This window comes from Mesocricetus auratus, unplaced genomic scaffold, assembly GCF_017639785.1.
Source record: "Mesocricetus auratus isolate SY011 unplaced genomic scaffold, BCM_Maur_2.0 Super-Scaffold_100007, whole genome shotgun sequence".
Lineage (NCBI taxonomy): Eukaryota > Metazoa > Chordata > Mammalia > Rodentia > Cricetidae > Mesocricetus > Mesocricetus auratus.
This window is the reverse complement of record NW_024429191.1, coordinates 7,791,476-8,026,380: the sequence shown is the minus strand read 5'-3', so window position 1 is coordinate 8,026,380 and position 234,905 is coordinate 7,791,476. Positions and strand designations below refer to the sequence as shown.

Sequence of the window (234,905 nt, the reverse complement as noted above, 5' to 3'; positions counted from 1 at the left end):
GTTTTGAAATTCATTATTACTTTTTATGTTAAGTGTGTGCACGTCTGGCCTGCATGTCTGTCTGCGCCTGGTGCTCAAGGAGGCCAGAAAGAGGGAGTTGGGTCCTCTGCAGTCAGGGTTAGCTATACTTGAGCTGCCACATACGTGCTGGGAATTGAACCCTCAGGTGCTCTTAACAACAGAGCCATCTCTTCTATCCCTGTTTCTGCTTTCTGGCTATAAATAGTGTTGCTTGTGAATATTCATGTATGTTTTTGTACCCTAGGTTTAGAATTGCTGAGTAACACTGCATTTTATTTTGATTTGTTTGATAGTGTTTGAAATGAAACCAGGGCCTCACACATTACAGGCCCACTCTCTACAATCAACTACATCCTCAGCCCTAGCTCTGAATGTTGGAACTCGTAAAGATCCGCCTGCCTTTGCCTCCTGAGTGCTGGGATTAAAGGCGTGCACCACCACACCCATCTAAAACTGTTAGATTAAGATTGACAGAGGAGACTTGGAAATAATAAGACAGGCATCTCCAGAAGCAGAATTGTTTGTTAATCAGAAGAACAAAAAGGACCACGTCTCTTTGAGGGAGTACAGACTGGATGCATGTGCCTCAGGGGGCTTGGGGATTTATGACAGTGAAGGTTAGCTCCCCCACAGCCTGGAAGTGGCAGATACCAGGAGGTTCTATGCATGGATTCCTGCATCAAAAGCTTTCTCAGATGTTGTCAGTCAAGTCAACTTTTTCTGCCCAAGTTTCTAAGTCCACCTGAGGCACTTAGGCCTTTATAGACCTTGTGGACAGATAAAAAGAAGGCTGCACCCCAGTCTTCTGCTGTTTCAGCTACTGACTGAAGCTCTGCCCCACAGGTCACATGCTGCTCAGGCAGAGGCCCTGTGGGATAGCATCCAGCCGGAACCACCTCTTGCCACTACAGTCAAATGTAGTTTTTAACTGAATCTCTCATTCTACTTGCAAATAAAGACTTGGGAGTCGGATGCTGGGGTAAAAACCTGCTCAGAGAGGCTGGAAAGCAACCAGCCGACCTTCCTCTTTAGCCAGAGATCCAGCAAGAGTGTCCTTCCACCACCCCAAACCAAAAAGATGCTCAAAGTCTCCCTACTACTTCCTGTTTATCTCTCTATCTTCAGGACTCCATCTGACTCTCTGTTACTACTTCCTGTCAACTAGATGCTAGCTCTGCCTCCTGACCCAGAGGTGATTTTATCTAATTAACACAGTCTCAGGGGTTTGCAGTGTGATTGAATATCCTGAAGCATTTCCCCCTTTTTGTCTAAATAAAAAGGAAACACAGTAAAATTATATACAATAAGAACAATTATCAGGTAAAATTAAATTTGCAATGACCAGTCCATTTGTATTCAGCAACTTCAGAGAAACTATTATCTAGACTATCTTGGTGAATCCCAAGTTTTCTACCTGAATCACTTTCTTTTTCTTTTTTTTTAGTTTTTACGAGACAGAGTTTCTCTGTTTTGTTTTGGAGGCTGTTGGTCCAGCCTGGCCTCAAACTCACAGAGATCCGCCTGCCTCTGCCTCCCGAGTGCTGGGATTAAAGGCGTGCGCCACCACCACCCGGCCTGAATCACTTTCTATCATAACTTGTATTACCAACCTAGAAATACCTTTTTAGACTTTAAAACATTTTCTGAGATAAATAACTTAAGCTTTTATGTCTCTCAACCTTTATAAAATTTCCATCTCTTTTGTGAATTTCTTTTCTGAATTTGGTAACAAAGAAAATGGTAAAACTTTAACTGTCTAGTCTTCAGCCCCATCAGAGACCTGAGAAAGATAAAATACTGAGTAGAGAAGGCAAGTTCCAAAACTATAGAAAGGCCAGTCACCCAAGTTCTTCTGCAATGTTGGGGCATCCATCTTTGGCCTCTAGGCCCAGAATACCTGACAGACTTTATTGTGAAGCAGGAATTTTGAGGGACTAACATACCTTGTCTTGGCAAAGTTCGGCAGTCAACTTCCCTTGTATCCTGCATGTCCAATTTGGACAATATACTGTCAGTAGTTGAGGCAAGGGCAATTTCTTTTTTTTTTTCCTTTGGTTTTTCGAGACAGGGTTTCTCTGTGGCTTTGGAGGCTGTCCTGGAACTCACTTTGTAGACCAGGCTGGCCTCGAACTCACAGAGACCCACCGAGGCAAGGACAATTTCTTACCCAGCTAGCTTTGCCATGTAGAAAGCAAACCCCATATGGAGGTTCTTCAATGCTCATCACCTTCTCTGAAGTAGATTGGTGCTGCCAGGAACAGACAGTATCTCACTGTTACGAAAATCCTTATTAAAACATCTTAAATTCCATTTTCTGTAGATTTTTTTTTGTTTGGTTTTTCGAGACAGGGTTTCTCAGTGGCTTTGGAGGCTGTCCCGGAACTCGCTCTGTAGACCAGGCTGGTCTCGAACTCACAGAGATCCGCCTGCCTCTGCCTCCCGAGTGCTGGGATTAAAGGCATGCGCCACCAACGCCCGGCTTTTCTGTAGATTTTTGAAGTGTTTGTAGACCACCTATCTAAAATATATGTTTGACTTTGAAAACATACAAGTTTGATTGTTATAGGTGACTAACTACTAACCTGAATTTCTTAATTATCTTAAACAGTTTGTAAAGCAGCTTTCAAGGACCAGAGCTTTACATTACATTTTAAAATAGGCTGCACAGGTACAATACCTGAAACAAGAGTAGAAGCATATATATGGTATGTTGTAACAAAAATAACCTAAAATTTGTATCAATATACAAAAATCTATACCAATGTAAAATATTTGAAACTAGTAGTTGCATTTAGTTTAAAAGTAGATTCACGACAGGCGTTGCTGGTGCATGCCTTTAATCCCAGCACTTGGGAGGCAGAGGCAAACAGATCTCTGTGAGTTCGAGGCCAGTCTGGTCTACAGAGCAAGTTCCAGGACAGCCTCCAAAGCCACAGAGAAATCCTGTCTCGAAAAACCAAAAATAAATAAATAAATAAAATAAAAGTAGATTCAAGGGGCTGGAGAGATAGCTCAGTGGTTACGAACACTAGCCTTCCACAGGTCCTGGGTTCAATTCCCAGATGGCTCACAATCATCTGTAATGAGATCTGGTGCCCTCTTCTGGTGTGCAGAGGTACATGCAGAGAGAACACTGCATACATAATAAATAAATAAATCTTTTTAAAAAGTAGATTCAATAATCTACCCTTTTATCCTATCATTCCTATATCTCCCCTTATCTTTCTTATCATTCCCTGCCCCCCATTTTTCAACACTAAATAGAAGAGAAAGAAGGATAGAGGAAAGAAAAAAAAGAAAGAGATCCTTGAATCTAACCTCCTTTGCTTAATCTTTTCCCTGACAAGATGAATAACAACTTGTAACTGCCCCCCACCAAACACTGACAAACATTCATAACCACCAAACAACCAAAAACCACCTGAACCACCTCTCGGGAATGTGGGTATTGTATTCTTAACATTGCTTCCTGTTGTCTAGAGGTTATGGCAACCTTAGCAGGCCCTGAGAAAATTGTGATAATGGTCAAGTCCTAGAAGAGCTAGCTGCATCGTTTGTTGTTTAGTCTTTGTGTGATGGGCTGGTGGTCCTGGGTACTAGCCAATGAGAAGCCCTGAACACTGGCCGTCAGCATTATAACTAATAGAGTCTCTGTGTGTTATTTGGGATTGACGTGACACTGGGACCAGGTGGTGGGAAGAATGCTCCTTACATACAGCTGTGTGTGAATGCAGGCATGTGTGTGTGTACACCTGTGTGTGAATGCAATGTGTGTGTATACACCTGTGTGCAAATGCAATGTGTGTGTATACACCTGTGTGTGAATGCAGGCATGTGTGTGTGAATGCAATGTGTGTGTGTACACCTGTGTGTGAATGCAGGCATGTGTGTGTACACCTGTGTGTGAATGCAGGCGTGTGTGTGTACACCTGTGTGTGAATGCAATGTGTGTGTACACCTGTGTGTGAATGCAATGTGTGTGTACACCTGTGTGTGAATGCAGGCATGTGTGTGTATACCTGTGTGTGAATGCAGGCATGTGTGTGTGTACACCTGTGTGTGAATGCAATGTGTGTGTACACCTGTGTGTGAATGCAATGTGTGTGTACACCTGTGTGTGAATGCAGACATGTGTGTGTACACCTGTGTGTGAATGCAGGCATGTGTGTGAATGCAATGTGTGTGTGCACACCTGTGTGTGAATGCAGGCATGTGTGTATACACCTGTGTGCAAATGCAATGTGTGTGTACACCTGTGTGTGAATGCAGGCATGTGTGTGTATACACCTGTGTGTGAATGCAGGCATGTGTGTGTGTACACCTGTGTGTGAATGCAGGCATGTGTGTGTACACCTGTGTGTGAATGCAGGCATGTGTGTGTACACCTGTGTGTGAATGCAGGCATGTGTGTGTACACCTGTGTGTGAATGCAGGCATGTGTGTGTACACCTGTGTGTGAATGCAGGCATGTGTGTGTACACCTGTGTGTGAATGTAGGTATGTGTGTATATACACCTGTGTGCAAATGCAATGTGTGTGTGCACACCTGTGTGTGAATGCAGGCATGTGTGTGTACACCTGTGTGTGAATGCAGGCATGTGTGTGTATACACCTGTGTGTGAATGCAGGCATGTGTGTGCACACCTGTGTGTGAATGCAAGCATGTGTGTGTGTACACCTGTGTGTGAATGCAGGCATGTGTGTGTACACCTGTGTGTGAATGCAGGCATGTGTGTGGGTACACCTGTGTGTGAATGCAGGCATGTGTACGAATGCAGGTATGTATGTATACATCTGAATGCAAGTGCAGATACGTATGTATACACCAGTGTGTGAACACGGGCATGGGTGTATACACCTGGGTGTGAAGGCAGGAGTGTGTGTATACATCTGTGTGTGAACACAGGCATGTGTGTGTGGAGCACCATTGTGGAAACCAGATCACCTCAGGTGTAGTCTTGCCTTCCACTTTGAGGCAGGGTTTCTTTGTTGTTTTTTCACTGAATAGCTCCTGAGTTTCCCAGGGAGTTCTCTGTCTCTACAGCTTGACTCCCTGAAAGATTCTGGGATTCAGGATGCTTACACTACTGGCTTTTATGTGGGTTCTGAGGATTCAAATTGAAGTCCTCATGGTTGTGTGGCAAATACTTCTACCCATTGAACTGTCCCCAACCCATGCAGAGTTGCTTGGCTTGGCTTGGTTTGGTTTTCAGGATAGGGTTCCACTGTGTAGCCATGGCTGTCCTGGAACTCACTTTGTAGACCAGGCTGGATTCAACTCAGAGAACTGCCTGCCTCTGCCTCTTGGGTGCTGGAATTAAAGGTGGGTGCCACCATGTCTGGCTTGAACTGATTTTTGTGGAAGATGAGAAATAGGAAGCTGGTTTCATTCTTCTACATGTAAACACCCAGTTGACCATCACCATTTATTGAAGAGGGTGTTGTAACTGGTGTTTCTTTGGACTGCCAGCCGCCAAATAATGACATGAAGACTTATTAGTTATGAAAGCTTGGCCTTAGCTTAGGTTGTTCTCAACTAGCTCTTAAAACTTAAATTGACCCATTTATATGAATCTGCCCTCTGCCACATGGCTCAGTACCTTACATCTGACTTCCTCCTCATCTTGCTCTAGAATCTCCCACCTCTCAGATTCTCCCCCCATGAGTTCCTGTCTCTCCCCGGAAGTCCCAACTATCCTTCCTTGCCTAGCTATTGAGCATTCAGTTTTTTTATTAAACCAATCAGAAGGTGCCTTAGGCAGGCGAGGTAAAGCAGAGACATCTTCACAGTGCGGTCAAATATCCCACAACAGGCTCTCTTTTCTCCGGTAGAAATCAGATGGCTGTAGCAGCATGGTTTATTTCAGAATCTTCTGTCGCTGTGGTCTGTGTGCCTCTTTTTGTGCTAATACTGTGTGTGTGCATGTGGGTCCAGGAGCATGTGCGTGCATGCATGCGTCCACGAGCGTGTGCATGCATGCATGTATGTGCGAGCACACGTGTGTCCATGCGTGCATGTGTGTGTGCGTGTGTGGTTTTTGGTTTGGTTTGGTGGATCCGCCTGCCTCTGCCTCCGGAGTGCTGGGATTAAATGTGTGCGCCACCACCTCCCGGCCGCGTGTGCGCTTATGCAGCTCTAGAATATAGTTTGAAATCAGTCAGTGTGGTGCCTCCTGTTTTGTTCTTTTGGCTCAAGACTGCATTGTCTGTTCAGGATTTTCTGTGCTTCAGTATGAATTTTGGGATTGTTTTTCCTATTTCTGTGAAGAATATCATTAGAAATGTGAAGGGGATTGCATTGAATCTATAGATTGCTCTCAGGAATACAGCCATTTTCATGATATTGGTACTGTGATTCATTAAAATGGAAGGTCTTCAATTTCTTTAGTGTGAAAATTTTCATTATAGAGGTTTTCTACCTTCTTGGTTTACTTAGTCTCAGTTTACTCCTAGACATTTTGTATTATTTTGTTTCTGAGACTATTGCAAATGGATTTGTTTTACTGATTTTGAGACAGAGTTTCTCTGGGTAACAGTCCTGGCCATTCTAGAACTCACTCTGTAGACCAGGCTGGCCTCAAACTCACTGAGATTGCCTGCCTCGGCCTTCTGAGAGCTTGGATTAAAGGCGTGTGCCACCATACCTGGCTGTTTTCCTGAGTTCTTCCTCAGCATGTCTGCTGTTGGTGTAAAGAACAGTTACTGATTATTCGATGCTATAGTTGTATCCTGAAATTCTGCTGAAAGTGCTTTCTAATGGAGTTTTGAGGATCCGTTGTGATCATGTCATCTTGTGTAAGTAGAGGTAATTTTTTTCCTGTTTGTGTTCCTCTTGCTTTGTTGCTCTGGTTAAGAATTCAGCTACTATATTGAGTAAGAGTGGAGAGGTGGATAGCCTGTTTTGTTAATAATTTTAGAAGAGATACTTGTAATTTTCCCATTTAGTATAATGTTGACTGTAGGCTTGAGTCTTCAGTGAAGACAGTAGAGGAGGTGATTTATTGTGTACATAGCTAGTTCTGATGTGGGCACGATGAGCATCTCAGGAGGTCTCAGCAAATGCGTGGTGTTAGAAGACATAGACCCATAGACAGCAGGTGCAACCCCGCAGCTGTGTCCACACCCCCAGCGCCCGTGGTCCTGCTGCCCCTGTGGCCTCCTGGGGCACACAGGCTTCTTACCTCACTCCGCCTCTGCCTCATCTGGCCCTGTGCTTCGGCCTACGCACGTGGTTCCCCCATTTGGCTGTTGTACAGGCATTTCTAAGTGCTAAGGTTGAGACAGAGCAGCTTTTAGAGGTTTATCTGCTTGAGTTTTACTGACCACAGGTCCGTGCATTTATAGTTTTCATCATATTTGATAAAGTTTTCAGTTGTTTCTTCAGAATTTAGTTTCATTTGTCTGGAATTGCCAATTGTGTACACATTAGGCTGCTTGATAGTGACTCCCGCTTTCTGTGTTCATTTGAACAGTTTGCATTGCCGAGTCTTCTTGTTTTCCCATGTTTATCTGCTGGCGTACCTTTTAAAAATATATCTTTATTTTTATCATATGAATGTTTTGCCTTATGTATGTCTGCTCACCACATGCGTACCTGGCCCCTGTGGAGGTCTGAAGAGGACATCAGATCCCCTGGAACAGGAGTTACACGCTGCTGAGCCACTGTGTGGGGGCTGGGAATCAAACCCAGGTCCTCTGCAAGAGCATTGGTGCTCTTAACGGCTGAGCCACCTCCCCAGCCCCTGGGCCTTCTTTCTCCATTTCAGATGTTATGTTTTCCCTGAAGGGTCCAGTTGAGCCTTTCATGCTTTTACATACTCTTCTGCCTCCTCCCATCTATGAGACACAGCTGCTATGCCTCTGTCCGGCAGTCCTTTAACTCCCATCTCAAATCAGCTTTTAGTGATTTTTAAAAAGTGTTTTATGACTCTAGGTTGTGTTTCCTCTGAAAATTTATATAGCAATTCTTAGTTTGTTGCTCCTCAGCTCTGAATGCTCCCTGCATGGCTTGCTGACACTAATCTTTATGGGTGGAGGGCACTTGATGGGAAAGGGTTTCTTTTGGTTCTGTACGCATTGTTAATGCTGTCCTCTGATTCAGACTGGCATGTGGAGCCCAGGGGTTGCCTTAGGCATGTTCTGTATGACTCAGTTGGCTTCTGGCTTCTGGTAAGTTCTGAGTTTTGGAAACCCTGATCCTAGTGTGTAAGGGCTAACCTGCATGAGGCTGGAGAGATGACTCAGTGGTTAAGAGGACTGGCTGTTCTTCCAGAGGTCCTGAGTTCAATTCCCAGCACCCACATGGCAGCTTACAATTGTCTGTAACTCTGCCTCCAGGGGATCTTACATCCTTGCAACAGACATATAGGGAGGCAAAATACACAAAGTAAAAATAAATAAATCATTAAAAAAAAACCGAGGCCGGGCGGTGGTGGCACACGCCTTTAATCCCAGCACTTGGGAGGCAGAGGCAGGTGGATCTCTGTGAGTTCGAGGCTGGGCTGGACCAACAGCCTCCAAAACAATACAGAGAAACCCAGTCTCAAAAAAAACAAACAAAAAAAAAAAACAAAAAAAACGAACTAACATGCCAAGGATGGAAGAGGTGGTTTCAGGACTGCAAAAGAAGTCTCCCCCCCCCTCATTTTAATTCTTTTTTATTTCATTTTACCTTCCAGCCACGGTTCTCCTCCCGCCACCCTTGCCTCCTCCCCCCTCCCTCACCCCCATTGCACTCCTCCTCACGGGTAAGGGCTCCCATGAGGAGTCATCAGCAGGTTGGGGCAGGCCCCTCTCCCATGCATTAAGGCTGAGCATGGCATCCCAGCATAGGGAGTGGGCTCCAGCAAGCTGGCTCATGCACCAGGCTTGTATCCTACTGCCAGGGGCCCCTCAGCTAGTCCAAGCTTCACAACTCTCTCCTACATACAGAGGCACTAGCTGGGTCCCCTGGAGGCCTGCACAAAGTCTTATTTTATTGTTTTGAGACAGGGTCTAAATTTAGAGCTGTGGCCAGCCTGATACTCACTATACGGACTGAACTGACTTCGACTTGTGAAAATCCTCACCTTCTTAGGTGCTGGGATTATAGGTTTGTACCACCATATCCAGCTTACAAAATCCAATTTATTGGAGACTTTAGTAAGTAGAAGTGTGCCCTGGATATGGGAAAGCTATTGGCAGGAAGAGGAGCTTGTATGCCAAGCTAAACAATGGAGCTGCAGACAACTGAAATGCTCTTGGTTTTCTCAAAGACTCTTGACATATTCAAAGGTCAGTTAAACAGTCCAGGGCCAGCTGGACGGTTCAGTGGGTAAAGACTTGCCACAAGTCTACTGACCTGATCCAGTTCCTGGGATCTGCGTGATGAGAACCACTCCTGCGACTTGTACTGACACTCACATGTCAACCGAGCATACCCATGCCTGGACCCATATACACACTATACACTCAATGATCATGAGTAAACACCTAGACATTTTAAGGGGTTTAGAGAAATGGTTCAGCAGTGAAGAGAGCTTACTGCTTCCAGAGGGTCCAGACGTGGTTCCAGCCCAATATCCAGTGCTCACAATGGCTGTAATTCCAGTTCCAGGGGATCTGGTGCTTCCTCTGGCCTCTGAAGGCACTTGAATGCAATGGTGTCAATGCACCCATACAAACACATACATATGCACCAAATAATAAGATAAGCAAAGGTTAAGAAAGAGAGAAGAAACAGTTTGGATGTTGGTGGATGGCTAGCTTAACAACCTTGTTCTTCCTATAGGGGGTAGGCCAAGGCACAGAATCATACAGTAGGCATGATGAGAGTTACAGCCAAGATGGCTATAGTCATCTCATATTGGACTTCTATAGGTAAATCTCTCTCCATGCCAGAGTGTCTTTGTCTTTCCACCACTCTTATTAACAGTCTTCTGGCTAATTTGCTAGCATTTTTGTAGAGAGTTCACGGCCACCAGCCATCGCCTACATCGCCTCAAAGAGCTTCACCATTGAGTGGGGAGCAATGTCATCCCCTTTGCCAAATCTGAATCCTTCCCTTGGCACCTGTCTCTATCCTGAGGTGTTCTGTGGCATTTTCTTTTGTTTCTGCCTAGTTTTCTATTCATGTTTAATAGTCCTCTATATGAAGCCTCTGATGTTTGAAAAACTGCATGATTTCTGGGTTTCTGAGAGGACTCTTGCTAATGACCTTCTCCTCTTATTGGGTGTTAGAATTGTAAATTGTTGGTGATGAAGTTTGCTGTGTTCCTTTAAGCTGTGTTGGGTTTTGAGTTGGTAAGCAGAGTCCTTGATCTTCAGCAACTTGCTTCTAAGTTTAGTCAGGTAGTCCAGAGCTGCCTTGAGCCTATGGTTAATTTACTGCATTTCTAAGGTGATGCCCCTCTGGGTATTCTCATCACTATCTGGAGACTGTTCATCTGTTGCTGTACAAAAAATCTCCCTTTTTTGATGTTTTCTTCACTTTCATGTAGTTTGACACAAGAGTATCAAGCATAATCTAAGTGTTAACATGGTTTAAGTCCCAGCTATCGGCTAAGGGAGCCTTCTGCAGACCCTGACCCTGGAGCACTAATCTGTGTGTGCCTTCTCTCTGATACTTTACCCTGTTAACTCTAGCTGCTTTAGTGCTCTGAACCCTGACTTCTGAATTCAAGGGCCCCCACTTCCCACACTGAAGTCTGGAACCTCCTTCTAGCTGGAGCTGCTGAAATCGGGCTCATTTCCCTTCACACAGCACTCTGTCCTACTCTGTGTCCTACTCTGCATCATTTATGCTCTGCTGTCCAGTTGTCCAGGCTCTCACGGATGCAAACAGAACAAATGAGCCAGTGCATCAGGACTGTGATAAAAAACAAAACAAAACAAAACCAGGTAGTACCTATTGGTTAAGATAACTAATACTCCTAACCTTCCATTTCTTCTTTCATAACCAGCCACCATGTAAAGGGAATGTCAAGATGAATAGAGAGTGCTGTGGCCTCCTTGCCAGCTCATCTGCCCAGCTTGCTGTTGTGATGAGCTGAGGTGCCTCTGTAGATTAACCTCCTCCCAGGAGCGCAAGCAAGGAGCCCAAGAAGGAGCCGTTCCGATGAGGTCCTGAAGGCAGAGCACAGATCTACATGTCTGGCCAACTCTGGCTTTGGATGGGCCAGAAGACAAAAAGCTGGACCTACCTTAGCTCCCAGGCACTCTTGCTGTTACTGCCTGTGCTGGAGAAGTGCTAACCCCTGATGGTCAGCCGTGCTTCATACAAATCACCAAGTTGAGAGTACAGAATATCACCCTTTCAAGGTGAGTGGGCACGGAAGTATGGTGAGATGACGGGAGCTCCTCAGAGTTGTGTGACTCCGTCTGGAGGCTGACACGGGGCAGCTGCCTTTCCTATTTCCTCTGGGGAGGGGGGGCTTCCTGCTGCGTAGCCAGGACTCTGTGCTTCACCTCCACTGGCCCCCAAGAGTGGTACCCAGACCTGTGGCTGGAACAGAGGGTTATGTCTAGGTCATGGGGCTCTATTTAGGCCACTTCAGTGGTGGTTGGGAGTTGGGGTGTCTTCCTGTTGCAAGCCCTGGGGGGGGGAGCTATCATTGTGGACTTGTGAAATGCTGAATCTCCCACAAGCTTCCCTAGAAAATATGTCTTATGCGCATGTCCCTAAACCAGAGAAAAGGTCAATTAAGAAAAGAGAATATGACACCTCATGGGCAAGGGGTGTGGGAGAACTCTGGAGACTTCGGGAACCATGGTCCCCCTATACCTGAGGCAGGACTGCCTGTGTTGGGGATATATTGCCTCTCTGTTGTTGCAAAGAGCAGAGAGTGGCTGGATGTGGTGGCGAATGCTTTTAATTCCAGACTTAGGAGCCAGAGGCAGGTGGATCTTTGTGAGTTCAAGGCCAGCCTGGTCTACATAGCAAATTCCAGGCCATCCAGGGCTACATAGAGAAACCTTGTCTTTAAAAAACAACAAACAAAGCTGGGTAGTTAGTGGTGGCTCTTGCCTTTAATGCCAGCACTCCGGAGGCATCGAGTTCGAGGCCAGCCTGGTCTACAGAGCAAGTTATAGGACAGGACCCTGTCTCAAAAAACCAAAACAAAATACCCCAAAACGAAAACAACAAAACAAAACAAAAGACAAGAGTGGAGACCAGAAGAGCCAAGGATAGGACCTGGGTTGGGAAGTCTGAGACCAAATGCTGCTCCAGAAAAGAGTGAGCAGAGTTGACAAAAGGTAGCATGTGCTAGTCTGAGGGTCAGTGGCTAGGGCGTTGGTGGCTATTATTCAAGGGGACACTGTCAGCACTGCCATCAGCCTCAGGGTTGCTGGCCAGTACAAGACTCAGGCTTAGGCGTAGGAACCTACCACTCCACAGAGATGGGCACATGGCTTAGGCGTGCAGGAAGACATGGTCCTGAAGAAGAAGCTGAGAGCTACATCCTGATCCACAACTGAGAGAGAGCCTGGGCCTGGCATGGGCTTTTGAGACCTCAAAGCCCACCCCAGTGACACTTCCTCCAACAAGGCCATACTTCCTAGTCCTTCTAATCCCTTCAAACAACTCTACTCCCTGATGACTAGGCATTCAAATATATGACTCTATGGAAGCCGTTCTTACCCCGATCTCCACAGCCCCTCTGAGGACAAGACTGGTCAGTCACATGTGTACGTGTCAGATGCCATTAGTGGGGAGAGAACAGAAGTGGGACAAGGCATGTAGCGTGAACTGGATGGCATACGTTAGCAGCCTCCTGCTATGTGTGCTCCAGCGGTACAGCCTTGTGCCGTGTGCCCCCTGGGAGCAGAGGCTGTCTTCTCACCTACGGACGTGGGCTGCAAGGACACTGACTGCTGCAGCATTTTTCTACATTTCCATGTTCCCTGAAGGCAGAGGGCAGAGAGATGGCAGTGGTAGTGACGGCAAGGGCTGAGGGGTGTGGGGGAGAGACTCAGCAGGGTCTGCCTGGGGTGCCATTGGCCTCACACGCCATACAGTTGGTTAAATTTGCCCACTGGTATGCTGGGCTCAGCATGACTGGCCAAGCGCAACCGCGCAGCAGCTGTGGACTCAGTAAACCACGAGCTGTAGTGCTGGGGAATTTTCCACTCTGGGTTAATGGCATCTTTCCAGTGAGCAGGGCTGCTGAGCCCATACTGGGTCCTGGGTCAAGGGCAGTTTGCTGAACTGAGGACTAGACTACCTGGGGCCTGCTCTGGGAACAAAGCAATGTCACGGCAAAGACATGGCTGCTGTCCCCTGGATACTATGTCTTTTTTTGGTTTTGTTTTGTTTTGTTTGTTTTTGTTTTTCGAGACAGGGTTTCTCTGTGGCTTTGGAGGCTGTCCTGGAACTCGCTCTTGTAGACTAGGCTGATCTCGAACTCACAGAGGTCTGCCTGCCTCTGCCTCCCGAGTGCTGGGATTAAAGGTATGCACAATCACTTTCCAGCTAATAATTTATTTAACTTTATTTTATATGCATTGTTATATAGGTGTCAGATCTGGAATTACAGACAGTTGTGAGCTGCCATGTGATACTGGGAATTGAACTCAGGTCCTTTGGAAGAGCAGCCAGTGCTCTTAAGCTCTGGGCCATCTCTCCAGTTCCCCTGTATGCTATGTCTATGGGACCAGTGCACATTGACCCCAAGGAGTACTCAGTGGCTGAGAAGATGTGGCCCTGGGGCTATAGCAGCTACCAAACCCCTGGAAGCTTCTGGCCAGTGCCACCCAAGTGGCAGGTGCCATTTGAGCGCCCCTATTGCTCTCTGCCGGGCTTCTCTGGAGGATCCCTAAACAAAAGATGCTTTTCAGGCAGCTCTGGAAGGAACAGAGTGGACAAGCTTGTTGCTCAGCCATCTTTGTAACTTTGTCTGTGTGACTGGCTGAAGGCACCAGAGACTTCCACAGACAGGACAGGTATGGTCAGGAAGCTGCTGTTCCAAAGAAGCTTGCTGGAAACAAGAGCAAACCCTGCTGAGCACCTTAAAATAAACAGGCGACACGGACTATGAGAAGATGGAAACGGGGCTGTGTGGGGTGGGGATGGGGACTGCAGGGAGAGGATAGTTTCTCTAGAAGAGGTCACATTTAAAGCAAAACTGGAATCACAGGAAGGGACCTAGCTCCCAAGGTTGACTGGAAGGCTTTGAGCTAGAATCCAGTAGGTCATGGGAAGCATTGGATTACATGGGAGGGACAATGAGAACACGACAACAGATTTTAAGGCACAGAATGTGATCAAGCATCTGATTACAATTTTATGAGGTGTTCTGGGAGCCCCGTGGATTGTATGTTGAGCCCTGATAAGCAGAGAGGCCCCAGAGGCATTGTTAGTAGAGTTAGTGTATTAACTGCACATGTTCAGGGAGCGGTAGAGAAGCTGGGTGCCTCTGGAGAAGCTGAGGGGGAGCAGGGACCTAAGATGGTCCCAGGGGTTGGAAAATCTTGATGGTGGGACCACCATGACTGATGGGCAGGGAGGGTGGGAGTACCACTCAGGGTCCATTATGATTGGAAGGTTAGGATGCTCCTCAGAGTACCTTCTGAGCAGGCAAAACCACCTATAACTAATAGTTCTGAGTCTGGACCTGACAGCAGCTGATTAAGAAATTCCCTTTTGGGGCTGGAGAGATGGCTCAGAGGTTAAGAGCACTGCCTGCTCTTCCAGAGGTCCTGAGTTCAATTCCCAGCAACTTCATGGTGGCTCACGACCACCTGTAATGAGATCTGGTGCCCTCTTCCAGCCTGCAGGGACACGTGCAGACAGAACACTGTATACAGAATAAATAAATCTTAAAAAAGAAAAGAAACTCCCTTCCCATCAGTTTGCCAATACTCCCTGTCATCAATCTCTTATGCCCACCCTATGCCCAGACCCCACCTGCTCATCATTTGCCAGATTATACCTCTCCATATCCAAGGAGCTCTCTAAGATGCAAATCTCAAGGTTAAATAATTTTGAGTTTTCTCTTTCAAGTCTTTTTATGGAGACCATTGTGTATCTGCTTGTATGACTCAATATTTTTCCTTTTTAAGGAAATAAAAAAATAGTTTATTCTGAATGAGTGACCACGTCCCAGAAACACTGATTCAGATTCCTTGGGGTGTTTTGATTTATAAAATTTAAAAATTAGACATAGAATGAAGGGTCTTTTGTGAATCTACCTGCCCAGATTCAGGGCACGCCCTGCCACCCTCATCCCACCACACCGCAGCTCATGGAAAACTGTGTCACCCCAGTGCCATTAACCAAACCTGGAAGTCACACACTTGTTCACCATTCACTAGGACCCCATTCTTTTTCTTTTCTTTTTTTTTTTTCAAGACAAGTTTTCTCTCTTAGTAGCCCTGGCTGTCCTGGAACTTACTTTGTAGACTAGGCTGGCCTTGAACTTACAGAGACCCACCTGCCTCTGCCTCCCACATGCTGGGATTAAAGCATGCACTACCACTGCCTGGCCAGTCTCCATTCTTTTAAAATTTATAATTAATTTTGAATACAAGATGGACTTAAATTTAGAACTACTTGACTGCCTCTTTTGTGTGTGTTGGGAATGCCTACAACCTTGAACATGCTGGGCAAATACCACTGAGCTAAGTTGTTTTTTTTTTTTTTCTAACATTTTGAGACAGGGTCTCATTAAGTCACTCAGGCTGGTACTGAACTCAGTACAGCCCCAACTGACCTGGAATTTGATACTCCCATATCAACCTCCCAAGTAGCTGGGATTGTAAGCCTATACCTCCAGGTTTGTCACTTATCTCAAACAGTTTGTCAAATGTTTATAAGATCAACAGGATTTTCTTTCTTTTTTTTTTTTTACAGGATCTAAATGTCAACATCATAGTTACCAGTTTATTTCCAGGTTCTTTTTTACTATTCTCTCTCATTTCTCTTTGATAAAATTTATCGGTGATGCAGTCCTTAGTGGGTACTGTTTCCCAATCTGGTTCTTCATGGCGATGCGAATGACCACTCCACTCCATCTCCTCTATTTGCTATAGACTGGCATTAGATACAGGCACAGGTGTGCATCCCAGGGCAGCCATGAATGTAGCCCAACACATTTATAAACCTGTCATGTCAGTGTTACAAGGTTAGACACTCCTGATAGAGGTCAAGGCTGTCTGTCTGGACAAGTCATTCTTGCATGTCACTGTGCTCTTTAATAAGGAAGCACAGAGTACTAGCTGCATTCTGTGATGTCAGTGGCCCTGACCCTCAGTCTTTACTGGGGACTGAAGAACTCAGTTCAAAGTCGTCTCCCTTCGTATCTCTTATCTGTGGGGAGACTTGCCCTATAGATAGCGGTCCTCAGTGGCACCACTATGAAAATGGCAGTCTTGGATCTTGCTTTGGAGAAATGTTCATTCTCTACACTCCCCAGAGGTGGTTTATCTTCCCCCTTAAAAGGGGTACACACAACTTTTGATAGTCAATTCTTTTTTTTTAATTTTTATTTTTAAATTTAAATTAGAAACAAGGTTGCTTCACATGTCAGTCCCAGGTCCCTCTCTCTTCCTGTCCCCTCCTCCCACGCCCTACCACCAACATCCCCCAATATCCCCTCATTTCCCCAGGGAGGGTGAGGCCCTCCATGGGAGTGTTCATAGTCTGTCATTTCATCCAGGGCAGGGCCTAGACCCTCCCCCCAAGAGTCCAGGGTGAGAGTGCATCTCTCATTGTTGGATGGGTGCCCAAAGTCCATTTATATGCCAGGGATAAATACTGATCTACTACCCAAGGCCCCATAGATTGCCTAGGCCTCCTCACTGACACTCACATTCAGGGGGTCTTGATCAGTCCCATGCTGGATTCCCAGCCATAAGTCTGGGATTCAAGAGCTGCCCCTTGTCAGATCAACTGTTCCTGGGGGTTAAACCAGCCCAGTCTTAACCCCTTTGGTCATCAGTCCTCCCTCTCTGTCACTGGGTTCCTTAAATTTAGCTCAGTGTTTAGCTGTGGGAGTCTGCCTCTGCTTCCATCAGTCATTGGATGAAGGTTCTGTTTCCCAGACTTTCTGGCCATGGGATTGTAGGCTGGCACTCCCCAGATCTATGTCTAAAAACCATATATGAGAGGGAACATGCCATGTTTGTCTTTTTGTGACTGGGTTACCTCACTCAGAATGGGTCTTCTAGTGCCATCCATTTGCTTGCAAATTTCAGGATTCCATTGTTTTTTTCTGCTGAATAGTACTCCATTGTGTAAATGTACCATATTTTCTCTATCCACTCTTCAGTTGAGGAGCATCTAGTTTGCTTCCAGAATCTAGCTATTACAAATAATGCTGCATGAACATAGTGGAACAGATGTCCTTGTTGTATGAATGTGCCTAAGAGTGGAATTGCTGGGTCTTGTGGTAGGCTGATTTCCATTTTTCTGAGGAATCTCCATACTGATTTCCAAAGTGGCTGTACGAGTTGGCACTCCCACCAGCAGTGGAGGAGTGTTCCCCTTTCTCCACAACCTCTCCAAACTGTCATTGGTGTTTTTTATTTTAGCCATTCTAACAGGAGTAAGGTGGTATCTCAGAGTTGTTTTGATTTGCATTTCCCTAATGGCTAGGAATTTTGAGCACTTTCTCAAATGCCTCTCAGCCATTTTAGACTCCTATATTGAGAATTCTCTATGTAGTTCTGTAGCCCACTTTTTAATTGGATCCTTTAGTGTTTTGGAGACTTGCTTCTTGAGTTCTTTTCCCATTCTGTGGGCTGCCTTTTTGTCTTGTTGACTGTGTCCTTTGCCTTACAGAAGCTTCTCAGTTTCAGGAGGTCCCGTGTATTAATTGTTGACCTCAGTGTCTGTGCTACTGGTGTTATGTTCAGGAAGCAGTTTCCTGTACCAATTCATTCAAGGGTATCACCCACTTTCTCTTCTAAGAGGTTCAGTGTGGCTGGATTTAGGTCTGTGAAGAATTGTGCTGATAATTTATTGGGGGATTGAATTGAATCTGTAGATTGCTTTTGGCAGGATTGCCATTTTTACTACATTGATTCTACGCATCCAAGAGCATGGGAGATCTTTCCATTTTCTGATATCTTCTTTAATTTCTTTCTTCAAAGACTCAAATTTCTTGCAATGCAGGTCTTCACTTGTTTGGTTAGCACCCCAAGGTATTTTATGTTGTTTGTGGCTATTGTAAAGGGTGATGTTTCTCTGATTTCTTACTCAGCCCGGTTCTTTTCCAAACTTTTAAGTGTTTGAAAACAGAATTCTGGTTGGTATGGCAAGTGCTTTTCCCACTGTCCATCTCACCTCCCACTGCTGATCTTTTTTTTTTCTTCCGAGACCGAGTTTCTCTGTCCTGGAACTCGCTCTGTAGACCAGGCTGGTTTCGAACTCACAGAGATCCGCCTGCCTCTGCCTCCCGAGTGCTGGGATTAAAGGCGTGCCCCACCAACGCTCAGCCCCATTGCTGATCTTATATCAGTACAAACTCACTCTTGTAAATGATACAGTTGAGAGATGAGCATTAAGGAAGGTAGGACATATGACCCCAGTTCAGGCTATGCCTGGATCATTTAGATCAAAGTTTCCCAGGGTTCCTCAGCAGACAACACATACTGGAGATTCAGTAACAATACTTTAAGAGGCCCTTAGGTCAAAGGAAATCACTAACAGATGTGTTTTTATTAGGTAGGCAAACCCAAACAGCATTTATGGTACAATTTATAATAAATATTTCGAAAAGTTAGCAAACATTAATTTTTATTATTTTTCTTGTTGTTTTCCAAGATAGGATTTCCCGTGTAGCCCTGGCTATACTGGAACTGACTCTGTAGACCAGGCTGGCCTTGAACTCAGAGATCCACCTGCCCCTGAGTACTGGGATTAAAGAAGAGTTACACTACCACATGGTGGTAAACTCTACTTTTAATCATAACTATTCCTGGGATGTATCTACTGGCCAGACACCTTGATACTACGATCCTTGTCTCCGTCCGCATCAGTGTTCACAGTGATGTCTTCTCAGTAACTGCCTCAACTGAGACCTGCACTGACAAAGCACACTATGGGAAGGAATAAAGTAGTCATCTCAACTGCAGTGAGTGTGGTGTGCAGGGATGCAGGTGTCACTGCTTCTCACACGGCAGGCCCTTGAGCTCACTAAAGTAGCTTTGTGTTCCTTCTCCGGAGGGTCGTGTAGCACTGGCTGTGGCTCAGAGCCCGACCTGGCCTGCCCCTCTGGGGCTGTTTGTTTCTGGTCACAGTGCTTAAGAGGATTTGTTCCATATCCCTTGACTTGGCTCATTCTTCAACAAACCATTGTTATTTGCTGTTTTCCCAGTGAACATCAGTGACAAGAGTAATTTAAAAAGGATATTGTAGATTAAGAGCTGACCTTCTAAAGGGTCGCCAGCTTCCCTCACAGCCACTGGCTGTCACCATACTTCCTTGTTGTTGGGACTGAATTTCCAGAACCTGCTTCCGCCTTCCATGGGGCTACATCTCCAAAGTGGGCTCTGGCATTGAGGAATGTGCCCATGTCTTCCTGCTGACGTTGGACATGGCAGACAACATCACATCCCCTGTTTATCTAGTGGAGTTTCCACTTCCCTCCCTTTTGTCCTTCTAGTCCAGCCCCAGGGACAAAGACACCCCACCTGGCCTACAGACCTATATACAAGAGAGAAATAGCGATTGTGCATGCTGAGTTTTGAGACCACTGACTACACAGCTGTAGCTGACACAGAAGAACACAGGAAAGATAAGCGAGGCTGTGTAACATCCTGGAGGCCTCTTTCCTTCTAAAAGGGGTACATTTGCACTTAACTAGTGTTGTGTACACTGACCCTCAAACCACAGAGGGTCAGTGAAGCCCTTATCCCAAGTGAATGTTCCCACCTCAAGCTCAGGTGGACCCAAGCTAAGCTGCTAGGGAGCCCGGTTATGGAGATCACATGAAATTGGTGCCCAGAAGCCAGCTGCTGCCTAAGTCCTAACCTTTCTGCTGCTGGGAGGATGGGAGGGGTACCTGGGAGCACTCAGGAGCAGGGAGCAGATGACAGGCTAGCCAGGACCCTAACCCTACCACATGCTGAGAACCGGAGGGGTGGGGCCAGATCTTACTGGTCCAAGCCACCTTTCTGTGCACGTTGGCTACCACCCAGGTCTGCTCCTATTCCTGCCATTAGTCTCTCAAATGTGTGAACAAAGTAGAAAAATGTGAGTTGTGTTGCGTCACCAGGTGCCATAGCGGCCTTGCTGGGTGGGTGGGAACTGAGTGTTGGACTTAAGTCTGTCCAGCTTCAGGTTGAGAACTGAAGCATGGGCATGCATAGTTTTGAAGTTACGAATGGGGCTGGGTCATAGTCTGCTCCCCAGCTCTTCATAACTAGAAAATGCCTGCCTGTAATCTCAGCACACATCCCAGAATGTGCAAGGTGGAGGCAGGAGGATCAGAAGATGAAGATCATCTTGGGCTACACACATATCCCGAGCCACCTGAGACCCTGTTTTCAACAAAAGATTGGTGATGGGGTTTCTGACAGCTGCAGAGGCAGGTGGGTGATTCCATGTCTGAGACTGTCCACATGAGAGACACAGGAGCAGATGTGCATCAGTGCCACTGGGACATTGGCCTCCTGGAGGTGTCTTTACCTTTGTACTCTTATTAATTCCTTCTAGTCCTGCATGCCAGGCACCCTGGCCAGCTGGCAGATCAGCTATATTTTGCTGACCTTAGCCTTTTCAACTCCTGCCCTCTAGGCTACCCTGCTCCTTCTAGGCTCCCCAACCTCTTGAAGCTGCCCACTTCTCCCTGGATATACAAGCTCTTCCTTCCTAAGGAAGGTTCTGTCCCTGTAACATGGTAGTGGCCTTGGAGAGCCAACCCCTCCTGCATAGAGCTTCTGATGGAGGGATAATGATGGCATCCCAAAAGATATCCACATCCTATTACTTGGCAAAAGAGAACTTTAGGAGCTGGGAAGAAGGTTTAGCGGGTGAAGTGCCTGCCCACTCACAGGCATGAGGACCCAGTCAGATCCACAGCACTCACGCAAGATTAGTGTGGCAGCATGTGCTAGCAATCCCAGTACTAGGAGACAGATAGGGGGATTCTGGCAGCTTGCTGGTCAGTCACTCTAGGCAATTTGGTAAGCTCTAGATTCAATGAGAAGCCCTGTCTCAAAATATAAGAGTAGGACATCCTACATCACCCTACATCACCCTCTGGTCTCCATATGCAGACTCACAGTTTAAGGGGGCAAAAAAAGGACCACAGAGCTGGGTGGTGGTGGTACACGCCTTTAATCCCAGCACTCGGGAGGCAGAGGCAGGTGGATCTCTGAGGGTGGTCTGGTGTGAGTTCAAGGCCAGCCTGGTCTACAAAGGTACACAGAGAAACCCTGTCTCAAAAACAAAACAAACAACAACAAAAACAAACAAACAAACAAAAAGGGCCACAGATGTGATCAAGGTGGTGAGATGGGACAGAGCTCTGACCGTATCTAAGAGTACTTAAATGTAGCTCCATTGATGGAACAGAGGGATAACTGACCTCAAAGAAGTCAACATGATCATGAAGGTGGAGGTTGGAGTGACAAGAATCTTCCCCTAGAGTGGGGTGACACCTAGGTTTTGGACTTCTGGCTACAGGTTACATGGATTGTGGTATCTTGCTTCAGCAGCCCCCCCCCCCCGGGGGGGCACAAAGAAACTAATAAGAATTGAAAAATGATGGCAAGGGGGCTGGAGAGATGGCTCAGAGGTTAAGAGCATTGACTGCTCTTCCAGAGGTCCAGGGTTCAATTCCCAGGACCCACATGGCAGCTCACAACTATTTATAAGTCCAGGATCCAACACCCTCACACAGACATAATATAGGCAGAAACGCTAATTAAAAAAAAAAAAAAACAAAACTAGCCAACAAATTTAGTATTAAAAAATAAAGAACTTAAAAAATGATGGCAAGATCTAGCCCTGAGTTATACTGTCTTGTGATGTAGGCACTTGGGGTTCTCCTGAGCTTGTACCCCAGGAAGAATTCCTACCCAGAGCCTCTAGCAGCTCACCAGCCACAGAGTGGAGCAGCTGCCGCCTTGGGAATCCATGTACAGCATGTCTGGAAGTTATTCTCTGGCTACAAGGTGACTTTAAGGTCCCCTAGATCAGACACAAGTAGATAAGCCAGTATACCCATTGCCCATCCCTGCTGCTGAAGACAGAATGGGCAAAGAACACAGACATTTTATAACCATGCTCAAACATTATCAGACACTGCTTTTACAGCTGCAAGGAGGTTCTGTCTGTTAAAGTCAGCACATGCTGTTGGCCTGCCCAGGACCCAGTGGGATGGCCACACAGGCAAGCCCATTGTTCTGTGCTCTCAGGTGAAGGGTACACATGTGCCCTGGGGAGGTCATAAGTACCTGGGCCTTTAAAACTGGCAGGGCAGGGCAGGCTGGCACCGCCTGAGCAGCCGTCTGGACTGCTAGCAGCTCTGCAATTGCACCCTGCTTTTTGTTTTCTTCCTTCAGACACTTTGTAAAAAGAATTTTCCTTTAAAAGTAAAGAGAAATTAGTATCAGAATATCCTAGGTCTGAGTATCAGGCTTAGTCATCCGTGGAGTTCTTTTGTTCATTACTCAGTCCCAAAGCGGACTCTGGGACTCACCCCACCAACAGAGCAGATCTCTTCTGGCTAGTGCTGTCTCCAGTGATTGCACCTAGGACTGGCTTTCAGGTGAGTGAGAGAGGAAACCTAAGGTTTTTCCTGTGGTACGACGTGTAGGAAGGACTGATATCTCTCAGCTGGTGTTTACACAGCATGAGAACAGAACAACTTTAAAAGGTTAGATGAGGGTGGTAAGGTCACAGTTTCTTCCTCCTGATCTCAATCTTGCAGGATGCGATGCACAGGAGGGCTAGTGGGGGTGCTGTTCACTCTGGCCAGCCTGCTGCAGTTGGCTGTGGCTCTGAGAATTGCAGCCTTCAACATCCGGACTTTCGGGGAGACTAAGATGTCCAATGCCACCATCTCCAAATACATTGTGAAAGTAAGTTCAGGGTGGCCCATGCCTGAGAGCAGACAGACCCTAGGGAGAGGTGGAAGCTTCTCCAAGGGCCACCAGGTCTTAGCAGAACCTGGGTGATGTCAGGATTGCCAGCCCAGGTCACTGTCACACTGCCCATGGCTGGCAGATATGTGACAAGTGTAAGCTACAGGTAGAACTGTACCATGAGTAACAGCGGCAGCTGCAGCTCTGGCCATCTGGTGTCTTGGGCTGCTGGTGGCAGGACTTTCTACCAGCTAAGATGTTGTGACCCTACCCCCAGATCCTGAGTCGCTATGACATCGCTGTTGTCCAAGAGGTCAGAGACACCCACCTGGTGGCCGTTGGGAAGCTACTGGATGAACTCAATCGGTGGGTGACAGTGCTGGGGTCCTGGAGTGTGTATTACTACCACTCACAGGGAAGCAGCTTCACTCCCTTCCTCTTCGTGCTCCATGGATGGAACCTTGCTACCAGCTGCCAGGAGTTCCCTTTATGGTCTCAAAGGACCTCTGGTTTCCTTTATCCAGGGACAAACCTGATACCTATCGCTATGTGGTCAGTGAGCCGCTGGGTCGCAACAGCTACAAGGAACAGTACCTTTTCTTGTACAGGTAAAGTCCTATGCTATCAAAACCTGAGAATACAAGCACAGGATGAAGATAGTACCCGAAATCCGTCCTGCAGAGGCTGAGGGTGGTCTGGAAGCCCAGGGCCACCTCTTTCACTTGGGAGGCCCTTAAAGAGTAGGGGTAGCAGTGTACATTACAGGGCAAGAGCAGAGGGTCACAGGATAAGGCAAAGGTCAGATGGGCATCTACTCTGATGCCTCTCACAGTTTGTACCAAGACAAGGACTTGTGTCATGGTGAGTAACCTTGCCTCTGCTGCTCCCAGCCCTAAAGTAAATTCTGCCTGGTCTTTCCTTAGGCCTGACCAGGTGTCTGTTCAGGACAGCTATTACTACGATGATGGCTGTGAGCCCTGTGGGAATGACACCTTCAGCCGAGAGCCGGCAATTGTCAAGTTCTTCTCCCCATTCACTGGTGAGTGCTGCTGTGCTCCACTCTCATCCCTGCCCAGGCCAAGTCGGAGTCCCAACTTGCAGGTCACATCCAGACATCTAGAAGCCCATGGCAGGACTGTCCCCCCACTCCCCTCCAAAGCACCCTCAGCTCTCAGTGCTCTCAATTTACATTCAATTGCAAGGACGATGTCTATTCTCTGAGAGACTGTCACACTATCGCTGCTCCACAACTAAGCCAGGCCCTCCATGAGGGTCCCAGTGCATACTCAAGCCAGCTACAATCCAGACGGGTCTCTGGATACCATGCCCTCGGCATGTCTTTTATCTCCTCAGAGGTCAGGGAGTTTGCAATCGTGCCCCTGCATGCAGCCCCAACAGACGCTGTGACTGAGATTGATGCCCTCTATGATGTTTACCTGGATGTCCGACAAAAGTGGCACCTGGAGGTGAGACCATCCTAGGGACAGTGGGTTCTACTGGCTCTGCTTGTCACTGGACCAACAAGCATGTTTCCTGGTAGGACGTCATGTTTATGGGAGATTTCAATGCTGGCTGCAGCTACGTCAGTTCCTCCGAATGGTCTTCTATCCGCCTCCGGACAAGCTCTATCTTTCAGTGGCTGATCCCTGACAGTGTGGACACTACTGTCACATCCACACACTGTGCCTATGACAGGTAAGCAGCCAGGATGTACTTGGTCAATCAACCCATCACTACTTAAATGAGCAGAAACTTTGGCTCACAGGGTCCTAGTTTTCTTGTCAGAATGGCTGCTGGTAATGGGTTCCCATCTGGATATCCCTCACATGCTAGTTCCTGCCAGTGCAGGGCCTTCTCTTAATGCTCCTGGGTGGATCAAGTTTAGACCTCAGGGCCGAGAAACTATTACCTAAGACTATGTGAGACAAGAGGGTGACGGAACCTTGTCCTCTGATGTTCTGCAGGATCGTGGTTGCTGGAGCTCTGCTCCAGAGAGCTGTTGTTCCCAACTCTGTTGGTCCCTTCGACTTCCAAGCAGCATACAGCCTTACCAAGCAGCTGGTATGTGGCCTTCCTTTATGTGGTTTAAGCTAACCTGAGGCCAAGCAAGGGCTGACTTCAGTGATTGCCGACACTGCTGTGTCCCACAGGAGATGTGGGTGGAGGTGGTTTCGGTCAGGAGGAGCACGGCTTCCCTACCTGCTCACTCTCTCTGGTGGAGAAGCTTGCTCTGGCCTCATACCCTCCCCGCCTCTGCAGGCTGAAGCCATCAGTGACCATTACCCAGTGGAGGTGACACTCAAGTAAACACGATGCCATCAAGCAGCGCAGCCAAGTGCTCCTGGTGAGGAAGGTTCCAACTGTGCCACCAGACACATGTGGCGCTGCAGCCCTCATCATCCCGGGACAGACAGAACAACTACCTGTGCACTAAGAAATCCGGTTTAATGAGGTAAATAAAGCTGAGCTCAATCAGCTGTGGCACCATCTGTGTATCAAGTCCTTCCTCCCCAGGCAGCTCCATTTGTCGCCCGAGAAGACCTGGGTTGCATACTAGGCCCGGTCTCTGGGCTGTCAATGTTTTTCCAGGGCCTTAACCAGAAGGTCGTTCAGGCGGCCAACCATGGGCCGGGGGTCATCAACGAGTCCTGCTGCTATCATGGCGTTCTCATAGATCTGAAATGTAGGGATGGACAGTAAAATCAGGATGAGGGGTCAAGTCCAGTCTGACCTACATGTGACCCTGAGGAAGAGAGTAGCTTCCTACCCCCAAGGCAGACAAAGAAATGCAGTCAGTCCTCCTCACCTGATCCACCAGCAGCTGGGCCAGCTGCGGCTCCCGCTCTCTCAGCTGACTGAGCTTCTTTATTAGTGTGTGCCTGCATCACGGAAACAGAGGGAAACCAGCTCAAGTTGGGCATCACCAACCCTGGGCTTCTGCTGTTATGTTACGATTATTAGAACACTAAAAACTACAATGTGTCTAGACTGTCTAGCATGAAAAAATACCCAGGTTCTAGAAGTTACCCAGACAACAATCACCATAAAAGTGTCAGCACCAACGGGCGGTGATGGTGCAGTCTTTAATCGCAACACTTGGGAGGCAGAGGCAGGAAGATCTCTGTGAGTTTGAAGCCAGCCTGGTCTGCACAGTGAGTTCTAGGACAGCCAGGACTGCTACACAGAGAAACCCTGTCTCAGGGAAAAAAAATGGCAACTACCAAAAGTGGCTTTTTTTTTTTTGGTTTTTCGAGACAGGGTTTCTCTGTGGCTTTGGAGGCTATCCTGGAACTCGCTTGGTAGTCCAGGCTAGTCTCGAACTCACAGAGATCCGCCTGCCTCTGCCTCCCGAGTGCTGGGATTAAAGGCCTGCGCCACCAACGCCCGGCCAAAAGTGGCTTTAAGGGCACAGAGATGGCAAACAAAACAAAAAACAGGCAAAGTGAGGAAATGTCAGGTTTGTGGTTTAACACAGGGAAACAGAACTTTAGTAGGAAAATGGGAAACAAATTAGATCAGCAATGTTGTGTTTAACCCTCCAGTGAGCACCTTTTAACTTGTGTTTAATGCCAAGGGCCTTCCTTCTCTTAGAGCCATCCTTACATGGCACACAAGCACAGCATCCACACTTTGTAAACGCTGTCCAGACAGAAGACCGTGCTCAAACAATCTGTAGGAGCCCTCGACAGCTGTGAACTGGGCCTGGGCAAACCTGGGGTTGATCTCCAGAGTGGGTTGTAGCAGTTGAGCTCGTTCCTCCTGGGTCTTGGCCAGCTGCTGCATTCGCAGGAAGTGCCGAGCAGCCCCCATCTCCAGCACCGTCACCATGGCAGGGTGGGTGTCCAGGCGGAAAGTCACCTGCAAGGAAGGCCTAGGATGAGGAAGAACCTAGTAGTAAGGGGCCCAGGGTTGACAGGGTCCGAAGTTAACCAGGCCATTAGGTAGAAGGCAGACCTGGCCCTATGGTGGCACCTGCTTCTATATCAACTGCTCCAGTAATTTGTCCAGGTTGTGATGACAAAGATGACAGCTAGATGTCTAAGGCTTATGGACTTGGACTGGCTCCAATCCTTCTCCCTGGTGGCTAGGAGACCCTCCCGCGTGAAGAGGCAGAGCCGCAGCTGTCAAGTGAGGCCTCTTCATGACAGGAGGCACAAACCTCCTGTGTTCGAGTGAGGTCCTCAGCAGGTAAGGTCAAGAGGAGGCAGAGGTGGCTTTTTGGAAGCACCCGCCCTGAGGCCTAAACCCCACTGGGGTTCAGAGACAGTAGACTGGCAGGCTTGAGACTGACAGTGCCAAAGCTTTAATGGCAAGATGCTAGTGCCTGGTGGAGTTGCCACGAGGGTTCAGTGCCTTTCTGTGGACCCCACCAGGCCAGTATCTCAAGCTACAGTCAGGCTCTAAGAAGACACCAAGTTCCCAGTAACTGCAGGAAGGCTTTACCTTCACATTGGTGACACGAGACCCCAATGCGTTTCTCATCCAAGCCATTAGCTCTTCAGTCTCCTTCTCAGGCAGGCATTCACCAGCTGTACAAGAGAGTGAGTCAACCCAGGGGCTACTAACCACTGTCGCACACTCCTGAGCTATCTCTAGCTATACTTCCTCGCCAGGAACTAGGGACAGAGGCTCTTGGAAATGCCTTTCATGGACACAGAAAACCTTGAAAACACCCGTGGTCGCTCCTGTCCTCTGCAAATTTTTTAGGACTTTAAAAAAAGAAAAATTTGAAATCAACCACGGTAGTACGGAATGTAATCCTAGTACTCAGAGCAGTGAGGTGGGAAGATCAGGAGTTCATGGCCAGCCTTGGCTACAAAATGAACACCTATCTTTAAAAAAAGGGGGTGGGGTGGGGTGGGGTGAGAGCAATTCCACCTCTCTCTAAAAGTCTGGTCAATTGCAGGAACCTCCACAGGAGGAACATCAGCAATGCCTGGGCCCTAGATGTTCCCACTGCTTGTTAGGCTTTTCCCAAGCAGCTTCCTGCATGGGCTGGTGAACTAAAATCCAAGTGAGAAAGAGAATGCTGTGTTCATGGGCAGGTCAAGATGGTCCTGGGGGGATAAGTGAGTTTCCTGCACAACATTCCTATAGGACCATGCCCCACAGAGAGATGGGAGTCAACCTGGAGATGTATCCTCAAACTTTTCCTCCTTATAGTGGTCAACGACGATGTCTGTCTCCACAGAGATCAGCTTCTTCTTGTCGAACTCCCGCAGGTGCAGCAAAGTAAGCTCATCAAACTGCTCGTAGCAGAAGAGTACCTGCGGGCGTCCACACCTATTAACCCACAGACACTGGGGCTCTGGGGCCTGAGCAACAGCTCATCAGAGCTCCTAAAAGAGGCTCTGGCTGTCTTGGTGACAGATACACACACCATCTACCTAATGACAGACACATCACAGACAGGGAACTGCCTTATACCACACAGCCCTCAAACACATTCAGTCATTTTCTCTTATGATGACTTGGGAGTTCAAGCCCTTCCCTCAGAGCTCAGGCCCTCTAAGATACCATCGTTGGCCTAGCAGCAGGCCGGAGTCCACCCACCTCAGTGTGTTTCTGCCGCATGGCCTCGTAGTAGGGTGAATGCTCAGCCAGGTGACGGTTAGGGGCACACAGGTAGTAGATGTTGCGGGTGCCAGCCTGCATTCTGCTGGCATAGTCTGATAGACTGGTCAGCTGCCCAGCAGGCAGGGCTGAGGACTCATACCGTAGCAGCTTCGCGATGTCCTCCTGCAGACATGGGTAGATCACTGCTTACCCCAGGGCCAAGATCTGAGCACCATCCCCAACTCAGATTTGTGGTAAAGCTTGCAGTTTCCTGGTTCCCTGGCCTGTCCCCCAGACATGATGATGGACTCAGAATTTCAGACAGACCCATGAGCCCTACTGAAGACACATATAAGACCACGGGAAAACTTTTTAACCTAGGTGACCTAGGGCCTCCAGGAGAGCTGGGCAAACTATTTCAGGGTAGCCAACCTCATTCATGGCAGATACTACACTGGGGCCTAGTAGCTTCTCTCTGTCCTCAGTGGCAATTGAACACAGAAAAAAATTCCACATTTCCCAGCATCTTCAGAGCCAGAAGCCTTCATGGTACCTGTTCTGGAGTACATAGCTGAGAGGAAGGCCTTTAGGGAACAGGACACAGACAGGACCAATGCAGCCCATACAGGCTATGCAGAACAAGAAAGCAGTAAAGCAGTTCCCTGGAGCTGTCAGCTTGGATGCTACCTTAACTAAGCCATGCCACCCCTGATCATCCCAGCACAAGAACTTGGGGCGAGGATGTGAAGAACAATTGAGAACAGATCCAAATGAACAGGCTATGTCTTAGACAGAGATAGAGGTTTTCAGATCTGCCAAGGCAATGTGCAGCCATACCCGTATCACACAACTACACCTATTAAAAACATGAACTGAGCATTTGGCAAAGGCCCTGTCCCAGCAGAAGCTGGAGAAAGGCTCAGTGGTTACAGGCACTTGTTGCGCAGTCTTCACAAGGGCTGGAATTATGTCCCAGCAGTCACACAATTGGGTGTCTCACACACCCATAGCCCCAGCTCCAAGTTGGAGCTTTTTTGCTTCCAACCAAGTTGAGAAAATACAAGTTCCAAGTTTAGGGAGATATAGTGCCTTAAAAAGCGTAGATGGGGTGTGACAGAAGGCCACCGTCACTCTCTGGTCTTTATGGGTGTATCTGCATACATGTATGCACACACACACATGCATACATAAATGAATAAATCTTGAGAACTGTGATCAATGAGAGTGAATGGCATCATATTGGGTCATAAATGTCCCCAAGGGCTCATGACCAATGGTGCCCAAAGCAGCAGTATTCACAGCTGAGGCCTTGAGAGACAGCTGGATCACAAAGGTCCTGGCACACTGATGAGTTCATGGCTAAATGGGCTAATAGGAAGTGGGGGAACTTAGAACTGGGGTCTAGTTGGTAGAGTCATTAGGGGCGTGCATTAAGGGTACATTTGCCCACAGCCCCTTCTCTTCTCTTGTCTGCTTCCTGTCACCACATGCTCCCAACACTTCATGAAAGTCCTCAAATACCAAAGGCAAAGGGTCGCTGAGTGAAATAACTCCTTCCTTCTTCAAGCTGATCTCCTTGGCTCTTTGTCACAGTGACAGACAGAAAGCAAATGGTATTGCTCAGACCTGTTGACAGTCTGGTGGGAAAAGGCCCAGAGAAGATTCATGGAGCCTGCCTTGGCACCTGCATACCAATGAGCTATGAATGGTCTTTAGGGCAGTGACATCCATGGAATTTTTTGTTTGTTTGTTTTGTTTTTTTCAAGACAGGGTTTCTCCATAACTCTCCATTCCTGTTAGTATCCCCTCATTGAGAAAAGACCTAAGAAAATCAACTTGAAGGAGCCACAACTAACTGAGGGGAAGCACTCATTCTGAGTGCGGGTGGCACAATCCCATAAATTGGGGGCCCAAGTAAAAATAAGAGAAAAACAAGATAGTCAGAAAACACAGGAATTCTCTATTTGGGCTCTGGACCCCCCCCCCCAACTGAAACCTCTGTAACCAAGAGTAGACGAGTCTGCTCTGAGTCACTTTTGTCAGGTGCTCTATCAGTCACTTGAGTTTGACCATCACAGTTAGGGACATATACTATCTATCAGGAGACCCAGGAGCCTAATGTTCCAAATGCTGACCCCTGGCAGCAAAGGGCAGGTGTCCATCTGCCTTAACATCACATTCAGTACAGCCTCACCAGCTTCCTCTGTAACAGGGACAAGGTTGACCGAGAGGACCAGAAATCAGCCTACCTTGATGTTTTGCTCTGCAGTGGTCACAATGCCCTCCCTCATGAACAAGCCATAATCTTCAAAAAAATTTGGCATATTTTTCAGCATCTTTTTTACTCTGGTCAAGGAAGAACTTGATCAGTCTCTGCTGTAGAACATCCCGGAGTTTCCTACAGGACAGAAGTTGCTGACTGTAAGCAGGGCTTTCTGTGAAGTACCAGGCCCATGGGTGCATGAGAAACGCACACCACACCTGAGACTGAAGGACTAGGCATAGCAGCACACCTAGAGTCAAATGGAAATTGCAGAATGGAAGGACCCTGCACTGCCCCCCCCAAATGAGAAACACCCTGCAGGAAGATGGCAATACAAATTTCGAGAAGACAACCAGCAATGGACATCTTGAGGTGTGTCTTCCCTGAGCATCAGCAGGGATCACACTTATCAGAGATAAGGAGAGTGACTTCCACTGTAGAACATGACAAAACCATTATGAACAGGCTCAGGGTTAAAATGAATCATGCAGTGCTGAAGCCACCAAAAACTGCCATCTAACAATCCTAGAGATAGGAAGAAATGTCCGTGTTAGAGAACAAAACAAGCCGGGTGGTGGCGCAGGCCTTTGATCCCAGGGCTCAGGAGGCAGAGGCAGGCGGATCTCTGTGAGTTTGAGGCCAAGCCTGATCTACAAAGTGAGTCCTAGGATAGCCAGGGCTACATAGAGAAACCCTGTCTCAAAAAAAACAAAACAAAACCCAGGAAAGTCTAATAGGGATAAATTACAGCACAGTATATATGCACGCAAAGGCTGGACCTACACTGCAGAGCTCCTCGTTCAGGTCAGTACTGTATGCAGTATACACCCACAACCTGGACACACTGAGCAGATTACACACACCCTGTGTGTTGGGGGAAGTCCTGTGCATTTGTCAATAAAGACTGTCTGGCCAATAGGAATCTAGATAGGTGGGGCTAGGAGTCCAGGAGGATTCTGGGAAGGAGAAAGACGAGAAGAGAGTTCAAGATGTAACCGCCATTGGGGTAGGAAGCCTGGAATCTCCCCGGTAAGAAACATACTTAGATTAACAATTATGGGGTAATTACTTAAGTCGGAGCTAGCCAGTTAGAAACAAGCAAGGCCAACAGCTTCATAATTCATATAGCCTCCTGTGTGTTTATTTGGGACTGATACGGCTCTAGAACCAGGCTGGCACGGCAGAGCCCAGGCGACTGGCGGGGGATAAACCAAAGCGGCTAGCAAAAGAAAAAGCTTCTCTTAACACCTGTGTAATGTGGCAAAGTTACAACATTATTCTGCAACCAGGACTTTTTACTGCATTATCACATAAAGAGCTAAAGCAGTTTTATTAATGGGGTCAGGATCAAGTACACAGGAGTGGGCTTTAGTGAAGGATGGTTACTATCTTAGTTAGGTTTTCTATGGCTGTGATAAAACAGAGCCATGAACCCCAGTGCCTGGTGTGCCTGGGCCAGCACAAAGGGCACAGTAAGGCTTGTTGAAGGAGAGGAATTAGCAGAAAGGCAGTTCTAACCCAGAATAATGTAAGAACACAATACACCCTGACAGGAACAGAGTGTTCCCTGACTAACTTGAGCAATCGAACCACGGTCCATACAAGGAAAGTGGTAAACATTTTTAAATACTATGGAATACTATAGAAAGGGGTTGTCTAGCATGTATGAATCCCTCAGTTCAACTCTGACACCACTTTAAAAAAAATCATAAATAAGTGAAATACTGAAAATGTGCTGAAGATTTACATCTACAATCTTCTAAATAAGAAAGCACCCTGGGTTTGGGAAAGTGGCTCAGTGGTAGAATACTTGCCTGGCAATAACCAGTACTGTAAAAATGAACAATTAAAAAAAAAAAACAAAGTAAAAAAATCCCAGCTGGGTGCTGATGGTGGTGCATGCCTTTAATCCCAGCACTTGGGAGACAGAGGCAGGCGGATCTCTGTGAGTTTGAAGCCAGCTCAGTCTACAAAGCTACGCAAAGAAACCCAAACAAAAACCCAACAATAAAGTGTGTGTGTTTGTACAAACTAACATACCTACCACTTCACATGATACTCACTGAGAGGAAGCAAGAATCATCAAACATAGAGAAGCCTGAAAGACATCCCTTTACCCCAGAGAACATCACTAATCAAGGGACAAGTCAAAATCCTGCCCCACCCACAGGAGCAACCTCTTTCTTTCCTGGAAGTGTCCCACATTGCCAAATGCAGGGCCACTCTACAGAATACCACAAGAAACCCTCTGGGGAAAGCAAGTGACTGAGACTTATTCCTGGGGCTTGACATGACCATTGCCACAGGAGCAAAGCAGCTGTCAGCAGCCATAGCAGTGCAAAGACTAACGTACAACAGGCAGTTCCTTGCAGTGGTTACTGCTCCTTTTCTAGGAGAGAGGGTCACAAAACTTTCTTAGGACAGAAGCCAATCCTCCCTTGAGATTCCAACCATTGCCCTGCCACAGCCACATAGTCTTGGAAATGCTGATGTATAGGCTGAGGGAAGTTGGCTGGAGTGCACTTGGTACAGCTACCTGTGAATCACCACGCTCCTTCAATAAAGTAACCCAATTTTTCCCACTAAGCAGAACCCAACAGTCTTTATTTTCCCTGTCAGCTCCCTGTCTACTCCACTATTTTCTATGTCTCCCAGGAGACACTCAACATCACACAAACCTGCTTGCTCACAACCAGAGAGGTAAAAGCTGTAGACCCAGCGGGGCTTGAGGACAGACAATAGCAAGGATAGAGCAATGCCAATAGCTGGTTCTGAGGTTCTACTGAGTAGAAAGAAGTCTTTGTAGATTGGAGACACCCCAACACACAGAGGAAAATGGCATCAGGAGGACAACTCTGCCAGAGAGGTCCAGAGCAGAAATGTCTTAGCCTACTCGCAACTCAGGAAGGCTCTGATTCTTTTGACATTCTGTCTAAGGCGACTATTTCTGCATAGATGAGCTCAGACCACCCAGCCTGACAGACACAGCTGTGGTGCAGGACACTGAAGCACAGCCACTTCACCTCCACACACGCATCAGAAGAGTGTCCCAGACCCAATCAGCTCTATGCTTGGTTCTAGGGTCACCCCTGCCTCATCCAACTCCGACTGACACATTGTGACTAGAATCTCTCCATACCTAGGCTGGGTGGGGGGGATGGGCCACAGCTGGAATCAGTAATTCATCAAAGATATCCCACAACCCTCTTCACAAGTAGAGAGCAAGGCAGCAGTGCATTTCCCACTGCTTAGGAGCTTCTGGACACTCAGAGCCTGTGCCTACACATGCGCCTTCACCACCAGCAGTGGAAAAGCACCACCACGGGGCGTGGAGCTGCCCTGCACTGTTGGCACACATTCGGCAGTCTGGGGTTAGCAGCATCAGAGTGGCTGAGAAAAAGGGCCAAGTTCTTTCTTCATTCATTGTACACTTGTATTTAATGGGAAAAGTAATTTGTGTTTCACCCTAAGAGCCTGGATAAATAATATATACTACTGTGCAGTCGTTACAAGTGCTTCCCAAAACTACTGGGAGTGCCCGTAACCAAAGGGGACAAGCTGAGGCACCCGTCAGTACAACCCAGCCTGGCCTGGCATAGCTCCACTACTTCTAGGCTCAATGGCCCGGCCAATCCCAAATTCTTCCTGACAACAGTTGCTCAACAGTAAACCTCAGAGGTCAGGACACATAAAAGGGCAGAAGGGACCTCACCCTCAGGCCTCTTTTTGCCCTTTGTTCTTGGCGCCTGGAAGCTACAGCCCTCATGAGAATGCCATGCCATGCTTACCGAATGAGTGCGCTCTCCTGCAGGAGCTCTCGGCTGAGGTTCAGGGGGATGTCCTCACTGTCCACCACACCTGAGGAGACAGGGAACATCAGAGCCCTGTACCAATGGGACGTCACCCTGAGGTCCGCTCATTCTGAACTGACTTCTCACTGCCTCGCCTCCTGCGAGCCATGCATGGTAAAAGAGGGGCAGGAAGGGCATGGGAGCACTGCTTCTCAGTCCTGCTCACGGTTAGTGGGCTGCTCAGCAGCCCCAGGGTAAAACTGTCTCAGGGCAGGACTGGCCTGTGCTGGGGGTGGTGCCTGTTGGGGCACACAGCAAACACATTCTGCCATTCAGCTTCAAGGTACTAACTAAGCTAGTATGTAATCTCAGAACTTGGGAGATTGATGCCTGGGCTACACGTAAGAAAAGGTTTCTAACTGTAACATGGATAGTATTGGTTTTTGTGATATGAAAGTGAGTGCTGAATTCTGTACTGAACAACAAGCATGAAAGAACTCAATGCCCTCCGCCATGGACAGACAGGACAACCAAGCTGTTTCTCATAGGCGTTGAGCCCGCCTTCCTGCCTGCTCCATGCTGAGCCCTGGGAGGATGGTTTGAGAGGCAGCAATGCAAAGGCAGTGGGTAGCATGGGGACACAGAACCACTTAGGGACCCTGGGTCACTGTCCACACCAGAGTTTGGGTGGCAGCAGCAGTACCTCGAATGAAGCGCAGCCACTTGGGCAGGATATCGGTAGCCTTGGTCTGGATAAGAACCTTGCGGCTATACAGTGCCACGCTGGAGCCCAGTTCCCTGCTCACGTCAAACATGGATGGTTTCTGGAAGAATGGAAAGCATATGATCAGGTGGTAGATAAAAGGAAGGTGGGATTGAGGACAGCACAGCAGAGAGCTGACACCTCCCTAGGCCACACAGATGATGAGCCCCAGGGGGGAAAGGCCATGGAGAGAGGAATAATGTGCCTATTCCTCACCTGTGTCAGCTCTGCAGGGGAAATTGCATCCAACAGAGGATATGAACAAGTCTTTTATGTCCCCAAACAGTCACATGTTACCAGGAGTCAGAATCAGCAAACCAGCCAAAATCAGCATGTATTTCCCCACCACCATTGCAAGATAGGGCCTGGCCATGGCTTTTACATTTTTTTTTAAGATTTATTTATTTATTACATATACAGTGTTCTGCCAGAAGAGGGCACCAGATTGAATTGTAGATAGTTGTGAGCCACCATGTGGTTGCTGGGAATTGAACTCAGGACCTCTGGAAGAGCAGTCAGTGCTCTTAACTTCTGAGCCATCTCTCCAGCCCAGCTTTTACATTTTTACAATGGTTGTGGGAACACATGAAGACATGGAGTTGGAATTTGGGAGTCATAGGTCCCATGGCAGCAGCCTCTGGTCCACTGAAGCACCAACTGTGAGTTGGAAATGCTCACACTGGGATCACAAAGCCAAAACCCCGCTGACCCTTAGAAAACCCACTCTGCCTCAGCACTGGCTGCAGTTGTGGTGTGAGCTGATCTAGGATGTCCCACTGAGCGGAGATTCAGCATTTCTGACATGCATGGATGTCAAGGGAGGGTCAGGGCCAGCCCAGCCCTTTTCCAGAGAGCAATACGATCTGAATGCTTCCAGAGAAAAGCAGGAGAAGGAAGGAGAGTAGAACTTGACTAGGCTTCTGCACTGTGGACTCGGCAGAGCTGCTGTGTAAACCAGGGAGGCGGGGGGGGGGAGTGGGAGCAGCAGTAGCATGCAGAAGTCTCAACCATGCACAATGGCAAATGTACACTAGCAATTCTATGCAGCTCTTCTGTGGGAACCGTGGGCGCTGTTAGTCCTGGATCAAGGCTATGCTGTGAACAGCCAAGCACCTCACCGTCTCTGGCACATAGAAGATGCTGCGGATGTTGAGTGGTGCGTCCGTCTTGTAGTGCAAAGTGAAGCGGGGTTTGTCATAAGCCTGAGCAATGTAACGGTAGAATTCCTCATGCTGCAACTCGCTGATGTCCTTTGGGTCCATCATCCAGATGGCCTGCAGATTGATACCAAAGGGGAGGTGTCATGTTCAAAGCATGCTTCTCAATGCCTGCACAGGCCCGGGATAAGACCCACAGACAGGCCAGCAGGGATTAGGAAGCTCCCACAAAGGTGACATAAAGCGTGAGATACAAAAGGCTCTGGAGCAAGAGCCCCTCCCTGTGACAGCAGGCTGGGAAGGACTAACCAGGGGACCAAACATGAGTATACTCAGCAGAGACAACAAGCATGCCGATAACATGTGATCTATCCATGAGATGGAATACTATTCAGTCACAAAAAGGAACAAGGCTATGCCTGTTACAACATAACTCCATTGATATACAATGCCCAAATTAGGTAAATGCAGACAGACAAAGTTGATTGTGGCTGTAAGGAAGGTCTGGGCATAAGAACTGCTAATGGGGACAGGCCTACTTTTCACATGCTAGAAGTGTTCTAAAACCAGTGGTAAAGGTATAACTAGCTGTATAAAACAAGTACCACTCACTAAATGGGGGGGGGGTGCACTTTGTAATATGTGACTTATGCCTGAAGGAAAATTGCCTGTACCCCTAACTTCTATCAATCCTGTGATTCTAAGCAAGGTATCCCTACTTCATCTCTCCCTCTACATTCTAGAGAGGGTTTCTGCAGCTGCCTGAGCCTCACAGGCAGCCCATGCCTCACCTGCAAGGTGTTAATCCGTCTTCCATTAAGGTACAAGGGGAAGCTGACAAAGTTACTGTACTTTGTCACCACATCTGGAGGAGAAAGAAACACAGTGAAGATCAACAGCTTTCCAGGGAGGTCTTGCCTGTTCTGTGCAAGGCAGGTACATGCAAACCTTTAGACAGGCACAGACCGCTAAGGTCAACATTCACTATGGGAACAGGGGGCCACCTGGTGGCAAACGATCTTCTCGGAGCTCTGAAGAGCTCAGAGAGCCAAACAGTGGCTGCAAGTACTCACTTCTCCCAAGCTCTCAGAAGGTCTAGGTTTAGAAGGCTCTGCCCAGAAAGCAGCAGAGTCTCAAGATATCAGGGCATGACAGACAACCCCAGCAGGACGTGACAGAGGGCTACATAGCCCTGCCATCCAGATGGCTGAAACAGGGCTGGTGGGAACTCGTTTTCCACAGATGTGGCATCTGAGTGAGAGGTTGAGTCCTCTCCTGACCCATTAGTGCCCCTCACCCAGGCATGTCTGCCTTGCAGGTCTGGCTGTCCTCACCTTGTACCCGGGACTCGTTAGCGAAATCCTTGCAGTCCGACTTGAGGTGGATGATTATTTTGGTCCCAGGTCTAACTCCTGAAGCTTCGGCAATTTCAAACACTCCAGAACTAAAACACGAAGGAGAGCAAAGTTAGCTCCACAGCTTGCTGCAGACCAAGCCATGTGTAGCAGATTCAATTACTGGGATTTTCACAAGTTGAGCCCACACTTGAGTGCGGAAAAGGTTTTCCTTTTTTAAACAGAATCTTGCTAAGTTGCCCAAGTTGGACTCAAAACTCATGATCCTCCTGCCTCAGCATTCTGCATGCTGGGGTTACAGGTCTGCACTACCACATCTAGTTCTCTAGCTTCTGACTCTGGCAAAATCCCTATGCCACTGAACAGACATCAGGGTCAAGGACAGCTGCAAATTGTTACAGGGTATGAATGCTGGGACTCCTCAGTCATCCCATCACCCTTTATGAGAACCTCCTGGGGATGTGATTGAAAAGTAGGCCTACCTCAGCAGATGACGCTGGGGAAGGGGAAGATTCCATGTGGCAAGGGGACCCCCCAAGGCGAGCAGAAATCACTTCAGAAATGCAAGTGGAGGGAATGCCCCCCTGTTCTGCCCCAACCCTTCCCTGTTAGCGTCCACTATGAACTGCTCTCAGGGAATTTGCTAAAATACAATCTAAAGAAGGGTGTGTACAGATGGAATTAAAAACATCTAACTCAGAGCAATCCATTTTAGAGACCCCTGCAGGGAGCTCTTACTCTACTTCTCAATAAATCCTTGCTAGTTTGCCCTTAACCAAGCAAACAAACAAATAAGCAAACAACAAAAGCCATGGGACCCAGAAAGACAAATGTCTTCTGTTCTCTCGCATTTGTGGATATTAGATTTGAATCTTCAGTGTGCGCTCATTCTGGAACACCCACAGATCAGGATATTAGTAAGGAGCCATAGGCATGGTAGATTACAAAGGAGGGAGACAGAACATAGTGGCATAAAGGGTTAAATGGGGAAAGGGATGGAAGGATAGAGTAGAGGAGGGAATACAGGGAGAAATAACTAACACTGACAACATTTCAAAAAAGTCCTAGGGAAATCTACTACTTACAGATGCTTCCTAAAATATACACATACATACATGTAAAAAGAGTTTAAACACATTTGCCATATAATGGGGCAACAATGCCCCTATTTAATATACAGGGCAACAAAATGCCCAGTGCTAGGAATAGATTACTTCTTTAGGAGTTGTTAGCTAGTGAGGTTCCATAGACTCCCTCCTACTTTCCCCCAAACATTACACATTACTGCCAATGCTCTTGGTGACCCTTCAAAGTTTACAGTAGGATCTTACTGCTGAAGACAGCACACAAGGAGTCATAGAGCACGGGAAGTCAAGCTGGTACTAAACTCGAAGCTTCACTCCTACTGGCTAGCTTTCTGTGCTGGAAGGAAAAAAGAAATTGCCAGTCTTACTCAGCTATGAACCTTGTAAGCTACAACAATGACTACACTGGCAAGATATGCCCACAGCATGACAGTGTCACGAATGTCATGAGAGTAAACAGGTACTGCCTGATTAGACTCGAGGCCTGTCCACAAGTTGAAGCCCTTGGCTGGCACAATTATCAGGGCCAAGAACCTGTGGCCAGGCAGGTCACAGGCCCTAGGGGAGATGTGAGTACTGCTACTCTGCTAATTGGACACATGGTAAACTGACTTTTAATAACTTAGTTACACCCCCAGATTAGTGCTTCTGCCAACCCCCATCACAGATGCTTTTGTTTGCAATATGTGGTGGTTTCAATGAGACTGACACCCATAGGCTCATGTTCGAATACTTGATCCCCAGTTGGAGGACTGTTTGGGAAAGATTAGGAGGGTATCACTGGGGCAGGCTTGGAGGCTTCTAAAGACTCACACCATTCCCAGCATGCCTTCTCTGCCTCCTGCTTGTGGAACAAGATGTGAGTTCTCAGCTATTCCTGCCACCATGCCTATGCTCCACTATCATAGACTTTAACTCTCTAAAACCACTACAGGCTTTCTTTTATACATTGCCTTGGTTGATTGTCACAGCAATAGAACAGAGACCCACAACTGTTCAAAGAGCAGAGATTAAGAGACTGCCGAACGCTCAGCCATAAAGTGGACATCTACATCACATCTCTGCCTCCCCTCCTAAGGCTCAAGGGTCATTGTGGAGAGGATGGGAAGACTGGAGGAGCCACAGGAAGTTACACACATGAATCCAAGAGGATGAGACAGCATGCACAAGACCCATAGAAGCTCGAGCCAGACAAAATCCCAGCTTGGGGCAGGGTGGGCACTAGTTTAAGGAGCTATTTACAATTGAGAGTTGCTCAGAAGGTAAAAAAAAAAAATCACTTTTAAGGTCATCTGGCAGGTTGACCACTCTGAATATATGAGTAGCACAAACTGAACTTGATGTGTTACAACAATGAGAACATAAAGTTGCACGAGCTGGGACAGGTGCGGCTGGTCTGGGAGGTGTGGGTAAATATGACCAAAATACATTGTATGAAATTCTCAAAGAACTAATAAAAATGGGGAAAATCAGAAATCAAGTGTTGAAAAACAAAAGCAAGCTTCAGTTTGGTTGAGGCACCATCCTCTTCGAACAGTCTGAATTTACTTCTACATGTCATGAGGCAAAGGGACACTGCTCAGGTGAGGTAGGCCCCTTCTTACTTACCCATCTGAAAGCCACTGGTAACCTGGGCTGTCTGGGGTTGCTGAGCGGGAATAGACTTCAACTTTGTCAGCCACCATGAAGGCTGAATAGAAACCCACTCCAAACTGGCCAATGATCTTGCTGCTGGTCTCTGCCTGGTTCTGCAGTGCTTCCAGGAAGGCCTGTGGTGGCAAAGACTGCTCAGACAGGCTGATCCCACCGGTGCTGTGTTCAGAACACTCCTCTAGCATTTGTCAAGAGCGTAGTTAGCAAGTACACTGACACCTACCTTCTCATAAAGGACTAAGTCAACAGCAGCTGGAACAAGCTGCCCAAGGGCATCCATCTGGGCCCAGGCAGGCATAGGGGTGCACCCTATTTACACTGCTCATTGCCAACAACTTCAGGTCATACCAGAAAGGGGAAGAGGCAACTTAACCTTGTGGGTCAGGAGGCCCAGAGGAGTTGTCTTGTGTGTCATGTCTCCTGGGTTCTACCACTTGTGTACAAACCTGGCACCTCTGTCCCTTGGTGCCCTTGGGTATAGTTCTAGAACCAGGGTAGAAGACCCATGAATGCTAAGCATCTTCTCTAAAGCAGTTTCTATATAACCTGTACTCTCCACCACATACTGAAGACCATCCCTGTTCACAGTACCCAGAGCATAAACAGTCAGAGCGTACTGTTTAAAGAATAAGGACAGGTACCACTTTTTACAAATACTTTCCCTTTGGGTCCCACAGACAGAAGATGAACACATGCTTCTGCAAAGCACCCCGGTGCTTGACTGGCTGCTTTCACATTGCCGCAGTCCACTTCTCTGGCCTACGCTGGCTGTCCAGAACATCTTGCAAAGATCTGTCTTCTGCATACATGCAACACAGCAGCTTCTGGCACATCTTGCTAGTGTAATCAATGAGCCGACTTTACATCTCATTTTGTTTTAATTCACAGCTGGTCTCTGAGATAGATAGTGTAGTCTACTCAAAAACTCAACAGGGAACTTCATGGGCAGAAGGCATAATACAGATATTTTAAAAGTAGAAATTCCTGTGAGACTTATTTGGCTTAGTCATGATACTATTTACACAAACAGAAACAGAAAACCGCACGGGATACAGAGAGCAGTGTAGACCTCAAGCCTCTGCTGGGGTCCCAGGACAAAGACATTTTGTCTTCCCAGCACAGCCTCCATCACACTGGGAATAAAATGAGGACTAACAGCTGGCTGTCCTTTGGAGGCACTGCATGTGTAGGCAGGGTGGCCCAAGATCATTCTTCAAAGCAATCTGCTTGGGAGAAGTGGCCACCTCTGCTGACTGTCTGGGTCAGGCCTTGAGCTCAGAGGGTGGCTGAGGGCTAGCTTGAAGACAAGTGTCAGGAAATGGAATGGCTCCTCCTAGACTTAGACAGGCAGGCTTCAAAGTGTTCGTTCACTGTGCTGCAGCTCTGAGCAAAGTGTGAGTTCAACCTCTGCTATAAAATGAGACCACTAACAGAAACCTCTATGGTTCTACAGTGCCCACCCTGGAGGGGAGGGATAATGCTCTAGGCTACACCCACCTTTGATCCCGATCTGGCTATTGTTCCCAGGTTAGACACCAGTTCCTCCTGTGTCATCCCAATGCCAGTGTCCTGAGGAGAGAAGTCAGCAAGTCAATAGGTAAATGTCCAGTTCCCATCACTGAGGAGTACCTGGCCATACCCATGCCAGGCTCTGATCCATTCTCTAGTGGCTCTTCTGGCCTAGAACAGTTGAGGCAGTGATTACAGCTGTGGGGCCCTTTGCAAAGTGAAGGTCCTCTGGGGGCAGTTTAACCGCAAGCAGGAAGGACTTCCTGTGGTTCCCAGGTCAGTGCATTCCTGGAGCAGATGCAAGTCTCATGTGGGGCCACATGTCTTCTCCTCCTGCAGCAAGCCTCTGTTAGATCCTGTGTCCCCCAAGGGATGATGTTAGCATGTGGGTATTTGAAGGTGAATAGGCCATGGGAACTCCTCCCTCACCCCAGATCAGCGCCCACAATAAATGAATGAACGAATGAATAAATAAATAAATAGATAGATAAATAAATAAATGAATAAATGTGAGAGTAAAAGTCTGTGAGTCAGGTGTGGTGACTGACATCTATAATGTCAGTATTTGGAAGGATGAAGCAGAGGATTGATGCGGGTTTGTGGTCAGCTGGGGATTTTGATGGACAGTCTGGATGCCAGCAGATAGAGACTGGGAACATGTTCTCATGGAAAGAGCAACACTGGCAAAGTCCTAGAGAAGAGAAGCATAACAGCATGCTCAAGGTCAGGTTCCATCCCTGGGAACACAAACACACACCAAGCTCACACTCCAAAGAGAGGCCTAAGGAGCCTACTCGCATGGTGTCTTAGTTAGGCTGTGATGAAATACCACAACCAAAAGGAACCTGGAGAGGGAAGGATTTATTTCTCTCACAGTTCTCTATAAAAACAGTTTATCATCAAAGGCAGTGAGAGCAGGAACTAAGCCAGGCAGGAATTTGGAGGTAGGAGTTAATGCAGAGGCCATGGAGAGGTTGCTCATCATGGCTTGCTCAACCTCATTTTTTTTACAGAATCCAGGACAACCTGCCTGGGGTGGCCCCACCCACAATGGACTGAGACCTGCCCCATCAATCACGAACGAAAAAAATGTCCTACCACTGGATCTTATGGAGGTATCTTCTCAATTTAGGCCCCCTTCTTTCAGACGACTCTAGCCTGTGTCAAGCACACATGGGTCATGTACGGACACAGAAGGACGTGTGACATGCTAGTGCCTGGGTCATGGGCTGCCCAGTGTCCACACTGTGATGGTACTTTCTCCTGTCCCTAAATTATCAGGTGATAGCATTCTGAGAATAAAGACTAAGCCACTGCATCTGTAAAACCCCAGATCTCAGCCAATCTTCTTCCTTCAAAGTCCTTCCATGTCCTCCTTGAGTTCCTCAATTTTTTTTTAACCACAAAACAACTGCTTTCACCAAGCCCTCACTGCTGCCCCTACCCCCCAAAACTAAAGAATACTCTGAATACCAATGCTTCAACTGAGAGCGAGAGAAAAGCAGCCAGAGCAATCTCTGCTTCCGTCTGGGATGTCATTCCAGGGCAGTGCGAAGGGTCTACAGCCCCACTGAGGGCTCAGGTAATGGAGTCAACACAGACAAGAGCAAGACAAGAACTTCATCATGGGGCACAGGGGGCTGGATGGAGGAGGGGGGCCGGAAAAAGTGTAAATATGGCTCTCATATACGAAATTAAAAAACCAAGTAAGTAAAAATTAACAAGCAACTACACAAAACCATCTTTGAGAATCAAGCTGTGACAAGGAGCTGTGCCAGCAGTGGGCAGCCCAGTGTTGCTGGACAAAGCCTCACCACTGTCACTCTGCAAGCTCATGTCTGCTGCATGGGTCAGGACCCAACACAAAAGACAACAAAAACATTCCAGCTAATTCTCTCTCCAAGGTACTAGAGGAAGACTCCAACACATAGTCTGAATCTTTTATTGTGGAACATGAAAACCTATAATTAATTATTTAAAATTAATTTGTACAAAAATAACTATGCCAATAAAATTATATAAAAGTTGATTTCTAGTTGGTCATTAAATACAATTTACATTGAAATACTCACCTTAGTCTATAAACCAGAACTTTTAAAACTGCTTTTGTTTTGCTTTATTTTGAGACAGGGTCTCACAATGTAGTGCAGACTAGCCTTGGATTTGTGATTCTCCTTAGTCTCCCAAGTGTGGTATTATATATAAATTATCATAGGTATATGCAATCATCCCCTCCCCCACAAGACACACTGGAACATCTACAGATCCCTTAAAGAAAAATTTCATGTGCAGTTGATAAACAAGAGAGACTGTATCCAATACTTTGTGATTTTAACTTGCTTTGCTTTCTGCCAGACTGAACTGTAGATTAATGAAAATCATCACAAGTTTTATATGATATGACAAACTGAGTCTAAAATTTATGCAGAAATATAGAGGACCTGGAATATTTTTAAAAAGAACTAGTTGGAGAAAGTACACTGCTTCATTTTGAGACTTGTTATAAAGTTGTACCAAACAGAGTGCTCTGGGCAGCTGACAGAACCAGAAGGCTGTGCAGGCTGTGCGCCACAGCATTTCTGACCATGATTCCAGGGTGATGCAATGGGGTAGAATTCCCCAGTGCAGAAATGATAGCCACAGACACAGGGTGTATTTCAGCCCTCACCTCACACCATATACATAAATTCACTTGAAGGTATCACAGATGTTAATGGAAGAGCAAAAGTAAAAAAACTTCTACAAGCCGGGCAGTGGTGGTGCAAGCCTTTAATCCCAGTACTCGGGAGGCAGAGGCAGGTGGATCTCTGGGAGTTCGAGGCCGGGCTGGACCGACAGCCTCCAAAACAATACAGAGAAACCCTGTCTCGTAAAAACCAAAAAAAAAACCAAACCAACAACAAAAAAAACTTCTACAAGAAAACACTTTCTGAATGTTTTCTAGAAGGAAAAAATATCTTTTTCAGAAGCAAAAATTGCCCTGTTAAATCAATAAAAACATATACATAAAAGAAAATAAATGACTGCTGGAGAGGTGGCCCAGCAGTTAAAAGTGCTTCTGAGCACTCATATGGTTAACTCACAACTATCTATAGCTCCAGTTCCTGGGGATGTGCTGGCCTCTTCTTGTCTCCTCAGGCATCTGAATGCATGTTGGTATGTGCGCGCACACACACACAGGCACATAAATAAAAATAAATACATCTTTTAAAAAGAGAGTAAAAAATGATAAACTTTGACACAAGGATAAATACAACAGAGAAGTTGCTTAACATGTAGCAGGCTCCAGGTTAAATCCCAGTACCACAAACTGAAAATAAAACCTCCACAACTTTCACTCTTCAAAAGAGACCAGTTACGTAATAAAAAAAGCAAACACAGCCTTTTTGCACATTTTAAATTTCCTTCTCTTCCGTGCCAGTGCCTCTAAGCTTACTAAGGTGGGTGAGTGAATGAAAGCAAGAGTCCTCAGACTGGAAGAATGGTCAGCACATCACTTGGGGCCAGCCATAGCTGGAATGCAGGCCTCCCTGAGTCTGGCCAGCCTGGTTGTTTCTTGAGGAGGAGCTCAGTAGTAATGGCAGAACAGAAGTACCTGGATGGTGATGGTGCCCTTCTCGGCATCAGTCTGAAGGTGAATCTCCATCTCTGGCAGCACCTGGCCTTCAGACACCAGCTTGTGTCGCAGTTTCTCCAAGGCATCACTGGCATTGGAGATGAGCTCTCGTATAAACACCTAGGGGATGGGGAGCAGGAGGCAGGAAGATAAACTGCAGTGGCTGAGGTCTCACTGCTGAGGCTGCAGTCCAGGACCTGCATACTATACCCAGTACCCTGGCCCAAAGAACATTTCTGGATATACTTATCTATGAGCCAAAACAGACATTGTAAGAACTCCTCTCCTTTAGTGGATCCAGAGGGGGGCCTGTCCTCAGCCCATACCTCACACATTCTGACAACAAGCATAGGACTTGGATTTGGCACTTTCCTAGGATGGCAGGGAAGCAGCTTTGCTAGACCCTTGACTAGCTTGAGGAGTGATTCACACTCATCTTACCTCTTTTTCTGAGTACAGGGAACGGGCCACAATGTCCAAAAGTTTCTTTGTCTCTGCCTGAAACTCATGTTTGGAGACAGAACCTGGTAATGAATCACAGACACAACCAATAAAATTACATTTCCATTTTTGTGGAAGAACATGCTACTATGCACCTTTTGAAAGAATGTTTAAGGTTCTGACTTCTGACTTTTAAACACAGAGGAATGTCTAAGAGAAATGGACACTTAAACACTCTCTCAGAATAAAGGACCGTGTGGAAAGTAAGGAAAGCTCCAGTAAACTGTGGAGGCTGAGTTCCCAGAGTGTGTGGTTGGGAGGCTCAGGCTGGCCTTAACCACGGGTTCTACAGTATATTGTCCAAAAGAATGTGCTCTAATAAATTATTCAAAAAGCAAACTATAAGAAAGTCTCACTTGTCAACATCAACAGTTCTGTCCTTGTTTCCATTCAAAGCCCTGGAGATGGCACTTGGGCCTGAAAATAGCCTTCCTGCCTTGCATCACCTGGGGCAGTATTCCCTTTCAGTGATTACTACCAGATGTGGCCTTAATCACCAGTTGGCAGCTTCTTCAGGTGACTACTGGGGGGAGCAAGCAGATGAAAGGCAGGAGTTGCAGGAATTGAGATGGTGGACACTTCCTAGAAGACTCAGGCTTACCCTGCACAGCCTCAGTGCTGCTGCTGATGGAGTGCAGGGCCTCCTCCTTCTTGTCCTCAGCTGCTTGTGTGCTGTACAACTGTCCTGTAGAGATCCTTGAAGCCAGGCACTGTGTGGGGCTCTTAACCTGGACTATGGTCCTCTGAAGGTGCAGAACCGGCTTTCCTGAAGAGAAAAATTGTGAAACAAATGGGAATTACTATCTGAAGGCAGATGTCCTAGCTCATGCACTGTGACTATGTAGTGGAGACCAAAGTGGATGTAAGCCCAACCCATGCTGTGAGGGTGAAGGCACAGCTACTGGAGCAGGTAGTCTCAGCAGCTTTCCTCACATGCTGATTGTCAAAGACATTTTACCAAATCGCACCTGACTGGTCTATGTTTAGCCAGGAGGAGACTCAGAATTACCTCTGGCATAGAACTAGGTGTGAGGGGTCTCCACTTGGTGGGATCAGCCTGAGCCTTCACAGCCACAAAAACCTAGCCAATGCTGTACTTCAGGCAGAGCCATGGACCTAGTCAACACCTCTCAGCTGCCCCAAGGGCCAGCAGGCAGGGCACTGGCATTGCTTAGTAGACAATCAACAAGTTAACATTTCAGGGATATACAGTCAGTCTTCAAGACGGCCTGTGAACATCTGGACTAAGGAGGACCCTCCTGCTGGCTACTGCTCACCCTTAATTTCTAACTCAGGGAAGGAGTAAAGAATATATAGAAATGAGTAGAGCCAGCAAGATGGCTCAGTAGGTAAAGATGCTTGCAACCAAACCTAATGACCTGAATTCAATCCCCAGAACCTACACAATGGAAGAAGAGAACCAACTCCAGAAGTTGTCCTCTGACTCTTCACATGAGTGCTATATAGCATACAAATGCCCACACATACTCATAAATGTAATTTTTTATTATTTTAAATAATGAGTATAAGTGTGTTGGGGGGTTCTCTCTGAAACACCATGGCTGGCAAAGTAAGGATCTGTGAGGGGCAAGAAGGAAATCTGATGCTTTTCAAACTTCTAGAGTCTGACACTGGGCAGTCTACTGTAGGCATATTTAAGTACAGTACAATTTGGGAAAGGGTTTCCTACTGAAATACAATCCCCTGTATACAAGGAAGCATAATTAGATCAAAACTCTTCTCAAAGTACATGCCACTACCCCAGGAAGATGTGTTCTAGAGACAGGCTACACATGTCACCTTAAGGGCCTGGGGAGGATCTGGTGTGGTCTGTCATACAGATAGTAGAGGTCACTTGGGCTATTAGCCACCTTCAGTCCTGCTTGTGGGAGGGTTATCAACCACCTCCATTCCCAGCCTTCTGGGTGGAAAAACAGCCCCTCGTTTAACATTCTGAGTTTCCCTAGTGCTATCTGTGCTCCCAGCATCTGTGTGTGAGTTATGGGCACATGAGTGTACGTGCCCAGAGGCCAAATAAAGGTGGAGTTACAGGTAGGTGTACTAGGAACTGAACTCAGGTCCTTTGCAAGAGCAGTAAACATTCTTAACTGCTGAACCATCTCTAAATACACTTTTTTTTGGTACACTTAGAACCATAGTAATGTGAACAAGTTACTGTGTCAATAGACACAGTAGAGCACAGCACCCAAGGAGCCTCACACCTCACTGGGAGATGACTGCAGTGACTTGTGAGGCTGTGCATGGGAACTTCACTCAGCGTGCTAGTTTCAATGAAAATAGCCCCATAGGCTCCTAGAGGCTGGCACTATTGGGGGTGTGGCTCTGCGGGAGGAAGTGTGTCACTAGGGGTGGGCTCTGAGGTCTCAGAAGTTCAAGCCAGGCCTCGTGTGTCTCACTCTCTTCCCATTGTTTGCTGATCCAGATGTAGAACTCTCAGCTCCTCTCCAGCACCATGTCTGCCTGCATGCTGACTATGCTTCCCGCCATGATGATAACGGACTAAACCTGTGAACTGTGAGCCAGTCCTAATGAAATGTTTTCCTTTATAAGACTTGCGGTGGTCACGGTGTCTCTTCACAGCAATAGAAACCCTAAGACACGTGGGAAGTGGGCTTTGTTGAATCCTTCCCTGAAGAATCTTTACAGAGATGCAGTGCTGGAAACCTATAAGAAGCTCACTGGTATAGGCTACAAATAGGAAAACCACAACATTGGAGAACATTGTCAAAGACATGCAAGATATATCACCTGTCACTCAGGATACAGGCCATGTGAGTGAGCATAAGGGAAATGGAAAAAAACTACCCCTGTCTCCCACAACAGTTAGAAGATATGTAGTAGTCCATGCTTTGAGTAGACTTGGTGAATGTGATAAGAGTTTACAAGTGATTAGTTTTCCAGTATGATTTTTAAAAAGTTTTGAAGATAACCATAATGTGTAAAGGTCTTAACCAGAAAATGCCATTTTTACTGCAGGTATAAGGCTGACCCCCACAAGGACTGCACACACACACACACACACACACACACACACACACACACACACACACAGAGAAGTGTATGCACCTGTGCAAGTGCACCCCACCTCCATATGCACTTTCTAGCCAGTCTACTGATGGATGACACCCGGGGAGCAACAAGCACCACCAGGCTGGGGCCTTAAACTGTTTAGCAGTCATTCCTTTCTTAGAAATACACTGGTCTTGGGCAAAGTGGAATTCTCTGCCATCCCCCAATACAAGGAAAAAGTGCATCTGTGTGGAACACACAGGTGACCCTGGAACTCTGTGGTGCCAGACAGTGATGAAGAACTCAGCAATGGGGGGTGAGTCAGGACAACACACATCCAACCTGAGAACTTTGGTAGAACCTGGGGTGGTCTGAGGTAACAGTAAAATCCCAGGTAAAATAGTAACAGTAACTACTACAAACTTCAGTCTAGCAAATAGTAATCTATAATTTGATGATGGGGAGAAAGGACAACCCCCCCTTTTATAGGAAAATTGTCATGGAACAATGGAAAACAAATAGAAAAATCACACTCATATCTGTGGCAGATAGAAATTACTGACAGATGTCAACAAACAACAACTATACAATATTCATGTATCCTGAAAAAACATTTGCTGATTTCAAATAGAAATTCTGTAATTTTAACTGGAGGGGGAAAAGGCAGGTCTCCTTTAATTGACTCCCACATCAGGAGACCTGCCAACACCACGATGCAACACACCACCCTTCCTCTCGCATCTTTTTGCTAAAATTACATCTCCATCTAATCATAAGAAAATGTTAGATAATCCCCAAACAGAGAGACATCCTAGGAGACCCCTAGCTGCAATTCCTTTCAAGGGTTGCTGTCCAGACAAACAGACTGACTTAGGGGATCTCAGAAGTGACAGAAGACAAAGGAGATACAACCAATATCAGGAATATAGGATCAAGAGTTCAAGGAACAGCCAAGCTTCATGAGACCCTGTCTCAAAAAAGATTTGAGTGAGCTGGCAAGATGGCTTAATGGTATGTATACCACACAAGCCTGGTGATCTGAGTTGGACCCTTGCAACCCACATAGACATGGGAGAAATCTGCTCTCTCTAAAGAACTAACACAGAAGAACCCTAAGTTTGAGGCCAGCTTGGACTACATTAGGGAAACAGTCAAAACAAAACAAAACAAAATCCTAAGCTCTATCTACAGCCTGAAGATCAGATGTGCCCTCAGCTACTGCTCCAGTGCCATGCCTGCCTGGCACCATGCCCCTCATCATGTAACTGAGCCAAAAATCTATTCATCATCTCTGTGAAGGGAACCAACAGACAACTGAACAGACTTCCTAATGCTAGTGTGGGTAACATGGCAATGTCCAGTTAAGACAACCCAGAACTAAGAAAAAGTTCTATCTAGCTGTGTTAATTTGACAGCAAAAGTCATATGGTAGACGATGTCTTAATTTGAAGATAAAAACAGAGGACACAGTAAACAATATAGATGAGTTGAAAAGTTCTGTCATCATAGGTCCAGCTGCAAAGGAGTGTGCAGACTTCTGGCCCAGAATTACATCCAATACAAGCAACATCACATGATTTTACAGTGTATTTTGTAAAGTATATCCATTAAGAAGTCTTCCCCCCCCCAAAAAAAAAGGGAGGGCAACCCAGATTTGACTCCAGGTTAGTTGAACTTTCTGGGACTTGAAGAATAAACCAACGATTCAATAGAGTGTCTGAACAAGACACTAAACACATTGTCTGCACGATATCAGTCTTCATGATTCTCCTAAAGGAAAAGCCACAAACCTCAAAGGCAGACCACAATCTCCTGTTAAAATACAGGGTAGCTTGGAGCTCAGAGGAGTTCTGATAATGGGACTGTGTGCGTACGAAATCACAGCAATCACGCACTCTAGCCAGTGTCACGATGTTTGCCCCAGCTGCAACCATATCCCTTTTTCCACATGAATTGCTCCAAGACCTGGCTGAAGGCCTCTTATGTTGTCCTCCCAGGGCTCCTTTTGTAATCTCTCCCTACTATGAATTCACCACTCATTTTCTACGGTGCTCATTTAAAATTATTGTTGTATGCTGGTTTGGGGCATTCCTTCTATTAATTTGTTAATAGCTGTCTTGGAACTAGCTCTTGTAGACCAGGCTGTTCTCAAACTCACAGAGGTTGGCCTGCCTCTGCCTCTAGAATGCTGGGATTAAAGGCGTGCACCACCGCCCGACTCAAATTCTTACAAGCCAAAACATCTATTACAAAAGCTGATCTTTCTTCAGCCGGAGACTATAAACCCATCAGTCACTGAGTTTCAACAGAAGTAGTTTTTGGTCCAGGGATACAGGACACCCTGCAGAGGCTGTTCAGCCTAGCTTTCAAGGGAAAATGTCACTTGACCACAGGAGTCACTCAAGTGAGCTAGAAAACACACAGCTATGTAAGTATGGGCTTTTACTTCACAAAGGTCACCCACCTTTTCTATAGATCTGTAACTGTTACTACTAGAGCTTTGCTTCATAATGGCACCTCAGAGGTGAACAGTGTTTTAAGTTGAGATATGCTGGCTGTTTTTCTGGAACTACAAGTCTCAATTAGACCATCTCTATGACACAGGTGAGAACTAGTTTACAAGAGAGCTACTTCCTGTCTGGCACAATTATATCCTATTGTGACAAATTTATAGTAGATGACAACTGTGAACTTAGAACCACCATCAAAAACAGACTTTAGGAACACTGGAGAAACAACCAGCTAACCAGCCAGCCTACCATCAGCAGTGGGCTCTGGAGGGCTGACACTTCAGAAAAGAGGCCAACACAACATGGAAGTAGGCTGAAATCAAAACTTTAATGAAGTCACTAAACTGTCAATAGAAAATGTACACTATGTATATATTTTCTTCACCTGAGACCCAGGGAGAATTAGTGCCACCACCGGAAGCCAGAAAGTGAAAGAGACTCCAAGACAGTGAAAAGGAGCACCACATTACACACACAAGTTTCCGAGAGACTCTAGAGTCAGCCTTTGTTAACAGACTGGACTGACTAGCCAAGGCTGAGAAGGTGTTTGCAGAACAGGTTGCAAGATACAAAGAGGAAATCTCCAGGCATTGGTGGCCCAAGCAATGGTCTACAAGAGCTAGTTCCAGAGCAGCTTCTAAAGCCATAGAGAAACCCTGTTTTGGGAGAAAAAAAAATCATAGAGAAGATACTAATCAACTGTTAAACAAGTAAAAACAGTCTTTTACTAGTATCCATGTAGATACAAATCACAGAAGGTGTCTTCTACAGTAGGTTCTTTTTAGTATTCTTGGTGGTGCTGGGGACCAATTCAGAGCCTGTGCAAGACAAGCACAAACTCTATGTCAGTGAGTTACACGATGAATCTTTGAGCACTGTTTTTTGTTTGTTTGTATGTTTTTGAGACATATTCAAACATTGGAGAAGATACTATGAAATAGGCAGTTTTGCTATTAGAGGACATATACATAGACAAAAAGTATTTTGAGCACTAGGCACTATAGTGCGCATGCCTATAATTCCACCACTCTGGGAGGCAGAGGCAAATGGATCTCTGTGAGTTTGTGGCCAGCCTGGTCTCCAGAGCTAGTTCCAGGACAGCCTCCAAAGCTACACACACCAAAACCCTGTCTCGAAAAAACAAAACAAAACAAAAAAAAAATGAATAAATAAATCGAGATGCAGTTTTGCAAAATCACTTAACAAACAAAAATACAGGCACTCAGAAACATCAATTCTAAAACTGAATATATGTTCCTAAAGATTTTTAGCACTCACTCAATTTTTTTTTTTGGTTTTTACGAGACAGGGTTTTTCTGTATTGTTTTGGAGGCTATCGGTCCAGCCCGGCCTCGAACTCACAGAGATCCGCCTGCCTCTGCCTCCCGAGTGCTGGGATTAAAGGCGTGCGCCACCACCGCCCGGCTACTCACTCAATTTTTAACACATTGTAACAAGTTTTGTGTTCATCAGAGCATTTAGTGGAGGATGGGCACTACAGAACTCCGAAAGCCACTGTACTGGTATGTACTAACATGAAAAGTTGTGTAAGGAATGCTGGAAACCCGACTCGGGCCCTTTTATGTAACAATAGATGTAAATACATATAGCTTATGTGTGTGTAACGTTACGCCTTCACCGTTACTTGAGTCCGGGGTCAGGAAGGGCAGATTAAAGTCCTTTTCTCTCTCCATTCCTTGTTGTTATCTTTTAATTCCATGCCCTAGGGATGCAGGGACCCACCACTCGGAGTTCACTGGCTTCCGGGGTGACGACTGGTTTTGTTCACCGTTTCTACCCCAGGGCTTGAGCTCTGTCGGAATTGAGCGTGTGCAGAGTGGACCCAAGCGCGGGGGACCGCAATCAGGAAAGCCAGAGACTGACCAGACCACGCTGGGTGCCCGAGATTCCTCTCCCTAGACGCGACCGCACTACCCCGACCCCGGCCCAACGTGGCAGCCCTGGTGCTGTGCCGCCTCCCACCAGTCAAGAGTGCACGGCCTCGGACGCCGCCTCTGCGCCCCTGCGCCGCGCTCACCTCGTCGGACGCCCGCCAGCGCGGGAGCACGCACTGTAGCCTGCAGCCCGCGACCCCACAGCAGCATAGCCCGCAGCTCGCGCGCCATGCCTCTGCCCCAAGAGCCACCACAAACAGCCAAGAGTGACAAGGGGGCCTTTCTGCGAGGGCGGCGCAGTGACGTCACGGCAAGCGACGGGCCTGAGTTGCCCAAGGCTTTGCCTGCGCGGGAACACAAACGGAAGAAACCCCAACGCAGGGGCCTGAGGACCGGACTTTTTGACCTCGGATGTCAGTGACAAGGTCGTGTAGTCTGTCGGGGTTGTGTCTCCGGAGCTGCGGCTGCGGCTGCGCCTAGGCGGGAGCACCTCATGCTCGAGATGTCATTACCCAGGCTGCAGTGTGGACGAGCGGACCTACCCCCGCCCCCCTTGCGTTTCTATGCGTTTGGGCCACTGGCAGAATCTCCTACAGCAATGCCAAAGTAACCAAGAGATTTTAGGTTTGACTGTTAGTCACCAAAAACGTGAACTCAGTAACTAACACATCCAGAAACTGGACTTATCCATTTATTGTGACCTTCTCCTTACTGGACGTTTGTTTGGGGATCCACGCCATAAGCTTGATCTGCCTAATTCAAACTCTCTAGCCACTTTGTGAAACAGATTGCTTGTGTTGGGCCTAATCTCAAGAGTAAGGCCCAGATGACTGACTCTTTTGTGACAGGTTCTCACTTGCTAAATGCATTTTGCTATGATCAAATTTTACAAAAACGTTAACGTTGCTTAGCTTGCTACCAGATACTAGTCTCAACCGCAGGAACATACTCACCACACAAAACCAGTTACTTAAGATTTGTAAATGGTGCTGCAGAAAAACCCCAGGAGGAACCAGAAGCAGTTACCTCTTGGATTCTGTATCGACTTGAAATGTTGGCAGAGGGCATGTTTAATAATGCTTCCAGGTTGACTGTGTCAAGGATAGTTCTCACATTCTTGACTTTTATAGATGGAAAATAGAAAAAGAACAGGCAGATTTAGGAGGCCAGATCTGTAAGCACTTGATGTCCTGATGTCCACAGGAAACTGACAGGGCAGTGTGCCTATGATCTCAGTGTTAGGGAAGAGAATCCTCGGGTCTTGCTCACCAACTAATGTACCTAAATCTGTTAGCCCCAGTTCCAGTGAAAAGACCGCTTCAAAATATGAGGAGGAGAGTAGCTGAGTAAGACAAATTTCATTGAGCACCTGGGCACCTAATAACTATCTGCTCTCCCCAGCCAGCTCTGTTCCTGGGGGGCCTATATCCTTCACAACCAATCCACTTCCTCACTCGAGTCCTATCACGCCATTTCCTAGATCCTTCGGCTTCTAGCCTTCGCCTCTGCCCCACAGGTATCACCCCCTCTACCCAGCCTGGGTAACAGTCATGCCACCACACGGAATAGCTTCTCTTGATGTGACTCCTAGAGGAATTGAGAGGCCTCATGTTTCATACCTTTAACTCTCCATTTTGAAATCCTTTCTTCTGTCAGAGTTGACAGAATGATCTAAGGAACAGCAGATCTGGCTGAATGTTTAGAAAGGTGAAGTGACATTTGGCAAAGAAATGGGATCTAGTTAGGGATGTAGATAGGTTCTGTCCATTGTAGAACACCTGCATTCCAGGTAAAGTAACCCTAGGCCCTCCTGTCCGTTCCCAGGAAACCAAAGTTTGGACCTGTGTATCTGCCAAGGGCCAAGAACAACAGGTAATTACTTCCCACAAACTTCAAGGGCCTTCTGTACAACCTAGCCCAAGCTACAGTGGTTACCTAACAGTGGTCCACTTCAGATACCTCTTGACATTTGCCCCTTGTTCTGCCTGGTTCCACTTCCCAGCTTTGGGACTTTTAGTAACTTTTTAAAATGCTCATTCCAGGAAGGAACATGGAATTTTTTTGTCTAAGTGGCCCATATCTATAACAACATAAGGTGTCCTGGGCAATATCCAAGAGAGTCCTGGCAACAGTAGAGAAAATACCCGAGATGTCAGAATAATTCTTCAATCCCCCTTTGCATACAGCAGACTTTGGGACCTTGTGTTCAGATTCTCACTCAAGCTTGGAACTCTTCATATTATCTCCCCCCCCCTTCAGAGTCCTCTTATCTGAATTTCATGTATTGAAAATATCAGCCTGCAGATTTCCTTGTGACAAGAGCCAGGGAATACAAGATGATTAATGGCCATCTCAGTTTCAAGCCTCTAGTAGGAATTTTGTAGAATGGACAATGTTGTCCACCAAGGGGCTCAATTCTGTGGATACTAGGCTCACCGGACTCCCTCTGAATTTTTAGTCAAAAAGTGAATTATCAGAGCTTTCTAACAAATCCTCTATAAAACGATGCGAGCATGATAAAAACACTGTTTTAGGCAGTTTAGATCAGCTGCAGACCCATTCACCAAAACTCCTTGGGACTTTTAGTGTGGGTTCTGCACCATTTCTTCACTATGTTATCATTGACTGTTTCCCACCCTGCACCTACTATTTGGAACAGAATTAAACATGAACAATGCATGGAAAACACCCAATACCCATCAGGCTTTTGTGTATCATCAGTCCCAGATGGGCAGACTTATTCCTATATTCCCCATACTTGCTACAGTGCCTGGACACAGAACTACTTCCCAATATACAATCCTGTATTTCCTGGCATCATGGTGGCTACCAACACACAACCATCTTAATGAGAAGTGTTGCAAGGCAGTGGTGGAGCACACCTTTAATCCCAGCACTCCTGGAGGCAGAGGTAGACGGATCTCTGTGAGTTTGCAACCATCCTAAGGACAGCCTCCAAGGCCACAGAGAAACCCTGTCTCGAAAAATCCAAAAGAGAAGTGTTGCCCTTTTGTTTTTAAACACCAACTTTTGTCATACAGCACTAAAACCTAATGTTGATTCAAATGCAACCTTTGCCCCTCCCCTTTGAGACAGGTCTCACTACATAGCACTGGCTGTTCTTTAATTCCCTATGTGCATCTCTGGGTTTGAGGTCTTCCAGATTCTTCAAGTTCTAGCTCTTCTGGGATTAGAGCATAGGCTACCATGCCCAGATGGACCCATTTGATGGAAATCAAAAGGAAGTTCCATGTCTTCACCCCAATAGTGCAGAACAGTATGCTATCTGTGGACATCCAGTTCTTAAATGCTAGAGTTTCTAAGAGCCTCATATGCATGCAGATTTGACACCAGATATCTTCAGTGATCAGCAGCTGATCATTAGCCAATCGGAACCACCTTTGAATCCAAGCAGTTTTACCAGCTTTTATTATAAACACCAGCACATTTCAAGTTCCCTCTTTTTGATCACAAATATAGGACTTTTTTCTTCTCCTCTTAAGTATACAGCATGAGACACAGTATCTGGGCACTCCAGCTCTTACAGAAATTTCCTTAGGACAAACTTGGGGATATTATTCACAGCCCACACCCTCAGCCACATCCTTTGACATCCAGATGGACAACTGCACAGGATGCAGACTCCAAGGAGGTTGGTACATAGCCTTGAACTTCAGGACAACCGAAAAGGATGTCCCCATTGCCCACATGAAAATGCTGCACATTGCCAAGTGCCACCTTCTGAGTGGGGCTGAGCAGCTCTTCTGAAGCTCCAGTTCCTCTTGTTTGAACACATGGCTTGGGGCTTCCCAATCAGCAGCAAAGCGCATTCTGAAGAGAGCCGAGAATATGCAAGGACCCATCAAGGACGGAGCATCACTTCTGGAGGACTTGGGACAGGGCTTAGTTGGGGGGATGTTAGATGATGGTCTATTCCTTACCTGGTCTTATCCACAGTATTAAAATCCAAGATTCAAAATTCTACATTCATTTGAAAGGCTTCCTCAAATTTAGATTTCCAAGTATCAAGAATTTTGAAAATACTTCTGTGAACTTAAAAGGCCAAAAGCAAGGCTATTTGGGTCATGATTTTTAAATTTAGCTGCCCCCCACCCCCATCTGGACCACCTTTTTGTTGGAAGACAGTATTTAAAAAAAAAAAAAAGTTCCCTGGGAGCAGTAGGCTAGGGGTTTAGTTCCCCTGTCAGTGGTCCTCCTCTTGGATGTGACAATTACAGTATTCAGGAGCTACCATTCCCTGCTCAGAAAGGGCACCTGTAACTGGACTTCATGAGTGGGTAAGACCATGAAGTAGCAGCCCCCAGGGTGGCACCAGGCCTGCAAAACCCTAATGAGGCCACATGGGGCAGGCTGATGGGGGTAACCTCCCAGTTGAACTTTTGGGGAGGGGAGGTCAGGAACCACCTCAAGTCCCTGGAGCACCCTTTGCATTGATTGTGGGATCTGGGTAGAGAAAGGGGGGACTGTCTGAAAAACAAAAGGGGGGCAGGAGCCCTCCCCACAGGGGCAGCTGGCCAACGAGGAGGACAAAGAGTGGGCTGGAGGCAAAGTGCTGTTTCTGACCCAGTGGTGATTGTCCCTCTTGGCCTGGGTGACATTCACCTGTGAGTATTGAATATGCAAGGCAATGCTGAGCAGCCTCCTCACTCTCTGTACAGGGACCCCCCCCCACTTCGGTGGCCACAAACCTGGGACACTTCCCAGTTGCCACCCACAATGCAACTATGACTGCAGCCCCGACCTCTCCACTCTGAGCGAACAATCAGAACCATGTCTTACAAAGAACAGACTCCAAAAATATATATAAATAAATAAAAACCTTAAACATTCTTACAGGGATCTTAAAGAACAGAATACATGTTAAAAACTTCAGTAATTTATATCAATTTTAAGCGATACTTTATATACAATGGGGAAAAAAACACATGCATAGTCCAAATACAATGTTGAAAACAGCATTTTCATAACAAAAAAAACCCCCGAACACTAAGTGTTAATACCATGTACATGAATTCAAGAAGGACCACCCTTTTTGTCTGTTGCACACAGTTTATTTAACAATATGATATAAGAAATGAGTTGGTATGTTACCATTCTATACAGTGATTGAATCTTCTTGAATTTTCTTATTTATAGTAATTATAGCGCTTGCATGATTTACACTAGAATTGCTTTTCCTCATTTCAAGTTTCACATAGAAGAAAGAAAAGAGTGCTTCTTCTCTATTAACATTAGCATGGTCTAAGAGAGTGATCATCCCTATTTTTGTCTAAAACCAGTTTTATCAGAGAAACAAAGCAACAATTTCTACATCTGCAAGACAAGAGGTTGGCTTAAGCCAGCATGTATAGATAAATGTGTGTGGGTGTGTACATGTGTGCACGCCGGAATCAATTCCTATTGTCCAGGGGTAATACTTGGAGATGCCCACAGAGTTCACTATAGAAAAAAATCTTCCCGCAACATCAGCTCGTTATCGGGACACATTATAAGATGCATTATTTCTGGAACCAGTTTCTGAGTATTATTTTTCTTTTCACTTTTAAACATAAATGTTTAAGTCTTGAAAATACAAATAAAAAATATGAATATAATGAACTTGTTTTTCCCATTAAAAAAAGGCATGAGTCACCAGCAATGACGACAAAAAGAATCCAAACAACCCCCCGGCCCCCAAAACAAAACAGAAAAAAAGAGAAAAAAGCTGAGAGAGAAAGAGAGACCGACCGGATATTTAAATCAACTGGTTTTTAACAAAAAATATATTCTTTGTATTGTTTTTTTAGACATCAATAATCTACCCTTCCATGCTTGGGAGTCACAGTCCATCTAGGCGTAATAAAAAGAGCCCAGATGCCTGGATTTTCAGTACAAAAAGTCCAAGAACATGAAAGGGGAGGGAGGAAAAATAAAACCAAAACAAAAAACAAAAGAAAAAAACCAAAACAAAACCAAAAAACAAAACAAAACAAAAAAAACCCACCAAAAACAAAACAAAAAACCCCCAAAAATAATAAAATAAAATCCCCAAAACAAAAAACCAAACATCAAATGCTCTCATAATGCTACAAACCCTCCACAAATTTTTCTAGTGTGTCTCCCGTGGTATCACCAACCAGGGACAGTTCACTGGACAGTGCGCTCCTGTTGGGGGTATTCAGCTGGGGGAGCATTGCACTCTGTTCAGGGTTCCCCAGGTGTCCCTGATCCATGGAGCTGGCCATGGTGACTGCGAGTCCGGGGTGGGGGGAGCCAGTCTGGGGTGAAACATGGTGTGGTGAAGGCTGGGGCTGTATCCGTGGTGATGGGCTGGAATGTGGAGGCTGGGATTGGGGCCGCGGAGACTGGACAGGGGCTGGAGACCGCACCTGGTTACTAAGGGATGTGGCGATCTGCTGGCCGGGGAGATGCGAGGCCTGTGGCTGTCCTGAGAGCATGTGCTGCTGGGGGCTCATGGGGTTCGGCTGGCCTGGGGACCCAATCTGCTGCTTCATCTGCTGCTGCTGCAGAATCCGCTGCTGTAGGGCCTGCTGAATGTTGGGGGTACTATCTGCCCCCAGCCCAGGCTGCCCCATTTGGCCAAGTTGTCCCATTGGAGCAGCCATCTGGCCCATGGAGCTACCCTGGATGGGGAGGTGCTGTTGCATACGTTGCTGCTGCATGGCTGGGGCGTAGCCTCCAGGTCCTTGTGGCTGCTGGAACTGGCTGTGTCCCGCCATGCCCCCGGCCATGCTGGCGCTGCTCTGCTGCTGCTGCTGCTGCTGCTGCTGCTGCTGCTGGTGTTGTAGCAGCTGTCTCCTAACCATTTCTCGGTACTGTGGATTCATGTTTGCCATGTTGGGGTTATGTCCAGGGTTCATGATGTTCAGAGCTTGTCCCTGGGGGTTCAGGCCTCCCATCGCCTGTTGCTGTGGAGGTACTCCAGGCCGTGGGACACCAGCTTGCATTGCATTCAGGTTCTGCAGGCTGGGCTGCTGGTGCATGCCGGGCTGGGGCTGCATGCCAGGCTGAGACTGAAGTCCAGGCTGGGGCTGCATGCCAGGCTGATTGGCCACATACTTGGCTGTACGCTGTTTAATGAAAGCTGCCATTAGCTGTGGGTTTGATTTGAGGATGTTCAGCACCTGCTGCTGTTGCTGAGGGGAGCTGGGCGACTTCAGGGTCCGCAACAGGTCTTGCAGGGCACTTGGCGAGATGCTCCTTGGAGGCTGCACATTGGGCATCCGTGGCCCGGCCACTGCTGCCTGGGCCTGCATAGACATTACAGGCCTGGGCATGCCTGGCATTGGCTGCTGCTGGGGGATGGGAGCCTGCTGCCACTGCCCAGGTGGCATGCTAGACATGACAGGCCCACTGACTTGATTGGGACGGGGCACATTCAGGCCCACAGGGGCCATCTGGCTCCCTGGGGTTCCCATACCTGCACGCCCTGGGGGCATGCCATTGTTGATGTTTGCTCGGTACAGGTGCTGCTGCTGCTGGGCCTCACGTTCAATTTGCCTCGCTGCTTCTACTGCTGCAGGTGGGGGCTGGGCAGGAGGTGGGGGAGCTGGCACCTGGTTGGTAGGCTTCCCAGCAGACACTATCGTTGGGGGCTGAGTCCGGGCTACATTAGGGAAGCCAGCTGGTGACATGTTTACAGGTGAAGGCTGAGGCTGGGCAGGGGGCTGTGGTGTTTGGGGTGTGCTGGGCTGCTGTGTGGGGGTCCCAGGTGGTGCTGAGGTAGGAGAAGGCAAACTCTGCTGAGGCACATTACGGGTGTTCATGGTGGCCATTCGACGGCGCATGAGCTGGGCCTGCTGCAGGCGATGCTGGATCTGCTGCTGGCGGAGCTTGTGTTTGATGTTGAGGCAGAAGGGTACAGGGCATTTATTTTCTTGGCAGTGTTTGGCGTGGTAGCAGCAAAGAGCAATGAGCTGCTTGCACACTGGGCATCCTCCATTAGTCTTGCGCTTACAACCCTTGGTGTGCTGCACTACTCGTTTCATCTTCTGGCAAGATGGCAGAGAGCAGTTGGCATTGCGACACTGGCAGGCATGGACCAGGGACTGGATGCAGCGCTGGATGCTGAGACGCCGGGACTCCTGCGGGCTCTTGGACTGTGGCTCACCTTGACTGCTGCCCTCATCGTCTAGCCCCAATCCCCACTTCACCATTTTATGGGTGTGGCTCTTTGTGTTGTAGCAATTGATACAAAGGTCATAGTCCTGTAGAGAAGCAAAGGGGACAGACCAACATCAGCATAAGCCCAGCATGAGCATACACCCTTGGGCATGGGGCATAGTATAGGACCAAGGCTTGAGCGGTTATTAATGATCCCATTCCTCCTTTATTTCATGTGCTTTGGGAAAAGCATCAAGACCTTACCTTGAGACTTAACAGCAAGAACTAAGAATACCATGACCATTTCCTCCAAGCACTACCAGAGACACTATCCCTGGGAAAAATGCATCAAATGATCCTTCCCCAACACAGAAAGCCCAAGTGGCTGAGAGATACTTGAACTTAGAAACTAAAAAGGAAGCATTAAATCTGAGGAGGGATGGAGACTCGGGAGACAGTTCAGTAAGTAAGAGGATTGGATGGTCAACTATGAGGACCCGAGTTTGGCTCTTCAGCATTCACACAGAAATCCAGCACTTGTAACCGCAGCACCAGGCAGGAAGGAGATAAGAGGACTGCTGGGGCTTGCTGGTCACCAGCCTAGCTCAGGTTCAGTGACAGATCTTTTCTAAGGAAATGAAGTAAAGAGTTACAGAGCAACTCTCCTCTGGCCTCTATGCATACACAAAAATATTTTCCATACAAACATACCACCCATATCCATGCAAACAAATCTAGAAAGCAGACATAAAATCCTACACTCAGTGAAGTAGAAAGAGGACATGGAAGCTTGGAGAAAGCTAGGGGAAAGAAAGCAAGAATTTAAAGGTAGGAAAGAAGGAAGGGCTAGGCAGTGAGACTGCCAGTCCCAGTCGCATACATGACCATCAAGTCTTCTAATCACGTGCTGTGATCATGCAAGCAGGGCAAAAGTGTAATCCCTTAGCAAGGCTAGGAAGAGACAAACACACCAGGATCCCCGTAGAACCAAAGTATCTCAGAGTGTCTTTCTACGGGCAGGCTGCCTCAGCACATGGCCTGTAGCGTTAGCAGACAAGAGCACAGGTAAGAGGACATGCCTGGTTCCCCATGCTGGAACAGACAGTATAAACAATGTTGTGCACAGATGTCAACACCTGCCTCCATTCTCAATGCTGCAGAGGACTATGCTGGAATACTACCTATGAGGGAAGGTCAGGAGGGAGGTGGGGGAGCTTACCTCACACACAGTGCAGTGCCAGCGTGTTTCTACATGGTGTTTGCACTCATTGCAGGTATAGACAAAGCGGTCCTGGCCCTGTGTGTGCAGTTCCACCAGCATGCACAGAGTGGACCATTTGGAGCGACGTAAGGAAGAGAACTCCCAGTGCTTGTCTCTGGCCAGGGTGAGGAAGGCATCACGCCCATCCATGAGGTCACAGCTGAGCAGGGGGTCAGGGTCCACAATGGGGGGCTGAGTGCTGATAACAGGACCAGCATGCAGATGAATCACAAAGAAGACCTGAAAGGAGGAGCTGCATTAACGCCACAGAGAAGCAGCTTGTGCCAAATGTTGGGTCACATATTCCTGTGTAATAGGAGGCTAACAAGAACCAGGGCCTGCTTTGCTTAAAGCCCTGATTTATGAGATGGAGCATAACTGACAACAAGCCACACAATATATTAACAAACTACTGTTCCACCTTCTACAGAGGTAGCCCCCTTTGTATCAAAGATATATATATATTTTTTTTTTATTTATTTATTGGGTTTTTTTCGAGACAGAGTTTCTCTGTAGAGTTTTGGAGGCTGTCCGTGAACTCGCTCTGTAGACCAGGCTGGCCTCAAACTCACAGAGGTCCACCTGCCTCTGCCTCCTGAGTGCTAGGATTAAAGGCGTGCGCCACCAATGCCCAGCCTGTGTCAAAGATTTGTAAAGGAGCTCCAGCACAGGTGCCTGCTGTTCCTCCAGGTTCTGAGTATCCCCAGAACCTCCCTCCCACAAGACTAAGTCACTACCTCCTTATGTTTCTCCATGGTGGCATACAGCTTCTGGGACAGGTCATTGGACACGTTGGGCATGCTGGGCTTCTTCTTGTTGGCACGGCTAATGCTGCTTTTGTTTTTGTTGGTCTTCTTATTGTTCTTTTTCTTGGCATTCTTGCTGTCACCTTGACTGCCCTGTAATGACATGCAAAAATGTCAAAACAACATCTATTTCCTAGGCTGTGGAGGTTCCAGAGACCCCATATGCACCTGGGCTATATGCTGCCACCAGACTGGCACCTGTATGTCCTGTTACTTCTTCAGGATGTTAATTTAGAATCTAAGATTCTAAGAGGATGTTTTCTTACCACTCCTCACAATTCCCTAGAAGGGAGTCCATGTTGTTCCATCCTGCACGCTCAGTACCTGCTTCTTTGTCTTGGGAAGGCCTGCTCATCTGTATGAGTTTTCAAAAGACTTGGGGAAGTTTCAAATGGCAGGCAGCAGGGGGGAAGCATGCACACCCAGATGACTTTCCAGGGCCCACACAACACTTGCACTAGGTAGAACATATCCAAACTTTGCTTTGCAACCTGTTGTTACTACTTTTCATAACTACTTCGCTGAGGTCTAAAAGGGACGCACTCCCCAATTCAGGTGCTCCAAAGTTCCTACTATATGAAGAGAACTTGGAGTATTACCTATTTAGAATACAACATAGAAAAGATAATCAGATCTGACCAAGAGAACTTCTTTATCCTGCAGGAGTGCTGTGCTGTGCACCAGTGACTCACTCATCTAGGCACACATTCCACTTCCTCAAATGATGCCACCACCACTGTCCTTCATAAGCCCAGACAAATGGCTCTGAGTCAGGCCACCTTTGCTCTGAGGCCTGGCTTAGCCAGTGGCCTCCTGGTCACTTGGTCTGCAATGTATTCTGAGCCAGCCACTTTGAATATGGCTTCTCTTCTCAAGTTTCCTTGGGAACTGTTTGGCAGTAGGATAAGAAATCAAACCTTGGTGAGTACCAGTCAGGTTCCTGAGAAAGTCAAAGGATGGATCAATTCTTAGAGGCTCCAGTGAGAGAAAATCAAGACACAGGGACAATTTGGGAGTTTTTGGGAACCAGCAGGACACAAACTTCTGTTTGACTCTGGTCTGTGCTTTCTTATTAAAGCTGTCTTTTTGAAGACACAGTACTTTGCACATTGTAACCACCCACCGAATCATGTGTACCCTGAGTAAGCATGCCACATGCTGACAGCACCTCTAGCCCGCAGGGCCCAATCTTGACAACTTCCTTTGGAGCAACACAGCCCACTCTTTGCTTCTTCCTCATTAGAGTGAGTTCCAGCTTCACACAGACACTCTTTTATTTCATGAATTCCCACATGCCACAAACAGTCTCCACAGAAGTCACTGCACACACCTAGCGAACCTATAGCTATAACCAATATATGCCACTTGTCAACTCTACCTGGTAATCACACATATTTCCTCCCCATCCTGGAAGACTCCATCCCCTGTAACTCAAGTGGGATCCCAGCTCCTATGTCACTGTTTCCAAAGCCACCACCCTCAGACCTCCTGCTGTCTTCTTTACCTTTAAATCCTTTCTTCTCAGAGTTGCCCCATCACCTGAAAAAACACCAAGCAGCTATCCAGGTACTTCCTGTTTCTCCTAGTATAAAATATCTCCTGGGGAAGGGACAAGGTCTTTAGTTTACTCTGCACTCCCTGGTACGCAGGGATAATGAACAGTGAACAGGTTGAGAGCAAAAGAAAACAAAAACAAAAAAACCCTAAACAAATGACAAAATGAGTAGTTGTCACAATACACAGCGCACAATGCCTGGAATTTCAGTTTCTCTGGGAAGTAACTTCCATCCATCTCCACGTACTGTCTTGGCTCCAACAGAGCACCATCTTCCTTCCTTCTACTCTCCAGGTCTAACCACCAAGGGAATGTCTCTTGTATAGACCCCACACCTGCTTTTTGTTGTTGGTGCCCTACGTGTGCATGAGAATGACCACAGAAAGAACCCAACGACAAACGTATACTTCCCAGCCGGCCACTCTGTGGCTCAGCTCTAGGGGGGGCAGTACCTCAGGGGTTTCACTAGCTGCAGTACTTTCTTCTTTTTTCCTCTCTTCTTCTTCTTGTTCTAGCTCCTTAATGCTTTCTTCCAATACATTAGGCCAGAAATCTCCCTCAAAATAGGGCAACTCCTTGGCACTTGTGAGCCTGTCTTCATTTGCTTGTTTGAAGATGTCCTAGGAGGAAGCAGCAAAGAGGTTGAGGTGAAGTCCCGTGCACTACTGGGATCTCACACACAATCCAAACATCAACTACTGAAAGACCCACTGCTCCGACCAACTGAACAGTTGCTTCTACAGTTTCATCAGATGCTTTAGGCTCAGGTTTCTATTTTTTGCAATTGATGATAGTCATAAAGCACATGAGTGCCAAAGGAAAATACACAAACCATGCTAACAGCTGCAACAAAGCCAACACCATCTTCAACAGAAGTACCTTATAGTCATTAATGATCCTCTCTGCGAATGCCTTGTCCAGCATCTTCTTGTACCACTCCTGCAGTCGTTTGGGTTTGGGGATTTTCTGGTCAGGGGGGTGGCAATGAAAGATGTAGTCATCTCCTTCACTTGGGGGACAGGCCCAGATGTGTCCTGTCACATACCTATAAGACACATATGAAACAAGCCAGACAGAAGTGTCAGTGAACTCTGATCTACTTGTGAGGCAATTGTAGCTTAAGAATAGGAACTAAAGAAAGGACAGAAATTTAAAAATGAGGGAAGTTGAAAACAAAAGAAATGACTATAATGCTGCTTGTGTAGGTCTTAGAAAATATGTGGGCTCCAACGTGTGTGTGTGTGTGTGTGTGTGTAAGCATTATCTTCATCATTTACAAATCTAACCCTATATCTGGCATTGAGGACTTTATTCTCAGAAGTGCACGCAAGGAGCTGAGCCTCCAGGACACAGTATAGGGATGTGAAGCACCAGCTTCCTGCCTACTTCCTCCTGTGCACTGGAAAGGCAGCTGAGGCAAGTAATTCTCTTTAGAGGATTCACGTCAAATAACATATTCACTCTGTTCAAGACACTTAAGCAAACATTTTTAGGTTTGGGAAAACAATATGACAGGTATGGTATATAAACATATAGTACCAGAGAAAATAGACACATAGTGTGTGTTCAGTGAATTCCAATGAAAGACCAGCAAAGACAGATGTAAACAAGTAGATTAGTGGCTGTCTGAGGGCAGGGGCAGGACAGGGAGTAGTAGTGACGGCATAGGGTTCTGGTGAAGGAGTGAGTGTGTGTAGAGACTTGACTTATGAGAATGGTTACACCAGTTGATAATGTTAAAAACCACTGACTTTAAAACCTGAAACAAGCAAAACAGGTTATGTAGATTTTTGCCTCAATAAAGTGAAAAGAAAATGAAAAGTAAGCTAAGGCAAAGGGTAGACATTGCTCTTTGGGGTCAGACATGTGGGAGGCTCAGCAGATTTCTGAACCCACTCGATATATTAGAATAAAAACACACAAAACTAAAATAGATTAAGTCACTATTTCACAAAATAGACAAAACGTTTTTATTGATTCTAATAATTGAGACTCACCCCAATTTCTTCACATACTCTAGATATCCAATGAGGATCTCATGGTAAACAGCTGTCCGGAGGCAGCGGGGCCGGAAGAAATGAATACTGTCCAGATAAGATATGTACACACGCCTGCAGGGGTGGGTGGGGTGTCATTTGTCTTTTTAATTCAGGGTATGCCTCAAGCTTGAAAACAAACACTAACATCCAAAAGCCCCCAGAAATAGATTTGACAGCATTCACACAGGCCCTCATCACAATTTCGGCTGAAAACTACCTAAGGAAACAGAAATAATTTTCTACTGTCCAACAAAAGAAATGGGAACTTTCCCCAGGGGAGCACCTTGAGAGAAACCACTTCTTTTCCCCTCTCACTCAAAATCCAGACTAAATCTGGAGATGCTTGGTTTGACCAGGGGCATCCAGCTGTTGCTACCTTGATGAGTCAAAACAAAACTAGGGCCATACACAAACATGTCACACTACCACCAAGACCCTTTGTTTCCTGACAGTTTACAGGAAAGCATAACTAACTGGTTCAGTCAGGTAACTGACTGTTTTCATCCAGTACCAAAGCACACAGCTCAGTCTGTTACCATCCAACATGGGACTAAAGACACATCTGGAGTAAGATGAAGACTACCTTGTATTTGGCGGGGGGCAGTCAGAGCCATACTCTTGCACATGCATCCCAAAAAAGCATACATCGACTCCATCAATCTCCTCGAAAGCAAAGAGTGCCTTGGTTCGATACGGGAAAGATTCTGACATTTCTCCAGAATCCACAAACCTGAAACAGAAACCAAAGCCTGTTCTGTGTAGAAGGTTCAAGGCAACAATAGCCGGAACAGTTGCAGGGCTGTACTGTAGCTCTTTTTTTTCTTTTTTAGTTTTTTGAGACAGGGTGTCTCTATAGGTTTGGAGCCTGTCCTGGAACTTTCTTTGAAGACCACGCTGGCCTTGAACTCACAGAGATCCACCTGCCTCTGCCTCCCGAGTGCTGGGATTAAAGGCATGGGCCACCACCTCACGGCTGCTGTAGCTCTTCTTGATCCTGTTTCTTAGGCAAGAGAGCCATCTCTGATAATAAATTGGAATTCAGAAAAGAAGGTCTTGTGCTAGTTACCATAAGCCTCTTCAATAAGGACATAACACTTGAAGTCCTACAGAGACAGGAGTGGGACTACTCCACAGTTTAAGGCAGGAGGAAAGAACACAAACCTTGACTTCATCCCTGGCTTGACCTCCACAGTCTTGTCTGAGCTGGCCACCACTCTGACAAAAACCTCCCCAGCTTCAGGGTGATTCTGGCGCCGCAAAAACTTGTTCACTCGGTCTTCCAAATGGTTTCCCAATCGTGTGGTCTGAAGCCCTAAAAAGTTCAGAATGAGCAGGATTAGGCAGAGCTGTTGAGGCTATTGCTTCACTTTGCTACTTTTCTTCTTCTTTTTAAAAAAATAATTTATTTTTATTTTATGTGCATTGGTAAAACACTTGCATGTATGTCTGTATGAGGGTGTCAGATCTTGGAGTTAGACAGCTGTGAGCTGCAATGTGGGTGCTAGGAATTGAACCCTGGTCCCTGGGAAGAGAACCCAGTGCTCTTAACCACCAAGCCATTTCTCCAGCACCCTCACTTTGCTATTTTCAAAGACTAATGAATGTTCTCTTAAGTACAGAAGAGATCCATCCTGTGACATGAGTGTCTGTTCACGTGTTTTTATCCATTTCTAACAGTAAGGGACAGGACAGACAAAAAGATGGCCTAAATCTGACAGAACCAAAGACATTGTGCTTCTTGTCCCTCACCTCAGTCTTGGGTAGCTGAGTGGCAGCCTGTGGGACTAGCCCTGCTCAGAAGTCTCCTGGGTGTAGGGCTATCTCAATGATGCCAACAGGCAGACTGCTTATTGCCTCCAAACTACACTTGAGGAACTCTAATAACAACAAGGAACATGGTACACCCTTGGCCCAACCAATGACTAGATTTCCTTCCATCTAGCTAAGTTGCAGTTGGACTGCAAAGCATCAGCCAAGGACTGCCTTCTGAGTACAGTGCTCACCTAGGAGGCAGAGCAGGCAAGACATTAGCCTCAGGCAACCTTGTCTTGGTGATGTGACCTGTCCTGTGCTAGCTCTTGCCATAGCATAAGAGACAGTCCATGTGACCAAACTACCAGGAATAAACATCAGTATAGAGAATTGCTTTCCAGTGAAAGAGGACTAGCATGTGAAAGCTATAAAAGATTCATTGATTATAAAAATGAATGGGTTTTGGATGCATGGTACTGAGGCACTGAACCCAGGATTCAACATATACTAAATAGATACTCTACCTCCTTTCCCCATATCAGATGATGGACTCCCCAGCTTCATTTTGTAAGAAGGTAGGGTGTCTTGCACTATGTAGCCCAGGCTGGCATGGGTCTCAAGGGGATTGTCCTGTATTAGCCTCTTAAGAGCTGGGATTACAGGCATGAGTCACCATAACCAGTTAAGATGATAAAATTTTAGATAAGTTTTCTTCTTTATTGACTTTTAAATATTTTCTACATTCATGAAAACTGTTCATAAAAATAAACCCAGGGGCCGGAAAGATGGCCCAGTGGTTAAGAACACCTACTCTAGCAAAGGACCTATGTGCAGTCCCAGCATCAGTACCAGGCGCCACAGCCACCACAAACTCTAGCTCTAGGAAATCTAATACCTCTCCTGGTCTCCAGGATGCTGTACACACTTGATATACATACAAACAAGCAGGAACACACATATACACACACAAATTTAAACGTAAGTTAAAATTTTTTTTTTTTGTTTTTACGAGACAGGGTTTCTCTGTATTGTTTTGGAGGCTGTCGGTCCAGCCCAGCCTCGAACCAACGCCCGGCTAAGTTAATATTTTTAAAAGTAAATCTACTTAAAGTCTTAGAAGATTCCTCACTAATGTCTCAAGAGTTATCTAGAGAATTACAATTCCATGTAAATTCATTTTTCTGTAAGAAATACACCGAGTGGTGCTTTGGAAGTATATTAAAATATGTCTAAAAAGGTGGTTTAAAAAGAAAACAAAATCCAACAGCAAAATAAAAAGTACCCACGGAAAAACAAAGCTCTGTAAAGAAGTAAGGTCTGAGGTCTGTTTATACTTCAGTGGCTTCACACTCATAAACGTGGTTGGGCTGAGCTCTGTGCCCAGAGGCTTTCAGGGCTAAGTGACTGCTCTGACAAGCACAAGTGTAGGGACAAAGGGCTTGGTAAGACCACTATTCTTGCTGAAACCCTGCACTGTGGGACAGTAGCCCTGCCCCCAGGAGACAGCACCTTTTCTGCACAGGGCTCTTGACTTTGAGCTACAAGAGAGAGATCTGCTAAAAAAATGTTCTGAGTTCTGAAATTTACTTTTCCTTTTTTTTTTCTTCTATTTTTCTTTCTGGGTTCTTTGAGACAGGGTTTCTCTGTGTAGCCCTGGAACTTCTCTATAGATTTGGGTAGGCCTTGCACTCACATAGATCCACCTACCTCTGCCTCCTAAGTGCTACCACTAATCACCTAAAGCTTTTTCTTCTGAAATTTACTTTCTAAGTTTTCTAAACTGTTATTGAAAACATGAGCGGATCATAAAAGGATGAAGTTGAATTACTCCAAGAAAAACTTAAATATCAAAACCACTGACCACTGAGCTCTAAATCCTCAGTGACAGGTAACGAAAAGAGAAGAGAAACTACAACAGTTTGAAGTACACAATCCAGGACACAGAAATCTTTAGCAAACTTACTCTTAGCACTGAATTTGTTTTCTTTCCGAGGTCTGCCAGTTTTCTTCAAGCAGTTGTCACACACAAAACTGTACAACAGACAATGGTTGTGATCAGATCATACTCAACAGTGAATGCTGCCAAGCCAGTGAAAAAGTAGCACTGGATACTTTTTGGCATTTTAAACTCACATCAGTGTGAGGAGACAGACGGCTTTGATTCTACAATTTGTAAAGCACACAAACAGAAGATTTAAATTTAGAACCAACTGCCACCTCCCTTAATTGCTGAATTTTGCTGACAATGAACAAGACTCAGTACCACAGCCACCACCCCATGACTTGTGCACAGCTGCTCCCCCTTCCCAGAGATCACAGCAAATCACTCACCCTGAAGGCCAAATGATGTCATAGTGTAGAACACAAATCTGATGCATCTTCCGGCCACACTCTTTGCAGTCAACAAAACTGGGAGATAAGAAAGCACAATTATACACCCAGAGCAACACATCAAAAGTTTTTGGCGGGAGCTTAAGTATATGGGCACACACTGTTGTCTGAGCTGTTTTTAGGAGCTCTGACATCTATGCATGTACTAATTCAGAAGTGTTTTACATGTTTACCTATGTTAATTTTACTTAAGAAACAGACTCTATTCCTGCTTTTTTTTTTTTGGCCCCTTTGAGTAAATGAGGTCTGGCCATATAGTCCAACCTGGCCTTGAACACATAATTCATAACCCTTTCTTTGGTCCCCTGGGTGCTAAAATTAGAAGCCTGCACTACCAATTTCTCTCCTTTTTTGTACACTGGGCCACTTTCTTTTCTCCCCATTTCCCTTTGCAAACACAATGTGTGTGTGGGGGGGGATATGCACAAATGCAGGTATATGCAGGTACAGAAGTCAGAAGCCAGCTGTGTGGAACCACTTCTCTCCTTCCACCTTCATCTGGATTCTTGGGAATGAAGTGATGTTGCCCTGTTTCCTCAGCAAGTGCCTTTATCCACTGAGCAATTTTTTTTTTTCCTAGACAGGGTTTCTCTGTGGCCTTGGAGCCTGTCCTGGAACTAACTCTTGTAGACCAGGCTGGTCTCAAACTCAGAGATCCGCCTGCCTCTGCCTCCCAAGTGCTGGGGTTAAGGGCGTGCCCCACCACCGCCCTGACCCACTGAGCAATCTTACTAGCCTATGAAACTTTATTTTTAAAAATTACTATGATAAGTTGAGTGGTGGTGATGTACACCTTTAATCCCAGCAGTTGGGAGGCAGAGGCAGGCAGATCTCTGTGAGTCTGAGTCCATTCTGGTCTACAAAGTGAGTGCCAAGACAGCCAGGGTTTTTATACAGAGAAACCCTGTCTCAAAAAAAAGAAAAACACCAAAACACCACCAACAACAAAAAAGTAAAAAGAAAAACTATTACTATGATAAAGACATATTCCATAGTCCAGTAATTCTCATGTTACTCAGGGCCTATTCTTTATGTCATTTTCCTGTACTTAAATGGGGTCAGGAAACAGAACAGTATTTTCGTTTTATAACACTCGCTCCTAATTTTCAGATTTTTCCCACCCTACCCTCCTAAGGCTACAAAAAACAAAGTAGCTATACAAGAACAGCCCTAGCAGGCCCAAGGCACAGGAAACACCTGCTCCAAGTTAGTGGAAGGCATCAATGTCAACAGAAGGTGGACAGGCTTCCCTGAATACACACCCAGTCTCCTGGTACCACTTCCACACTGGTCAGTTCAGCTATAGCCACTTACAAATGCATTTTATTAGCCCCAAGAGATGACTGGCATAGGAATTCTTTTTTTTTTTTTTTTTTTTTTTTTTTGGTTTTTTCGAGACAGAGTTTCTCTGTGGCTTTGGAGGCTGTCCTGGAACTCGCTTGGTAGTCCAGGCTGGTCTCGAACTCACAGACATCCGCCTGCCTCTGCCTCCCGAGTGCTGGGATTAAAGGCGTGCGCCATCAACGCCCGGCAGCATAGGAATTCTTAATACCAAGATACCCAGCTTTTTAGTTCACTGTCGTACTGCTACCAAAATCCACATCACAGGAAAATTTAAGGCACCAAAAAGCATCCCAGTTTCCTGGGAGAGGCAAGCCCTTGATAATGACTAGCTGCTTCTTGTCCTGTCATCCTGCTACAAAAACATTCAATCATGGTATGTCCTAATCAGCCTCCCTGTTGCTGTTCTCTTCAGAGAGAGGACACACATGTAACATGGAGAGTATCACTCAGTTTTGGCTACTAATTAATAGCCGTGTTGGAGGTTCCCTCCCCACACCCTAACTGCTCATTCATGGCCTGCACTACATTCTTCCAGTGTTTATCCCATCGTATCTGTACGTACAATCTCTCAAGCGAGCTTGGTTGGCCTATGCTGAGATGCAAACTCAAAACAGTATTACTCCCACCCTCTCTCTAAAGACAACTTGCTCAGTGTTTCCCTCCATTGTCAGGGAAGGAAGTATCAAATATATATTATGTGTCTGTGATCCACTGGCTACAGCCCTCTCCTTGATATCCCACTTACTCACAGTATGGCTCCCTCTTCTACCTCCAACTGTTCTGCTTTAGTTGAGTCCTGACTTCTTGCCTAGGTTCTACCTAAATCTCTGAGAAGTTTCTAGAGAGACTGGAGACTGAAATCATATGCCTTATGTTCTCCACTTAAGGGTCTCGGTCTGTTTTTCTTTAGAAACAGGATCTCACTAAATAGCCCAGGCCAGTCTTGAGTTAGCTATCCTGCCCCAGCTTCTCAGCTGTTGGGAGTGTAGAGGAGTGCTGACACACACTGCTGCAGAGGTGCACTTTCTACACTAGCCTCAAGCTGCTCTTTAAAACTTACCCAGCTGGGTGGTAGTGATGTACTCCTTTATTCCCAGCTCTTGGGAGGCAAAGGCAGGCAGATCTCTGTGAGTTTGAGGCCAGACTGGTCTACAAAGTGAGTTCCAGGACAGTCAGAGCCGTTACACACAGAAACCCTCCAAAAACAAAACAAAAAACTAAAACCCCCAAACCCAGTATGCATTGAATTGCATAAATGTCAAACAGGTCAAATTTATTAAATGCCCCTGCCACTACATCGCATGGGAGTGGACCTTTACCCTCAAGGCCTGACTGGCCAATCATTCCCATGACATGTGTTTTGAGTATCGTGTGCTCTTTCCTTCCTTTATGGTAGAATGTTATGTCCCTCTCTCCAACGCCTGCTTTTGGATAAGAATCACCAACTCCAGGAAGCCCACCGCAATGGTGATGCTGTTGTGCTCATGCTAAAAGCATCACCTATGGAACCATGTACACTGCCTCCTGCTGCCTGTACTCATCTCCTGCTGCAAAAAGAAACTTAAAATCCACAGAGGGGGGCTGGAGAGAAGGCTCAGTAGTGAAGAACACTTGACCCAAGTACACCTCCCAACAAACACGGCCATTCACAGTCATTTGTAACTCTAGTTTAGGGATATCTGACCTATTCTGGCCGCTGGGGTATAAGGCACACATGTCCTTGAATCATTAATATGGGGGGGGGCAACTTGCAACATGACAAAATAACATAAAAAATCAGAAAGAAAAGTGAATTTTCCTTGGGTCAAGTCTCCATATGTACCAGCATTCATTATTTAATGTAATCCTGTCTCTAGGTATCAGACAGGATAGAGGAAGTAACCTTCCCAAAGAAAGCTGAATCTCCAAATGTTACACAGGTGGGAAGTCAGTATCTTCCATTATAGCAGTTGACCTCTCTGGAACTAGGATATTTGGGACCAAGAGAGCAAAACAAACTGACAAACCTGTCCCAAGCTTTAAAAGCCAACTTTAAAAATGAAGCATTCTCATGAACAAGGGCAGTGTTAAGAACAAACACTGCATTTGAGAAGACAGAGTTTATAAAAGTGGTTCTTAAGACGTTTTAATTTTACAATTTCTCTGGGACAATATCAGCACTTCAAGCAACTGCTTATATTCTTTATAGAATCATACAGAACAGTCTTTAAAGATCTCTCTCTCTCTCCCCCTCCCTCCCTCCCTCTCCCTCTCCCTCTCCCTCTCTCTAGGTATCAGACCCACTATAGATGGTTATGAGTCACCATGTGGTTGCTGAGAATTGAACTTGGGACCTCTGGAAGAGCAGTGCTCTTAACCAATGAGCCTTCTTTCCAGCCCTTTAAACACATGATATGATCACTATTAAAACCCAGTAATTGGAAAATGTTTTACAGAGACATTTATTTTGAGTTTTAGATAACTTCCCATAAGAAACTCTATTTTTATTCTCCCATAATAATCACAAGAAACAGCTTTACTCATTTAAGTCTCTAAGAAAAAAGAGACAAATATAGTGACATACACCTTTAATACCAGCATTTGGGAGGCAGGCAGGTGTCTGTGAGCTTAGGACAGCCAGGTCTACACAGAGACAATCTGTTTCAAAAACAAATAAAAAAAGAAAGGGGGGGGGAGAAGGAAGGAAGGAAGGAAAAAGTTACACATATATATGTATTCATATATATACTCACGGTTCAGGATCTAAGGTATCATTTTTCTTCTTTTCAAACTGATCCTTGGAAATTGTCCTTATTTAAAAGAAAAAAAATTTTAATCGACTCACATATACTCCTCTACCAATTTTTTTCAAAAAATACTATCCCAAACTATCATAAATATTAGTTTGCTTTTACTGTAAGACTTACGATGGTGAAATTGTGCTGAGATTGAAATATGTCTAAATTCAGTCAAGTTCATATGGCGAATAGCCACTAAACTGGATATTGTTTAAGACCACAGCCAACACATCCTCAACACAAGGTGAAAATCTACTGAGGATTCCCATTTTGGAAGGGTGGAGTATTTGGGTTTCAATCCATGCATATGTGAATTACTTCTAACACATGGTATTACATAACTTTTTATTGTTGTTGTTTTTTTAAAAACAAAAAACATTTGCATATTCTGTGTGTATGTTTGTGTGCACGCACCCATGCAAGCATGTGTGAACATGATGGGTGGCAACATATGTCTCAGTGCTCCTGTGGAAACCAGAGTACAGCTCTATTAAGTTGTTTCTCTCCTTCCACATGAATGTGGGTTGCCAGATTTGCAATGAACGTGTCTGTACCTATTAATTCATTTCACTGGTCCCTTTCTGTATCTTTTGTTTTTATTCTAAGTGACATGCAAAAACTTTAAAAAATTGCACATATTAATAGTATACCACATATCTGACCCTTGTGCATAATGCTTAAATTAGGCTAAACATACTAATCACCTCCTGTTGGAGTGGGGGCACAAAAAATTTTCAAAATCCTTCCTCTTAGTGTTATGAAAAGCACAGTATACAACTGTTATTGACTGTCACCATGCTGTGAAAGAGCAACCCAATGTGTTGCTGGTATCTAACTGAACCTTAGCATTTATTGATTAACCTTCTCCCATCCCTGTGCCCTACAATTCAATGATTAACTTCAATGAGATCAAAGAATTAAGATGACAAGGGTAATAAAATCATTTTGGTGCACAGTCTTCCTGGGGCCAGATTTCCAACATGACAAGAAGCATGGAAGACTGGGGAAAACTGCAGAAAAGGGAAGCAGGCTAGGGAAGATGTGCAGGCCAGCATGCCTTTAGGTACCTTACAAATATAAATGAGTTGAGTACCTACTGTGATTTTCATTTCTCTTGCTGTGGTCTGGTTATGATGCCACTCAAAGGAACTTCATCAGAAGACAAGCAGGGATATGCAGGAATAAATTAACAGACATACTAAACCCAGCTAGGGAGCAAGATTCAGACCACCAGCAAGGAATGATAGGTATTTTTATGTTACAATAGAAGACGTGGATAAAGGATTGGAATCTAACCTGTAGTAGCTCAGTCACTTAAAAGATAAAGGTTTAAAAGATAAAGTTAATTCCAAAAGTTTCTGTTGCTGATGTTAAATTTATAAAATATTATTTTATTTATTTTTATGTGCACTGGTTATCTTATCTACATGTATGTCTATGTGAGGGTGTCGATGCCCTAGAACTGCCATGTGGTTGCTGGGAATTGAACCCAGGTATTCTGGAAGAGCAGCCAGTGCTCCTAACCTCTGAGCCACTTTTACAAACCTGTTTTGTTTTTGTTTTTGTTTTTTTCGAGACAGTGTTTCTCTGTATTGTTTTGAAGCCTGTCCTGGAACTTCCTCGGTAGACCAGGTTGGTCTCGAACTCACAGAGATCCATCTGGGATTAAAGGTGTGTGCTGTTGGTGGTGATTTGTATGCAAAGCTCATTTTCTGTGGATAAGGCTATCTGGTTTCTTAGGTGTTAACTGAAGTTAGAATTTTCAAGTAAAAGTTACCCACCACCATGAAGAAAGCTATTTGTCAGTGAAATATACAAAGGTCTAGAACTGAATAGTTCCTGTCTGGAATGGAATAACATAGAGAACTAGTGTTGCTCTCTGAGTGACGCTTCTATCTTCAAGTATAAATATCTATGCCCATGCAACCATGTTTACATTAGGGGTGGGTATAGTTAATACGTGAAGAAAAAACACAAATTGCACACAACTCAAAATGGCACATTCTGGATTCTTCTTTAGTGATGAACCCAAGGAAGTATGGCAAGATAGTACTTACGTCTGAGGTTGGGAAGGGTCGTCACCCAGGGTCACATTCTCGCCCTGGATCTCTGTGAAACACTTCTCACAGAAATGATACCTGTCAGCAAGAAGGCCATACTTGGGTGAACTGGTCCATCACAACATACAGCCACCCAAGCAACGAAGCCACCAATCAGAGCAGGGCAGAGCACCACGACGAAGGGGGGGCGTTGTTGGTTGATTGATGGGTCAGTGAGGACAATGAAAGGAACAGGGGGGTAGGCGGGGAAGGGCAGAATTAGAGAACAGGGAAGGGAACAAATAGCACAGACACAGAGGTAAGACGCAAACACCAGACAACACAAAGCAGAAAGCCAAGGCAAAGCATTGATTAGCATTCGGTCTCATTGCACGCATCATAGGCCATCATCACTAACAACGACAGGTTTGGTCCAGCTCCAAGATGCAAATGCTTTCAAGGAGTTAATACTAGGATTGCATGGAGCCTAAATTTAGAATTCTCAATTTTGTTATAAAAAATCAAATATTGAGCCAGGGTTTAAAATACAAAATTTTACTTTGAACAACAGTATAAGAAAAGCCTTTAAAAAGCAAGTTAAACTAGAATAGCTTCATTTTCAAAATGGAAATTTTATGCTCGACAGCATCAGAGGTTTTATTTCCAGTATTAAGCCAGATCTTCTAATGTGTGACAATGCTGAGCACCCAGAAACATTTTTTTGTTGTTGCTGTTTGTTATTTTCTCAAGTTAATCACTGTTAATAATAATTGTGATATAATACAAATGAAACCAAATCCATATTCTAGACAAACACTTAACAGAAATGCAGTCAGGGTTGAAGACTTTCCAGCCATTTATTAATAAGAATATACAGAGAAAAGCTGTGATATATTGTATAAACAATACAATATATGCAAACCCACAAACAATTTTTGAAGCTTTGGTTCACTTCTAAGCTGTGATTTTAATTTTGATACTGGGATCAATCATTCATGAGATACAAGGCGAATGACTGTTCTGACTTGGTATCAACCCAAGTTAAGCAAATTTAGAGAGTTAATCTTTAAGTAGCACAATCTGCATTTGAAAAATTATTCATCATCCCAATTTCTTGTGTGATAATAATAGAGAGCCTGGGCTCATGCTATTAAGTGACAACAATTAAAATAAAGACTATTAAATGTTTGGAAAGGACAAGAATGAGAAGTTAACAAAAAGGCGGATTCTGCATAAAACAAGATGAGCACACAAAAATACTATAAAATAAACAAGCTGAATGGAGATAAATTACACAGGCAAAAAGATGAGCATTAGCTAGCAGCAGCAGTACAATAAATGCGGTTTAGTGCTCATAACTACATCTACAAGATACCAAGAAGGATTAGTATTAGGGACACTGATGAGACTTGGGGCACGAGCTGAACCCCCAGTGCAGTCTCTCTCTCTCTCTCTCTCTCTCTCTCTCTCTCTCTCTCTCTCTCTCTCTCTCTCTCTCTCTCTCTCTCTCTCTCTCTCTGCTACAGAATGAGACATGAGGCATAAGGAAAGGCCCCCACAAGTCCCAGTTTTATCTTCATTAAAACATTGAGCATTTTTTTCCACAGACTTCACTAGACACATGCAGCTAATTTAAAGCATCCAACTTCATTCAAAGCATTCATAACATTTCCAGGTTATCTAATTTTTCACATTATATTGATGAACAGGGCAAATTCACTGTAGATAATAGTTTCTTGCCAGGACAAGATTAAAAATTGACTAGAAACAGTTTTGAATGAACCGCAGTAATGTCCTTGTCATTCACTATTTTGTAAATTATTCTTATAGAGACCAAAAAAAAAAAAAAAAAAAAAGAAAGAAAGAAAGAAAGAAAGAAAGAAAGAAAGAAAGAAAGAAATCTTCCATCTACAGCAGGACATGGCACAAGCAGACATATCCTCCAGCTAAGAACCTACTACTGTGGGCCAGCAAGAAGTGCTACCCAATTTTAAATGAAACTACCACAATCACAAGAACTTGGAAAAACTCAGCATTTTCACTAAGTCAGTAAAGCCTCACAACATGCAGGACACAAGAACATGAACCAATTGTTTCCAGTGGCAGGAACTAATGCAGAAATAAGTACTGATGACCGACAGGCAGCCTGGGAGTGGCTGAGGAAACCTAAACTCTCTGTATGTGACCAATTTCCACTTCTGAGAATCTCAGGGACACAAAATTTGAAGGATAGTGTTAAGACTCTGGTGTCTGTCCCAAAGCATTGGCAGAGAAAGTTGCAAATAATGGAGCCTGTTCGTTAAAAAGGTGAGAGGGCAGGGCCCATGACCTCACTTCATCAGCCTTCACTGAGATGGAGACAGTGATGGAACATGTCCAGTCCTGGATAACAGATATGGTGTAGACAAAGTCTACACTTGATTCTCCCCTAAAAATAAAGGTTCAGAAGTTCACCTCTTCACCATTAACAGCCTGGATAACATTTTATCCTGTGTGAAGAAGTAGTGTGATGAATATGCAACTGAGAAGGAGAAATACTTCATGTAATCCTAAGATTGTGTAAATCTGGGTTGCTAAGTTAGTACATGTAACTATATGATTTAGCTGTGAGGGTAGTTAAATGTATGATCATTTCAAATGCAGATTGTTTTAAGTACTCTTTCAGTATTTGCAAACTGAGGTATCCATAGATAATTTCTACATGAGCTTCAGATAATTACTGGAAAAGCTGTAACAGTTTCCTCAAAGTGAGTCACTTTTAAATTTTAAAAGTGTAGAAACAAGTGAAAACGGAAATACACACTAGCATAAGCATTAAGAATTTCACTTGTTTAAATGGCCTGGAGAATGTTTTACTGATTTAAGTGCCTAAAACTTTAGCACAAGTGAAAACTACTTATTGAAACACAATAGTGTTCACAGTCAATTTGAAAAAAAAAAAAAAGACGAGCAACCAAATGTTCATTGTTGAATTTGGTTTGAATTTGAATTTGTAGGGAAGACACTGGTTTTTTAGAATTACAGGGTATTAATCAATTCATGTGCTTTTCTAGGAACACAGAGGGTACAAAAGCTTCTGAATTTATCGGTCATAGGATACAACTCCTATACTTTCATTTTCATTTAAGAAAAATCATTTTTGCTTAGTAAAAGTGTTCTACACAAAAATAAAATTGGGCATTTCAGGACTTCCAGAATAGGCCTGGTGTTTGTCCTCTATTACTGAACTTCCCTGATCTACCAGTTCAATTTACCTTTAATTACTCTCAGTGGATGGGCCCCGATATGTGTAAGCCATTGCAAGCAGAGTTCCTAAGCACCCAGGAACAGTGAGACAATGCAAATGCCTAAACACTTAGAGACATTGGGCAGTATCATATTTTCCTTCATGACCAAAACTGTTAGCTACAAGAGTATCAGGCACAGTAGTTTCAAAGGCATAATTAATATTAATCCATACACTCTTGCAACTCTAGAAGTCAGGTGCTGTGGTCTCCACCTGTAATCCTAGCACTCAGGAGGCTGAGGCAAGCAGATCAAGTTTGAGGCCAGTTGCGCCATACTGAGACCCTGTCTCATCAACAACAACAACAACAATAAAAACCAACCAAACAACCAACCAAAAACCATACCAAAACGAACCAAAATCAACCAGCCAAATAAACAAACTTACAACTTTATATAGATCAAATGGTATTCAAAGCACATTCCTGTGCATTATTCCATTGAAGTCAGGATAAGAGCCTGTTAGGAAAGATCCTATTGTGGTTGGGCAAAGTTAAGTTTGATACACAATGAAGATGTGCTACAGGAGTCAAAGGGCTAAAAGAATAAATGGAGGGGACAATTCCTGCATAATACATAGTCACTGTGAGAGGATCGCACAATGAGGAGTTATGGTATCCCTTCAATTTTGTCTTACAATGTTTCTACTGAGAAGCTGTGCGTGACAAGCATGAGCAATGTCCTGGATTCTATCCACAGCAACAAACATCACAGATCACAAAACAAAACACCTTGGCAACCCCCGCCCTCACAAATCCCTTCTATTTAAGAAGAGGAGTGTTTAGACAGAAATTAAATTATGATGTTATTTTCAGCAGAACAGGTTGTTCAGGCTGCACTTCTATTAGAGATGACCCTAAGCCAGGCTGAAGAACAGCAGACTGATCACAAATAGCTTAGGAGTCTTCCTTTTTGATGTTTTAAAATTTTTAAAATTTTTGTGTGCACATATGTGCATGTGGAGATCAGATGGCAACTTGAGGGAGTCAGTAGTCTTTTATCATGCAGGTCCAGGAATCAAACTCTGGTTACCAAGTTTGACAATAAATGCCATCTTGTCAGCAATCAAGTTCTTTTTATGGAAAAAAAAAAGTAGCATTTGCATAAGAGCTACTATGAAGACAGTTACATTTTCTTTTAAAATTACAAGTATAACTCCAAAAAAAAAAAAACCCAGAAAATTTCAAAATTCCAAATTTGTCAGGCCTATGTGTGTGAATATATCCCTGAACAAGTTGACAGCTCCGTTGACTTTATTATGGCCCAAATAAGAAAAAGTATGACTGTCCAAAGCACCAAAGGCCTAAGACTGAGACCAGCTCCGTGTTGGTCACACCAAGGCTCTTGCTGCTGGCTCACCTACACTGACTTCAGTGTAAGCCACAGCTTCAAGGTCTCATAACACAACGGAAAAAGAAGAATTTAACTTTACTTCATCCTAGCAAAAAAACAGGTGAATATTTAGGAACTTAATTTTCAAAACAAGCCTCGAACTGCAGAAATTATGTGTGTATTATTATCTCGCTGTTCTTCTGTGTAAGGAGACCTATTCTAGTCTAACCAGCTTCACACTCAAAAAGAAAGGATAGCAACTATTTTCCAGGTAGGCCTACCACTATCAAAGACAATAGTATCACAAACAAAAGATCCTTTAAAACAAATAAAAACTAAGAGCAGGGCCTTGATGTGCTCCCACCAGCCTCAGGAGAGCCATTCTTGAATTCACAGGCGAACAACAGCCCTCTCGTTGCAGTATTAGCAAGAGTAACCTTGTACTCTTTTTTAAAAAACAAAACAAACAAAACCTCTCAAGTCTACCAGAAATAATGTAGGCATGCATTTTCTGTAGAATAAAGTGAAACTTTCTATTTTCTGAATATCTTAAAAGTCATTCAGGCTTTTCCAAGGTAGTCTCAACTTTGGCCTCTTGGCTACTGTGTTATATTTCAGGTAATTACTATTGAGCTACAGCCTCACCTCAGGGTAATATGACTTTTTACTATAAATATACGCTGCTGCTTCTTTTTGTTATTGTCGTTTTGTTTTGAGACAGAGTCTCTCTCTCTCTACATAACTCTGGCTGTCCTGGAACTCATCTTGTAGACCAGGCTGGCCTCAAACTTATAGACCTGCCTGCCTCTGTCTTCAAGTGCTGGGATTAAAGGTCTGTGCCACCATGTTCAGCAAATGTTATGTTTTAAAATCAGGAGACCAAGGAGCTTCCTGATCTACCAAGAAGCACAGAAATTGTGGTACCTTTAATAGGAATTCAGGAAATAAATAACACACCCAGGCTATGATCAGATGCACAACCCTTGTCTTAACACCTTCCTTTGCTCTGGAATACAGGCACCTGCATGATGCTTACCTATTCTGATAGCTGTAGTAGGCTGCATCACGAGGAATTGTACACAGCTGCTTCCCATAACAGCATAAAGTCTGTGGGGAAAACTCATACTGCAAAAACAAGGAGAAAATACTAAACATACATTCCATTAGCACCATCAAGTATTCTAGCACGCTATGGAGTCACACCGAGCTGTTATGTTACTAACTAGAACACAAGGTAAAATTCTAAAAATGTTTATAGCTATTTCAAGACACTTTTGGACTTATATCACAGAACTGGAATACCTTTGGCTTCTGGTATTTCAGACAGACACAATGATCATGGGAAAATGATAAAGGCCAGCCAGTGAGTACCTCTGACTTTAACCATGACATCATGTCAGGAAGTCAAATGTTACAAAGACTACACATTACCCTAGAGCTCCTGAGCATCTTAGTGTAACACAACTTTGGCCAGATTAACCAGAAAAATATACCTTTCGTCCACAGCAATATCCGAGAGACTGCATAACAGGGTCAATTTCTTGCTCAAAGACTTCTGCAAGTTTACTACAAAATTTATACACCCGGGATGTCTTTCGATTATATAGCCAAGCATTGTTGAACATAAGCCAGACATCATCCACATACTGCCAGGGTTCTTGGTACTGCCCTGTATCCAGCTTCCGTTTGATAGTAGAAAGGTCCATAGGATTCTTCACAATATCAAAATAATCCTAAAAATAAAAAAAGTCAACTATGTGAGTGAATCCCCCAAAGTTTAACAATAAAAGGATCAGGCATTGTGTTCCCAAGAATAAGAAATGGAAGTAAAAAGAAAATAATCCCAAAAATTCCTCTGATTTGACTCATTTAATATTGGCAACTGATATGTACAAAGTATTAAATTACTGCAAAGGCAAAGTAAAGAAAAATAATTTTCATGAAAATGAGGACTTTAATTTACTGAATAAATTCAGGAAATAAATAACACACCCAGGCTATGATCAGATGTACAATCCTTGTCTTAACACCTTCCTTTGCTCTGGAATATTTATTTACTGTATACTTCTGCAGATTCCCTTTGGTTTATATAACAAAATGTAATTTAATGATTAACACACACACCAAACTCAAAAGACATGGCCTTTCCAAGTATCCCAGGGATATCAAATAGGGATTGATTATGTATATCATAATTAGCATTTTAATTTTTAAAGCCAATCCTTTTAGATAAACTTATAAATATAAAGAGGCTCTGTGCTAAAGGAAGTGGGCTTGAATGCAAACAAATGCTTCTGTTCCACCAATAACTGCTGACAGATACAATTTTTATATTAGGGGGAATCCTCAAAGCAAGGTATTAACCAATTTTAAGAGATAAAACAACAGATACCATAAGTTCTAACCCATCTTTCATATTAACTTACTGGGATTCCTAGGAGCTGGGGATCTACGGGTTGCCGAAAAGGTAAAGACTCTGGGTCCTGTTTGTAGAGTGCTTCTAGAGTTGGCATAAGTGCCTGGCGCAGCTCCTCAGGTTTAAAGACTAGAAGGAGAGAACATCAGGAAGAGAAAGTACATAATGGGTGCCCAGACACATCTATCATCACATCCAAACTACAAGTCCAGTGGCTTCTACTTCCCAGCCACAATTCTTTTCGACATTCACAATAAGAATCCTTGAACTAGAGTGAGGTGTAAGTTGGGGTTTCTGAACATAGTAAAGTGGCTTCAGACCATGGAGGTTTTTTTCAACAAAAACTTCCAATCTTCAAATATTGCTGGAACAGAAAACAAAGTTAATATCCAATTTTGCTTCCCTAATCAAACTGGGAAGTAAATAAAGCCATTTCAATGCAGAGGCCTTTTCTCTGATGATGCTTTTCTATTGCTGGCTTAGTTAAATTCAACTCACTTGAAATAAACCTTTATCTACTGCACCCTAATATACAAATGTAAAAAAAAATAACTAACTCAAAAACAGTAGATTCTAAAAGTTCCAGTATTTCTCCAACATTTGTCAGTGCCCACATCTCTCACCTCTCAGCCATCACAATTCCTACTACCTATTCTGCTTTGGCCACTGTGCCCTTAATTCCAGTGCTCAGGAGAGTGAGGCAAGAGGACTGACTGCTTTGATTTCCAGGCCAGCTTGGGCTATGGAGTGAGACCCTGTCACAAAGGAAGTAGCCAGCCAGCCAAAAATAAAAAAATAAAAGTAAATAATAAATAAAATGGCTGTCAAATATCTTCAAGATAGGACAGGATTTCTCTGTATTGTTTTGGAGGCTGTCCTGGAACTCGCTTTGTAGACCAGGCTGGCCTTGAACTCATAGAGATCCGCCTGCCTTTGCCTCCCAAGTGCTGGGATTAAAGGCATGCACCACCAACGCTGGCTCAGATTGTTTTTATGGTGTGCAGGGGCTTAGGTTCTCAGACAGGACTGTTTTTATTTTATTTATTTATTTTTTATATTTTGTAGGCCATGGTGTTGAATGCTTTTAATTCTAATATTTGCTTGGGTGTACAGGGTTTGTGTGTGTGTGTGAGAGAGAGAGAGAGAGAGAGAGAGAGGGAGGGAGGGAGAGGGAGAGGGAGAGGGAGAGGGAGAGAGGGAGACAGAGAGAGAGAGACAGAGAGAGACAGAGAGAGACAGAGAGAGAGAGAGAGAGAGAGAGAGAGTTTAAGATCAGCTGAGAGAGAGACAAAGAGACAGTTCAGCTGCAAGCCAGGCCATGCCAAACAAGCACAGTGAGTTGGACCATGGCATCTATATCTGTTGTCACCTCTGTTAGGGGGTCTAACTTGTCAAATTCTGGAATTTTACCTGATTATTTTTTCATGTGAAAGGTTAACACAGAAATTCAACTTTAACATCCTCACTTTAGGTATGTCGACTGATGCACCAGGGTTCCCCCATAATTTATCCCCTTCAGAGCAGGGAACCATCAGGTCTCCTGAGGACCTTGTGACAGATGCTGCATTTTCTGCAGGACACCTGGCTGCTCTGGCCCTTGAAGTACTGGCTCAAGGTCTAGATGAGCAGAGAAGACTCCCTATTATAAAATCTCCAGGAATCAGCAACACAAAGGCCCACTCAAGCATACATTCCTAGAAGCCTTGTAAATAAATGAACATTCTTGCTTTATTTCTGCTTAGTTCTTCTGTTTATAAAACAGTTACAAAGGTGCATCTGGTTGTTTTTCCGTTTTGTTTTTTTATCTTCTGAGACAGGGACTCATAATGCATAGGCTAGAATTGACTACATAGCCCAGGTTCCAGGTTGGCTTTGAAGTAATTATTCCACCATCAGTCTCCTCAAGTGCCACAATGCCAAACTATATCTGGGATCCTAGAGAAATATGGTGTTTCATTTGTAATGTTTCAGGTGTTGTGTGTGTTTATGTGTGTGCATGTGGAGGCCCAAAGCTGATTATTGTTAAGTCTTTCTTGATTGTTCTTTACCTTATTCATCAAGTCAGGGTCTCTTAAGTTAACTCAGAGCTTGTAGGAATGGCTAGTCTAGCTAGCTAGCTTGTTCCAGAAACCCCCTTGTCTCTTCTATTTCCTGAGCACTAGAACAAGCAAGCAAGCAAGCATAGCTTGTGTGGGCTCTGGGAATGCTGAACTCTAGTCCCCACGCCTGCTGCATGTGCAATCTCCATAACCCCTTAAATAATTCTTTATAAGAAAACATTTTGCCGGGCGGTGGTGGCGCACGTCTTTAATCCCAGCACTCGGGAGGCAGGTGGATCTCTGTGAGTTCGAGGCCGGGCTGGACCAATAGCCTCCAAAACAATAGAGAAACCCTGTCTCATTAAAAAAAAAAAATTCATCAAAAGCTTTTTCATTCCAATAGATAGGGGAGTGATAAATTATGATCAAAATTCCTACTTTCTGAGTCAAGGTCTCCAAATGCTCTTTGCCTTTTTTAGTGACCAGGAAGAGTATATTTCATGACATATGAAAAGTAAATAAAATTCAAGTTTTAGTCTCAAAATAAACTTTTATTGACACACAGCTATATTCATTTATTTGTACATCATCTGCTGCTGCCTTTGAGGTGATTAGTTTTAACAGAGACCTTATGATGTATGAAGATTGAAATACTAACTATCTAGCCTTTCACAGAAAAGGCCTACTTGACAGGACGTGCTCTACTTCCTAACTTGGGAGATTTAGTCCACATAATCAAAAACCCTCAATTATAAGAGAAGCTTTTTCCCTGTGGATCTTTGCTGCCTCAGTCGCCAACATTCTCTGCACTCTTTCTCAAATGTGCCTGTCACCTGATGCTGTTAACTTCCAAGGTCCAGGTCACCATGTTAAGCAAGGATCAGTTGACAATCTTCCAACACCCTATTGCTTCTTACCATGGACAAATCTTAAATGGAGCACACCCAATTTTTACTTGTCCTGAGCTAACCTCACACATCTGAAGCTTCATAGTCCCACTCTATGCCAAGTCACAGCAGCTATAGCCCCTTACTCCTCTCCATTAGCAGAAATCTCTAATTCCCACACATATGTGCTGATAGCACAAACATGCTGATAGTGATCATTTGCTTCAAATGAGAACATTTTTGTTCATCAGTTCTTTATACCTGTCTCTGCAGAACCTACATTTCTTAGCAAGCTAAGATTATAGAGGCTTTTCAACTCTGCCTATCTTGTCTACAGAATCTCATCTCACAAGACAACGCACATGGTCCTTGAGTGTGTGCGTTGTATGCACACCTCTGCACACATTCATGGTGGCCAGGAGGACAACTGGTATTCTGCCTTATTCCTTTAAGAAGTCTTGCACTGAACCTGTAATTAGGCTGGTGGCTGGCAAGCTCCTGCTTTCTGTCTCTGCCTCTTACAGTGCTTGAGTTACAGATACACAAGGACAGCCATACCCAGCCCTTTTCACAAGTGACAGGATCTGAACTCAGGTCCTCACGTTTGCCCAGCAAACTCTTCCTTACATACTGAACCTCTCCAGCCTCTGCTGGCTCCATTCTCAGAAGTAAAACTTAGAAAATGACAAGCAAGGAACATAAAGGGGAATTTGTAATCATTTTCCTGCCTTAGCTTTCAGTCTTTGGTGAGGAAGCACGATATAGTCCCTAAGTTACAGAAAAGGTGACCTACTTTTTTTGCGTGGTTGGGAAGGGGATGTTGACTGTGAGGCTGTGCCATTAGCACTGTTCTCTTCTTCCTCTTTAGCTTCCACTTTTACTTCGGGTTTCTTTTCTTCTGCCTCCATTGGTTCAGACTTCTGCTCTGATGAGTCTGTTTCTTCTTTTACTTGGGAAGATCCTTGTAAATCCTCTTCCATCATCTTGAGAAAAACAGAGTCACAGAAGACAGTAAATGTCAGATCACTGCAACCTGGTCCAGCTTTACTCTTAGGTCTCTTTGCACACACAGGCTTGCTAAACGAACACTTAGCAAGCCTGTTACACGTAACGGTTGCAATCACAGTTCTAATTAAAAACTTTTTCGGAGCTGGAGAGATGGCTCAGAGGTTAAGAGAGGACTGATTGCTCTTCCAGAGGTCCTCAGTTCAATTCCCAGCAACCACATGGTGGCTCACAGCCATCTAGTGCCCTCTTCTGGTGTGCAGGCGTACATGGAATGTTGTATACACAATAAATAAATCTTTAAAAAAGAAAAAAACTTTTTCAGTGTAAAAGTATGTTTACATGGCTCAATAAAATATTGATGCATCTACTTTGGAAGTAAATGTATCTTAGAAAACTGAAACAAAGATGAAAACAACATGCTCTGAGATAAAGAGTGTGATTTGAGACTTGGGACTACTTGGGAAGAAAGTGTCCTACCTGAGGGACACAACATCCCACATTAGGTGAGACACTGGCAGTCATTAAAGGAGTTTAAGTGCACTGGTCACAAGGTTGCTCATCTTTTGAGAGAAATCAGGTATCTAAGGTTTGATTTGCAACTTTCTGATTTTTAAAATAACAGGCAGAGCAGGCCAAACGACAACACAAATTTACAGGCTGGATTCAGCTCTTGGCCCGATTTCAATTTCTGTCGTAAGCTAGTAGTAAATGACTATATCACCCCTTCTGTAGAACTAGAAATCAATGAAGAATATCAACAAAAAAGATTTATAGAAAATTCAAACATTTAAAATGAACATCCAAAATATCATGATAGGTCCTTAGGATGCGTAGGTAAAGCTATCACACACAAGCCATGTACTGTCGCCTAGGGGAAGAACATCTACCTCAGACCGAGGTTCCCCCTTGGATTCACCAGGATCAGGCTCAGCATCATCTGTCTGGACTTCTGTCTTCATTTCCAGCATGGGCACATCAGGTCCTGGCTGCTGGGAACTGGTTTCAGCACTGGTCACAGAGGAGGGAGTGGGGACCCTATTATCAATGCTGGCTGCTGCCTGAGAAAGCTGCAAAAAAATCATAATCATTCATCGCTGTAAAGCAGGTAACATCAATGACCTTCTGTTCCTGCCCTCCCAATCCCAGTCTTCTGTTTAGTATTTCTCTATACAACCGAAGCACCTAGTAGAAACACTAAAGGACAGAAGCTCCCAGAAGGAGCTCTAGAGGAAGTCACTTCCAGAAACTTAATTTACCCCACACCAAAAATAGATAGACAGACAGACAGACAAGTTTTAGGGGATGCAGAGCTAGAAAAAGTTTTCTAAATTCTAACATAAAATTATTTTCTCTTGGCTTTCTACTGGATTGTTTTACCATTACTTCCCTTCATTGGCATTCAGGCTTATTGAGAAAGGCAAACTATAAACACCCAAGTAGTTATGAAGAGGCTGGGAAATAATGACCTATGTAAAGCAGAATATCCAACGAGCCTGTGTTAACACAGAACAGTGATGGTGGTAGAGTGAACAAACACTCCACGGCCATGTAACAGACTTTATCCAATGAAGTATTACATAAACAAATAAAGGAGATAAAAAGATTGAAATCTTTTTTGAGAGTATAGTATGCAGTCAGTGGCAGAGTGCTAGCCTAGTGTTTGCAGGGCCCTGATTTGAAAACAGGAAACATTACTTTATTTAGAGATAAAATGCAGTCAGAGTAAGTATGAGAAGGCAAAATAATAATGTTATCTTTGGTACTTTGATTCTGTCATATTACAAATATCCTGAGTATCTAAGAATGGAATTAATGCAAATCTGGGAGGAGGGGATCTATAGGTTAGACTTAGGAAAACAATACTAAAGTTTCTGTATTTCTAGAAAGGCATTTGGGTAGGCAATGGCCAGTAGGCCTGGGATGATAAAGGACACATCTCCCATCCTTCCAATGCCACCTACAGAGAGGAATGGACTGTTTAGAGCCACAGAAGGTATAACTCTCGCTCTGCTGTTTCATTATAAGAAAAGTTTCCTATCTGAAAGAAGGCTGATTCTCCAGGTTGGCGGACCTGTAGTTTGGAACATAACATTTTACCAAACCTACAAAACTAGGCACAAAAGCTATTAAAACCTGGACAATATTAATTTAGAAAATAGGGAAAATAACTGTTGCACATACAGTATAATAGTTCTATCCATGCTGTGATGCATCAATGACTATTAATTTCTGTAAACTACTTCAACTAAGGGTTTGTAATAAGCCATGCCTTTAGGGCCATCGTAGGAACAAATCACAACTCCTTGCAGTTCCATCAGGGACACCCCCACACATTTTGGCATTAGAGCAAAATGCTACAGCATCTTGACAAGAGTTCTGGTCTCTCTGTCTCTGTCCCTCCCTCTTCCTACTCCTCCTTCTTTTTTTTTTTTTTTTAAAAGACAGGGTCTTACTTTGTAGCTCTGACTAGCCTTATGCTCACAAAGATTTGGCTACCTCTCTGTCCCAAGTGCCTGACAGAACATTCTTATGGGAAGGCATCCTTAAGAGTTTGGCTTGATAGTGACAGACTAAAAGGCTCACCGGTGTGCCAGGAGGCTGAGTGTGCACAGGTGTTGGCTGCTGCTGTGATGACTGGGGGGTAGCCACAGATGGTGGCTGCACTGGGGTTTGAGGCTGAGGAGTCACCTGGGCCTGTGCTGCTGCCTGGACTGTAGGGGTACTCTGTGTTTGGGCAGCACTGGGCACTGAGCCAGGAGTTGGGGTAGGGGTCTGCCCAGATGACACAGGAGTGGATGGTTGAGTGGGAGCTGCTGGCTGGGGAGGTGTCATCCCAGGTGGTGTTGGATGTTGGAGAGAAGGCATGCCAGCAGCTGTGGAAGCAGGAGGTGGAGTCGGGTGCAATGGTGATTGTGTCACTGGTGGGCAGGGCAACTGGCTGGCCTGGGGTGCCAGCATGTTCAGTGGGTTAGGAAGAGCACCACCAGGCACCTGGCCCTAAAAGAAACAGACAAAGCATGTTAAAACTACTTTACTCAGTTGAAAACTTAAAAGACTTGAAAAAATTTTAATCATACTTTAATTACTTCTGCTAGTTTCATAGGGATGCTCCATTTACACAAATTCACAGAGTATAAACATTTATACTATACACTGTACCATGTAAAAGTTCACTCACACTAAACTGCTATAATATCTGGCTTAGACACCTGTTTACTTAGCTTATTGACTTCCTGTTTTGTCACATCTACTTGTAACTTAGAGACCACTGAAAAGGGTTGCTTTTTTTCTTTTTGGGGAGAGTTGAGACACTGTATCATGTCAGTTTAGTGGTTTTCCAAGGTGAGAAGCTTGAGAATGGTTAACCTTTCAAAAAATGAATCAACATCACCGTTCCAAAGAGAAGATTGGTGTAGGTACTCAGGACAGTTTTACAGGATGAAAACCACAACCAGCCATATACTTAAATATTGTCTGTAACTATTTGAACACATGTAAAAGCAGAGCTAAACAGTTAAGACTATACTCCAGAAAAACAAACATATTTACTATTTGGCTTTTTATAGAAAAGTTTTTGTGGCACATGGCTGAGACAGGAAAACTGCAGTCTGTACTACTACATAAAGAACTGTGGCAAGGAGGGGAGTTGGTTTCCTGATCTCTGTTCTAAAGAAATGAGATGATATGATAGAGAAAATTAATCATTATGGAGTAAATCTAATATATTCAACAACGCATTTAACATTAGCTCATTGATTAAAAAACATAAATTTTATATTTTGAGAAAGATTTGGCCTATTTTAAATACTTTGTATACAGCTGACATTTGATACACTACAAATAAACAGAGCGGGGGGGAAAGCAATAAAATGAATGAAACATGTTCAATAAGAAGAGTGCTATGATTCCAATGATTTTGCTAGCCTGACACCCCAACACAGGCAGTAAGACACAAAAATTGAGTCATTAAGAGGAAAATTGACTCGTCTTAAAGTTACAGCATTTCTCAGGGTGACATGTTAATCTTAGATCTCTAAAAAACACAAACAGCAACCAAAACCCAAAGATCAAAACATCAAGCATGAACCAAAACCAAAAAAACAAACAAAAACCACACACAATCATCTTATTTTCTGTTTAGTTTTCCTAGAAAGAACAGAAGGATTAAAAATTACAGGACAAAGTGGAGAACAATGAAGAGATATATATTCTAGAACTATAACGTCTATAAAATAAGACAGAATATTGTTCCAGAGGCTGGGGCAACATAAATACTGATTGTCTAGGTTCCCACACTAAATGTACCTGTGAAACGCCTGTCTGGGCTGCTGGCTGCCCCATACTGACACTGTTCACACTCATTGCCCCACTGGATGATGGGAACTGGTTCTGTGGCAGAAACTGGTTCTGAGTGGGCGCCTGGGCCATCATGTTGTTGGCATGGGTGCTCATCATGTTAGGAGGCTGAGGCATCCGGGAAGGAGAAATGGCCATCTATAAGACAAGAATCAGGAGTGCTACAGTACAGAAAGCAATAGGCCAGAGTCTTCAAGACATACAGTGTAATGGAGATCCAAAGTCTTACACATCTAGTACATTTTGGTCTTAAAGGTCCGCACTTGACAAGGACTGTTTCTAGGCACTTTTCTACACTTTCTTAAACAATCTCTTAATTAAGTCAATACTGAATTGTCCTCTGAATAGCAATCAATAGCATCCAATAATTTAGAATTCAACTGCTTGTTTAAGAGAAACAAAGGAAAAGCACTTACACCTGGAACTGAGGCCATGCTGTTCATCTGGACAGAGTGATTCATGGGGGAAGCTGCACGAGGTCCCATTGGAGCTTGTGGCAACTGGACATTTCCCAGGGACATTGGGTTAAATGAATTCATCCCTGCAAACAGTTATGACAGTTCATTAATGAAAGCATAGACAAGACAAAAAATGCATTCATCAAGAAAACTAAGACAGAACACATGGGTAACAGACAATAGAAAGGAACCTACAAGCAAATCACAGCATATGGTAGTAGCCTTCCCATATCTGATGGGAGCAGTGGATGGGAAGGTCAGGAGAGCTAGGGGTAGAAGATGACATGAGGACAGGTTGGAACAAACCAGAACTAATGTGTATAAAGCATGGAAGCAGAAAAGGAGGCCTTGTGAAGGAATGAGATTGCCCCATCTACACACCAGATATTTCTTAAGACTACCTGAGTGCATCCCTACTTAACCATCCTAGTAGCAATTGACTCCCATTATTCCAGGCTTCCAAGCTTCTAGGCTAGGTTGATACTATTGTTAGAAACTGTGCTAAGACTCAAATCAGCATCTCAATTTTGCAAGTAGTTTGGTAGAAAGTACCCAAAGGCTACCCTCAGCCTTCACTTGTTTGCAGAAACACCACACCAATGACAAAGGCTCTGTTGAAAAGTACCTTCAGAACACAGGGATTAGTTCTTAGAAACTTTCCATAAACTATGCAAACTGTAGACTCTAAATAAATCCCAGTTCAAGTTGTTATTTTGCCCAACATTGTAATGTAAAAGAATTCTTGAGTATGTTTTTGAGAGACCTTGCCTCACCACTGCTATAGCCACAAGAGGATCTTCTTATACTTTCAGTGACTATCCAAAACTTTCACCTTCAAATGGTCAAATTCAACAAGGCCTAAGTGAAGTTTCCAGGAAGCTTATAACATAAAAGTCTCCTCTCCATGACAATTTTGTGCAAATACTGAGAAACAACATTGAAAGAAACCCACATTTGTAGGCACTGATGTTGCCAGGAATATAGGCTGGCAAGTACTGACCCAGATAATGTCTCTTACCATCTGTAGCTAACTAGTTATCTTATCAGATCCCAACACAACTGTGGCTCCCTATCTAAATCAATGTCCATGTACCCACGCTAAATTTCTTAACCACTTGACTTCCTCGATCCCTCAAATCCAATCCATCCAAACAAGTTCTTGGCAAGTTTATTCAGTGTCTATTTCAGTGTGCAATAATACTGTTACAACTTCAAATCACTTACCAGTCCCTCTCAAACTGCAATGCCTTTCTTTACCATTTAGATAATGCTCCCATTTCATTTCAAAACCTGGAGCAAAACCCTGATGTTCAGGTCTCAATATGCCAGGAGCTGAAAAGCATACAAATGCTCCCCAGCTCTGAAGTCCTTATCTACTCCAAAAAAAAAAACCCCACAGAATTTTGAATTGAGCCTTTAATGGTTTAGACAGCTATCACTACTCCAGCCAGGCATGGAGCTATGCACACAGCCTCCTGTGGCTGATAACTATTCACCCTAAGGGCCTGAAGCAGCACTGTACCTTCTCATTCCCCAAGTGATTGACACCAACTGGCTTTCAGACTCTGCTACTGAATGTTCAGAAAGGTCTTTTCCTTCCAAATATATGGTTCTTTTATATAATTTCCTAATAATGTCTCCCCTGGGTTTATTATTATTATTATCATCATTATTGAGGGGGGGTGAGGTTACTGGTCCAAATTCCTATTTTTGACCTCGTTGGAAAACCCTCCTCTAATTTCTGAATTGTAAAAACAACAGACTCACACTATTTGGTGGACTATGTTCTTATCAGAAAGTAAGAATGGAAAGAGCAAAAAAAGAATACAAAAGGGGAAATGGGGAGGGGGTTTGCCATTGAAAGTTAAACTAAAACATGGCTGACAATAAATACCTTGAGAAACCTGCATGCGATTCACTGGCAGAGGCAGTGGCCCATCTATAAGGAAAAAAAATTAATTAATTGAAAAGGGGGGGATTATACTTAAGTTTAAAAAAGAACTTGGCAGCACACCCTTTAAGAGACCTTCCAGGCAGTAGTGGCACGCACCTTTAATACCAGCACTCAGAGAGGCAGAGGTAGGTGGATCTCTAAGTTGAAGACAGCCTGGTCTACAGAGTGAGTTCTAGGACAGTTAGGGTTCTATAGAGCAAACCTGTCTCAAACAACTAAAAATGAACAAAACAAAAAGAAACCTTCCCATGAGGGAGGCTCAACGTCCTCACAGGCCACTGCCATACAGAAAGCTTTTAAAGCATAAACCTTTGGAGAACATTATTGTACATTCTTAGACATATACCAAAAAGACAGAAGGAAAACTAAGCAGGCAGGCTAAGAGCTGGTAAAGTCCTTACTTGGAGGTCTCACAGACTGAGTTGGTGGGATCACAGGAGGCTGAGCCCCAGGAGCTGGCAAAGCTGGCTGGTTACCCAAGATGCCTTGCTTATGTAAACGTGACCTCCGTTTTTCTTCTAGTTCTTTTTGTATTTTATAAATTTTTTCTGCTAATAAATGATAGTACTCATCCTAAAAAACAATAATATCCAATGTTAAGGAACTGAAAAATCTAAGAATCAATCATTTATTTTTATGTTCCAACTAGCAAATGAACTCTTTTCATTCATTCATTTATTCACACACTCACATTTTACTGCTGGGGATCAAACTCAGGGCCTAAGCAGGCACTATACTACGAATCATATTTTAAGTGCATAAACCAAAAATCACCCCCCCCAAATTCCCAGTATTGTCAGCATAACCTTTAAATTTCCACTTTATTCAACTAGTGACTTTACTAGACACCCCAAATTAAAGGTGCTAAATACTGTAATTTTTTCTGTACAAATGAGCTTTTTCTTGAGTATTCGCCGACACTGGCAATAATATAAGAATCCTAAAGAATACCCACTGTGAAAAAAGGTGACTCTCTGTCCTCCTATGACATCTGTGCTTCACAAAAGGGCTGAATCTCATCCTTACTGGGACATGTCTGGTTAAGGTCTCAAGGTCTCAAGTCTCATAGACCACACAGATTCTCCTAATTCTAGGTAACTAACTAGACAAATATCATTTCCCACCTACAGGCTCAACAACTGCTTCGCAACCTACCCTGCTGTTAGCAGACTCATACATGTCACCCTCTACTTTCTTAGCATAGGCGACCAGGTTCTCCATTCGGCGATCCTTCAAAGCTGCAGGGTCAGGAGTTGGGAAGATGGCTTGGACACTGAAAGGACAATATACTATATCAATCTGCTTTCAAGGTGGTCACAGGAGAACTCTCTTTGCCTTGTGCATGAACATGGGAAACAATACTATCTTTTAACCTACACACCAATCACAAATATGTGTTATATCATTTTATGAAAAGTATGATTCTAAATCTCTATTTTGAAATTGTTCATTGTAAACAGATCAAAATAAGGAAGAATCTATGGTCGATTCACTTCAACTTAGGAGAGGTAGCTTGAAATATTAGCTTTCTGTATGTAAAATAACTATATGGTCATACCATACATATTCATCAGACCCAAATTTCCCCCAAGTTTTAGGGAACTCAATAACTGAATACACCTAAGCTTGAAAGCAAAGAGGATAGGTAGGCTTCAGGTCACATCTCTATGCTCTGATGCCAACATATAATAGGGCCCAGAGTCTGGGAAACTCAGCCTTCCTAGTCTCTTAACAGTGGGAATGGCTTTCTGAAACAAGCATGGACCCTTTGCAGGTATGAGCTATAAATTGAGATTCAACGTGTAAATGAAAAATAAAATCAAACATCTATGCACCCAGAAAGATTCAACAATGCCTCAGCCACAAAATGTGAAACTGACTGATGAGGGTTACGTACAGTTTATGCACTAGATGGCTCCGCAGGTCCTGAGTCACATGTTCATGCCAGCCTTTTCGAACACCAGTGCTGGAAGGAGGTGCTGCAGTAGGTATCGTGCTGAGACTTCCAATGTTACCAGAGTTTGAGCCATCATTCATCAGTGGACTAGAGAGAGAAATAAGAGCACTTCTTCCAGCTACTCAAGTGAATCAATCAAATGCACTCCACCTTCTTCAACAATATGTGATTTAAAATGTTTAAGAAAAACAAGTAATGTACATTAACTAGAAGTCAAACAGTTTAATTGGTTGTTGTACAGTTATCATTTTAAAAAGAAAGAGGTTAGAGAGATGGTTCTACTCATAGGAGCACTTGTTTCTCCTCTCTTCAAGGGATCAGATTCAGTTTCCAGCACCCACATACACACGTCAATGGCTCACAACTGCTGGTCACTCTAGTTCCATGGAATCCAACACCCGCTTCTGGCCCTTGTGGATCTCTTTCTCCCCCTCCCTCCCCGTTTAAAATATGAAAAAAGAAAAAATAATATTCATTCCTGCCTCCTCAGTAAGTGGTTTCTCTGCCACATGCTGAGTTTTGTATAATTCCCACCCATTCTTATACCCACTTGTTCTTCAGATATAAGCTTTTTGAATCTTTAGTCTTACTTGGTGGCCCCCAAGGATGTTGGAAGAGCTGATTCTGAAATCAAGTTTGGTGGCTGCTGATCTGTTGTTATTCCTCCTGCTGGAATACTCATGGGGTTGTTTCCTTTAAAGACAAAGAAAAATGAAATCAATCCCTACACTATACACTCTTCTAAGTTCCCATAATGGATAAGCAAGACTACATAAAGAACTCCTAAGAAGAATACCAAGATACAGTAGGACTCTGGAAGCTATATTTTTTTGTTCGTGGTGACTAACTTCAACAAATTCCACTGTAAATTTTTTTCCCAGTTTTAGTCTACAGCCTAAATAAAATGTGTCTGGTGGTTGGCTAATGTCCTAACTGCTCATTTGCAGTCTCCAACTTTTCTGTCTCATTAATATCAAATTCTCAACAACTTACACTGACCTTGCTGGCACATACATGTGTATTGGGGGTTGTTCTTACATGTCAGAAAGTAAACTTACAAAAATCTAAGTTTATTGGAAAATTAGGAAAGGGTCAGTTTGCCTATAATCTTCATATTAAAGAAAAAGATTCAACTGAGAAAGATTAATAGGATTTCCCATATTATACCATAAAACAGAAGGGGAGGAGATAGAATTTGGGTATTAGGCTTCAACCCATTCTCCCAGCCATTATTAGTTGATAATCATTTAAGTGTTTTCCCAAAAGGTAACACCCTCCCTCCCTCCCTCCCTCCCTCCCTCCCTCCCTCCCTCCCTCCCTCCCTCCCTCCCTCCCTCCCTCCCTCCCTCCCTCCCTCCCTCCCTCCCTCCCTCCCTCCCTCTCTCTCTGTAGTGCTGGATATCAAACCGGGCTTCATGCATACTAAAAACCAAGTGCTCTACCACTGAGCCACACCCCTATCCCTTAATGGTCATTTTTAAAAAAATGACTCACTAGTAACACTAGTACTTCATTGATAGTATTATACACAGTGTGAGTACCTGTGGTTAAAAGAACAGAAGGAAAAAAATACTCAAAAAACTAAACCAGGAAATAACAAAAATTGTGATTATAAAACAAATGTGTAAAGCTGGCAAATGATGGGCTAGGGTGACCAGAGGAAATACTGATCTACCCAGCAAGAAAGAGGAGATGACAGCTACCAGCCTGATTCTACACGGTCTCTTACAATGATGGGAGAACCACAAACGAAAAGACATGAAGGGGAACCCGCCACAGTCCTTAAATAAGTGGTGCACTTAAGTTCGCCCAGGTTTGATTCTCCTGAGCTACAAAGATGACCTTTATAAACTGTCAAGACAAAGTGGTACACACAGATCAAATCATCACATCACTTGAAAATGTAGTTCTTTTTTACAATTTTGTAACATTTTCCCTGCAAACATACACCTCAGGTTTTCTCTGGAAGGTCGTTAATCCAAAGCAATGAATCTGAAGTCAAAACACACTGAAAACAGCCTTGAGTTCCAGCAAGCATTGTCGACAATCTTTCCACTGGATCTGGACAAAGTTAGTTCTTGAGCACTCCTTTACTTACCTAGAGCATTGAGAGTCCTCATCTGCTGGTGGGCTGGAGGCTGCGCTGGTTGCTGGCCAGGAACCTGAGGCTGCAACTGTGTCTGGGGCTGGTTCATGTAGGGGAGTCCTAGAGCAGCATAGGCCCGCTGCATGGAACTGGGGTCTATAGGATTTGGGTTACTTAAAGAAGTGGCATTCTGTTGTCCTGCACCAACAGAACCAATTGTGTTTTGAATTCCACTAGCTGGAGATCCCAGGATGGCTAGAACAACAGACAGACAGACAGACAAGCAAAGAAGGTAAGTAAAAGGGAGATGGTCCACAAATGAACTGTAAATAACGTGAGGCAAATACGTCTTTCAAAGACTAGGAATGTATGCAAAGCGTTAAAGCTAGCAAGAAAAGAAGCAGTGCTGAATTCATCTATTTTGTCTAGCAAGAGTTAAGGAACAAAAATCTCAAGTAAATCCACCTTCTATGTAAAAGCGAAGACACCTAAAGAGTCAGTTAGAAGGAGTGTCAAATGTATGACAAAGCAAAGCACATCATTCTGTATGGCTACCTCTCGAGTGAAGGAAAGGGGAAAGGGCCTCCTACAAGCTGCTGCCCCCATCTATTTTTTGGTGCTCACCTCTGTAAACTGAGAGGAATAGCAAAGGTGAAAACTGGTTGGCCAATTTTTATTCAATAAATCTATGATGTGATCTTCTAGATTACAAAACAAGACATATCTCTCTACACCAACTTGTATAATGACAGCATTAGTAGCAAGCCTTTTTTAACAAGACCTTCTCATGGAACACTCATCTAGGAGAGCACCATGCTAGGCTGTACTACACTTGATGTACTGACAGATCTGGCTAAAATTAACAGATAGAACAGGGCTTCAAGATTCCAACTGAGCTTTAATTTATGTAGGTGCCACCTCAGTATCCCTGATATTCAGGACCTAGATGTGACTCACGTAGCTATCAGCTACCATGACCCAAGAAGTATGCAGAACAGCTGTCCCACCACAGGTAATTAAAAGGAAAAACCACTGCCCACATAAGGAACTCATCCTAAAGGACTTCCGATGAAATGATATAACTTGTAATGCTAAATTCTTGGGTCATTCCAAGTCTAACCCATCAACCCACCCACACAATCCATCCATTTGGTGAGTTTTCTATATGGCATAGGTTTTCTGTCACACTATTTATTCTTATCTTTAAGAGGTTCCTTCTTTTAAACTTGTACAAAGGTTAGATCATGTAAGAAGTAAAATCATCAAGACATGCTTATAAAGTTGACATTTGACATATGAAACATTCAGAAAGCCTTTCTTTTAATTAGTAATATTGTTACAACTGATATCTATGTGAGTATAATATACAACTGAAATGCTTATTAGAACAATTTAAATAAACTGACATGTGTAAAAAGAAAAAAATTAGTAAGTACCCATTCCATACTATTAACTTTTCCAATAAGAACAGTCAGAACTCAAATTCATTAACACTCATTAGATAAAATTAAACACAGCAAACATCTCATCATTATAAAATACAATTCCCAAGGTACACCTTGACAAGAGTGTAGCTGAAATAGTCAAGTATAATATCTTTATGAGTATATTAATTATTTAATAGTCCCTGAAACTATAAGTCATGTACCCATCATATTTCCTCAACAAGCATGGTAATTTTTCAGTTATGACAAAGAAAAGAAAATAATCACCCGGTGTTTCCGCATATGACAAAATTTACAGTCTTCTCCTTTAAGCTAATTATCCTCATTCTCTTTTTCCTTTCCTCACCCTCCCCACCTCTTTCCTCTCATGTCTTCTCACATGCGTTACTCAAGTGATCAATCCTAGCCTAGAACAGCTTACTTTCCTCTCACCTTAGACATAAGAAAGAACAGACAGTAAGTGAAGTATCCAGGATCTGAAGAAACAGTATAGGTGAAGATGCAATAGTTGTGCATTTAGATAATTGCCTACCCTAGAATAAATACCATCCCTAAACCTAGAGCCACATATGGGGTAAACAGTCTCATTCACTAGAGCCTCTCATGGGTGCTATTGATATGGTCACTCTATTTTCTGTTTATGTTGAAAATGTGTTTCCTAAATATAATCATTTTGAAACTGAATATGCCTAGCAGAAAACACGGACACATTTGGAATCTGACAGTTCCAACAATCCAGAACCAAGAAACTACAAACAACAGACTTGACCCTGAAAAACAACTTAACAGGCAATTCAAACAGTGCTACTATATGAACAGCACTAACATCTGGTAGTATGGCCTGACAGCAGAGTCATATCAAAGTGGCAACCAGTGCTCCATATCCTTCTCTAAATCCCCACAGGGCCCACTGAGTCTGTTTATCTTTAGGCATTCATACTTCCAGCATTCACACTACACCCTAGAAGGTTTCCTGATACAGTGGTTAGCACATAGTCTATGTACTCCAAGAGCTTAGACCTGATGGGAAAAACAAGAGAGCTCTAATAATCCCCCAACACACACCAAACCACAGCTTGAGACCTGGATCAGAGAAAATCTTGTTCATCTCACCCTTTTCTACTCATCACTGAAAGTTAGGACGCACTCTGTAAGACTCGGGCTACTCTTCACTTACTCCTGCCCACAGGCTCCATGTACTAAGAGGGCTGAGTGGCAGAGTTTACTCTTCTCCTGCCACATGAGGCCATGTGAAGTGCTACAGCATGCAGGGCAGGGGAATTTGTGCAGTCATTTGTCCCTTGCTCCCCGCTCTGAGCACCTTGAGGATGAACATGAATGAAGAACATTACAGGCAGCAACACTCACCTACTTGTATCCCTGACAAAGAGCCTTCTACATACATCAACTGGACATGTTATTGAAAACTACTTGGTCTTTAATGCTGTGATACACATGTCACCAGTCCCTTGGACATCATATTACACCCTGAGGAGTCCTTAAACTATTCTAGCTTATCAGGTTGTGTACCTGAACCCAGACACATCTTTGTGGTTTTTTTTTTTTTTGATTATTGGTGTTTGGTTTGTTTGTTTGTTTGGTTCGGGGACAATGATGACTTGAGTTTTTCTAAGGAGCTCTGGCTGGAGTTCATGGTAACCCTCCTGCTTCAGTTGCCTGAGTGCTGAGATTACAGGCAAGAGACATGGTATCTGGCATGTCTTTGCTCTTCTAATGCATGTCAATACCTTCTCTGCTTCACTACTCCTTTTTATTGTAGCTAAAGCAGGAAGTCATAGATTAAGAAACAAAAGGCGAAGTTTATTATGGGTTCAGTGTAAGACTCAACCACCAATATTTGATAGGGATTAGGCAGTCTTTCCCTGTGAAGTATGTGTTGCTAACTTAAAACATTCAATTTACCAACAAACTTCAGGTTCTAATAATAAATATGGGCTCAATTTGGAAATTCAATAAAAGGGACACAAATTAAATGTCAAACCCTACCAGAGTAGTGGAAGACAAATCACAATGCAAGCTAGGCAGCTATTCTACTCATTTTCACATTACTACAGAAAAGCCAGTGCCAGGTTCATTCAGATCTGTACATATCTCTGCCAAGTGGAAGGTATCACACATTAGTCTCTCCCTGTTCACAGCCCAAGTTCTCAAGGGTGGGTTTCCTCAAAAGCCAAGAGACAGCCAGGCGTTCGTGGCGTGCACCTTTAATCCTAGCACTCAGGAGGCAGAGGCAGGTGGATCTCTCTGAGTTCGAGGCCAGCCAGGTCTACAGAGCGAGTTCCAGGACAGTCTCCAAAAAAATACAGAGAAACCCTGTCTCGAAGAAAAAAAAGAAAAAGAGGAGGGAAAAAAAAAAAAAAGCCAAGAGACACAGGAGGGCAAGGCATCTGGAAACTACAGGACACCCAAGTGGAACTGAGAGCGTGTCAGGCAGAACCAGGAGGTGCTGTATGAAAGGGAATTTGGAGGTTAACTTTTAACAACAAAGTGTTTCAAGCAGTCCAATATGTGCCTAGAAAAGAGCCACCCCAGGAAATAAGGGCCAAGGTAATGAGGACACTAGAACGACAAGCTAGAGGACTGCTGACTGTTGTTCAATGGTTCAGTTTGAGTCTGGGACTGTCCTGAAGCACAGGTCTAAAAACCTGTGGGTTCAGATGGAGAAGCCAGGGTCTTTCTTGGAAAATATCTCTATCCTTCCCTACAGCTCTGAAACAGACTTGGCCCTTGTAGGCATCCCAGGCAGTCAAATCCCAGATTTTAATGTACACACCAAGTACATTTGTTAAAAATATAGACTCTAATTCAAGGAGCCTAGATGGGGCACAGATTTCCACAGTTTTTACTTAACAAGCAACCTGGAAGGAAGCATCTGTGCAGCAGGTCTGCATAGTCAATTGTGAGTAACAAGAGATTTGTGGGTTCCAACATGGGGACTTGAGCACACGCCACACAGAATCTACTAGAGGTCAGATGCCAGGACTGATGATTGAAAAGCTCTAATAACTGAACACCTATTCTGATAGGCAGCTAACTCATTATTATAGTTTATATAAACAAGAAAATCAAACAGGCCTCAAAAGAACAAACAATATGGGTTTCATTTCAAGCAACATCATGTTAGTGCCTTAGGTAATTCTCCAAGATTCTGTCAGTAGAGACATAAACCACAGCAGTTAGAGAGTATGGAAAGTGTGCCTACCAAGCTAAGGGCACTGGCATATCTTGTGGTTAACTCCACAGAATGAGCCTCAGCACAGCCCTATGGTCTTTAGAAACTTGCATAGCCCGCCTGAGCTGCTGGCACAGGTATCTCTAAGCCCAGTGTTTAAGTCACTGTTCTATTGTAAAGAGATATCATGACCATAGTAACTCCCAAAAAGGAAAGCATTTAATTGGAGGTTTGCTTACAGTTTCAAATGTTTCATCCATTATCCTCATGGCAGGGAGTATGGTAGTACACATGAAGTAGCTAAGAGTTCCATATATAGATCCACAGAGAGCAGGAAGAGACAGTGGGCCTTGCTCCAAACCTCAAAGCCCACTCTAGGGACACATACTTCCTCCAATAAGGCCATACCTACCCCAACAAAGGTACACCTCCTAATCCGTTCAAATAGTGCTAATCTTTGCTGACTAAGCATTCAAATACATGAGTCTATGGGGGCCATTCTTATTCAAACAACCACATCCAGTGAGCTTTATTCCCAGATAGGCTACATGCTGTGGTGGCTAATAACTGTCATCTAAAATGTTACTCTATTGCAATTTTTTAAAAAAAATTTCATGTGCATTAGTGTTTTTGCCTGCATTTATGCCTGTATGAGTTCCCGACAGCTGTAAACTCCCATGTGGATCTTCTGGAAGAGCAGTCAGTGATCTTTATCTCCCTTGCCCCCACTGTAATTTTGTTGATCCATGGGTTCTATGAAGTAGTCTAAGCATAATCTGAATCTCCCTATAAAGACTACACAGAGTACTTCATGCATAAACTTTGTCCTTTAAGAGAGACCATTACCACTTTTAAAAAATATGACAGAGCAGTAAACACAAACACACACACACACACAAACCAGGAAAGTTACTCCCCTAAACTAAAAGTTAAGAATGAAACCGAAGCTCATTAATCAGAGTTAATATCAAATGAGTACAAATAAACTCTGGTGATACGTTTGTTTATTTTCTGAAGGGACACATGGTCTGAACAATAAATACAGTCTAAGATGCTCCAGAATTCATAATCCTCCTGTCTCAGCTTCCAGAGCACTAGAATGACCAACCACACTAATTTTAACGTGTATATTTCAGTATCTAGAACTCAACCTAAAGCTATTGGGTTCACATTTTTGTGTAGTTCCTAAATTAGGATCCATACACTATAAACATAATTTTCTAAAGGAAGGACATTGCTAAAACATTCTCACCGATGATATGAAACAAACAATTCTATACTCTCAAATCTCCAAGTATAGAGCCAGACCACACTCAAAATTGAAATGTAATTTATGAAGCATTTTGGCTAGAGAAATGGCTCAGTAGGAAAAGTGCTTGCTGCTCAATCATGAGGAACTGAGTCCATATCTCCAACACTCACATTAAAAAAAAAATGCCAGCTGTGGTGGTACCATGTCCCCTGGAACCCCAGTGTTGAAGATGCAAAGACAGACAGATTCCAGGGGTCAATCTAGCCAAAACCATGAGACCCAGGTTCATGAGAGACTATCTCAAAACAAACAAACAAATAAACAAACAAACAAACCAAGGTAGATTGATTACAGGAAGCCTCCAGATGACCTCTGGTCTCTGAAGGCTCACATATAAGCAAACACACGCAGACACAAACACGCAATAATAAACATTTAATTTTTCACAAAGTACTTTTATCCCACCCCACATTGAAAATACTAAAACCTTGTATAGAGACTATCTCAAGTCTCCTTGTGACTTTTTATCACCAATCCCTGGCAACAGCTCACACTATGACTAGCAAAAACATTGTGGTTTACCACTTGAGAAAGCATGCACTGAATCAATTTTCACACTTAGACAGTTATAAGATGTTAAGAAAAAAACCCACACTTTTCTTTTCTCTCCCTCTTGAATTAAAAGCACATAAGTATTTCTTAAAAGAGAAACTCACAAAGGTTTACAATTTTCATACCAGTATTTACATATTAAGCTTAAAAGATCCCATACAAGTCAACCCCTAAATTAAAATACTAGTTCATTATTCATGGAATTAATATCATAGAAGTACAAACTCAATAATGAATTTTCTGGCATATCAAGAGTCTTTTCCCCCCCTCAGAGGAGAGCATACTAAATTACAATAAATTTCACCACTACCATTGGGGAGAGGGGTTTACAATAAACTGAAGGAAAAACAGACTCTATTTCACTACATATTATCCTAAATATATAGATTAAGACCCAGTGTCCTAGAACTTCATTTTATGTAAGAGATGTTCAAGAAAACTGTGTATTAAAAATTGGAGGCTCAGGGGCTAAAGCACATGCTATGCAAGTGTGAGGACCTGATTTCAAATACCCAGAGCCCACGTAAAGCCATGGATGGTACAGCATGCATGCAATCCTAATGTCAGAAGTGCAGTAAGAAGAATTCCCTAGAAGCTCACAAGCCCACCTAGCCTGCATAGCACACACAAACAACAGAGACCTTGACTCAAAACAAACTGAAAGGTAAGGACCAACATCCAATGTTGTTCTCTGACCTGTATCACAAGCTGTGGCAAGTGTCCACACTCACATAGACGTGCCGCCCCCCCAAAGAACAATTTAACTGATTCAAACAAACTTAATTGTGGTATCTCAGTAGGGGAAGAAGATAATAAGCCCCAACTCCCCCCCCTTTTTTTCAATGAAGCATACTGTGCAGTGTGAGTCAGCTTACAGGAAGCAAAGTTGGATTCCTAAGAGGAGATCAAACAGCCAGCAATGGCACCCCACTCCACGGCACTCTTACATTAGAGTGACTTGCCATCTACAGCCAGCTGGAAAGAAAGGAACACATGTTCACCAGGCAGAAGGGGAACCTATGAGGATGTTCAAGAAGATGCTCTAAGTAAGGAACACTTAGAACATCGGGGAGGAATAGAGTTGGTGAAAGATGAGAAAGACTGTGCCATCCTGAAAGATCACTAGAGGAGGGCATGCCTCCAACTAGAGGATGACATGGACCTAAGAGCACTTCCTAGATATGCAAACAGGGAACATACCCAAAGACTACAATTTGTATTTAGCTTCTGAAATGACAGCAAAAAGTCTTAAAACTTCCTAATGCTCTGATGTCTAAAATGAGCAGGGATCCAGTGGCCACATGCAGTAAAGAGCAACCAGCAAACACCTGGTCACCTCAAGGACTACACAGATGATTCAGAAGACAACAAAATGATGGGGATGAGCAAGATATGTCAACCCTGAGGCTGAGATTCCCAGTCTAAAGCTCAATAAATTGTTATACAAGCTGGTATGGGAACTGCATAAGCAAACCTTTACCAGGCTTTTAACACTGATACAGCCTAAAAGAATCTTCACAAAAATGTTGCCCCTCTATTGCCCCTATGATGTCACTGTCATTGTAGGTGACCTGATATTCAAATCTTCATACTAAATATTTGTCAGAAAACATCAAATCTTCCTGACAGCTATTTGATTGGAAGTGACCTTGGTATTTTGCACTCCTACAAGTGCATGTGTGCAGGTTGGTGGAGGTAAATGAAAGCTTAGCATAGCCATGGCTATCAAGTTCACTGGAAGCCCATCTACCCTCTGAGCTCGACTGCACCTACTTCACCCAGCAGGATGTGCTGGTGACCTTTGCCCACTACCTACCTACTCTAGCATTCTCTTAAGAATAGTTTCTAATCTCATCTCCAAGCTTCTCTGCCCCCGTGCTCACTTACTTTGTTGGTTTCGCTTGTCACTGGCATTTTTCAAAGGGAGGCAAACAGGACAGTCATGTCGTGTGCAGTTCTTCCAATGAGAGATGATTTGTCGTGAAGATGCACAATGGGCAACTATGACCAGAAAAACAACGAGATGTTATTTTTCTATCCAAATCGTCACACTTCAATTACACCTAAATTATAATGCCAGATACCATTAAAAAAAATGGTAACAAGTGTAACCATAGCATAATACAGGCAGTCCTTAACTTACAAACAGGCTGTCCAAAAGTTTGTAAGTTGACTGTCAGTAATTCCAGCCAAAAAATTCCCATAGAAACAATGTTATGAATGATGGGTGATTAAGGTTCTGCTCACAAAACAGAACAAAAGCTACCAACCTCTGAGATACTGAGCACCTACAATGAAAGGCAGAACAGAGTTCTACAACACCACTAATAAAAATAAAAACATTAAATTATATTTAAGGATGAAAGCAGCTAAGAACTACCACTGAAGAAACACAGAGAAGCCAAGGAGAAGTCTGTAGAAATTCTGAAAGGAATCCAGGGGACTTTGTAAAGTACTCAGAGATAGTAACTGACTCTGAATATTTCTAGTCTTCATGTATGAAGTCTAACCTTCCCCTGTTCTGTGTTTCCATCATGATCAGGTTATTCCAGCAATTCACAGTGACACAACGGGACAGAGGGAGACCAGGGAGCTATTTCCCCCAAGGTTTATGAACACAAGAAGCAAGAGAAGAAAGATTGCAAGAAAGCACGGCTGTTAATAGGAAATACTTCCTTCAGTGAAACTGAGGTGCATGGTAATATATAAATAAAAAGAAATTAAAAAAAGGAGAGCACAAGATGAATGTGGCTGACTTCCCCCCTCCCTATGGATGATGACTTGGATGTCATCAGAGCATTCTCAGCAAGACAGAGGGCAGAGGAGCAAGGCACTGGGCAACTGATAGTCTGAATCCATGAAACAAGACAGATGCTGTGGGTGCAGGGAAAGTTGTGTGCCTGCCTATGTGTCTTACTGCCCCAGACAACCACAACATACATAGACATTAACAAGGAGTACTCAAGAAGTGACAGAGAAGTCCTTTGTGAAAGGAAGAAGAAAACACAAACTCAGGGCACAGCCTCATGAAGGAGCAGCTCAGAGCATCAGAACACCAAATCACCTGCCTCCTCAGCAGGTGAGTTTTTCAGGGACAGCTGACTGTCAGATGTGGGGGTTGTAGGAACAACATATTCTGGGTCACACCAAAAGGAGGCCAGTATCTTTGCCATGCAGGCTTCCAACCACCAAAGCTACTGAAAATAACAAAGGGAAATTGCACCCTAACAACAACCATTAGGTTCAGAAAAGGGCACTTACCTTGGCAGGCTTTCCCGGCCTGACAATGTGTCATGTGATTCAAAACATTTTTCATGGTTCGACAGTGTGGGAGAGAGCAGGCCCGCACCTCTCCATTCGCCTGTTCTCGTCTCTGACATTTGTGGGCATGGAGCAGTAGAACCAGCTGCTGCTGTATCAGTTTGCGTTTTTCAGGGTCTGCTGTTGGGCCTGTTGCAATTGCTTGTGTGGGTACAATTCCCACTGATGTTTGCAACTGGGACTAAAATAAAACAAAGTAACAAAACATTAAGTTTTTATAGAATTTTTATTCACTCTAATTATTAGAAAAGCTCATGGACAACATGGCCAAAAGAACTGGGAGAGTTTTCTTTAAATCAACCAAAAACTTTGAGAAAATACCAAATCAGATGTAAAGCTGATTCAAGTTGACCTGAATACAATTAACATCCAATGACAACAATAACAAAAATGGCACCTGCTCTGGACTGCAGCAACACAAACTCAACCCATCCCACCATCAGCACCATCAGTGGAAAGCCATGTGTCAGCTGACCCACAGGATGCTGCTGCTTACATAGGTTCCAAGGAGCAAATGTTGGCAACTTCATATGGTTCAACCTAATGAAATACTGCCTTGGTGAAGTGCACATAGCTAAGAATCAGAGCTGCCTTTTGTTTGGTGGGAGTGTCTCTGGGCCACCCTGCATTGTTTACATTTCATTGTAGCACACATGAAGTTTGACTTCACTGTGGTCACTGCCCTTAAAAAGGAATGATAAACTTACTGGAAACACAACATCTAGTATATTATTAATGCTTTCTTAAGAAAGACATATTTTGTCTTTCATTAAAATTTCCTCTTATAACATTTTCTTTTCTTTTTGGATTTTTCTTGACAAGTTTCTCTGCGCAGTCCTGGCTATCGTGGAACTCACAAATCTAAAACAGGCTGGTCTCAACTCAGCGATCCACCTGCCTCTGCCTTTTGAGTGTTGTGATTAAAGGCATGTGTACCACTCATTCCCCCCCACCAAAATGTTTTGCAATCTGCAACAACCTACAAAAACTGAGCTGATTTGTTTTCATCTGTCTGAAACAACTCTGCCTGGTAGGAATAACTCTTAACTACAGGTAAAATGGAAAGTATGTCCTGATGATTCTCTGAATTTCCTCAGAGTCCGTTGTTATGTCCCCCTTTTCATTTCTGATTTTTTTTTATTTGCATGTTCACACTCTGCTGTTTGATAAGTTTGGACAAAGGTTTGTCTAGTTGATTTTCTCAAAGAACCAACTCTTCGTTGCATTCTTTGTATTGTTTTCCAAGTTTCTACTTTATTGATTTCAGCCCTCAATTTGATTATTTCCTGGCGTCTACTCCTCCTGGGGGAGTTCGCTTCTTTGTGTTCTAGAGCTTTCAGCTATGCTGTTAATTCTCTAGTGTAACTATTCTCCAGTTTCTTCATGTGGGTACTTAGTGTTATGAACTTCCCCCATAGCACTGCTTTCAAAGTGTCCCATAGGTTTGGGTATGTTGTGTCTTCATTCTCACTGAATTCTAGGAAGTCTTTAATTTCTTTTTTATTTCTTCTTTGACCCAGGAATGGTGCAGTTGTGCATTATTCAATTTCCATGAGTTTGTAGGGTTCCTGAAATTTGTGTTGTTGTTGAATTCTAATTTTAAAGCATCACGTGGTCTGATAAGATGCATGGAGTTATTCCAATTTTTTTGAAACTGCTGAGGTTTGATATGTTGCCAAGTATGTGGTCGATTTTTGAGAAGGTTCCATGTGGTGGTGAGAAGAAGGTATATTCTTTTTTATGTGGATGAAATGTTCTATAGATGTCTGTTAATCCCAGTTGGGTCATTACTTCTATTAGACCCTTTGCTTCTTTGTTAAGTTTCTGTCTGGTATTCCTGTGAGAGTGGTGAGAGTAGTGTGTTGAAATCTCCCACTATAAGTGTTTGTGGCTTTATATGTGGTTTAAGTTTTAGTAATGTTTCTTTTACGAATGTGGATGCCTTTGTATTTGGGGCATAGATGTTCAGGATAGACACTTCATCTTGGTGGATTTCGCCTGTGATGAGTATGTAATGACCTCCTTCATCTCTTTTGATTGATTTTATTTTAAAGTCTAATTTGTTAGATATTAGGATTGCTACCCCTGCTTGTTTCTTGGGTTCATTTGATTGGAAATTTTTTTCCCAACCTTTAACTCTGAGATAATGTCTGTCTTTGAGGGTGAGGCGTGTTTCTTGTATGCAGCAGAAGGATGGGTTCTGTCTTCGAATCTATTCTGCTAGCCTGTGTCGTTTTATGGGTGAGTTAAGGCCATTAATGTTGAGGGATATTAATGACCATTGATTGCTCATTCTTCTTTGATTTGGAATGGTTGTTGTTGGTGGAGTTATATGTGGACTTTCATCCCTTTGTTCTTTTGGCTGTTGGTAGAGAGGGATTCTCTAATGCCTATGTTTTTCTGGTTGTAGTTAACTTCCTTGGGTTGGATTTTTCCTTCCAAAACTTTCTGTAGGGCTGGGTTAGTGGCTACGTATTGCTTGAATTTAGTTTTGTCATGGAATATCTTGTTTTCTCCATTTATAGTGATTGAGAGCTTTGCCGGGTATAGTCTGGGCTGGCATCCATGGTCTCTTAGTGTTGGTAGAATATCTATCCAGGAGCTTCTGGCTTTCAGAGTTTCCATGGAGAAGTCAGGTGTACATTTACACAATGGAGTAATATTCAGCAGAAAAAAAAACAATGGAATCCTGAAATTTGCAGGCAAATGGATGGCACTAGAAGAAACCATCCTGAACGAGGTAACCCAGTCACAAAAAGAGAAACATGGCATGTACTCTCTCATATATGGATTTTAGACATAGATCTGGGGAGTGCCAGCCTACAATCCCATGGCCAGAGAGTCAGGGAAACAGAACCTTCATTCAGTGGCTGATGGAAGCAGAGGCAGACTCCCACACGGCTAAGCACTGAGCTGAACTCAAGAAAGCCAGTAACAGAAGAAGGACTGATGACCAAAGGGATTAAGACTGGGCTGGTTTAACCCCCAGAAACAAGGGTTAACTCTTGAATCCCAGGCTGATGCCTGGGAATCCAGCATGGGGCTGATCAAGACCCCCTGAATGGGGGTGTCAGTGAGGAGGCCTAGGCAATCTATGGGGCCTTTGGTAGTTGACCAGTATTTATTCCTGGCATACAAATGGACATTGGGTGCCCATCCCACAATGAGAGATGCACTCTCACCCTGAACTCTTGGGGGAGGTTCTAGGCCCTGTCCTGGATGAAATCACAAACTATGGACACCCCCATGGACGAACTCACCCTCCCTGGGGAAAGAGAGAGGGATGGGAGACTGACATGTGAAGAAACCTTGTTTCTAATTTGAATTTAAATTTAAAAATAAAATTTAAAAAAAAGAATGACCAAATCAAAAAAAAAAAAAAAAAAAGAATATGGCACAAAACTAAGTGTTGTTTCTAAAAGGCAATCTGCACATTTTATTCAATTTTTACAATAGCTTAGACAATTTTTGAAAAAGGTAAAATTGGGAGTTAACAGTTAAAAAACAGTTAAAATGGCTTGGCAGCCAATAGCACTGACTGTTCTTCTAAAGGATGGAAAGGCGGTTTGAATACTGGCACCCGAATGGATGCTTATAACTGTCTAACTCCAATCCCAGAGCATCAAGGCACGTGCGCGTGCGTTCGTGTGTGTGTGTGTGTGTTTGTGTTTGTGTGTGTGTGGTGACACAAGCATTTAATCCCAGCAGTCAAGAGGCAGGCAGATCTCTTGTGAGTTTGAGGCCAGCCTGGTCTATATAGCAAGTTCCAGGACAGCCAACCATATAGCCAGACCCTGTCCCAAAGTGGGGGAGTGGGAACTACGTTGCCACATACTGAGAAATATTCTAGCTGTAGATTTTTAACCTTTTCTTTTTATTTATGTGGGAACAGGGCATGTGCACACAAGTGCAATGTCTATGCAAGTAGACTTCAGTTCTGATCCTTATGTTCCCCACAATTCAAAACTTAACTACACATGGGATAAAGTAGGTTTTTTAAGGGGACAGACTAAATTAGAAAAAATTATTTTCTAACATTAAAATAAAGTCTTCTTCATCTGAGCATAGTGGCTTACATCTGTAATCCCAGTGCTCAGGAGGTAGAGACAAGAGGATTACAGTAAGGTCAAGATTTGCCTGGGTTATAAAGCCAGTTCCAGGGTAGCCTGAGCAGCAGAGTAAGACACTGGAAACATGACACGACATTTAAAGCACTTGAGAGGACTGGCAGCTGTGGCAACTCACAGGCAGAGACAAGGGACCCCCAGTGCAAACTGGCTAAAAAATACCAGCCATATTGACAGGCTATGGATTTGACTGAATGACTGCCTCAAAAATAAAAAAAGTAAAGACAGCTCAAAGAAGATTCCCTTATTGACATCAGCCTCAGTCTTCCATGAACATGAGCACAGAAATGTGTGTACACATGTATACCCATCTTTAATTCCAGCACTTTGGGAGGCATGGATAGGTGGGATCTCTGTGAGTTTGAGGCCAGTCTGACCTACTTAGTGAGTTCCAGAGACCTTTTGGAGAGACTGCAGGTGTGTGTGTGGGGGGGAATCAAAGCCATAGAGTATAGCTTTCAATACATCAAGGTAGCTATAAATGAGAGTACAGATTCTAACCAACAGCAGAGTTCCAGTAGGGGAGGACATGGAGGAACTGGGCATACATTACTGGAAAAAACCTAAGATGCTGGGAAACTGTCTGGCAGTATATTACTTGGTATCTGCACTCCTGGGCACATATCCAAGGTAATTAAAAGGACATGTTCATACAAAAACATGTAAAAGAGTTCACAGGAGTATTATTTGTAACAGCCAGAAACATAAACAACCCAAGTGTTCATCATGGGAAGAATAAAATGTGGTCTATTTAAACTGAAATATTTTTCTCACCATTAAAAAAGGTACAATATAAACTTTGAAAATCTTAACTCAGTGAAAGAAGCCAGGCACAAAAACCAAAACCAACCAACCAAACAAACAAACAAAAAAACCCATACATACACTGTACGATTCCATTTGTTTTATGTTCATGAATGAATAGGAAAAAGTACATAGATCTAGGATTGGTTATAACTGAGGAGGATTCCAGAGAATTGGAGAGTAGATGCTAATGGTGTAGGGTTTCCTTTTGGGATGATGAGAATGTCTTGAATTGACCAAGGCCATGGTTACACAACACCACTGATCTGAGTATTTTATAAGAAAATAATTATATAACACATGAATTACACCTTAATAAAAGCTAGGTAGGGGTGCAGGAGGAGGGGAGGGAGAGGGAAATGAGATTGACATGTAAAACAAGCTATTTAAAATTAAAATGTAAAAAAAGGTAGGTTTTTGCTTCATTGGTTTTGTTGTTTTGAGACAGGGTCTCACGTAGTCTAGGCTGGGCTAATCCTGCCCACCACATACCAAGTACTGGAATCACAGCTGTATGTCACCATGCCTACCTCAATAAATCTGTTTCTAAACCTTTACTTCACTGATCAAAGTTGTCAAAGTAAAAACAGATGCTTTCTACATATCAGTATGGACAATACAGAGAAACAACCACTGTGATTATTGAGGGTATATAAGAAAACTACTCTCAAGTGTGCTGGTAAAAACCCAGCTTAGAGTGATGTTTGAAAGACAAACTTCCAGACTTGGGAAAGAACTTCTATCAGAGGAAAATGTGCGCATTCCTTCTGGTTGTAGGGTAAGGGCTGACACGATGTCTGCTCTGTAATCCAGGTTGTCCTCTTGAATCTGCCTCTAGAATGCTGAAATTATATGAAGATGCCACCATCACCAATTGCATATCATCTTCCCCTCCCTGTTTTCCTTTTCTTCTTAATGGTACTGAGTATTAAGCCCAGGGCCTCATATATGTGCTTCACGCAGTCCTTTGCCTCTGTAGACCCACTTCTTTTAACCCACTACTAAGGAAGTAACCTGACAAAAATGTGTTACAATGTATACATAAGCTTAAGTACCACCTTGATAAGTGAAAAATGTAAATGCCTATAAGATGGGCAAAAACTTACTGTCACAGGTCTATATTGAAATACTATGTAGCCATCAAAAATATGACAGACCTCAAATAAGGCAGGTGGAATAGAAAAAACAGCTCAGTCAGCTTTGTCTAAATTTCGGATAGACAAAAATTTAGAATACAAAATTACTATTATTTAAGGCAACAAATAATATCAAAGTAGACTTGTCAGATTTAACAAAAAGCTAAAGTAGATTTAGAATTTAGTATTTAGTGTTTAGGTTTAGAAACAGATTTATTGAGGTGGGCATGGTGACATACAGCTGTGATTCCAGTACTTGGTATGCAGTGGGCAGGATTAGTCCAGCCTGGACTACGTGAGACCCTGTCTCAAAACAACAAAATTAAGTCATTCAGACTTTCCTTGTTAGCTCTGTGTTTGTATGTATCTTTTTTGAGAAAAACCTTGACAAAAATAATAGTTTTATAGTTCTATCATAGTAGGAGGACCTTTCCCAAAAACTAATGTACTGCATCAATATTTTACAGAAAGAATTCATTACTTTTATAGCTGAAACATTCCTCTTGAGAGAAATTACCAGAAAAATAAAATTAGAATAATCACAGAAAATGACCAAAAAAAAATTAGATATGGGGAGATAGCTCAGTAGTAAAGAGTTTGTGGAGCAAGTGTTATGTTATCAGAGAATGCTTTGTATGCCTATTTTATATACCTACATTGCCAGGGTCACATGAACATTTCTTAAATGAAAAAGGGGTCTTGAATGGATAAGGTCTGAAAAACCCAATTCTATCCCAAGAACATACTCAGAGATATGAACAAATATATAAACAAGCTTATCCTGGCATCCCTAGAGCACTGGCTGCTCTTCCGGAAGTCCTGAGTTCAATTCACAGCAACCCCATGATGGCTCACAACCATCTATTATGAGACCTGATGCCTTCTTCTGGTGTGCAGACATACATGTAGACAGAACACTGTATATATAATAAGCAAATAAATCTTAAAAAAAAAAGAACTAGTTTTCTCCCTCTACATACCTACAGACCCAAGCAGATGTATGCAGTAAGCTCTGATTCTGAGATGACTCTTGAGATACAACCACCCCAAACACCACATGCCCTTGCTACTTGAACATTCCACAAAAAACCTGGAAACACAATCCTCTATAACTTCACTTAGAATCAAAATTTACTTTAAAGACAACACTGGGGAAGCAAGAGGACAACACTACAACATTGCTTCCTTTTATTCCCTCCAGGATCCCGATAATGCAAAGATGAGGCTTAAAACACAGTGCTCATCACAACACAACAATCAAGGCCCAGCATTGTGGCATGTGCCTGTAAGGCAGGAGTTCAAGGCCACCACAGCGATTACCTAGAAGGGAAAATCACTCAGACAACAAATAGCACGTGGAAAGAAGGGGACACAACTATAGAAAGATGTCCAGCCTTTAGATAATATAACGTGATCTTGCCATCTACAAACTTGTCGAACAACATTCAAGCCTGTCCTGGGATATATGTGGCCCCACAGACTGCAGGTTGGACATGATTATGCAAATCACCTCCATATTATTTAAACCAGATACAATTAAAAATAATCCTTGTTATATCATATTGTCAAAGGAAATGGTACATACAGGCACAATTATAAGGTCTTTATTTTCCATGTGAGAGGTGTTGGGTCCACAGATGCAGGTCAACTGTACTCACACAAAGTAGATGCTGGCCTCCATTCAGTTCTTGCCTGCTAAGCCAGTTCCTTCCCAATGTCCAAACAGAACCAGACAAAAGAGAAAGAAAACAAACATGGCAAACAAAGGCTGGGAGAATTAAGGCAAGTCAGTCCATTCCAGAGAGCAGTTGGCCACTAGGCCAACATTTTAGTGGACAATGGTGCTTTATTTTAGGTCAGCTCTAGTAAAGGGGCACATATATAGCTGCAAAATCAAGAACTATATAGTCATCTATTTGAGAAGTATCTGAATTACATTAGAGGGGCTTAGGTATCTATCATAAGATGGGAAATTAAGCAAGAAATCCTCGGAAGCTTCACAGTGACCACAAAAACATATTTCTTGTCTTTTTTCCTGGAGGATTCTGAATCTGGTATATCAGGTAAGGCTCAAAATGCCCCAACGCTGAGATGCACTACTACTTACTGAAGCCCAGGACACAGTCCAAGAAAGTCTAGCATACATGTCTAAGCACTGAGACGCTGCCAGCAAAATCACTATACCCACCAGGATAAGCTAGGAAGCAGAGCTACAATTCTCCTTTGTCTGGAAAATCCTCTGGCCAGCCATATTTCCCTCTCAATTAAAAATAGATGTCTATCAGCAGCTGTCCTAGCCTTGCCTAAACTTCTACCTCAAAACTCTAACACATAATCAAATTATAGCATTACACTCATGAGCAATTTTAAGTGAACTAAGCAGCAGACCTGATGAATCTGATACATTATATCCTTAAGAATGCTGAAATCTTTATAGTGTTGTTTTTTATTTTTCTTATTTAAAAAACTTACATATAGGAACTTCCTATCAGAAAATAACCCTGAAGGGGCCCACTGGGCCATGGAGATGCAGCTCCTCTATTTCTTAAACATGTTCTAAGACAAGCACCACCTCAAAAACTGTTCTATGAAAACAGGCGCAAGTCCAATCCAAAGTTTGGAGAAAATGTCACTAAGAATCAGGTGCTTTCCTTGAAAATGGAGAGCAACACCCCGTTCTTGTACGCATATCTCTCCTCAGAGAAGGTCCCCCAAATACCTCAAAACCAAAATACAGATTGGCAACATATAATCTCTGTCCATGAAAAGAAAATTTCCCATCTTTTATCAATAAGTTATAAATAATTTAAAAATCTTTAGACCCACATAAACAAATAAATGTTTAATAATTACTTCAGTCTTATTAGTTTATGAAAATGTATAACAGTATACATACTACCTGTAATTAAAATGTAATTAAATCTAATACACATGCTGATTTCAGAAATATCTTTCTGCAGAGAAATATACAAAAAAGTGCTTCTGAAAATAAAAAGAGTAAGAACTGTCAGAAACCTATATAAAGAGATTAGAAATAAAAAGAACAGGGGCAGGGACTGGAGAGAGCACCCAGGGTCAATTCTCAGCACCCACATGGCAGCTTACAACTATCTGTAACTACAGTTCCAAATACCTAACACCCTTCCACAGACAGACAAAACAAACACCAATGCACATAAAAACAAATAATAAGAAAAAAAAAGGTCGGGCACTGGTGGCGCACGCCTTTAATCCCAGCCCTCGGGAGACAGAGGTAGGCAGATCTCTGAGTTCGAGGACAGCCTGGTCTACAGAGCGAGTTCCAGGACAACCTCCAGAGCAATATAGAGAAACCCTGTGTAGAAAAAAACAAAAAGACCAGAGGCAGAGCTACAATAAGATATATCTGAAAATTTAAGAACATGCTTATTTACTCTTAGCTGTATCCTCAAGAATGGACATTTTGACCAGGGTCTCTAGTATCTAACAATTTGGAGCTCCTAGCAGCAAAGCATTGTGTGGTCACGAGTGGTGATCCCAAGGTCTCCAAACATGCAGGTCACACTTTTCCATTAGCAGATGATGAACCTTTTCAGGCTGGTTTTCATGTTCTGATGATGCTCTTTCGCTGACACAAAATCCATAGACCACAGATCCCTTCTCCAGTAGTGAGTTACTCCCCTACACTTTCCTTTGCCAGCTCTCTTCTCTTCTTGTCCCTAGCCTGGTGTGTCATGTGTGAGCTGGTGACTCCAAAAGATGGTCAGCACTGCCCTATTTATTCACAAACCCCAACACTTACCTACCTACCATCCAGTCACTTGTACCTATACCTTTGGACCCTCCCTCAAGCCTGTTCCTTTTCCAGCTCTGTAAAGGACTCTCTACCAGGACATCTTCTTAGCAGATAATCTACCTAAGTGACAACCCTGTCTTGTTTCCTAACCCACTGTGACTAAACATATCCAGGTCACTAGCTCCTTTAGCTTCCACCAGGAAGCAGGGGGTAAAAAAAGGAAAAAAAAAAAAAGGCTCGAATGACTTAAAAAACTGTAGCTCATTTCCCTGCAAACTGACAGCCCATGTTCCATTCAAGATCACTAACCTCACCCTAGCTTTTTTAAAAATATATTTTTATGTATATGGGTGTTTTGACTGCATGAATATCTGTGTACCGCTTCTATGCCATGTGTCCATGGAGGACAGATTTCCTGGAACTGGAGTTACTTACTGATGGTTCTGATGTACCATAAGGGTGCTGGGAATTAAAACCCAGTACTGAGGAAGAGAAGCCAATGCTCTTAACTGCTGAGCCATGTCTCCACCCTACCCCCAAGCTTATTCTTGTGTGGCATCCAGCTTTGTTCATACACTAGTACTTGACCTTAAGAGTCATTATTCAAAAGCACTGGCTTCCCACCATTCCTACAAAGTCAATACCTTTCTATCACCCTGGTTGGGGGGGGGCACACGCTGGAGGTGGAATAACCCTTTCATAGAAGCTGCGTAAGACCACTGGGAAAAACGGATATTACATTATGATTCATAACTATCAAATTTACAGTTATGAAGTACCAACAAAAATAGTTTTATGGTTGGGTGGATCACTACAACATGAAAAAATGTATTGAGTTACAACATTAGGAAGGTTGAAAACCATCACTAGGGTCTCCTTGCCTTTGAGGTCTTCTCTGTTGCTTCCACCTAAGAAAGTCTTTGCTTGCGTTCATTTTAACTACTGCATGGAACACAAGCTGTTGGAGTTTTCTAATTTTTTTCCACTGAAGAACAACGTTGCCTTTCCTCACAAGTCTCCTCTAGGGCTCCTCTCATACCTGGGCCACGACAGAGCCCAGCAAACATAACAAAAGAATCAATCAAAAGACTGCATATCTTTCCATTCTCAACACCAAACAGAAATGCAGAAGCCATGCAGGAAGAGAAAGAGAACCCTGGCTCATTGCATTAAGTTTCAGTTGTCCCATGAAGAACTTAAACCAGTGTAATTTGCCATTAGTTTCCCTAACCTGAACTATTTGGAACCAAAGTCTACTGGTTCCTAAAAATTATTTCATGTACTGGTTAGTTTTTTGTCTGCTGAACAAGCTCAGGTCATACTGAAAAAATGGAAACCTCAATTAAGAAAATGCCTCCATAACAGTGGCCTATGGGTCATTTTCTTAATTAATCATTGATGTGGGAGGATCCAGCCCAATGTGGGTGATCCCACCCTTAGGCAAGTGGACCTGAGTTGTACTATCAATCTTTATTTATTTATTTATTTATTTATTTATTTATTTATTTATTTAAATTAGAAACAAGTTGCTTCACATGTCAATTCCAGGTCCCTCTCCATTTCCCTCCCCTCCTCCCGTGCCCTCCCACCAACCCCCACAATATCCCCTCATTTCCCCAGGGCATTTCATCCAGGGCAGGGCCTAGACCCTCCCTCAAGAGTTCAGGGTGAGAATGCATCTCTCATTGTTGCATGGGAGTCCGAAGTCCATTTGTATACCCGGAATAAATATTGATCTACTACCCAAGGCTCAATAGATTACCTAGGCCTCCTCACTGACACCCACATTCAAGGGGTCTTGATCAGTCCCATGCTGGATTCCCAGGCATCAGCCTGGGATTCAAGAGTTAACCCTTGTTTCTGGGGGTTAAACCAGCCCAGTCTTAATCCCTCTGGTCATCCAGCCTCCCTCTCTGTTACTGGCTTTCTTGAGTTCAGCTCAGTGCTTAGCCGTGTGGGAGTCTGCCTCTGCTTCCATCAGCCACTGAATGAAGGTTCTGGTTCCCAGACTCTCTGGCCATGGGATTGTAGGCTGGCACTCCCCAGATCTATGTCTAAAATCCATATATGAGAGAGTACATGCCATGTTTCTCTTTTTGTGACTGGGTTACCTCGTTCAGGATGGTTTCTTCTAGTGCCATCCATTTGCCTGCAAATTTCAGGATTCCATTGTTTTTTTTTCTGCTGAATAGTACTCCATTGTGTAAATGTACCACATTTTCTCTATCCACTCTTCGGTTGAGGGGCATCTAGGTTGCTTCCAAGTCTCCAAAATTTACAAAGAACTCAAAAAGCAAGTCTCCAAAACACCAAAGGATCCAATTAAAAAGTGGGCTACAGAACTAAATAGAGAATTTTCAATTGAGGAGGCTAAAATGGCTAAGAGGCACTTGAGAAAGTGCTCAACATCCTTATCTGTCCAGGAAATGCAAATCAAAACAACTCTGAGATACCATCTCATTCCTGTCAGAATGGCTAAAATCAAAAACACCAAAGACAATTTATGCTGGAGATGATGTGGTAAAAGGGGAACACTCATCCATTGCTGGTGGGAGTGCCAGCTTGTACAGCCACTTTGGAAATCAGTATGGAGATTCCTCAGGAAAATGGGAATAAACCGACCACAAGACCCAGCAACTCCACTATTAGGCATATATCCAAAAGATGCTCATTCATACAACAAGGATGTCTGTTCTACTATGTTCATAGCAGCATTATTTGTAATAGCCAGAACTTGGAAGCAACCTTGAGTTGTACTTTTAAAAGGCAAAGTAGTAAGCCATGGGGAATAAGAAGCATCATTCTTCCATGGATTTGCTTCCGTTCCAAATTCCAGGTTCCTGCCTTGAGTTCTTGTCCAGGCTTCTCTCAATAATGGCTTTTGGTCCTTTATCACAGAAATAGGAAAACCAAACTAAAACAACTCTCAAAAGTATAACCCACCCTCATTCCCAATTCCTCAAAAAAAAAAAAAAAAAGAGGAAGGCCATTAGTTCAGGGCAACATATTTTCCTTTTTTAATGTAACAGATCTAGCTTTTTATATCAATGTTTCCTTGCCATGTGAAAATCCATACATTTTAAGACACCAGATATAATGGAGAAAATTCAAGACAGATCACAAAACACAGTCAAGGAACTGCAAACAAACTATGTAAGCATAGGCTAGTGAAGCCATTCCCAGGGAACTCAGGGCTGCTAAACATCTGAATATAATTAAAAACTCTGCAAAAAAGGAAACTACATAGCCATGAACAAGCCAGATTCCCTCAGAACCTCTATTTCCTTTCCATCAAATGGGACCTGTTAATGATGCCTCTCAAGAAGCCACTGTGGGAATAAGGTCATTTTACACACTGAAAAAGATGCCATGCAGCCTGTGCCTTGACCTCTTTACTAGTCCCACCACTGAAGGCTGTTCCCAGATGCTCAATGCCACATGGCCTGGCCCACCCTGTGCCTCCAAAATAAACAGTACAGGCAAAGGACCCAATTCACTTCCCAAAAGCATCTATGAATCTTTCTCAAAAGTTCACATGTGCCTTTATAGAAAAGGTGCCCTACACTTTTATGAACAAAAATCCTTCTTTAGTTTACTGTGATTTTGAGGGGGTCAAGGGAAACAGTTGACTGAATTCTTCCAAGATTCTAGAAAGACATACTGCTACAGCTCCTCTAGACCATTCTTCAAAGCAGGAGTTCCCAACACGGAACATATTTTGTCAGTGCCTGGAGATATTGGACTGTAACATCCAGGACAGAAGAAGGGCCATGGGTAGTGGCCAGGGTCACTGCCAAACATTACCACATTACCAAGGTGAGAGTGTTAACTTGTACAGCCCTGCTGCAGAACTAGAGGAGAAGGCAAGGCCCTTTGCCCAGGCCCTCTGTGAAACCCTTGACCACTACACCTAACAAGTTTAGGTCTCCAAAGTAGCAGCCAAGGCTGACAGAGGAACCTGGAGTGGATGCTGTCACTCTGGAGTAATGGTGGAGCTTGAGAAACATTGAAAAAGGGAAGATAGGAATACATCAGGTAAGGGATTCCCTGTGCTTAAAACATGGAAATGCCGGGTGTTGGTGGCATACAACTTTAATCCCAGCACTCCCGGGAGGCAGAGGGAGGTGGACCTACAAGAGCTAGTTCCAAAGCCACAGAGAAATCCTGTCTCCAAAAACAAATAAACAAACAAACAAAGAACACCATGGTAAAAGCAAATGTTCTCACTGAAGTCTTAATGTGTGCCTGGTTACCAAGCAGGCACAGGCAATGACAGCTGGGCCTGGACTTCATGCCACTGAATTTTCAGGGAGGACTAAGAACAAAACATGAGAGAGGTCAGGCAGTATTGGTGTGGGTCCTAGAACCCAGAGGCTAATAACATTGCTCCCATAACCCTGGACACAGCACTGGCAACCAAAAACTACTGAAAGGAAGGTAGGAGAGCTAAGGGGATTGTCATAAGAACAATGAACAGAAAATCACCAGTGGTTTTGAAAACAGGCAGGTTTCACTGCAAAATAAAAAAGTGTTAACACAGTGTTAACAGTGATCACCTCTTACCAGGACGCCTCACTGTTCCCACTATCTGATTGTACAACAGATTCAGAACATGGCACACTGTAAAAGCTGTCATTCTCTTAGTTCTGAGAAATACTAAGGTTAGAGAAGATCTGACACGGGAAAAGAAGATAAACACTCAGGCATTCCTTGTACTGATATTTCAAAATTAGTTTTTCAAGGCCAAAAGTCATTTTTTAAAACACATGGTCAGTTTTGTTTTGTTTTTTTGCTAAGATTTGTCAAATCATTACTATAGGAGTAAGTATATGGAAATATGGAAGCTTTCACTGTCACCAACAAACACAAGGAAGAAGAGACGCGGCCGCCTGGGGGTTGACCAGTTACCACCTGCACACTATACCTTCAGCAGCTGAGATGTAGCACTGGGGAACAGAGACACTGGCCCAGTGTTCAAAACTAACAGATTCTATTCTTGGCAAAAGCAGACACCCCATTATAATACCTTGGCTTGTTAGGTCAGAGATTCCACAGATAATTCCTGCTATAACTGGGAAGAAGGAAGATGTGAAATCATCTATCAAGTCAGACCTAACACTCATCAGTACTACATAACTCTTGTAATACAAATGTCTTTTGTTTGACTGTAACACAAATCAAGCTTCTACTGGCAGCTTTAACCCATTAACAAACAGCAAGATAAGCCAGTCTTGATGACATTCAGAATTTTGTAAAAGTAAAATAGTTCGCATACATGATTCCATCAACAAAGGGAATCTGGGAAAAGCTGCTAAATCAACCTCCCCTACCCCTCTTGTTGCGAGCTCATCAGAGAAGATGTAAAACTCATACTCTTTGGCTATATTGGTTATATTCTTATCACCAATGGCACACTCATAGTTACAACTCTTCGCTGTATGCACCATAAAATCCAGATACCAAAAGCACCCGCCAAGACTCCTGAAGCACAGAAACTAAGAATAACTTACCATATTTGGCACATTGGTGACTGATGTATTCTTGATATCTGTAGGAAAAGCAGGCAAACTATTGACCATGCTCTGTTTGCTGGATAACTGGGGATTCACTCCAGTGGCTCCCATCTGCTGCCCTCCAGCAGTTTGACTAAAGGGTTGTCCAAATGGACTTGTGTTACCAGTCATTCCCATCTGAAACAAAAAGAGGAAAAATCAGCTGTCACGACACAAGCACAACCCCCCCCCCCAAAAAAACAGACTTCGGAAATGCTTGCCTGACCCATTGATGACAAGATGTGATCTCCTGCGACCCCTTCTTCCAGTTATAAATAAAAGCTTCATTATCAAAGTTCATTGTTAGAATTGTGAAAGTTTCATTTAAAAAGTTAAAGCTATAGACAGCAACTAACAAAGTGGCTTAAATGATTCAGTTGTTTCCTAATTACAGGCCCAGAAGAGGCCAGCACTTTTCTCCCCTCATCACTGGGCAAAGCCCTGTCCAGCAGCAGCCAAGTCTCACACAGCAAAGGCCCTGACTTGATGACCCTGGGGGCTTCTTCAGCTAATCTTTAATTGTTCCCTAAGTGCTTTTTGTTTCTCTCATGTTCTTCATCAGATTTTAACCAAGTTTCAACTAGCTCAAAATGCAGAGTAAGAACACAATGAAAGGATAAAATATGTGGGTTCTTTATACATAAAAATATTCAGGCAAGGCAGGTGATGAGGGGGGGGGTGAAAACTGAAGGCAACTTCACAACAGCAGAGACTGTATCAATCATTATTACACATGCTGCATATTTGCCCCAATAGAGTTGGTTTTTATTTTTCTTTTAAACTAAGGTGAAATAAAACCAACAATCAGGTAAAGTAAGGCAAAATCAGGAAGCGAGGCCTCACACCTCTGCCTCCATAGGTCAGCCACACACAGTTAGCTCCAACCTCCTTGAGTGCATGTGGGAGCCTCCTTGAGGAGGAAAAAAGAAACAGGGTGCTCAAGTTACCCATCTCTTTTTCACAGAGCTAGAATATTCTTCCCTGCTGTCTACTGCTTGCTCTGCATGTCTGTCATCATATTCTGTTTGATGTTTGGACTAGGAAGAACAATCTTAAGCAGGGAAGACTTCCAGGGAAGATAGTTTCACTAAATGTTCTAAGCCATAGGCTTCATCTCCAGTAACACACACTGGTTAAGTCCTACCTGAGAAATCACTACCAGCCTCAGCTGGTAACTATCATGCCAGTAAGCTCCCTCTGTATAATGTATAGTTCTACCATGGACTTCAATCTTTTTGCTTCCAGGAACTAGATCACTTAATTTCTTTTAGCTTTAAAAGTTTAGATTGCAAACAAATCCTCATGCAACACAATTAACTCCAATTGATGTCAATAATGACTATATGCCAAAGGGGCAGGAAAGCAGAGCTTGATGTGTGCACCTGAGCTTCTCATCTTTCTGAAAGTGAACCTTTCTACTAGGTACTTAGTGTGAGTAATCTGAAACACAAATCCTTCACTAAACCCAGGAATGAGGCTCAGCCCTGAGTTCAGGAGATGTAAGTCAAGGCAGTAGCTAAGTGAGTACAAAGGTCATCCTGATCCTAACAAGATTCCTCCAATGTATCTGAAACTCAGAAAAACAATTTTCTGTTCTCAAAAAGCAACACACTAGGTGAATTCAAGTAGCAACTACTACTCTGAATTTGTTTTTTTTTGTTTGTTTGTTTGTTTTGTTTTGTTTTTACATAACTCAGGCCATTATAGCTTAGTGGAAAGCTGGACCATCTTGCTGGCCCTGAAACACTGGTCCTAAAGACCTAGAATTTGAAAAACAGTAACAAAAACTCACAGAAGTAAAACAAAACATTTCTGAACACATGCTTTTTTTTTTTTAACTCAACCACAATCAATCCACCCTTACTGTCCACCAATATCTGCTATGAACCAATCCCAGTTGAGAATGTATACAGAGATTTTTCCTACTTTCCAAGGGACTTGGATCCTTATATACTTGAACAAACACTGGCTGGAAGGTTCCAACTTAATGAGAATACAGGACCAAGAACCAAAGTATGTAGCATGTATGGAAAGGCCAACTGCCATCATATGCCCCTGCACTGAAGAAAGAGACCACAGGTATAGGACAATAAACTTCCCCAAGGGTTCTCTGTGACTCTCAAAGTATGTCTGACCTATTCTTTGCAAAACAAACAAAAAAATCTGTTTATGAAACTGCAACCATTCCTGACACCATTCTAAAAATTACCCTGCTAAGCCAAAAATCAGGTAGTATATATGGTCAGATAGGGTAGTGTTTGCCTGATTAGACTCTGGCATTTTCTAACTGGCTTATTTTAAGAGGTAATACTGTGCTTCGAAACATTCTTGTGGGTGTCTTTAGGAAATTTCTTGCTCCATCTCTACTCCAATTACTCCACCCCTTTCTTTAATTTTAAATTACTAAGATATAGTCTTGCTGTGTTTATTGCCTAGGCTGGCTTTGAACTTCCCATCTCAGCCTTGTGTATACTAACACACACAGTTTTTCTCAGGAAATTTTTATATATCTTCTCCTTGGCAAGCTGACCATTTCAGCATGGCTTTAATTCCCAAAGGGAAGAATCATAGACAAAGTCTAAGGTCATACACAGCATATTGCAGACATCCAGTTCAAAGGAACCCAGTACACATTTTGAAAGTTTGAAGTTAAAGGCAAAAGTCCCATCCTGAGCCTATAACAAAAAGAAATTCAGACTTCAAAGGCCCAAACTTGAGTGTCAGGCACCATACCCATTTGTGACACCAGCCCATCTCCAGTCAGAGCAGAGCTAGTAGTTGAGTTTAAGGCTAAAGAAGTAGACAGAAGTCTCCAAGAGGTCACTACAGTTCATCCCAAGTGACTTGTCTCATTTTGAAAGGAGTGACAGATTAGGACGAAATCAAAAGCCTCAGCTGCAGATTAAGGGAAAAGTCATTTACTTTTAGAGTGTCTAGATTTCTGGATTCCCACTTCTGTTATCTACTCTTTCGTTGATCAAATCAAATTATATATGGTTCCCAAGTCTAAGCTAATACACTGCTTAGCACCAGTGCTTACAATCAAGTGGTAAAATTGAGATGTCTAAATAAAATTTAGATGTCTAAATCCAATTGACAATCAAATCTACTTAGTCCTTTAAATTCCTAAAAACCTTAACTTTGAGTACAACCCAAAGCAAAAAAAGGAACTGTCAATGATGGTGAAATTTATTTGGAACAAAATATTAACGGTAGAATGTTGTTACTCTCATTTATCAGTAGCCCGTATGGTAATGTGCTTTTTACTCTATCTTTCCAAACAGTGCCCTTCAAGTACTTAATTCAAGTTCAAATTTTTTCTAGTTAAGTACAGTAGTAGTCAAAAACACACAAAACTCCCCTAAAGTGAAATCTATTCAAGTTTCTCAGTTCTATCCACTTGCCATGAAAAAGCATTGTGATCATGTATGCTACATGCATGCCACATGTTGGCCATTCAAGAATCTGCTTATCTGGTAATGGCTTTCTTTATTAGGAGAATAAAACTATGTAAACTGTAGCACCATGAATGAAAAATGCACACAACACATAAGGCAAGAAATCCAAGTGCTAGACCTGAGCCTGCACAGCCAAGTTAGGAGACCCATTGAGAGAAGGGGCTGTAGGAGAAGGAGAATACTCTTGCAAGCTTTGTTCACTGACACAAGAGCAGTTGTAACAAACAGCCAATAATCCAGCAACAGGCCACAAACTGCTTGGCCGTCTCCAAAACAATGAGAGAAAGAGTGGGCTATCTTCCTTCAACACTGACAAATACCATTATAGACAGAAGATGAAAATCAAAGAGCACTGCTCAACTCCACAGAGTTATCCACAATAATATTTATGCCAATCCATGCTGAGTCTGTCTTGGGCACAAAACCAGGAGATCCTGCTTCCCTCAAACATTTGTCTGACAGTGAGTGTACTTAGTATTTGGGGAGGGAACTAAATAAATGACCACTCCAAGATGTCACCACTTTAAGAAGCCCTCTGGAACAAGAGCACAGGTCAGCCCTGGAGAAAGCAAGTCACTGAAGTCAGGGCAAAACAGCACAGAATAATCTGGGGGGAGGGGGCACCAGGAGAAGTGGCTGTCCTCTTTTTTTTAATCCTCTAAACTTTGGAAGTAAAACTGGTTAAGTACTGAGTTCAGATCCTCAGCACCAATGTAAAAGCTGTGCACAGTGACATGCACTTATAAGATACACCCACACCAGCACATGCATTTGCTATATACACAAACAAATAATAATAAACAATATAGCCGGGCGGTAGTGGCGCACGCCTTTAATCCCAGCACTCGGGAGGTAGAGGCAGGCGGATCTCTGTGAGTTCGAAGCCAGCCTGGTCTACCGAGTGAGTTCCAGGACAGCCTCCAAAACAATACAGAGAAACCCTGTCTTGAAAAAACCAAAAATAAATAAATAAATAAACAAACAAACAATATAAAATATACTTTCAAGGTTCTGAGTTACTAGATAGTCAATTGACAGTTCACTTGATCATGCTAAAAAGTTGAAGCCACTGTAGAGGTGATTTTAACAGGATGGCAGTTTTGTGTTTGATCACAAATAAGGATGGGAGAACAGTCTGGCCATAAAGCAAATCCTTCCTGCCTTACTTTCTAAGCCAACAAACCTTGGCTTTGGTGAAAAATTCCATTATGTCCTAAGTTAGAGACACCCCCCCCCCAAAAAAAAACTCAAACAGTCCTGGGCACCAGAATACTAACATACTGATTGGAAAAAAAAAAACTTCCTCAATTTGCTTCAATGAAGAACAAATGCTGTATTTTCTACCTGTAATGATGTAACAGTTATAGAAATATTATTAAAACAAGCTCTGGACTCCAAAAGAACAAAGTTTCTCTCTCCACTGCATTAACCAAGAGAGCATCCTAATTGTTCACCTCCCTCTCCTAACTCATCCTATCAAGCAAGATCCATATCAAAAAGACAATAAACACCTCTTACCCATCAAAAAGGTAAGACACAGAAATCCAAAACTAGAGGGTTTAAGGCACGATGACACTACTATTGAAAAGGAGTGAGTCAAAGGCACAGGTGGGTCACTGCAAAGGAGGTCCCTTCCAAGGGCAAGCTTTACAGCAGTGGTATGACACAGATTACCTTCATGCTTCTCTGTAGGATGGGAGTGAGGACAGGCATTTTCTCCACATGGAGGCCACACCAGTGGTAGCTTCTCTCCCAAAAGAGCAGTCCATACTCAGAGAACAAGCAGCTTCTCCTGACTTCAAAGAACCCTATGCATGCCTCATGTAAGAATTTTGCTGTACAGAAAACCACTCAAGAAGCCAATCATTCTGCAACAAATGAACTCCGGTTTTCATCTCCAGATGATCACTCAAAGGAATATCCAACTCCAGCAAAATGCCAGATAGGTATGACCAAAGCTACACGTATAATGAATGGAACAAGCTATGTGATCAGCAGAGGAAGGGGATAACAAGCAGACATATACTATCATGCAGAAGCTCAAAAGGACTCAGCAGGGCCGTGGGGAATGCTTCCAGTGACAACTGCAAAGTTTGATATGATTTCAGTAAGACCACAAATCATTTTTTCTAAAGGAGACTTCAGTTCCCTTCATAATTTTATATGCCACATAATAGCATACATAGCACATGGAGGAAGTGAGACCAAAAAAACATAAGAGAAAAACCAAAGATGACTTTCAGCAATAAGCTACCTATCACTTCACAGACAAGGGAAGGGTTGCCTAGGAAGATCAAGAACATCATAGATCAGCCAGATAACACTGTCCTATACCATGAGGACTGTCACCTCCCCATTGCATAGAACAGATACTGGCTCTGTTCACAAGGAGCTGGCAAACCACAGCCAATGGAACAACAGTAGTATAATGCTTGATGTGAAAAACACAACAAATATTGGTACACTCCCCCAAGTAATATGTCATTTACAGCCAAGCCTATAAGCTTTGGAGTATTAGCTTGGTCTGAATGGTGCTCTGTCACTTGCTATCTGTGTGACCTTTCTTGGGCAATTTTCTTAAGTCTATGCTTTGGTATATGATGGAGATGAAGATACCTCCTTCTAAGGGCTGTGTGAGGACTTAAAAAAAAAATCACATTCATGGAGAATTCCAACTCAGAGTATGTGAATGTTGGCTGCTTGTACTCTTCATGATTATTCTGAGGCTTTGGGATCAAAGTACACTAAATATGGTTTCTTTCCAAATATATTATTATTATATCTGTCTATAATAATAATAATAAAATAAAGGAGCAGTTTTGAGAATATCAAATGATTGGGAGCAGGTTACACAAAAATTGGCAGCAAAAGAGCAGCTGGGATCACTGCATTTGATTGTGAGACATTTTCTGAGAACCATGAAAAACACTAGGATGAGAGCACTCTTAGGGATTACTACCTATAGAAATACTATGAAGAGAAACTTAAATTTTCAAACTGTCCCGGTAAATCACAAATATTTTCAACTTAAAACCTTTTTTCATTCCAACTTAAAATGTATTAAGAAGTAATTGGGTATAGTGGTCCACACCTCTGGTCCTAGTATCTGGGAAGCTAAGGCAGGAGAATCAGCTATATAGAAACACTGTCTCAAGAAAAATTAAGGATCAAAATATACTGGAATAATGCACTGCAATTTGAATCAAAACTTAAACAAGAACAAAAACACTCATGAATAAAGAAACCACGGTGCTTCTTGCTTTCATGTGGGCACACAGCAACTCCACTTGGTGTGCTTTCAGTATGACCTCACAGGCTAGTTAAGCAGACACTTTCAACCTTTCTGTATGCAGTGGAATACAAACAAAACCACAGATTTCTATAAGTTCTATAAAAACAATATGATTCAGCTGGGTGGTGGCAGTACAAAGCTTTAATTCCAGCACTAGGGAGGCAAAGGCAGGTGGATCTCCATGAGTTTGAGGCCAGCCTGGTCTACAGAGCAAATTCCAGGACAGCTAGGGCTATACAGAGAAATCCTGCCTGGAAAAACCAAAACAAAACAAATAATGACACCCAAAATGATTCATACATAAGAAACAAAAAACTGTAAATAATTTAAGAACCAGAAATATTCATTCTTTCTAATAGAAAGAACTATAATTAACCAAGACTATGGCTAGATCATTTGTAAAGTCAAAGCATTTCTCTCTTGGCAACCTACCACTGCTGGAAAAAAGCCAAGAAGGGTAGTTTTCATGGAATGGCTGTATTCAGTCGGTAGCTATCACCCACTTGCTCTTGGAATCCTTCCAGCACCTCAACTTAATGAATGGGAAGAGACATCAACCAATAAGCACATTGTCATGGGCAGCATATTCACCAACCAGAGCACAACTGGGAAGCAGAACTAGGTAAGCTGACACGGGCAGTTTAACAGTCCCATCCTGGTAGCACTGAGAAAGACACAGATCCAGATCTCAACACTTGATGTCAACAGTAAACCCTACTTGCAAAAGTACATATCCTTTGGATACGACTTCTATTAAAGGTGTCATGACAGGGCAATAACTCCAGGCCTAGACACCAGAATCTTTTGGTAATGAAGTCAGTACTCCACAGGCCATCTCTTCAGGATGCAATCTATGTTAATTCAAAAGCAAGACACTGGGCTGGGAGCAGCTGGAAATTTGTTTCTAATCCTGCTCCTAACTAGTCACATGGCAGGGACCAACCTCTTGCCTCCAGCCTCTGACAAGACGGCATCACTTGTCAGGAGCCCTCAATTTAAGAGCATTCGGGTGACCACAGTGGAACTTGCACAATTCCTTCATATCCTAAATCTTATGCCTTTTTACGTTTCAATTAGTGTTTAAATTACATGACAGCTTTATAGTCCTGGGAAATGCAGGTATTCACAGTGAGGAACAATTTGGGATACCAAATTTATCTGGTTTGGAAGTGCCTTATATCAGCGATACTCTCAATGTGGCAAATGGCCATAATGAAAGATCACATCCTGTTATTTACATGGCACAGGACAGGAGCCCACAGCTTCACATTCAGAACTCTTGCAGTTCTACTCTTGAAGAACTTTACAGAAAGCATGGAGTATAAAACAAAATAATCCAAAAGAGGACAAATAATCCAAATGTAAGTGAATTGTTTTGCCTAATTCCATTAAGTCCTAATGCCTTTTAAAGGCAGAAGAACAACTTCTTCAGGATTAAGCAGTCCTTTCCAGCCTGGCCCACAGTAGAAATGAAGAGGAAGGAGAAGAGGAGACAAATGGGAGACATGAGGAAAAATATCATTTTCCTTTATCAACACAAATTTAATTCACACTGTAGTTCAGCTATATGACATAGCAGAATAGATCATCACATGTGCCCTACAGATATGTCATCCTTCACAATACACAGTCAACTCTGTGATGAAAATGACAAATGGACACTACAGGAGAGCTCAAAGGAGCAAGGTAATGTAAGTATCAATAATGTAAGACCCCTAACAATGGGAAGAAGGACGGGCAAAACCCCAGAAGAAAGCAAGCACAAGAAGATGTACCTCTGCTACACCAGGGCACAAAACCAGGAACAAGTTCTCTTTTAGAAAGGAATGTATTTTCATGTATTTATGTTCTGCACATGTGTATGCCACAAGTTCTGGGTAAAAGTGGCTAAAAGACTGTCAGATCCCCTAAGCTAGAGTTACAGGCAGTTGTAAGCTGCCCAAAGTGGGTGCTGGGAACCAAACTCAGGACCTCTGAAGAACAGCAAGTGTTTTTTAACCACTAACCTATCTCTTGGGTTCCAAGAACAAACTCTTAAAAGAAGCTGTTAGTTTTATCATGACAGTGAGCGGACAGTATGTGGAACGAGCTCTGAGAGGGAGCTATAGGGATAAAAACAGGTTCTGTTGTTCTTTTCCCATCCGACAAACTTTATACACAACAGGAGGATTGGAATGGGTAAAGATAGACTCATAACTCTAAACAAATGCAATCACCTGAAGTGTAAAGCACACTGAAAAGTGACTGTCATTTTAAAACGTGCAACTCTGTAACATATCAAATACTGAACTGTAAAAAGCCCTTCAATGGACAAAGGACATTCTTAAATCTAGGGCTCCTGACAAGTGATGCCTGCTTGTCAGAGGCCTCAGAGGAAGCTAAGAGGCTTTAGCACCTGACATATAAAGAGACCCAGAGAAGTACAAAAGAGTGGGGAAGAATTAAGGGACTGGTGGGGTAGAGAGATGACTCTTATAGTATAATCAGCATCTGATTACTGGCAGAGAGAAATACCCTGAAAGATTAAAAAAAAAAAAAAAGACCAAAGTATATAATCCCCAAGAAACATATACAGTAGAGCAAGAGTTGGGGGCGAAATGCAACTACAAAACATACAGTGATTAATCTGGAGAGTTTTCCTCCTTTCTGAAACTGTTTTTTATGCATTATTAGTGCGCGCTTTCTCTCCTCTCTCTCCCTCTCCCCCTCCCCCCTCTGTGTGTGTGTGTGTGCGCGTGCGTGCGTGCGTGCGTGCGTGCATGTTCCAGGGACCAAACTCAAGTATTCAGATTTGCATGGCAAGTCCCTACTGAGTTGTTTCAAAGTCCCAGTTTTTCTCTTTTAAAACTTCAGTATTATTTAAATCATCTTTACCAAGTATTATTTTATCGTAAAGAGAAAGTCATTTTCTACTAAAACACTCTAACTCCCCAAAATGACAAAATGACCCACTGTTTGTCTGCACAACCATATTTAAAATATTAACTGAAGCTGTCATCAAGCACTAAATACAACTAGGTAAACCAAACTTATTATGGCTCAGAGATTACACATTGCTCTAATGTGTTATAGTGTGACTAGAAAAACATCTGAATGAATGAGGCTTGGCCACCACTATCAGATCTTTACCACCAGTCTTTGCAAAAAAGGTAGGAAGAAGGGAAAACAGAATCAAATGGAATCAGGACACCAACAGCTGTGTGTTGCTCAAATAGCTTATGTTCACTGCTTCAGCAATCAAGTGTTGGCTCCTGGTACAACAAAGGTGCAATTATCGTTGCAATTTGAACTCTGGATGAATTCTGGCAGCCAGAGATGCTGCTTCATTAGGAGTTATTTGGTACCTTAGCTTTGGAGAGCTTATGAAAGAGAATGGAGTGAGAATTTGCCTGAATATACATACTTAGTTCCCAAGGTGCCATTATAGTCACTAAACAATAAACAAAAGCAAAAACAAGCCACCTTACATAAGGAGCAGACTCTTTCAGCAATGAGAACTATCACATAGCCTACCTGCTACTGCCTAACTATTTACTTATCCATCTATCTATCCATCCATCCATCCCATCCCATCCCATCCCATCCATCCATCCATCCATCCATCCATCCATCCATCCATCCATCCATCCATCCATCCATCCATCCATCCATGATGGTAGCCCTGGCTGTCCTTGAACTCAGATCCACAGGCAGAAGCCTCCCAAATGCTGGGATTAAATGTGTGCTCCACCGCTGACAAACTAGCCCACCTGCTTCTAAACTCAGCTCTGTTGCTGAAATAATGGAAGCTTAAAAGACAGTGGCCATACATATATTTTATCAACCAAGAACAAAGTATCTGTTAGTTATCTTTCAGAAAGTACTATGGAGTGGTAAAGGTACTATGCAGGAGGGACAAGTATTCTCAAGACTACAGTAACAGACATAACTCAAAGAAATCACATGAGTGCTTTCATCTGATCAACTGGATAGAGAGAATTCCCAGTGCAAGTCAGGCCCAACAGACCAAACCAGAATTGGGCCTTGAACTCTCCCTATACAACACCAGTAATGTTCAACATCATCGGCATCAAAAAGAACATGGTAAGACAAAGGAAGAAGCCTGGATCTCTACCATTCGTTGAAGTTTCAAAGTTTATCTCTACTCCAGTAGCCTAAACATATATAATATCACAAGTATGTAGCCACTTGCCCAGAGATGGATGGGTGTTGTTTTGAGACTGGGTTTTACTAGGTAGCTATGGCTGGTGTGGAACACACTATGTAAATCAAATGATAGCCTCAAACTATGAGATCCTGGGATTAAAGACACTTGCCACACCTAGCTTATAAAAGATCTTTTCTATTTGTGTGTGTGTAGGATGTGTGTGAATGTGAGTGCATGCTTACCACACCACATGTACAGAAATCAGAAGACAACTTTTGACAATTGGTTGTCTCCTTCCATCATGGGTTCTAGTTAGTAATCAAACTGAAGTGTCAGGCTTCCACAGCAAGTATTTTTATCTGGGCCATCTGAGGCAAGTCTGGTCAATGCATCAAGTTCCAAGATAGCCAAGGTTACAAAACAAGTCAGTCAGTCAGTCATTCAGTCTATTTGTCTGTCTCTCCCCACCACCCCACCCCCACACAAACAAACAAACAAAACGGGACAGACAGAGTGGAAGAAAACAAGAATGAGCTGGCCTGGCTATCTCAAAACATCATTCACAACAATGACAATCAGGATGAAAGCTGCTCAGATCTGCCAATCAAATTCTAAGAGCCTAGTCAAAGAGTTAGAGTTACCCATCTCCTTTGGTTAACTTCCCCTTGGCTTACAGAACCCGCTGTGGTGATAGCAACAGCAGTAGAACAGACATAGGCTAAGTAAGTCACACAACCTAAAGAGCAGCTCCCCAGTCTGTAATGACCCTACAAAAGTCAATGCTTTATATCTTTATCTCCCTACCCCCCAAAACTTACTCACTCAAAATATACACACACACTCACATATGCACATACATTACACACACTATAACCTCTGCCTCCATCCTTATCTCTGTTTCCCATGCCTGCTCAATAAAAACACCTGCTCACTGCTGAGAATATATAATTCCACTTGCCATTTGCAAAGGACATGCTGACTTCTGGTTTCTGACTTCAATGAGACAGCACATAGGAAAATGCTCTGAAAAACCACAAGACACTATACATACAATTGAGGTGGCTTTACTATTTCTTTCCAAAAGTAGAATGTAAAATATTTCTCTTAGCAACCAGGACTCTCTGAAATGAATACTTTCTAAGTTTTAAAAAGACAGATAAAAACTAAAGTCAGACCAGGCCTTGATGAAACAAGCCTTTAATATCTGCAAGGCAGGGCGGGAGAAATGGCTCAGCCGTAAAAGGCTAGGCTCACAACCAAAAAAAAAAAAAAAAAAAAAAAAAAAACCTGCAAGGCAGAGGCAGGCAGATCTCTGTGAGCGTGAGGCCAGTCTGAGTCTGGTCTTCAGAATGAATTCCAGGACAGCCTAGGCTATACAAGGAAACCCTCTCTTGAAAAACAACAGAAAAGAAACAGGGATTTAATATTAGTGACATTATTAGGAAGTGCCAATATTTAATAATCACTGTAGAGTGATGTCAAACTTCTGGGACTATGTATCTGCATATTACGTATTAAGGATAAGAATACGGTTCTTTGCCTTTGGCATTTGAAAGATGGCACAATCTCTGTAGACCAGGCTGGTCTTGAGCTCACAGAGATTTACCTGCCTTTGCTTCTTGAGTGCTGGGATTAAAAAGTGTGCACCACCATTGCCCAAAAAAATTCCTATTTCTTAACAGGGAATGTCAGAGACTTTTAGATGCTTACCAAAAAGAGTCCAAAACTCTCTGTCCATAGCTAAAAGTAAGAAAGAATTTCTACACAGACAGAATACACATTATACAAGATAAATCTAAGATAAACAAACCTGCTTGAGGGTGAATCTAATTTTTAAGTATGTATGTTTTTGTGTGAGAGACCATGGATTTTAATATGTAAGTCCAGGTTGGCCTTTGAACTTTCAGTCCTGTTACATCTGTGCTGGTGTAGTATACCTAAATTTTGAAAGAATGACTAGAGCAAAATCTCCTGTTGAAATTCCCCCATACCCCTTTTTTGAACCACTCATATGAAACAAAATTTTCACTTGAAAATGTGGTTGTAAGCCCTCAGAAGCAGAAAGAACACAGAAAACATTAATAGGAAAAAACCCTAATAATTCAAAAGTTATGAACGGAGTTAAATCAAGACAATGTGTGTAATTCCCTCCCAGACAGGGTTTCTCTGTATTGCTTTGGAGCCTGTTCTGGAACTTGCTCTGTAGAGCAGCTTGACTTAGAACTCACATAGATCAGCCTGCCTTGCAGGTATTAAAGGCGTGTGCCACCAAACCCCTGGCCCAATTTGTGTTATATTTAATGGTCACAAAGGTTTTCTTTGTTGTTGTTAATTTTGTTGTTGTTGTTTTGAGACAGAATCTTACTATGTAACTCTGGCTTCTCTGAAACTTGCTACGTAGAACAGACTAATTTTGATCTCAGAGACCAAGATTAGCCTGCATCTGCCTCCTGAGTAGAGTTTGTGTGTCACCAAACTCAGTCAATACCAATATTTTAAACAAGATGAAGTATATATATTTTAATCTAACTTTAATGAAAAACTATGAAGAGACACAAATTACATAGACATTCACCTTAGAGGAATGGGAACATAACCCCCATCCTATGGTGTGTGGCACTAGAGAGGGGATTATAGCAGCGAAATCTAAAGATTAAACCTCTGCCAAGCACCAAGAGCAACGATGTGTGCACCCTTGATGGGATGAGAGGAAAATAGCAGTTGAATGAAATGATTTCCTAATTCTTATACTATTCTTTAAAAAAATAATTTTATGTGTATCAAGTGTTTTGCTTGCATTTATGTATATGCATCATGTGTGCCTAGTGCCTGTAGAATTCATCAGATCCCATCGAACGGAGTTACAGATGGCTGGGGTCATGTGGGAGCTGAGAACCAAACCCATGTCCTTTGCAAGAGCAACAAGTGCTTTCCACTGAGCCATCTCTCCTGCGTTTATGATCTTATTCTTATGAGAAAAACAGAGAAATACCAAGAGGCACATTCAGCAATACCCCTAATCAGTTTTCAAAATGTCATGGTCATCAAAAAACAAGAAACAATTAAGAAAAATGCCAACTGTGAGAAAAGCCTAAAAAACTGTGATTATTACATATGGTATAATATCTTTGATGGGCTCCAAGAATAGGAGGATATACAGAAAAAAAAAGAAATCAAAGAAACCAGATTCAAGCATTGCTGTCAAGCAATCATATATCAAAATACTGATTCAATAACTGTGACAAACTGTTAACAGGGAAGGTTTGTTAGAATAAAAGAAGAGGAAACATGGGACTTCTGCACTACCTTGAAAATCTATGAATCTAAAACAGCTCTAAAAATAAGGACTACTTTAATATGAAAAGTAAACTGGCAAAAAAAAAACCAAGATAAGTCTGAGGAATAAAAATTATTCTGTGTTTTATTTTTGAAAAAGTTAAAAACACTGAAAGCAGGTGAGGCTGGAGATATGGTGCAGTGGTTTAGTCCTCATGCAGAAGACCTGGGTTTGGTTCTAACCACCTTTATGATGCCTCATAAGATCTTGTAACTCCAGTTCCAGGAGATGAGTATCTTCTTCTGGCCTCTGATGGTACCAGGTTTGACTGCAGCACATATCCATACATACATACATACAAGCAAAAGACTCATGCAAGTAAATCTTAAAAAAACAAACAAACAAAAAGCCACCCAAAATGTTACAAGTTAAATCTCTCTTTTCCATCACAACATAAGAAAGACAGATGCCTCAGCAGTTAAGAGGACTTGCTACACCTGCCAAGGACCTGGGTCAGGTTCCTCTGTAACTGCAGTAATGGCGCCTTCTCTTGACCTCCATAAAAACTACAAGCACACGATACACAAAAGCAGGTCATACATACATACATACATACATACATACATACATACATACATACATACATCATACACACACACACACAATTTTAAAGACATATTTAGCTAGGCATGGTAGGGCAAACACCTTTAACTTGAGCACTAAGGAAGCAGAGGCAGGTGGATCTCTATAAATTTGAGGACAGCCTGGTCTGTAGACCAAGTTTAAGGACAGCCGGGGCTATGCAGAGACCCACTCTCAAAACAAAACAAAAACAAAGAATAAAAGTACAGATATTTCAGAGGCAAGTTGCTCTATAGACTCAAAATATGTAGACGTATTTATGGTGGTCTCCTGCATTCAACACAAACATATGTACTTCTTGAGAAAAATCTACCTTCATATGAGCCTTGCAAAGCCTGACTGGCTGAATACATACTTCAACTAGAGAACTATGGCCTGCTCAGATGTCACGCAAATCTCAGAGCACAGGACTCATTTTTTTTTTTTTTTTGGTTTTTCGAGACAGGGTTTCTCTGTGGCTTTGGAGGCTGTCTTGGAACTCGCTCTGTAGACCAGGCTGGCCTTGAACTCACAGAGATCCGCCTGCCTCTGCCTCCCGAGTGCTGGGATTAAAGGTGTGCACCACCAACGCCCGGCTTCAGGACTCATTTCTTTAGACTGCAAGCAGTATATCCTTTCACTATAATGAAAAGTACTCCTAAGAAATGACTATCTCTCAGTTTTATTTTCTATAAATTTCATAGATGGGAAAACTTGTTATGTACAGAAAAAAGACATTACATTACATACAAGCTTATCATTTTATACACAAGTAGTAAACAAATAAAGTTTTAGAATTCATCACAGGTGGGATATAGGGATACATCTGCTACTTTCTACCATGCCATTATGAAAGATTGTCCTGTACAAGCAGGACTGTGGCTCAGAAGATGTTACTCCTTGTGTAAAATAGATATACCACCCACCTCAAAAAGTTATCAAACAAGGGACAAAAGAAACATTGTTTGCAGAACTCTCAGCACAGTACTGGCACAGCAGCACCTTCTTCCTGTTCACACCTACCATAATTCAGGAGGAGTAAGAAGAGTAATTTAGGACTATACTAAAAATGTATGCTATAAGCATATACATGAAAAGGGCCAAAATATTACACCACAATCAGCATAAAAACTCCTAAGTGTTTTAGCCGGGCATTGGTGGTGCACATCTTTAATCTCAGCACTCAGGAGGCAGAAGCAGGTGAATCTCTGAGTTTGAGACCAGCCTGGTCTACAAAAGCTATTTCCAGGACAGCCTCCAAAACACACAGAAACCCTGTCTCGAAAACAAAACAAAACAAAACAAAACCCCTATGTGTTTTAACTTAGTGGCAGATGGACAACAAATTACTATCTATGGTAAATGTAACTCTTTCCAAAATATAAGAAAATATTTTGGAAAGGCTGGTCATCATGTTTTGGCTCAAATACATTGAGAACAGCACAGCACTTTACAGGTTTGTACACTAAAATTATTCTGTGGGCAACTCAGAAAACAGAAATCTGTAAAGTGTGAAGTGTGCATCACTTTAGGCCACTAACTGCATTCCATGTTATATGTTCATGCCATTAAACAGAGTGTCCTTGAAGACACTACATCACCAGCCCTACCTGGTGTCTGTTCAGGTTGGCTACAGCAATAGAATGCTCGGGATGTGTGAATTGAACAGAAGTGGTACAACACTGGAGAAGACAGACAGTTTAATTAGTCTAACTTTCAAAGCTTTGTTGCCTATCCCAGGAATTGAATGAGACCCCAAAAGACTATGTTCAAGGCTTCTTTCAAGACATGCCATAAGAAAGGGCAACACTAGCCTCCAAAGAATCAAAAGTAACTGACAGAATAAAAACTCATATTCCCCAACAGAAAACAACAAACCACATTTAGTAATATGTCATCCACTGTGTCTACCCAGTCAAAACGTACTGGGCATGCACAAATGCAGGGAAATGTGACTGATACTCAAGAATAATCTACTTAAATGAAAGACCACAAAAAAAAAAGAACCAAATTCAGAAATAACAGACACTGTTGGAATTAAGACTTCAAAAAATTAAAAAGCAGAGAGAGAAAAGGAATAAAATAGCAAAGAGTCAAAAGGCATGGTGATGTTTGTTAACTCAGTTATCAACATTAAGTACTAAACACAACAGCAGACTCCACTGGCAGAGTGCTGGACTAAATATCTAAAAGACTAAAATTGTCAGAATAAATAAAGGTGAGATATACCTAAATGCTATTTATAAGAGAAAAAATTTAAATACAAAGACACAAGCAAATTAAAATTTCCAAATACTAATAAAGTAGAAACGGCTATATTAGTTTAAAAAAGACTTTAAGACAGAATATTAATATATCTGAGATGAATGTTTTAAAATGGTTTCAATTTATCAGAGAAATACAACCCAAAATACATATTCACCTAATGAAAGTTTGGGTGTGGTAGCATGTGCCTTTAATCTCAGACCTTGGAAGGCAGAGGCCAGCCTGGTCTACACAGAGTTCCAGGACAGCCAAGACTTAAAAAAAGAGATCCTGTCTCAAAACAAAACAAATGAACAAACAAAAGCCCAATAAAAGTTCTGAAGTTCTTTTCCAATGTATGAAATAAACAGACTTCACTCTGGGGTGGGGGTGGGGGAATGGGGACCAAAAAGCAAGCCTATAATTACATTGCCTATTTTAAATATTTCTCTCTTAATAACTGATATATTGTTCCATCCAAAACCAGCAAAGGTCCTAATAAGATTAGCCAACTTATTCTATTTGACATTTTACAAAGAAAATCCTTACAACCGTAGGATCTTTCAAGCATGTATAGACTATCTACCAAAAAACAGAAGAAAGGCCAACTGGAAGGGCAGGAATGAGAAAGGGTAACGGTTTTTGTTTTGTTTTTTCATGCTTTCTCTCATGTGTAGAATGTGGATATAAATTTTTTTTCTCTAAATACAAAAAAGCACTGCTAAGAATGTAGTTTAGTGGTAGAGTGCTTGACCAAACTGGACAACTCAATCACCAAGACATACATACATGGTTCAAGAAAAGAACCAACACCTATAATGTGTCCTGACTTTCACACTGTGCACTGCAGCATGAATGTCCACACATACATGCACACAAATGTTATTGGTGTGTGTGTGTGTGTGTGTGTGTGTGTGTGTGTGTGTGTGTGTGTGTGTACATGCACACAGTATATATCTCAAAACTATTTGGGAGAAACGGAAGAGAAAAAGAACAGGGTAATGGAGGGAATAAATGTGTGAAAAACAATGGCATGCATGTATTAAAGTATTCAATAAAAACTATTTCATATGCTAATAAAATTTTTAATCATATTTGACACTGACTAAAAACATCCATTAAATTTAAAAGTTCCTAAGGGAAAAATAGGAAAAACATGAAAACCTGGCATTAAACATATTCTACAAACAATAAAAGTCAAACAGAAAAATACTGGGCTGGCAACATGGCTCAGTGGGTAAAGGTACTTGCAGTCAAGTCTGATGACCTGAGTTCAACCCCCAGGACCTACAAGATTAAAGGATAAAATGACCCCACAAGTTGTCAAAACACATGTGCCTTGGCAATACACACAGATATGCCCACAAACACAAATAATTGCCATAATTGTTCTCAATAGACTATTAAAAGCACCTTTGTGGCAAATAAAGAAGTTAGATGAAATGGATAAAATCCTTTAAAAAATACAAATTACCAAAATTAACACTAGTAAAAACTATGAATAAGCTAATATGAATAATTAAAAACCTTCCCAATGAGAAAAACAGCAGACTAAAATGGCTTCACCAGTGGATCTTCTTAAACAGTACTAATACTTTAAAATTTTACTTATTTTTATGTGTATGTGTATTTTGTCTATATGTATGTCTGTGTATCATACAACATGTGTGCCTGGTGCCCAGAGGCACAAAGAGGGCATTGGATCCCTGAAATTGGAGTTGCAGACATTTGTAGACAGCTGTGAACTACTGCTGGGAATCAAACCTGGGCCGTCTGGAAGAACAGTCAGTGCTTTTAATTGTGAGCCATCTCTCTAATGATCCCCAGTGATACTAATCTTAGATAAAATTTAAAGAAAAAAAAAAGCAAACGGAAAAGTAGTAATTCCCCAGTTATCTTACAAAGCCAGTATACTCTTGATATTGAAATCAAATAAGAATAAAAACAAAGTCTTAATGTAGTAGCAGATTCTAGAGTTCAGACTTGGGTAAGTCTGAGGCCAGCTCGAGTCATGCAGTGAGTTTCATGCAGTGAGCTAGGGTGAAATCCTAGCTCAAATTCTAGCAAGGACTGGAGGTAATGTAAAGTATTTGTTTTGTAAGCAAACACTCATATCAAGCCACCCAAGGCTCAGGGCACATCACAGAAGGAAAGAGAGGTGGGAAAAACTCTAAGAGCAGGAGGTTAGAAACTAGCATTGTGAAATGCTGTCATCTTGACATGACATGGCATGGCTGTTATACTCAACTCAAAATAGCTATGATCAAACCAATCAAAATTCCAGCATGAGTAGGGGTGGAGCTCTGGAGGCACTACTCAAAGCTGACAAACTACTGGCTGTTGCTGAATGTAAGAATAGTCCATTTTCCAGGTTGGCAATGCTCTAATAGATGAGCAAAAGGGCAGCAACTAATAGGACTCAGTGAGTTTTTCAAAATAAAAAACAAAAAAACTATGATGATGAAAATTTTGGAGGTGGATGTCTGGGGAGAGGTTGAGGGAGGAGTAAAGTGCATATAACTACAATGTATTGTACATAATGAAAGTAGTATGTGTGAAAAATGCTAAATGAAAGAAGCCAGACACAAAAAGCTACATATTATACAATTCCATTTATATGAAGTCCACAAGAGGCAAATGCATAGAGTCAATAGTAAATTTGAGCTTTGCTCAAATCCAAAAGTGTTGGCAGACATGATGGTTTGAAAAGCACAGGTTAATCCAGGCAGTGTTAGTACACGCCTTTATTCCAGCACAGAGGGAGATCTCTGTGAGTTCCAGACCAACCTGATCTATAGAGCAAGTTCCAGGACAGCCAAAGCTACACAAAGAAATCCTGTCTCAAAAAAAAAAAAAAAAAAAGCACAAGTTATGTAAACTAATTAAAATGTCTCACAATTTACAATGGCTGCATGCATATTTACATGCACTGAAAATCCACTAGATTATTGAAATATATATAGCTCATCATATTGTTATCAGTTAATAATTTGCATACTTGTTCCAAAAGTAGACCAATGAAATAAAATCTTAGAAAAACAAATTAAAACACATAGAATTATTTCGTTCATTCATATTTTTAGTTCCAATTCTATAAGTCTACATGTAGATGAAAACAATCCAACAAAAGCCATGAACAGTAATGTGTGTGTGGGGAGAGGGGGGAGGAGACTGAGTGAGAAATACTCCCCCACAGCCTCTGGTGTTTGAACACTCAGTCCCCAGTTGATGGCTTGAAGAAATTTAGATGTGCCCTGTCTGTCTTTCACAGGGAGAAGGTTTTGAGAATACAAAGTCTTAACACCATTCCCAATTTCCTCTATGCTTCCTGCTTGTGGTTTGAGAAGTGAACTCTCAGCTGTTCCTGCCTGATTCAATAGGGCCAGGCTCATCCCAAACTGGTAAATTTTATCAATGTTATCCATAAGGTGATTACTTTAGCACCATGCAAGTCAAGAGGTATGGAATCTTCTTCCATGGTTTCCTAGAGCTGCTAAGGCTCTACATGGAGGACCTGAGAGGCCAATGTATGGAGCTATGGAAGTGATGCCTGAGTTGCCCGTGGGACCCCAAGATGTTGGTGATGACAGAGCCACAGGACATTTGCCAAGGAGAGCTGTGGGGGTAGGCACAGACTGCAGACAGCAAAGCTGAAAAGGCAGAACCATTTAAGCCATTTGAGATCGGACATGGAGTTACAATATTTGACATTTGCCGTTCTGGGTTCCAATCTTGCTTCCGTACTATGATGTCTTTATTCCTCCTCCTTTGGAATGGTAATATATACTCTGTAATGATTTACTTATTTGTTTGTTTATTTGGTTGGTTGGTTGGTTTTTCGAGACAAGGTTTCTCTGTGGCTTTGGAGGCTGTCCTGGAACTAGCTCTTATAGATCCAGCTGGTCTCAAACTCACAGACATCCACCTGCCTCCCAAGTGCTGGGATTAAAGGTGTGCGCCACCACAGCCCAGCTGTAATGCTTTATTTTGGAAGTATGTAATTTGCTTCTTGATTTTACAAGGATTTAGAGTAAAATATTGTCCAGTCTCATAGAGATTTTGGACTTTAGTTTGTTTTGTTTTTTTCAAGACAGGGTTTCTCTGTATTGTTTTAGAGGCTGTCCTGGTACTCGATCTCTATACCAGGATGGCCCCGAACTCACAGAGATCTGCCTGCCTCTGCCTCCAGAGTGCTGGGATTAAAGGCGTGCACCACCAACGCCCGGCTGAGATTTTGGACTTTTTAAAATAATGTCCTGACTGTGAAAGTTGGGGTTTTTTGAACTTGAACTAAATTCTTTCACATTATGTTATGGCAACAAGACTATGGGGGCTGGGAGTAGATTATGGTAGTTTGAATGAGAAATACTCCCATAGTATCAGGCATTTGAACACTTGATCTCCAGTTGGTGGTACTGTTTAAGGAGGTTTAAGATATATCGCCTTCCTGGACAAAGTATGTCACTGGGAGTAGAAGCTTTGAGAGCCATTCTCAGTTCCCTCTCTGCTTCTTGCTAGCAGTTTAAGATGTGAGGTCTCATCTGTTCCTGTCACCTCCTGCCACAATTCCCTGCCATGATGGATCCTTATCTCTCTGGAATTGTGAGTGCAAATAAAGTTTCTTTTACAGAATATCTTGTTCAGGGTGTTTTGTCACCATAATAGGAAAGTAACTAATTCAGGGTGTGTTGTTGACAATATTGTAAGTTGGACAGGACCCAGAATCACTGAAGAGGCAAGCTTCTGGGCATATCTGTAAGGGATTTTCTAAATTAGCTCCATTAAGACCCAAAGACCCATTTTAAAGCAGGAAGCACAATTCCATGGGTAAGACCCTAGAATGCATAAGTAAGGAGAAAGCCAATTTAGCACTTGCAGTTATCACTCTCCTCTTCCTCACTAGAGATGCAAGGTGACCAGGTGCCTCAAGGTCCTGACAGTATAATACTGGAACCATGAGCCAAAATTAACTCTTCCTTATTTGAACTGTTTTGATGCAGCAATGGGAAAAGTAACATAGGGTAAAAGGAAATACAAAGGCATTTTCTGGGTAAGAGAACTGTCCTACATCCTGAAGGACAGGAAGCAAAGGTATATAAGTTATAACACATACAAGACTTGTTCATTCTATTCTAAGTGCTTATTTTTCCAAAAATATAAAACATAAAAACCTTTTAAAAATTAGTAAGAGTATATCTTTAATTCAGATCATAAGAGTTGGCTTTTAGTTGACAAGGAAGATTTCTTAACTAGTCAGTCACTTCATTCCTCTTACAAGTACGGGTCTCAAGTCTTCATTGTTGCTAAAGTGCCAAAACATTCATTCATGTTGTATTACGGAGAATAATCAGTTAACTAGAAAAAAGAAACACTGACTTCAACTTTGACTTTAAAGAGACACATAATTATGCATATTAAGTGAGTCTGTAAAGGCACTTTGCTGGCTAGCTTGATAACCCAATCTCCATCCTGGAAGCTACACTCTTAAAATAGTGAACCAACTACCACATACTCTTGACTGGACTCAAGCTCTCTCTCTCTCTCTCTCTCTCTCTCTCTCTCTCTCTCTCTCTCTCTCTCTCTCTCTCTCTCTCTCTCTCTCTCTCTCTCTCTCTCTCTCTCTCTCTCTCTCTCTCTCTCTCTCTCACACACACACACACACACCAAATAAATATAAACAAAAAACCAATAGGGAAGGAATTATGGGGTTTTTTTCCTGTAGAAAGTCCCATGCTTTCAACAATAAAAAACTATCTCTGCCAGGCAGTGGTGGCACACATCTTTAAAACCAGCACATGGAAAACAGAGGCAGGCAGATCTCTGTGAGCTCAAGGCCAGCCTAGTCTACAAATCAAGTTCCAGCACAGGTGCCAAAGCTACACACAGGACCCACACACACAGACACTTTTCATAATTTAAACAGAACTCACTTAAACTGTTATGAAAGAGTCCCATCGTTTATGCTCTCATGTCCTACAAAGTAGCTCTCCTCAATTTCTACAAAACAAGCAAACACCTAGGCAGTGTGTTAAGAGCTGCTCACACACATCTCACTTCTAAGTATTCTCTTCTCATAACTGACACAACAGTTCTTGAGGATAGGTTCTATTTTACCTCATGTAAAAGATAAGAGGGAAAGAGGAAAAGAGAGAGACAAAGTGATTTTCACACAGATAACAGTTTGGGGCCTGCATACACATGAACCCAAGGCAGCTGACTTCAGAGTCTAAGCTCCACTCTTGGAAGACTCATCTTCTGCAGTTATGGTAAGGTACCTGAACCTGCTTTGCACTTGTGCCCCAAAGCTGCTCCTCTATTAGCTGTACACATCTCACACTGCTCTGTAATTCACTATGCTAGGGAGTTTCAATTTACAGTCTACTTATTTCTGTTGTGATTCTCTAAAAGAGACCAAATTATGTTTTTTTTTCTGAATAGAAAATGCCATTTTATTTGCATTATTTTAAGATTTAGTAACAATTTTGGGGGAGATGAGTGTATATGAATGAATGTCTGTATAGAGACATGTGCCATTATGTTGACATGGATTCAGAGGAAGACCTGCAAGAGTCAGTTCCCTCCTTCCAACATGTGAGTCCCAGGGATGCTTGGCAGGAAGCACCTTCACTCACTGAATAATCTTGCTAGCTTCCTTTCTTTACATTAGCTTAAGGAAAAGATGAGATATCACATCAAAGTGAAAAGCACCAGATAAACATACAGTGCTGTTTCAGTAATTACTGATCAAAGATCCCCCAATTGACTAGCCAAATAAGATAGACTACTTGTTCCTTCAAATTCTTTAATAAATCTATTCTTTAAGAACATAATTCTCAGAGTGCAATTTCTGACTGGCATAATTAGGTTCATCTTGGGAGAACTTGTTAAAAATGCAAATTCTCAGTCTATACCCCCCAAATTGCTGAATCAAAACTCTGTCTGGCTCTTGAGCACTTTGATTTTAAACCACTGGTTGCAGCTGACTGTGGCTGGAACCTGGATCCATGTGAACACCTTTACTCTAGGAATAGGAAGAAGACGCCCAGATAATATCAAGCACTATCTTTCAGGACACGGTCTTTAAAAAAAAAAAAAAGTGCAGTCTCTTAAACGTATCCTACACCAAAAACGGCCTCTTACTTAACACTCTATGAATTGTTTAAAACTGTATCTCTCTTATTTTAGTATTTTTACTAGGGTGACACACAATAGTAAATTTTTTATTAGCCTTAAAAATCCGATTGACTCTGGACCACTTGGCCAGGTTTGCTGGTTAGCTTTTACTGTCCACCTGACACAACCTAGAATCACTTGGAATCTTCAATTAAGGAGTTGCCCAGATCAGATTGGCCTATGATCAATGTCTATGAGAGAGTGCTGATTGATAACTGATATGGGAGTGCACAGCTCATGGAGGCAAAACCATTTCTGGACAGGAAGGTCGGGGCTATGTAAGAAACCTGGCTAAACAGTGTTCCTCCATGGTTTCTGCTTCATTTTTGCTTCAGTTCCTGACCTGACTTCCCCAATGAAGAACTGTGACCCTAAAGTACAAGCTGAAATTCTCCCCACTCTTCTGGTCAACAAAAACAAAGCAACAGAAAGCAAACTAGAACACCAAGTAAAACAAAACACTTTTCACTCTCTTCTGCAATCTTCTGAACAAAGCAACATCTCTCAGTACCTATCACACAAGTGTCGTGTGGTTTCTAATCCCACTCAAGGTCATCTTTTTTGGTTTCCTTCTATATGCAGGCCAACTATTTGGATTATTTTCAGTAAAAAAACGACACAAGTAAGCTGGGCAGTGGTGGTGCACGCCTTATACTTAGCACTGGGAGACAGAGACAGGTAGATCTGAGTTCAAGGCCGGGGAGGGGGGCTGGAAAGATGGCTCAAAGGTTAAGACTGGCTGTTCTTCCAAGGACTCAGGTTCAATTCCCAACATTCACATGGTGGCTAACAACTGTCCGTGTAACTCCACCTCCAGGGGATCCAATACCCTTCAACAGACATATAAGCAGGCAAAACACTGATACACATAAAATTAAAGTAAATTTTTAAAAGGTGACACAAGCTCCCTAAATAACAGCAACACATCAGGTTTTGCTATAGCCAAATGGAGAAGTCATTTTCGTTTGCTGCAGATTTTACCTGTGCCATGTCTTGTTATCACTGCCAGTTTCTTCTCATGTTTTTACTTACTGGTCATGCTTGCCTATAATGACAGCCCTCAGCAAGCTGAGGCAGGAAGACCCTGAGTCTCAGGGTTAGCCAGCTTAAGCTACAGATTGATACCACAAAAACAAACAACCCCCCCCCCCGCATTTTCTTAAATAGTCACACACAATTATAAATTGAGGCGAAATAACCCACTATCAAGAATGCTTAAGAATTGTTAGAAATTTTTAAACAAGTCTGTAGCTGTGTGTTTATGGGTGCCAAATGCCCTGGAGCTGGAGCTACAGGTGGTTGTAAGCTGTCTAAAATGAGTGCTAAGATCTGAACTTGGAAGAGCATCAAGCGCTCTTAATTGCTGAGCCATCATCTCTCCAGCAAAGAATTACATTAACTTTAAGATAATAAATAAAAGATGAGAATTTCTGTTAAAATATAAATTGCACAACTGACCCATGGTTCATCAGATTGCACAGCTCATGATTAAGAGGGCTTAAAACCAGGCTGATTAGAATAAATACAAGAGGGTTCTTCAACTTATTGACTAAGATTATGTGAAGTTATTCACTGTCTTAACCTGTTCCATGGAATTTAAATGCTGTTACTGTATTTGATGTGTATAAATGTTGGCCTGCTAACATGCCTATGCACCATGTGCATTCCTGGTGTCCACAGAGGTCAGGTCAGAAGAGGAGCCGATCCCCGGAATTGGAGTCATAGATGGCTGTATGCAACCACATAGGTATTGGGAAAGAAGTCTGCTGGGTCCTCTGCAAAAACAGAGGTGCTCTTAAACTCTGAGCCATTGCTCCAGCCCACTACATATATTTTAATTAGAAATAAAAGAATAGTTGGGTTTTTTTCTTAAAATCGGAGTAAATTTATACTTTCCTAGGAAATACAAAGACAGCTACTTCAATTCAAAAGACAAAAGTCCAAAACCAGCAAACAGTCAGAAAGTTGACAGATTTCAAGTCAGTCTGGAGGGGAGAAGCCCTAAGTCTCCACAGAAGGAAGACAAAGAAAGCTAGAAGAGGAGACAGCTCCAGGTCCCCATGCTTGTGTCACTACTACTTAAACTGTCCAGGAGGAGACAGAGGAAATGTCTAATCTCTCTTTGATTAGGTTAACACAATACTAATAAAGAAAACCTGAAAAGCACAAAAAGAATCACAAGTCAATCTTATTGATAAATAAGAAACAAAAATCCTAAAAGAAGGGACTGGAGAGATAACTTAGTGGTTAAGAACACTGGCTGATCTTCTAAAGGATTGACTTCAATTCCCAGCATCCACATCTGACAGCTAACAGGAAACCTGACATTTTCTTTTAGTATCCAGGATACCTGCACTAACATGCACATATCCGCACACATATATACATGTAATTACCACTTACAAGGCAGAGGCACGCAAGACCAATCTGGTCTACAAAGTGAATCCCAGGACAGTCAAAACTTCAAAGAAATTCTGTCCCAAAAAAATCAAGATAGATAGATAGATAGATAGATAGATAGATAGATAGATAGATAGATGATCTTTATTTTTTAAAAATCCTAAAAAAACACGAATAATATTTAGCAACTACATTAAGTTTTAATTTTTACAACTGTGATTCAATTTAATATGAAGAAATCTGATAAAGCAAAAAGATCTTACAGCAGTTACCACAGGTGTAAGAAACAAGTATAATAAAACCTAATATTTAACACAGGGGACTGTGCCCTAATTTTAAAACATATGGCTGCCTCTGGCTGCACATTAAAGCTCTCATTCTAGTTAAAACAACAGACAAACTTCCATTCAAGTTAGAAACAAAACACAGATGCCCAAGAGCATAAACATCAATAAAAATATCGACAAGAAGACAAAAATATAAATTCTGCAAAAGATGTCTTCTTGGAAACCCCAAGAGAATCAGCTAGTAAGATGAAGAGAAGTTCATAAAGTGGCCAGACTAATGACATCCGCACATTAATACCTGTATCAAAACAGCCAATTAAATAATGAAACTTGACCCCAATAACCAAGAAAACCCATAATAAATCAAAAAGCAACAAAAGTGCACAATATAAAAACAGTCACTCGTTAAGAATCTGTTTTTTGGGCTTTGGGGAGGGGGCAACTTGTATAGAGTACACATGTGTAGAAGCCAGGGGGCAACACTGGGTGTCACTCCTTAGAACCGGTCTACCTCACTTTTCTGAGACGGTATTGCACTGGTCTCCATCAGACAAGGATGGCTAGCACTAAGCTCTAGGGATCTGATTATCTCTACCTCCCTAGCCCAGCCTGGGTGCCAGGGATCAAGCTCACATTCCCATGCTTGTGCAGAAAGCACATTAACTGACCAACCTATCAATCCAGATGGAGAAAGTTCTCATGTTTATCTAAAATAATGGCCCTTATCCCCATCTGCCTTAAAAATCATATGAGGAATATAAAAGTAAAAGCATGTCCTGGTTATGCCCTAGAGATTCTAACCTAGCTGGTCAGCAATGAGGTTCAGACATTAGTATCTTTAAAACTGCACAGGTAATTCTAATCTGTGGCCAGGGCTGATTACCACATGTGAGTTCACCATTCCCCTCATGAACAGAAGTTGAGTAAACAGTTAGGATGACTTTCTGGAACAGACACAGGCAGAGATCAATAACTAATGCAAAACACGTAACAGAGGAAAAGATGGACTACTAGTATCTAAATAGATTGCACTGTGACTACTATCACTTGAAAAAACAACACTGGATAACTCTTTGGTGAGTCTTTGTTTATTGGGAGGCAGGAATTCTTAAGAGTATGGTGCTAGGGTTGGGGGTGCCCAAGGCCTTATGCTTACTAAACAAGTGCTATGCCACCAAAAATGAGGTCAAGATTCAAGAAATAAGAAGGAAACATGAGAAAACTTTTCTCTTACTTTTTTAAGGAGGAATGGCAACAACAGATTTGCTTATATTGTCTATGTTGTTCTCCAACTCTGGAACTCAAGCCATCCCCTTACCTCTAACTCCAAATTGTTAAGACTACAAGTGTCACCACATATTTATAATTTGGAGTAGGGAAAGTACTTTTGAAAATGATATACAATCTAAAAGCAATAAAAGGAAAAAAATGGATGCTTTCATACAAACTGACAAAACACACACCTGACAAAATATGTGACAGTCACACTGTAAACCTGTGGAAATAACTTAATAAATTAAAGAGAGGGAAACATGACTACTCAAAGTCTGAAACTTTTAATACATAAATAATAATAAGGTCTAGCTCAGTGGTAGGACACCTGCCTAACACGTGAATACCTGGGATGGATTCCTTAACACTAAGCAGGCAGACACACACATGCACTTGTAAGTGCAAGCGCGTGCGCACCCATACACAGGTAAAACAGTCTGAAAAAAACGATTATTTGAAAATTTATTAAAACATCCTAGTAAAAACAATTTGACTAGAATTACAAGTGTAACAATACTAATATCTACCAACATCTAATGTTGGTGATGATTTAGATAGGTTCATTCAACATGGGTATGGGGGAAATCTGCACAATAGTTTTCAAACTATTTGGTAATATCCATCTTCTTTTTGAAGTTTTGCTTTTGTTCTAAAGTTCTCACCATGTAGTCTGACTAGTCTAGAAATTGATGTTTATCTCAGGCTGGTCTAAAACTTGGCAATAATTCTCCTTGCCTTGTGAATGCTAGAATTACTGGAGTTCAACATAATACTCAGGCTCTATCTGTTTATTTTAAATGTTAGTATTCTTTCATTAAAAATTCACCCACCAGGACTGGAGAGACAGCTGAACAATCTAAGAGCATTGGCTGCTCTTCCAGAGAACTTAAACTGAGTTTCCATCACCCATAGCAGGTACCACACATCAGCCTATAATTCAAGCTCCAGGGCATTTGACGCCCTCTTGCCTCTGCAGACACTCAGACACATAGCATACATACTCAGAGATAAACTTAAAAAAAAATTAACTAAACTTCCAAAAATTTACCCAGCACTTATCCACTTACACAAAGATATAAATGTATGAAACAAAACTATTGCAACAGTGAAACACTGAAACAATCGAAGTATCTAGTCCATAGAGCACATATACTATATCAAACTAGATAATACTAGAGTCCTGTGAAGAATGACAAACAAGGAACCATATCCAACTTAGATTGTTAACTTATAGAGTGGTTGTTTAGATATTTGGGATGTGTAATGCCACCAAGCTCATGTGAGCTTGCATTTTAAATATTTCTGTAAATTGGAGCTAGCGGGGTGCCTGAAACTACAAGTACTTGCTGTTCTTTTGAAGGACCTGGGATTGATTCCCAGTACCCACATGACAGCTTGCAACTACCTGTAACTCCAGTTTTGGGCAATCTACCACTCTTCTGGCTTCCATGGGCACTGTACACATATAGCACACAGACATACACACATGCAAACATCCATATATAAACAAATTTCTTAAAACAATTTTTGGTAAATACTAGTTTTAAAGGAACCTTATAGGCAGGCATAATGGCAATCACTGTAGTCACAGCATTTAAGCAGCACATGCAAAGGACAGTCACAAATCTGAGGCCAGCCTGCTCTATACAGCCAGTTCTATATCAGGTAGGGTTACAAAATAAGACCCTTTTTCAAAAACCAATTGGGGTCCTCCATAATTTTTTAGATTTTTCGATAATCCTGGGACCAAAAAGTTTGATAACTGTTGTACTATGTTGGTTATATGTTTTAAACATAATCCCAATTCTTAAAAAAAATCCTTTTTAAACTGAGTAGTTTGGAATATGAATTAGAAGGGTCCAGCAATTGATCTACCTACAATCAATAAGCTCGGTAAAAGTCTCCTTCCAATCTAACTGTAAAAAGGGTCTAGATGCACAATGCGCCCTTCTGTCAAGTACAACTACATTCTCCCTCTAATAACTTTTTTTAAAAAGGTAAGTGCAATTTTAATGTAGGGATTACTTCACTTTTATTTCTAAAGCTACAAAACATCTTATCTGTGATAGCTTCAAGACTTTATACCAGTCTGCCCATGTTCTCCTCAACTCTCCAAGAAATTGTATTCTAATTTCTTCTCTTCCCTTCTTTACAACTGGAATTTGTTGAACTGCACAAAATAGGTGCACCCAGTGGCAGCCATTCAAAAGTCTTGGATCATAGAGCCTCTAAATTAAGGCTTGGCATTTCAATGGCAATCAGCCTGTGTTTCTCTCTCTGTATCCTTCTCTCATCAGTCTCCATTTTTTTTTTGAGCTGTATCACATCTATCTTGTTATTATCGTTCCCCCTTCTCAAAGTTCAGATCCTGTTTCTTATACACAGTAGCCACAAGGCTGGTGGCTGCAAGCTCCAGCCCAGGCCTTTCTCTAGAACAGAAATTGAGACCATGCAGAACTATCTGGAACTATCCAGAGAGTTCTGAAAGTCGAGTGTTGGGCAACATACCTTCAGTATGCTAGTGAGTCAACCTCTCCAACAAGCTCCCTGGTGATGTGGTACTGCTGGTTTAAGCATGCCCACTTTTGAGAACCCCTGCTCTAAAGTTTTCTTTTCTTTCTTTGTTTTTGTTTTTGTTTCTCTGTGTAGCTTTGGAGCCTGTCCTGGCAGGCACTCACTATGTAGACCAGGCTGGCCTCAAACTCAGAGATCCGCCTCTGCCTCCCCAAGTGCTGGGATTAAAGGCATGTGCCACCAAGACCCTGCTGCTCTGATGTTTTCAATAGGACACAAGGGTCTACAATCGCCTGGCTCTACTCAGTCCCTCTCTACTGTCAACAGTGGCAAGAGTTGACCATTTGAAAACACAGTATCTTTAAGAGTAAAATGGAGACTGTGACAGTAAACATATTCCCAAGTGACGTAAAGAAAAGGACAGGAAGATGTGCTTCATAATCTGAGTAAATAAACACCCTTTACCAGATCCTCCATAGCATTAAAAATTGATTCTCAACAGAAACTTCCCTTCAACAATGGAGTCCCATTTCTACTTATTTTCCTCAGAGATTAAAAACTGGAAGCCAGTAGCACACATATATAATCTCAGCGCTTAGGAGGCTGCAGGACAACCTAGGCTTTTCAGGAGTTCAAAGCTAGCCTCGGTCTACACAACAAATTATGTTCTCAATTTTTTTTTCATTTTAAATATAGGAGGTAGAGATTTTGATCTGAAAAGGACTCAAAAAAACAAAAACTGTCCCTTTCATGTGACATGTGTAACTCTCAACAGAACAGAGAAAAAGGAGCCATACAGTCCCATGTTGCCATGTTACTTGAGAGGAAATGCCCACCATCAGTCAAGAAGCATTCAAGCACTTCAGCTCACTTACCTTGGTCATGCCTCCTGCCTGTGCCGTGTTCAGTCCAGCATGGCTAGCCATTTGTGGGGAAACCTGTGTCAAGGTCTCAGCCAGCACACTGCTTGTAGCTCCCTGCATAGCTGGAGCAGGGTAGGGCATTCCAGCTCCCCTTCCTCTTCCAGCAGCCCCAAGAGATCCATTCATGACTTGAGCCTGCCCTTGTTGAGCCTGATTCATTAAGCTATGGCCAGAGTTACTATTGAGAAGGCCTGGGTGGGCCTGGTTGAAGTTAGCATTCATGCAGATCCCAGGTCCAGTCTGTGATGTGGCAGGACTACTGGTCACCAGCCCCACTTGCTTTTGTGCTTGTGGATTCAATGCTTGGGAGGCTGGGGGGGTGGGCCCAGAGGTGCTGGCTGCCTGTTTGGGCAGGCTAGGGGTTGATGAGTCTCCCTGGTTCAGAGGGCTCTTGCCCATGGCACCCAGGCTGGCCATGTTTGTACTGTTCGGCTGCCCTTGAGCCTGCTGGCCACCAAGGCCCTGTTGCACAGGACTGCTAGCACTCACATTTCCTATCCCTGGGTTGATGCTAGAGCCACTGCCTCCTCTAAGAAGTTCCGACAGTTGTTTATGTTTGGATGCAGCATCTGGAACAAGGCTCCCACTGTTTAAAAGGCTTAATTCTCCATTAGGGATCAGCTCATCAGGAAGATCATTTTCCAAGTCAAACAATGATCCAAAATCTAGAAATTAAGCAGAAATGGAAATGAGAATCGAAGAAAACATAACAGCTCTCCAACTGTCATGTTGCTATAATCTTAATCTAATGGAGCATTTCACATAGACTGTTGGTACATCTTAAGAGTAATATGAAGACAATATGAAACATTTGGGGAGATTAAAAAAAGGGAAAAATTTTAAATGCAGAAAAAGGGAACATTAAACAATAATGAAAAAGGGCCAGTTCTTTAAAAAAAAAACATATCCTAAAACAGTAATTAAACAGTATATTAAGAAAAATTCAAATATATAAACTAAAGAATAATGAATCTTTTAAAATTCACTAATTTTAAATGCTAAAATGCCTTTAATCCCAACATTCGGGAGGCAGAGGCAGGCGGATCTCTGTGAGTTTGAGACCACCCTGGTCTACAGAGCGAGTTCCAGGACAGCCTCCAAAACAATACAGAGAAACCCTGTGTGTGTGGGGGGGGGAGGGGGTGCTATTAAGAATGCAAGTATGAAGTCGGGTGTGGTAGTATATACATGTAATCCCAGCACTTGGCAAAGGAAGATGAGAGAATCAGAAATTCAAAACCAATCTTGGTCATTATAAATATATAAAGTTCAAGGTCATCTTAAGCTACATATGAATTCTCATATCAAAAAATAAAAGTAAGCTGAAGCCAAGCCGTACTTGCACAAGCCTTTAATCCCAGCAGAGGCAGGGAGATCTATGAGTTCAAGGTCAGCCTGGTCTACAAAGTTAGGTATACAAAGGACAGCCAAAACGCCAGGCTATGAGTTTGAGGCCAGTCTGGTCTACAAGAGCTAGTTCCAGGACAGCCTCCAAAGCTACAGAGAAACCCTGTCTCGAAAAACCAAAACAAAACAAAAAACAGAAATTATAATGTGGTTTAAATACAGTCAACTTAAAGATTCTTGCATTTCATGAGAAGGATTATCACACAGGAAAATGGGGAGCACAGTGACTCCTGGTATAAATGGGCAAGGCATACAAGCAGGCAACCATCCCCAAAGAAGATAAAACCAGTAAACAGATCAGTCTTCTTGGTCAGCAAACAAACTAAAATACAAGCAATTTCCTTTACTGGCTCCTTTCAAAGTAACCCTCCTCTGCAGCGTAATTAATTTTACATGTAGCAACCTCTAGTCCTTCACTCTACAGCCTCCAGTATGCTCTTCAGTTAGCAGTTTGTCTATGCATATGCAAAGAATGAAGCATGCAAACTATGTACAACACAGTGTTATTTGTAACAGGAAGGAAAAAAGAAACCAAAAACAACACCCAAAAGCAATTCAACCTAATGAGATTCAACTGATGCGACTCCCAGCACCAGAATCCCAACTCCACACTACTCTGCACAACTTTGGGTATCTTACTCAGTCTGTCTGTACTTCATACTCTCTTTATCTGGAAGACAACAATAAAGATCCCCACAGTAGTAGGAGGTGTTCTGGGTCCTAGAATGAATTAATGAATGGAAATCACTGAGGTTTGTGGGTAATACGAACTTAACAAGAACTAGCTATTACAAAAGGTGACAGCGGCACACACCTTTAATCCCAGCACTTGGGAGGCAGATCTCTTAGTTCCAACAGCTATGGCTACACAGAAAAACCTTGTCTCAAAAATAATTAACTATTACAAACCTTAATCAATAGTCATACATTACAAAAATTTCAAGTAATTTTGATTACTATGGAAATGTAAGAATATATGTATATTATGGAAAAACATGAAAACGGAAAAAGGTATACAAATGGCTTAAGATCAGAACACTGGCTGGAATGTAAATGGTAGGTTTTGCTGGCAATGTTGAGTTTGGGAGGTTTTCTTTCTTTAAAAAGTACCACCTGCCATCTGTTTAGAAATTTAAGAACTTTTCTTCCAGGGTAGCAGACCATATTTTCTACCTGCCAAATCCTCCCCTACCACCACCACCTTTTACTGTAGACAAACCCATGTAGCTCTGAGGTAGCTGCCTGGGAGTGTCCTTTGAGGAAGGGTAGAATCTTTCCTGGACAAAGGAGGGAGACTGGTCAGATAAGCCAAGCATCATGGCCACATTCTAGTGCAGGAGACATACCCCACCGAAGGGAAGCTGAACATCTTGTTAGTCAAGATAATCCCTTAAAGGTATTTCTTCCTATTAGCAAGAGTTGCTCAGAAAGAAGTCTCCCTTTTCATCACTACATTTCTCCATGAGCCTATAGAAATCAACTTGCAACCAGGAAAAGTCATCACCATCCATCCACACTGGATGGGCACAGGGAAAAGAAAAAAAAAAAAAAGAGGGGAAGGAATAGCAATTTTTTGTTTGTTTGTTTTGTTTTTCAAGACAGGAACTTGCTCTGTAGACCAGGTTGGCCTCAAACTCAAACTCACAAGAGCAGTCAATGCTCTTAACCTCTGAGCCATCTCTCCAGCCCAAGAAATAGTATTTTTAACAACTGAATTGGTAAAGTCTGAATTGCTAAATTAATTATCCAGTCCTGGAACCTTCCTACCTTCAAGAGTCTTGTTTTATGAGAAAATACAGTTTATAAAGTTAAAACCATTTACCTTGAATTTTAATTCAGCTGTTTTAGCTGACACCTCTGGGTGCACACTATTTTCTAGCTATTAACACAAGTTAGAGCTTCCATCTGTGGTGATACATTATTTTATCAGTAGTCTTTCTGTATTGTCTCTTGGCTTGAAACCACACTCTAGCTCTGCTCAGATACTCAACAGAACTTCTCAGACTTCCTTTAAGCTGTCTGTCCCTGCAGAACTGCCAAGTCCCTCTTTGACCCCTAACAGCCTCTGAACTTACTAGCCTAGCAAGCCAATTCTAACACATGGTTGTATCATCCCACGTGACTATACCAAATGAGGTACTACATGCAGAATAAACACACACAGGCACATGGGTTTTGCAGCACTCAAGATTAACCTGTAAACAGAAAAATTCCCTTCCCCTAAGGACTTTAGTGTGTATTGCCTAAGAATATCCTTTTATACATGATTACTGCACACTTGTCAAATTCCAGAAGTATAACACTAGGTTACATTAATATACTGACCCTATTCAATTCCATGGTTGTCCCAATAATGTTCCTTTTCCTTATGAAAAACCCCATTTAGAATCTCAGTACATTTACTCCTGTCCCTGTCATCTTGGTTAACCTACAAAGGGTCCTTAGTCACTGGTTTCCATAAGTGACTTTTGTTTCTCAAGACACGGTTTCTCTGTGAAACAGTCCTGGATGTCCTGGATCTCACACTCTGTAAGATCCACCTGTCTCTGCCTCCCCATTACTGAAATTAAAGGCGTGCAACTCAGCTGCCACCGCTGCTGCAGCCTCCACCAGCACGAGTGATATTTCTAAAGAATTAAGGCTGATTTTTTTCTTTTTTTGGTAGAAGGTCCTTCATATGGGGTACCTAATAGAGTCACTGGATTGTCAATTTGAAGAAAGGAATATGATCCTTGAAAAGTAGACAGACAACTAAGAGGATTTCCTTGTTTCCTATTGGGTGCATCCATACCTCTTAGCTACAAAATTATCTGAAACTAGGAGATTCACTAAGATTTCCATATGCAAATCATACAAAATACAGTTAAGTGTTGGGAAAGTAGTCTGGTAAAGAATGCTTTATATACCACGTATGCAATCCTGAGTTTAATCTCCACAACAGCAGTGCCCAAGGGGACCAGAGGAGAGCTGGAGTAATGGGCAGTTGTAAGGCACTTGAAACGGTGTTTGGAGCACATTACTCTGTAAGAGCAATACCCATTCTTAACTGAGCTCTCTCCAGCCAACTGTTTTTGCAGAGGAGGGTCCATCCTATGGGATGCCTCTTAGAGTCACTGGATTGTCAATTAGAGGGACTCTGATCCTGGAGGGGCAGACAACCCATAAGCTTCTCTGGTCTAGTCAGCACTTCTTAAATCTCCTGTTTTCAGAGTAGCTCTCCTCAATCCTTGAGGGAGGAAAGGGAATTTCATCCAACCCACTAAGTATGACAAAATCTAGTGTCCTTCTTATCTGGTGTGGTGGGGCAAGGAGACCATGTCACACACTGGATCAGCAAACACTCTTCCCTGAAGGGGAGAGCAGAACAAAGAATGGGGGGTGGGTATTTAGGTAAATTCCTAGGGTCATATCAGGGCCCCTATTTGAGAGAAAACAATGGAAAAGTTGAACTCGGGAATTCAGATTCCCCACTTAACACCTGGCCATATATCCTTGGGGAAAACTATTTTTCTTCATCCTAAACCCCTCACCTGAAAAGCAGAGATCACATGCTAGAGTTATATGAATGATAATAATTGGAGGATATCCTGTACCACAGAAAGGGGTTAATTTATACTATCCTGAAGACAATCAGGTGTGGTGACACACAGCTTTAATACAGCACACTCAGAAGTAGAGGCAGATGGACCGCTGTGAGTTCCAGAACAGCCAGGGATACACAGTAAGGCCCTGTCTAAAACATAAAGACAAATTCACTCTAACCATTTCTTACCTTTACTATTTGCCCACCACTCTCACTCTACCACCCAACAATCAGACCAGTTTTCATTTACATAGCACTCTACTTCTTATCAAACACACAAACACTTTTATAATTGTCAACAGGGTCTTTTCCCTGATAATTACTTTGGTTTCAATTTTTACTAGCTTGTTACCTTTTGTCTTTCTAAAGGATCACTTTCATCATTTATCCAAACACATTTAACCGATGCTTGGGTGCAGCTAGAGTTGACCAATTGCTACATCCTCATCTACAAGTCGAAATACAAGAACCAGTACAACCAAATATCCTAGATGTGGCTGGTTTTTGTTGTTTTAACACAGTTTCTCACTGTGCACTTCAGCCTAATCTTAACTCACAGAGATCTGCCTGACTCAGCCTCCCATATGCTAGAACTAAAGGCAGGAGACACCATACCAGGCTCAGGGTGTGACTCTTTTAAAAGACAGATGGTCTGCAGACAAACCACCACCCACATTCTCACCACCTTTCTCTATTCTCTAATGTAAAAAATCAAAACCAAGTGAAGACAAGGAGCCAGGATACCATGACATAGCACACCTAAACAGGTAAGTGGCTGAATCAATGTGTGTAGCCAATAGTACCTGACAGCCCCCCCCAAAAAAACACACCTTCTTTGGGTTCTCTAGAATGCCCTCTTTTCTTGCCAAACACAGCATACATAATCCTAGCACTTGGGAGGTGAAGACAGGAAAATCAAGCGTTCGAAGCCAGGCAATGCTACATAAGACATTGTTGCAAAACTCAAAAAATAAAAAATAGGAAAACAGTTCAGTCAGCAAAGTGCTTGCCAAATAAGCATTAAAAGACCTGAGTTCAAATCCTAGCATACAAGTTTAAAAAAAAAAAAAGAGGTAGTGTTATGCACAGGCCGATCTCTGGGGTTCACTGGACAGCCAGATCAGTCTAATCAGTGAGCCTAAAGAAAGCACCGATCTTAGAAAACATGGAGGACAAACCACCTAAAGGCAACCTCTGGTTTTCACATACATACACAAATACAATACAAACTTTAAAAATCAAAAATAAAAGTACTGTCTTAAAATATTCTCTCTCCTCTCTCTCCTCTCTCTCCCTCTCTCTCTCTCTCTCCCTCCCTCCCTCCTCTCTCTCTCTCCTCTCTCTCTCTCCTCTCTCTCCTCTCCTCTCTCCTCCCTCTCCCTCTCCCTCTCCCTCTCTCTCTCGACAAGGTTTCTCTGTGGCTTTGGAGGCTGTCCTGGAACTAGCTCTTGTAGACCAGGCTGGTGTTGAACTCACAGAGATCCACCTGCCTCTGCCTCCCAATGCTGTGATCAAAGGCTTATGCCACCACCGCTCAACATTTTTTCTCTTTTGTATTACAACTGGAGGCCCAAATTTTCTCTGCACTGATAGAATTGGCATTTGTATCAAAACATGTTGACAAACCATTTTATCGTACCTTCTACTGGCCAGAAGAATGACTTCTTGTGCTCTACAGACATATCAAATGAGTTGTAAAAGTTATACTACCACCTTTACTTTGTTACTCGGGAGGCTACAAGCTCTGTGAAAGCACTGAGAAGCTGTGTGTCTGACTCACCACTGTCAACTTAGTGCCTTGGCATAAAATACCAGTATCAGGCACTCACTCAATGAACATCATGAGTGCATCAATTATACAAAGCCAATTTTAGCAAGTTCTTATCTAGTCAAGTATATAAAACAGTAATCTTAACATTTATTACTACATGTTAAAAACAGGAACAGAACAAAAACTAATAAATTCTCTTGGAATGTTACATTGTTTGACTCATCTTTCTCTTTCTACTTCTTATGTTCCAGGGGGGATTCTTGTGTCCTAGAATCCCTTCACTCTATGGCTACACCTCAGCATCCATGAACCTGGATCCCAAGGCTGACACAAAGGCAAGCCATAGATGAAGAAATGGTACTGGGAGAAACAGATGCTGGGTTTTAATTTTAATTATGTGTGTGTGAAGGGGAGAGGTGTGTGCACACAAGTGCATGGTGCTTTAGACGTCAGAAAAGGGCAGTGAGTTCCCTAGAGCTGAGTTACATGGGGTCATAAGTCAACCAATAGTGAGTGTTGGGAATCAAACTACAGTCCTCTACAAAGCAGCAAAGGTTCCTAACTATTGAGCCATTTCTCCCGCCCAAGACGCTGTTTTGTTACATATTTCCCCCACTTCCAAAAGTGAAGCACCCACCTTTACTCTCTGTGAAAAATATCTTTAGTTTTTCAGAATCCTCTATGTTTTCTTTTAGTATCTACTTGTACTATAACTAACCACTCAAGTGCTCCTCTCAAATCTTTTAAAAGATGAACACTTCTATTCAGCTACCCTGGAAAACTAAGAAAAAGGAATTTTTAATTCCCAAGTCAGTCCTGGATACAATGTGTGAGGTAATGCATCGGCCTGTTAGTGAAATTAAGCCAATCCAAGACACATACATACAATAAGTACATATAAATAAATATACATAAATCAAAACATGTTATAGATGATAAAATATGTGATTTTTGTCGATTTTAAAATATGGGGCTTGTTTGTTGGATTTTTGCTTGTTTGAGAACAAGTTGGCCTCTGCCTCTTGCCTTCCAGATGCCAGGACTAAAAGCATATTTGACCACACTTAGCCTGAATCAAAAAAACTTGAGGCAAGACATGCTGAAAAGTACACGTTTAAAGAGAGCTGGGTAGACACTTTCAAAGGCTACTCTTCTTAAATGAACTGGAGACCATCCTGTACTTTCTCTATCTATTGCTAATAATACACAAACATGAAGGGCTATCTGGTATGGTGAGAAGAGCACCAGTGGCTCTGAATTCAAGTCACAATTGTCATTACCACTGCTGTCTTCCTGACCTGATGTTATACAAGCAGGCTGTCCACAGGAACATAGATGAGGAACCTCAATAATAAACTCTGTATACATCAAGCTTGGCATATAGTCAGGGCTCAATAAACATTAATTATTACTGCCACAGTTACTCAAAAACTGACAGTTCAATTTAAGGCAATGACTGTCACAGTCCCATCACCCACACCCACATAGTAGGGCTTAGACATTACTATGCTCTCTATTGCTCAGCCTTGATAACCTCAGTCTGAATAACTTATGCCCATTCTGGAAAAAATGAAGCTTACTTAGCCTTGGAAATCTGTAGCAATTATACAAATATATAACAGAATAGTTCTCCAATGACAGAGAGTGGGGGTGGGGGGAGAAAGAGAAGTTTTATTAGCAACTATGCCAGTGTATGTTTATCCATGCAATTATACAAGTTCCCAAAAGACACTGAACTTTTTCTCCCCAGTGACTGTTAGGAAATAATTAAAGCAAATCTCTCTAAAATCTTCTGTAATTCTGGCTTCTATTATGCAGAAATGCTATCATATAATTACTAGATATTTTACTTCATTCTGGATTGTTTGGTTGGTTTTTTTTTCTTTTCTTTCTTTTTTTTTTTTTTTTTTTGATTTTGTTTAAAGACAGGGTCTCACAACAGAACTCTGGATCTCACTATATAGATGAGGCTGGCCTTGAACTCAGATACCCATGTCTCTGCCTCCCAAGTACTGGCATTAAAGGTGTGCACCAACATATCCAGCTTTTCATTCTGAATAGTGATCTATGCTTATCTCTCCTCAGAATAACTAATCTGTTAGAGACTGTCTTCACTAGAGTGGACAGTGGTCTCCATCCCCAGTCCTCCCTAAAGTGGAGAACAAGTCACCTGCCCTGGACTGTCCCTCCTTGCAGAAAGGACTAGCCACGTTTATTTCAGTCTTAGATAAGTCATGTTACAGGAGGATCCAACCAGAGGCACTCTGAGGTGGAAACCTGCTTAGTAAGTACTTAAAATATTTACAGTGCACACACTACACTATTTGAACTAATCAAAAGGAAACTAAGCAAAGTATTTATTGAAATCCACTGAATAAAACTACAGAACCTTAAAAAGTATCATATAAATCAAAGAGAAATACCTAACTTTAAAATGCACTTTAAAGGGTTGGAGCCTGGCATTGTTAGCACACGCCTTTAATCCCAGCACTCAAGAGGCAGAGGCAGGCAGATCTCAGTGAGTTCAAGACCAGCCTGATCTACAAAGCGAGTTCCAGGACAGTCTCCAAAACCACAGAGAAACCCTGTCTCGAAAAATCAAAAGAAAGGAAAAGAAAAATGCCCTTTAAAGGGTTGGCAAAATGACTCATTGGGTAAAATAGTGTTTGCTGCTAAGCCTGACAAACTGAATTTGCTCCCCAGAACCCACATGGTGCAAACATACACACAATAAATAGATAAATAATGTAAAAACTTATTTTTAATGCACTTTAAGGTCAGGTACAGTGATTAATACATAAAATCACAGCTGGGAAGCTGAGGCTTACCAACAAGGCTGAGGCTCGTCAAGGTTACACAGAAAGTCCCAGGAGAGCCTGGGTTACAGAATAAGACCCCACTTCAAAAGAACAAAAAACAAATAAGGAAATGTACTTGATATAATTTTCAAGAATTGACTTAGAAAAGATAAATTCTTATTTCATATTATTACTACTAAAATGCAAGCATTTTATTATTTTCTCAGATGCACTTCATGATCACTCTGTACTAGGTATCAGGAAAGCTTGCTTCACTGAACACTTTTTAACCTTCCATTTAAAGAATTCAAGACAAGCAAGGTATGACAGTAACACACACCCACAATGCAGCACTCTAAGAAAGTGGAGGCAAGAGAATCTTTAGCTCTAGGCCAACCTGGGCTACTTAACAAGAACTTGTCACAAAACAAATCAAAACTCAACCCAAGACAGACTTACCTGAATGTTCTTTGTCATGCCCTAAACTATCAGGCCCTAGAAGCAGTCATCCTCCTATGTTAATTCTATACACTTAATAGTCACGGGGAAAGACCACCCCCAGACTACTATAAAACAACTTAAGTTTGTTTTAACAAAGTATGGTCACTATCTCCCTCACTCCTGCAGGGTAAAGAAAAACATTCATAAACGCAAGGATGGTACAGAAGGCAGCTGTCACACGAGCAGGCTACCAGATCTACAGTACATAACTTAAAATCCCCTACTGGATGACTGTCTGTGGCAGGGACAGGAAGAAGAGGTCCATTGTTTTCTGCAGCATAGCTGAAAGGGACTCAGACCTCAGGGAACTACTATGACCAGCTGTCTGCCCATGCTACAACTCAACCAGTAGCTTTGGGAGAGGATTATCCTGTCAATAACAGTCCTGGAAGAAGAGGATTGTGGGTGTTCAGCCAGAACTGGAGCAAGCAAGTACTGAGACCCAGGTGCCTGGCCATCTCAGACTCTGCAGCCACATATCAACATAAACACACAGACACTAGTGGGTCAATAGCTGTGAGTTACAAAACAAGCAGGTAGCAACATTAAGTCAGGAGAAAAGGACAAAGAGCACATTCTGGAAATCAAACAAATTTAGACGTCATTATATATGTAGATGGGCTATTGAGTGTCCAAAACAGGAAATCAAATGCATTAAGTACAAAAATACTCCATTAAACACAGGGGATGTGTCTGTGTGGTATAGAGCCTCTGCCTAATATACAAAAGCAATAATAAATGAGCAAATAAATACATAAGAAACTATTATTGGGTGTGGTATCTTAAAATTGTATTCCCAGAACCTGGGAGGCTGAGGCAGGAGGACTGCTGCAAGTTCCAGACCAGCTTGTGTCTCAAAAAAGCCCTGCCCCCACCCCCAAAAATTAAGAGTAAAAAAAAAATGGAGAATCATCAGCTGAAGCACCTGAGTATTGAGCAGTGTGTGTTAGCTAATGCCTATAATCTCTCATCATTAGAGGCTGAGGTACCAAAACTTCAGACAGCCTGAGCCACATAATAAAACCATGTCTAAAACATAAAAAGAAAAAAATAGTATTAGTTACTAGACTATGTTACCAAATAAACATAGACCACTGAGAGACATTTACATTTCAGACTTCATCAACATAGGGGGCTGGCCGAAAGCACTGGCTGCTCTACCAGAGGTCCTTGTTCAATTCCCAGCAACCACATGGTGGCTCACAACCATCTGTAATGAGATCTGGTGCCCTCTTCTGGCATGCAAATATACACGCAGGCAGAACTCTGTATACATAATAAATAAATCTTAAAAAAAAACTTCATCAACATATATGCTTTTGAAGGACAATCTGATGAAATCAAAAATTAGAGAAACAGCAAGATAGCTCATGGGGTAGAGGAGCTTGCCACAAAACTCTGGCAACTTGAGTACAACTCCCAGAATAAGTGGAAAAGCGAGAGCCAACTCCAAAGCTATCCTGACTTCAATGTGTTATGGCATGTTTACACTCCCTGCCCCCAAATAACTTTAATTACAAATGCAGGTCAGTGAGACAGTTTAGCAGATAAAGGCACTTGTTGCCATGCCTGACAATCTGAGTTTGATACTGGGGACCCCAATGAGGTAAAAGAATAGAACTGACTCCTAAAGGTTGTTCTTTGACTATCACTCGAACATACCCATAGACCCAACTACATACACACACAGTAAATAAATGTGCTTTTAAAATATTAAGGTTTGAGCTGGATGTGGTGGCGCATGCCTTTAATCCCAGCACTCGGGAGGTAGAGGCAGGCGGATCTCCGTGAGTTCTAGGCTAGCCTGGTCTACAGTGCAAGTTCCAAAACAATACAGCATGAAAAACAATACAGTCTTGAAAAACAAAAAGCATGGGCTTAAAATGATAGAAAAGAGGGGAAAAGTAAAGATACTTTTTTTCCTAAAGAAATATGACAATCTACATGTAACAGAAATATGATATTATTCAAAAGAAAAAATTCAGACACTGATTCTTTCCAGTAATCCAGTCAATGAGAAACCACTACTACAAAGAGTGAACCAAACAAGATGGAGATTGTACCAAAGGAAGTGACACCAAATCTATCGGCAAAACAAAATCACATCTTTGTCCCACATTTAAAAAATTCTCCTAATTACAAATACAAAAATATACATATATGAATTTATATTAGTTATTTTTATACATACACTTGTGTGTATGTAGGCATGCATGTAGGTGCATGTGTGAAAGTCTGAGAACAACTTAGAGCAGTTGAGTCTCTCCTTCTTTCTTTGTATCCCAAGGATTAAACCCAGGCTGTCAGCAGGAACCTCTACCTACTGAGCTATTTCACTGGCCCATGTGGAGACTTTCTTTTTAAGGAAGTGAGGGTTTTCAAATACAGATGTAGTTCAGTGGTAGAGTACCTGGTATACACAGAGCCCTGGGCTCAATCCACTGAAAATGAAACCAATGAACCAATCAATCAACTAACAGGACATTTTGATTTGGACTTACGTTTTTAACTAACTTTTCATTTAAAAACAAAAACAAGTTTTTTACTGTTTGCAGTGCTGAGGACCAATCCCAAGACCTCACACATACATGTTTGGCCAGTGCCCTACCACTAAGGTACACTGTAAACCCTGGTTTTGGCTTATTTTAAAAAGTAGTTAGAAACATATAAAATGAAAGAAAAAAAGACCTCAGAAATGTCTTGTTCAATTTCCTGAAAACAATATCTAGAGATTGCTTAAATTGCACACACATGTTCATTTATCCTTTATCCCTAATCCCTAAGAAGTCTTAATTTTCATCTTTGTTGTCCATCCTGACTTTTTATTTAATGACTTTCAAACATCCCTGCCTTCTCTCCATTATCCACCCCTCTCTGCAGTAACGGGTCCTCTCCAGATTGCCTGGAAGGACAGGGGCTCAACTATACTCCAGAAAGGCCCCAATGATTTAACCCTTTTCCTAGCAGACTTCTGTGACATTTTCAGTGTTTCATGATCTCAAAATTAACTTAATTAAAAGACCCACGGTTTAAAAAAAAAAAAAAGACCCATGGTTAACATACATATTCTCAGAATAACCAAGTAAAAATTTGATTTTTACTGTTTAGTAATCCATCACCTAATAAAGTAGGTACAAAGCCAAAGCTTTTAAAAACTAGGAACCAAAAACCATAAACAGAATGTGAGTATGTCCTGGCTACCTGGTATGCATTTTAATGACAGTAACATGCCTAATAGCTGAGACATGAAATTTCTTAAAACTCCAGTTCTATTTAACAGTGCAAACACTAAAATTATCAGTATTTATCTAAGCAGTACAGCAAAACTTCACTATTAAACTAAGAAGACAGAATTGAGGGGGCTGAAGAGATGGTTCCGCAGTACTTAAGCTCTTCCAGGGGAACCAAGTTCACCAATGTCAGTCAGGCAGCTCACAACCACCTATAACTCCAGCTCCAAGGAATCCAACACACTCTTCTGACCTCCTCGGCACCCACGCACATAAGGCATTCATTCACACACACATATAAATAAAAATAAAATAAACCTTAAAAAGGGAAAGAGAGCTGAAGAGACGGCAGTTAAGAGCATGCACTGTTCTTGCAGATGACCCATGTGAGGTTCCCAGCACTCAAGTTAGACAGCTCACAGCAACCTCTATTATAGCTCCAATGGAACCCAGTGGCACTCTCATGCATATACCCCCTACACACTCCTATTATTTTAAAAACAGAAAGATGACAGAATGAGCCCTATGCATATAATATTAATACTTCCTATTAGTCTAAGCTATTCATCAGTTCAAACTGCACTTACAATAGGTCAGCATGTACAAGGGAGCCACTCTGGGTAGTGGACAAGAACCCACATTTGCTTAGAGATGCACAGTACAGTCTAAAATGAGAGAGAAGAAACAGTCAAGGTTAGCTGACTGTGGGAAACACAGTGATTCCAGAAACAGAGGAAGGGTGTTCATCCTTTTCAAACATAGAATGTATTACTCACTGAATTTTTAAAATTAATTTCATTTAGCATTAGCACACGAGCATGTGCCACGGGTGTGTGTGTGTGTGTGTGTGTGTATGTGTGTGTGTGTGTGTGTGTGTGTGTGTAGATGCATACTCAAGACCTAGCATGTGAAGTTTTTTTTAAAGACCCCTAGTTCCAATTCTTACACTGCTTTCAGAGCACTTTTCCCCCCCAAAGTGAGGCTAAGATAAGAGAAGCCAACTCGACAGATACAAGCTTTGATGGAAAAAATATAAAGACTTGCAGAAAACAAACTGCAATACTTCTTCCCTCAATTACTCTGGATGTGGTCAGTTTATCAAAACTGTATTATTCTTTAAGCTCTAAAAGGAAGGCCAGAAGTCCCTGATTGGATATTAAAGGCTCTTAAGTGACCTTATCTGGTCTCTAGAAGCCCAACCAGCATCCCCGACTCACCTTGCAGGAACCTCCTATGTCTTTCCTCTATAAGTTTCCTTCTGTAAGTCCCCCTCACCACCCTGCCTGAAGCTTCCAGCTTCAGCTTCTTCAATCAAAAGCTAATCTAGAGTGTTCTTTATACTCATGGCTTAGGTTACTTTTCCAAAGTTATTCACTGAGGAAACAGTTGTCAGTCTGTGGTGTGGGCCCCAGTGATCTAGAGGGACGACATAAGCATACATGCATATAAATAAAAATAAAAGCCAGAGCCAGGCATTGATGGTGCACGCCTTTAATCCCAGCACTGGGGAGGCAGAGGCAGGCAGATCTCTGTGAGTTCGAGACCAGCCTGGTCTACAGAGCGAGTTCCAGGATAGCCTCCAAAACAATACAGAGAAACCCTGTCTCAAAAAACAAAAACAAAATAAACCAGGTGAGGGGTACTGGAGAGATGACAAAAGACACTGATGGGAATTGGTAAACTGCTTAACCATTACTACTCAATCCAGTCCACCTGGCAAGAGCAGCTTTTGTACCAAGGTTATCACCATGTTCCAACCACGTATACCAATTAACGCTCACAAATAAAACTGAGGCAGTTTTTGAATAAAAAAATGAAGTGGTAAAGCTGAGAATAGAGGCCAACCAAGGTTATCACCATGTTCCAACCACGTATACCAATTAACGCTCACAAATAAAACTGAGACAGTTTTTGAATAAAAAAATGAAGTGGTAAAGCTGAGAATAGAGGCCAGGCCTGACCAACTCCCCGAGAACAAACCCTCACTATCTGTGTCCACCCACCATCTCAGAAACCAAAGGAAGTCCCTAAGTTAGGATGGTCCAGCAAATAATTCAAAAACAAAACTGATTTTTTTTTTGTGAACTATAGGTGATCAAGGGTTTACACTTCCAGACCTTCACATTTGACATTGTGCTGTCCCCCATGGCCATTTAGAAAAATAAAAAAATAAATTAAAATTTGCCATCTCTTCATCCTCAGACCTCAGCACACATCACCATCCCCAAGAAGCCTCCAAGACCCTTCAGAGCAAGTTCTGCCCCATCTGGCATTCCACAAGCTCAGTGCCTCCTTCTGAGTGTTGTAACAGCAGACTGTCTAAGATCTGTCTTCTCTAGCCTGAACACATTCATGAATGCAGTCTGGGCCTGGCCTGTCTTACTACTCTCAATCACCAGGGCCCACACCACAGCCTGACAAGTGTTTCCCCAGTGAATAACCCTGGAAAAATAACTTAAGCCATGAGTATTTCTCAAAGTAGGTTCCATCTTTAAAAGGACGTTGTCATAAATATCTTAAAACTCTAGACAAATGTAATTATTCAAAATAATGACCACTAGTTATTAGAGGCCATCTACCTAATTTTCACAAAAACTTAAAATTTAACTAAGCATGCCTATGCCTGTAATCACAGCACTTGAGAGATGGAGGCATAAGAATTAGAAGTTCAAGATAAACCTCAGCTACACAGTGAGTTTGAGACAAGCCTGGGCTATTAAAAACCCTGTCTCAAACACAAAAAAATAAATAAAACTGAATAGTTCTTGTGTCATATTTCAAGAGCTTGATGGCACAGGTAGACTGTTAACTCCTACTGAGTAGGACTGACCTCCAGATCACCAATATTGTCTCAAAAAGGGCACTGTCCAAATGCCTCCGGGACTGCTGAGAAGGAACTACATACAACATTGATGTCTGTTCTGCTGACATCTGAATGATCCCTGAAGAGGTTTCATGAAAAGGTCAACTGTGGGCAGGTCATGCACTACAAACAATATCCAGTCCCCAGAGTACAAGACCCTATCCATAATTTACACCTTTGGTATATTCAGTATTAGCTGCTTACTACGTTACAAGCCTCAATTTGTAATGACACCCACAAGTTAAGAGAAAAATTCTTTGTCCACCATGGAACAATTTTTACTAGTTAAAAAACCATAAATAACCATAGCTAAAATATCAAAGAGATGGAAAAATCATAACCTCCAATGAAAGAACTTCCCATCACAGAGTTTGCAGAGCTGGATCTGCTCCCTCAAGATCCATGGGTAAGAAGAATGAGTGATTTTTCACTGACACTCCCTGACAAGATGCTCAGGAAGCCCAAGACCACTCTCTTTGCAGATACTGCTTTCTATAAAGGACAACTTTTACAATTTCTCTACATTCACTTTTCCTTTTACTCTATAAATCTTAACCCATATCAAGCCTTTGCTCTGAAACTGTAACTAGAAACCAGCTCCACTTAATTAGAGTTCAATTTCTCAACTGTTCCCAAAGAACAGTTGAACTACAAAACACAGATTGAGTAAAGTGAGTCACAGATTGCCTGTTTAGTAGGATTTCTGAATCTCAGCTCTCAACTCATTCTATGACTGGAGCAGAAACTGCACTAGACCATGGTACTGAGAGTGAAACAGGAAAAGACAGGAAAAGACTTCTTACACTGTCCTAATGAGAAGCTTCTATGGGTTTAGGTCTGGGTCAAGGCCCTCACTCATCCATGTATCAGTCACCCCAACCCTCACTGGCCCCAGGGGTAAGTAATGTCAGCTAGTTTCTCAATTAATTCAACAATAATAGCTGCCTCAACTGGCTATTTGCCAAGCTCCATAACAGCCTAATATACACACAAAGCTAATCAAAACTGAGCTAAAATAGATTACTTTAAGGGGAAGCTCCCTTTTAGAGATCTCTCACCCCCTCCCTCTGTTCCCAAGATTTCAATGTATGAAGCCTCTGCCCCCAGTCACAGAGCTGCTGAGCTGGGAGTTGAACTTCCACGTCCACCCTGAGACAAAGCCAGGGCTCCCTTCTGAGCACACACGGCTGACTCCCAGTATAAAAAGCTCTGACATTTCCTTCAACTCTGAGTCATGTTTAGAAGGTTCTACTTTTAATCAGGTGACAAATACTCAAAATATTTTAATCCAGAAGAATTGGGTCAAGCTTTCATAGTCCATAACTATCAAAGCAAACACTACTTGTTGATAATTTCTATAGCACCTGAGTGTCATCATTCAATTCATAATCAAATACCAAAATCTACTCTATTTGAATACTGCCTCTGCCTTCCCCATAGGTTATCATAAAGAACAATTTAATTTTCTGCTATTTCATTGGCTGTGCTAACCATAAAGTTAAAATATGCAAGGGAAGGCTGGCAAATGACTCACCAAGTGAAGGTACCTGCAGCCAAACCTGATAACCCAAGTTCAATCCATGGGACCATGTATCAGAAGAAGAAAATCTCCCATGATTCCCTCTGACCTCCACAAGTACCATACATAAAGTAACCAAAAAAGTAAACTTGAATAGTTGTTAATGTTCTCATAAGAAAAATACAACACTATTTGGGAAAAGGAGAAGCTTTTCTGTTATGAAAATAACTTATATTACAAGAGAATTGTCTAGCCCTATTAAGTAGATCATTCTTTATACTGCAGAATGACTTCAAGTGCAGCTCCAAGAAATACCTGTTTTACACCAGGCACAGGTAAAGATTGGGGAAAAAAATCCCCCAAAACAAACACACACACACACACACACACACACACACACACACACACAACAACCAAACAAAAACAAAAAGACATGGCAATCACTGGAATTGAACTGAAGGCCCAGACATAAATCCACATACCAATGGACACCTGCTTTTTTTTTAAATTAAAACAAACAAACAAAAAAAAAAAGCCAGAAATAAACACTGGGAAAAAAAAGACAGTATCCTTATCAAATGGTGCTGGTCAAACTGGATGGCTTCATGTAGAAGAAATCCAAATAGATGCAAAACTCAACTCCAAAAAGCTCAAGGACTCAACATAAAACCAGATACACTGAACTTGACAGAAGAGAAAGTGGGGAATAGCCCTAAACTCATCCGCAAAAGAAAAGACTTTCTGAATCAAACACTGTTAGCACCAAGATCAAGGATTAATAAATGGAACCCCATGAAACTGAAAAGTTTCTTAATGGCAAAGAACACTGGTATCCAGACTAAGTGGCAACCTACAAAATGGGAAAAGAGTTCTACCAACTACATATTCAAAAGAGAGCTAATATCCGCTGGACAGTGGTGGCGCACACCTTTAATCCCAGCACTTGGGAGGCAGAGGAAGGAGGATCTGTGAGTTCGAGGCCAGCCTGATCTACAAGAGTTAGCTCCAGGACAAGCTCTAAAGCCACAGAGAAACCTTGTCTCCACACCGCCCCCCCCCCCGCAAAAAAGAGGGCTAATATCCAAAATATAGAAAGAATTTTTAAAAAACTATCAAGAAAACAAATAACCCAATTAAAAATGGGATACAGATCTAACCAAAAAATTCTCAAAAGAGGAAACTCAAATGGCTGAGAAGCATTTAAAGAAATGTTCAACATCATTAGTCATCAGGAAAATGTAAATCAAAACTACTCAGAGATTTCATTTTACACCCTTCAGAATGGCTAAGATCAATAAAATGACAGCTCATATTGGCAAGGATGTGGAATAAAGGGAATGCTCATCCATTGCTGGTGGGACTTGTATAGCCATAATGGAAATCAGTGTGGTAGTTCCTTGGGAAGACAGGAATTGATCTACTCCAAGATCCAACTATACTACTCTTGGGCACATTCCCAAAGGACATTTCATCCTACCTCAAAGACATTTGCTCAACCATGTTCAATACTGCTCTATTCATAATAGCCAGAAACTGGAAACAACCTAGATGACCCTCAACATATAAATGGATAAAGAAAATGTGGCACAAGGATTTTGCCGAGCAGTGGTGGCGCATATCTTTAATCCCAGCACTTGGGAGGCGGTGGATCTCTGTGAGTTCAAGGCCAGCCTGGTATACCGAGCAAGTTCCAATAGAGGCCCCAAAGCAATACAGAGAAACCCTGTCTTGAAAAATCAGAGGGGGGTGGTAACACACACCTTTAAACCCAGCACATGGGAGGCAGAGGCTACCCTGGTCTACATAGTCAAAACCAAAAACAGATGCAGTGAGTATATGTATCAACATCAGATCACATCAGAGGGTAGAGTGCATGCCCAGGAGTATGAAGGCTTCTGAGAGACATCTGGGAACAACCAGAAGAGGAGTTACACAAGAGATGTATGTACTGTGACACCCAGGAAGAAAAAAATGTCATGGCTAGGGTTCTATTTCCAGTCCTGAAGACTGGGAAAACAGCTGGGCTTCCCCAACTGACTGATTAGCACTATAGTACAGCAAGAAAGACCAGGGAAGCAACAGAGTTGGGAAGATCACCAAACCATTGTCCCCACCTCAGCTCCCTGGGATTCTCCACACTGAAACGCTCTGAACAGTGGAGGACAGACACATCCTCTTTGGGTTGCCCCTTGGGTCATTTTCACACTTCATTGTATTTCGTATTCTTCTCTTACTTTTGTTTCAGAGTTGTGTGAACAGTTCTAAGTCACTCAAAGGTATCAACCAAAATCACAGTATCAATGCCTAAAAGAACAGAATCATGTTTGAGATTTCAGAAGTCCATGGAATATGTTTTAAAATTATCAAGTGTTCACAGAACACATACATTTTTATAATTTAAATTTTTCACAGTTATAATGTTTCTAGTTAAAAAAAATTAGGTGAAGGAGCTGGAGAGATGCCTTAGTAGTTAAGAGAACTGGCTATTCTTCCAAAGGACCTGAGATAGATTCCCAGCATCCACAAGGCAGCTCCAACCATCTGTAACTCCAGTTCCAATGCCCTCTTATGGTCTCTGAGGGCACTGCACAAACATGGTTCACAGACACACAGGCAAAACACACAAAATAAAAATAAACATCTCTTTTAAGTAAAAATGGAGACAAAAATCAATAGTACTGATAACAGAATTTCTTATTTTATAACCAGTGAGGGAATTACCACAGACCCATCTATACATGGGTTTCTGTAGTAACACGCACATAGCTACTGCTGTTTCCAGCAATTAACAGGATCTGATCAGATTAGCATTCCCAGGAAGTCCTCAGAGGGCAAACCATAACCACATGCCCTAGCAGCTACACTGCTAGTTCTTATTCGTGAGCATTTCCTCCAGGTCAGGTACTTTCTAGACAACACCTCAAATAATACTGTAATAATATAATAATCATCCTATTTTACAGATGAGAAAATTGAAGTTAGAGAGCTGAACCCTGGCCAGAGCTCACTAACTAGGTTATCAATGTTGAAAACGTCAGAATTAAGAAAGAAGAAAAAAGCCAGGCAGTGGTGGCACATGCCCCCCTTTGATCCAAGCATTTGTGACACAGAGGCAAGTAGATCTGTGAGTTCAAGGCTAGCCTGGTCTATAGAGCTTTCAGGACAGAGTTCCAGGTCTACAGAGTTTAGGATAACCAAGGCTACACAGAGAAAATCTGCCTCAAAAAACGGGGGGGGGGGGGGGGACCCAAAAGTGCTGACAAGCAGTATAAAAGCAAGGACAGAAATTGTATATTCTCTCACTTTTTGCCTCAAACATCTCCTCAGGGCCTACTATGAAAGTAAGCCTCCTCCTGCTGTGCTCAGTGCCAGTGGACAATTGTGGGAAATCTGTACCAGCTCCAACAGAGCTGCTCACCATCTAGTTTCACAGAAAAGAAAGGATGCTAAAGACCTGAGGTGACAAAGTAGCAGGGAAAAGAATGCTGTGGACTACTAGGGTCAGCAAGAAGCAAAATGGTCAGCAAAAGAACAAAGCCACCTTATGAAGTTATCAGGCTTTTTGTTAAATTTATCTGATTTTAAATATGGTATAAAAACTATTACATGAAAAAAACAAAAACTTAAGCGAGCACCTCCTACTGGTCACTGCCCAGGCAGGTACAACAGTCTCAAAAACGTGGGGTACTGCTGTGCCCAGCTGGTGATAGCCACTGTAGGCCAGTATTCCCAAATGGGTGCTTAGACCATGAGTCCCCTGCCACTCAAAATCAAGCTGTGGCTCAAGGGAAAATTCAAAGTTTAAGAGGACACAGCCATATCCACATTCTGTCTGTGCTATGGTTGAGTTTTTGTCAAAATGATCAAGTTGAATGGTTAGAACAAGAGACCAGATGGCCCACAGAGCCAGAAATATGATCTCTCTGGTCCTTTACTGAAGTTCTTTACTGATCCATACATTACATAAGGGGTTGGGGGGTGTTCCTGGTGCTAATGAGCTGTGGGAATGGTGCAAAGTTCAGCCCTAATCTTTGAAGATCCATAGAGCCCACCAACACAAGATCTGAGAGGCTGACACCAAAATTCCTTGGCTAGAACTAACCTCACTGGAGCACAAAAGCTTTAAAAAATTTGTTTTGTTTTGTTTTGTTTTTCCAGGGTTTCTCTCTCAGAGAGCAAGTTCCAGGACGGGTTCCAAAGCTACACTGAAATCCACCTGCATCTACCACCGGAGTACTGGGATTAAAGGTGCACCACCACCTTAGAAAGTTATTTCACTTTATGTATTATAAGCATTTGTCTGCCTGGTTACATATGTGTACCTAGTGCCCACAAAGGCTGACACTAGAGTCACAGATGATTGAGACACCGTGTAATCTCTTGAAATACACACCAAGTGCTGATGTGAGTAAGATAAAGAGGTGACAACCTCACTAATGGAACCCCAAGAACTAACTAGCAAGATTTCTTAATCTTTACAAACCCACAATAAGATATACTTCATCTTTTTTGTTTTGTTTTTTTGTTTTTTGAGACAGGGTTTCTCTGTATTGTTTTGGAGGCTGTCCTGGAACTTGCTCTGTAGACCAGGCTGGTCTCAAATCACAAAGATCTGCCTGCCTCTGCCCCCTCCCCAAGTGCTGGGATTAAAGGCATGCGCCACCACTGCCCAGCAAGATATACTTTGTCTTAACAAAGGAAGGCATGCTAGCTACCCCACTTTAATCTATTTTGTTTTCAAACATGAAATAAGCACACACACACACACAAAAATCAGCTTTTTTTTTGTTTTTTGGTTTTTGGCAGAGTCCTAAGTAATGGAGTACTCTGAGAATCAACTACAATGGCAGAAGTAAAGCTACTGGCTTACAACCTAGCATCAATTACCAACAGCAGAAATAAGCCTGGGTTCCTTTATAAGCTATTTTCAGTTACCCCTAACAGTTACCACTACAAGTAGGGTACAGTAGAAGGTATTTGTAATCCCAGCAACTCAGGAGGTGGTAGCAGAAGCATCAGGAATTCATGGCCAGTCTGAAATACATAAAAATCCTGTCTCAAGGAAAAAAAAAAACAACTAATTACAAAATCCCAACCTTTTACCACTATAGCACCACTGGTGTGATTCATATTTAATTCACACCATCTTTTTTGAAGAGCTACCTGTGCAGCCCCTTCCCACCCTCAAAAAGTCCCCACTTTCATGGCAAGATATAGTTGACAAAGTCTTAACTCTACGAAAACTTTTACTTCCTATTTAGTCGAGACAACAATAAGGTAAAAAAAATAAGAAACCTTTCTCAATTATGCCCTTCCGAAAACAAGAACATGAATGAGCCCATCCAGTTTAGATGGAGTGTAACAACAGAATCAGAGGAAAATGAGGCCCAGCACACCAATGGTATACATCTCACCACCAAATTTTCTGAAAAGTACTGTGTGTGTGTGTGTGTGTGTGTGTGTGTACAACAACACGCATGTGTGCATACATGGGCATGTATATGTTACGACCCATGTACGAAGGTCATAGGACAACTTGCAGGAGTCAGTTCTCTCCTTCCACTAGATGCAGGAGTGGGATCAAACTTTCGGGTGTGATGGTGAGTGCTTTCACATGCTGAGTTATCTCACCCAAATCTAGATCCCCCTTAAATTATCTAGAAAACATCAGTAAATGTATCTTCTCTTCATATGCTGCCAAGACAGCTTTGAGAAAAGCACTGTCTTATACATAAAGGACTGCCCACGATGAGGATTTACCATTTAGCAGTAAAAGATGTTGGTGACAAAACATATTCGCCACAAGCTTTCTTTAAATACTCTGCTCTACTGCATTTAGAGATGCATACCTATTTAGAAGGCTGAGACAGGAGATTCACTGGAGTCTAAGAGTTGAGGGCTGGCCTAGGCAGCACAGTGAGGACTATACCTCTTGAAAAGTTAACGTTTTGCTAGTGATCACAGCATGCCTATAATTCCATCAACATTCAGGAGACTGAGGCAGAATTACAGGTTTGAGGCCAGTCTATGGATATATAGGAAGTAAGTTATTTTTTTTTCTTTAAGACATAGGAATTATAAAATGGTTTAGGACCATAGCACCTCTATTCAATTTTCAAAAGACAAATTTAAAACTTTTTATAAAGGGGTATGTGTCACAGCACACTTAAAGGAGTTAGTTCTCTCCTTCCACCTACCTTTCTATGGGCTCTGGGACTGGAACTCAGATTACCAGGCCTGTACGGCCATTACCTTTTACTCACTGAGCCCTAACACCTCTTAAACGGTCTATTTGTTAGACACATATTTTGTCATAAAGTTGCCAAAATCACTAAATGTGATGATGTATGCTTATAAAAGGCTGAATCAGGAGGATCCCAAGTCCACAGCCAGTTTGGGGTCTAGCTTGGGGTATACAGAAAATTCCAATCGAGAAAGAACCAATCAGCAAAACTCTGTCTTAAAAAGAAAGAAGCTTTCATAAATGAAGGAACTGGCAATTACATACATACAATTACATACATGTTAAAAAGGGGAGGAGCTGGCAAGATGGCTCAGCAGTTAAGAGCACTGACTGTTCTTCCAGAGGACCTGGGTTCAATTCCTAGCACTTACATAGCAGCTCACAACTTCTGTAACTTCTGTTCCAGGTGATCCAAGACACTCACACAGACATATATGCAGGCAAAACACCAATGTACATAAAATACAAATAAATAATGATTTTTTAAATGTCTACTACCTGCCTGAATATTTCTCCTACACTGTCCCAATATGAATCCCTAGTGTTAAAAGACACCAGAGTAAGTAATTTGGACATATTAAGAAAAAGTTTTCAAAACATACAACCAACTATATATTAGTAACAAAAGTCCTTCCCCCTTCTTACAAAGTGCTTCACAATTCAACACAAAACAAGAAAACAGTACCATGCCAACATCAGATACCATCTGAATCTATGCCACTCCAGAACTGCCTAGATGGTGGGGTGAAAAGTCGTTTCGTCTTCTTGCTACCCTCCTCTAGGCACCTTCCTTCCTCTATGTGCTCTCCCCATCTTAAGTGACAAAGGTGTTCATCATTCAGATAATTTCTAACCCTAGTGGTTTAAGCATATGTGGATGCTCCCCTACTCTATAGGCTTTGTAGACTCCTCAACATCAAACGTACTCTCTTCTCCACCCACTACCATCCCTAGAAAATGAATGCACTTGATGGCTTCATAAGACAGTCCTCAAAGATGTGGCCTGTGTTAAATAGTTCAAGTAGCTACTGTTTCTCAGGGTCTAGAGCTGTTCCCTCTCCTCCTTTCATCTCCTCCCTCACACTTAATCTTGTGCTCAGAACACACCTTGCCCACCCTGGCCCAATCTTCTCTTGCAGGCCTGAGATAGAATCCCTCACTAAAACGATACTGAATTTCTCAATGTTATCCTTCCATCTCTATTCCAGCAGTCATTCCTTTAAATATATTTAACAAATAATTCAGCCATTTGTTTAATTTACATCTTTAAGATCTCTCTATCTTGTTACTGGATCTTAGACTAATAGTTATTCTTGACAAGGATTCACCTTTTTAATGTGTTCAGTAATGGCCCCTTCCTCAGCAGTCCACCCTAATACACCCTTTTCAAGTTGGTGCATTTCATGTCACCAAAGATTCAGCTCATCTTATTCTTTTGATCATCTAAGACAGAATCATTAGAAACTACTACTTTTTGTTTCATACATTTGGACATGTTAAAATGTTCTTGTGCTTTTCCTAAGTAAAAACTGGAAAAAAAAGGGGACAAAGTGGTTAATTTCAGAAAATCCTTTCTGGTAAGCTCTACTTTGATTAGCAGTACATACAGTAAATATCTGGCCATCCAGTAACAGAAGCTACACCAAAAAAAAAAAAAAAAGCCATCTTTTGGGTTCCATCTTGTAAATAGCTGGATGTGTACAATATTACAGGTCTTTTTGTAGTTCTATTATTAATTTGACCCTACTTTTAAGAAAAAAAATCTACAATAACCTCACTCAATAACAGCAAAGCTGAAAAGCCTTCAAGTTACCAATATCAGAGGACAAGCTTTTGGACTAAACCTGCCTGGTATGATGTACATTTCCCATGATTACAGTCCACTGGCTCAAATATGGCAAGCTTACTAAAACAAGGAAGCTCTATTCTGCAAAAAGGCATTTAAGCCACTGTTTCCACATTTCTCACATCAATAAGTAGATTTTTTTTAAATAAATGTCAAACTGGGTCGGTCATTCATGGCCCATGCCTTTTATCCCAGCACTTGGGAGGTAGAGGCAGGTGGATCTCTGTGAGTTCAAGGCTAGCCTGGTCTACAGAGCAAGTTCCAGGACAGGCTCCAAAACAATACAGAGAAACCCTGTCTCAAAAAAAAAAAAAAATTCAAACTCAACTTGTCATTTAAAAAGAAAAATACCATTAGTGACTTTTCTGTACCTGAGAATCATTTATTCCTTCCCACTGTTGAACAAATTTTAAGTCAACAAAAATCTCCTGAAAAATGATGGGGGATGGAGAATGCTCACCTCTCATTTCTACATTAACTAACATTACCCATCTCCTTTCATGACTGGATTCAAACTGAAGCCACAAAGTCTAAGTTTTGTTTCAACAGTAGGAAATATTTTTTAATACATTGGGTAAAGTCACAACTTGAACAGCTGTGTCTAGCGCCAATCTGCAGGCAGCAATGTAATCTGATTTGGACCCATTCATCAGAAACTCATTTTCAGATGCCGTTACTACAAGAACGTACTGGAGAAACGCTAGCAGCGGTGAGACGGCATTGTTCGCAGCAGCGCACAAGTTTTTATTGCGAAGGAGAGCTTAAAAGAGGAAATACAAAGAATTGGTAATGTTACCATAGAGCTGTTCAGGAGAAGTCTGAATTACTGAATGAACAGAAAAGTGGGTATATGACACGATCATGATCCCCTAAGTAAGTTTGCAGGGAAGCTAGTCGGGGGCCGGAGAGGGGGAGGGATTTAGCAGTTTCTTGCTTTTTTTTTCTCCTGAAAACTGAAAATCCTACAGTCCTTGATTTTTAAATCTTACATCTCCACTGTAAAACCAGTCCAAACTCAAAGGGAGACTGGTGTCCAAGTGGACTTTAAAAGCCTGCTAGGTTCTTTTTAAGGTTGCGTATGTAAATGAAAGACACCACAGCAACTTTGATGACATCTTGCAAATGAAGTTTGGGGTTTTGAAAAAAAATTACTAGGTGATCAAAAAGAATGAAAGAATCAAGAGTTTCAAAATAACCACTAAGCGTTTTCCAAAGCAACACATTCCAAGAAACTTCTCAGTCTCAACTCATAAGCCGGTGGCAGCTGTGCCCCCGACTGCAGCGGCTACAGAGGGGGTCTGATCCCGAAAGCCCTCATTACCTCTCGGTCTCATTCTCTCCCGGCAAACCTCCAAGGTCCCCTCCGCTGTCATCCCGGCCGGCCACGCGTGCGGACACTCGGCCGCGCCCCCGCTTCACTTTTCCTCCCCGGCCGGAAAGCGCAGCCCCAGCAGGGCCCGGGACAGAGCCTCCCGCCACTGCGACCCCCAGCTCCCTCCCCGCCACGGACGCTGACAGCGCGCCTGGCCCAAGCCTCACCTGTGCTGTCATTCGCGGAGAAGCCCGGGGAGCTGAGTTTGGCTCGTTTGGGGTTGGGCGGTCCGTCCAGCAAGTTCTCGGCCATCTTCACCTGCTCGCGGAAACAGCCCTGAGCGCGGGTGGCGCGACGCGGCCCGGACGGGGGTCGGGCCGGCGGCAGCGAGCAGACGAGCCAGCGAGGAGCGAGCGCAGGAGCGCGGGCCGGGCCGCGGAGGGCGCAGGCCGGGTGGGGGAGGCGGCGGCCAAATCTCAGCCTCAGCAACAGCGCCCCGCAGCGCTCACCGCCCGCCCCCGGCCGCCGCCGCCGCCGGCCGCGGCCCCCTCATCCCCTGCCCGCCTCCCGAGCGCGACACTCCGCGGCCCGGGCACCCCAGCGGCCCGGCCGCCTCCGCGGGCCCGGCTGGCAGCGACGGCGCCCGGCCCCGCGGCTCAGGCGGCGCCCGGGAACATGGTGGTGCCGCCGCCGCCTCGCCGCCCCCCCCTCGCGCGCCCCACTTAATGAATTCGCCCGCGGCCGGACGACCGGGAGACTTCGGGCTCCGCCACCCGCCCGCGGCCCGCCGCCGCCGTGAGGAAAAACAATGCGCCGAGCGGAGCCGCCGCCGCGCCGCGGCCCCACCCGTGCCGCCGCCGCCGCGGCCGCCGCGGCCGCCGCCGCCGGGCTCTGGGAGGCCGAGCCGAGAGGCGAGCGGGGCCGCCGGGGCGGGAGCCGAGGGCCGGGCGGAGCGGGCCGGCCAGGCGGAGCGGGGTGCGCGGGCGGTTGTGGGGCCCGGGACCGGCGGGGCCGAGTAGATCGCGCTTGAAGCCCCGGTCGGGTCCGCGACAAGATGGCGGCTGTTGATTCCTCAATTAAAAAAAAAAAAGAAAGTTTTTTTTCTTCTCTTTCCAGAGCCTGAACGGGGAGGGGGAGGGGGCGGGGCACGCCTGTACGTCACCCCCCCGCGGCGTCACCACGCACGGCCCCCGCCCCGCCCCCTCCACCTGCGCCGACCGCGACGGAAAGAGCCGAGCGCGCTCGGGTGGAAGGGTCGAAGGCGCGGCGGCAGTGCGTGAGGCGGAGGGCTGCGGCGCTGGGCCGGGCCTGCGGGACGTGGGGGGGCGCAGAGCAGGCGGCCACTTTTGTTCTGACGGCGTCAGAGGCGCGGCACGCGAGGGGAGGGCGCCCTGGGCTCGAGTCTGGGCCCCCAGGCGCGGAGTCGGCGCTGGTCGGAGTCCAGCCCGTCCGGTCCCGCCCTGGCAGCCCTACCTCTTCGCAGCTGCCTTGCGAGCCTCCCTGCTTGCCAACCTCCCGGGTGACTAGGAAGACGACAGCGCAGTCCACTCCTCTTCTCGCCCTATGCTAGTGATGGTGAAGTGGAGTCTGGCATCGGGTCTGTTCCGGAGTGTGTGTAGATAGGGAAACTGAGGCAGGAAGGGGCAAAGCAACTTTTCCCAAGATCACCGAGGAAGGTTGAGATTAGAGCCCTTGTTCTCCTTAAGTTTAGCAAGGGCGTCGAGAGGCTCCTGAGCTCCCATTCCCAAGCCCAGCATGATGGGGCCAGGTCCAAAGGTGTCACCTGAAGGAAGAGACTGGGAGCACTGTCTCCTGCAGCTGAACAGGGCCTTAGTACCAAGACCGAGGACTTCGGTGTCCTAGGGGTGTGGAAAACCACCCCTGGCTCTGGCAGGTGCCCAGAAGAACCTACGATCGCAGGGAGACCTCACCTGGGCCACTGTCTAAACGCCTCAAAAGCTAGTTTTCCCATCTCTGTTAACTATCTCTCAAAAGGAAGTCCTTATCTTCAAGCTATCACCAGCACCCGTATCCTAAGCCAGAAACCTGTGAGTCAAGCGGACTCCTCCCTCTCCACCCACCCACATTGCAGCCAGTCTCCCCACGTCTTTACCTGAAGAATGGGCTCCTCCTCCCCACACCTCTGCCACCCGGTTTGTCCATCATGGGCTCATCCTGTGACAGAGGCAACTTTTCACATAGTCTTTTCTTGTGTTTCACCACACAGCACCAAAATTACCTTTCTGCAAAAAAAAAAAAGAGAGAGAGAGAGAGAGAGGAAATCTATTTGAAACAAATTAGCTCCTCCTATACAGAGAAAAGGGCAAACACTAAGAATACTTATAAAATAAACACGATGTATGTATACACACATATGTAACAATGCTGGGATTGGGTGGTACACATTTTTCTTAAACCGTTCAAAGCTCATGCTGCCCACTCGTGTTTCATCTGTTCCATCCTTCCATCACTCTGTTCCCATCAACATCCCACACCCACTCATCCACTAGGTAGTTCTCATCACGAGATATTCTATAGTTTTGTCAATGCTATTCACAGTGCTGACAAGACCTGTCACTAGCACAATAATTCATCTCCCAAACCCAGTCCAACCTCACTTACTCCAGGAAGTCCTTCTACCCCACTTTAGGGCCTTGGAGATCACTTCTGGGCAAAATCAGAGGCCATAATATTAATACACCATTTGGTGTTTTTGTCCAGTTCATTTATGTTTTTATTTTTTCATTAAATATTTCTTGAGATTCTCAGAGTATTACCACTGTACTAATTCCCTGGGCAAAAGCATATAGAAGTCCCTGCGTGCACTATTTGAGGAGTTAAAGTGACAAGCGTGGGAAATCGTAACTAGAGTATTCAAAAGTTCATCTTCACAGGAGTGGAGGAAGTGTGTGGAATCACAGAGGGTCAGGGGGCCAGAATCACCCTTCATCTGAAGTGCCCTGGGTGTTGGTTGGTCTCACCATGAGGCAATACATTCACTGAGGGCAGGGGCTGTGTCTCAGTCATGGTTATGGTTTCAACTAAGAAGAAGGTTTATATCTGGGCAGAACTCGGGAGGCAGATGGGTCTCTGTGAGTTCAAGGCCAGCCTGGTCTATAAAGCGAATTCCAGGACAGCCAGAACCAGACAGAGAAATCCTGTCTCCAACACCCCCCCCCCAATGTAGGTTTGTGAGTTGTATGACTGAATGAGTGGACCACTACCTATAGCATGAAGAAAATCCGAGGTCTTCCCCCAAATACTTTGTCTACTAGTGTGCCCTTGACCTTGAGTCATTCCCCTGCGTGTGGGCAGCTTTGATATTGGGTCACACTCCAGTTTGCAAAGAGAACTGAGAAATTCAGTCCCCACTATTCGGAGTAAGCATGGTAGAGCAGAACCTGTGTCACAGTTCTTAGACACAAGCCCCTCACTCCTCTTTCTCCTTTATGCCCCACCCTAAAACGCCTTTTCTTCAAAATCATTTTCTACTCGTTCTCACCTTCATCACTTTGGCCAGTTCCTCTGTTCCTTGTTGATATCTGGTTTTCCTTTCTATTTCTCCCTCAGTTTCAGTCTCCTCTGAGAACACTAGCTGGGGGCATGGATAAGAGAACAAGAAGCAGGTCTTGCCTGCCTCCTTTTAGCTGGACATCACTGTCGACTTCAGAATGCCTTGAGGGTTGTGGGCCACTGCCACACCTCCAGTTACCACAGTCCTAATGATAAGGAAGCAAGACCAGAAGGCGACAAGCACCAACGGGCTACCTCCTCTTCTCACAAACCTCATCCTCTGTGGACAGAGACCACACTCAAGGGTGGAGGAATCCCTGCTTACAGAAGGCTCAGATGGGGGCCCAGAAGAGTAGAATAATGTGGGATAAATCAAGGACAGTTTCCTGAGAAAAGTTCATCTGCTTTATCCGTTGGTGAACGGTGAAAGTGTAAACTTGGTTTCCAAACAGTGTAATAGTATTTGGTCATAAAAAGTACTTACATACTGGCACTGATACAATATGAAGGAACCTGAAATCATGCTCAGAGAAAGAAGCCAGACACAAAAGGCCACATGTTGTATGGGTCCATTTGTGTGTGTGTGTGTGTGTGTGTGTGCGCACGCGCGCGTGTCCAGGATGGGCAAATCAATAAATAGGTTAGTGGTATACAGAGGCTGTATGAGGTAGCAAATAACTATAGGAGATGGGGCTCCTCTTGGTGATCACAATGGCAGTTGTGATTCAACTCTGTAAAAATACTAAAAACCATTGACATCTATACATTTTGTTTTGTTTTGAGACAGGTTCTCTTGTATGTAGGTAGCCCAGGTTGGCATTGATCTCACTGTGTAGCTCACATTGATCCCAAGTTCACTGTAATCCTCCTGCTGAAGCCTCCAGAGTCCTAGGATTGTAGGCATGCACCACCACACCTGGTTGATATCTACACTTTTGTTATAATTGTTGTTTTGTTTTGCTTTTGAGACAGGATCTCCCTAAATAGCCATCGCTGGCCTGGAACTCGCTATGTAGATCAAACTGGACTTGAATTCATGGAGATCTGCCTGCCTCAGCCTTGCCAGTGCTGGAGTTAAAGGTGTGCATCAACGCCCGGCCACATCTACATTTTTAATGGGTATGTATTTTAATAAATCTTTTTTTTTAAATCTACTTGGGCCGGGTGTTGGTGGCACACGTCTTTAATACCAGCACTCTGGAGGCAGAGGCAGGCGGATCTCTGTGAGTTCAAGGCCAGTCTGGTCTACAGAGTGAGTTCCAGGACAGACTCCAAAACAATACAGAGAAACCCTGTCTTGAAAAACCAAAAGAACAATCTACTTGGAAAGAATGAAATGAGAGATGAGGCAAAGCATCAAGAATGGCCAGCCAGACCCAAGTGGGAAAGTGAGAAGATATAATTGGTGCAACACGGAGTGGTGGTGGGAGGGGACTGGAGGAGATGGCATTGGAATGTCCCAACCCTGGACTGGGCTAGGAGTCTGCTACTTTAAGCATCAGGAACAATGGGGTTAAGGTTGAGATGTAGATCTTTCAAAGGACATAAGAACCTTAGAAACCATTTAAGACATGAGATTTTGTATAATTTGTTCTTTATTATACCTTTCTAGACCTAGGTTAAAAGAGAGCATCAGATTTGGGCTTTGCCTTTAAGTGATATGGAGGTAGCAGTAGGAAGATAGTGGTGCACATTGAAGTGATACAAAAAGAAATAACATAAAATTCCATGAGTAGTTGACCCCTGAGAGCCATGGGTAATGGAGAGGGGGAGACCAAAGGATGATAACAAAATTCCAGCAGGTCAATTGGGTGCAATGATACATGTCCATAATTCTAACACTTCAAGGGAGGTAGGAGAATCAGAAGTTCCAGGCTATATCTAGGCTATATAGTAAATCAGAGGCTAGCCTGGGCTACTTAGTGAGCCCCAGGCTGGATAGAGATACAGAGTGAAACCTGTCTCAAAAACACAGATACAAACAACTAAACAATGCTAGCCTTAGGAATCTGTTAATCTGTAAATATTACACTCTGATAATGTACAAAGTTTATAATGTAGTATAGTAATGTGGTGGGGGTATAAACAAAATAAGATTGCCTAGGAACTAGGCTCAGTGGTAAAGACTTAAGTTTAGATCTTTGGAACCCATGTAAAAGTCACATAGACGTGGCACTGCCTCAGGAGGCTGAGACAGGGGATCTCTGGATCAAATTGACTAGCTGGACTAGCCAAATGAGTGAGCCCAGGCTTAGCAAGAGCCAGTACCTCACTAAACAAAGTGAAGAGGCCTTGAGAAAGAGACCTGATGTCAGCCTCTGACCTATACACACATCCTCACTCATGCGCATGCACACCAGCACACATGATTGAACATACATACACACATTGCATGCACACCACACACACACACACACACACACACACACACACACACAAACTAGTCACTGAAGCCCAATTGCATGCATAGGTGGATTCCTCATACAGTTCTGTGTACATTGTGTACTTTGAAAATTTCCATAATTAAAGGTTTTTTATTTTTATTACATTTGTGTGTATGTGCTTGTGTTTATGTGTGTATGTCAGTGTTGGTTGTCTTCTTCCACTGTGTGTGTGTGTGTGAGAGAGAGAGAGAGAGAGAGAGAGAGAGAGAGGTCAGCGTTGGTTCTCTCCTTCCACTGTGTGTGTGTGTCAGAGAGAGAGAGACAGAGAGAGAGACAGAGAGACAGAGAGAGTAGGTCAGCGTTGGTTCTCTCCTTCCACTGTGTGTGTGTAGGTCAACAAAAGTTTCTCTCCTTCCACTATGCTGGCTCTAGGGATTGAACTCAGGTGGTCAGACTTGGTGATAAGTGTTTTAACTAGCTAAACCATCTCACTGATAGAATAAAAGATTTTTAAATATTAAAATTAAAATCTAAATCTTTTTACTCTCAAACATATCACTAATCATTTTTCAAATTTTCTTTTATCTTGCAATAAAGCTTCATGTTTTTTTCCCATGGAGATCTGTACATCTTTGGCTGATCCAACAAACTTATTAGTTCTAATCTTACTAATCATTTTCTATAGAATCTCTTGAAACTTCAATAGAAGTTCTCTCTCTCTCTCTCTCGCTCTCTCGCTCTCTTACACACACACACATACACACACACACACACACACACACACACACACACACGGTCCCACTATGTAACCTAGTCTGACTTCCAAGTCACCATCTTCCTGCTTCTGCCTCCTGAATGCTAGAATTACAAGTGTGAGCCACCACATCTGGCTCTTGTTTTTAAATAGTCTATCATTCAGGGTCATAGAGTGAGCAACAGAGATAGATATAGATATAGATATGTCATATATATAATATGCATATTATATAATACAGTAGGAAGATAGGCCCCCGGATTGAGAGCAAGAACCCTAGAGTGGAGGTGTAGAGTCCATCTTTGACTTCCTCCTTTTGTTGTTAAGCTAATTCTCCATAGTAGCATCCTCACCTCAACAATATTTTGACTGTCCAAGAATCTTCAGTTCCCTTATCCTGACCCCTTTGTCTAATCTTTTCTGTTCTTGGTAAGTTCAAATGTCATTGTCTGTTATAACAAGCACTGATCTGCCCTACCCTAACTCCCTTTTCCTCAGTCGTGTGATGTGATTATACTTGCTTGGAAGAACCACACTGAAGGTAAATATGGCTACTTTTCACCCCTGCATGGAAAAATATAACATGAGCAATTGTCAAGTGTGATGGTACACTCCTGTAATCCCAACACTTGGCTAGATGAGGCAGGAGGATTCCTGTGAGCCTTGGCTACATAATGATTTCCAGATTGTCTTCAGCTACATAGCAAGACCCTGTCTGAATGGGGGTGGGAGACCTGATTGGTGTCAATATCTGTAGTGGGCTATTAGGCTGCTGGTAATCCTATAGCTGCATGGTCATTCACTCAGCTTTGCTGAAGCCTCCAATGTCTCCTTCCCCATTCTCACTCTCAGCCCATGGCTTGCTTATTACCTTAATGGGTAAACTGAGTGAGAATACCCAAACACAATTTTTACAGGTTTCCCAAAATGTATCTGTTTATGAATCCACACCTGTACCCATATTTCTACCTGCCTTCTTGCTTGTGCCATCTGAAAACCCAAACCCTCAGGCTGGGAATATAGCTCAGTTCATAGAGTAGTTGAAGATGACCCTGATCCTCCTGCCTCCACCCCTCCCAATCCTGCAAGAGCTGCATGTGTGGATGACCGCATGAACTGGCCAAAGAAATTTCAAGACAGCATAAAATCTAGGCTGTGGCATGGTTAATGCTCACTGCTCTTAGATAGTTGTACAGTGAGAAGGAACGGAAGGACATGACATGTGCAATTTGGAGAGAAGTTTAAATGCAGACATGTGGATAGAAAAAAATGGATGCAATTATTAAAGAGGTCACAACTTGGCAGAAAGCTTGCACTTTGCTCTGGGACAATCAGAAGGGTTCCTTGAGGTCCAGAGTCCACCCATTAAGGAGAGAGACTAAACTGAGAATGTCACTGAGCAGGTTCCAGCTTGTAAACAAGTGCAGGGTAAGTATTAGTATTTCCCAGTGTCAGTCACTAAGGAATACAAGCCACTTAGAGCTCAGGCAGAATGGGGCCAGGCTTCATCTCAAGCTGGCAGCAGAACTTGTCAGCATTATCCATGTGACATTGCAAGCATGGTAAATGCAAGAGTTATGGGAAGAAGAAATCTTTCAACAGGTTTCCAGAAAGCTAGTCAAGGCATAGCAGTGTCAGATTCTCTGAAGAGAAGCCCGAGAAGCTACTGTGAAAGTAAAGCCTAATTTGCAATGCAGATCCCAGGGTGTTGGAGACACCAGGACCACGTTTTGTCTGCTGATAAAAGTTGCAGACACAAAGTGGAACCAGAAACAGGCTACATGTGCTGCCGATACTAAGAGAAGCGGGTAGACTGTCTAAGCCATTGGAACCAGTTGATACTAACAAGAGCTACAAATGCCAGACATGAAGTACAGGATGTGAAGTTTGTCCTGATGAGTTTTGTTTTGCTTTGGCCTGATCTGGTTTTGCTATGTCCCTATTCCTCTCTTTTTGAATAAGAATATGTATTTCATGCCATTGAATAGTAAAGTGGGTAAAATTTTTTATAGAGTTGAGTCTGTCGTCTCGTAGAAGTGACTTTGAACTTTTGAATGATGTTGAAACTGTTAAGACTTCCTCCAGGCATGGTGGCATACACCTGTGTTGTGAGTAGTTATCCTCTGATTCAAGCAGCATGCATGGGGGTGGCTCAGCTTCACACTCTTGAAAAAGACTCATCTGCAGTGGACTTGTTGACTGTTTGCATACCCTCATGAAGGCTTGGGAGGGTTAAGAGACTCTATCTGAGTACCCTGTCCCTCCCTTCCACACCTGGTGTATGTACGCTATTCTGCCCTAAATTCATGTGCCCTTGGGAAGGGGCAAAAGTAATAGGCCAAGGAACTAAGAAAGGAGGCCCCATTTAACTGGCTATTGTGGAAGAAGCACTCACACCCCTGCAAGTAACCCCTCACTTATGGTCTGTAAGGAGACCCAATAGGCTCATTGGTTCCTCACAATGAACTTTGGTGAAATTGTGCCTCAGTTTGTCATTGGAACCTTAAGAGAAGGGGCAGATGTTACAGCTCCTCCTGAGAAGGATTTTTTTTTTTGCAACAACATTCACAGGTAAAAGTCCAAAGATTGGAAGTTCCAGGTCACTTTTGGTGACACAGCAAGTTTGAGACTAGCCTAGGCTATATGAAACCCTGTCTCAATAAAAAGAGCAGAGGCTTGGAAGGAAGAAACTCAACTGCTAGAGTACTTGCCTAGCATGCACCAGGCCCTGGGTTCAGTCTCTAGTACACACAACCAGATATAGTGGCACATCCTATCATCCCAGCACTTAGGGGACAGAGCAATAGGATGAGATGTTCAAAGTCATGCTCAACTACATAGCAACTTCAGGATGAGCCTATACTACATGAGACTATGTGTTAAGAAAAAAGAAGCATGAGTGGGGTTCAAGAGATGCTTAAGAATGCTTGCTGCTTGCTGGTCAATGGTGGTGCCATCCTTTAATCCCAGCACTCAGGAAGTGGGAGCAAATGGATCTCTGAGTTCTAGGCCAGCCTGGTCTACAGAGCAAGTTCCAGGACAGCCAGGGCTACACACAGAAACCCTGTCTCAGAAAACAGAACAGAACAACACAAACAACAAAAAGTTTACTGCTCTTCCACAAGACCTGAGTTCCTTTGCTAGTACCCACATCAGATGATTCACAAAAGTCTATAACTCAAGTTCCAAAGGATCCAAACCCTCTTCTAGCCTTCAAGGGCACCCCAAATACACATAAATATTCATAATTAAAAATAAAACAAACCTCTTAAAATAGTAAAATTAAAATAAGAGGAGAAATAGGAGTTGGAGAAGAAACTGGGCTGTTAGGAAGGCCTTTTAAAAAGATTTTTTTTGGTTTTATGAGACAGGGTTTCTCTGTATTGTTTTGTCAGTCCAGCCCGGCCTCGAACTTACAGAGATCCGCCTGCTCTGCCTCCCAAGTGCTGGGATTAGAGGCATGTGCCACCACTGCCCTGCTAATTTTTTAATTTTTATGCATATGAGTGTTTTGCTTTCATGTATGTATTTGCACTACATGCATGCAGGTTCAGGAGAGGGTGTTAGATATCCTGGAACAGGAATTACCAACAGTTGTGCTGGGAACTGAATCTGAGTTCTCTTGCAAGAGCAACTAATGTTCTTAACTACTGAGCCATCTCTCCTGCCTGCTGTTGGGAGTTTTGAAGTTGGAATGAGTGCATTTTGAATTATAAGATGTCCGTGAGCCTATGGGGACCAGGGTTAAAGTGATATGTTTGAGGTAAGTGGGATAGCTCAGTGGTAAAGGCACCTGCTGCCAAGCCTGATGGTCTGAGTGGGATCCCCAAGCCCCATGTGGTGGAAGAAAACCAATTCCTGACCTCCATATGTGCACAGTGGAACATGCATCACACAAAATAAATACAATTTTTAAATAACATATATTTGGGTGTCAAGTTGACTTGTAATAGTTAACCCTCATTGTCAATCTGAGAGGCTTAGTAGAAGAGGGAAGACCTACCTTGAACATGTGTGGCACCATCTCATGGACTGGGATCCTAGGCTGAAAAATTGAGAGAGGAGTGAGGTAGCTAAGCATCAGCATTCCCTGCCCTCTGCTTGCTGACTGCAGATGCAGTGTGCCCAGTCGCCTCATGCTCTGCTGCCATGCCTTGCAGCCATGATGAACTGTGTCTTCATACTGTGAATATGATCCAAACAATAAAACAAAATATAACTTATTCTAGGGCATATATTGGAAATCCACAAATCTACCCATAGCTGGGTTTGGTTTTTTGTAGGGGTTAATATATAAATTAAGTTGTACTAGGGCACAGTCACACAAACTCGTTATGGGTGTCTGTGACTGTTCTCATACTACAGCCTCAGCTGAGAAATTGCAGCAAGGGAAAAATTACTCACAAAACTTAAAGTGTTTAATGTCTACCATTATAGGAAAGGCTTTCTGGCACCTGCTTTGGGGCATAGTTCTAAGGGTTCTAAAGCTTGCATAGTAATTGGATGCCAAGTGCCAAAGTGGGTGTCCATCTATTCCAGAAGGGTTGAGATGCCGGTGATATTGGCATTACTCTACATGGCTATTCCTTAAGCCCAAACAAGCAATCCTCTTGTTGGGAGTGACCACTCTCTAGGAAGCCTGGGGACATCCAATTTCACCCAGGAAGAGCCCAGTTGTCATTGATTCATGGAATCTCTCACCCTCAGGATCCATGGGTCTTCTCTATCCACAGCCTCTTCCTCCCCAGTATAAACCCCTCGTGTTCTGATGTGGGAACTCATTCAGTCAATAGCCTTTGGGGTATCAGCCCATTAAGGTGTGGTCTCAGGTGCTATGTGTGGATTGATAAGGGGTGGTGGTCAGAGATCTGATCGCAACTTCTTGCACTCCTAGGACAGAAGACTGGGCTGGCTCTCTGCCTTTATTGTATGAGTGTTCCCCAAATAAATATCTGCTATCCTTTTAATTGGACTTTTGTGAACTCCTTACTTACAATTACAGTGTTCTGCCTCTGCCCACCACCCTCTGCTTGAGGTGAGTGTGGGGTCTGCTCAGGGCCCCAACTCCCTACAAACCCTACCTAGGATCTTCCTGGACCTGCTCCATGACCAGAGTGAACCCGCCCCAGCAGAAAGGACCACTGGAGTCTGGTCACACTTTAGTCTTGCCCCCCCATGCATACTCTGCTTGAGACCCATCAAAGTATTGGACCTACTTGAACCTTCGGGAAGAGAACCTTAGACCCACCACGAGAAGAAGAGACCCCAAGTGCACTCACTGGAAGAAGGGATGGGAAGACAACAATATAAAAACACATTCAACAACAGAAAAACTAATATGACATGACCAGAGTTTAGGGACTCTACACCAGTAAGACCTAAACATCCCAATGCAGATGAAACAGAAGAGAATGACCTTAAAAATAGCCTCATGAAAATGATAGAGGCCCTCAAAGAGCATATGAGAAAATCCCTTAAGGAAATGGAAGAAAAAAACAAACCAAAAAATGCAAGAAATCAACAAATCTCTTAAAGAAAGCAAGGAAATCCAAGAAAAAAGTTCAAACAGATGAAGGAAACAATTCAAATAGTTCAAGACCTGAAAACTGAAATAGAGACAATAAAGAAAACACAAACTGAGGGAATGCTGGAAATACAAAAGCTGAGTAAATGATCAGGAACTACAGATGCAAGTATAACCCACAGAATACAAGAGATGGAAGACAGAATCTCAGGCATTGAAGATAAACTAGAGGAAATAGATTCATGGACCGAAGAAAATCTTAAATCCAACAAATCCTTAATGCAAAATATCCAGGAAATATGGGACACTGTGAAAAAAACCAAACCTAAGAATAATAGGTATAGAAGAAGGCAAAGAAGCCCAGCTCAAAGGTGCAGAAAATATATTCAACAAAATCATAGAAGAAAACTTTCCCAACCTGAAGAAGGACATGCTTATGAAAGTGCAAGAAGCTTACCGAATACCAAATAGACTGAACCAAAAAAAAAAAGTCCCCTTGCCACATAATCAAAACACAAACATACAGAATAAAGAAAGAATATTAAGAGCAGCGAAAGAAATAGGCCAAGTAACATATAAAGGCAGACCTATCAGAATTACACCTGACTTCTCCATGGAAACTCTGAAGGCCAGAAGGTCCTACAAACACTAAGAGAGCACAGATGTCAGCCCAGATTACTATACCTAGAAAAACTCTCAATCACTATAGATGGAGAAAACAAGATATTCCATGACAAAACCAGATTTACACAATGCATATCTACAAATCTAGCCCTACAGAAAGTTCTGGAAGGAAAACTCCAACCCAAGGAAGTTATCTACACTCACAAAAGCGTAGGCAATAGATAATCTCACTTTACCAAAAGTCAGAAATAGGGAAAAACTCACACACAATACCACCACCAAAAATGAATCCAAAACAAACAAGAATCAACAACCAATGGTCATTAATATCCCTCAGTATCAATGGTCTTAACTCACCTATAAAAAGACACAGGCTAACAGAATGAATACGAAGACAGAATTCATCCTTCTGCTGCATACAAGAAGCACACCTCACCTTCAAAGACAGACATTACCTCAGAGTTAAGAACTGGGAAAAGATTTTCCAATCAAATGGACCTAAGAAGCAAGAGGGCATAGCTCTCCTAATATCTAACAAATTAGGCTGCAAACTAAATTTAATCAAAAGTGATTAAGAAGATCATTTCATATTCATCACAGGAAAAAAATCCACCAGGATGAATTCTCAATTCTGAACATCTATGTCCCAAATACAAAGGCATCCACATTCATAAAAGAAACATTACTAAAACTCAAATCACACATTAAACCCCACACACAATAGTGGGAGACTTCAACACTCCAATCTCACCACTGGACAGGACTATCAGAAATTTAACAAAGAAACAAAGGAACTAACAGAATGTATGACCCAATTGGGTTTAACAGACATCTATAGAAGATTGCATCCAAACACAAAAGAATATACCTTCTCAGTGCCACATAGAACATTTTCTAAAATCCATCACATACTTGGCAATAAACAAAACCTCAACAGATACAAAAAAATTAGAATAACCCCCTGTACCTTATTGAACCACCATGGCTTAAAATTAGAATTCAACAACAACACAAATTGCAGAAACCCTACAAACTCATGGAAATTGAACAATGCTCAATTGCATCACTCCTGGGTAAAGGAAGAAATAAAGAAAGAAATCAAAGACTTCCTAGAATTCAATGAAAATGAAGGCATAACATACCCAAACCTATGGGACACTCTGAAAGGAGTTCTAAGAGGAAAATTCATAGCACTAAGTACCCACATGAAGAAACTGGAGAATAGCCACACTAGAGAATTAACAGAACACCTGAAAGATCTAGAACAAAAAGAAGCAAACTCACCCAGCAGTAGACGCCAGGAAATAATCAAATTGAGAGCTAAAATCAATAAAGTAGAAACAAAGAAAACAACACAAAGAATCAATGAAACAAAGAGTTGGTTCTTTGAGAAAATCAACAATATAGACAAACCTTTATCCAACCTAACCAAAAGGCAGAGAGAGAACATGCAATTAACAAAATCAGAAATGAAAAAGGAGACATAACAACAGACACTGGGGAAATCCAGAGAATCATCAGGTCATACTTTGAAAACCTGTACTCCACAAAATTGGAAAATTTAAAGGAAATGGACGATTTTCTGAATAGATATCACTTACCAAAATTAAATCAAGAACAGAAAAACAATTTAAATAGACCTATAACCCCTAACGAAATAGAAACAATCATCAAAAGTCTTCCAACCAAAAAAAGTTCAGGGCCAGAAGGTTTTGGCACAGAATTCTACCAGATATTAAAAAAGGAGCTAATACCAATACTCTTCAAATTGTTCCACACAATAGAAGCAGAAGGATCATTGCTAAACTCTTTTTACAAGGCTACAATTACCTTGGTACCCAAACCACACAAAGACACAACTAAGATAGAGAACTATAGGAGCCGGTGGTGGCGAACGCCTTTAATCCCAGCACTTAGGAGGCAGAGGCAGGTGGATCTCTGTGAGTTCAAGGCCAGCCTGGTCTACAAGAGAACTACAAACCAATCTCCCTCATGAACATTGATGCAAAAATACTCAATAAAATACTGGCAAATGGCAGCTGGACGTTGGTGGCACAACCCTTTAATCCCAGCACTCGGGAAGCAGAGGCAAGCGAATCTCTGTGAGTTCGAGACCAGCCTGGTCTACTGAGCGAGTTCCAGGACAGGCTCCAAAACGATACAGAGAAACCCTGTCTCAAAAAACAAAAACAAACAAACACAAAAATACTGGCAAATGGAATCCAAGAACACATCAGAAAAATCATCCACCATGATCAAGTAGGCTTCATCCCAGGGATGCAGGGATGGTTCAACATACAACAATCCATCAATGTAATCCACCATATGAACAAGCTGAGAAAGAAAAACACGTGGTCATCTCACTAGATGCTGAAAAAGTCTTTGACAAAATTCAACAACCCTTCATAATAAAGATCTTGGAGAGATCAGGGATAATAGGACCATACCTAAACATAATAAAACACCGTCAGCAAAGTGGCAGGATACAGGATCAACTCAAAAAAAATCAGTAGCTCTACTATATACAGGCAATAAAAAGGCTGAGAAAGAAATTAGAGAAACATCACCCTTTACAATTGCCACAAACAAAATAAAATATCTTGGGGTAACTCTAACCAAACATGTGAAAGACCTGTATGACAAGAATTTTGAGTCATTTAAAAAAGAAATTAAAGAAGATACCAGAGCCGGGTGTTGGTGGCACATGCCTTTAATTCCAGCACACAGGAGGTAGAGGCAGTCGGATCTCTGTGAGTTCAAGGCCAACCTGGTCTACAGAGCGAGTTCCAGGACAGCCTCCAAAACAATACAAAGAAACCCTGTCTTGAAAAACCAGAAGAAGAAGAAGAAGAAGAAGAAGAAGAAGAAGAAGAAGAAGAAGAAGAAGAAGAAGAAGAAGAAGAAGAAGAAGAAGAAACCAGAAAATGGAAAGATGGCTCATGCTCTTGGATAGGTAGGAAGGATCAACATAGTAAAAATGGCAGTCTTCCCAAAAGCAAAATTCAGTGCAATCCCTATCAAAATCCCAGCACAATTCTTCACAGACCTTGAGAGGACAGTTCTCAACTTCATATGGAAAAACAAAAGACCCAGGATAGCCAAAACAACCCTGTACAATAAAGGAACTTCAGGATGCATCACCATCCCTGATTTCAAGCTCTACTATAGAACTATAATAATGAAAACATCTTGGTATTGGCACAAAAATAGATAGGTAAACCAAAGGAATCATATTGAAGACCCTGATATTAACCCACACACCTATAAACACCTGATTTTTTACAAAAAAGCTCAAAGTATACAATGGAAAAAAGAAAACATCTTCAGCAAATGGTGCTAGCATAACTGGATGCTGGCATGTAGAAGAATGCGGATAGATCCATATCTATCACTATGCACAAAATTTAAGTCCAAGTGGATCAAAGACCTCAACATAAATACAGCCACATTGAACCTCTTAGAAGAGAAAGTGGGAAGTACCCTTGAATGAATTGGTACAAGAGACTGCTTCCTGAACATAACACCAGTAGCACAGACACTGAGATCAACAATTACTAAATAGAACCTCCTGAAACTGAGAAGCTTCTGTAAGGCAAAGGACACAGTCAGCAAGACAAAACAGCAGCCCACAGAATGGAAAAAGATCTTCACCAACCCCACATCTAACAGAGGGCTGATCCCCAAAATATACAAAGAACTCAAGAAACTAGTCTCCAAAACACCAAATAATCCAATTTTAAAATAAATTGGAACTAAATAGAGAATTCTCAATAGAGGAGTCTAAAATGGCCGAGAGACACTTTAAAAGTGCTCAACATCCTTAACCATCCGGGAAATGCACATCAAAACAACTCTGAGATACCATCTTACTCCTGTCAGAATGGCTAAAATCAAAAACACCAATGACAGTTTATGCCAGAGAGGATGTGGAGAAAGGGGAACACTCCTCCACTGCTGGTGGTAGTGCCAACTCATACAGCCACTTTGGAAATCAGTATGGAGTTTCCTCAGAAAAATGGGAGTCAGTCTACCACAAGATCCAGCAATTCCACTCTTAGGCATATATCCAAAAGATGCACATTCATACAATAAGGACATCTGTTCAACTAATGTTCATAGCAGAATTATTTGTAATAGCCAGAACCTAGAAGCAACCTAGACACCCCTCAACTCAAGAGTGGATAGAGAAAAATATGATACATTTACACAATGGAGTACTACTTAACAGGAAAAAATGGAATCTTGAAATTCTAAGGCAAATGGATGCCACTAGAAGAAACCATCCTGAGTGAGGTGACCCAGTCACAAAAAGACAAATATGGTATGTACTCACTCATATATGGATTTTAGACATGGAGCATGGGATTGCCAGTCTACAATCCCACCACCAGAGAGTCTAGGAAACAAGGAGAACCCTATCTGTGCATGGTACCCTGGAGAAGGGGAATAGGACAGGATCTCCTAAACAGATTGGGAGCATGGGGTAGCTGAGAGGGAGCTGGGAGAAAGAGATGGGGAGAAGAGGAGGGGAGAAGAGGACATGGGGGAACAGGAAGGTTGAGTCAGGGGAAAGAATAGAGGAGAGCAGGATGAGAGATACCATAGTAGAGGGAGCCATTATAGGTTTGAGGAGAGATCTGGCACTAGTGAGATTTCCAGAGATCTACAAGGATGATACCAGCTGGCAATCTAAGCAACAGTGGAGAGGCTTAAATGCCCTTCCCTGATAATGAGATTGATGACTACCTTATATACCATCCTAGAGCCTTCATCCAGTGGCTGATGGAAGCAGAGGCAGACACCCACAGCTAAACACTGAACTGAACCCCTAGAACTCAGTTGCAGAGGGAGAGGAGTGTGAACAAAGAGATCAAGGCCAGGCTGGTAAACCCACAGAGACAGCTGACCTGAACAAGGGGGAGCTCATGGACCAGCATGGGACCAGCATGGGACCGATGCAGACTCCCTGAACGTGGGTGTCAGTGAGGAGGCCTTGGCAATCTATGGGGTCTCGGGTAGTAGATCAATATTTATCCCTGGCATATACGAATGGACTTGGGGAGCCCATTCCACAAGGAGGGATGCTCTCTCAGCCTGGACACATTGGGGAGGGCCTAGGCCCTGCCCTGGATGATATGTCAGATTTTGGAGATCCCCATGGAGGGCCTCACCATCCCTGGGGAGCAGAGGGGAGATGGGGTAGAGGTTTGGTGAGGTTGGTGGGGGCGGGGGAGGTGGGGAGGGAGAGGGAGCTGGGATTTACATGTGAAGCAAGCTTGTTTCTAATTTTAAAAATTACAGTGTTCCACCTACTACAAGGTTGGAAACTCTATTCCTCCATCATCTGTGAGGCCACTTCTCTTTCAGACTGTCATCTCCCTTTCTGACCTATGAGCAGCCTCCCACACAAACAACTGCTTCTTTCTTAAAGACCTTGCTTTACTCATCCCTCCTGCTCAGGCTCCTCTGATGCTGCTTCCTCCTCATTCTGCGCTTAGGATTCTGGGATTCCTGTGCAGGTTTCCTCGGTAGGTATCACCCTCATTCTTGCTCTCAGTCTCTAGACAGTGTCTCAGTCACTGTTCTGTTGCTGTGAAGAGACACCACGGCCATGGCAACTCTTATAAAGGAAAACATTTAACTGGGGCTGGCTTACAGTTTCAGAGGGAGAATGGTGGCACCCAGGCAGAGACTTCTACATCTGGATCCACAGGCAGCAGGAAGAGAGAGCCTCTGGGCCTGGCTAGGGCTTTTGAAACCTCGAAGTCCATCTCCAGTTACACACTTTTTTTCAACAAGCCCACACCTATTCCAACAAGGCTACACCTCCTAATGCTTTCAAATAGTATTTTCCCCTAGTGACTGAACATTCAAATACATGAGCCTGTGGGGGCCATTACTATTCGAACTACGGCAGTCTTTCACAGCTAAGGCTGGCTTTTAACTTAACGCGTCACTGAGGGTGACCTGAGCCTCTGCTTGTTCCGCATCACATCCACCTCCCAAATGTGGGGTTACAGATGTGTGACTGCAAGCCTGGCTCCGTGGCAGTGTTTCCACCTGGCTTCAAAGCTTTAGTTGATTTCGGCCCTTTTGAGACAGAATCTTGCTGGCATTAGAGGCTTGCACCATCACACTGGTCTTCATGTCTTTAAACAGCATCTAAAGGCTCACAACTTAAATCTCAGCGTGAAACATCAGTCTCCATCTCAGACTCCACTTCTGTGTTATGTGTGTACATATGTGTATGTATGTGCCTTGTGCATGTTTACGTGTTGCATGTGTATTTGTGTGTATGTATGTGTTGTGTATGTTTGTGTGGTATGCTCATGTGTTGTGTACATGTGTGTTGTGTGTACAAATGTGTATAAGTGTGTGTTGTGTGTATGTGCATGTTGTGTATATGTGTTGTGTGTATGCATGTGTATATATGTGTTGTGTGTATGTGTGTTTGTGTATTCTGTGTGTGTATTTGTATGTATGTGTGTTGTGTGTACGTATGTGTTGTGTCTGTATGAGTGCATATGTGTGTGTTGTGTGTATGTGTGTGTTCTGCATATGTATGCACCACAGCACATGTATAGAGGTCAGAAGACAACCTCTGGTGTTGGTCCTCACCTTACACATCATTTGAAATGGGGTCTCTTGCCACTCACTGCTGCAAAGCTCCTAGGGAGTTTCCTGTCTCTGTCTCCTATCTTGTCATAGGAGGGCAGGGATTACAGACACATTTGATGCTGTACTTGACTTTCTGGGAGTTCTGGAGATATGAACTCAGATCTGAAGTCAGGCTCACATAACAAGAACTGAAGCATCTTTCCAGGCCAGCATTCTTGGTTCTTTTATTTCTGTCACCCCAGCAACTCATTGAAAAACAAAATAAAAAAAATTTAAAACCCCAAGGCCCTATTTCAAAAATACATCCAAAGTCTATCCCTTCTTCACCACCTTCTCTGTTTCTAGTTACTGCCATATTTTACCTAGATTATAGGAATTCTCCCCACTTGTCTCCTGTTTCCACTTTGTCCCAGTACAGTCTGTCATCCCAGTGCTCACAATGAGTACACAGAAATGTAAGTCAGGCCATGACACTCTGCTCCAAATCCTCCAATGGCCCCCAATTTTTGCAACTATTCACTCACTAAAATAGTCATATAAATATTACATTTAAAAATATTTATGGTTCTTCCCTGAGCCCAGAACTGTTCTGGGAACTTATAATACATCAGTGGACAGAACAGTAAAAAGTCTTTATCTTTGTAGGGTGATCCTAGGGTGACAGATAATCAATATCCTTTCAGCAAATACATTCTACAGTAAGGGAGAGAAAGTAAGTGGTGATTGAGAAACCTTAGAGAATGGTTAAAAAGGAAAAAGAAGGTGGAAGCCAGACCTGGTTGTGCAACCTGCAAATCCCAGTTACTCAGGAAGGTAAGGCAGGGGGGATCGTGAGTTACAGAACAAGTTCAAGACCAGCCTGGGCAACTTAATGAGCTGCTGTCTGAAAACAGAAAGTTTGGATGTGGAGGGCTGGGAGAAGAGCTTAGAATTCCTGGTAACTAGTGTAAGGTCTTTTGTCCAATCCCTGATACCACATAAAAGCAAGAAGGAAGGGAGGGAGGGAGGGGAGGAAGAAAGGACGGAAGGAGGGACGGAGGGATGGAGGAAGAGGACAGAGACTGTACCAGCAATGTCTGATAACTGTAAGCCCAGCAGGAAATTTAGAAGTTTAAAGCCAGTGTTTGCTGCAGAAGGATTTAGAGCCCAGTCTAGACGGTTCATGACTGTCACTAGAACATTGAAGCCAGCTTGGCTACATAGCAGTTCAGTCTCAAAAAGAAAGGAAATGGTAGACCTTGAAAAAGTGCAGTCAGACAGGCAGGGTGGCACACATCTTTTTTGTTTGTTTGTTTTTGTTTTTCAAGACAGTGTTTCTCTGCATAACAGTCCTGGCTCTTCTGGAGTTCACTTTGTAGACCAGGCTGGCCTCAAACTCACAGAAATCCACTTGCCTTTACCTCCGAAGTGCTAGGATTAAAGGCATATACCACCACTGCCCAGCCAACACATTTTTAATCCCAACTTTTGGAATGTAGAGGCAGGAAGATCTCTGTGAGTTCAAGACCACCTGGTCTACAAAGTAAGTTCTGGGACTACATAGAGAGACCCTGTCTAGAAACCAAACCAAAACAAAACAAAACAAAAAGTGAGCCAGGCGTTGGTGGCACATGCCTTTAATACCAGCACTCGGGAGGCAGAGGCAGGCGGATCTCTGTGAGTTCGAGGCCAGCCTGGTCTACAGATCGAGTTCCAGGACAGTCTCCAAAACAATACAGAGAAACCTTGTCTCGAAAAACAAACAACAAACAAAAAAGTGAAGTCTCAGCAAGCTAGAAGGAAATATGTGATGTGTGAAAAAAACTCCCTGAGGGATGGAGTCCAGGCAGAACAAAATGGTCAAGGTCAAGGCTGTCATTATGTCATGCTCCAGAAGCAACAAAAAGATGGAGGGATGAAAAAGCAGAGGGAGCTGAAGGCAGAGAGAGAGAGAGAGAGAGAGAGAGAGAGAGAGAGAGAGAGAGAGAGAGAGAGAGAGAGAGAGAGAGAGAGAGAGAGAGAGAGAGAGAGAGATTAATGGATTTGTATTGATGGGTCTTAGAACCATGTAAGACATTGTGTAGTTTACCTTTTTAGTGAGATGTCAGCCATTAGAACATTCCAATGCAGCCGGGCAGTGGTGGCACATGCCTTTAATCCTAGCACTCGGGATCTCTGTGAGTTCGAGACTAGCCTGGTCTACTGAGAGAGTTCCAGGACAGCCTCCAAAACAATACAGAGAAACCCTGTTTTGAAAAACCAAAACAACAACAACAAAAAACCATTCCAAAGCACAAGAACAATGCCATGTGAAACACACACACATACACACAGGCACATGCACATCTGTATACACACACACACACTGTTTGGTTTTAGAGAGGGTCTTGTTACACAAGTCAGGCAGGAACTCACAATCTTCTTGCCTCTTCTGGAATTATAAACATATTCTGACACATCTAGTTTTTTCCGAGATGGAACCACCTAACCATGTTGGCTAGACTGGTCTTGAACTCCTAGACTCAAATGAGCTCTGCCTTATCTTCCTGAGTAGCTGAGACTACCTGAGCATATCACTACACAGCTCAAATTACATATTTCATTTCTTTACCTGTAAGTCATGTATCTAAGGATTTATATCTAAGATATGTACAAACTGTCATATCTCCATACCAACAGACAATCAAATCTAAACTGGGCAAAGAGCCAGATGTGTTACTATGCAATGATAACCCCAATACTGGGGAGATTATAATCCCAACACCAGGGAGGCAAACAGGCAGATCCCTGGGGCTTGATCGCCATGCAGCCTCTCCTACTTAGTGTGCATCAGGCCAGTGAGAGACCCTGTTTCAAAATAGAGGGAGGTGATAGAGCCCGAAGCACCACACCTGTGACTGACTTCCAGTTGCTACAAACAACACACTCATATATGCACTCACCCACACGTGTACAGCCTACACTGGAGCAACATATATATGTGTGTGTGTGTATATATATACACAAAGGATTCCTTTGGGTCTGGAGATGTAGCTTGGTGGGAATGCCATTGCCTAGCATATGTAAGTCTCAAATTCGACCCCCACAACATTACATTTAAAAAAAGTAATGGAAGAGTGGAAGAGCTTAGAAACAAGAATGATCTCTTTGGACACCTACTGGACTTCAGGAAGGAGACCTCCACATTGAGAAGGTGGCAATAGCTTGGACCACGGTGGCCATGCAGGTGGGGAGATGTGTTTGGATGCCACATACAGTTTGAAGGAAGGACCATTCAGATTTCCTGATGGATCAGAAACAGTTCTAATGAAAATAAAAGATAGGATACCAGAGAAGTAGCAAATTTTAACCTAAGCAAGCAGAAGACAGTAGTTGCTGTACCCTGAAGTCAAGAGGACAGAGTGAAGCAGTTTAGGAGAGAGATTTGAGGTCAAATGGTGACATAGTAACCGAGGTTCCAATCTAGATCCAGTTTCCCAGGGTAGGAGAGGTCTCCCTTCCGACCTTGTTTAATGAGAGTTATCAAAAAGAGTGTTACAGGGCCAGTGTGAAGAGAGGCTTGCTGCCAAACCTGGTGGCCTGAGTTTGATCCCTGGAACACACACAGTGGAAGGAGAAAGCAACTCCTAGATCTCTGCCTGGTGTGCATTGCCACATGCACACCGTCACACGTGTGTAAATGCACATACACACAGACACAGAGACACAGAGACACACAAACTCACAGACACACAGACACACAGAGACAGAGACACACAGACACAGAGACACAGAGACACAGAGACACACAGATACAAACACACAGACACAGAGACACACAGACACAGAAACACACAGACACAGAGACACAGAGATACACAGACACACAGACACACAGAGACACACAGATACACACACAGACACAGAGACACACAGACACAGAGACACACAGACACAGAGACACACAGACACAGAGACACACAGACACACAGATACAGACACAGAAACACACAGACACAGAGACACACAAACTCACAGACACACAGACACACAGAGACACACAGATACACACACAGACACAGAGACACACAGATACAGAGACTCACAGATACACATACACACAGGCACAGAAACACACATACACACAGACACACAGACACACAGATACAGAGACTCACAGATACACATACACACACAGACACAGATACACACACACAGACACACACAGATACACACGCAGACACAGAGACACACACACACAGACACAGAGACACACAGATATATACACACAGAGAGATACACACAGACACAGAGACACACACATACACACACAGACACACACACACACACAGACACAGACACAGAGACACATAGATACACACACAGACACACACACAGACACAGACACACAGAGACACACAGATACACACACGGACAGACAGACAGACAGACAGACACACACACACACACAGACTTGATGCAATAAAAAGTTAAAACAGAAAAGAATGTCAAAAAAACAGGCATGGTGGCACAAGCCTGTAGTCCAAATACTCAGGAGCTGGTGGCAACAAGCTCAGGAGTTCAAGTTTATCCTTGGCTACACAGGGAATTCAAAGCCAAACTGGACCCAAAGGGGGCTCTGTCTCAAGAAACTAAAACAGAAACATTTTCTCTGGTCCTCCTGAACTTGAGAAAGTCTCTGCACTTTCTCCTCAAGTCTGCCAACGCTGTGAGACTCCCTCAGAGACTTCTTCATCCTCAACCTTCATTTTATTCCTGGGATAAAGCCTTCCATGATTTTAATTTGATTGTGAGTTTGTTTTTCTGTTGTTATCATTTTAATATATTGCTGGGCCTGGTTGATTAATATTTATTTAGGATTTCTGCCTCTGTTCTTATAGATGAGACTAGCTTGTGGATACTCTCTCTGTTCAGATTGCCTTGTCTCATGAACTGGCAGGAGTTTCTTTGCACTGTTTTTTTGTTTTTTTCTGAAAAAGTTTGTGTAAGCTGGGATTGGTGGTGCACCCCTTTAATCCCAGCACTCAGGAGGCAGGTGGATCTCTGTGAGTTCGAGACCAGCCTGGTCTACAAGAGCTAGTTCCAGGACAGCCTCCAGAGCCACAGAGAAACCCTGTCTAGAAAAAAAAAGTTTGTGTGTAATAAGATGCAATGGTCTCCTGAATTCTGTAGTTTTCACCCCTGTGATGCATTGTCTATGTTTAGTTTTCTGTTGTTACTGTATGGTTATAAGTGAATATGTGTATTAAGTCATTTCTCAAAATTGCCTGTTTTGTTTGTTTTTGGCAGTGCTGGGGATGGAACCCAGGGCCTTGCACAAGTTTAGCAAGTGCTCTATCACTGAGCTACATGCCCAGTTCCAATTCATTTCCTTTTAAAAAATACTGTTGTGCTATAGGGCTTACAAAATAACTTAGCATTAAAAGCCTGGTTATGTGAGCTCCATCCCCAGAAGCCACATAAAGGTGGAAGGAAATGTAGTCGGAGCGGTGGTGGTGCACGCCTTTAGTCCCAGCACTCAGGAGGCAGAGGCAGGCGGATCTCTGTGAGTTTGAGGTCAGCCTGCTCTACAGAGTGAGTGCCAGGATAGGCTCCAAAGCTACACAAAGAAATCCTGCACCCCCCCCACAAAAAAGATGGAAGGAATGAACGTCTCCATCAAGTTGTCCTCTGACCCCTACATATGTGGGGCAAGTGTGCTCATACATACATAATACACATCTACACAAATAATAAAATTAAAGTATTGTTAGAGTGCTATTTCCATGGTACCTTTAACACATCTATTTTATCTGCTGCTGTGTTGTTTAATTATTTTTTTCTGTTTTTGACTGTTTCTTGGTCTTACTAGAGGGTGTTTTGTATCTTGTTTTTCTTTTTACAAAACAAACTTTTGGTTTTTTTTTATTGATCTCTGTTGGTTCTTTGCCTTCTATTTTATTAACTCACTCCATTTTTAATAATGCTATCAATGTACAGGCTTGAACACCCTAACTAAAAGAAGAAAAAAGACAGCTGAGGAGTTGGCTCAGTGCGTAAGAGCACTTGATGTGCAATCTTGAGGAGCAGAGTTCAAATCCCCATCATTAATGTAAAAAACTGGGTATGGCCATGTGGAACCCAGTAACGTGTGGGACGACAACAGGGGGATGACAACCGACATAGTTCTGAATTCAGAAAGAGGTTCTGAATAGACATTTCCTCAGAGAAAATATAAAAATGAACAAGTAGGGTATGAAAATACAAGAATATTGGTCGTCATAGAACCACAGAGAGCTGAGACTCCCGAGCCCTCAGGATGACTACATTCAAGCAGGCAATAGAAATGCTGACGAGGACAAAGACTAAGGAAACTGGAATTCTTCCATGTCATTGGTAGTAAGGGAAATGGGACAGCCTCTGTGGAAACAGTCTGACGTTTCTTAAAAAACTTAGCACTGAGCGTGGTGGCACATGTCTATAACCCCAGCACCTGGGAGGGGTAGCGCTGGAGGGTTAGTTCAAGGTCATTTCTGCTACATGGCAAGCTCAAAAAAAAGCTAAGTATTGAATTTCCATGTAACCCACAAATTCTACTCCTGGGTCTATAACCAAGAAAAATTAAAATATATGCCTCCACCACCCTTATACATGAATATGTTTAGCTATATTACTCAAAATGTCTAAGAATTCCAAATATCTCAAGGGTTCATTAACTAATGAATGGATGAATAAAATGCATATCATTCATACAATTAAATATTACTCATCCACGAAAAAGGAATGAGGCGCTGCCATATGCTGCCATGTGAATGAACCTTGAAAACATACTGCTAGCCAGCATGACACACACCTGGGAATGCAGCACTTAAGAGGCAAAGGAGTACCAGGGGTTCAAGGCCAACCTTGACTACATAGGAAATTTGAGGCTAGCCTAGGCTATATGAGACTCTGTCTCAAATAAATAAATAAATAGATGGATTATGGTGATGGCTATGAAACTCTGAGAATATGTCAAACTTGCTGACTTGTAACAGAGAGTTAAACAGGCCAGGCATGGCACGACATGCCTGTAATCATCCCAATACTTGGGTAGGAAGACAGATGAAAGTTTGAGGCTAGCCTGGTCTATATAGTAAATCCTAGGCATTTCTGGGTTACAGAGTGAGACTGTGTTTCAAGAAACCCAAAATAATAACAAAAGAAATTATTTATATATTTCAGGTAAGAAGACACTCACTCAGCCTGAAGTCTGTCCTAGACCAGACTATATACAATGATGGTGAATATGCCTAAACTTAAAATTTCACAGATGAATCTAACCAATTACCAAATAAATACATGCCACCTTCTTACCTTGGCAAATAAACCTTCATATCTCCCTGTAGGTCCAGCCTCCATAGAGAACGCTCAGGCTTAGGGCTGGGGAGACAGATGTCAATTAAGTGCTCGATGTACAAGCATGAGGACCAGAGTTCAAATTCCAGTACCCATGAGAAAAGTCAGATTCAATAGCACCTACCTGTAATCCTAGCACTGAGGAAATAACAACAGGTGGACCCCTGGAGCTTGTTGGCCAGCTAGTCTTGGTGATTCCATTAGCTTCAGGGTCAACTGGAAACCCAGTGTAAAAAAAAAAAAAGAGGCGTGGCAAAATAAGATTGTGGCATATACTTTTAGTCCTAGCACTCAGGAGGCAGAGGCCAGTGGATCTCTGTGAATTCAAGGCCAGCCTGTCTACATATTGAGTTCCAGGACAGCTAGGGCTACATAGTGAGAGCCTGTCTTAAACACAAATGGATTAGATGGATAAGTGGTTATGAATACTGACTACTCTTCCAGAGGATGCAGGTCCATATTCCCAGTACCATATGGAGGCTCACAACTGTTTGTAACTCCAGCTCCAGGGGATTTAGTCCTCTCTTCCAGCTCCCAAGGGCACTAGAGGGCACAGGCACCCACTTTGTGCACACACATATATGTAGAAAAACCACTCATACACATAAAATAAAGTGGAAAATGTTTAAATAAATAAATAAATAAAACTAAGGTGAAGAGTGAATCAAGAAACCAATGCATATTTTGTGTCTACAGAGGGGTGGGGAGAAGATAGAGACAGACAGACAGACATACAGACAGAGACAGAGACAAACAGATGTTCCTTGCAGTTCTGCTCCAACATGAGGGGAGGGTTGACAGCTCTGTACCTACTCTTCTCTGGATCTTTCCACATTTCAAGGGACCCATGTGCATGCATCTGGATCCCCACTCCACACAACTAGCTCTGGTCAGGTCTTCTATAAACGGCCAGTTCTTAAAACCCTGTATGATAAAGGAATAAGCAATACGGGGTTATCTGTTGTCCTCCAGAGGACAGACCTAGGGAAGACACCAGCACTGTTCCTGAAAACCAGTATTTAGCTGTGGCATGGATTCCAGGTACCAGGTATATACTTTGGTCACTCTCATGGCCTGTTTGGAGCTGTCCTGGAGTCCTTGTCCTGTAACCTTGGCTGGAGAATGTCCATGGCTCTCCCGAAAGAGAAGTGCCCAACACAGTAGATGTCCTTGACCATGTCTGGGGGAAGCCTTCCATTTTGATGAATAAGATAGATCCACACCAAGAGGCCTATTTCATCATTGTGAATTTTTAGAACACTGGGACAAAGAGAAGATTCTAAAAACTTCCAGGAAAGGGAAAGCGAGGGAGAGAGGGAGATAGACAGGGGATGGTGCCATATAACGAGCCAGTATCAGGGTGACAACAGATAAGACACTTCCAACACAGAGCTGGAGGCTGAAGGCATAGGCCACGCTTTCAAATCCAGAAGGAGATGCTTTACAACCTGAAATTCTGTATGCAGAGGCCACACTTTGAGCTGAGTGGGCCTGGTGATAATGTTGATTTTCAACTTGAAGGATCTGGAATAAGCTAAGAGGCAAGCCCTGAGCAAGTCTGTGGGGGAGGGGATTCCCAGGAAAGATTAAGGGGAGAAAGCTCCCCACGAGTGGGCAGAATCCAGCGATGACCCCGACCTGAAGAGGTCCAGGAAGAGGCAGCACTGTTTGCCTGCCCGACTTTGCCTACTGTTCTTTCGTCTCTGCTACTGCCACATCTTTCCCTGACATCAGAACCCAGCATCTCCAGGCCTGACATGAAGACCGGTGGCTTTCCAGGAATCCTTCAGGCCTTCACACCCGACTGAGGCGACTGAGGCCCCCAGCTTCACAGTCAGCGGAGCTTTCCCACCTCTCCCCTCCAGTGCACAGGCAGCCACTGTTGGGCCAACTCTAGTAAAACACCCTTCTGATAATTTACACTCTATCAGTTCTGATCCTTTAGAGAGCCCCGCCTAACACAGAGTGGATGGGAAAGGAAGGTCATGGCAGACTTGTAAATGGGGTTCACCCATATTGCTGAAAAGGCTACTAGAAAATGTGCTGTATTGGGAAGAGCATACCTAGACAGCAAAGAAGCCAGTAACAATGGACAGGCTGAGAAGGAATGGAAGTCCATCGCTATCCACAAATGAATGTGGTTGGCTTTTTTTTTTTCCTTTTAGAAAGAGGCGTGGTCAGCCAACTTTGGTTCCCAGTTCAGAAGGAACAGTCTGTCACATCAGGGAAGACAGTTAAGTCTGGTTCCTGTCTATGATGGTGAGAACATGAGGTAACTGGCCACAGGGCTGGCATTCAGCAAGCAGAGAATTTTGGTTAGAAGCAGAGCTAGGCCATCTTTTTTTTTTTTTTTTTTTTTTTTTTGAGGCAGGGTTTCTCTGTGGCTTTGGAGGCTGTCCTGGAACTCGCTCTGTAGACCAGGCTGGCCTCGAACTCACAGAGATCCGCCTGCCTCTGCCTCCCGAGTGCTGGGACTAAAGGCGTGCACCACCAACGCCCAGCGAGCTAGGCCATCTTAAAAAACAAAAATACTGGATCTTAGCTGGATGGTGGTGGCACACACTTTTAATCCCAGCACTTGGGAGGCAGAGGCAGGCGGATCTCAGTAAGTTTGAGGCCAGTTTGGTCTACAGAGGGAGTTCCAGGACAGCCAGGGATACAGAGAGACCCTGTCTTGGAAACAAACAAAACAAAACCACAAACAAACAGATAAACAGAAGCAAGCAGGATCTCGCTGCACATGTAGCCCAGGTTGTTTAAGGTGGGCTTCTTCCTGCTTTTACCTCCTGAGCGCTAGGGTTACAAGAGTGCATCAGTACACACAACTGTGTTTGTCTGCTTGGTGCTACATAACAAAAACCCCAAATTCAGTTTAAAGCATTGTCCTTAATCAAGCTTGGTGACATGTGCCTGTGGTCCTGGCACTTGGGGAGGAAGATCAGGAGTTCAAGGTTATCTTCAGCTTGATGGAGAATTTCAGGACAGCCTGGAGTACACCAGACCTTGTCCCAAAAAGGAAGGAAAGAAAGGAGGAAGGGAGGGAAGGAGGAAGGAAGGAAACCAAAAAACAAGCTGGGCAGGGTGGCACACACTTTAAATCCCAGCACTAGGGAAACGGAGGCAAGCAGATCTCTTGGTCTATATAGCAAGTTCCAGAACTGCAATGTCCTACTTCCATAAATTAGAAGTCAGTAGGGTGCGTGGCTGAATCCCTGTTGTGGGGATTTGTACACTGTGTGAAGGTGTATTGCTGTGATTGGTGTAATAAAAAGCTGAATGGAGCTGGTCTTTGGTGGCGCACGCCTTTAGTCCCAGCACTCGGGAGGCAGAGGCAGGCGGATCTCTGTGAGTTCGAGACCAGCCTGGACTACTGAGCGAGTTCCAGGACAGCCTCCAAAGCCACAGAGAAACCCTGTCTTGAAAATAAATAAATAAATTCTATTTTGCTGGGCATGTTTATGAACTCTTTTAGTCCCAGCAGAGATAGGTGGATCTCTGTGAGTTCAAAGCCAACCTGGTCTACATAGCAAGTTACAGAGCAGTCATGACTACATAAAAGAAAGATCTGTCTCAAAAAAAAACAAATAAATGACACTTTATTTATTGTGAGCTTGGGGGGGCACAGGAGAGCAAAGATGCTGGTTTTCTTCTTCCACCATGTGGACGGAACACAGGCATCAGGGTAGTGACAAGCACCTTCACCTGCCGAGCCACCCCACTGTGCCCTCCTTGGGACCTTTGGAGGATCCCTTCTCACGCCCCAGCACCCCTCAGACTGTTCCTTGTATTTGCAGAAGAGAAGTGTTGGGGACATCTTCCAGGCCCTAGCCCAAGATTAGCTCCACCTTTCTCATGCAGAACACCCTGACAGCCACCGGACTCCTGACTTCTACTGTGGGCCGGGGTAGAGCAACATGTTCGAAGAATCCCTATGATTAGGCCAGCCTGGCTGGAGAAATCTCAGCTAAGCATCAACTGATCAGTACCCTGAGTCACATCTATAGTTCTTCTGACACATAGCGGGCATGGGGCAGGGGTGGGGCATGGGGCAGGGGTGGGGCGTGGGGGTCTCCTGGAGCTAGGGGTTCTGCCCATGCTCCAGAGGAGCTCACTGGAGGGTGAGAGCCACCAGAGTTACCCGAGAGTTATGCAGTCGCAAAGAGAATGTAGGAAATCAAGGTGATGAATGCATAGCGGTCCCCACGGACAACTGGAGAAGCTAGGGGACCCTGGGAGTCGTTCCTCAAAACGAACTCTGCTTGAGCAATGAGCTTAAATATATGCAGAGGGAAACAAGTCTCCTCCACCCGATTTTAACAACTCTCTATAGAGAAAAATAAGCCATTGCAGCCCTGTATCGCAGAAGATAGACTAGCGTCTATATAATTACAACAATAGGAATCCACAGACTGATATAAAAATAGATCTGAACTACGCTCAGTGACAGATGCCTATATGCCCAGCCCTCGGGAGGAGGGGCTGAGGCTCTGCCATGAGTTGGAGGCCAGTCTGGGCTATAAAGCAAGTTCAAGCCAGATCTGAATTACATTCAAAGACTTTTTTTTTAAGCCTGCCATGTAGCTCAGTGATAGAATGCTTGCATACTATGCAGAAGCTCCTGGGCTAACCATCAGTCCCCACATCAAACAAATGAAGCAGTGCAGTAAGAACAGCTTGCGTGGGATGTGAGGGCGATCTGGCTGCGACATCTGTCACCCCATTGATCGCCAGGGTTGATTCGGCTGATCTGGCTGGCTAGGCGGGTGTCCCCTTCCTCCCTCACCGCTCCATGTGCGTCCCTCCCGAAGCTGCGCGCTCGGTCGAAGAGGACGACCTTCCCCGAATAGAGGAGGACCGGTCTTCGGTCAAGGGTATACGAGTAGCTGCGCTCCTCTGCTAGAACCTCCAAACAAGCTCTCAAGAACAGCTTGCGTGAGTTTGGCGCACTTTAACGCGGTGTTTCTGTTGTTCTGGCCAGATGCACATGCCTTCCCACATGCAACCGGACCGTGCATGAGCAGTGATTTTATGTCAGTCACACACAGTTTTGTTTTGCTTTGTTTTGAGACAGTCTCCCGCAGCCCATGCTGACTTCAAACTCACAACGTAGTCAAAGGTTATCTTGAACTGATCTTCTGCCTCTACCTCCTGGATACTGGGGTTACAGGCACAGCCACCCTGCTCTGCTCTGCTCACAATTGTTTTCCTGTGACTCTAGGAATGAAGCCCAGGGCCTCTTCCATCCTGGCTGAGTGCTTTGCAGGTGACAAGTGAGTCATATACCTCCCAATTTTCCACTACTTACTTTCCTTTACTCCGGTAAAAAAAAGATTTTAATTGATTATTTATTTATTTTTTATTTCATGCGCAATGCCTGCATGTATACCTGTATGAGGAACTGGAGTTACAGACAGTTGTGAGCTGCCATATCGATGCTAGGAATTGAACCCAAGTCCTCTGGAAGAGCACAGTGAGCTGGGCCATCACATCAATTAAGGCAATCTGTCACAGACATGGCCACAGGCCACTCTGATCTAACTCCTCAACTGATGCTCCCTCCTCAGGTGACTCTAGGCTGTGTCAAACTGATGACTGAAGCTAACTAGTAATGTGGGCACAGAAGACAATTAAAAAAAATTTGTCTTCTGTCTTTGTCTTCTCCAGTTTTGGGGGGTTTCTAGCCACACAGAGGGTTCAGTTTAGCACTCAGCCTGCATTCTGCCAAATCCATAAGGTTTAGTAACCGAAGCCAGAACCTACCTGGTCAAATCAGGGTGTGGATGTCAAAGAGGCCTGGGAAACTCTGCTCCTGAGGCAGGGTCCCCAGTGGGAAACTCTGCTCCTGAGGCGGGGTCCCCAGTGGGAAACTCTGCTCCTCAGGCAGGGTCTCCAGGTTTGGCCACTGACCTGTTGGAGAACTCAGCCTCCTTGATTGCCCCCTGGGCCTGGGCCTTGGCCGCAGCCTACATCTAAGTTTCTGCTTCTAGGAAATGGAACCATGTCCCTAGAGGTGGGAAGCATTTCAGGTCTGCCCTCTGGCTACACAGAGCTTTTCTTTACCAAGTACAAGGAAAGCCTTGCAGACACCAAAGCTAAGATCAACCAGGAACTAACTAATGAGTAGGAGTTACTCAGTCATCTGTGCCTGGTGTCAAAAACAAAAAAAGGAAAACTCAACTAAAATAGATACATTCATTCAGTTGTATATTACTTGAATAATTTTTAAAAATTAAACTTGAGGTCAGGTAATGGTGGTACATACACACCTTTAATTCCAGCACTTGGAAGGCAGAGGCAGGCAGATCTCTGTGAGTTTGAAGACAGCCGGGTCTATGGAATGAGTTCCAGGACAGCCAAGACTACACCAAGAAATCGTCTCCTGAAAAATAAAATAAATAATGCTGAGACAGGGTCTCATGTAGCCAGGATGTTTTTAAATTTGACACATAGCTGAGGATCACCTTGAACTTCTGATTCTCCTCCCTCTATCTCTCAATGGCTGGGATCATAAACATACAACAGCAAGCACTGCTTTAAGATATTTTTTGTAAAAAATAATAATGCTCAAAGGTAAGAAAATACACACACACACACACACAATGGACTGGTAGTACATGTTTGTAACCCCAGCATTTGAGTAGTGGAGGCAGCAGAATCAAGAATCAGTTTTATTCTAGGCTACATAGTAAGTTTGCAGCCAGCCTGTGATACCTGAGACCCTGCCTCAACAAATAAAGTAAAATCAAAAGATGGGGCTGAGCCAGGCAGTCGTGGCACACACACGCCTTTAATCCCAGCACTTCGGAGGCAGAGGCAGATGGATCTCTATGAGTTTGAGGCCAACCTGGTCTACAGAGTAAGTTCCAGGACAACCAGGACTGTTTCACAGAGAAACCGTCTCAAAAACAATCAAACTAACAAAAAAATGAGGCTGAGGAGAGGGTCTAGTTGGTAAAGTACTCATTACACAAGTTCGAGGATATGAGTTAGAATCTCCTGAGCCTAGATAAAGCTCGGCAAACTAGCATTTACCTGTAATCCTGGTGCTCCTCTGGTGAGATGGGAGTGGGGTAGCAGAATCCTGAAAACTTTCAGGCTAGCTAGCCTGGTGTTTGCAGCAGTGAAGATCTCGTTGTTAAGAGACCTTGTCTCAAACTAAGTGGAAGGTTCGGGCTGACCTCTACATGTATATTGTGGTATAAGCATGCCTTCAACATGCATACTACACACACAGACACACACACACACACACACAAACCCTGAAACATACAGAGAGAGGAAGGAGGGTGGTAGGGCTGGGAGGAGGGGAGAGTGGGGAGTTACTGTATAATGGGACAGAGATTGAGTTTAGAAAGATGAGATCTGATCACAGGTGCTGGCTGGCGGAGCTTGCACAACATCATGAAGGCATTTATAAACAGAACACTTAATATGGCTAGGATCATGAATTTTATGCTATGCCTATTTTTTTGCTACAATAAAAAGGTAGTTTTTAAAAATCACAAGGAGCCGGGTGTTGGTGGTGCATGCCTTTAATCCCAGCACTCGGGAGGCAGAGGCAGGTGGATCTCTGTGAGTTCGAAGCCAGCCTGGTCTACAGAGTGAGTTCCAGAACAGCCTCCAAAACAATACAGAGAAACCCTGTCTCCAAAAACCAAATATAAAATAAAAATGATTAAAAAATCACAAGGAAAAGTTCAATGAATCAGGCAGTCATTGCCAGGTGAGGATCAAATCCTACCACAGAGCACTGTTGGCTCTAAGGACAGACTGGAGGAGTCCCCTGGGTATTGCTTGGGCACTTATGAATGACTCATTGTGGGCTGGGTCAGAAGTGGGTTGAGTAAAGATGCCAGGGTGGGGTTGAGCTCTGTTCAGCACTGATGGGACTTCCCAAGCCCTAGGAGCCCGGAAGGAGCAAAGGGGGCACACCATATCCTCTTGATGCTCAGAGCACATCCCCATACAAGGAAGAGGGAGATCAGTCACAACAAGGTCCGCCTGACCTATGTGGGCTGACAAGAAGAGTGCTCACTGGGTAACTGGGCAGCCAGGCAAGCATATGTAATTAGCTGTATTGTTGCCTTGTTGACCAAGGCTATGCAGTCAGCTGCTGGGGAGGGGAGGTTGGGAGGGACAGGAAACTGTGCTGAGCCCCTGCACACATGCACACCTTAAGTCTCTGTGACTGTCTGGTGTGAGTCAAGCCTTGAAGGGGCTGCCTCCGTACCTGGTGATGGCTCGCTGGGATGTGGTATACAGTGAACACTGAGTTCCAGATCACATTTGAATCAGGGCCTTGTAGTGGGGAAACATCTACCACTATTGTCCTAAGAGTCATAGGGGACATGGGGAACATTCACTGACTCTTCCCACCCCACACTGCTTCCCTTCTTCCGGACTGTTCCCACCCCACCCCAACAGCTGGAAATACTGTAAGGAATTGCCATCAACCAAGAATGAAAAATTATCTGACCCTATGTCTCCTTCCCAGGGTCTGTCCCTTAGGCAGATAATATGGGATGGGAGGTCAGCCATCAAGGGCCACCCTAGCAAGGGCAGTGAGGCTTGGTGGAGATGGCATTGCACTCCCTGTCTCCTGAGCCTGTCCTGTAAACACCTGTCTCCTAGGAAACATCACACGTGCATCTCCCTCTGGAGCATCTTCCACTACAGTGATCCTGGGGGGTCTCTGTGACTGCCATATCCAAGCACCACCCAGAAGCTTATAGTGAAGATATTTCTTCTCACAGTTCTAGAGGCCAGAGTCCAAAGCCAGGGATAAGCTCCACGCACAAGCTCCATCCCAGGAGGCCTCCAGGCCTTCACCCCTCAGCTGGTGGCTGATCAATCTGCCCCTGCCTCCATGTCACATGGCCCCTCTGTGTCTGTTTTGGTTTCTCTCTTGTGATGAGGACATGTCCTGGGGCTCAGAGTCCAACTCCCTCCAGGGTAATTCCCCAGAACTTTATCTCAGTTACCCCTGCTGAGGTTCTTATTCTGCCCAAGATCACAGTATGAGGTCCACACTGGGCAATCTTTGGGAGACCATAACTCCATCTGCAGCAATCCAAATATTTACTCACCTTCCCTCTCTCTGTCCTTCCCTCTTGCTCCCTTATCTCTTTCTTCTTTCTTTCCTCTTGTGTGTAAACGTGACATATGTGCATGTGTGTGCATGTTTACATGTATGAATGAGGATGCACATGTGTCCTGCCTCAGTATGGGGATCAGAGGACAGCCTCCAGTGCTGGTCCTCATCTTCCCCCTTGTTTGAGAGAGGATCCTTTGCCGTTTGCTACTGCATAAGTCAGGCTGGCTAGGAGCTTCTAGGGGTCCTGCAGTCTCTCTCCCATCTCCCCATAGGAATGCTGGGATTGAAGGTGTGCTTTTACATGAGTTCTGGGAATTTGAACTCAGGCCCTTATGCTTGTACTGAGCTGTCTCCCCAGTGCCACCCTGCCCAGTTTCTGTTTCTACAGCAATACTAATAGCTAAGAATGAGCTTCCAGGGAGATGGGGACAGGATCTGGGTTACAATTGCTTCTGGGTCTGCAGGGTCCCTCAGATGGGGTGAAAACATGAAGAGTTCCATCTGTCACCACCAACAAAGACCCTCTAGCAACAATGGTACTGAAAACATAGAATATGCAGAGGGAGCTCAGCCCACAGCCCTGCCAGCACCCCCAAATATGTAGCCACCAGAAGATTCTACCTGTATTTGGACATTAACAAGGCCACAGAGGAGAAAGATCGACATCTTATGAAACTTCCCACGGAGGATAAAGAATAACTGTTTTCTATCCACAAAGCTGTCAATGTTAAAACTAAAACACCAAACTAGGTGTGGAAGTGCATGGCTGCAATCCCAGGACTCAAGAGATGGAGGCAGGAAAATTGCTATATGTTCGAGGGCAGCCTGGGCTATGCAGTGAGTCAGCTTGGCTCAAAAGCAAATAACAGCAACCATAGTAATAGTATTATTTGGGTGCACTGTTCTTGGGTTTTTGTTTGGGTGTTTGTTGGTGCTTAGGGTCAAACTTAGGACCTCCCATGTGCTAGACAAGTGCTATCTGCCACTGAGCTGTGTCCTCAGCCCCTTGCTGTTGGGGATCCTTTTGTAACTGTGGTGCCTTTGGCATGCTGAGAACGAACCCACCATTGAGCTACCTCCTTAGTGATCAGTTGTTCTTTCTTATTCTAGTCTGGTTTCCGGCAGGGTCTCAAAATCTGGTACACAGCCAATGACGACTTTGAACTGCTGATCCTCTTGCCTCCACCTTCCAAATGCTAGGATTTGAAGAATGAGCCACCATGCCAAGCTTTCAATCCATACTGTGAAATCTTACAAGGGAACCTCATTTGGGCCACTATTTGGTTTCTCTATATTCCTCTCTGCTTTAAGGATCCCAAAACAACAAGCAAAAACCTTAGGCAAGATGGGAGAAGCCAGAAGCAGCCTCTTGATCCTGGACACTACAGAGAAGCTAGAGATGTTTCTGGGGGACCCACAGAGTTGAAATGCTGGGGCCTCCAAAGGCAATAACAGAGGGACATGCATTGTCTGGAAAGAGGTGTTTCAGCACATGGGCATATAGGACTTGGTAGATTCTAGAAAATCTTTGTCCTTGGGAGAGAGAATGTGATTTGCATAGCTCTCTCTGTTTCTGTCTGCTTCTGCCTGTATGTCCCTGTCCCTATCCATGTCTCTGTCTCTGTCTCTCTGTCTCTCTGTCTCTCTCTGTCTCTCTCTGTCTCTGTCTCTCTGTCTCTCTGTCTCTCTCTCTCTCTCTTTGCTTCAGGAAACTCCTGAAACTGACAAGTGTCTCTAGTCCCCTCACTGCCAGAGCAGCGACCAGAACAGCTGCCTAGAAGACCATCCAAGTTGGAAGGGACATTTCCCAAACTGTTGAACTGCCTACAGGCTATGCACTGTGCTCCAGGTTCCCAGCTTTGTGAGCTGTCACCCATGCCATTGGGCTTTCTGTAAGTAACCCTATAAAACTCATTGGCTCACCAATTTGAACTTCGGTGGTAGCCACACTTGGGTTTGTTGTGGGATCCCTATCAGTTATACACGTTGTGTGTCCCCAGGAAAGGTTTCTTTACACAACAGGCACTAGAGCAAGCAGAGGCACCATGAACAGGGTAACTCTGGGCAAGTTGGGTTTCAGAACCCAGATTTCCCCTTCAGATATAGTGACCATTCAAGGAGCATGGCTATGACAACAGAATGGTGTCTCTGGGATCACAGGAAGCATTAGTTCATTGCCTGGGGTGCAGTGGGACTTCCATGTGTGAATGCTTCTCCTTCTGGGGGCCGCTGGCTGTCCGTTGGCACATACAGATGCCACAGGAGTGGGGACAGGACTTTGAATAGTCTGAATTGGGCAACAGGCATAACCTGGTGGTGGCAGGGTGCTCCAGTGAGGATGGCATCCATGAAATGACTCTGACCACCCATCTGCTCACTAAACACTTATAATTTTTATTTACCATGAGGACCAAGACATTTAATGGCTTGTCTATGGCCATCCCCAGCTAAAACTATGAGTCCCGTCTAATAAGGGATGAAGTCATGTTTGGTCCAGACTCATGAGACTTAGACACACTTAGTTTGCAGCACATAGGTCTTGTGCCTTCGCACATGCATAGATGCAGGGACTGTTTGATGTTTATCTTAAGCCCTATGCATTGTTTTGTTTTGTTTTGTTTGAGACAGGGTCTTTCTGTGTAGACCAGGCTGTCCTGGAATTCCCAGAGATCCTCCTGTCTCTGCCTCTTAGGTGCTCAGATTAAAGTTGTAAGCTAGCATGCCCAGCCTCTTTTTTCCCTCCTTACATTTTTATGTATTTGCATGTATGGGAGGATGGGTCAGATGTTCCCCAGCATACGTGTGAAGGTCAGAGAACAACTTGGGGGGGTTGGTTCTCTTCTTCTACCATGTGGGTTCTGGGGATTAAACTCGGGTTGTCAAACTTGGTGGCAAGCGCCTTTACCCACTGAACCATCTCAACAGCCCTATCTTTGAGATAAAAAGTTAAGTGCTAGAGCCAAATAGCAAGTGGGTTGGGAATGCTAGTGTGTACAGGATTTGCTCTGGGAAGTGTATACCAAGCCTTGATTTCCTGAGGCAAGTTAGCAAGTTGCTCATTGTGGTCAGGGGAGAAAGGATAGCGATGGCATGCTGCGTGCTTGCAGTGGTGCAGAGTTAAACGTGCTGGCTGTTGGATTCCTCACTGAATGGAGAGACAGCGTCCAGGACTGCCTCCCCTTGGTCTCACAGTTGCCTCTCTTTGGTGGCCTCTTCAGTTTCTCTCCCCTTCCTCCACTTGTTCATGCCTGTGTCTGACCACGAGCTTTGATGGGAGCTTTTGCTCCCATCAATGCTCTAAAACAGTCCAGGTATACCCCGGACAGATGCGCACTCCTGGGGACACCAACAGTCTTGTCTACATAATTTACAAGACATTCTTTGGAGCATAGAAATAATTCCTGGGACATACAAATGACTTTGGTGCAGTCTGATGTCGGCGGCTGCCCTCCAGACCCATGAAGGTTCTTGTCATGCCTTGTTGTAGCTCGGCTCTTAACAGGCTCCGCTTGGTGCAAATAGGTGATGTGACTTTTAGGAGGTGGGGCCTGTGGGGAGACCATAGGTCATTGGGGGTGTTTCCTTCAAGAGAACAGTGGGGCTGCTGGATCCTTCTGCCCTTTCTATCCCCTGGCTGTGCTGTGACCCCTGCTTGCTGTCTCACCAACAGGGACAATTGATGAGCTCTCCAAAACCATGAGCACAAGAGAACCTTTTCTCTGTATCAGCTGACATTTGTTATCATGGCAAGCTGGTGGACACTTGTTCCCACTGAGAACCCTGGCCCCATCTGACTGTATGTAGAACACAAGTGGAGGGCAGAGCTTGTGAGGATGGGATGGCAATGTCCTTGCACCAAAACAGAATGCCACACCCCACAGAAACAGCCCTATGGCCAGCACCCTGGTGATGAGTAAGTGAAATGGGGCCACCCCACTGAGCCTCTGTGTGGAGGATCCAGTCAAATGCTTCCCGACTCCCCCACCCCACCCCCGTTCTGCTCAAGCCTCACAAAAGTTCTATAAAGTGATATTCTTACTGTGATTCCAGTCTCACAACCCATCACTCAGAAGCTTCCCAAAGACAGCGAAGCTGAGATGGCGGCCAGAGCATTGTCTCACCTGGGAAGGTGGGTCCCCACAGCGTGGGGAATCTGCCCTTAATTGCATGGCTGGGAGTGATCAAACAAGTTCTATCACATACCAACAGCCAGTCTCCCCTGGCTCTTTGAAGATGCCACAAGCACTTCCTGGCAATGGGCTGAAGGCAGGGAGAGAAGGACAGGAGAAGCCTGTGACTCCATTTCCTGGCCATTTGGTCAAGTGCTCTGAGATCCTCTTAGTGGACCAGCCCCCTCTAGGTCTTATGCCCATGCAGTGTACTTAGTGGTACCTAAACCCTGTTTTCCCCCTAGACACCCCCTCAATGTCCTGAGCACAGACTCCCCAGGTACACCCTCTGTTTTCCGCTGGGAAAACTGTAGTTTGTGAGCCCAGGCCAGGCCAGAAATGGATGCAGACTTTCTGCGTATGTTCAGCTGGTGGGTTTGGCTACCCTAGAACTTAATTGTAGAGGCCAAGGGAATTCTAAAGACTAACACCTAAGCAAGAAAGAAGCCAGATCAGGGAGTCAAACTGGCACCGTCGGCCTTGCCAAATGACCTGACACCCAGGAGATTCGTTTGGTATCTCCAGAGAGCTGGAGGAAAGTGGGGGTGGTAAACATGCTATAAATAAAGGCTAATGGTGCTGACTTACCCTATAAAACAGGGCACAAGCACTATTTTGGCCATGACAGCACTGCTGTAACCAGAGAGGAAAGCAAGACCTTCAGGAGCAATGGCAGCCACTTTGAGCCCAGGTAGATACAGTGTTTGAGGACTCAGGGGCCCTGCCAGAGCCTGTGCTGATGAGGCTGTGACTGCCTCCCTTCCACAGAGGCAGAACGGCCTCTGACCTTGGCTTTGGAAGCTTGGGTTCTAATCCTGCTCCTGTTTCCTGGTAGTGTGAGAGGTACAACAAGTTAATTAAAGACTCAGCCTAGATGTAAATGATGCTGCCTGCTGGAGTCTAAAGCATGTTCCCAAGTTCTTTGATACTCCACCTTCTAAGATGCGGAGCCTAGTTCCCTGTCCCTTCAGCATGGGCTAGAATCAGTGACTGTCTTCAACAGATAGGATAAAAACAGAGTGGCCCTGTGCTAGCTCAAAGACATTACATTGCGACAAGGTTGCTGTGGCTTCCTGCTAATGCCCTCCCCTGCTCCAGGAGCCATCATGAGGAGGAGCCTGCTAAGAACTGAAGATTATAACCAACAGCCATGCAACATGTGATCTTGGTTCCTCCAGCCTCATTCCAGCCTTCAGAGAACAACTGCCCATCATCGCAGCCTCCTGAGAAACCCTGAGCCAGGACCACCCAGCTAAGCTGCTTTGGAATTCCTGATCCAGAAAAACCATGAAATGATGAAAGACCATTATCTTATATCCAAGAGGAGAGTAGGTCAGGGTCCAGCACTGATGATACACCAGAAGCCAGAGGCCTTGAACCTGACCAACACCACACTACACAATGAACATTTGCAAGTAAAGCTATTTGGACAAAAGAGTCCACTGCGTGATACCCAGCAGCTCCCAGTGCCACTAAGATGAGGGAAGAGGTGACAGAGAGGCAGGAAAGATGGAGGAGGGAAGTGTTTTGTTGTTGTTGTTTGCTTTTGTTTTGTTTTTTTTTAGATTAATATTCTTATTTGTATTTTGTTTTTGGTTGTGAGTCTAGTCTTTAACAGCTGAACCATCTCTCCAGCCCTCTTATTTGTATTTTTATTATTTATTTTTATGTTTTCCTTTGGAGGGACACTACAGGGATGAAGGGTGGGTATGGAGGGACTGGGAAATGAGTGGGATTGGAGTGCATGATATGAAATTCCCAAAGAGTCAATAAGAAATTATTAAAGGGGCTGGAGAGATGGCTCAGAGGTTAAGAGCACTGACTGCTCTTCCAGAGGTCTTGGGTTCAATTCCCAGCAACCACATGGTGGCTCACAACCATCTACAATTCAATCTGGTGTATATGTAATAAATAAATAAATCTTTAAAAAAAGAAATTATTAAAAAAATTAAAGTTCACTATCTTACATTAACATATCTTCGGAGAGAATTTGCTACACAACAACAGACAATTGACCTATGCATCCCAGGGTATTTATCAGTACTTACTGAGTTAACCTGCACAAAGCACCCAATTTATCAACATCTTCCCACTCTGAGGTCTCAAAACCCCTTGCTCATGAGGGCCAAGGTTTGGGCATGAGTTGTGCTTATACAAAGTGCAGGGTTAAAAGGGCCCACCAAACACACTTCGGCCTTGAAACCAGAGCCAAAGAAACACACTCTGCCCCTCACCAACTCAGTACAAAAACTAACCAAACAGCCTCCAAAACAATACAGAGAAACCCTGTCTCGAAAAAACAAAACAAAACAAAAAACAAAAAAAAAAAAACAAACAAAACTAACCAATCTCTGAGCAGGAAAACCAGCCAATCCCTGAGCAAGAAATCCTGCCAATCTTTCAGCCTGTCCAAGCTCAGGGATTAAAACCTGGCCAATTACCACCCTGAAAATCTCCACCCTGAAAAAAAAAAACTAAGAAACCCTATATAAGCCCTGTGTCTATTCCAGTTTGCTACTGCCTTTTTCAACCCTGGTAGAGGCAGCTACCCTCCTGAATAAATCAATAATTTTATCCCTCCCAATAAATCTCTTTTTTTTTTAAGATTTATTTATTTATTACGAACACAACACCCTGCCCCCATGTACGTCTACACACCAGCAGAGGGCACCAGATCTCATTACAGATGGTTGTGAGCCACCATGTGGTTGCTGGGAATTGAACTCATGACCTCTGGTAGAGCAGTCAGTGCTCTTAACCTCTGAGCCATCTCTCCTGCCCCCCCAATAAATCTCTTTATCTCTCCCTCTCCCTCTCCCTCTCCCTTTCCCTCTCCCTCTCCCTCTCCCTCTCCCTCCCCCTCTCCCTCTCCCTCCCCCTCTCCCTCTCCCTCTCCCTCTCCCTCTCCCTCTCCCTCTCCCTCTCCCTCTCCCTCCCCCTCTCCCTTTTGTTTTTCAAGGCAGGGTTTCTCTGTGGCTTTGGAGGCTGTCCTGGAGCTCTTGTAGACCAGGCTGGTCTTGGATTCACAGAGGTCTGCCTGCCTCTGCCTCCTGAGTGTTGGAATTAAAGGGATGCGCCACCACCGCCTGGCTCCAATAAATCTCTTGAATGAGGTTTGGGTGAGAACCTTCTTCTGCCAGAATGGAGCAAAGTGGGGAAGTAACTAACATCTTTCAATACTGTTTTCACTGGGGAAACCTTCCTGGTAGCTGAGCAGAGTTGTTATAGTCTTGGAGACCTGAGAAGAACTCAACAGCTTGGCTGGGGGTACCCTCCCCTGCCCTGGCAGAGTTGTTACACTGGGGAAACCTTTCCCTGGAACAGGACTCCAAGCTGCTACACTTACTTATGGTGACTGTGTGGTATCCCTTGGCTCCTGACTACCAGGATCCCTTTCCATCCCAGCTGTCATGTGTACAGAAAGGCCAGTCCTCTACACAGTTTTCCTTCATTTCCCTCAGCATGTCTCCTGGCTTTGCTCACCAAACATCCTGGCACATTGTGGGGAGGCCTGCTCTCTCTTTTAAACACAACATCAAAGAAATTAGCCTGATCCAGTGGTAACACCTTGTACGACCTCCCTGCTCACGCTTATCTTCCACACAGAGAATAAATGAGATGGCCAAGATGGAAACCAGATCATAGAACCTCTCCCTCAAATATCTAATGGAGTTCCTTTTTTAGAGTAAAAATTCCTATGAGTTACTATAAGACCATGCCCTATGCCCCCCCTTCATATTCCTCTCCATGTCCCTTAAGCAGGCCAGACCACACTGTATCTCCCACATGAAACAGTCTTCCGTCTGACCTTTTTGTTGCTCAAATCTCTTAAGAACCTCACAGTGGGTCCTATCTACCATACAATTGGATCATTTTTATTACCAGCTAAAATATCCCGTCATACTTACTGCTTGGAGTCCATACCAGCATTAAAGACTACTTAAGAAGTGAGCTCTACATGCTTGCCACCAGAGCTGGGAGGGTGCTGGGACACCACAGGCACTCTGTGAATGTTTTGGGACTAAAAAACTTTATGGGTATCATTTCTGTTCCCTCTGAAAGTACTGGAGGCAGCTATCTCCATTGGGGACTCCCTGAAAAGTTAGAAAAAAAGCACAAAAAAGTTAATGATCTCCTACCTTTTTTTTGTTTGTTTTTGTTTTTCAAGACAGGGTTTCTCTGTATTGTTTTGGAGGCTGTCTTAGAACTCGCTATGTAGACCAGGCTGGCCTCGAACTCACAGAGATCTGCCTGACTCTGCCTCCCCAGTGCTGGGATTAAAGGCATATGCCACCAACACCCAGCTTCTCCTACCTTTCTTACAGGGGATACATCTAACTCAGAATCATCCCTTCCCCCTCCCTTCCACCCTCCCTCCTTTCTCCTTCTTCCATCCATCCTTCCTTCCCCTGTCCCATCTCCTTCCTTCCTTCCTCCTTTTCTTTCCTTTTGGAAAAGATCTTACTCTGTGGCCAAGACTGGCCTCAAACTCACAGTGGTCCTCCTGTTTCAGCTTCCCAGGTAATGGAATCACAGTCGTGAGCCACCATGCCCTGCCAGAATCATCCTAATACAGGGAGTTCTTGCTAGGGATGTGTGAACAAGGGGTCTGAGGGAATAAATCTTTCCCTGATGGGGGCTGGAGAATGGCTCAAGGTGAAGAGCGCTGTCTGCTCTTCCAGAGGATCCTGGTTCAATTCCCAGTGCCCACATGGTGGCTCACAGCTTTAATTCTGGGTCATCTGATGCTCTTTTCTGGCTTCCACAGAAGCACATACATGCAGGCAAAAACACCCACACACAAAAACAAATAAATTAAAAAGGAAATCTTTCTCTGATGAAGTTCTGTGTCACATACATGGGCACACACACCCTGATTTCTTCCTCTGATGAAATTCCTGTGGGGCCTGCTGGGCCAGGGTTTCTTTTGCTATGATAAAAAAAAAACCAAAAGCAACTTGGGGAGGAAAGGGTTTATTAATTTATTCATTTTGTTTTTCTTCAAGCAGGGTTTCTCTGTGTAACCACCTTGGCTGTCCTGGAACTTGCTCTGTAGTACAGGCTGGCCTCAAACTCAGAGATCCCTCTCCCTTTGCCTCCGGTGTGCTGGGATTAAAGGCATGTGCCATCACTGTCCAGTGTGTTTATTTCATTTTACATTTCCAGGTAACAGTCTGTCACTGACGGAATTCAGGGAATGAACTCAAGGTGGGAACCTGGAGGCAGGAACGGAAGCAGAAGCCCTGGAGGAGCACTGCTTACCGACTTCCCCTTAACGGCTTGCTCAGCCCACTTTCTTTTATAACTCAGGACCACCTGTCCCGGGTTGGCACTACCTGCAGTGGGCTGGGCCCTCTCCCATAATCATTAATGAAGAAAATGTTTGGCAGGCTTGTCTTGAGATTGATCTTATGGAGGCATTTTCTCAGCTGAGAGTCCCTCTTTCCAAATGACTCCAGCTTGTGTCAAGTCGACGTATACAACTAAACAACACAGAAAACAAATGCTGTACGGTGTTAAACCTCCTTCACAGGACTGCTGTGGGTTTGGGGCCCATCCTAAGACACTCAGGACTCAAAAGGCCACTAGGGCCATCCTGGAGGAGACACTGATGTAGGGAAGGAGATGGAACCTAACCCCAAGTGGGGCTCTGCACAGGGCCAGGGGAAGGCAGGGCCAACCAAGGCATTAGGCAGTGAAGCATCGGTGAGGCCTTTGATGGCAGGGTCAGCCGCAGCAGGGCTACAAGTGATTGTAAGCCTACCCTCGTGGTACAGAATACCGTGAGCTGTGTGGCGATGCTGGGAGCCCAGGGTCCCTCCCCGCTTGCTCTTGACATAGCTGACACAGTGGAAAGTGTCCAGGCCACACTGTGGCTGAGACCTATTTGGCACAGACACCTCTCCTTTGGCATTTTTGTTTTGTACATTTTAAAAAGATTTATTTCTTCTTATTGTATGTGTATGGGAGTTCTGCCTGCAAATATGTCTGTGTACCATCATGCCTGGAGCCCCAGGGAGGCCAGAGGAGGGCATCATATCCACTGGAACTGGAATTACAGATGGTTGTAAGCTGCCACGTGGGTGCTGGGAATTGAACCCTAGCAGGTAGAAGAGCAGCCAGTGCTCTTAACCACTGGGCCAGCTTTCCAATTCCCCTTTGCTTTTGCGCCCATGCCTGAGATCTGTATCTGTGAACTGGTATGAGGCATTGCCATTAAAATCTAACAAGTCACTAATTGGTTTGTCTCTCCATTTTGTTTGACTCTTCCTTCCCCCATGGAAATACTCAACTTTTAACAACTAGGCAGAAAAGTGATTAAATAAAGTAGCCAGAGGCATTTCATTAAAAGCCCTTTAATAGCTGAATCATCTCTAGACTTTGTTTTGCTTTTTTTAAAGGTATTTATTTTATTTATGCACATGCATGTGTGTGTGCCTTTGTGTGTGTGCATGTGTGTGCCTTTGTGTGTGTGCATGTGTGTGCGCCTTTGTGTGTGTGCATGTGTGTGTGTCTTTGTGTGTGTGCATGTGTGTGTCTTTGTGTGTGTGCATGTGTGTGCCTTTGTGTGTGTGCATGTGTGTGCGCCTTTGTGTGTGTGCATGTGTGTGCTATGTCTGTGGAGACAAAAGAGTGAGAGCATGGAATCCTTTGGAGATGGAGTTACAGACAGGCATCTGTGAACCACCTGATGTGGGTGCTTGGATTTGAACTCCAGTCCTCATGACTGAACAAGTACTCTTAGCTACTGAGCCATCTCTCCACCCCAGTAGGGAAACAAATTTAAAACTGTGCATACAACCAGACATGGTGGCCCACCCTATAACTTCAGCAATTAACACTGACTTAAGAGGATTGTCGAATGTTTGAGGACAGTCTGTGCTACACCGTTACAGGACTGCCCAGGTGATAGTGTACAACTGGGTCTCAAAGGAAAAAGAACCCTCAAAACAAAACTATACAAGCTGGGTAAGATGCATCTGCACCTGTTTAATGAGGAAAGATGAGGCCAGGGACTTTAAGTGTTGAACAATCTGTAAAACCTGTCCCCCAAATAGAAAACCTGAAATGAGAAAATTCTAACAAAGAATAAGTCACTAGTATGTCCGGTCTGTTGATACTGAAACATGAAGTTGCCATCTACAAAGCTCACATTCAAGAATGGTGCAATCCAATTAACAACAACAATAAAAAAAAGGTCTCATAACGGGGTCATCAGGCTTGCCCAGTGGGTAAAGACTTTGTCATCAAGTCAGATGACAATTCTTGTGACCTCCATTGTGGAAGGGGTGAACTGACTCAAGCCAGTCACCCTCTGACTGCATGTTAGCCGTGGCATGAAGCACCCCCCCCACACCAAATAATGAAATTTTGTTTGTTTTTGTTTTTCAAGACAGGGTTTCTCTGTGGCTTTGGAGGTTGTCACGGAACTAGCTCTGTAAACCAGGCTGACCTCGAGCTCACAGAGATCCGCCTGCCTCTGCCTCCCGAGTGCTGGGGTTAAAGGCGTGCGCCACCAATTCCCAGCTAAGTAATGTAATTTTAAAAATTAAATCTCACAGTGTTAAGTAAGATCTCAACATTGTGTTAGGTCACCTGCATAGGTACCCTGGGATACATGTAGCCCATGGCAACAAGTTGGACATGCCTGGACGCTTTGCCATGTGGTCCATGGGTTCACTTCCATCCTGGTGACTGAGGGTGACAAAGGGAACATGAAACAGACAGAAGAATAATAAGGCATTGTCATTCCAGCAAGGAATGACACGATGGTGTCACTCAAACAGGGAGCCATGCCCATGGTGCAGGTAAGTGATCTCAGATCCTTGGGAAACTGAGGCAGGAGGATTGCAAATTTGAGGCCAGCATAAATTCACAGAGTGAATTTATGTCCTACTTGGGCAACTTACTGAAATCTTGTCTCAAAATAAAAACTAAAAAGAGGGATGGAATACATAATTCAGTAGTGTAATGTATGCCTAGCTTACAGGAGGTCCTGGGTTCAATAAATCCCCTGCGCTGTAAAAGCAAACAGGAAGACCCCAGTTCACATTCACCCAGATGACCATGCTCAAAGGGCCACAGAGTAAGATGTGTTGACACAGGTGTGAAGAACCTTAGACAGACCTGTGAGAGTGGGCAAGGTGTGGCCATTGAGGATAATAGTCTGGAAGTTTCTCAAAAGTGTAAAAATGGTTATGACATGGCCCAGCAAGTCCTTGCCCGATTGAAAAGCAGAATGAGAAGCCTGCTTGTGCATACAAACCTGTACACGAATGTTCACAGTTGCGTTGCTGTACCCCAAAGTGAAACAACCCTATGTCTCTACTCTGCTCAATAAACAAAATGTGGTATATGTCTTAGTTAGGGTTTCTGTTGCTGTGAAGAGACTCCATGACTACAGCCAACTCTTATAAAGGAAAACATTTCGTTGGTGGCTTACAGTTTCAGAGGGTTAGCACATTATCATCATGGCTGGATACGGCGGTGTGCAGGCAGACATGGTGCTGGAGAAGGAGCTGGGGGTTCCACATCTTGACTTGCAGGCAACGGGAAGTGAACCCAGTCCATACTGAGCTTATCTTGAGCGTAAGAGGCCTCAAAGCCCACCCCCACAGTGACACACATCCCCCACAAGGCCATACTTCCTCCAACAAAGCCACACCTCCTAATAGTGTCACTCCCTATGGGCTTATGGGGGCCAATTACATTCAAACCACCACACTAAACGATAGAATAGCATTCATCCATAAAAAATGCAGGAAGTCTTGGTTGTCCTTACATTGTGGGTGAATGTTGAACTTGAGTTCAATGAATGATGAGAGTCCCAGTCACAGAGTGGCTGTCTAGAGGTGGGACCAGTGAGTAGGAGGATTAGGAAAGTGAGGACTTTCTAACATAATAAAAACACCCTAAAATCGATGATGGTGAAGGTTACACAACTCTGTGACGATATAAAAGCCACTAAACAGGGCACTTTGTATTGTTTTTATCAAGTTTTTAGTTTTTTGAATTAGGGTTTCACTTTGGTTTTTTGTTTGTTTGTTTGCTTTTTGGGGTTTTTTTTCTTTCTTTTTTTTTGTTTTTTTTTGTTTTGTTTTTTTGATACAGGGTTTCTCTGTATTGTTTTGGAGGCTGTTCTGGAACATTCTCTGTGGACCAGGCTGACCTCGAACTCACAGAGATCTGCCTGCCTCTGCCTCCCGAGTGCTGGGATTAAAGCCGTGTGCCACCAACACCCAGCCAAAAACAGCATTTTTTAAAAAAAGAATAAAAATAGTACTTTAAAAAAATGAGTTTCTTTTTTAAATTGGGATCCCATGACACCAAGGCTGTCCTTGAACTGGTGGGCCTCCAGCTTGGAACTACAAGGTGAGAGACTGTCTCAGGATAAACAAACAGACATAAGACAGATAGCAGAAATGCGGGTGAGATGGCTCAGGGGGTAAATATGTTTGTCACCAAGCCCGAGGAGATGATTTCAATGATAAGACTTTCTGGAAAAGATAAGGGCTGTGTAGCAATTTGGAGATGTTACAAAGCTCTAGGGCTGATCAGAGCCAGAGGAAAGGACAGAGGAATGTGTGAAGCAGAGAGGTTCTTAGATCAGTGAAGCTTCTCAATATACAATCATGGGGACAAATGTCATTGTGCATTGTGCATGTCCAAAGTCACAGAATATACAACCCAAGAGGGAACCTGATGGCAACTCATTGAAGTGGAGCACATGCGCCACTTTGGGACAGGACAGTCTGGGGAGGCTGTGTCTAGGAGGAGGGAGTATGTGAAAATCTGTATTTTGTAATGTCTATTTTGCGTGCTTGTTTGGAGTTTGCAATGACAAGGACTGAACCCACGGCCTTCTCTGAACGTGCTAGGTGAGAGGGCTGCCTCTGAGGCACCACCTAGCTCTCCCAACTTTTTTTTCCTTTTCTTTTGAGAAGGGTTCTCACTAAACTGCTCCGCTTGGGCTTGAACACACTCTACCAGGGCTTGCCTTGGACTTGCGATTCTTGACTCAGCCTGAATTCAGATCTCGGTGCCTGAGATCATAGACTGGTGCCTTAAGCTGAGCTCCATCCTAGAGTCTTTCTGCCTTTGTGCTGTTAGTGATGTTTATCTTTTTCTTTCTTTCATTTTCTTCTTTTTGTTTGTTTGTTTGTTTGTTTGAGACAGGGTTTCTCCGTGCAACAGTCCTAGCCGTCCTGGAACTGGTTCTGTAGACCAGGCTGGCCTTGAACTCATAGAGATCCACCTGCCTCTGCCTCCTAAGCGACGGAATTAAAGGTGTGCACCATCACCGAGATAGGGCTTTCACTCTGTTGCTCACACTGGCCTGGGGCTCACTAGGACTACACAAATCTGTCCTCTTTCTGCTGGGATTTCACTATGAACCTAAAATAAGTAAATAGCAAGAAACCGTCAAGTTCTGCTTTCGTGGGGTCCATCCAGCAGGAGCTTGTGTGTGCATGTGTGTGTGTACATGCATGAGTGCACATATGAGGAAACCAGAAATCCATGTCGAGTTTCTTCTGGTATCACCTTACCTTCACCAACTCAAGACTGGTTGGCCAGTGAGCTCTGGGGACCCAACTGCCTCCCCTCCTCAGTGCTATGGATATTCACATGTGCACTAACTTTTACCTGGGTGCCCGGGAGCCGAACTCAAGTCCTCGTGTTTGCACAGCAGGCTTTACTCACTGAACAATGTCCTTTATTTCCTACTACCATGTAGTCTTACCACCAGACACTCTGTCCTAGACTCTGGCTTCGGGCAAGATGAATATAAGGATATCTTGTCTAGGAAGCTTCAAGCTGCTTCTACACAGAGAAGTCTTGTTTATTTATCTTGAATATCTGCCTGCCTCTGCCTCCCTAGTGCTGGGATTAAAGGCATGCGCCACCAACGCCCGGCTATTTTATGTTTTTATTTTTATTTTTTATTTTTTTGGTTTTTCGAGACAGGGTTTCTCTGTGGCTTTGGAGGCTGTCCTGGAACTAGCTCTTGTAGACCAGGCTGGCCTCGAACTCACAGAGATCCGCCTGCCTCTGCCTCCCAAGTGCTGGGATTAAAGGCGTGCGCCACCAACGCCTGACTATTTTATGTTTTTAAACTAGTAATTTACACACAGTGAGCATATGATATGTGCATCAAAACAAACAAAACCCAGATTTAATCAAGCCAACACACACACACACACACACACAAGGAAGGCGATGACTTCATTTTCTTTGGGGGTATTTACTTTGTCTAACTAAGTAACCTAGGGTGGATTTGAACTCTTCATCTTTCTGCCCCTGCCTCCTGAGTGTTGGGATTGCAGGCATTTAATTACAGTGGCCATGTCTGCTTCTAGAAGTAGAATCATGTAGGTGATCTATGTAATTT

At 43.4% G+C, this 234,905-nt stretch overlaps 3 protein-coding genes across 6 annotated transcripts; 1 reads left to right on the top strand and 2 right to left on the bottom strand.

Moving 5' to 3' along the window:
* Positions 1–22,394: 22,394 nt before the first annotated feature.
* On the top strand, positions 22,395–25,518 carry Dnase1 (deoxyribonuclease 1). Its single transcript, XM_005081661.4, has 9 exons — positions 22,395–22,715; positions 22,878–23,028; positions 23,309–23,397; positions 23,556–23,639; positions 23,955–24,070; positions 24,385–24,497; positions 24,572–24,726; positions 24,996–25,092; positions 25,291–25,518. The coding sequence occupies exons 2-9, from the start codon at positions 22,879–22,881 to the stop codon at positions 25,336–25,338; spliced, it is 852 nt and encodes a 283-aa protein (XP_005081718.1). The 5' UTR covers positions 22,395–22,715; position 22,878; the 3' UTR covers positions 25,339–25,518.
* Positions 25,458–54,009, bottom strand: Trap1 (TNF receptor associated protein 1). Its single transcript, XM_013121731.3, is given in 19 exon segments — positions 25,458–25,707; positions 25,838–25,910; positions 26,744–26,889; positions 27,475–27,560; positions 28,160–28,298; positions 28,585–28,770; positions 30,837–30,902; positions 30,904–30,985; positions 34,639–34,708; positions 35,345–35,465; positions 36,523–36,678; positions 37,353–37,426; positions 37,896–38,005; positions 40,610–40,770; positions 42,152–42,223; positions 45,759–45,899; positions 46,221–46,303; positions 46,882–47,046; positions 53,859–54,009. Coding segments are annotated over 19 exon segments (2,121 nt in total). The 5' UTR covers positions 53,947–54,009; the 3' UTR covers positions 25,458–25,605.
* A 3,106-nt stretch (positions 54,010–57,115) lies between these two features.
* On the bottom strand, positions 57,116–183,917 carry LOC101842987 (CREB binding protein). Of its 4 annotated transcripts, none has more exons than XM_040748159.1 (31): positions 183,708–183,917; positions 156,359–157,071; positions 124,757–124,936; positions 109,345–109,585; positions 107,971–108,084; positions 99,594–99,836; positions 98,086–98,188; positions 97,436–97,582; positions 96,694–96,811; positions 95,940–96,111; positions 95,479–95,523; positions 93,543–93,667; positions 93,076–93,264; positions 91,354–91,767; positions 89,658–89,837; positions 88,556–88,745; positions 84,847–84,965; positions 83,914–84,153; positions 83,457–83,545; positions 77,822–77,932; positions 75,720–75,776; positions 71,584–71,661; positions 71,216–71,283; positions 68,662–68,812; positions 68,084–68,230; positions 67,459–67,572; positions 66,341–66,506; positions 65,914–66,081; positions 63,838–63,999; positions 63,059–63,340; positions 57,116–61,943 (listed from the first exon to the last, which is right to left on the bottom strand). In XM_040748159.1, exons 1-31 carry the CDS (start codon positions 183,790–183,792, stop codon positions 59,802–59,804), a joined length of 7,353 nt encoding a protein of 2,450 aa, XP_040604093.1. In that variant the 5' UTR covers positions 183,793–183,917; the 3' UTR covers positions 57,116–59,801. The 4 variants fall into 4 exon arrangements, with proteins under 4 accessions (XP_040604093.1, XP_040604094.1, XP_040604095.1 ...); XM_040748160.1 differs by having other exon boundaries at positions 77,822–77,902; XM_040748161.1 differs by lacking the exon at positions 107,971–108,084.
* Between the last annotated feature and the right edge of the window lie 50,988 nt (positions 183,918–234,905).

What these genes read in the sequence shown, in the direction of transcription:
- Dnase1 (XM_005081661.4), top strand. Translation starts at nt 22,879, where the DNA reads ATGCGATGCACAGGAGGGCTAGTGGGGGTGCTGTTCACTCTGGCCAGC. An exon ending in GACAAAAGTGGCACCTGGAG is followed by an intron (nt 24,498 to 24,571) that starts GTGAGACCATCC and finishes GTTTCCTGGTAG; the next exon opens with GACGTCATGTTTATGGGAGA. An exon ending in ACACACTGTGCCTATGACAG is followed by an intron (nt 24,727 to 24,995) that starts GTAAGCAGCCAG and finishes GATGTTCTGCAG; the next exon opens with GATCGTGGTTGCTGGAGCTC.
- LOC101842987 (XM_040748159.1), bottom strand. Translation starts at nt 183,792, where the DNA reads ATGGCCGAGAACTTGCTGGACGGACCGCCCAACCCCAAACGAGCCAAA. An exon ending in TGACAAGCGAAACCAACAAA is followed by an intron (nt 99,837 to 107,970) that starts GTAAGTGAGCAC and finishes CTGTTGTTCTAG; the next exon opens with CCATCCTGGGATCTCCAGCT. An exon ending in TCGCATGCAGGTTTCTCAAG is followed by an intron (nt 93,668 to 95,478) that starts GTATTTATTGTC and finishes AACTGTTTGCAG; the next exon opens with GGATGAATTCATTTAACCCA.